This window comes from Grus americana, chromosome 2 (assembly GCF_028858705.1).
Source record: "Grus americana isolate bGruAme1 chromosome 2, bGruAme1.mat, whole genome shotgun sequence".
NCBI lineage: Eukaryota > Metazoa > Chordata > Aves > Gruiformes > Gruidae > Grus > Grus americana.
The window spans coordinates 99,525,867-99,755,616 of NC_072853.1; the positions used below are offsets into that span (position 1 = coordinate 99,525,867).

At 42.4% G+C, this 229,750-nt stretch overlaps 5 protein-coding genes across 11 annotated transcripts; 2 read left to right on the top strand and 3 right to left on the bottom strand.

Annotated features, from left to right (window-relative positions):
• Nucleotides 1–2,254: 2,254 nt before the first annotated feature.
• NHLRC1 (NHL repeat containing E3 ubiquitin protein ligase 1) lies at nucleotides 2,255–6,636 on the bottom strand. The gene is given in 4 exon segments (XM_054815043.1): nucleotides 2,255–2,875; nucleotides 4,132–5,892; nucleotides 5,894–5,980; nucleotides 6,490–6,636. Coding segments are annotated over 3 exon segments (1,434 nt in total). The 3' UTR covers nucleotides 2,255–2,875; nucleotides 4,132–4,692.
• A 297-nt stretch (nucleotides 6,637–6,933) lies between these two features.
• On the bottom strand, nucleotides 6,934–17,999 carry TPMT (thiopurine S-methyltransferase). 3 transcript variants are annotated; one of them, XM_054818063.1, is made up of 9 exons: nucleotides 17,891–17,999; nucleotides 17,182–17,343; nucleotides 16,300–16,392; nucleotides 15,067–15,199; nucleotides 14,568–14,620; nucleotides 9,772–9,846; nucleotides 8,946–9,031; nucleotides 7,865–7,909; nucleotides 6,934–7,079 (listed from the first exon to the last, which is right to left on the bottom strand). In XM_054818063.1, exons 2-9 carry the CDS (start codon nucleotides 17,322–17,324, stop codon nucleotides 6,964–6,966), a joined length of 744 nt encoding a protein of 247 aa, XP_054674038.1. In that variant the 5' UTR covers nucleotides 17,325–17,343; nucleotides 17,891–17,999; the 3' UTR covers nucleotides 6,934–6,963. The 3 variants fall into 3 exon arrangements, with proteins under 3 accessions (XP_054674038.1, XP_054674037.1, XP_054674039.1); XM_054818062.1 differs by lacking the exon at nucleotides 17,891–17,999 and adding an exon at nucleotides 17,497–17,774; XM_054818064.1 differs by lacking the exons at nucleotides 6,934–7,079; nucleotides 7,865–7,909; nucleotides 8,946–9,031; nucleotides 17,891–17,999 and adding exons at nucleotides 9,060–9,670; nucleotides 17,497–17,782.
• KDM1B (lysine demethylase 1B) lies at nucleotides 17,913–49,032 on the top strand. 2 transcript variants are annotated; one of them, XM_054818047.1, is made up of 22 exons: nucleotides 17,913–18,060; nucleotides 18,260–18,326; nucleotides 20,969–21,071; nucleotides 21,881–22,005; nucleotides 24,360–24,449; nucleotides 25,232–25,343; nucleotides 26,063–26,179; nucleotides 27,157–27,195; nucleotides 28,303–28,507; nucleotides 29,610–29,794; nucleotides 30,661–30,837; nucleotides 31,760–31,834; nucleotides 33,110–33,247; nucleotides 34,711–34,882; nucleotides 35,937–36,064; nucleotides 37,452–37,583; nucleotides 38,271–38,345; nucleotides 40,771–40,887; nucleotides 41,708–41,833; nucleotides 43,328–43,450; nucleotides 45,416–45,568; nucleotides 46,189–49,032. In XM_054818047.1, exons 3-22 carry the CDS (start codon nucleotides 20,982–20,984, stop codon nucleotides 46,270–46,272), a joined length of 2,463 nt encoding a protein of 820 aa, XP_054674022.1. In that variant the 5' UTR covers nucleotides 17,913–18,060; nucleotides 18,260–18,326; nucleotides 20,969–20,981; the 3' UTR covers nucleotides 46,273–49,032. The 2 variants fall into 2 exon arrangements, with proteins under 2 accessions (XP_054674022.1, XP_054674021.1); XM_054818046.1 differs by having other exon boundaries at nucleotides 18,004–18,060; nucleotides 33,110–33,239; nucleotides 34,826–34,882.
• Nucleotides 49,033–52,839: 3,807 nt separating this feature from the next.
• Nucleotides 52,840–74,502, bottom strand: DEK (DEK proto-oncogene). 2 transcript variants are annotated; one of them, XM_054818051.1, is made up of 11 exons: nucleotides 74,255–74,502; nucleotides 72,188–72,334; nucleotides 70,357–70,458; nucleotides 69,731–69,840; nucleotides 66,540–66,634; nucleotides 63,689–63,809; nucleotides 62,353–62,535; nucleotides 59,153–59,285; nucleotides 56,764–56,912; nucleotides 55,373–55,441; nucleotides 52,840–54,445 (listed from the first exon to the last, which is right to left on the bottom strand). In XM_054818051.1, exons 2-11 carry the CDS (start codon nucleotides 72,321–72,323, stop codon nucleotides 54,434–54,436), a joined length of 1,110 nt encoding a protein of 369 aa, XP_054674026.1. In that variant the 5' UTR covers nucleotides 72,324–72,334; nucleotides 74,255–74,502; the 3' UTR covers nucleotides 52,840–54,433. The 2 variants fall into 2 exon arrangements, with proteins under 2 accessions (XP_054674026.1, XP_054674027.1); XM_054818052.1 differs by lacking the exon at nucleotides 55,373–55,441 and having other exon boundaries at nucleotides 74,255–74,498.
• A 5,598-nt stretch (nucleotides 74,503–80,100) lies between these two features.
• RNF144B (ring finger protein 144B) lies at nucleotides 80,101–173,415 on the top strand. Of its 3 annotated transcripts, none has more exons than XM_054818060.1 (8): nucleotides 80,101–80,381; nucleotides 141,498–141,686; nucleotides 154,857–154,961; nucleotides 163,221–163,281; nucleotides 169,251–169,455; nucleotides 170,623–170,767; nucleotides 172,463–172,552; nucleotides 172,749–173,415. In XM_054818060.1, the coding sequence occupies exons 2-8, from the start codon at nucleotides 141,522–141,524 to the stop codon at nucleotides 172,887–172,889; spliced, it is 912 nt and encodes a 303-aa protein (XP_054674035.1). In that variant the 5' UTR covers nucleotides 80,101–80,381; nucleotides 141,498–141,521; the 3' UTR covers nucleotides 172,890–173,415. The 3 variants fall into 3 exon arrangements, with proteins under 3 accessions (XP_054674035.1, XP_054674032.1, XP_054674034.1); XM_054818057.1 differs by lacking the exon at nucleotides 80,101–80,381 and adding an exon at nucleotides 124,335–124,638; XM_054818059.1 differs by lacking the exon at nucleotides 80,101–80,381 and adding an exon at nucleotides 139,179–139,279.
• Nucleotides 173,416–229,750: the final 56,335 nt, after the last annotated feature.

Sequence of the window (229,750 nt, forward strand, 5' to 3'; positions counted from 1 at the left end):
ATAAACATGTTATTATTAGCACATTTAGTTGAGATAATGAAGTTGAAAATGTAATGTGGAAGGGAAGCATGGTCAACACCTGCTTCGATGGAGAAACACAGAACTGGTAAATATTCCTTCCCCCTGGACTGATGTATGACCCACAGCCATACACGGCAAAGGGAAAAATGCTGGGTGGGTCTTTGGTTTAATGTAGGCAAGGTCAGGAGAAAGCCCCCCTGTTGCCGGGGGCTATACATTCCACCGGGGAGATCCTCCATTCAGACGGAAGTGCTTTTGGACACAGCTGGCCAAACTGAGAGAGCTGGCAACTCAAACAGCAATTGCTGGGGCTGGACAGGCTGATCAAGAAATTGCATGATAGACCTGACAGGAAGGTTGCAAAAGGCAATCTCTTACCAGTCATTTCCCACCAGACTTTTCTAGAGAAGGGCAGTGAATTCTATGCAGAGGCGTCTGGTGTACTTATAGGGGAACTGAAGGTAACGAGGGGAGAAAATTCTATTGTCGGTAAATTTAAACTGTCTACACAGTGGCCAGGCCTCAGGCACTTGATGATTTCTGAATGATCTGTCACTCCTCCTGAGATGGCTGAATGAAGTGTGAGGTTTAGAACTCATTTGCAAAATCTGTATATTTTTGCTTTAGTTATATTATACTCCTGTGGAGGCAAGCTGTGACTCACAGGTGACTTGTAAACTATGAGGATGGGCCTCTGAGAAGAGTCAGGAAAAAACCCCAAACATTGAAGAGAAAGAAATGAAGGTAAATTCCTCCTGTGCAGGGTGCAATAGCACCATAACCCATGGTCCCAGGGGAGAAAGCTGCTTTTTCACCTCTGTCGACCCTTCCAGAAAGGACAGGTCTCCTGTATTCAAGGCCATTGTTTTGATGGACGCTGCTCTATAAAACTCATAGTGGTTTGGGGGCTGGGCATGACAGGAGGTCCCCTCTTCACCTGAAATCAGTCCATGTTAAAAAAATGCTATGGTGGTGTTACATCCACGTTTTGTGAAAATATAAACATCAAATGGATATGCACAGCAATGTAGCTGGAGAGAATGGACAGATGGTCAAATGGACAATGGCCAGAATTAAGTAATTTTTACCTTTTTTTCCCCCTGTATTTCCTTCTTCTTTTTATTCATCAATCTGAAAAATTGATTATATTCTTTATCTAAAATTACTTTGTTAACAAGCAAAACAAAAAAAAGAAGTATGTTACAGGACACAATTTCAATACACATTTCTGAGACTCCCCTGCTTCCTTTATTCCTAAACACTGTAAACATACCCTGGTATATTTATATGCAACGATAGCAACCTGAGGTCAGTGCTTAAAAATAAACCAAATAGGAATTGCAGCATGCGCGTGCACAACAGACATACCAACTGATAGTAGGGGCTGAAGAGATGACATTAGGGGAATATTGTCCATTATGTTTGGTTGGTTTTAATCCAAATTGTTAAAGCACGAGGTGCAGAGGGTTATGCAAAGTTTAGTTTAGGTTCTTTTTTTTTTTAATAAATGCAACAGTAATTATCACTGAAGCAACTAGACACAGTCGCCACATTACATTCTAGATGAAGTAGGCAGCATTCTTTTCCAAGGGTAAACACACACCTGGCTATCCCCATTTTGAGCATATCCAGTCAGACCCCAAAAGCATCACCTCCCTAGTTACAGGTGCCCCTTGCCCTTTGCCATCCCTCTCTCAGAACCTAAGATTTTGTTCTGTGGAAATCTGTGACTAAATTGCAACAGATTTGCGGATGGATAGGAGCATTACGCGTCCCCTGGGCCTCTGAAAAGCAGATGGCATTAAGGTATCATCCCGAAGGCAACAGATATCTACAGTTGCTATAGGGGAAATGTGCATAAATGTATAAAAGAAGAGGCAAGAGTAAGTAAAAATGTCAAAGGCTTTTTAGTTATCAGCATATTGGTTATTATTAAATTATCTCTTAAATTCTCTTGTGTGACAAAAGAAAGATTTCAGGTTTACTGCTGCATTTTCCCTTATGCACTGAAGAACTCAGAATTTTTAATTAGTGCTTTTATACAGTTCTTTATGGCTTCTCAATTTAGGCACCTGCATCAAATTAATTAAGACAGAACGTAATGGTTTCTCTGATGCAGTGTTGTACAATGCCAAGCACCAAGCTTTATAGCAAAAGGAAAACAGCTGCATCATTCACAAAAAACCTCTAGATTTCCTTACAGAAGGTAAAGCAGAGACTGCAGGAGATGGCATACAGCAAACAGAACGAAGGCACAAAGTTTATTTTGCTTACAAACCCAAACATCAGGTGATTTCTAGTCATATACCAAAGGAGATACGAGCAGAATGGGCAACAGTGCGAGCTTTTGTGGATTTTGAAACAGCATGAGTCAAATACTTAAAAATCAGCATTTCAGCTGCTGGAAAGTTGCCTACGTGGCAGTAGGCAGTAGGAAATTTGCCTATCCGTGAGCTCAGTAGCAAAAACAAGCTCTGGTGCACACGAATGTTTGAGCAGATTAAAGCTCACAGCCCATGGCTCAGAGGAAGGGTCCAGGTCCCACAAGTGCTATTGCGATAAACTATTAATTATGTACAAATACAGCACTGATGGTACTGCATGCATTTTGAAACACAGCAGTTCCCCAAAGGGAGTCTTATCTCATTGGTTTTTATATCCCTCACAGACAGAAGTTTCCTTGGCACCTTGAGAGGAATATATAATCCAGGGGTCTGCTTCTCTGAGTAACTTTCCTTCCTGACTCCTCAAGAGGGCTCCTGCCCAGGGCCATACACCTCCTACTGCAGAATAGCCAAGGCGTATTGCTGGTCCTACCAAAGGCACTTTCTGTGTGGCCAGGCAGTAGAGGAGGCTGGAAAAGACCGAATGTGCAGGTCCATATATTTTTCAATAGCAAAAAATAAACCTACAACAACTTAGCAGGATATCGCCAAATAAAAAAAGAAACCATCTACAGGGCAACCCCAATAGAGAAATTGGATTGTGACAGAGAAGATCATGATAAAAACATATGGGGAGTTTTCACTAAATTATTCAATATAGGACTAAGCAAATCACGCTTTATTGGCAGGTCACTGTTCAATTCACCTTTACAAATAGCTGTATTTATTAATTTGTTTTGTTTATATAAATGTTACCATAAGATAGATTAATACATTGTCTGAATTAGAGGGCTAAAACTGCTCCAGTTTAAAGTAAGTATTTGGTAAATCACTGGTGCAGTAATACATGCAGTTATTAAATGCCCTGAAGTCTGACCAAAAGCCAGATTAAAAATTTACCAATGGAAAGAATGCCTGTGAATTTCAAATTACGTTAGTTAATATTTATGATTTCAGTGACTAAATAAAAGAAATTACCTCAAAAGTTTTATGCAATTTTAACCTACTTGTCTCTACCTTAGGTGGCATTTACATTTATACCTGTATCTATCTCCCTTTTAGTGCTGAACTGCCCGAGTAATTATTTTAGCAGCAGGTAAGTGCCTAAAAATGCAGCAGTGACTTCTAGTGAGGGTGTTAAATCCTTCTCAAAATCATTCAGATATACCTTAATTTCCACTATGCAATAAGGCAACACAACTCATGTGCACAGTGAAACTGTTTTCAAGGAAATATAAACTAGAGTAAACCTGCTGTGCATTCACAATCACCAAAACCTCATCCGAAAGAGAGGAAAAAAATGAGGCTTACGTCCCCCTTTATTACTTCTCACCAATATTTCAATTTTCAGTTGAATATTGGAGTTTGGGACGTGGAAGTACCATATTAATGACAAGACAGAGGTGGGCAGTATTGGAAACCTCCCAAGCGTAGCTGTGTTAGCAGCACAGCAAACTCAATTTTATATATGCAGAAGTATTTGTGGTCTAAACGCAAATACTTCAAGGGGCTTTTAGGAAAAGCTGCTCATGCTGGTAACCACACACCAAATTATCTCTAGGTAAAGACACAGGCTTGTGCATTATACAGGAAGATTACAAGAAGCTCCAGTACAACTCTAATAAAGGTGGGAATAAACTAGTACAGAAAAGAGCGATCCCAGAAGTGCGTTTCCCCAGTATGGAAAAAATAGCCTTTGAGCACCAATTCACTTCACATCACTCACTAATCAGTGGTTGCTCCTCCATCGTAATGATCTTAGCTGGATCTGAACTGAAGCTTCCATTTCTCCTATCATTTCATCAAGCCAGTCTCCTTTCTCATGCAGAAATCCTGGAAACAGAAACCACTCTGTCACTTCCATGAGTGTAGCTATGCTTAAGGAAGAATAATGAAAACTAGGTGCTAGGAAATGTAAACAAACGATGCATCACTTTCTCTCCCAGGTACTGGTCTTTGATGACTCCATTCCAAATGTTGTTGTCATTACTCATCAAAAAGTAGCAAAAATGTCTGGTTGTCAAAGCATGGAATAGTTTTAAACCACCAAATTATTTGGTTAATTCACTGTTGACTATGGCCTACAACAGCCAGGTCTTCTCCCGCAGACAGACAAGCGATTCGATCTAAGTTTTGCAGGAAGCACAGCACATTGCTCAGAGAGGGCAATTTCACTTAAAGTAAAGCCCAGAAAATGCCTCCTCCCTACATGCCTGCTAACACCAGAACTTCGCTTGCTTTGTGGCCAAAAGCAGCTTGAACCTATAGCAGTAAGCATCTAAACCGTTCAAGTGGAGCTATATATTTTTATTGAATGATCACCACTGTCTAATACGACAAGAGAATTGTTTGCCGTGTAAGTCAGTCCTACAGGATAAGATAGCCCGTGGCTAATTAGAGGGTTAAAGATGGGAAACTCCTCAGGTTTCCCTAAGCATATTACGGCCTGGCTACAAATATCCGTTACTATAACACGACCCTCTTTGTCAAAGGCCACAGCCGTAGTATATATTTTGGAGGGGAAAATGAGGTTCAGACCGAAGCTATCCATCTGGCCGATGAGATCCATCTCTGCACTGAATATCTTTACTCGGGTGCTGCTGTTGTCCAGTCCTTGAGCTTTCAGGTGCTCTATCACCACAATAGCACCTGAGGTCTGGGAGACTGCAACCCCTCTCGGGCTGATGAGCTGAAACCGGATCATCTGACACATCTTTAATTTCCCCTTCCTGAAGTCGGCTGTCAAGCGGTAAAGAGCACCTGCCTCCGAGTCGGTCAGAATTATTTCACTCTCAGGGGTGGCATCCAAGCCCCAGGGCAAACAGAAACCTTCCCGGACAGCCAGGACCCCTCTTCCCTCAAAATCAAAGGCCTTCACGGAGCGGTCCCCGCCATCGGTGACCACCACGTGCCCGTCCGACGTGACCGTCACATCAAGCGGGTACTTGATATCGTTGCCCGCGTCCCCCCGCTCCCCAAACCGCTGCAGGCAGGATCCGCTCGGCCCAAATACGTGAATTTTCTTCTTGCCGTCATGTGCCACTGCCAGCCGCCCCGACCTCCGGCAGGCCGCCACCCCGGTGGGGTTGACCAGCGACCCCCAGCCCCCGAGGGACAGCCGGAGCCCGAGACCCGTCGGGGCCGGCCCGGCCGCCCCGCCGCCGCCGCTTCTCCCTAAGGCCGAGGGGACGCTACCGCCGGCGGGGCCCAGGACCTCCAGCAGCTGCAGCAGCGGCAGGCAGTCGCTGGTCTCAGCGGAGCCGCAGGCCCGCCGGCAGAAGGGACACTCCAACCTCCGGCGCTCTGAGCCACCCAGGGCCCCTACGCATCCCCGGCAGAGGACGTGCCCGCAGGGCAAATTCCGCGGCCGTCGTTGCCCGCTGGGGCCGTACCGCTCGAAGCACACCCGGCACTCCAGCAGATTCAGCTCCGCCTCGTCCTCCGCCGCTGCCGCCGCCATCCCCGCCGCTGAGGGAAGGGAGGGAGGGATGAGGCCGCCGGGCGCCCCCTGTGGGCGAGCTGGGGCGTTGGCGCCGCGGTCCGGGGGCGGAGCGGCGCTCCGCCCCCGGACCGCCCTCCCCGATAAAATAATCACCAGATCCTCGTAAGTATCAAGTTCATCACGCCAGCTTTAGGACTACAACGCTCTGAATAAGCCCCGTGGGTTTTACTCGCTTTCTAGGCTTGGTGAATTATAAGGCGCTACACCGTAATCGTACCGTTTTGGAAGTAAGCTGCCAAGGGGAGAAGGCCAGGGCAAAAAAAAAAAAAAAAAGTTTCGAGACCCCCAAATTTTTGTAATTTTTTAAAAATTCGCAGTAGTATCCATACGGGAGGAAGGTTTGTGTTCAGATGCACACGCAGCAGCTCTGCAGGCTTGCTTTGAACTCTCTCACCCTACACGCCCCGTGCCCGTTTGCTGCTCACAGCTGCGCTCTTTCGCGAGCGACCGCAGGGACATTTTCTCCCCATATTCTCTCCTTTATTGCCATCCGGTTCGCTTCCCCGCTCTCTTTCCTGCTCGATGATAGTTCCCCCTCGGTGGCTGCTGCCAAGCGTTCTCACCCGCTCACTGCCAGCTCGCCTCTCCACTTGTAATCGCGACTAACGGGGACGGAGAGAAGCAACTTGTGCCAGCTTCCCGCCTCTCTCGCCCAGGTCTGGCGCAGGAAACGGTATTTGAACAACGGCTGCCATTGCTCCCGGGGCCGCCAGCCGCCAAGGCCGACATGCGGAGCAGCGAGCAGACAGCATCGACTGGCAACGGTCAAAAAGGAACAGGAACGTTTCTTTTTCCCAGCTCTGATGATTCGAATTGATATGGAAGAAAAAGATACACGTTAAAAATGGTTGGTTGTGCAGGGAGTTTAAGAGAAGCTATGCGCGTCTCAAGACAGTGAAGGCAGTTATTGTAGGAGAGCTGACTTGGTAAGCAAAATGGACGCACTTTTCTGTATGCTGAAGCCTGCTTTAGGAGTGTCCCAAACCATGTTTCATTTTAAAAGGTGAGATAAAAATAAAGGCAAGATGGGAGGTAAGTTATTTTAATTAATTTCAATCAAGCTACAAACTTTAGTATATATAGCACCTCCAGAAAATAATCTAGTCCCCATTGTCTGTGTCTGTCTGAGAAGTCATTGACTTTTTGAAGACATTTTATTTCACAGTGGTTGCCTGAAAAGGAAGAAAGAGAAACAAATTACTGAATGATTAGACACTGAAAAATGCAAACTGTCAGGAAAAAAAAAAATCTTATCCACAGACTTCCTCACAGTCCCTAACACAGCGACACAAATGCACTGGGGAAAACTTACCCATCTCTTTTGCACTGGGATGCAACTGTCTGTGCCAATGATTCACTGGGCACAGACACTGCAGGGCTCTCAGAAAGATGTAAATTTAAAAGAAGTGCAATAGCAAAGCATATCAGGAGGAACTTTTAAAATTAAATTCCCGCCATAATTCCAAGTTTCATTATTTTGAGGGATTTGAGCTGTACATTTAGCATTTTCTTTGCACAGCATGTTACTTTTCTCCTTTGGCTACTGAAGTGCAGCAGAAACTGTAGAACTGGTATGCAAAGGCCTTGTATTAAAACCAGGGTTGCTGGTGATGAGGTGCAGAGAAAGACAAAATGGTCAAACGGGACTAAGACTGCAACTACAAGATCACCGAGTGCAATATGAATCCTGGGAGAATGAAAATATGCCAAGGGGAGGAAAGAGACACTATCTGTCTCTTGGGTTTTCTTCATATCTTTTGAAGAGCTGAGAATTCTCCTTGACAGCAAAATCCCTGTGGCTAAATGGTATTTATTTCCCCCATTATTTTTCCATGACTCCACCTCTTAGATAAGAAGCAAATGACTATCACTTGTCACAGGGAGATGTAGAAGCATATAAACATGTTCATGGGTTTTGGGAAAAAAAATCCCAAGGGTTAGTTGAAATACTACTTACCAAACAAGCTTTTAATTTCACATTCAGGAACATAAAAGGGTGGGCCTGAAAGAAAATGGGTGAAGCTAATGAGAGAGAAGACACGGGAAGGAGACAAACATTTACACTGCAGCGGGAGAGCCAGCCCCATCACTCACAGCACCCGGCCTGCAATCAGGCCCCAGTCTGTAGCACCATCTGCACGAACAGAAAACACCATGTCCAAGAACTCGTGGCACCTTGGTGGGCCACCAGACAGCTTCAGGTGTTGCTGCTGCATCATCTCCAGGCTGCTGCATCACCTCCAGGCTGCGGCCAGGGTAGCCACATTGTCAGAAGTCATGAACATGCCGTGGATACAACCACTCTCAGTGCTGTGTGTGAATCTGGCCAACAATCTCTTTATACTACAATAGCATAATTAAAGCTAAAAGCTTAACTATGGGAGAGAGAGAGTAATGAATTATTGTTGCTTATGATAACAAGATCTATTTTTTCAGGGATAATTATGCTGAAGAGCTCAAAAGCAGCAAGAAATCTCTTTCTTTTGAGAGTTAATACTTAACACACCAAAAAATCTTTTAAAATACCTCAGACTTTGGCATGTAATAAAAGTCATAAAAGGAAAAAATACTGCATGATTTTACAGAATTTCACCTCTTCCAAGCATATTCAGAGCATTGTAGTGGCTGGGAGAGAGGCACAAGATGGGCAACACGTTGGGTTGCACATATTGGGTAAACTGAGCGAAGCCCTTGTTCTTGGGAGTGCTTCACGGTCCCGACGCCAGACAGGACGTTACTCTAAGCATTCACTGTTCCAGCTCCATTGTCACAGTCACACTTCCAGTTTCATTTCTTTGTTAATATCCCACATCTGTCCTCTGCTTACCCCTAGCATGTTTGAATGTTAGAGAGCAAGCAAATTTAGTCTCAAGCTTGGTCAACATCTAAAATTTTTAATGCAGTTGTATTAGTGTGATCAGCTGACAAAGCTATGCTGCTAAAAAAACCTGGGGAAGATACCAATATATCTACCACATCTATATACGATTTATGTTGAAGCATGCAAAATCAAAACATGAACCGTGCAAAGTTCTCACCTTTGTGTTTGTTTGGATCATATGAAACTGTAACGAGGAGATAAGAAGAATTTTTCTCCATAAGGGTGATCATCAAACTGGCATAACTAAAAGAAGAAAGTTATACTTCATTATTTTGGAACTGTACAAACACACAAGCAGAGCATTCAAAATATTCAACAAAAGAGGTAATGTATTTCTGTGCAGAGACAACTTAAACTGAACTGCCCAGAAACTAAGCAAAGCTTAGTTTGAATTTCACGAGCATGAAATTCACGCTAGACATGAAACACCTCAGATGAAGGTTACTGTTTATTCTTCATAAACAAGCATATATCTTTTTTTTCATATTCATCTCAAAACTAACACACAAAACACAGTATTCATCTGCCACAGTCTAGAAAACAGTATCTTTTAAAATTATTGTGAATTCAAGATTATATATGTAATTAAAAAATCCTGGGGGTAGGGTCAAACTACATTTGGGTTGGCTATAGGTAAGAATGAAAAACTGGAATAAAGGGAAGTGAGGGGGAAAAGAACAAAGAGAAGAGAAGCAGATGGGGTGTAAAGGAAATAATAAAATTCAGATGAGACTTGCAGCTCTGCTTCTGCCGGGTTGCAACAAACCACATATTTTCCCACCAAGAGGGAGGGCGGCTTCCTGAAGGAAGCTTACAAATCTGGAGTGCAACACTCTGCGACTGCAGCTGATGCTTGCGGTAGAGAAGAACTTGTGTAGGCTACTGCTTTAAATGAAAAAGGACTCATCAACAAGGGTCAGGAGGAAAAACATGCATCACTGCAGACATTACAGAAGAGACAGTAACAAAGCAAATTTACTAACCGTTGTCTGTCGCATGGATTCACAGCTACTAGAGCTCCTCTGTCCCAAACCCCATCAAACTTGCCAACTATTGAGCTATAGGGAGATGAGGAAAAGGCTTAAAAATACTAAAAAGGCACCTTAATCTTTATTCAGATACTTCTGTGAAGTCACAAGGATTCTCCAGCTAGCTGTGCAGATTCCCCACTACCTTTTCCTTATGGTCCAGCATTTTCACGATCCAAACCAATATGATCTGGAACCCAAGAACTCCCTCCGGTACATGGCCCTGCTGCGACAGCAGAGGTATAGGAATTGCTCGGCATTTCCCCATCATTAGGGGGTGCTGAGACAAAGCGGGGAGGAAGGAAGTAGCTTAAACACATCTGGGCTGCAAGTCTGGGGTTTTGGCAATCATATCCTGCCGTGACCCTTGAGGCAGCACTAACATGCACTCAGCACATCAATAGTTCTTGGTCACTTTCTAAAACCCACGTGTGATTTCAAATGTGGGTTAAGGAAGGTGCCTCGCTGCTTTACGATCATTGAACTCAGCACACTCACTAATTTTAGACACCTCAATTCCCAGCTACATGCCCAGAACAGTCAGCTTCAGCTTGCAATTTCTTTAATGTTAGAAAAGCTAAGTTACACTGCTTTAACATTTAACACAGACATTAATTTTACTCCTGAATATGCTGGCAGGTGGCTTCAGTGACCATCCAAAACCTGCAAATGGCCAAGACTATTGGGAAGTGCCTTTACTGATGGGTGGTAAGAGCAGTCAGGGTGACACTAGAGATGAGGATGTCTGGGGGGAAGGAAGGGCCTTGTTTCTGGTAATTATTAAAACAGGAGTTTAGAGAGTAAGGTAGTAATAACGTAAATTGCATAATTTTAAAGGAAGTCTGAAATAAGTTTACTTAGTGAGAAGAATACGGTATGGAATTGTGCAATACCTTTCTGCCTACTGGGAGGTGTCAGAGTCCAATTGCATCACCTCTTTCTTCACTTCTTTACTGGTTTTGCCTGGGGTATTTACATTTCTTCATAGCAGCTGGTACGGGGCTATGGTTTGGGTTTGCGCTGAAAACAGTGTTGGTAACACAGGGATGTTTTCGTTACTGCTGAGCAGTGCTCACACAGAGCCAAGGTCTGTGCTGCTTCTCACACCACCCCACCAGCGAGTGGGCTGGGGGTGCACAAGGAGTTGGGAGGGGACACAGACAGGACAGCTGACCCCAACTGGCCAAAGGGATATTCCATACCATATGGCGTCACGCTCAGCAATAAAACTGGGGGGGGAGGTTGGCAGCGAGGGGGGTGTTGCTTAGGGACTGGCTGGGCATCGGTTGGTTGGTGTTGGGCAATTGTTTTCATTTGCATCACTTTACTTTTCTTGGGTTTTATTTTCCTCTTTGTTCTTTTTTTTTCCTTACAATTTTCTTTTAATATTTCTTTTTAATTATGAAACTGTTTTTACCTCAACTCACAAGTTTCTTTCTCACTTTTACCCTTCTGATCGTCCCCACCAGCCCACTGGGGAGGGGAGCGGGCAAACGTCTGTATGGTGCTTAGTTGCCAGCTGGGGCTAAACCATAACAATTTCTTCTCCCTGCCCTTTGCTCATTTCATTGCAACGGCGTTGCTCGGTCTCTGGCATCTAACCTAGAAGCCAATCCTGTATTTCCTATTCTACTGTGATAAGACATGATAACACTTATAAGTCCTGATTTCTTTTAAAGTTTGCCAAGACTAAGCATCTAATTTAAATAACCAGCCTCTTAAATGAAAGGAGATTTTTGAAGAGACATTTAAACACGCAATGGGCACGAGGGAGAAAAAAGCAAAGTCTAGTGGGGCAAGTGACAAATTTGATCTTCTGAGCCTTGGAGGCTGTTCTGCTCCCTGCATAGCCGAGTCTGCTGCGTGACCTTAGGCAGGCTCCTGAAGTTTTCTGCACTTGGTTTTTCTTCCTGACTTTAATCTGGTCTAACTGGAATGGCGGTGGTGGCTCCATACAGGCATTTCATGTATTTTACTCCCCACCGATTTCATCAGGGCCTATAGACATCGCAGGCTGCAGACAGCCTCATGCTGTGGCCTTTCCCCAGTTGCCCAGATCTCAGGATCTGCTGAGCATCTGAGTGCTCGCTGCCTGTCTGCACATCCAATTTCCTTCTGAGGAGAACCAAACCATGGGGAAAAGGTCAAAAAAGGTACACAGCTGTCTTTCATCCTGATGTAGAGTTAGGATGAAGCTAAGGTGTTAGGAAGTGCTCCTCTTGAGTATACGTCTTGCTGTATCACTACCCAAACTTTTAGCCCTACATTATCTCCTGCTATGTGTTTGTATGGTATGTAGCACAAGACATCATAGTCTAGGTGCTACTACAACTAATAAAAATTAACATGTAAAGCAGAAATTCACATATCTGCAGGAATCCCACTGGATTTAAGCAGTAAAGTTGTGAATTTCTATCTTTGCATATGTTTAGTAGTTTCAGTTAATGCAATTTTTAATTTTTTTTTGAAGTCTTGCAGCCATAATTGTCTTAGGAGGTACAATGGTTGTCTAACATAATTGTTTTACATAAGTCCCAGAGTTCCCATGAGGAGCAGGAACTGCTCCTGTTACTCTTTAACTAGCAAGAGTCTTTGAAATGTCTCATTCTGACAAAGGTCAGGAGCACATCTGAGTTTCCCCTAATGAATGCTAGGCTAATGGAGATCAAAAGGATTTGTTTGCAGGCCAGCCTCAGCAAGACAGAAATAAGTTTAATTTCCATAATTACTGGGTAATTAATCAAATTGTCTGTACATAGAAACTAGAGGAGTGTGTGCATTTCTCTAGTCACAGGTACCTGCTGACTGCTGTGGGGAATGCAGTTCACGCTTTCACCGTAACAGCACCCAGCACAGAACCACGCATCCAGAACGTGTATCTGCCAATTTATTTTGTGGATGACAAACTATGTACTAGACCCAGTAATATGCACTGAAAATTACCTATTTAATTACCTATTTTTGGTTTATTTTGTAGTATTATTCCACCATGTTATGACAGAAAGTTACAAGTTTCACCACGCTACTTGCTACAAAACTTAGAACTGAATTTTTCAAAAATTGCTGACAAGAAGCTTAAGCAATCCCTGGGCAACTTGTCAACTCACAGCAAGAAGGATTTATAGGGATCTACACAGCAAGTAGCTGCACTGCAGGGGCAAGGCAGGGAAGAAACCAGGCAGTATCTACAAAGACACATTAATATACAGCTCATCTGTTCCAAGGCACTCACTTTGCAGGACTAGTTATATATATATACACTGTTGAAACCAATTGGAGGCAGCTGCACCAGCAGAAGTTTTAGCAACAGTCTATTGTCTAAAAGACTTTGGACTCTAGTAATGAATATTCTTTTTTTTCCAGTTTATGCAGATAAAAAAAAAAAGAGGATCATGTAGTAAGCACCATGTTCTGCTGTCCTAAACTAGGTATCACACCTGTATATGTAGTAGCTCTGAAAAGCCCATCCAAGTAAAGATTAAGACCTCCTCCTTCTTATTGAACAGTAACGGAACAAATCCTTGTTCCTGACAATTGTTTGTGAGAAAAGCAAACAAACATACAAAACTTCACCAAAAACCTTATAATTTAGGGAACACTGTGTCTGAGTAAGAACTACAAGAGGAGGGAACTATCATGCAGGAGTCTGGGCACCTTCAGCTTCCTACAAAGTACATTACAAACCCAGAAACAACAGTGCTTTCTTGCATGCTCTCCAATCTCCCACTACCCCAGCGCCGGTCTAGGTCTGAGGACATTTTAGGACAGATTTAAATATGCCTGTTGTCAACACCACTAGGAAACTTCTGAGGGCAAATAAATATACCAGATGCATTACTGTCCAAGGCAGAGTCTTCTATGCTAGAGGCTGGAGAGAGTCCCAGGTCCTCCTGTAATCTCTGAACAACTCTAATTTTCAACGTTCCCCCACCAGCTGACACTTGAGAAGGTCAGGTGCAAAGCCACCACAAAATCCGAGAAGTGACACTTGAGGCCACAGAGCACAATGGATTGAAACATTTTTCAGGAGTCAGTAGTGTAGACTGTACTGAAGTATTTTGCATTTTCTTATGTGTCTTTTAACTAAGAAATAGGACATTTTAGCTCTAAAAATCCTTCGGAAGACATTAGTAAGTTGAGCCACATTTGTCAAGACACTGGCAGAGTCAGTGTTTGACAATGTATTATGCAGTCACATACATTGGAGTGATGTAATGTACTTTGAGCCCATTGAGAAAAGTACATTAAGTAAAGCATGGGACACATGTAATCAATGGGTACATCTTACCCATGCATCTGTTAATCAATAGTTTGGGGAAAAGATATATTGAGTACTTAGTTAAAGGAACAGCTAAGACAGACACCTCTGGGTATATTCTCTTTACTTTTACTAAGCTACTCTGAGTAAGGGATTGTGCTAGGGTTTTGCTTTGTAGAATCCATCAATAATGTTAAAGATAATTTGTTTTTACTGTAAAAGCAAATATGTTTTTCTATACTTTCACAGGACAGCTTGGAACAAGAAGCCCATTTAAAGATATTTAGTTGGCATCTTTATCTAACGGTCAACAAAGTTCATTTTTGTTGGAGATCGGCTACTAGTATTTCTTACACAATTTAGTAAGAGTTTTGTTGAGAGGACTTGTTCCAAATCTTTACGGCCGATTTAAATAAAATGATACAACAGTATTATGACAGTATTAATACATGCTTGATTATACAGAATTGTAAAACACAGTATGCATTCCTACCTGGACAAATCATAAATACTGCAGCAGTACAGAGAAATGTTCCCAGAGGTACTCTACAATAAAAAGCAAAGGAAACAATACTTATCAGCAAACTATCTTTAAATATACACTCATAAGCATATATTTACACTTCATACCTTAGGTGTAATGGGGAAAAATGGTGAGAAACATTTTTCATTTTTCTTTACTGAGGTACCTCTCCTGATCCCCTCCAGAGAGGCTCTGATCTGTCAAGGCATGCAACTGTCCAATTTTAAAATACATTTACTTTATATTCAGGTGCTTCGATGTCACAAGAAAAGAAGGCCAAAGTAATGAGCTCAAAAGAAGAACTTCTCGGTCCAAAATTACAACTCAGAGCTTCCTTTCAGATCCCTTCAGGAGAGGTGAATGATTACCAGAAAGACAGAGGCACAAAAGTGGAATGACTTGTTTGCTCAGTTATGGCTGCATTGCATGATTAACCACACCAGATCATTCCACAACGCAGGAAGTATACCTGGAACTTTTTTGCTCCTGAAATCTCTGGGACTGGCTCCTTGCAATAAGGCAGGCTATGTTCTGCAAAAAATTCCTTCAGCGCTTGCTCACTGACTTCCACACCAACAACGCTGTGTCCCATGTCCGCCAGCCTGCATGCAGCAGAGAGAGGTCCCAAGTTTATGTGAGGCCCACAGGTTGGGCCATTACCAAATGTGCATCTCCCACGCAGCATTTATACGTTAGGGAAACCCTGGGTTTAGGATGCACTGATATGTCTAATCCTGACTTTCTGCAGCATTCACATTTTATCAAACACCTTCCCTCCATGATCTGAGCTTACATTAGCACAACTCAGCATACAGTTGATGAGGACTTACAGGCATTATTTAGATTGAATGGATTATTCATTTATTTCTATGAACTCGATGAAAACAAAGGTGATTACACAGAGTAACTGTCCATTTCGATTGACAAAAATGGGTTCTGCTCTGAACTGCAGTGGCTGAGGTACGCTGTCCACCCAGCTGCCTCTGCGGCTTGGCAGTAACGTTGCTTGGCTCCGACAAAGGCAGCAGGGTGCAGTAACCTCTTCACTGCTGCAGCTCGGTGCAACAGCAACATGCGTCAGAGCCCACAGACAGCCTAGTAAGTAATTAGCAAGATAAAACCTGACAACTGGGACTAACTTGATTCCTTGAGGATGCAGTTCGATCAGCATTTTGTGGTTTGTGTCCCCTCCCTCCAAGAAAAAACACTGGGTTTTACAGCCGCTAATTATAAATATAACCTACCCAAAAAAGTAAAAGTAAAATAATAAATGTAAAAAAAGAGGAAGTTATATTTAGCTCAAATCATTTCAGTTCCCAGTGTGACGCGCCGCACGGTCCCTTGAAAATGTGCTCTGGCACAACTGAGCTCATTGCAGGCAATTTAAGCTGGCATCGTGACCAAAAGCTGCAGTGGTAGGACATAGCTTCAGTCACTCTGTCACAACTTCAGTATTCCCCAAGCTGAACTTGGGACAATCGGGAGGACTTTGAAGTTAGTCCTTATCCATCCCATTTATGCTACCATACAAACCGCCAGCAAATGAAACCAAACTTCCTCCTCCTTTCAGCCTCCAGTGACGCTGCTTTCCTACCAGCAGAGATGCGGCACATTTCCATTGGCCAATATAAGGTTGGGAATTCCCCCTCTCCTTCCCTCCCCACATCAAATAAGATTTGTGCACTTATAATTTGCGCTTTACCATTTCATCTCTACTGCTTTACCACAAAGTGGGAAAAATATCCTCAGTCCACTCCTGCCATTTAAAAGAACATCCAGATACTTCTGTAGGAGCCTGCAGAAGAACAGACATGTTTCATTTAACACTGCAAGTATTCGTGCTGGCACATTAAAAGCCAAGTGCTACATACTATGCCAGGTAATGCACAGACTCCACGATGGAACATGGTTCTTTGTTCAACCTGCTTCATACCATTAAAAATAAAATAAAACCATTCACTTTCCATTTATTTAGAAAGAAAGAAAATTTAATTTCTGTTAGAAAAGAACACATTTCCCTTTGTTCTGTTTTCTGTTTGCTTGCCTTTTCAAGTAAACAACCAAACCAACCCACCTCTAAGAGGACCACAATAGACAACTTAAACAGAATGATTATTAAACTGCTGTATCAATGAAATCACTAATACAGGTCTTAAATGTAACTTTCATTGGTTGCAAGACTATATAATCAGGTTTGCACTCTTAGGTCCCTGTCTTCCAGTGCAGAATAATTGCTCCAATGCCTTCTGCATATTGTTTTAGGCCCTGGTTTCATAACTTATGAACAGCAGCGCAGCTTCTGCATCAGAAAATTTAAGATTCTTAGTCAAGTTATCCGAGTTCTATAGTTTAAAACCGGATTTAAGAGTAGAAGTTCTAAATTCAATGCAATCCTTACTTTTCTCTGTCCTTTTTTGACAAATATAGGTCACAATTATTTATATTTATTTTACTTTCAAGCTGCATAAAATAATTTTCCTTTTGTAAATGCTCCATTTTCTGTTAAGAGTTTTTTTAATTAGTCAAGTCATTAATCTCACAGCATTTCTTTAAACAGCTTAGGCAAAAGAGTAAATTCACGTACGGATGCCCTTGTTCCTTGTGAAACCCGATGTTACCCGTTTCCCATTTTTGCAGCCATTCCTCCTCAGTCACCACTCTGTCTTTCTGTGCCCCAATATCTGTGCCTTCAAGGACCCCAGATGCATCTGCTGAGCGGTCCATCATCCCCAGGGAGTGCTAGCAGCTGTTAAAAAAAGAGAGAAAAATGACCTCTGCCCAGTGAATAGTTTGGAACTGGCTCTTACTTCCTAGAATAAAATCAAAATTTAGTACAGCTTAAGAGATTATAATTTGGCGACTATTTAAATGTAGCTGTGTTGAACGTGGTAGAGCATACTCTTGCTATCGATCCATGGCTTCGCCTTGACTTTTTTCCCCCGAAGTGAAGCCTGCCCAAACGCGCCCCGTTAAGCATTACGGAAACGCCGGTGACCTCCCGTTTCGCACACATCTGGATGGCACCCAGAGGCTGCCCGGCCCCTTTGCCCGGGGGGGGGGGAACCGGGGGAGGGGGGAACCGCGGGGAGACGCGGGCCCAAGCCTGGGGTCGGTAAGTAAGCAGGTAAATGCCGACACATCTCTCTCTCTCACGTGGAACCCGTGGGCAGACCGCGGGGGCGAGCAGCGGCTCGGGGCGAAGGGGACCCGGAAGGACCCGGCGGGACTCAGCACCTCCTCCCCTTACCACCCCCCTGGCCGCCCCCCGCCCGGGTGGCGGCGGCGGCGGGTACCTGCGCGGCGGCGAGTCCCGCGGGGGGCTGCAGGGACGGGGCGGCGCCTCCCTGCCCTCCCCCTCGCTACGCGCCGCGGAGAGCGGAAGCGGCGGCAGGAGGAGGCGGGCTGAGGGTGCACGGCACCGGGGAGGAGGAGGAGGATGGCGGCAGCGGTGGTGGCAGCGGTGGTGAGTGACCCCTTTCCCCTGGCTGCAGCGCCCACCGGGGGGGGCCGCCGATCCCCCTCCCTGGGCGGTAGGGCAGGTGCGAGCGCTGCCCCTATCCTCACCTCCCCGCTTCTCCCCTCATTCCCCCTTCTCTCTCTCCCTCCCTCCCTCCCTCCCTCCCTTCCTTTCCCCTTCTCCCCTCTTTTCTCCCCCGCTGCAGCTCTAGCAGGAGGCGGCGCGGACACGCGTGAATGTGGTCTCCGGCCCCCGAGTGACCCGGCCCCGAGGTGAGTGCCAGGCGGCTCCGCCGCGCCGGCCCCAGCGCCTTCCCCCCGCCGCCGGTCAGCACCCCCGGGGACTTCCTCCCGGGGCGCCCCCGACTGCCCCCCGGTGACATCCCCCCCGGGGACACCCCTCCCCCGGGGACTCCCCCTCACGACCCCCCCCCTCCCGGCGTCCCCGGCCGCCAGCTGTCACAGCCGCGGCCCCCGCGGCGCTGGGCGCTGCCGAGCATTGGCCCGGGGACGGCGAGCCCCCGCGGCTGCCGGCCCGGGGCGGGGGCGGCCGGCTGTCAGCCTCGGCCGGCTGGCTGGGCGCCGCCGATTTCCTCGGGGGTGAGTTTTAAAGGTGTGCGCACGTCGTGGTCCCACCTCCCCTTTCCCCTTGTTTATCAGGCTGCTCTCGTTTCCTCTGTGTGTGGTTTCTCCTCCTCCAAGACAAACTTGTTGTCAATTGTACAGGTAAACCCCACAAAGCTTTTCCATATAGGCCACGCGTTACAGATGGATGAACTGTTACAGAACGTGACAGCATGTTATGCATATCTCTCTCTCTCTCTCTCTCTCTCTCTCCCCCCTTTTAAAGGGCTTATTTTCTCAGCCAATAAGATGGTTGAGGGATGCAGAGTCATATAAAGCTTTGTAAAGTAAGCGATGTTTGCTTGTTCTTTAAAAAGCTGTGGGTTTGTGGGGGGGTGTTGTTTGTTTTGGGAGGGGAAGTGGGGACAAAGTGGCACACAGCTGAAAGCAATGGCCTTGCTTACAGTTACATGCAAAGCTGGTCTCTTTCTCCCCACCTCCCTCTTCCCCCTGTAGTAGTGCTTACAGCAAAAATACGAGATTCCGTATGACTGGCTTCTGCCCTTCAAAATGGGAGGCCTCTCTGAATCTTAAATATTTTTACCAAACTTCCTAGTGAATGCTAAATGCCACCTTTTCTTTTTCTAACCCTGTATATGCCATGAAACAGCTGCATGTCCTTTTACCGTCTTGGATAAAGGGCCTCACGGCAGCAGCAGACTGTGATCACCTGGTAGTCAACAAAATGAGTCGCCTGGTGCCTCGCTCAGTGCTAAGGTAGCCCGTAGCCTCTGACTATAAAGGCAACAGCATGTAGAAATGATTACCTAGCGTCAGAAGCTAAGGTGATGCAGAGAGATACTGTTGTGCTATTGATCCAGAAGGAAAGCTCCGAGGAAAAAAATGCCACTGTTTCCTCAGGCGTTACAGTAGTTTAGGGAATTCTCATGTAAATGAAACCTTCTTTTTTCTAGTCTCCAACCTCATCCACCCCTGTGCAGTGGTAAATTATGGTAGAGTGATTTTTCTTTTTTTTTTTTTTTAATTAGGTAATGAAGATTGACTTAATTCTTTTTCTTCTCTCTAATTAGTTATAATTTGGGGGGGATGCATAAAAAGAGTTATTTTTGTATTGGGTTGTCTAAACTAATTTTTCATTTATGTGGATATCATGTGATTTCTGTTCTCCTCCCAAATCAATTTCTTCTATCTTCAGGGGAGAATAAAGCACCAATTTACTTGATTTGCATCAGCCTCATCTGAAACTTTGTAAAAATGCCCATTCTCTCCTCCTGTTACCTTTACTTTCAGCAGAATTCCTGAACGAAGATACTGCTACCATGTCTGTCAGTGTCAGCTTGAACACCGAAAATGCAGCCTGGAACAGAGAGAATTTAGAAATCTCAAATATATTTAAAAAAAAAAATTACAAACTGATCCCTCCTACAACAAGATAACATTCATGATGCAGTGCTGTAGTATAAGGGTTTTATTTTCACTTCCTTTCTGTATGTGGTAGAGCACATTTAGATTTAATTCTTCCTCTAGGCTCTTGTTATTTGTGTTTTACTCTCTGTGAAAAGAACGTCTTTGGTAATACCATTTTAAATATGTTTTCATATTTCTGTGGCATACTTTCTCACATTTTATGCTTTCCAGCTCACATGATAAACTGTGGTCTTCTCCGTGTTCCCACTGATGTAAAGACAGCTATAGAGCTCTCTTGTGGCATAAACCTTTTCTTTTCTCCTCTAGTGTGCCTAATAACAAAGTTTGTAATATTCTCATCACCTATAATTGCAATGCAACTGCAGTTTAGGCTTCAAATTCTGAAGTACTTTCATAGGAGGGAGTGCAAGTCTTGGAACTCGTTGTTCACCTGGTATTAAACATCTCTTCAATATGCTGTTTGGAAAAGTGCTTTACAGTGCAAATCTCTTGCTACCAATAAATCAGAAGTTAGCAGGATGAACATTACTCAGAGTGGTATTTCAATGCTTGCATTATGAGCTGATGTCTATTCACTTTGCCAGCCCAAATTCCAGTCCAGGTCTTCACGTAATGCAAATCAGATTATTGGAGTCCAAGTTATGCTGATCTGGAACAGCCTCTCAAGATGTACTCAGGGATCTAATCTTAACTCCAAATTTAGTTTAAAATAGTAGTATTGTTCCGTTCCCGTCATGCCTCATTCTCATTTTCTTCCTGAATCAAGCTAAACAAATTCTTACCTAGGTAACTCTGACAAAAGCAGTATTGTGAGTGGCTGTACTGCCCAGGTGATTAGACAGCTCTGCAAAGTCAAGCAATTTAATTTCTTTTTTCTTAACTACTGCCTATGTTTTTTGCAGATTTAATAATACAATGTCAACTGGAAGGGTACGAACAAAAAAAAAGGCATGTTCTTCAGACCAGTCTCCAGACAACCTTCCTCTGAGGAGTTCTGGAAGACAGGTATTTATAATAATTTAAAAACACATGGCTTTGTACTCTGGTAATTTTTATTTTCTGTTGACATTTTAAAATAAAGCAGGCTTCATTGTGGATAAATTAATACTTGGAGTACTTACTCAGAGAGAGGGAGAATTAATTAATTCTGTGAATAAGTAGGTAAAGTGTTCCATTTGTGAACAATATTCAGAAAAGACAAATGCTCAATATAACCTGATGTGTTAAAAATACAGTCACAGATTTCTGTACAACCAGACAAAGCTGTCTGCCCATCCAGACAGAGGCCTAAAACAACACAATACGCAGGACCTCTGAGGCCCAGAAGAGACATTTGGTATACAGCTTTGTATCTGGAGTCCAAAAAAAGCGCCAAGCCTAATATTTTATTTGAGGCACAGATAAGATTGCCACTAATTAATATCAATAAGTATGTGAAGAAGAGTTTTTTTGAAGGAGAAAGAGAATGAACGCATGAGGCTTGACTCATTAGCATGTGATAGAGCTTAAAATATGATTTGAACTGGAAGCTTTTCTTCTAATTTCTTCAATGGCATCAGTTAGACTAAGGCAAAACATTTTTAGCTTTAAATGATATTTCCAGCCTTACTGTGGATTTTTTTTTTTTGTAGAAAAACTGACCTACTTTGACAGCTGTTTCATGCTGCAGTTATTTCACAACAGATACAAAAATTTTCATTAGTACCATTTTAAACCATTAGATACTAGCCACAAGCTGCAAAACTGTCTGAATGCCATTTTGTAGAAGATGCATTTGTGTCCTTTCTGGTCAGATTTCAGCTATTCTTTATTAGGTGAAGAAGAAAGCCGCTGAAGCAGCAGACGATGATGATGAAGCGTCAGAGAAGAAATATAGAAAGTGTGAAAAAGCTGGATGCACTGCAACATGTCCCGTTTGCTTTGCCAGTGCAGCTGAAAGGTTTGTTTCTTTTTATTTGCATTTTCTGTGGACTCTTATAAACTTGCAGCTGAAGTTTAGGACACTATATAGTTATATTCTGAAAAATCCCTTCACTTCTAAATGTAGAGGGAGAATTGAAAAGTACTAATATGAGTCTTAAGATGCCAGGAAAGTGTCACAAGTTATTCCTGTTGTGGACTACTTTCTACTGTGCAAGTTGCTAATTCAGATATAGAATATCTTTAGAATTCGCTTATTTATGTTATTAATGGTGTCTTCTGAAACACGCCTTGCTTCTGTGAAACTGAGAGCTTATTAGTGTAATCCGAGGAAGCTAAACTTGCTTTCAAGATGGAAAATGAAACCGTCATTTACTGCAGAAAGTCTTTATCGCTCTTTCATTGGAATGCTTTGCAGTCTGAGGTGAGATTCTGACCTTGACATTTTAGGCCTTGGGAGAGTCGTACTTATTTGAACTCTTTGTTCTTGAGTTGTTCGTGGCTTTCGGTGTACTTGCACAAGTCCTTTTGTATTCTGACCCTGGAGGTACTGAATGCGTGATACTGGCAAGGTGTATCTAATAATAAGCAACATATTAGACCTCATTATATGTTGGAGCGAGTCCAGAGGAGGGCCACGGAGATGATCGGAGGGCTGGAGCACCTCTCCTGTGAGGACAGGCTGAGAGAGTTGGGGTTGTTCAGCCTGGAGAAGAGAAGGCTCTGGGGAGATCTAATTGAGGCCTTCCAGTACCTGAAGGGGCCTACAGGAAAGATGGTGAGGGACTGTTTATGAGGGAGTGTAGTGACAGGACAAGGGGTAATGGGTTCAAGCTGAAGGAGGGTCGATTTAGATTAGATGTTAGGAAGAAATTCTTTACTGTGAGGGTGGTGAGGCACTGGAACAGGTTGCCCAGAGAGGTTGTGGATGCCCCCTCCCTGGAAGTGTTTAAGACGAGGTTGGATGGGGCTTTGGGCAACATGGTCTAGTGGAGGGTGTCCCTGCCCATGGCAGGGGGGTTGGAACTAAATGGTCTTTGAGGTCCCTTCCAACCCAAACCATTCTATGATTCTATGATTATGCAGTAGGCAGACTGTAATTACATAGCATTCCTCCTTCCCTGGTTAATTGAGACAAACTTTTTTTTTAATTTGTTTTCTTCTATTTTCTTTTTTCTTATTGTCTTTTTTTCCTCTTTTTATTTATTTTCCAATCATAGAAAATAATTTAGTGCTTCATTTAGTTATCTCTGTGGACTTCTTTTTGGTGGCAGGAGGTCAGTGTATTCTGGATGTAGTCATAGGAAAGCCAAGTGTTCAGGCAGTTGCCTAAGAGACTTGGAGAGGAAATGAACACCTGAGAGATCAGCATTGGCGATACTATGTTTTTAATGTAGGAAACAATAGATAGTGCTTAGTCATCTTTTTGACTTGTTATTTTAATATTTTGATTTCCACCCCCCACACCCCTAAGAACATACTTTCAACATTATTTATTGGGATGAGATCATTTCATGGCTAGCTATTTCAGTTAGTAGCTTAGGTAGCTGCTTTTTACCTCGTGCATTTATCTTGAACCATTCCATTGCATTTAATGAGAGTTTTCTAAGTGAAGAGCGATTGCTTTGTCTGATGAATATAATGTTTGCTAATGGATATTTCTTTCTGAGAGTAATAAAGAATAAAAGCCCAGAATGCGTAACTGCTTCCTCAGTGTTTTCTCTCGTTGGGTTAAAATTGCAGCCAACTCAGTCACGTGAAAAAAATAGGCAACATCTGTTTTGTATTCAGATTTGCCTTTATAGTTTTGTTAGTTGTTCTGGGGATAGGCTGTTGTAATGATTTATGAATCAATCGATCACAAGAAAAGTACTAATTTAAATGATCCCTCCCATCCCTGCACTAATATCAGAACAAAATGGAACAAAGTAAAGGAACCGTAAGTTCCTATGGCAAGGGACTTTGCCTTCGTATACATTTGCTTAGTGGGTCATAGCACATATTGTAAGAGCAAATGTATTTCATGTTCAGGAAACGTCTGCTTAAAGGGTACTAAAGACAGGCTCAGTTGACCATTGTTAGCGGGAGGTTGCTGGAAGCCAGACCAACTATAAAACTGTACATTATGTACATTTTGCCTCCTATGCATCTGGTGTTGCTTAGTTTGAAAACTGGAAATGTTTGAGACAATTGAAATGATCTTATTGTTATTTGTATGACTGTAGTGCCTTGTGCAAGTCAGCCTTCATGAATGTAGCATAAGGCCCTGGCTTGTCGTGAATGTTTTGTTCATGTTCTAGAATGCACTACTGTCAATAGAAAGATTTTTTTCTGAATGTATTGTAAAATTATTTCTGTGTCTCCTCATTACAGATGTGCTAAAAATGGGTATACGTCTAGATGGTATCATCTTTCCTGTGGGGAACACTTCTGCAATGAATGTTTTGACCACTATTATCGAAGGTAGATTTGCCAATTAAGGTTGTGCCTTTTCAGTGCTTATTAAAATTTGGCAGACGTTACAACTGTTGAAACATGTACATAAACACAAAGACTTGTCCTCTCTGCTTGCTTTATTCAAAGTGAGGCTTAGGTATTGGTGCTAAAACTGCAGGTTTGTATGGACTAATTGTCAACTTAAACATAGCAGCATGAACAGAACCAGTTACTTTAGGCAGGCTGGTTTGTGTGTACAGTTATTCTGAAGCTTTTGTCTTTTTAAAAACAACATCAGAGAATTTTGAATGATGAGAACCATTTTCAGTAAATCTATTTTCCTTTATAAAGCAAATTCACTTTACAACGTGAATTCAGGAGACTTTGCCTCTCTGTAACATCAAATTGGTGAGCAGATTTAACTCTGGCAGTTCACTGACTGAAGACTCTGGTCAGGCTCACAGAGTGCTTTCAGCTCCAAGCTCCTTCCCATTTGAGTGGGAGTTGAGTCCAGCTCTACTGACAGTTCGGAGTGCTTATGTGCTCAGCAGTACCTGTGACTCAGTCCAGGTCTTAGATACTGGGAAGTGTGCACATGATCAAGAGGATGCAGTGGTCAAAATGCAATTTATTGCTGTTGTAAGAACCCTGTCTTTCTCCTTTTTTAACAAGAAAAATATAGGACTCTCTACAACCTTATTTCTCTGTCCTTATGTAAAATGTTTAATTTTAGAATAACTGCTGTTGCTTGAAATGAACTAGATACTCAATTTTCTGACTGCTTGCTGTTTTCTTTTTCTCTTTCTTAGCCATAAAGATGGTTATGAGAAATACACTGCCTGGAAAAGGATTTGGACAAGTAATGGTAAAAGTGAGCCCAGTCCAAAAGCCTTCATGGCTGACCAACAGCTTCCTTACTGGGTAAGATGGAGGGTGATGTATTTAAAAAGGTATATTTCAATGTGATGTTCGGATGTGTTTCTGATATTTTATGTTCAAGCAGCAGATCAGCTGAGTTTTTGGGGGGGTTTTCTTGTCTTAGAGGACTGTGGAAAAGCTCGAGATAGTAATTCTCATCAGCTTCTCTGTTGTTGGAGACCTTCTCCACACCCCACAAAGAACAACCTTCTGCTGTTTTTCAGTGAAGTAGCAGCTAAGATGTGTGACGTTCAGGTAGAATAAGACTTGGCGGGCAAAAGGGAGCATGTCAGCTATAGGAAAGTACGAGTCTGAAGGACTTCCAAAACAGATTTTGTATTTCACTGGTAAAGAGAGCAGAAGACGACTGGAATGGAAGGAAGTTTGGTGGTGGTGTTCTAGTTTTCATTGTTGGTTTTGAAGTGGTGAACAAAGTGTTTTTGCAGTAATGCTTGCAAAATGCAATGAAGACCATAGTAACTGGGTGTTGAATTAATTTTTGAGTTCTGTGGAGAAATTCAGTCTTACAGGAGATGGGCACAAGGTTTCTGTATACCAAATGTCTTACTTATGACGTGAGGATTACATGAGAAGGAATTTAACAATTACATTTGACAACTTCCTTGCATCTTGCTTCTTTCGAATTGGTTAGTTATATTTCATTAATCTTACCTGTAATCAGACAGCAACAAGTAAAAACATGTTTGTTTTTTGACTTGTAGGTGCAGTGCACAAAGCCAGACTGTGGTAAATGGCGTCAGCTGACAAAGGAAATCCAGCTGACACCACAAATAGCGAAAACCTACAGATGTGGTATGAAACTGAACAATTCCACCAAGGTAGCGCAGAAGAGTTTTGCGTGTATTGAAACTAAGAACAAGTTGTTATTTCTTGTTTGCAGACATTAATTTCTTCTTGTTTGTTGCTTAATGTTTCTAATGTCAAAATGATGGTCGGATGGCACGGAGAGCTGCATGGTGACAGGCCCACATGCTGTTTGGACTTTTTGTTTCCTGAGTAGAAATGTGAAGAAAGAAGTATCTGGAATATCTTTGCACAGTCAATTGTAAAATTCTTCATTCTGAAGCTATGGAAAGATTATGTACATGTACAAAATAGACATCCACTAAAATGTTTATTTTGATTTTCTTTGGCCGTACTTTGTTATTGAGGAAAGCATCTGAAAAGCTCAGTGAGCTTTTATAAATTTCTAGCAAGTCTGTCATGGGGCTTTACATGAAAACTTTCAGCTTTGGTATGAAGATAACTCCTGAAATTTGAAAGAGTCCTTATAGTGCCATAGCATCTATATAGTTAAAAACATAATATGAAAATACTGACCATATGAAAATCAGAATGGTCAGCATTTAATCTTGAAACTTTGTGATAAAGATACTCTTAAAATAAATAAGAAACTTTTTTTTTATAGTCTAGACTGGAGGAGTCTCTCTGGAAAATGTGGGATATTTTATAAAATTCCTTCCCCTCCCCGCCATTTGTTTGTTTCAGTGTTCCACTCCATTTTGTGGAATAGAATGTGTATTTTAATGTCTGATCAGTAGAAACTAACTTAACAAATAAGAAACATTTTCTGGGTGTTTTTGCTTTATGGTGTGTTGTGTTTTTTAACTATGCATTTCTCTACTATTTATTTTTACTAACATAATCATCTCTGCTACAGAAGGCTAACACTAACACATTTGTGGTTTGTTTTTTAAGTTTAAAGAACTATGCAGTAGACAAATTACTTTGTTTTATATTTAATTTTTGTTGTACAGCTTAAGAATAGCTCTGATACCATTCACTTTTCTTTCAGACTGAGGGCTCAGACCAGTGTTCCATGCCTGAGGACTTGGTGAGTAGTGGCTGTTCCTCCTCATTTGTCCTAGAATGTGAAAGCAATCATAAAGCACAGCATATTTATTTCCTTTTCTTGGTCCTTTGGCCAGTTATGGTGGTATTAACGCATTTTGCTCAGGAAACTGTCAGACACTATTTGCAACAGAGCCTAGGGCCTTCTACTTTCTTGTCTTCTTCCTTTTTTCCCTTACCATACCAATTAGCTTTCAAGTGGTTCGTGGTGTCTTTGAGTTGTGGTCTGTGATTCAAGGTTTACTCCTAAGTCTCACTTTTGATCAGGCAAAACAGTATTCAGTTGCTAGCTTTCAAATAAAATTCCCCATCCTGAAATTCCCCTGTCTTTCAGGTGGTTTCTATCTTTAGTCAAGCTAGCGTCCTCTTTTTCAAGACTGTGAGAGAACATCAAAACATATTTTCTTTCTCCTCTCCCTCATAATACAAAACTAGACTTGATGTACATTGGTGTTGCAACGGGTTTGTGATCACGTAACCCTGCATTTCAGATTTAGTATGATCTGATGTTCAGTAAGCCAATGTCGGCAAGCGTACCTGAGCTACCTCTATCTCAGGAAACCTGTGCAAGCTTACTGTTGACTCTTGTAGAAGTTTTGTGTTTTTGTTTCCTTAATGCATGTTTGATTTGTAAATTAAAGCTGAATCATTAGCATTTGCTAGGGTTTTAGAAGGTCTTTGATGGGGATAGCAGAATCTAAATTAAATTGATCACTTAGTGTAAGCTTTTCTAGGTTCAGATTTCTGGATGCATAAACAACTGTAAATGTTTTATAAAGGGCCTGATAAGGCATAGATGTGTTGTTACAGCATGTCTCATCCGTTTGCGTTCCACGTGGGTGTGGAGTTTGTGAAGTTTCAGCTCCATTTCTCAGGAAGAGGTCAATGCTACAGGTTTTCTGTGTCAGGCTGAGGAAGGGGAAAGAGGGAGAGAAAATGTCTTTATGACTTACAATTCTGAGATTGGTACTTCTAGTGCTTTTTGGTCTCAGTTTTGGAGGGAGGGGGGAATTGGTTCATTTTCCAACGTTTTTCAAAGTACTGACGTGTTCTCTTCTCCCCTCTTTCCTTCACTTCTCCGCTTGGCCAGAGAGTGGCTGAAGTTTCAGACCATTGGTGGTACTCCATGCTCATACTCCCTCCTTTGCTGAAAGACAGTGTGGCAGCTCCCTTTCTAGCTGCATATTATCCAGACTGCGTGGGCATGAGTCCATCCTGTACCAGCACTAATCGGTTACCTGGTGAATCCAACCTTGTGAAGTTAGAGCACTTAAAGAGCGTGCCTAATTTGACTGGTAAGGGCCATCTGCAAGGCTCTGTTGCTTAAATAGGTGTGATAAATTTTGTCTTCTGAGTGAGTTTATAAGGCACATAATGCTCCTGATTCAGAAATACTGGTTCTGTTCTCAGCACTAATACGCATTCTCTGTGTGACTGCCTCTGTACTACTTTGATGCAATTTACTCATTTGTAAGATAGAGGTAATACATTTTGTGTGGCATTTCTTTAGGGAGTAAGAACAGCCTGTATAGGCTTTTTGTTTACCAGCTGTCATTTGTTTATAGAAATGGGAAATTAACATACAGGTACTTAAAGATTGTTTGCGTTCTTAAGGAAATGAAGATTTATCAAAACAAAACACAATTCTGCTAGTTTTGATACTGTTGATCTTTGGGGCTTCAATTTTTTAAGGCACTCAGGTTCTGTTTACGTTAATTCTTTGCTAATGACAGTTCTGAGACTGACAGCCTGGGAGTGTGGATCTGCAGAATAGGTCAGGTATGGAGAGAGGTAAATCAGGATTCCCATACTCATCCTTATTGATACACCTCAATACTGGCTTAGAGTGCTTCGAAGAAAGTTCAGTTTCTGTGTCATCGTAGCTGGCTTTGCTCTCCTTAGGTGCTGAAAATAAATTTGCTCATCTATTCAACAGATATTTATCTGCTTAACAAACAGAAAACTTCATTGCACAGAGCTACCAGTACTGCATGTGGAAGATGATTATTTTTAGTTACTACCCACTCTGGGCAGTATTGGAAGTTGAAGATGAAAAGGGTTCAGAGGACTTCATGAGGCTATACAGACTTGAGTTTAGATCCTGTTCCTTGTTGGACTTGTCCTGGCGTCCAGGGGCACATAATGTTTCTCTGACAAAATTTAAGCTCTGATAGGTCCGAGACGTACCCATCAGGCAGCAGGACAGTAATTAATACTGCACAGCCTAGAGAGTAGGAGAGGGGAGAGCAATGTAAATGAAATCATTCCGAAAGTGGCTAGAGGCTGGAAAGCTTCATTACTTGTTTATCTGTGTGAGATCAATGGATCATCTTAGAGGGAAAAGGATACAATGAAGATACGATGGAATATGACTAGGTCTTTGTGTGTCTTACTCAGTTGCAGGCATGAACAAGTATTTCCAGCCTTTTTACCAGCCCAATGAATGTGGGAAAGCACTTTGTGTGAGGCCAGATGTCATGGAACTGGATGAGCTCTATGAGTTCCCAGAATATTCACGAGACCCTACCATGTACTTGGCTTTGAGAAACCTGATTTTGGCTCTGTGGTACACAAACTGCAAGGTAAGAAAGAGATGCTAATATTTAATTTGTTTGTTTACAAACAATAGCTACTTTTTTGGGATGTGGATCAAAGAGATTGGACTCTCTTCTTAAACATCTCCTTATGCACCAGAAAAACCACTCCCACCCTTTTGAAAATCCATTCTAAGATTGGCTGGTTTTAAGGTGCTTTGGGTTGGTTTGGTTTTGGAGGGTTTTTTGAGTTTTAATGCCTGGGAGCTTCTTTTGCAGTAAAATACAAAAGTTTTAAAAGTATTAAAACTCTACTGGGTCTGTCCAGCTAGTAACTTTCAGAGGGATGCTTGAACATTTCTAAACAGTGTTTGTGGGCACATTATGATTTTTTTCTCATATGACTGTTGGACAGGGAAGTGATTGTCTTTTTACTTATGCTAACTCTATGACACTGCCTTCAGTGGAATTGCTGGAATTTTACATACTGAAGCTTTCAGATACTGATGTCTGTATTTATGTGAAGGTTTTGGATATTAATCTGTTTTTTTATTTGGAATGCCATTTTGGAATGCATTTTACTGGAATGTCATTGTGAGCACTGCCACCAGGTAGATTGATTTTGCAATCAGGGATGCATTTCAGTACCGTTCCTGTACTAATGAAACACACCATGGAGTTCGTGAGAGTATCTTGTAGACTCATTTGCTTTTATTCCATGTTAATCTAGCTTAATAAATCATTACCTTACTGCGTAAAGAAACTTCCACAAAACTTGCTTTTAAAATGCTCCCAGAAGCCTAATGCATGATTAATTTTTACCATCTGGTTTACAGTTTAAATGTGATGTAAATGCGTGAAAAAATTGAATATTAGAAAATCAATACTTTCTATTCTTTGTTTCTCCTTTACAGGAGGCTCTTACCCCTCAAAAATGTATCCATCACATCATTGTTCGGGGGCTTGTGCGTATTCGCTGTGTACAGGAAATGGAGAGGATACTTTATTTTATGACAAGGAAAGGGCTAATTAATACAGGGATTTTATCAGTCAGTCCTGACCAGTATCTTCTTCCTAAAGAATACCACAATGTAAGTTGCTGCAATAATCCCTACATTATTAGTGCTATAAAACTACATGGCATGTGTCATATTTTCTGAGTTCTGGATTTTTTCTTCATTACCTGTCATTCCAACTGTTTATGTAAAAATTACAGATAAAAGCAAACATTTTGCATGTTTTTCACATGGTTCTCCTCTGCCTTCAATGGTTATGGAAACTACAGACATGGAACTCTTCCCAGCAAGGTTTTTATTCCCACTAAAATCTATGGAATTTAGTCCTATGGATCTGTGCTCCCTATGAGCTTTTTGGATGGATGGGAACTGTGTGAAAAATATACAATACACTTAGGTTCTTCTCGTGGCTTAATCTTGTAATGTACCTCTGTTTCCATAGGTGAGGGAACTCCTATTTCATGTTGGTTTGCAATAACGATGATTAAAGGGACATATTTATGACTAGCAATTTGCTTGACAGCATACAGAACCTTATCAAATTAATGTATTCTGTAATGGAATATCTCCTAGAAATTGCAAGTCGATTTATGTTTGGAAAGTGTATTTGTATATGTTTTTAATTGATAAAATAGTTTTTACTGGTCAACCCAATCTATGATTGAATTCATTACAAGGTAAGCGTGTTTCTTGTCTGATAACTTCAGTTAGATTTTGTTACTTGACTGATAACTTCAGCTGTTTCAGTTAAAAGAAACTGAGATGTCTGCTCTTAAAGCCCTTAAAATTGCAACTCTTTTCAAAGCTACCATTGATCTTTTCTCTATATTAAATGCACTATCATCTTTAAAAGTTACCACTTTTCAGAGGACAAGAGAGCCTAGACTTCTGAAACCTACAGGTATTTTTAACTTTAGCAAGAGGAAGACTAAGTGTGCAATGATAATTTCTATTTTAGTTGTAAATATTTTTATTTAAAACTTGTATTATTTTTTAGAAATCTGTCATTATTGTTGGGGCTGGTGCAGCAGGATTAGCAGCAGCCCGACAACTGCACAACTTTGGAATTAAGGTAAGAAACTTTAGAGTACACTACTTAAAAAATTAGACTTCCTCTGCTTTGAAAGTGTTCTTCATCAAAATGAAAAAAAAATTACATTCTTGTTTCAAACATTTATGTATAGGGCATCCTAATTAATTTGTAAAATCTGGGGCTTTACTGAGTAAATCTGCTGTTTAAAAACAGCATTTATTTGTATCTAAAATTCAACAAAGCATGCAGTGAATATTTTACATAGACTTGGGTTGGGAGGACAGGGGAGACTCAGATATTCATGTCCAAATAATGGGACTGCAGATGATGACGGCTGTTTAAATGAAGTGAAATTTTCTTTCATTTGTGTGCTTTCCTGTACTAGTTGCTTATTAAAAACAAGCAAATCACATCTATTTCCCTTTTCCCTCATGTTTATCTTTGACTCTGATCTCACAGTATTTACATGTTGACATAATTTTACACATCAGAATATTCCTATGAAAATCTATGGGACTCTTTACACATAAAGTGTTTGCAGGGTTGATGTTTAAGTAAACGAATGAGCACCTGACTTTCTGGATTTATATATTTACATGTTCATATTTAAATGAAACCCTGACTCCTGTAGCCCCATTAACTTATTCTTTGGATGCTAAATAGCAGATTGCAGTGCAGCCTTTTTGTATATCAAGTCCAGTGGAAAGCTATCCTCAGTAAAATACATAAATATCAACTGGCAGGACCTTTTTTTAATTATAAAATATATTATATGTACTTTTAAATATATACACACTGTTGCTTTCTGCTGTTCTGGAGAGATGGAGTTTCTCTAAAAAGACTTTCTCTAAAAATAAAAAGATAATATAAGTAAGGGTAAACAGATTCAGTCAGACATCCATCTAGTCCAGTATCCTGTGTCTGTCAGTGACAAGTAGTGAATGCTAAAGAGATATGTATGAGTGGTGGAAATGCATAAGAATGGGATTTTCTTGGAATATCCCAGGAGTAAATTTCTCCAAAAGGTGTATGGACTTCCCCTGATGGATGCTGCACCCAGATCATTGTGTTTAATAGCTCGTAGCATGCCTTAAACTCCAATTTTGAGATTGCCTGAATAGGTCTTCAGCTTTTTCAAAAAGGTGGCTTATTTTTGTTAGGGATGTTTCTTAAAGTAACAGTTATTTAAGGTCGTTAGCGTTGCTGGATTGCTTGGGAGGTTTCTGTGCTTTGTTTTCCCCTTTGCTCTGGAATTGAACAGGTATATTGAATGTAATCAAATCTTAGAATTTACTAAGCTGCATTTTGTCATAGGTCATTGTCTTAGAAGCTAAAGACAGAATTGGTGGCCGAGTGTGGGATGATAAGACATTCAAAGGAGTCACTGTTGGAAGAGGAGCACAAATCGTCAATGGATGCGTCAACAACCCAGTGGCACTAATGTGTGAGCAAGTGGGTTCCCTGCAGTGGTCATGCATTATCATTAGTGAAAAATTGTCGTTTAAGCCAGGTTCAGGTGGCTGGGAAAGGGTGGGAGCCCTTTTTCATGACTTGATTAAAACACTGTTCTGCGTTGTAAGTATACTCCGTGTTGCTATTATATCTTTGATAACAGCTGGGGACAGAGAAGGACTGTAGAATGGTTTGGGGCACATTATGTAAAGAAAAACAAGGCAGCTTCAGAACCAGAGGAAAACACTTGTTTCCTCTTTTTTGGAGACAGTAATGTAAAAGGTCCCCGGCAGACTTCCTTAGAGCTCAGAAAGGCTTTACTGTGGGAGGCTATTGCTATGTTGTAATACGTAGTTCTATGAAAGATTTGCTTTTGTTTAGCCTATTTCTAGTTCCATTCTGCACAAGTTAAGATGAATATGTATGATAACTACTGATGCAAACACACTGCAGTTTTGTTTTTGTTTTTTTAAATTTATTTTATTTGTTGGTTTGGGGTTTTTGGGGGCAGGAAGCTGAATTTCTCCAAGTGGAACTTGAGTATGGATTTTGTTCAGAGGCATGCAAATCCAGCCCATGCTGCAATTTTAACTGTTTAGTGCTCTATAGTGTTATGAAGATTTTTTTTTAATAATTTTTTAGTTATGAGATGAGGCATAATGACTTCTGAATACACACTGGGTGCCCATTCCTTTGTGGTCATTTGATGTCAACTTTCAAAGTACAACTGTATCTTGAAGAGATCTGCAGTAGTGACCAACAGCCTAGAGAGATGTGAGGATATGTGAAAAACCCTGGAGTGCACCCTAAGTAACAAGGCCCTAGGAAGAAGTTAACGCTGGTTTTGTGCTATTCTCTCTAGACCAACTCTGCAGAACATAAAAACATCTTCATTCTGACTTATCTCTGTTGTGTGTTCAATACAAGTTGGACAAGCAGAGCAAGATACTAGGTTTAATAAAAATAATTTCTTTCTTTGCTTGTTTGTTAATTAAATTGGTGGTAACTGGCAATTCCTGTCAGTCCCAGGAACTGTTAGGGCATCAGGCACCAGAAAATTGTAGAAAAGAACTGATTTTAATGGTGATTTAGAGAATAAGGTGAGGTAGGAATGAAGGAGACTGGTTCATCGTGTTTGATTACCAGATCCAACATCTCTGTACTAGTCCTTGGCCTGATAGAAAAGTGGCCAATGAGGTTTCTGGGAATCCTCGATAAAGGAAAGGATGGAAGAGTAGGGAACAACAGTTTGCGGACAGTTAACAGATAGAAGGGTTGTTGGTATTCCAGTTTTAGCAGGATGAGAGTTTAAGTTAATCTGACCAACTATTTAAAGTCCTGGATGTTTTTTTAAGTGGCATCACTTCAATCTGAAGGATTCACCTTACTTTAAATAACTTCGAGCAGACTAGGCACTGTAGTTTTTCCATACTTAAAAAGCAATAAAATGTCTTTTTTTTAAGCTTGGCATTAAAATGCACAAACTAGGGGAGAAATGTGACTTGATCCAGGAAGGTGGAAGGATAACAGATCCCACTATTGATAAACGAATGGACTTTCATTTCAATGCCATCCTAGATGTCGTCTCTGAGTGGAGAAAAGATAAAACCCAACATCAAGATGTTCCTCTTGGTGGTAAGTGGGAGATGTCTTGCAAAGTGAAGGTGTTGGCTGCATTCCTAGAGTTTTATATTAAACTGGCTTTTATATCAGACATTTTTAGAAGTGTATGGCTGTGTATCTGACCTTAAATCCAACAGTGATAGCCTGGCTCTGTGGAGGACAAAGGAAGATTGTCTATCATATACACACAGACTAAAACGTCACTTTTAACTTTTAAGGAAGCCTAATTTGAAGACTTTTATAATACTGTATGACTTCTGATGTAGTGTCTTGTTTTCATGAGGTAGCTTTTTCAGTGTAACTAGTAGCAGTAGCGGTTCAAAAGACTTGCTTCTTGCTGAAGCAGGCCATAGCTAGCTCTTACACTTTTTGACTAATCTGTCTAAAAAGGATCCTGATCAAAGCCTTCTGCTGGTAAGAATAGTCCCGTCTCCATGGGTAATGCCTCCCACCACACTTAGAGCATGCAGGCACGTTCAACACCAAAAAATAAACTTGCTCAGAAATGTCTGCCTCCTAAATCTTTTCAGTGTGGATTCTCTAAGACAAGAACTAGCAACTCCTATGTTCTTCAGCAAACTCTGGATCAAATTTCTCAGTTCTTTTGGTTTTGTAAAAATTAAGCAGGATTTATTTGCAAGGATTCTCCATTATTTTAAAGTGTACTTTCCTTGAAATATCTTCAACTATATATTGATGACAGCTAAACAATTTCTCTCATGTCTCAATTGGCTAGCCCAGCTGTGCTATTGCACAGTGTGGTTGGTTTTTTTTTTTTGTTTGTTTGTTTTTGTTTTTTTAAATCATTATAACCTCTTTTTTTCCTGAGGCTATGTATGTTTCCTTTTTGAAGAAGATTCTACTAGGGAAACCTGTGATTAAACAACAAAGTTGTACTTTATCAGTGGAAAGATCTTGCAGGTTTTTTTCGATGAGAAGAAAAACATCTTACTGCAACTTAGCAGTAGGTTTGAAAATCTTGTGATCCAGAGAATAGCATACTGAAATGCAGTAGGACTTCTGACAACTAGTGATATATTCTTATTTTAAACATATTCTTTCACAGAAAAAATACAAGAGATCTATAAAGCCTTTATTCAGGAGTCTGGTATCCAGTTCAGTGAGCTGGAAGAAAAAGTACTACAGTTCCATCTCAGTAATTTGGAGTATGCCTGTGGCAGCAATCTCTCTCAGGTGAGTTTTGACAGCTGTGTTCTGAAGTGGTTTAGCTTCATAGAAAACAGGATTGGAAGTAACATTGAGAAGTCACCTGATCCATCCCATGGCCCCAAAGGAAGAATCAGCTAATCCCAAACTGTTCCTACATCCCTAACCTGTTCTTTAAAAGCACTGAGACACAGATGCCAGCACTGATGGGAGTTCATGACATGTTTCCAGCGAGATCCTCTTTAACACAGAAGTTGAGAGTAGATGGTGCAGTGGAGTAGGGCATTTTGCTGAGATCCTGGGTGGTAGGATTCACAGGAGAGTTACTCTTCCTCAGATGTTGTGTGTGACTTCTGCTTCTCAGTTCTGTGTTTAAAAACTGAGGTATTTCTCTACCTTGCTAGGTATCTTGAGAATAAATGCATTTAACTTCTGAAGTGTTCCAACACCCTGACGGTGGGCCCCAGTTCACCACTCCTAGGTATTCTGTTGACTATGTGATACTTGGCTTTCCTCGTGACTTCAATTTTAACCAAGCAGGTTCAGGAAATATCAAAGTATATTCTTGCAGTGTGTTACTTACTCAGTCCTGTTGCTTGGGTTAAAGATATTCAGGATCAATTGTACTACGGTGGTGGGACAGCTGATTGGTATGTGCAGATGCACAAATCTGATCTGAACTGAGAAGCACCATAAGAACATAACAAAAATGTGCAAGACAGTGCTATACTGGGGCAGTCAATGGAAAATATTTTGATATGTCAAACTTTAACACTTCATGAGCACCCAGGGGAAATAAGACAGATGTTTAAATCCATCTTACTTTCAGTTTGAATATCAAAACATGAAGTAAATGCAACTGCAGTGATAGGAATTGGCGCCTGAATAGCAGTTTGAGAATTGCTTCAGATTCTTCACTGCTAAGTGGTGATTGCTTAGTGCAAATATCATTATTCTACTATGAGTTTGCAGGGATGGGGGGAGAAGGTCAATTAAAGATATAGTGGAAGAACCCCAAAGTGACAGAGAAATTCCATTGAGATTTTTTTGTATCTTATTTTCTCCTTTGTGTTGGGAAATATTTCCATTTTTATTTGATGTCTTAAGGCTAGAAAATCTGATTTCCTTGCTAGAGACAGAAAACTGAAATAAATACACTGCAATTCACCTAATTTTTGTACTTTCCTTGTTTTCTCTACTAAGCAGAACTATAAATTACCTGCTAGTGACCAACCCATATTATGACATTTCTTAATCCAGCAATTCATATGTTGTATAGTGGCCTTAGGTAAATAAGTGGTTTGCTTTTGTCAGTGTTGCCATACAGTCTGGTAGCTTCTTCTAAACTATGGGACTTTTGCTAGTACCCATGTCACCTTGCCAGTAAAGACAGCTGGTTATGTTCTGTCCACAGGTATCTGCGCGCTCATGGGACCACAATGAATTTTTTGCCCAGTTTGCTGGAGATCACACTCTTCTAACCGTGGGATATTCTACAGTGATTGACAAATTGGCAGAAGGTTTGGACATCCGGCTGAATTTCCCAGTGAGTCTGGAAAATGTTGATGCAGTGCCTGTCTTACATTGCTTTGAAGCACCCAATCATATCTTTTGTAATCTTTTGGACCAGGCAAATCTGTGCTGATGATTATTTTGACTTGTCTTTAAGAAAAGAGAGGATAGTTTCAGCATTTTTTTGTTAAGTTTCTGACTGATAAGAAATGAAATTATTGATGTTCCTGACAGCATTGATTAACTCTATATTAAATCTGTGATACTGAAAACACAGCTGTACTTCTGCATCCTAGGATGCAGAACAAATTTTGGATTCGTAACAAATTTAATCTTAGTATTTGAATTCAGTATTCACAAGCGTATACTAAAAAAAATCCATTTCTTTAACTTGAATTTTAAAAAATACTGTTATTTGTCTTCTTTTGTGTTGGCAAGCTTGCTTTCTCTAGTAATGAACATTCCATACCATTTCTGGAAATCATCTTTAAGGACTATCAGTACCTAAATATGATGATGATGAGCTCATAGGTTAGAATCACAATGACTTTTCTTTTTCAGCTTCTATGGAAGCTAATTTTTGTATTTCAACATTTCTCTGGAAATTTATGTTCTTCAATTTTTAGTTTACAGACTAGTGTTATATTAGCTATTCTTGTCTGAATTTGCATTGCGTGTGTAAATTTTGTAGCATAATCTTCTTCATTTTGTCTTACGATAGGTACAGAGTATTGACTATTCTGGTGAAGAAGTACAGGTCACTACTGCAGATGGAACAGTTTGGACAACACAAAAGGTACACAATATGCTTCAAGATTAAGGATTCTAGGGAACACAAGAACAATATTGACCACAATACATACAATCATAGAATGGTTTGGGTTGGAAGGGACCTTGAAGATCATCTAGTTCCAACCCCCCTGCCATGGGCAGGGACACCCTCCACTAGACCACGTTGCCCAAAGCCCCATCCAACCTGGCCTTGAACACTTCCAGGGAGGGGGCATCCACAACCTCTCCGGGCAACCTGTGCCAGTGCCTCACCACCCTCACAGGAAAGAATTTCTTCCTATTTTCTAATCTAAATCGACCCTCTTTTAGTTTAAAGCCATTACCCCTTGTCCTATCACTCCATGCCCTTGTAAACAGTCCCTCTCCAGCTTTCCTGTAGGCCCCCTTTAGGTACTGGAAGGCTGCTCTAAGGTCTCCTCGGAGCCTTCTCTTCTCCAGGCTGAACAACCCCAACTCTCTCAGCCTGTCTTCACAGGAGAGGTGCTCCAGCCCTCTGATCATCTTCGTGGCCCTCCTCTGGACTGGCTTCAAAAGGTCCATGTCTTTCTTGTACTGGGGACCCCAGAGGTGGATACAGGTGGGGTCTCAGAAGAGCCAAATAGAGAGGGAGAATCACCTCCCTCGACCTGCTGGTCACGCTTCTTTTGATGCAGCCGAGGACATGGTTGGTTTTCAGGGCTGCAAGCGCACATTGCTGGGTGATGTTGAGCTTCTTGTCCACCAACACCCCCAAGTCTTTTTTTCCTCAGGGCTGCTCTCAGTCCATTGGGCAGGAGGGTTGGAACTAGATGATCTTCAAGGTCCCTTCCAAACCAAACTATTCTGTGATTCTCTGCCCAGCCTGTATTTTTGCTTTGGATTGCCCTGACCCATGTGCAGGACCTTGCACTTGAGGTTTGCACAGGCCCACCTCTCAAGCCTGTCAAGGTCCCTCTGGATGGCATCCCTTCCCTCCAGTGTGCCAATTGCACCACACAGCTTGGTGTCATCAGCAAACTTGCTGAGGGTGCACTCGATCCCACTATCCATGTCGCCGACAAAGATGTTAAACAGTGCTGGTCCCAATACCGACCCCTGAGGAACGTCACTCGTCACTGGTCTCCACTTGGACATTGAGACGTTGACCACAACTCTTTGAGTGCGACCATCCAGCCAATTCCTTATCCACCATCCGTCCATCAAATCCATGTCTCTCCAATTTAGAGACAAGGATGTCGTGCGGGACAGTGTCAAATGCTTTGCTCAAGTCCAGGTAGATGACATCAGTTGCCCTTCCCTTATCCACCAATGCTGTAACCCCACCATAGAAGGCCACCAAATTTGGCAGGCACTGTTTGCCCTTATTGAAGCCGTGTTGGCTGTCACCAATCACCTCCTTGTTTTCCATGTGCCTGAGCATAGTTTCCAGGAGGATCTGCTCCATGATCTTGCCGGGCACAGAGGTGAGACTGACCGGCCTGTAGTTCTCTGGGTCTTCCTTTTTTCCCTTTTTAAAAACGGGGGTTCTGTTTCCCCTTTTCCAGTCAGTGGGAACTTCATTGTACTGCACTGACTTCTCAAATATGATGGATAGTGCTATGTCCTTTTTGTCCTTTTTTTCTTCCTCTCAGAAGACTATTTAGTTCAATTTCTTCCCATTCAAAGATGAAACCGCATATATTCTAGTGACCTGTATTTGGATGTCCTAGACCGTATTTTTCATGGAGCATGCTTGAGTTTTGAGTACTAGTTGATTTGAAGAACTAAGTACTATAAAGGTCCTACTAAAAATGTGAAGCAAATAATAGATTTTTATCTGGTCTTTGAAGTGACAGTTACATTTTCTGGTTCCATTCCCTGCTCAGCTTTACCCCATTTAGCACGTGAATCTTCCATGTTAAAATTTTTCCCTTTGGTATGCAGGACTTGAACAACCTGTATTTCTCAGTCTCCCTTACTCTCTTTATCTCCCACCTGCTTCATGCTGCATAATTTAGCTTTTAGTAATTTTTAAAATGATACATAAACTTGATCAAGATTAGATTGACAGGAACAGTGTTACTGAGCATATTTTAAAGAGAAGGGCTCTGTGAAAGAAGAAAAAACAAACCAAACCAATGACCATCTTCTCTTTCAAAAATACGGTTTTGTTAATGAGAGCCATTGATTATAATTGACAGGAGGTATTAAAATTAGTAGCATGGTTAGCCACTCTGATACAAGCAATTCAACAGACAACTCAAAAACCAGTGAACTGCATGATCTGTTCTCAACTGTGAGGCATGCGTTTCCCATTAATGTGCAGTAAAACCAGACACTAATCTAGAGATGTCTGGTGAGTATTATGCTGCATCCTATAAGAATAATCCAAGATAGTCAAGAGGATGCTATGAGTCTTAAGTGCAGTACTCAGCTTTTGCTACTGTTGTGACTGTAATTATTTCTTCCAGGTGTTAGTGACTGTACCACTGGCCCTTCTTCAGAAAAATGCCATTCAGTTTAATCCTCCACTGTCAGAAAAAAAAATTAAGGCCATTAATAGTTTGGGAGCAGGAGTCATTGAGAAGGTAAGTAATTTCAGGTTATTTCAGTTACTTTGCATAGAAACATTGGCTGCTTTGTCCCTGTTACTTTTGCTGCATATTTCTCAGGTTTTATTATGCATTTGGTTTTACTTGTATACATGAGCCCAGAAGAGCAAAATGTTATCAGGGATCATATGTTTTATTTTTCTTGGCTTTCCCAACTTAAATGGGGTTTTAAAAAAAAAATTGTTTGCAGAATCACTTCACCGCTTAAATGTTTTGTGCCTAAATTTGAGCAAGCCTTCATGATGATCTTAGATCTTCCAAAATTCTAATAATATGCTTATTCCAGGTCCTTTTGACCTAATAAATACATAAACTATTTGAGAAGAATACTGAAAGTTGTCTATTTGACCAGGGTAAGATTTCCTACCTTTTCCCAGTGCAAAAAGACAGCCTCTCTTGAAAAGGTATCTAGTAAGATGTGTGCTTAGAACAAAACAGTAACAGAAGTAATGCCAGGAACAAGACTGTAATAATGTGAAAATTTAAAGGCAAAATTCAGAAAGCCCACACACAGGATGGGGATCCCTAAGTCCTACATTAGGTTTGTAAAAATTCTGCTAAATTTCTTGAGCATTTTCCACAGTGAATTCCATTGTAAATTTGATACTGTCAGTCCCCCTTGGAGAACAGGTCCATATATTCTCTGTTGAGACCCTCTCATAGAATTAGGTGTTTCTAATTGAGTGGAAAAGGGAAAAAGAATCAGAACAACAACATATACCATATCCAGTTATGAGTTTTGTGGTATGAAATGCTTTAATTCCATCTCTCTCTCTCTCTCTCTCTCTCTCTCTAGATTGCCTTGCAGTTTCCTTACAGATTTTGGGACAGTAAAATTCAAGGAGCTGATTTTTTTGGTCATATTCCACCCAATTCTAGTCAACGTGGGCTCTTTAGTGTTTTCTATGACATGGATCCAGAGGTATCATATGCTATCTGTATTTTCTGTTGGCCCTTCAGAAATTCAGTTTGGAATGTAGATGCAATAATTACTGAACAATGAGTTTTCTTCTCCCCCCGCCCTGCAACTGGTAAAAGAAGTGGAAGCAGTGTTATTTATCAAGAAAAGGCTGATAGACATTTTGTTGTAGTAAATGGGAATGTTTTCCTATGTTTGGATACAAAATAATATACAAGCAAATTAATGCTTTTATTCTCAAACTATCTTGAAAACAAGTCTGTAATACTGGACTATAGATGTAATAATATGGGGAAAAGCCTACTAGTCACTTCCAGTTTAGGACTTCTGTTCTCTTATTTAAAACAGCTAAAAATCCTGTTAAAAAGATCATGCTGGCTTATTAACGCTTAATGGCTTGCACTAGCCTGAATAACTGAGTGGCAGAAGTAAAGACAAACACTCGCTTTTGCATGAAACTGAGGTCTGTATAGGTCAGTCCCAAACTTACGAATTCAAAAGCAAATTCAAACTAGTGTATTGACATGATGTTTCTCCTCCCTTCCAATCCCAAGCAGACCCATTACATTCATATCTTACCTTTTAATGCTTTTATAACTGCTGCTTATCACTTGGCAGCAATGAAAAGGCCATTTTGTAACCTTATGGCTTACTCCAAAAGGAAAGCACCCTGTGAAGATTGTGCTCTGTTACTACACTATCTGTACTTATATATGACTTTCCTTAAAGCAGTTTTCAGTATTTTTGAGCTCATTCTACATGAGGTTCAGTGTGCTGGTACTGTCCAGAGACAGTAGATATAATTCTTAAATTTCCCTGATAGCTAGTCTCTGCTAGCTATGAAGTTTAGTAACAGAAGAATTGCATTATATAAATAAGAGAGGGAGAGTTCTTTAACGGAGTTGAGAATCGGTGTGCTATTGTATAGTCACCACTTCATCTTTGAAACTTCTGAGTGGTAGCAAATTTCTTGAAGTGAAAGGAAACATCAGTAGAACTGAGCTTTCACTTCTTGGGCCAGAATCTGCTGGTAAGACCTTAGCATTGGCCTAATCCAAAATGTATCTAAAGAGAAATTAAACATATTTTCTTCATTACCATCTTTTGAAATTGGAGTAGAGTTGAAGTAGAATTTTTGCATGGAACTGGAGCTTAAGAGGTCTGTCACAAAGAGTAAGACTATAATTGTCAAATCTTTTGGTGCAGCCTTTAAATAGATAGATAGGAAGTTTACAGTTAAATTGGCAAGTTAAATCAGGGGCTGACCGTAACACAGATCTGTGAGCAAGGCATCAGAAGATGTTAGTAATTTGAAGAGAAATACTGTAGAATATACACCCTTTATTCTAAGGAATCAAACTGATTTTCCTCTAGAACAAAAGTTGCTTTGCAGCTGAAAATCTCTTTGTCAATACCAATTACAAGGGACTCTTCAAGAAATATTTAATAACCAAATAGTTTCAAAATGATCGCATATGTTTAATGTCTTGGTTTTAGGGTAAGCAGAGCATTTTAATGTCAGTGGTCACTGGAGATGCTGTGACAACCATTAAGAATTTCGATGATAAACAAGTACTGCAACAGTGTATGACTGTACTTCGAGAACTGTTTAAGGAGCAGGTAAGAGAAGACCTTTATTAAGGGATTAATTAACTTGCCAACAGACCAGACACTAATCCAGAGATGTCTGGTTAGTACTATGCTGCATCCTACAAGAATAGGATTTTGATTGTATTATTTCATGATGTATAGAAAAAACTTTGAAAACTATTTTTTTCAAACTATTTTTAAACTATTTTTCATGTCAGTTTGAGGGAATATGTTTCCTTTGAGATATGCTAAAAACATGTTTGGTCTCATGAAGACTGTGAATTGAAATATCTTAGATCTGTCTGAAAGAAAATGGTAATGAATTGAAAACCAGAAATGAACCAGAAAAGTAGCTGTCACTTTTTCCAAACTTCTTTTTGCCATCATTGCTTCCAATGCATCATAAAAGCTTTAAGCTAGATAAATGCGATAGTGATTTCCCACTCCCCCACCCTCCTATGTAAAAAGCAACTGAAATTACAGCACCCCCAAACCAAACCAATACCTAACTCTTCCAACAAGAAACAACCCTTCTTGAGCTGTCTTGGGATGGAGGTACAGGTAAAATGATCAAGGGCCCTATATCCTGACTGTTAAAAAAAAAAAAAAATAGAAATTTCTACCTTTTTTTCTTCCCCCAGCTCATCATTAGGATAAAAACTAATAGGAAAATCAGAGAAATCTGGGGCAAGCAGAAGACTGTAGCTTAGCAATGTTATCTGCATTCCATTCTATAGACAGTAATGCCTCTGTTAAATTACTTAGAGCAGCTGAACGCCAAGGAACGCTTGTGTTACTGTTCATGGGTGATCTCCCCAAGTTTTACTTATGGTTCAGATGTTTCGATTAATGACCATGGAAAAACTGGCATCTGAAAGCTTGACTTTTCCTAGAAAACATACTTTTGGTAATGGCTTTACAGGTATCAGAATCATGTGCAATGTAAGTCCACATACCTACTATTTTGATTTCATGAGAACGTAGAGATAGCAAACAGGTCTTTGGTTTTGGTGCCACTCTAGTCTAGAAGAGTGATTTTCATGTCTCAGTGATTTATAGCAGTTGGGAATTTCACTCATCTGTCCACAGCGCAGCGGGATTTTCAAAGATAAGACAGTGTCCAGGGGCATACCAGAACTTCTGGGATGTCCATGAAACTTGCCATAGTTGGCTAGCCATTGTCTTTACTGCTTGAGCTTTAGTCTCTCATGTGCTACCTGAATGAAGCAGTCTATTTGTTGATACCACATGTTGGGTAAGAGGCAACCAGGAGTGCTTCTGTTTACTTGTCACAAGCCCCTCAAGAGTTAAGACACAGCTGTAGCTGACTAAGCCTTTGTACAATTGTTATCCAGGCTCTTTTTGGTAGAATTTTGTGGCATTTGCATGCTGCAATGTGACAAAGAATACACAGTATTAATGTCATGGCTTAGCTACAGACTCTATGATTTTCTGGTTTTTGTCTTCTCCTTGAACCTAGTTTTCAAGCCAGCTCATTTTCTGATCTTAGATAAGTAATGTTATTTCTGCATTGGACTAAAATTATCTGAAAGTGAAGATGACATTTTGAGATTTAACAAGCTAGAAGTAGCAAAGCATCATGCCTTGGCAAGATAAAAAGTGCTTACATTATACATGCAAACATGTTGAATGATGTTGATATTGGTATTTTATCTGTTTGCAAGAGTATATATGTATTTTGAGGAGACTTTTTATTTCTCATGTGTAGTTCTAAGTATATTACAATATCCAGATTTGTTGCATTCAAAACAGTGCAACTGTGATGTTTCAGACATCAGGCAAGTCTAGCAAACAAAATTATCTTTGTGGTTAGTAGCATAATATAGAAAATTGGAATTTAATTCTGGAATGTGATCTAATCTGTATCATAATAATTCTACGTACTCCAAAGATTACAAGAAACTGCTTACGAGAAAAAGCTATGCAATTACGAGCTTTTCTTTGTAGTGCATAAGTCTTATTTTGATTATGCAGGAGGTTCCTGACCCAGTGAAGTTTTTTGTCACTCGATGGAGCAAAGACCCTTGGCTCCAGATGGCATATAGCTTTGTAAAAACAGGGGGCAGCGGTGAAGCTTATGACATTATAGCTGAAGACATACAAGGAAAAATTTTTTTTGCTGGTGAGGTAAGTATCTTTGTTACTGTCAGTTAAGGTTATTGGGGAACTACCGCTTATGAAAGGTAGTCTTTTGCTAACCAACACCGTTAAAGTAGAGGTATAAATCTAAATATTGTGTTATACAAATATGCTCATGTTTCCTGATTTTGACACAGAACCCTCTTTATTCATATTATTATTGGGCATGGAAAGTCTGCCAGATATTTCAGGTCAGGAGTGAACTGCGTAGCCATTAAGTGCTGAACGTGACAAGACTATACAATCCACTTGTATTTTTAGTCAAATTATCTTTCTGTTACTCCATTTGTGGGTCACATAACAAATGCAGGCTGCTGATGGTATAGGGGTGTTCTATACTAGAACAGAACTTACCTGCCCCACTAAAGTGCAGATGGCAAAACAGACTACTAATTTTGCTAGTTGACTTGCTTGCAAATTTTGAAGTTGCTAAAAATCTTAAATATTTCCTCCTAAATTTTTTCTAATAACTTTTCCATGACTTTTAAAAGTGTTGGTATAACCTTGAGGAAAACAAAATTGATCTTATAAACTGAAATTCTATCTGTTCTAATAGTATTAGAAACAATTCACTCTTTTTTTTTTTTTTTTTTTCTTTTTAAATACAGGCCACAAATAGGCACTTTCCTCAGACCGTTACAGGAGCTTACTTGAGTGGGGTTCGAGAAGCAAGCAAAATAGCAGCATTTTAAGTACTGAAATTTTGTGGTTATAGATCTATTTTTAATTGTTTTCTGTGGGTAAAACTATCTTCAAGTTTCCTATTTGCTGCCTTTTTCCTAAGTGGTACTTAAATAGTATATGGTACCTGAAGATAAAATCTTCATCTTCCTTTTCCTCTTTCTCCCCCACCCCCTTGTAAGCCCTGATGATACATATTGTTGGGGTATTTTTTCCAGCTAAGGTATTACTAGCAAGAGTGACATTGGAGTCCCTGGCCACAGCTTAACTAACAGAACTTTTGTTGAGAGTCCTCTTCTGTATGGCTCAAGTCAGGCTATTATAAACCTTCATTTCAGAAGGTCAGATTAAAACAAGACTAAGTTAACGTACAGCATTAAAAATGCTGGCAGTTAGTAATGATGATGGGAATTTTCCACTAACTGTGCTTCTCAGGTTCATTGTGCTCATAGGAGTTCAAACTTGCTCCCAAAAGCCTGAATAGCCTAGATAAATTCTAGAATTATTTTAGGAAGGAACTCAACTATCATTCTTTCCACTTGCAGTCAATAACCTTTTCTATAATATTTTTCATATTCTTAGCCTCCACTAAGCAGGCTTTGGAATACCAAGTTTGTTCCTTTAAATCAGACTGCTGGAACAGTTTACAGTGCAATCATAGAAAGGTTAGTGTAGTTAATAAAAAAACTTGAAAAATTAACTTTTACATTACTTTAAAAAACTTTGAAATATTCTCTCTGCTACTTATTCAGAGAAATTCTTTTTACAATAATAGGCTAAGTTTAGATTTGCTTAGTGCTTCTGACCATGTAGAAACAGGACAGCTTAAAAATGCTATGTTTCTATGATTTTGAAAACAAACTTACAAATTCATTTGGGCTGAGTAGAGGAACTGTCTTCTGATGAGTGCACAGTGGGAAGTGAAGGACTGTAAGTTCCTAACAGCTCATTCAGCTTTTATATTTAAAAAATAAGTGAAGATGAATGAGGAAAAATATTAACACTTTTATGAAGGGCTGAAATAAGGTGGCTTGCACTTTGACTTGAAGGGTTTTTTTTTCTTTTATTATTAAAGTATTATTAAAAACAACTTGAGGGAGTAATTCAGTAAGGGCTAAGCATCTAATAACTTTTCCATGGGACAGGGAAGAAGAAAAATATTTTTCAGTAGAAGATAGGCACAATCAGGGTATCTGTTATAATACTGTTCCATTAAAATGGTATTAATAAAAAAAAAATTAAAACCAACTTTAGGATCTCTTCCCCCACAGCTTCCCTATAACTTTTACTGCATAGACTTCGTGATTTCTGGAAGGAGAGTAAGCACTTATTCTCCCCCTCCCACCCCCCTCATCCTTATACATAGGCTCTTTTTTTTTTTTTAATCTCTTCATTTAAGAATGACACAGCAAACTTTTGAGTTACGATGCTTATTTTCATAAAGCTGTATCCTTGGGGAAAAAAAAAAAACAACAATCAACCTTAAGAAAAATCCTACTGAATAAATGCAATTCTTCTTTTTAAATACCTAATATTTTGTTTTTAGAGTAGCTATGATATTGTTAAATACCTTTATTTAATCTCTAATTTACAAGGTGAAGATGTTTATATAACTAGATGTTTTTCAGATATATATTCTGTTCTGCTTCGTAAAGCTGAATTATATGGATTAATAGGAAAAGTGTAACTGTTCATAATTTTCTTCTACATAAATGCTAGTATGTACAGTTTAAAGTACTTCCAAGTATTAAATTGTAATTTAAAGGCTATAAGAAGCAAGACAAAATCCTCTGATAAAAGATAATCAGACATCAGATTTTGCTTTTGGTAATCATTTGCACTTTGTTAATGACATATATTACAGGCCAACTTACAGCATACCTAGGAAAGATTGAGAGCTGCATATGTTTGAGTTCCAAGTTTCTTTCCCAGTTTATCATACATGACAAAATTGTGAGGAGAGGAGCTTCTGAAGTTGGGGGGGGGGGAGGGGGGGGAAAAGCTTATTACTACAAGCCCAAAACATTATGTTCAATGGCTGCTTCAGCTGACCTTCGTCAAAACTTCAGTCAGCTTAATAACAACATATAAACACATCACATTTTAGGTAGGAACTATCTGGGAAGTTAAGCTCAGTATCCATTTCTACAGTCCAAAGTGTGTGTGTGAACATGCTTGATTTTAGGCATACGCTTCCATCCTGTTAATTTGTACTTGAGGTTTTAAATCTATCTACAACTGCAGGTGGATAAATGCTGTATTCTAGACAATAGAGATGGACATGAACAAATACTGTCACATTTGGCTTTAGCTGCTGCACACTTCTTATAGCATAAAAAAAAAAGGATAACAAAGGATAAATTTACCAATGGCCTGGTCTATTAATTATTTGTATATTATTTTGGTGCCAAGGCACTTAAACTGTGTTGTGCTGCACTTAAGTTTGAGGAGTAAATAAGTATGTTCCATTTTAATTTACGTTTATTTGAAATGTGTAAGAACATCAGGCTGGTTCTGAGACTTCATTGTTTAATTAATGTTCCCAAAAATTTTTTTATTACCTATGTTAAAATTTATTTCGAGCATGTATGTGTTTTTCTTTTGTGTTTAATTTATTCCCTACAAATAAAGAACTAGGGAATGTTTTCTTTAAGTAGATTTGTTTAAATGTTATGAAAAATATTTGAATGCAGAGCATGATCTGTTATACTTCAACTCTTCTGTGTGACTGTGTTATGGCAGCAGAATAAAACTGGAAAGTATCCACAGGATGCTCATGTCTTGTTTTTTTTTTTGAGGCTTTTTTTTTCCTCTTTCAATTTAACTAGTGGCTAAGCCTACATTTTGTCACATTTGATACTGATTTAAGATTTCATTTTAGTATACTCCTACAGCTAGAGAATTCCTCAGAACTGCTGCTCTACAGTCTTCTTTGAGCTCTAAGTACTAACTTTGCTGTTATTTGGACAATACCGTAATACTATCTTTTGCCTCAAAGGTTTACAAAGCAATTCATAAGCTTGTATCAGATTATTTTCCTCAGCCAGAGGAAATTTAAGCTAAAATGACAATTATTTATAAGCACTGCTTATAATTTTAAAATAGCCAGAAAAATCACCAGAGAACCACTTAATGCTTTTCACTGAATAGCTGTAGTATGAGCACTTTGTAGAAGAAATTTCCGAAAGGTTCCTACTAGTACAGATCACTATACACATGTGCAAGCCTGGCTACAGACCCAAAACATTTAAAATACAAACAATGCCAATTCCAATAACACTTATCTACATTATTCTTCTTGAATGGGGGTGGGTGGGTGGGTTAGACTAAACAAAGATTAAGTCTGACTGCAGGCAACTTAAGCTTTCAAACGGAGCAGGAATACTATTTTTTTATTTCAAACAGTAACACATGTAGGTCTGAAACAGTGAAAGTGTTACTGTGTGGAAGATTCACTGCTTTCCCCTAACACTGTCAGTCTTGATTAGCCATTCAAAGTTTGTATCCTGAGGATGTGCTGTTTTCCTGATGCTAACTCCCTGCAGGAAATTATTTTCATTACACCTGACACTGTTCTTGAAAATTAACTTCATTCTATGAATAACAATCTTTAAAATGGAAACAAAATCCTAATGCTGCTTTTAAAATAAAGTACAAATCAGTATTTTTCATCATACTCCCCTAAAGCATGAAAATCCTTCAAGAAAACAGTTGGTGTGATGGAATATTTTTTATTTTTCATTTTAGCTCAGCTGTCTAAAACTTCAATCAGAAATAAAAGTGAAGTAGCAAGTCTATGACTCAGTACAGTCCAGTGAACAAGGTCAGGTGAAGAGGCAGGGCAAGTTACATAATATCACCGTCCTCTTATCCCCAGGACCTCTGGGGATCATCTGGTTTAAGCCCTTACTTAGAACAGGGCCAACATGGGGCTGATTGCTCAGGGTCCTGCCAGGTTGAGTTCCAACAACGGGGATTCCACAACTGCTCCGGGCCCTGTTTCTGTGACCACCCTCACGTAATTGCAATTTCCCTGGAGGCAGCTTGTGCCTGTCACCTCCTGTCCGCTCACTATGTACCTCCAAGCAGAGCCTGACCCTGCCTCCCCCATTTGGTAGTTGCAGACTGCTGTACGATCCCTCTTTATCCATCTCCTCTTAAGGCTGAAGAAGCCCAGCTCTCTGCCTCCCCTCCTACATTGTGTGCTCCAGCTCCATGGCCATCTAGGTAGCCCTCCACAGGACTTGCTCCAGTATGTCCTCGCCTGTCTTGCAGCGGGGAGCCCAGAGCTGGACACAGCCCTCCCCAGGCAGGCTCACAAGTGCCAAATAGGGGGTAATAATCACTTCCCTCAACCTGCTGGCTACGCACTTGCTGGAACAGCCCAGAGTGCTGTCAGCGTTCCTTATCACAAGGGCACACTGCTGAATTAGGTTCAACTTGTTCGTTTGTCTGCGAGAACCATCTGCCCCTACCCAGGTCTTTTCTGCAAAGCTGCTTAGAAAGAAACCCAGTCTGTCCCCACCCGCATTGTTGTATGGGGTTATAACATCCCAGAGGCAGGATGCTGCATTTGCTTCTGTTGACTCTTACGAGGTTCCTGTCAGCCCATTTCTCCTGCAAGTCAAGATCTATCTGAATAATCTTTTAGACGTACAATTTTCAGCTACTTGCTTTAATAAATTTTTCCAAATTCAAAGGCAGGGCAGACATTGCTTTGCAGAAGGAAAATAACACACTTCATCAGCATTGAAGATGTTTCTCAACTTTTTTTAGCAAGTGAAACATTGATTTTACTAAATTTCTTATTACAAGTTTTCAGACAGTATTCTGATGCCTTATAGACTTTTCCACTGTTCTTCCTAAATAATAGGAACTAAAATAACAACCACCACCAAAAGTCATTTCAGGAATGCTTTCATCTAGCTCAGTTGAAGCTACTTGATTATAGTTGGCTTTCTGATTTGGAAACAGGAATAATTAGATCTACCCAAGTGGTCACAAGCCACCCTCTCTGAAACAGCAACAGAGCTAATAAACCTTATTGGAACCACCATGCTGTCAGGGGCATTATTTAGCCAGATTAAGCACTGGGCTCCAAAAGGGTTATTTTTAAGTCCATCTTACTGGTGGTTAATCTAAACCCAGACATTCATATCTTGCTTTGTCATGTGCCTTGTAACAGGATAATGCAGAAGGAACACAGATACTATAAGCAGCCCACTTAAGTCCAAGGCGGCTATACCCTAGAGCTTCTGGGAAAAAGTGGGATGGCACTTAAAGTTGCATCATCTTGGTTAGACATGCCTGAGCAGTATACCACAGCTTACCACATAACTCCAATTCAGCTCTTTTCCTGAAGACACATGACCTCTCTTCACTCAAAATTTCTACTCTTCCCTTTCCCCACCTAGCCCTCTCCATCTTTCTCCTACAGGGCCCATATGCTGTTACCTCAAATGCCAAGCTCACTCATAAGAACAGTCATGTATATAAGCAAGTCATTCAGATTGATCTGTGTGGGTTTGCAGGTCACCAACCAAAAGACTAAATACCAAAGACTTGACTTAACAGAGGAACCAATACACTGAACTGTAGGAATTATGCTGTAGGCAATCAAATCAAAATGGTAGGACTATTTTTCTATAACACAATGTCCAGGACATAATCTTAAGTGTCTGGAAGGTATATGCCTGAACACATTATTCAGTTGCCTTTTATCCAGTTAGCCAGTTTCTATTTTTTATGAGCATCTCTGTACAGGATTTAGAGCCCTGCTCAGCTGCATTTTTAATCCAACAGCATCAGGATAAGCAGGACCTTTTATTTACCCTTCTAGTATTCTCTTGCAACCTTTTCCCCAGTTGTAGAAAGAACTGGAATCTTCTGTCAGATGCAGCCAGACTGGTATGGATTAGCAGGGAAACAACTCAGACATTTCTTCTCTGTTGAGGACTACACTGAGTTGTAGTAAAGAGATTTAAACAAAGTATTTGAAGGATGCCAAGTTCACTTCCATTCCATCTGCACAATTCCAAAGTGGCAAGTAATGTGTATATACAATAAATAGAAGTACACTATCCTTTTCTAAGTTTTTGTTAGAATTTACACTATTAAAAATGTTTATACTTGGGAGTCACTCATCTTAAAAACACTTCCTGACGCACATAATTAAAACTGACTGGTGTATTTACATAAAAATCACAAGGCAGTTCAAGTATTTGTAGAAAATCCATCCGAAAACCCAACAAAACTTGACACAAGTAACTTACCACTTTTAAGAAGGACTTGGAGACTTTTGATGGTTTTAATTGCAAATTAAAAAGTGTTCTTCATGCTAAGATAGTTCAGAGAAAAAAAAACAAAACAAAACACAAAACCAAACCAACCTCACAGAAGATAGAAAATCTTATCCTGGTGCAAGGATATCTATTTCAGCAGTAGTATCTTTAAAGTAGAGAAGCCTGCTGAATCAGGCTTGAATAGTTTCTACCAGATGAGATAAAGACAACAATCTTGTTTCTGTATAGATTTTTTTTTACTATATATTTAAGCAAATGTTAGATCATCAAAATTCATTTACATTTTTGTGAAAGACATTTATTGAATACAAAAACCCCCATTACATCCAGCCTTATTATAAATGATTACACACAAAGAAAGTCAATAAGTGTGTGAAGATTAATAGTCTAATTGGCTGAACATTTTCAGAATTTAGATCACTTACGAACCCTTATTTCTCAACTGTACAATAATAAAATTCAAAAAAATACACTTTGTCTTTCCAGCAATACTACAGTCAGAGGGATTCTGTGCTCATGGTGTTAGTGGCAGCCCACGCTTCAACAACTATTAGTTTCATGATTTTAAGTGCAGGACTTCCCCATATTAGCAACAAAGTGTATGGAGAACAGAAACCTAAACCAACAAAAATTTATGCAAAGAGTTCACTTTGATCTGAAAAGCTGTGGGCCAAAGTTCAAGACTGAAGGCTTAAAAGTACCATTGTCCAGGTCGAGGCACCAAGGGTCAGGTTCAGAAGAGCTTTCCCATACAGAAGAGAGCTTAAGCATACACATCAGTGCTGCCTGATTCAGAAGCCCTGCTGTGGGCTTCCAAAGCTACCGAGCCTCCCAGCTGTACATCTTGGATACCCACTTCTGAGATGCTAGGCCATCAAGTCAAGACACTAAAGTAAAAGATTTTTTTGCAAAGTAAACTTTAGAAATTTCCCTATAGCCTTCGGAGGGATTTTATTTACTATGTCAAGCCATTAAAACAAATGTGTATGTAGTTTTTTGTACAAAGTTAAACGCTGAAAAGCTGAAGTATAAAACTACAGTTTAGTTTCTGTACAAGGTAAGATGTGACAAACTTTGTAAAATCAACTGGTTTGTAGTTTCATGAAACTTCTGCATACCACTTTTCATCACAGCCTCACTGCTGAACACTGACATTTCATGTCATAAATCCTAAGATAACAAGATTTAAAAAAATGGATTTGCACAAAAGAAATCTGAAATAACTTTATATACACAACAGAAAGCCTTTTAAAAGTACAAAAATAACATCTATATGCCAATTAGTTACCATGCTCTGACAGTTCTCTCAGTGCCTACACATGCAAGACAGTAATCTAGATTTAGAATAATTTTGTATCTGTAGAATGTATCAGAATACAAAAGACATTAATATGTGACTAATTCTTGTTATTTTCAGAATGGATATGTATTCAAAATATCCTTATAACCAATACTGCAATATTCCAGTCTCTGCATGTATATGTGCAGATAAACAGCTTTCATCTTACTTGATTTTAAAATCTCCTGCAAACTAGTAATCCACACTAAAAAGCTATGATGGTTCTAATGAATCTAGTTATACAAAGCAAGTCAAAATGTACAAAAACTATAAAAAAAGGGAACATTTATTGCCATGCACGAAACTTATGTTCAACTAAAAACTGCATCAAATGCAGTTTTGTTTTTAGGGAAGGAAAAAAAAAAGACACACAAAGCAATTTACATCAACACTCTTAACATTAGATCAGCAGAATCAGCTCTGACTAAATACCACAAGGGTAAGACACATTCCTGTTGCTGGTGCCTATCAGATCTTCAAATCCATGGGAACATAAAACCAGGAATCTTCATTTCCCACAGTCAAATCAGATCATGAAATCAACTGAAATGAGAAGTGTATTAGTTTTCTCCTTTCTCTCAATCCAATTACATACAGCCTCTCCTTTTGCATCAGACTATCAAGAAAATACACTCTACTTTTGCTATCACAAAAAACCCAGGAACATCCCTACAGCAGACAGATTGCTCTCTTATGCCTTTGTTGATAGCGACACATGTATGCACAGCACATAGACATAACTATTTCTAGATAGCCATATATCAACATCTGCAAATGAAGCCACAAGAGAAAGAAAAGTTACTTTATTAACTCCATTAAGTGAGCCTCACTTCTCTAGTTCCATTTTTACTTTTGGGGCAAACAAAAGTAATTGAACTTGAAAATTACCAACCACAGACTGGACAATAAATCTTTTGCAATGAATACATTAGATCAGGCTTAATCTTCATTCAGTGCAGCAAACTCAAAGGCAACATTACAACTGTGCTACCACAAGCACATACAGAGAAAAGCTATCTATCTCTATACTTCTCTCATTGCCAGAGCTTGCAGGCCTGCAGGGCTTATGCAACCTCATGCATTGTTACCTACGGATGTATGTGGTCGGTGCATGAATTATAGGGCACCTTGCAGCCAAGGCTGTAATTTAAAGCAAATGCATAGCTTTCAGAGAGTAAACGTCATCAAAAATGATGATAGCTTTAATTTTAGTTCTGCTTACCAAAGAAATTCGTAATAGTAGTAGTGGCATGCTAAGAAAATAGTCTGAAGGGGTTATTTTTGAAAGAGGGATACAAAAGAAAAAAAAAAGTCAGAGCCAGAGTTCAGGTTTATCAGAGCACTAAACTTCCAATACTACATAGGAAGCTATTAAAACTAGTGTAACAGGATGCTGTGCCACTTTAATAGGCTGAAGGAAAAAAAAAAAAAAAACAACGCAGAATGTTTTCTAAATGATAAAGTCTTTACCTCTATGACTGTTTCTTTAATGAAGTCTTTCCTGTCAGATAAATCATAACTAGGATAGTTTTCATATACCTAAAAAAAAGTAAAAAAAAAAACAAAACAACAAACCTCAAATTACTTTCTTTCAATGTATTGTATGAATAGAAGGCGCTTAAATGAAATTAGGGCAAAAATTGGTGTGGTTCTTTTAGTATTACAACTGCCAAAATGCCCTCTGCTAATTACGGAAAGTGACAAGCTCATTTTCCTGTCCTTATTTTGACCAAATAAGTATTTAAATACATGGGTTTCTTTATTTTTGGTCACTGACTAAACTGGTACTATAGTTCTTCACATCGACAAATTGGAATGCCTAGCTTGCCATGTCAGGAAATAAGAATTCTCCAACCTTTGTCTTGCATGCTGTGGAATTAGTCAGATAACCCTGCATTAGTGTAGGAAGCTAAACAAATATAATAAAAAAATAAATAAGCCTTGGGATTTGATAAGTAAAACTGTGATCCTTTCAAGAGACTAACAGAAGAGTCAACATGTTTGAGTGCTATTCTACAACTATTCTTTGGTTAACTGGGTAGGAGAGGACCAAACAAACAACAAACAGATGCCAACACTGACAACCAATGCAGAGTATTTTATTTCAGTATTCCAAATTTCAGGCTACTAAAATGACTATAAACATGACAAAAAGTTTGTACAGAGTATAAACATACAGTTTTCTCTTAAGAATAACTTCTAGTTTCATTTTCCCAAGACAACTTCTTGGAAGTACCAGGAAAACAAACATGCAAGTTACCTTGACATTTTCTACAGTCAGTTAACAGTATCATCTGTGTTTTGGTCACTTTTCCCCACCTTTCCCTTTCCCGGCCACACGGTCCCTTCCTGACACCTATCCTGACAAATAATAGATTCCTTGCTGAACTGATTCAACTCACTAACTCAGCTGAGAACTATTCATTTTTTGCTGATAGATGAGAGCTGAATGGACTCACAAAAAGAACATATGAGGAATGAGAGCAAGGTGAGCAGGAGAAATGTACAGAGAGCAGGACACAGCCCTCCCCTTTTGACAGTAGCAAGCTGCTGCACTGTCTCAACATCTCTAATATTTTCACTTTAATACGCAGCAGTTGTTTTGGAGGTAACACTGCTACTTTCCATGCAGCTATTTTTTCTTTGGAGACTTCCCTTTTAATATTGGGTATCAGCGTTGCGTATCTTAAGACTAAAGCTCTCCTTGTTATAGCTGTTAGCAAGTAAATAAATCAATGCAAAACTACTTTGTTTCTGAACCATTGTGCAGTGTGCAAGCCTCCATTTCTGAAATGATGACAAAAGTCAGTTCACAGACAACCCACTGCCTAAAAAGAGATTGCAAAATCATATTTGCTTACCTCCTTGCAAATTTGTTTCATTGTGACCTCCTCCAAGTTTGCATTGGCCAACAAGTTCTTGACAGTTTCCTTAAGTTCTTCATCTGTGGGTGGTTTCTTCAGCTTTTTAATTAAAGGCTCATCATCTGAACTATCCTCAGACTCACTTTCTAAATATGAAGAATAATTTGAATTGTAATAAAAGATTTTCAATTTGTCTGCTTTCTTCCTCCAAAACAGAAGCCATTAGAACTTTCCCCAAATGCGATACAGATGTTCTCCCTTAAAATAGACATCTTGCCAGACCACCAATTTAAAAATAAAGCTAATGCTATCAGTACTACATTTATTTATGAATCCGCATCATTGTTGATGAACTATCAGTTTACAAATCAATGTGTACTCTAGATTAATCTGTTCAATACTTTCTATCAAACTAAAAAAAGGTTTATTACAGCAATTCTAAATTAAGATATTATGGCTCTAAAAAAAAGTACTTATTTGGTTTAAAAAGGAGTTTAGATTCCCCCCCCTCCCATCAGCACTGCACACTGAGATTTTGTAATTTGGCAATGCTGTATTACTGAACATGCTATCAGAAACACCATGACAACAAATGAATAGAATCATAAAGTGAAGAGGCACAGGACATTCCTACAATCTTTTCCAGCAGCAAAAAAATTAGACTGCACAACTCCAACATCCACTCAGTTCCTCTACTGCCAACAAGACAAAATTCAGAGCAGATGCCAAACAATCTAGATAATGAGCTTACAGAAAGACCTACTTAACATTTTGATTTTTGTACAGCAAACATACACTCAAACCAGAAATGCAGTAAAGAAGAAATTATGAATATATTACGTAACATATATGCAAAATGCATATGTAACATATATATATTTATGTTGATGACAAAATAAAGCATACACACACATACAGTCAGCCACATTAGTACTGCCAGCAGCTAATCTGAAAATACATTGAGTTCAGCACAGGCCAGTTTATTCTGCTGAGAAATAAGCCTATGAAACAAGTTTAGCATAATTCTATGCCTAAGAGTTTAACCATTCCTTTTCTTAATACAGTGACAAGCAGAGTAATCAATCTGAACTCATGTCTGTGCTATAGCATCCATATGCCAATATTGGCATTAAATGAAGTATGTTTGCAGTATGGACATACGATGCATTAATAAGTCATACTACAATTGTGACCAAGTCACGGCTGTTATCTCATAGAGTGCCAGAGACTTTAAGATGGGAAAGGACCTCTGGGGATCATCTGGTTTAAGCCCTTACTTAGAACAGGGCCAACATGGGGCTGATTGCTCAGGGTCCTGCCAGGTTGAGTTCCAACAACGGGGATTCCACAACTGCTCCGGGCCCTGTTTCTGTGACCACCCTCACGTAATTGCAATTTCCCTGGAGGCAGCTTGTGCCTGTCACCTCCTGTCCGCTCACTATGTACCTCCAAGCAGAGCCTGACCCTGCCTCCCCCATTTGGTAGTTGCAGACTGCTGTACGATCCCTCTTTATCCATCTCCTCTTAAGGCTGAAGAAGCCCAGCTCTCTGCCTCCCCTCCTACATTGTGTGCTCCAGCTCCATGGCCATCTAGGTAGCCCTCCACAGGACTTGCTCCAGTATGTCCTCGCCTGTCTTGCAGCGGGGAGCCCAGAGCCGGACACAGCCCTCCCCAGGCAGGCTCACAAGTGCCAAATAGGGGGTAATAATCACTTCCCTCAACCTGCTGGCTACGCACTTGCTGGAACAGCCCAGAGTGCTGTCAGCGTTCCTTATCACAAGGGCACACTGCTGAATTAGGTTCAACTTGTTCGTTTGTCTGCGAGAACCATCTGCCCCTACCCAGGTCTTTTCTGCAAAGCTGCTTAGAAAGAAACCCAGTCTGTCCCCACCTGCACTGCTGCAATCTTTACACGGGTATTAAGAAACTCAAGGTATGTATACTTTTTATGCATATCATCAGATATGAAAAAAAAAAAAGGCAACAGGATGCCTATATTCACAAAAACCACATCACACTGCTGAACAAGAGACATGCACAGTGGGATCTATACTAGTGGATCAATTATAAAATTCATGGGAAGTAACTCTAGAAGCACCAACAGAATTTTGCTAACATTCTTCCAGAAGGGACAACTAGGCTGATACTTTCGATTTATATACGAAAAAAAGTATATATATGTATACAACAGAAATTGCATAAAGTTTTCCCAAACTAAGAACTTTTTTTAAAAAATGACTGTTGCAAGGAAAGAAATATCAAGTAGCAAGCCAACAATTCACAAAATTCTATTTTCTTTCACAATTAGGTGCAAATGCTTGCTTTCTAATAAACATGCCAGTTAAGCTGCAAGACAATGTATGATAAAAGATTTAAAGCATTTACCTTTTCTAGAACTGTTCTGATTTTTTTTAGTAGTGCTGCTATCTGCCTTCTTGACATTCGCACCCTTCACAGCTTTCTTGGTTTTAGAAGTCATCTTTTTAGATTTTTCTCTTTTAGATGCTTTTCTAGGGGGCTATAAAGAAGAAAAACAGAAGATTAAAATGATGGTTTCTATCCGAACAATCTGTACTTCTTTTCCACAATGGAAATTATTCCTTCTGTTAATACAAACTAAATCAGCAAATTTAATTACTATATTTTACTAGCAATATTCCCCCTATGGTATAGGGGTAGAAATGTCCACAAAGAGTATTCCTACATTCTTTTAAATTTCACATTGTCCTTCTACATGGACTCTTAAGCTCAAACAGCTAGAACTTTTTTGATGATAGTAGTAGTTTGGTTGTGCTACAACTTTCCATTCATAATTACTTAAAATTATCTTATAAAATAACTTCAATAATGTTAAAAAAGGACTTAGTATGTTGTATTCAATTACTTCTAGATGCTATAATTCTCCAAGACTACATGCAGCTAATTGTTTTTGCACTAGTTGAGGAGAACTACATTTGCTAATCCGTAATTTGGCCAATTATTGTGACTAGGAAACCCCAAAAAATTATTGCATTAGGTTAACATCAACAGAAGAACCTGGGAACATAAATACATATGGTATAAGCATATCAGTGCACTGCATTTTTGGCACAAATTAAATGAGTGCTTAACATACAAAATCTTTAGGTAATACTTCTGACAAGGCTGAAAACTTTCCTCACAGAAACAAACATGGAACACTGACCAGGAACAAATCATACTACAGAGAAAGAACATCATGAAACAAAACAAATTAACTAAGAGTAGCTACTAAATTCATAATTCTAATTTATATTTAAAATGGGAATATAGTCAACTGAGTAAACTATCACATCTAAACAATTAAGATTAGTTCACACAACTTTTAATGGCTTCACCTATTAGTACCTGGTGCAACTCATGAAACTAGTATTTAATAAACTAGATTATATTTATTTATATTGGCTTGCTCAGTTACAGTTGCACTCACTCTGCAGTGTTAAATAAAAGATAAAGACTTTCACTGTGGAAATTCAGAAAATACACTCAAGGATCGCCCCATTTCTAAATAAATGTTTGCAGTTTCTAACTTTTCAGCTTCAGAGTTTCTGCTAAAGCTCCATCACCAGCTGCAAAGTCCAAAATTAAACCCAGTACTCACATTTCTTTTTTTTAATAAAATTATGCTCCCCCAGCACACAAAAATATTTCAGGTATCTTTTGCTTCCAGGTAACTGTAAGATTTTTTTTGTTTGTATTGTTTAAAGAAAGATTTGCAATGAAGAGAGACATACAAGTCTGAGGACAATCTGCTCCAGCCACTATGCCTAAAATTCCAGTGGAGCTGGGGCAGCAAAGCAAATATGCTACCTACATCTTTCCATCTGTAGTATGTTAGAGGGTGTCATAAATCTAACTTTTTCCTTTTAAGTGCTGCAAACCTAAAGCTGTACAAACACAGACATGTTCCATTTCACCATTTTCTGTATTCAAACTAATTTGACATACTAGTGTTTTTGTAATAATTAAGCTTTTACTTCATGCAAGTCAACTTCAGTTTCCAAAGACTTCGCTCTACTCAGCTATTGCCTGGCAGACATATATAACTCCTACCTTCTGAAAGAAGGCAAAGAAGACCCAGTCAGATCAACGGGGTTTACTGTGAGGTTTTTCATCTTTGCTGGATTTTGTTTGAGAGGCGTTGTTTGTCTTTTTTGTGTGTGGGTTTTTTGCTTGTTTGTTTTTAAATAATTGAATTCTTGAAAAAATTTCTATAAGACAACTCTTGTCTCTGAAAGCTATATTCCTCTCCTCACAACAGAAAGATTGTTTTGCTGAAGAGATGAGCAAATATAAAAAATTAACTTTCAGTATTTCAGCCCTCTTAAATTTGCCATTTGTGGGGAAAGAAAAAGGCAAACTAAAAATTAAGTTTATTTCATGGAGGCATAAGGAATTTCCTTGAACCATCTTTTTAAATTAAAACCAACACCTATCAAAATGACTGTGGCAAAAAGTTAGTTACATAAATTGGCCTGTCGACAAAAGATTTTTGTTACTATTTTCTATAGCTCAGACTATTTACTTAACAGCCTGTCACACTTCCACTGCAACAGACAGAATGTAAACCAAGTAAATAACTGTCTTACATTACAGCCAAAGGTTCATAGCTTCTATAAAGTATTTCCTTGGACACCAACAGTCAACTAATTGCTGTTTGCTGCAGGGCTCTACAGCTAAAAAGGCAGTCCCATCTAAATCAAAATATAGGTTAAGATGGAGCCTGTAACTCCTTTTAATTTCTTTTTTCCAGGCTTCAGATATATGGACTAACCAGTGTACGCTTTGTACACAAATCAGCTGTACACTTGTACTGGCCCTCCACGTTTTGTGTCTATTCTGTGACTAAGTACAGGGCTGTGCAGAAAGAAAGGTATTTTGCATTTAAATACAAAGTCCATCTCATTTCTCTCCTACTATACAAGGCTAAAAGAAGCTTCAAAGAAAATAAAGAACCGAAAATAACAGTGACATGAGAACACTTTGGAGATTGATGGGATCTTTGTAAGGCCGCTTACTACGTTGCTCACTTTATCTTGGCAATCCAAGACACAGAACCCTGAAAGAGAGATTAGGACATAAAATGCAGGAGAAATGGGGAACCAAGATCCAAAACCAATGCAGCCAGATAGGTCAGGGACCTCTACTAAATTAGAAGTTAAGTACTAGGTATCCAATCAAACCCTACACAGGGGGGAAAAAAGTAGTAAATAAAATATAGATACTGTAAGATGATACAAGAAATGCAATCAATTACGTTTGAAATCCTGGCTGCCCTAAAATGACATGTAGCAAATGGTTTTTATAAAGTGCATATATACATCCAAAAATCAGAACCCTTGCCTTTTATCTTATTCTCTAACTTTAATGCACTAAGAAATTATAAAAATCTCTTATAAATTGCAGATGTGTTGCCTTCTCTTTCAAACCATTCCTTCAGTTAAACATCACTTAGCCCCTAACTCTGTTTGTTCCAAGAATTGCCAATCAATAACAACCACATTATGACAAATTGCAGACAAATGGTTTTAGCCCTATGTTGAACAATAAACAAAACCCCTCATTACCTCATCTTCACTTTCTTTTTCTTCTGAAGAGTCATCCTTTTCCTTCTTTTCATCTTCTTCACTACTGGATTCATCTGACAAGATCTCCGGGCACTTGGTTCGTTTTGCTTTTCTTGTTGTTCCAGTGCTACTGCGTTCTTTTTTGCCACCTTTACTTGGTGTTTTTTTGGACTTTGGCAGCGGCTGAGAGACAGGGAGGTGTGTTATCCAAGTAGGAATAGAAAAATGAATTTTAAAAATAAAAATTCCTTCAAATCACATGAAAGAACAGTAAACAAATATAGAGGTTTCAGACTTGAAACAAAAAATAGGAATATTTTATGTACTACACTTAAGCCATAACTTTTTGCGGTAAGCAGAGATGGACCTGAGTAAAACAACATTTCAGTTCTAAGCTAAGCACCCCTTCCACTCCCCTAACCAAATAAATCTTCAGAGGTTGGGGGTTAGGAAAGGGTAGTAAGGAAGAACAATCTAGAAGGAACCTTTTACCTACCTATTCCCCTCCTGAACCCATAAAAGCAAGCTTTTTCTTCTGGTTACATTGGCTGACAACTTTTCAGAAGACTTAGAGGCAGGAATTCTGTCAAGTCTTGTGCAAAAATGCCTTTTGTTGTCACTCAGTATCAGTGTCCCTAAGGCAGCATGCAGGCTCCTTGTTCACAACACTTACCAGTGTTTGCTGAGAATAAATGTAATTTCCTGAGCACCAGTCTAACTATTTAAGTATTGCTTTTAGATTAAAAAAATGAAAGTCCAAATTAATAACAGAGTTTAGTAGTCTTGGCAGCTGAACCTAGCGCACTAGCATATACTAGTTCAAGCAAGTTTTCCTAGCCTTGCAACAAATTCTGTTTTGTGATGACCAAATGTGATCACATACACTCGTCAACTTGTAGCACATCCAAGTAACATCTGACAGCTTATTTTCCTGTCCTTTCATGTTTTATTTCCTTGCTCTGACACCTCTTTTTTTTTCCTGCTTGCATATTATGTCTATTCCCTTCCATTCAACCACAAAGCAGAAGCTATCTATGGTATTTGGGTGTGGATATCTCTAGCTTCATGTGTTGACCACATACACTTTTTTGCGCTAACAGTGCGTAATGGGTGCACGTGTAAGCATATAGTTTCTATCCAAGTCCTCCCCCCTCATTATGGACGCCTGCAGGAGTAGAGCTACTCTCAAGAAGCCATTGTTACTTCTGTAAGTTAGAATAGTAATTGTATCACCACTGGTAACAAGCAAATAATAAGGAATAGACACAGTTGCATTTCTCATCAGAACAGAGCTATAAAAGGAAGATAACAGGAAGCATATCAATCTGCATCTCACCTTGCCTGAAGATTTTGGGTGCATTAAGAAGTTTAAGATTCTGGTTACCAGCTCACTATTAACTCCTGATCTTTCCAAGTCGAGAACTTCACAGATACTTTTCAACATTGCATTTCTGAATCTGGAGAGGGGGGAAAAAAAGAAAAAAAAAGATTCAGTATCACATCCTAAACAATCAGTCAACATTTTTATGTTAGAATCTGCTATCTGGTTTGTGTCTGCAACCTGACAATAGACATGAATATATACACTCAACTACGTTTTGAGTCCTACCTATGGTTAAACAAAGAACCGCCACCATCATTACATAAAGCAAAATAAACCAAAATTCCCAAATCCACATGCGTGTGAAGTAGGATATGTAAAAGGTCTAAAATCTTCATAAAAAAAAAATCTTCCCCAGAATCTCTCCTAATCTACCACACTGGAAAGAATCAATCTTGGAAAATGAACGCAGTAGGTACAAGAGTTGAACTCTTAGGGGGCAGTTGGTCTCCCTCTATTTTCTCTGGTTCCTTACCCCTTTACAGAAGTACATCTGATGAAGGTAGAAAGTTAAATGAAACTCTGACATCCACCCCCTTTACTCCAAAAGGATCTTGAACCAATTGTCCCACTTCATCATTTGTCCCACCAGTATTGAAAAAGTGGAAAGAAAGAAAATCCTGTGAGGGTATGACATCAGAATGCAAGCTTAATGAGATTTAAGAAAAACAAAATAAAGAAACCCTACTTATTCTACCTGTTACCTCCCTTCAAATGCTTATGCTTTCTTCTTCACTCATTTTGTATAATTCTGCCTGAAAAGTGGATTCCATTGTCTGACCATTTTTCACAAGTTTAATAGCTATTTTTGGTAATCAGTCAAAGGAAACTTATTTTTCATTGTTGATTTAAAAAGTCAGTGCAACTGTTTCATGGTGGCCTACAACTTCTCTGAAGTAGCATTTAATTCAGACTGTCCCTTTAAACTCACAGACTTTTAAGGAGGCAGAACAACTTTGTCCTCCCACGTTTTAGGGCATGGGAACATGAAATCTTGACTGGTTTGGTGCATCTACCTGCCTCAAAGTACAGTTCATCCACCATCCTTCCAATGATGAAGTCAAATATTTCAATCATTTTTCTACACAAGGTTATAAAAAAAAAATATTGTGCAATCTTAACATGTGGAGAGCCTTCCTTTTTAGCTTTTGCGGATACACTGAATACTTGGAAGGTATTCCTGCAGAATCAAAAGTCAGTCTCTTACATTTTAAAAGACAATAATACTATAGAGTTAAAACCACTTAACCTGTTAACAGATTTCAAAACTGCACAGCATCAAAGTTTGTTTCAAATTTTCAAGACCTTGTATACTGAATTTAGGATTTTATGGTTCTACTGCTGCCTTAACTAAAATTCCTTATGACGCGTTACACATGGTATTTGCCCTTGTATTTATACGAAGAATAAATATCGCCTCCCAAATCCTTTCATATTTTTAATGCTTTGAAGGCACATCTGCAGAAAACAACAAACATATTGTACTAAGTATTAAAATGCAGTTCAAGTGTGGAATAGACACGTGCACACAAGTTTTGAGTCAGTAACTTCCACAGCAAGTCGTTTTGACTTACAAAATCCAAGAACTCTAATCCACACAGCAACCTCAACCCTCATTCTTTTTAGTTTAGAAACTGAACAGTAAGATTCTGCAAAATAAATTTTGCCCTTTGTTCATCTTGTTCGATGCTGTTAAAACATGATGACATCCAAGTGTACAGTACGGACAGAAATCAACCCAGTAGTCAGAATAAATTAATAATCTAATCAGCAGTGTTTCATACATAGCTATGAAGAGCAGCAGAACTTACCACAGTAACACAAGCACACAGGGCTCAGCACCTTGATATAAGGGTGACAATGCAACCAGTTTTCAGGATATTTGCTGAAGACTGAAGGGTAACAAAACTTAACTAGCAGTTTTTTCATAGGGAAAACATGAAGAAAAATTTGCAAAAATACTTTCTTTTGTAACCTTCTGCAGATAAGGGGAAACATTATCCAATTAAATCAGTGGGAAACAGTCAAAACTCTCATCCTGAGACAGTTTGTCTTGTAGATTCACATGTATTTGACAAATTCTATTCCTAGAAAACTGCCTATCTGAGGAAGGAAGATTTGCAAATTCCAAATTCTGGAAGCCTTCCCACTATCAAAAAACTGACACAAAAAAAGTAATTTAGAATCAATTGTGTAGAAGTTATTAGTTCTTCCATTTGTTACAGCTAGCTGCGCAAATATGCAGGGGCATCTTTAAACCCTTTCAGTGCAGTCAAAACCAAGCTGCAGCAGCTTCTCCTGTTAATAGAGAAGCAACTTATGTAGGGAGGCAGTAAAAAAGAAAAAAAAAGATTTGTTAGACTAGTTGCTACAGTGATTCTAGGAATAAGACTGTGTTTAATATACAATAAGCAGAAATGACTTTAATTCTGAAGGAGGAAGGGTTTGAGGCATAGAAGGATGCAGTCCGCACCAGGAATAGAGCACAATGTTTTCACAACACTATGCTTGCCCTGGGGAAATAAAGTTTTCCTCTCACTTGGCAGAAGAATCTGCCAGTTAGCATGCAATAGTTAAAGTCAGGACTGTATGGATTATGAATAAAATGTTTGCAATTTAACTCTTTAATACATTTCAAGTTGTCTTAAGAGATCAGTTTGTGTGATCAAAGCGAGCTCAGAAAGACATCATAGAGCTCTTGGAAACAGCCACTCAGCTTAAACTTTAATTGGAAGTAAAATTTTGAAAATAAAAAGGAATATATAGCATGAGTCAAGCAATGTTAAGTAGCAATAGAGATCATTACTTTTTTAACATTTCTTCCTTCTTTTTGTATTGGTCACTTCCTTTTTCAAATGGGAACCCGCTGAACTGACCCACATTCTTCTTTAGGGAAGCAACCTAGAGCAGAACACACTGATTACTTTCCATTGCCAGTAGTTTAAAAGATTTCATCCAGTAACATTTGTTAACTTTTCGTACAAGAAAAATATATTCTAGCAGTTAGCTTTCTGTTGACAAAAAGTTATACCCTTTAAGTAATAACCTACAGTTTAGGACGTACTACATGGTTATTTACAGATTTGCACAACTATGATCACATGAAGCCTGTTGCATGCTTTGTACTATGTAATTTGTTATATAGTAGAAATAAAATGCGCTATTCTACAATCTGCTAAAGCAGATTTGCTTTATTTGCTTTTTCTAAAGTCTTACATAGGACCATGATTGTACTTTTCAACTTTTTCTTTTGCATGACCAATTTTTGCATTTACATACCACCCAATTCACAACTTTTACCATTACACCTACAGGCTGAAAAGGGTTGAACATTCATTGTGACAGCCCTTATAATGGGAAAATTGCTCCCATCAGATCACAAATATATTAAGTTCTTTGTTTTCACTCCATCTCCTTTTACCAAAAAATAAGTTAAAAAGCATCCCAAAATCTTTTATTCTTCTGAGATCTTTATAACACTATCAAGAATAACTGAACTCACTTTCAATAATTCTACAAATTTTGTTCCTGGTGTTTCTCCATTAGTTTATAATTTTACCAAAGCTAAGCTCCTTTTCCAAAGGTAATTATCTTTGTCCAGCACCTAAAGAAAATTTGCAGATGGTATTGGTACATTTTATTAAAAATGTTAACTGTGATCCAAAGCACATACAGAATGTGCATACAAGACAAATCTGATCTTCACTATATTAAACAGCATTCTGAGCTCCCAACAATTCTGATTAAATATAGTTTTGAATGAAACCATACTGATGTATTTCCAAACTGAAAGTATTTTGAAGCAAATAAATATATTCTCATATCTTTGGACACAGACCACTGGGACACTGCAGCAATCCAGCTGGGCTCTCCAACAAGTCTATGTCCAAAACACTAAGTGTTGGAAAGCAGAGCAGAGGGGGGTGGAATTGCAACCAAATAAGTGGTGTAGGAGGGAAGGGTGAGAGCTATATTTCAATAGCAGTTGTGTCTAATTAGTATGACTTAGAAATGTTAAATATCAATTTATAGTTTTATCATTTGCACATAATTATGAAACTCTGAATAGTTGCGCATCCAGTTATTATTTATTAATAATTGATTTAATAATAATAACAGTATCATTCTGTTGTTAGTTTCTTAGTAGTGTGCTGCATAATCAATAAACAATACACTCTCTTAAATCAGTTATGTCTTAGATCTGCAATCTAAAGTGGGAAAGATGGACTCCGAGGTAATGGTATCCCAGTATGTCCACCCAAAGATAGTAGAAAAGTGTTACTGGTTTCATGAAGGGTAAGGGAATGAAGTTTGATGACTTCCATGGTAAAGCTAGTTAACTGAGTTACATAGTTCTGTCATTGTACTTTTCCTATTAAACAATTAAATTCAACTGAAGGACAATCCAAAAGTTTGCAAAACTCTGTAAAACTCTGTATGCACTGAAACTGAAATTTTCTAGTCTAGCATAATTCACAGAAGTAGGTTTCAATGAACACATACTGTTGCTGTTCTGAATGCTTGAGGCAACAGATCTTTCGCTGCGATTTAAACAAGCACTACATTTGCAGCAGTAGTCTGAGATATTACAGCTAGCATGCATTTGTACTAGTACTATTCAGTTCCTGGTTTCTGTGCTAGCTGTTCAAGTTTCCAAAATACAAAGATATTAAAACCAAATTCCTATAAATATTGTAAGTGTATTGAAATAGTAAAATTTATTCTGCCTTAAATTCTCTATAGGCATTTTGTCTCTATTAGCAAGAAAAATGGGTCATATTTACTCTGAAGTTTAAGGCATAATCGCTGATACATAAAGGGCTCCATGAAAGATTTGCTATTGTATTTTCTTTACATTTCATCTGTAAATTCAAAAGTGAGCATATCAGTTTTTAACTAATATTTTAATTGTCTTAGATAAATGTGACAAAAATCACTATTAAGATTGTCCTGGTTTTGGCAGGGATAGAGTTAATTTTCTTCTAGCAGTGGGTATAGTGCTGTGCTTTGGATTTAGTATGAGAATAATATTGATAACACACTGATATTTTAGTTGTTGCCAAGCAGTCAAGGACTTTTTAGCTTCCCATAGTGGCCTGCCAAGGAGAAGGTGGGGGGGCACCCAAGAATCTGGGAGTGGACGCAGCCAAGACAGCTGACCCAAACTGGCCAAAGGGATATTCCATATCATGACATCATGCTCAGTTTATAACTTGGGGAGTTGGCCAGGAGGTGGCACGGCTCAGGAACTAGCTGAGTATCAGCTTAGGTGGTGAGCAATTGTGCTGTGCATCACTTGTATATTCTTTTATCATCATAATCATTATTCTCTTCCTTTTCTGTCCTATTAAACTGTTTTTATCTCAACCCACCAGTGTTAGCTTCTTCTTTCTGATTCTCTCCCCCATTCCAATTGGGGGGAGAAGCAAGAAAATGGCTGTGTGAATGTTTTAGCTGCCTGCTGGGTTAAACCACAACAAGATTTTACATATAATGTAGTTTTACTTTCTACTGCTTTGTGCAAACTAAAGGAAAAAATGACTAGGCAAGTAGCAATGTATTAAAACTAACAGGTTTCAAACATAAAAGTAGTACTAAGAAAAAGCTATGTTGAACAAAATAACAACATGGAGTGTTTTGATTGTGATCTGCATGTCTGCAGCTGTTAGCATGCGAATCATAAATTATTTCCAACTCATCCTCATAAGGTAAGCCACACTTCTCCTCATTAAAAAAAAATAATTAAAACCCCCCTATATTCAAGTAGACTTACAATTCAGTACACCTTTCAATAGGATTTTTATAGGGAAAGTAGTTTACAGGAGTTAGAAAAATGATGGGCTTGCTCAACTGGTCCTGCAATATTCATTTTTAAAATAGTTTGTAATAAATGACACTTAAGTAGATCCATACGTGCAAATGTAAAAAACTATACTACAAACATTTTCACTATGCATGAGAACCAACAGATATACAACATTGGTTTTAAGTTCTTACAGTGCCTGGCCTGTTGTAGAGCAGTTTGTGCAGGTTCCTAAGTTCATCTGTCTTCTTTTTACTCAGAAAGAATTGTATCCTCTCAATTTCACAGAGTTTTTGTCCTTTTCCTGAAACAGTTAAAATCAATTATGCAATTCACCACATTAGTATTTACCTATGTGTTTATAACTTCAACTATCTACTGGTTTGGGTTTTTTTTAAAGCAAAGAAGTTGTTTCAAAATAGCATCAGACATTATAATAGTTACAACATTAAGCAGGCCTTTTCCTATCAATTAGGCATCCTGACAGTCTCTTTATCTTCCTTACTTGATACTACTTAGGATCAAGGTACGAGGACTTGGCATTTCTTTTTATTCTAGCTGTTCCTACCTCTGTTAGTGGTGGCTAGGTACTAAGATCCTATTCCAGGTAAGTTTAAACATTATATAACTTTTATGGTTTAAATTGGTGCTACAGAATAAAACAGAGTTGTCATATAATTATAACAGCCTTACTATTTTAAAATGAATTATGACTCTTAAGTTGGGTTTCATCTACAACAAATTAATAATCTGATTTTTTTTAAGATGTTTCATTATCATTCCCAACACTGATAATTCTTATGCAAGAGAACAAGCTTACCTGGTGTAATTGTAAAAGGTTCCTTTTGCAACGAGGACACTTGCATGGTCAGTCGGTCTACCTTCTTTTTCTCCCTTTTTCCTTCAACAATGAGACTCTTTTCTGGAAAAGACAGCTTCCTTAAACTCAACGGTTTCCATTACATGAGCAGATTCAACTGTAGCGACAGGCAATACAACACTGAATCTTTGAAAAGGCAAACCAAAAATAGATAATGATATAGCCAGGTACTATGAGACTTTCAAATCTTTGGCTAATAGGTCAATGGGATTCTATGGAGCTGTATATTAGTCTCTGTATATTGGAGCCTCTAGTTCTTAACTGCAATCTTTCATCCACCTTAAAGGCAAGTCTGGGCATTTCCTAAAGGCAACTTCACCCCCGATGAAGACTGCAGCACTATGCATTCTCAGAAACTCATCCTTCTCTCCCTTCACGGCCTTTCTGAGGTATAGAACTGGCATTGTTTGCATAGTGTCCTTCTGGGATGCCCCAGTCTCTACACGCACAGCTTCACTTTAGCGCTCTCGAGGAGAATGCTACCACCAGATGGGCAAAAGGAGAGTGCAGTGTGGCTGCAAACACCTTCTCTTCCTGCTACTGGACTGGAGGACCCACACAGATGAGTAGGAGAGGCAAAAGCACAAGCACAGCGGGACTGTACTACACCTCACAGGGTAATGCAGCATAGCACCCCGCGGGCCACAATATAAGTGTCACAAATACTACAAGAACACTATCCCCAGTAATTCTAGTACTGCTTAGTAATCAATACATTTAGATTGTTTTATGTACACACTGCACATCAATACTTTAATGATACCATGTCAGGAAAAAACCCAAAAGCTTCACCTAAACATTTCATACTAAAATACTTGACCTCAAATCAAACTATCCTTAGTGCTAAACAGATGGGCTATCCTGACGTTAACATCTGAAAGCAGCTTCAAAATCTGTATGAACATAATCAAAACTGGATATGTTGTTCTGTCTAACTCTAATTACTCTAGTTTCCCAAAGAGCATAATCTCTTTTCTTTCTACCATCTTTCCTAAAGACAAACTTCAGCTCTTTTAAGAATCCAAGACCATCAGCGACTTGGTTTTCACTGTGCCATACTGCAGCTCTATTTCCATGGATGCTTTCATTTGCCATTTGCAAAACAGGCACCTAGAGATGTCGCAATGGGATTGAAATTAACATTTTTGCATAGTAGTTCCTTTATCACATGTTGTATTCCTTGACTACTCCCTTCAATTACATGCCACAACACAAAACCTGCCTTGCTTGCTTGTCCTATATCACCACAATTTTTATTGACAAAATTAGTCAAATTGAATATCCTCCCTTCAAATATAATTAATTTTCGGTACCCAGTAAATTAATTCACAGTAGTTAAGCAAAGACATCTGTATTGTTTCCAAAGCTACTGCACAGATTTTTCAAGTTTCTCTCTTTTGAAAACACAGATCACTTCAGAGTGTTACTTGCAAAAGAGGATTCTTTTTTGGATACGCATTTTTATACAAATAATTTGATAAAGGATGCTACCTCATAATCATCTAGTAGTTTATACGACAACAAAAAAACCCTCCTAGTGTAGGAATCCAGGATGCTGACAATTCCTTCAATCTGTTCTGAGGAACATCAGTATCACTGTTTCTAGTGTCGCCTGTTATAATCTACTGGGAAGTGATTTATGACCCATGAGATAGATGGACCACGGAATCTCCTAAACAATAATTGTACAATTAGCCGAGATCACAGGAGACAGCATTCAGTAAGCTTGGCATTTTTTAAAGGAAAACTTATTTGGTGGAAAAACACGTACCCTTTTCTTCCTCCTCCTCCTCTTCCTCTTCTTCATCTTCATCACTTTCCTCAGCTTTGTTTTCAGTTTCAGGTTGTTTCTCATCTGCTTTTTCAGAGGACATTGTATCTTCTTTTGATGAAACAACAGAAGACATGGTGTATGGTTCTGTAAAAATCAGTCAGTATCATCAATATAGCATTATACATGAAAAATACAGGAATCTTGCTTTAAAAAAACCTTCCTGTACGGTAGAAGTAATGTCATAGTGCTCATGTTGTGATTGTTCACGTTCTTCAAGACAGTATTCTGCATACACACAATACATAAAATTTTTCAGAAGGAGTTGCCATCCATTCTGCAACTAGCCTGGTTAAGAACAGTTTAAAAGGTTATCAATTCTCTCCACACACAAGTTTTCAAGCTTGCTTTGTGAAGCATTTGGAAACACCCACTCAAAGCAGCTGATGCTGTTATCTATTAAGAACTGTAATGTTTTAAGATATCACAATTTTAGTGCACCATATTATAAATGGATCTGATTGTGGTTAACTATGCATACCAGCTTCCTAATAAGTTAAACAAGCTACATATTTAGATGGGAAATGAGAACAGAAAAATAAGAAAAAAAAGTTATGAGCAATTTGGAAAAAGTTAACACTGCTTTCAGAATTCAAATAGCTGAGACAACTTAGGGCTTGAAAATGCTTTTTGTTTTTAATCTGCAGATCTACAACAAAAAAGAATAAACGCTTCATACTTAGCATATTTAAGAGGAATCTTTTCTTAGCATTTGAAGTCACTTTAACGTTAACCTTAAAATTAAAATATCTCACTTTGACGAGTACCGTTTCCCTACTGACAAAGAATATACATCTAGCAAAGGAAAGTAACCATATCTGTTCATTTTAGAAAAATTCTAGCTTTCAAAATCTTTCATTGTCTACAGATCTGGAACAAAGTACAGCATCAGTTGTACAAGCCCTTGTGGAAAAAATATCACAGGATTAACCGTTTTCTTTTTCTGATATTAAAGCCAGTATTATCTGCAAGAGGTCAGACTCAATAAACAACAATGAAATCAACTGCTTACATGCAATCTTAGCAGGTGCCAGAGAACAGAAACACTCCAAATGACAAACACGTTATATTACCAAGTCAGGGGAAAAATAAAGTTTAATACTGTTTGCTAAATCACGGGGGGGGGGGGGGGGGGGGGGGGGGGGGAATCTCTTTCAGAGTATTACTACCAGTATTTCATTTGACACAGAAAAGTAATTGGACTTTTTCACGGTATTACTGTCTGAATTTTACTTGTCCGCACAAGTGAAAAAACAAGTGAAATACTACATGTTGTCTTTCCTTCCCCTTTCAACAGGAGCAGAAGGGGAACAGGAAAATAAGAAACTTTTTTAGCTTTTCAGCAACCAGGTCCGCGAGGACGACCTGCTTAGGGAAAAACGGTACTAGGATCCATCTTTAGGAAGACTTAAGTCCAGAGTACTTTCGGCCAGGAGAAGGTATCTCGCAAGCCGCCCCGGGAAGGATACCCATGCACAACAGCACATCCCACCCTCGTCCAGGACTTTTCAGACACGGACTCGCCACCTGTCCTCTTCCCGACTCGCGAGTCGGAGGCCGGGAAAAGTGATGACGACGGGCAGCGCCCGGAGGAGCCGGCGGCCAAGAAGGCCGGCGGGGGTAGCGGCGAGTGCCATCATACCCCCCCACCGCACCCCCAAATCGGCAGGCAGCGAGCTCGTTCCGCCCCCCTCCCGCCGCCCAGCCGTAAGGCAAGACAGAGCGCCCAGCAAACACCTCAGGCGGAAAACACAGTCCGTCGCCTCGCGGAGACCTGGGAGGGAGGCGGTCCCCACGTCGCCAGTGGGTCGGTGACAAGCGCCCCCGGCACACAGCGAACCCCCGACGGGGCAGGAGCCCAGTGGCACAGCGGCTCCGTTTCATTTCCCCTCGTCACCCCCCTCCCCGCCTCACTGGGCCACCCCGGCCCGTCCGCAGCGAGGTGGGAGGAGGAGAGGCGGGAGCGCGCTCTCGGGCGCCGTTATAGCCATGGCGGCAGAGACTCACCTCAGCTCGAGTCCCAGCTTCTGGCTCCTTCCTCGGGCGCGGCTGCGGCAGCAACAGCAGCTGGAGGCGACAGTTACCGGAGGAGGGAGAAAGCGGGAGGGAGGGGGCGGGGCCGGGCGCCCCGCCACACAGCGACACACACCCCCCCCCCGAGGCAAGCGCTCCGTGTCCCGCGGTCGGTCGGTCGGTCACTCTCTCTCTCTCTCTCCCGGAATCAACAAGGATTTCAAAATGGCGGGTTCTCGGACAGAGAGAAGGAAGCGGGAAGGCGGCGGCCAATCAGCGCCCGCGGCCCGGCCGGCGCGGGGAGGTGGCCGCAGGGGAGGGGAGAGTGCGCGCGCAGGGAGGGTTGTTGTGGCGGGGTGTGTGCATGTGCGTGACGTGCGCCCGCCGGTCGGTGCCGCCCGCGGCGACGTCTGGCAGCGCGCGCGGCAGGGGGGAGGCAGGGCGCGCGGCAGGGGGGAGGCAGGGCGCGCCTCCGCCATAGGCCGTTGTCCCTGCTGAGGAGGGAAGTGGAGCGGAGCAAGGGAGGCGTGTGAGGGACTGATTCACCTTGCCGCCACCGGCGCTTTGTCGGGTCGTGGCTCTCCGCGGGTACTGGTTCAAAGCCCCTTTTCCCTCCCGTGCAGCCTTGCGGTCCTACCTCCTTCGTTCCCGTGGGGGCGGGAGGGGCTTTGCGGTCCCGTTTTACTCTAACGGCCGCGTCTCCCTCCGGCTGCGGGTGCCTGAGAAGCGTGGGGCGGCGACAGCGGAGCTGACAGGCTGAGGCGTTGCGGCCAACGGCAGAAAGCGGCCGTTGAAGCAGCAGCCGGGGCTGGGATGTCACAGGCGGCCCCCGAAAGAGCAAAGGCCCGCTCCTTCTTCCTGCGCTGTGGCCTGTCAGAACTTAAGACATAACCTTCAAACCGGAGAGGAGGCCTGGCTGGGCTTAACGTGCCTGCAGCAGGGGTCAGGAGTACTCAGAAAATACGTTGGAGAAAGTAGCCCGAAATAGCCAGTGCCGGTGACTATCTCGAAGCCACGTTGTACTGACAGCAGCTTTGTGGCTAGCGTGAGTAGCTGTAGGAAGGTGGCTCTTAACTTTGGGAGGGACTGGGTAAAGGGGTAAGAGGACAGATGAAATGAGAGAAATGTCACACTGATGTGAATTGTTAATCTTAGGTGCGTGTAAAGCATAGTCATGTAGAATTGGTAATAAAACTAGGAAATAAGTGTAATATAAATATTACAAAATAATAGAATCTGGGATAGGAAAATACTTAGGAAAAACTACAATTCATATACTGTGTACAAAAGGAAAGTCTGGGGAGTGTATATTAATCACCCCCCAATTTAGGCAACGGAGATGCAGATTCCTTCTTAAAAAGTTTTTAAAGCTGGTGCGACCACAGATGGTGGTGTTCTTAAAAGGGAGAATGTGAATTATTACCAACAATACATAATTAGACAAGCCTGAAGTTAACACACAATAAGGAGATGAAAATATCTCATCATTAAGCCATGGGCTACACAAATGGCACAAGACAGATGTTTGAAGACAACAGACTACTTCCTGTAAGATGAATAGGTTTGGATTAGTTCGGAATTGTGACAGAAGACACCCAAAGGCTGTGCTTCAGGTTGTGATGATAAATTGGACTGTTGCTTTGCAAAGAGGGACATGTTTACCCAATGGAGAAGATTTACCTAATTAAACTACCTATGTTAATGTCTTACACATATCACGTTAGAACTGCATCTTGAGGAGAAATAGAAGATAATGGCTTAAGTGATCCTTTTAGTGAAGACATACCACTTTAGTAGCAGGCAGACCCTTAAACATAGAATGAATCCAGTATTTTAGGAACTGATATACTCAGTGCAGGTAAATTGCATTTTGTCACAGGTTTCTTCTGGCAGAACTTCAACAGCTATGATAACTAACTTTTCTTGATTCTATTTTTTGAAACCTTCTCTGCTTTTTTGATTTATAAGTTTACAGAGTAGTTTCAGTATTCTGTTAACAGTTTAATATTTGGTTGTTCCATCTCCCAAACAAGATTGAGACAATATAGATTAAAAAGACTTTTAGAAAAAAATCTGTAAAGCTAGAATTTGGGAGAAGGAGGGGGCAAATTTGGGAGAAGAAAATTTCAGATATGTGTTAAAAGGAAATTGCTAAATTCAAGGAAAGAGACCAAAACTGGTTTATCTTCTCATTTTTACTATGGGTAAGAATGTTCATTCTCAATACAATGCTTTGGGATGCTTCATTGTATCAACACTTCTATATTGCTGCCTTTTCTCCTCCCAACCTGATGAAGTTAATGTTACAGTTTCAGCTGACAGTTGAAAGACCTGGATGAGATAATTATATTGGTATAAAATGTTAGCATTGTCTAAGGTGTTTACACAGTGTAGTGAAAGGTACTAAATGCAATTTAATTAGGTAAATCTTCTCCATTGGGTAAACATGTGCCTCTTTGCAAACCTTGGTTCTGGAAAAAGGCTAAATTGGAAAGGAATGAGTGATTCTAAGAGGTTCTTATAGTTAATGCAAGAGCTCTGTACTACAGCCTGCTCTTCTTATTCCATCACGGAGAGGCTGTTCTTCCACTGCCATAGTCCCAGGGTTAAGGACAATCTCTTAGTTTTGACAGCTAGCTCCATCTGGAAACACCACTTCCATAAAACATGGTTATCCTGGAGGTACCTTTGGTTCACTTTTAGATATCAAAGGGTATGTTAGACATAGTAACTTAATAGAATTAAATGGTGAAAAATGGTTTGAAGATGCTGTAAAAAGAAGATGCTGGCATGTTTGAAGATACATTAGAAGTACTGTATACTGGAGTGCACCAGGCAGTGCAATTTTAAACATGGTTACCAGCCTCTTAATTAATATAAACAGTTCTCTCCAGTCAGTTCAGAGCAGCTTGTATTAGCAAGCAATGTTGATTTGCTTTCAGTATAGACCATACAATGGGTTTTGAGAAGCTTTTGGGAATAGAAGTGTAGGCTTCACAGAGTATACAGAGTCCCCCAGGATTGCATTTATTTTGTTTCCAAAGTGACTCGTTACTGCACTGCCCTGCCATCAACTCAGAAAAAAGGAGATCTGCTGTGGCCAAAATTACAGAAAACGTCATCTGTAGATTGCAGAGAAAGTGCCCAGCATCAGAGTAAGTATCCAGTAACTCTCATTAGGAATTTTATCCATAGAGTAAAATAGCACAGGAACAAATTATAGGATGCTACCTTTTAGTAATGTAGGAACTGTTGCTTTTTGGTTTTGTATGAGTCATATGAATGTATGTACACACTTCAGTTTCTCTGTAACAGCCACGTGACTACATATTTCCTAGAAATGTCAAAGTGGCTTGTCTATGAAATGCCGAGAAAAGTCCTGTGTAAATGCCAAGTACATCTTTATTAACATTAAAAGTATGATATGGCTTTTGAATTGAAGGGTTATATAATTGCTACTGAAAGCAGGAATCTAAATATGCACTGATAATTGAGCTAATTAACACAATTTACAAGACAGGAGAAAGTTGAAAACTATTTAGGCAGTATGTAGTTAAGTTATGGTGCGATTAATAACATATGCTGAGTACTCCATGTGTTCACTGCATATTTGTGCAAGATAGTCAACCAGTGTAAAATGATAAGAGTCCCTGATTTGCAAAGTGTTTCCTAAGGGGGTCCTGCTCGCTTCTGACCCCTTTTCATTCCCTAAGTGTTTCAGGATTAGCAGACTATTATTGCATCATCCACACTTGTCATCTGTTTCTTACCCTTAAGAAGCTTAAAGAAGTTGTCCTTGCAAATAGAAATTCTTGCAAACATGAAACGAGTAATTTATATGAACTGATCCAAGCAGTTTCTCTGTATTTTAGAAATCTCTATATTGGCCATGTTTCAGGGTAAGTATGTGCAAAGATTCAACAAAATTGTAAAGTAATAAGAAACATCAGAGATAGACAATGAATCAAAATAGTACCTAAAGTCACATTTTCCATCTGTGTGTGAATGACAACACTGTACTCTGTCAGACTGAGCTCTGTGTTGGGATTTCTAACCTTCCAGTTACCATGAAGTTAAATCTTACTCTGCAGGGTTTGAAAATTACTGGGTTTTGTGTGTTCAATAGCATCTACAAGTCTATGTTCAGTCAAAGCATGCAGGGCTGTTACATGTTCCGTGAAGTATATAGATCTAAAGGAACAGTCTGGGAACATTGAACAGCTGTCATGTAGCTCTTACAGGCAATAGCCTGTAAACTCTCCTGCACTCCTCTGCTGACACTGAGGATAGGGGTGGTAAAAGGGCTCTCACTTCAAGGTCCTGCATGCTGCTTGCTGTTCAAGAACCACAGAATGGTTTGGGTTGGAAGGGACCTCAAACACTATCTAGTTCCACCCCCTTGCCATGGGCAGGGACACCCTCCTGACCAGGTTGCCCAAAGCCCCATCCAACCTGGCCTTGAACACTTCCAGGGAGGGGCCATCCACAACCTCTTCGGGCAACCTGTGCCAGTGCCTCACCACCCTCACAGGAAAGAATTTTTTCCTTATATCTAATCTAAATCTACCCTCTGTTAGTTTAAAGCCATTACCCCTTGTCCTGTCGCTCCATGCCCTTGTAAACAGTCCCTCTCCAGCTTTCCTGTAGGCCCCCTTTAGGTACTGGAAGGCTGCTCTAAGGTGTCCCCGGAGCCTTCTCTCCTCCAGGCTGAACAGCCCCAACTCTCTCAGCCTGTCTTCATAGGAGAGGTGCTCCAGCCCTCTGATCATCTTCGTGGCCCTCCTCTGGACTGGTTTCAAAAGGTCCATGTCTTTCTTGTACCGGGGACCCCAGAGCTGGAAGCAGTACTCCAAGTGGGGGTCTCACAAGAGCAGAGTAGAGGGACAGAATCACCTCCCTCGACCTGCTGGCCACACTGTTTTTGATGCAGCCCAGGATAGGGTTGGCTTTCTGGGCTCCTAGCACACACTGCCAGGTCATGTTGAGCTTCTCATCCACCAACACCACCACGTCCTTCTCCTCAGGGCTGCTCTCAATCCATTCTCTGCCCAGCCTGTAGTTGTGCTTTGTCCTGTTGGCAGGACAGTTTCGCTTGTGAAGCACCACAGGGACAGAAGCTGACCAGCGGTGAATGCTCACTCAGTTATTGGCCTCGTGCTACTTTTGAGAGAGTTTTGCAATGAATAGTGTGCGTATGTGCCAGTTAACTATGTAAATGTTATGTAACTCACACTTTAGAAAAAGAAACACTGTCAATTCATTTACACTTTAAGATTTGAGTCTATACATTTCTACTTGACAGGTCTATAGGTTTTGGTACAGTTGGTAATTGACAATTACATGGTTTTAAACTCATTGTAGATGGAAAACATTTCCAGGGGTATTACTACTTTGCACTAGGATAAGTTTGCACTTCACTCATCATCAAGTTGGGCTACAAAGTGAAACTGGTGGTTTTCCACGGGCATTACCTGTAGTTAGTGGCAACCCGTGTTTAAAAAATCCAACACCACCACCCAAACAACCAAAACCGAGACAAATAAAAACTTTGTCGCTTTCTAATAATCTAAGGTGATCTTGGTAGTAATTTGTCGGCATGACATGACATAATTTGACATTTTCCAGAAGACAAGAGGCTTTTCTTTTCAGACTGAGATTCCTCCCCCCTAACCGTCCAGTAGCTGTGAGACTCACCCGGCACCGAGCCCTTCCACCGCTTCACTGGGGAAACGTAAAATGAATTTGCCCTTTGTAAGAGGCGGCGGCAGCGCCGCCTGCAGTTGCACGCCCGGGCGCACCGCCGGCAGCGGCCTCGGCGGCGGGGGCACCCCCCGCCCCCGGCTCTGCCCGGGGCTGCTGCTGCTTCCTTCGCTCTCCGCCCGCGGCGGCGGAGCGCGCGTGCAGGGGACACCGACCCCAGCGCCCCACTCGCCGGCAGCCTCCTGGGCCAGGAGGCAGATGTGCGAGGGGGAGAACAGCGAGGGAAGGAGGAGGCGAGCGCGGACCGGGGGTTCACAGCAGCTCCCCCGGCCGCTTGCCCGCGAGTTACCGCCCCCGCTGCCCCACCCGCGCCGCATCCAGGAGAAAACCCCCGCCAGGCTTAACACTGCGAGCGGTGAAGGTAGGGAACAGTGTGCGGGCGCCGAAATTCGGTAGCAGGGGTTGCGGAGGTTGCCCTGCGTTCCCCTACTCTCCCCGGCCCGAGCAGCTGCTGAGCCCGGCCGGCCGGCCGCCCCCCAGCAGCGGGAGGCGCTGCGCTCTCAGCGCTGTTGCCTCGCGTTTCATCCGGGCAGCCCGAGGTTGTCCCTCGGCGCACGACGGGCACCTACGGGAGAGGGCTAAGTCTGCTTTCCCCCTTGCCTAAAGCCAGGCGGGTGAGCTTCTCCACCCCCGCCTTTCAGGTGAACAGGTGGTGATTGCTGGCTCGGGACACGTGTGTTAATTGCGTTATCTTCTGCAAAAGAGTGAACTTTTCTCAGCTTTGGGATTTCCATGCGATTCCTCTTTACTGTGGGAAGCTTGAGAATGCAGGTTTGCTTGATGGTTTGCTCTAGGGCTAACATAGTGTGGCAGTATTATTCAGCGGGGGTTTTGTTTTACATACTTAGAAGTAATATTCGGAAGTATAATTAAGCTTTTAGTTTTTTAAGATAACATTCATTTAAGCATGTAGTCTCTGTAATTTTAATAGGATTCTTAAGGTATTTTCCCCATACCTTGTCTCTAGGTATGCTTTGCCATGTGAGGTACAAGCCCACCCTACAAAAGCTTCTAAGCCTTGAAGAGCTTACTACTGTGGGCAGCCTTCTCACTTTTCAGATTTGAGCTCTTAGTATTTATTGTGGAATACATAAACTGGATATAGAAACAAATATTAAAGTTTCCATGTATTCACAGTCTATAGTTGAAACAATTACATTTATTATACAGAAAAAGAAATCCTAGCTAAAGTTGTTTAAAGTTTTATACATCTGCGTGTTACATTCAAGCTACTTTAAATTCCAGGGTCTGCCATGTGAATTCTGTATGAATCATGTCTTATTTTTAAATGAATGGAATTTCACATTGAAAATATTCATGGCATATTAAAGCAATATCCATGGCCTGGCTTAGATTAACAAAATCCAGAAAGTTCAGCATGGAAGCAAAGCATTTATCCTCATTTCACCTCTGTATCCTGGGTTTCTAGACGTTTTTTCTCACAAATTATGTAGTTATTCATTGTTTGACCCTCCAGGGCTTTAGGTTTAGTGAAGTGAATAAATGCCAGGTGGCCAAGTTCTGCTCCCAGTTACTTCAGACTTTATACCATGGTAACTCTATTTGTTTCAGAGCTGTTATTCTTGATTTACCTGACTGTAACTGGATACTGAATTCATTCAATAGCTTCTGTCATATTTTGTGACTTTTGTCAGCTCAAGCCAGGCTTTTAATACAGAATTTGTATGTAAACTGAAAAATGCACAATTTAACTGATTCTCCTCTCTAATAGGACTTGCAGAAACACGTAATTTTAGTAGAAGCATGAAACCACAGTGCTGTTTTGTGTGGCTAAAAGCTATAAGCATTCAGTTCTGATGACCTTTTTAGTGGAGATTCTGGTATGACAGAACTAAAAACTTTAGGGAAACTATGTGTACACACATAAATAGCCTTGCAAAGTCAAGATGAGAAGGACTTTTAAAGTTAAAAAACAGTCTTAAAGAATTCCAGTAATGACATTCTGAAATAGAGACAACTTAAATATAGGAAGCTCGTATTTTCCTCTCTGGGGGTTGGACCTCATAGGCTTCACGGATCTGGCTTCCCCTTAGCGTGAGGTGGGCTCCCCTATGGTCTAGGACCCCAAGGAAAGTTACAGGAGGCCTGTAAAGAGCTGCAGGGGTTTAGCATGGGACAGAAGATTAACTGTTTTGTAAGTCAGGTTCTTGGTTTGATTCTGTTCTACGTTAATGCATCTTTAGGGGGCATTTAAGTAAAGTTTATCTGCAGTGTAAGAACCTAGAAAGACATATTTTAAATTATTAAAATCTGTAAAGGGAAAATGCCCTATCTTTTTTATTATACAGAAATTTGATCTAAGTATAAGCGATTAGAAAAGGATTGGCAAAAACTTACTTAAATATAGTCATACCTCTTCTAAGTTGAAACAAATTTGGTACTGCTTATTTGAAGTATCACGTTTGATAGCAGTATCCTTGTTGTGGAGAAAACATAGTTTAAGGCCTAATTTTGAAAGCGAGACTGAAAGAACTGTTTGCCATATGAAGGGGGAAAGTCGAGGTAAATATTCTGAAGTCTGCTGTGCTGCAGGCTAATCTAGATGTTATACAAAGGTAAAAACTCTGTAATTGTGAATTCTGTCACTGCATTTCTTCACCTTGTTTCTTTTTAATTTATCATTTTTCCAAGTAAACTTCAATTGATTCCTCTCATTTAAAGTTTGGAGCATTATAGATTTGCACTGACATGCATGCATTACATAACTCCAAGAGGTATCCATATGCAATAACTTTTAAGAACAAGCATAAAAGGGAGAGTATGTTTAGGCTGAGAGGATTGAATCACTCACCACTTCTTCCAATGGATGTAGCTGGCTGAAGAAGCCCATCATTTTGAAAATGTGCCATTGTATAGTGCATTCAAATGATGTGGAAATGTTTGAAAGCTGTGAAACTAATCACTCCTGACTAGCAGCTGTAGGCATGGTGATAAAAATTTCATCCTTACAAGAGGTTAAAATAAAGACTGCACCTTGGTAATTCCCAGATAAAGCAATCTGGTTTGCAGTAATTAAAATAGGTAAGAGAAAAGTCAACCTGAGGTTTAACACAAGGAAGATTTTTCTCACAACAAGCAGGAGTGAAATTCAAGGGCATTCGTTACTTTGATAAGGTATAAAGGAATGAAGATGCTGGCATAGAAGTGATTAGAGATATTGCCATGCAAAAGGGGAGGTGGCTCAATATTTACTGGGAAGACTGCAGTCCGTTCTGCAGAATTTGAGTTCTCCCTAATTTTACTCCTAGGACTTCAGCCATTCTTTGTGGAGGAAGAGACTGATTTAAACTCACTGATCTTGAACAGCTGCTCAACCTTTTTTTAGTTTTCTGTACAGAAGAGAAGTTTGTAGTTGTAAATTTTATTGCTCCTTTCGAGAGGAAGACTTTTCCCTATTTCAGTCTTTTTCTCATGACCATAACAGAAATAGATTCTGAAATCTTCCTAGTACAAAGTAGTGTATTTTCATGAGTTGATGGATTTTTTAGAAAACATTTGCTCAAGATTTAAGTGTGTTTTACCAAATATTGCTTAAATTTTTATCTTTGAACAAGTGGAAAGACGTTTTGAGTGTGGAACTAGAAGACAAGTTTCCAGTCCTGTGTCTATGAATTTAATAGTCATCTCCTGTGTCATCAAAGAGAAATTAGTGAAGGTTTCTGTACCTGGGTTTTGTAGGTATAATATGAAGAAAATAATTACAGGGATATTCTGAAGCTTGCTCAAAAAATGAAATGCTATGTGATGCCTAGTGAATGGAAGCTATATAAGTTCTTCGAATGTTTAGTGGAATTGTATGTAGTTTTTTAAGTGATTCCTATAAAGTTGGGCTAAGCTGGGCTGGTCAAAATACCCAAACAAGAGTATCTACTTATAAGGAAATCAGTACTGTAGTTATCCTATTTATTTTGTAGATAGTATCAAGACACTATTTTACTTGATGCAATTCTAAAAATTAGAATGCTCTGTAAAATACTTTGGTTACAGCAATCCCATTACAAGTCAAAAGTATTGCAAGGATGTCACAGAAGGCAGAATTTGAGTACTCAATTGCCTGAGGGTGAGCGATACCACTTCTGAAATGTGGACAGTACAAATAGACTTTCCAGGAATAGCATCACATCACTACCCACGTGCATCTGTGGGTAGTTGGTTGAGCTTTTCCAGAAAATTCACAGGCTAGCTAGTTAATATTCATCCCTCGATTATATATAAAACAGTGTAAATACTTAGTGACAGAAGAGCTCATAATCTAGTTGGAAACTTTTCTTTTTGTCTTACCTTTTCCTCTATCCCATACTCTTCTGTCCCATAGATATATACACACAAACACACACACATATATATGCACATGCCAATTAGTCTAAGTGAAACAATCTCCAAGATAACACATTTGGGCTAGCTGCTCCAGTAAAGTCAGTTGTTGTTTCTTCTTTTTTCTTTTTTTTTTTTCTTTCCCCATTGTATGACTTAGTAGAATGAGGAATAACATCGTATGAATATCATTTAAGAGCAGAACTGGAAATATGAGTCTGCTGATTCCCATCCATACTGCCTAGACAGTGGGGGAAAAAAAAAAAAAGAAAATTTACATCTTCCCTAAAAGTCAGTAGAAAAGAGCAGAGTAAACTAATCAAATTGTACAGTCCCACAGTACCTTTAATTGATAACAGGGATAGCAAAAAATAGCCAAACAACTGCAACTGTAGATGTCCTATTGTCAGGGCAAAGAGGTGTTAGTGGGAATAAAGTATCACAGGTCTGATGTCTCCCGTATCATTACTCCACACATACAGGTATATTGGAAGCAGATTTTAAGGAAGACCTTGAAATGCAAAATTAACTTTAAAGCTGTTATTTTTTCTAATGTGTTGGTTAAGATGATGATTTTTTTTTAGGCCTATGTTGAACAACTGTCTCAAATCTTATTAATGATCTGGTATACACAGAGAGGTGTATTACTCCCAATAATTTTAAAGGATTTAAGAATTGCTAAAATAGATCTTGGGTTTGTTCATATTCTACAAAAGTTTCTGGAGTGTTTCAGATGTTACTCTTTCCAGCTTTTATAAAAATAATGTCACAAGACACTTCAAACTCTTTTTCTGGTTACAGAACCTTTGTTGTTGCAGGTATTTGTTGTACTTCTTCAGCTTACAAGAAGGTGATACAGCATATGAAATGTCAAAACAAATATCCTAGTTTCTTCAAGTAATTATTTTATAAAAAACTGAAACTCTTTAATTTTGGCAGAAATGTTAACTCTCAAACTTGGCAAAAGTCCTGTGATTTCTGAAATTATCTACTGCTTTTTGGAACAAAACCTGCATAGTTGAGTGGACAAAAGTGTCTTTGTGGACTAGAACACGTTCTTGCGCTTTTTAAGCATTTGTTCCTGATACTGAAGATTAATATATGAAAATCAGACAGAAGTAGAGAGCACACAATAATAACGCCTGTGCCTTGAATTCAGTTGATTTTTTAAAAATAAATTGTTATGTTCTTGTTATAATAGCAGTCTGTAGTGGCCTGCTAAATTGAAAGTTAGTGAGAATTTTCATCATTGTTTTGTGTCTGAATGTTGTATTTGCATACTCCTAACTTAATGAAATATTCTCCTCTCCTGCTGAAATTTTTGTTTGGTTTTAGTCCAGTGGTTGACTTTCCTGGAAAGCTTATGGGAAAATCCTTTGCTTGGTTTTGATTTAAAAAAAAAAAAAAATTCTATACTTTTCCCATTTGAAATGTAGCTGGGGAAAGAGGCTGCTGTTATAGAAACATGACTATAGAATTTGACGGTTTTAGCCTGGCCATTTCTCATTGAGTGTTTAATTACTTTGGAAATAAAAGATTGAACAAATATTTTAGAAATCTGGTGTCTGTTTCTAGTTTATTCTTAGTTGCTTTACTCTATTTGTTTTTTGAAATCCTTGTACGCTGGTTGCTACCACGTGGGGAGGCTCGAACTGCTGTGCTTTTAAACTGCTGTAAATTAACATGAATTAACACATATTTACACTTGCTGCTACCTTTGGTGGGATAAGGCTTCCTTGGATGCTTAGTTAGGCCTTAAGGGAAACAGTTGTACCCGCTATGTAAAGCAGCTTTTATTATTGATGAGAATTAGACTTTTTAGTGGCAGATTGCAGCATTGATTACAAGATCCTTGATCACACATGAGCTCTGTAACCTGAACACTCTGGTAAGTTGGAAGAAGTAGTTGCCTCTCGCTTCTCAGAAATAGGTCCTGACATCCCAGTGCTATAAATACCTATGAGAGTGGTTACCTGATTTGCCTACCCAAATAAAGATGGAATATTCACATACCTAAAGGTTTCTACGGTTGTGTGCAGGATTGTAGACTTTAATAATGTAATGTAGCTGATGCCTCTCTGAGAGGTTTTAAAGCTTTATAGAAAACTGTAATACATAATATTATTAGATCTACTTCTTCTCTAGAACTTCCTATTTTGGTCTTGAAAAGTAAACGTGTACTAAACTTTAAAAAATTGCTTAATTTTTGATTAAAATCGGGTATAAGATCTGTCATGTCCTAAAGCCTGCTAAAGTCCTTCCAGTGTTTTAAAGGAGTCCTGAATGAAGCTACTTTGAGAAAAGTCTTTTTGCCCACAGTAAATTGTGACCTGATGTATCCAACTATTGAAGCTAGCTGAGGGGGGTATGCAGGTTGAGGGATTCAATTGCAGAGAGTTTCTGTGTGTTGCTTCTGACATGTAAATGTCAGTTCCATTTGTAAGTTTAAGCCTCTGTCTAATCCGCTCTGAGCTTTGCTGGGAGGGAATACAGATACTGAAAAGTAAAGCAGGATCTAGCATTAACTGTAGAAGTTAAGACTTATTAAAACCAAATGCCATGGCTCTCATAGGAGTAGGAATTTAGTTTTGTCATGGCTATTTCTCCTTTAAAATGTGTAGGTATGTAATTTTTTTTTCCTCTGGTGTGCTTAAGAGGTGACTTACCAAGGAAGAATTTGGCCTGCAGTGTGCATCAGAATGATCCCTAATACAGGGCTGGTATAACATATGTTTTTTTCCTCAGAAATCTGAGTGTTGTTAGATTAGATCTGTTTTGTGTGTCTAATTGTCTATGCAATTAGTGTTTAGAAAATGCATTCACCTTGAGTTCTCACCAAAAGTTTTGCTTGTCTTTTCAGAGTAGTTTCTACTTTTCAACTCTATTTAAAAAAAAAAAAAAGTGACCTTACTTGGCATAGAAGGCCACATATCTTGGCTTTCCATCTGGTTAAGTAATTCAGTTGAAAAATGAGCTAAGCAACAGAGCCATTTTTGTCATTTTTGTGAGAGCCTTACAAAAATACTTCCTTGAAATGCTTTCACTTCACACTTCACAGCTACCTTCCTGCCCAGCGCTAAACACAGCCCTCTGTCTTTACTGTATTTTGTGCCTCAGAAAAAATGAATGGCAGTCTTTGGGCTTGCCTACATAGGAACATTCAGGAAAAATATTCCAAATTAACTGCATGTATGTTTTGGAATATTAATTTGAGCTAACTTCAAAAGTGTATTAATTAAATCAGAGCAAAATCTGTTATGGATACTTTTATTTGGAAGTGACTTTTGTTTGTTTAGTTGACTTCTAAAATAAACAGTGTTTTACAGTCACTTTTAAACTCTGTTTCTGGTTTAACTAATACATTTTAAAAGCCTATTCAAATTAATCTTCCTGAATGTTCTGGCTAATAAACCCCACTAAGTTTTGGTAGGGTGATTGATGAGGTTACAATGTCTAGTTCTCTGTTGTACTCCTCTCCTGAGGCTGCTGGATGAAGAGTGGCAGAACATCATAGAATAGTTTGGGTTGGAAGGGCCCTTTAAAGGTCATCTAGTCCAACTCCCCTACCACGAGCAGGGACATCTTCGACTAGATCAGGTTGCTCAGAGCCCTGTCCAACCTGGCCTTGCATGCTTCCAGGGATGGGGCATCTACCACCTCTCTGGGCAACCTGTTCAGGCCTCACCACCCTCATTGTGAAAAAATTGTTCCTTGTACCTATTCTGAATCTACCCTCCTTTAATTTAAAACCATTACCCCTTGTTCTATCGCTACAGGTATGCTTGCTGTGCAGCCAGGGTGGTTCACAAAGGGTATGCAGCGCAAACTTACGTTCAGAGAATGCATATACAGTGGACTGTGAACTGGGGAGCCATGAGGCACAGACAGATTGCTTACTGTGCTGCAGCAATGGCCATCTTTGGCAGGAGATAAGGCAGGCAGCAAAAAGGGCTAACATCTTCAGTGTTCCCTAACATCTTCAGTTGCTGGATTTGGCAGGACTTGCGTCGGTAGCATGAGCATCTCTGTGTAAATGAGTTTTCTGTCTACAAACTGTGAAGTGGGAGTGTGCTTTCTCCTGGAAATCTGCAAAAAGTGAAGGTGTTAAGTTAAACTTTAGTGGGGGTTTTTTGGTGGGGTTTGTTGTTGGGGTTTTTTTCCCTATTTTCCTGATACTGAAGTTATATCTTCCAAGAGAAGTTGCTGTGGAATAAGGCAGGATGTACACAACACCCGTTGCTCCACACTGGCTCCTGTTTTGAGTATTATTGAATATTCTTGTTGAATGTGAAGTGGTTCATTATCCTGGAGTGTCCAGCTCTTTGCACATGGAAGGAGTTATTGAGCATTTGAATTTGTGCTGTAAATTCATGTGCTCAATTAATACAGAGTAGCTTCTTTGTGTAGATAAGCCATAAAAGTCCTTTTTAATTCATGCAAGGCCATGTATCCTTGAATATCTTTCCACACTCTTCCGGCAGTACTAAAGTCTGCTTCTCATGTTGTGGACATCCCTGATGCCAAAGATACTGATGCAGTGAGGCCATCCTGCAGAAACTGTGTGCAAGAGGAAATTCCGAATGCAGTTAGTGGTGGGATAAGGCACTCTTCCTTCTCTGGAATTATGATTAAATTCTGTACAGATTAATTTGGATGAACATATGGAATCTTTCTCATTTATGTGGTTCTGGCTAGGAACACTGACTGCTTTTCAAACTTAGTGTGTAGTAATGCATATTAGACTCCTTTATAACCTTTAAGTAGTTACACATCACTTTCTTCTCCTGAATTTAGTCCCATTAATCTGGAATTTTCCTGGTAGTAACCTGCAAAAAGCCCCAAAATATGCCCCGTTAAACATTCCTGATGCTTCCCAAACTAAATACTCCTTTTTGACTAACGAAACAGATCACATTCTTTGGCATGGGCTCTGCTCCTGACCTCAGAAAAACAGTCTTGAAAATGAATTCAACAGTTCAGAGCAGTTAGAAACAGCTTTTCTGGAAAGTGCTACTAGGTTTCTACTTTCTTCTGAGGATACCTGGTTTTGTGCCTGGGGTTCTTCTGTCAAGGCTAGTGTAAGTATTGTTCATAGACTTGTAATCATTTATATTCTGTCTTTTGTTCATGTAAATGAAATGTTTCATCCTTACAGGATATTAGGACTTTTAAAACTTTTTTTTTAAATGCAGTTTTTTTCATTAACAGGATGATTAGCTGAATAATAGACATGGTCCAGTTAGTTAGAAAAGGGATTGGGTTTTTGTCATTGTAGGATTAAGGCTCTGATCAGCTCCCACACCTTGCAGATCATCTGCCTACACCAGTGCTAGTCTGGCACAAATGGGAAGTCAGGACCATCTGTTTTTTAGGGCAACATAAAATTAGGTCAGTTTTAGCTTAGAACTATGCCCTGAGTGTGTGGCTGGACGTGATGGTGTCTGGTACAACTGCAGCTCCTGCAGCAAGAAGTGGTTTTCTATTGCATTTCTGTACCTATTCATACATTTCCTCTGTTCCCAAGGCAGAGAAGTCTGGTAAACTGGTCTGATGGAAAATGTTCTTTCTTTTTTGGCAGGCTGGCAGAAGACTAAGTTTTCTGTTAGATGAGCTTGCTAGACTGTCTTACTTTGTGGCTGCACAGTTATTAGATCTGGAGGAGAGGAAGCTAAGGAAGGGATGGGTGAGGGGAAGGAGGCAGACAGGAGCTTGTCTTTCAGGGGAAGCTCACAGTTGCACCACATTGGAAGGTGCTGGAGACATTGTATTGCATCACATCTAAATATTTAAAATAATAAATTACAGTATGAGTAAAGTTTCAGTTCATGGTGCTTTTCTTTCTTTTTTTCCTCACAGTTGTAAGTGCTTGCTTTTGAATCAACAAGTTTTCTTTGATGTGAACGGAAAATGTAATAAGAATCAAAATTACTTTGTCATTAACAAAATAAAATACTGTGTTTGAATCTTTTAGTTCTTTTGAATACTTCAGGGTTTTTGCTCTGTTATGAAATGTTTCTTTTTGTGTGTCTATGAAGTCAATCTTAATCATAGGATTTTGCAGTATCCACAGAGATTAGCTGACTGGGCTTAAAACCAAATGTAGTATGAATAATAGTTCCACATTTTATTTATTGAATAAAACATTAGATTTTGACATAATAAAAGTGGACTTATTAGAATTGTAATTTATTTTATTTTTCTATTAAAAATATGTCTCCTAAAAATTGGAACTCATACTTAGTTGTTTTGACATATTAATACATTTATTTTATGTCGTAGATGACTCAGATTCCCACCAGCCTGCTGAGCGTGTTAATTTGCAAAAGCTGTAAAAGGCAGGCATTAAAAAAAGTCATAGGCTGTGCAGTGTGCCCTTCAGCACTGATTACATGCTCATTACCTCCTAGTCTCCTCGTTTGGTTTGTATCCTGGTTTCTTGTCCTCAGAAGACACATGCATGTGCCACTTTGTCCTGAGTTGCTGCCTAGGAATTAAGGGAGCTCTGATGGTCCTCTTGTCTTCTGTCCGCTCAGGAGATCCCACTAGTGTATGACTGTGCACAGGAATGAATTAAAGCATAGGTTGCAGGGAGAAGCCGGGCTGGTACAATGTATAGAGTGACTGAGAGCATGCATGTGGGGATAGCCTTGGGATGGCAGGAGGGAATTTATGGCCCCTGAGGGCCCCCCTCATCCACAATATTGGTGTCTATGGACTTACTGAGCTCCTGCCTCTCTGTGTCCATCTCTTGAGTGAGTGCCACTGAGCAGTGATTTATCATTTGCCAATTCATTATTCATTCTCTCCCCTTGGCCCTCTGACAGAAGAGGTTGGGATATAAAGCTGCTAGTTCAAGCTCAACTCAACCTGATAACACTAACAACGAGGGAAACTGGAAAATGTTCTGAAATAACAGTGAATTCTTTGTTCACTAATATTATTTTGGGTTTAGGACTACTTGAGTGCACCCTGAGCAAGTTTGTGGATGACACCAAGCTGAGTGGTGTGGTTGGTACTCTAGAAAGAAGGCATACCATCCAGAGGGACCTTGACAGGCTGGAGAGGTGGGCATGTGTGGACCTCATGAAGTTCCACAAGGCCAAGTGCAAGGTCCTGCACATAGGTTGGGGCAATACCAAACATGGATACAGGCTGGGTTATGAGTGGATGAAGAGCAGCCCTGAGGAGAAGGGCTTGGAGCTATTGGTGGATGAAAATGTGTCCTAGGAGCCCAGAAAGCCAACCCTATCCTGGGCTGCATCAAAAACAGTGTGGCCAGCAGGTCGAGGGAGGTGATTCTGTCCCTCTACTCCGCTCTCGTGAGACCCCCACTTGGAGTACTGCTTCCAGCTCTGGGGTCCCCGGTACAAGAAAGACATGGACCTTTTGAAACCAGTCCAGAGGAGGGCCACGAAGATGATCAGAGGGCTGGAGCACCTCTCCTATGAAGACAGGCTGAGAGAGTTGGGGCTGTTCAGCCTGGAGGAGAGAAGGCTCCGGGGACACCTTAGAGCAGCCTTCCAGTACCTAAAGGGGGCCTACAGGAAAGCTGGAGAGGGACTGTTTACAAGGGCATGGAGCGATAGGACAAGAGGTAATGGCTTTAAACTAAAAGAGGGTAGATTTAGATTAGATATAAGGAAAAAATTCTTTCCTGTGAGGGTGGTGAGGCACTGGCACAGGTTGCCCAGAGAGGTTGTGGATGGCCCCTCCCTGGAAGTGTTCAAGGCCAGGCTGGATGGGGCTTTGGGCAACCTGGTCTAGTGGAGGGTGTCCCTGCCCATGGCAGGGGGGTTGGAACTAAATGATCTTTAAGGTCCCTTCCAACCCAAACCATTCTATAATTCTATATACTAGTATCAGCATAGAAAGAGCCAATGTCCTTTTCTTTTTTTATCTCTTTTTTGCACGGTATTTCTGTAGTACTGAAGGTGAAACAAGTACTAGTTTTTCTCAGTATATGGTTGCTATCAGAAGCTGAGGGATCTCAGCCAGGGTACCATCAAAAGGGAACTGCTAGAAAGACAACTCCATGCCATGTTAGCCAGTGATATTCAAGTATACTGTGGACCTGGACAACTTTCCACATCAGTTGCTTTTTCTACCTACTTTTTTAATTAAACTTTGAGCAAATAGTTAAGTGTATATAATTTTACTACTTAACATTTTAACTATATTAACTATATAAATGTATATCATTTAACTAACACAAGGAAGGCTAAGGCCCACTTGCAATTAAAACTGGCAAGGGATGTCAAGGACAAAAAGAAGGCCTTTTTCAAATCTATCAGCAGCAAAAGGAAGACTAGGGAAAATGTGGGCACACTGCTGAATGAGGTGGGTGCCTTGGTGATGAAGGATACAGAGAAAGCGGAATTACTGAATGCCGCCTTTGCTTCAGTCTTTACTCCTGTGGCCAGCCCTCAGGAAACCCAGACCCTGGAGGTAGGAGAGGAAGTGTTGCAAAAGGAAGACCTTCCCTTGTTCAAGGAGGATCAGGTTAGAGAGCATCTAGGCAATCTTGACATCCACAGATCCATGGGCCCTGATGGGATGCACCCATGAGTGCTCAGAGAGCTAGCAGATGTTATTGCTAGGCTGCTCTCAATCATCTTTGAAAGGTCATGGAGATCAGGAGAGGTGTCTGAGGACTGGAGGAAAGCCAATGTCACTCCAGTCTTCAAAAAGGGCAAGAATGAGGACCCAGGAAACTACAGACCAGTCAGCCTCACCTCCATCCCTGGAAAGGTGATGGAACAACTTATTCTGGGGGTCATCAATAAGCACGTGGAGAAGGTGGTTATCGGGAGTGGTCAACATGGATGCAGCAAAGGGAAATCATGCATGACCAATCTAATAGCCTTCTATGATGGCATGACCAGCTGGGTGGATGAAGGGAGAGCAGTGGATGTTGTATACCTTTGACTTCAGCAAGGCTTTTGACATTGTCTCTCATAACATCCTCGTTAGCAAGCTTAGGAAGTGTGGGTTGGATGAGTGGACAAGTGCGGTGGGTTGAGAACTGGCTGAATGGCAGAGGGTTGTGTTAAGTGGCAGAAAGTCCAGTTGGAGGCCTGTATCTAGTTGTGTGCCCTAAGGGTCTAGTCTTGATCTGGTCTTATTTGACATACTAATCAATGACCTGGATGAGGGGACAGAGTGTACCCTCAGCGAATTTGCTGACAATAGTAAGCAGGGAGGAGTGGCCGACACACCGGAAGGCTGCGCTGCCATTCAGTGACACCATGACACACTAGAGAATAGGGCAAAGGGGAACCATATGAAATTCCATAAGGGCAAGTGTAGGGTCCTGCCCTGAGGGAAGAACAACCCCAGGTACCAGTACAGGTTAGGGGTTGACCTGCTGGGAAGCAGCACTGCCGAGAAGGACCTGGGAGTCCTGGTGGACAACAAGGTCTCCATGAGCCAGCAGTGTGCCCTCGTGGCCAAGAAGACCAATGTTATCCTCGGGTGCATTAAGAAGAGCGTGGCCAGCAGGTCGAGCGAGGGAGCTTATCCTCACCCTCTGCTCTGCCCTGGTGAGGCCACATCTGGAATATGGTGTCCAGTTCTGGGCAGCCCAATACAAGAAAGACAGGGAACTACTGGAGAGAGCCCAGCGGAGGGCTACAAAGATGATTAGGGGACTGGAGCATCTCTCGCAGGAGGAAAGGCTGAGAGAGCTGGGTCTGTTTAGCCTGGGGAAGAGAAGACTGAGAGGGGATCTTTTCAATGCTTATAAATATCTACAGGGTGGATGTCTAGAGGAGGGGGCTAGGCTCTTTTCAGTGGAGCCGAGTGACAGGGCAAGGGGCAACGGGCACAAACTGGAAGACAGGAAGTTCCATCTGAACAGGAGGAAAAACGTCTTCTCTTTGAGGGTGACCGAGCACGGGAGCGGGTTGCCCAGAGAGGTTGTGGAGTCTCCTTCTCTGGAGATACTCAAAAACCCGCCTGGACGCAACCCGGTGCAACATGCTCTAGGTGATCCTGCTCTAGCAGGGGGGGGTGGCCTAGATGATCCTGAGAGGTCCCTTCCAACCCCTACCGATCCGCGTGAATCTGTGTGAAGTGATGGCGGCCCGCGCAGCCTTTGTCTTGCTGCTGCTTCTGATCGTCATCTTCTAGAGGCCCTGCATGACCCCCCTAGTCAACTGCTTAGTCTTGGTCTGCCTTCACCCCAGGCGGAATTTATCTTTCTTGAACCCGAGGAATGAGAAATGCCCATAGTGGTCCAGGCGACTTCTCACCAGAGCTTTGCACCATGCTTGCCTTTCCTACACAAATACCTTGCCTGACACACAAGGCGGCCTTTGCCTGTGTGACCTTGGTGGCTCATGGTCACCCTGACATCTGCTCATGCTGCCTCCAGGAACATTTGCCTACTCCCATGTTTCCAAACCGGAGAAGAAAGTCGTGGTGCTCCACCTGACGTTGTGTTCCCTGTCTGTGCAGTGCAGTTCTTCATGCGTGGCTTCTTGAGGTCGGAGCTTGCTCTCTCTGCTGTCCGAGCTTCAGCTGATTGGATTCAGTTCGATTTGATTCTCTCCTTCTCCCTCTCTCCTTCTTTCCCTACCAGTCCGTGCTGAGGAGGAAATCTCGCATGACATTTCTTCCCAGCCCTGCCCTAGCAGAAGGGATGCAATGGGTAATCATGTCCCATCCTAGCCATTGGCTCTGTCACTTTCTGGGAAGGAGGCAGGTACCTTCTGATGGGGGGTGAGAGCTGGGCATCGTCTCGAGATCATGTGACCACCTGAATAAAGCTGCAAAAAGCATGCCTAAACTGCGGTTGCTGAGAGTCTTCCATGGTCACCCAGTGTAGCTGGGTTTCCACCGGATGGCAAACCCCCACTAGAGCCTCTGATGCTAGTGAGGCTCAAAGATCAAGCCCTCGGTCAGAGGCAGGAAGTGCTCCACAACTAAATGGTTGCAAATCTTTGTGAGGTGACTGAGACCTCTTCATTTCCCCATGGATTTGTTGGGTTTGTTTCTCCTTGGACCCCTTTTGAGAAACGCCAGAGCTGTTTCCCTCGGAAAAACATGCTGCACCAAAAGAGCCAGAGAACAAGAGTACTCCATCAGAGCCAAGGTCCATCTGGCCCAATGCTCTGTCTCCAAAGCGGCCAACCATCAACGTCTAAAGGAGAGCAGATCAGCAGTGCAGCTCTGCTTCTGCCAGACACCTGGGGGTGCTCATAGGCCTCAATGGCTGGGACCGGCCCCCCCTGGGACCCCCACCCAGACCGTCTCCTGCCAAGGGCCCAGGGGACGGGGTGTCTCAGCTCAGCCTGGGGCCTTCAGGCCCTGCCTCAGCCATGTGGTAGGTGTGCCCGTCTCTGACCCTCTCTCCTGCTCCTGGACGGGCCTGGGATGTGCAGTGCAAGAGTTGCTCTCCTGGGTGGACCCCTCAGACCTAGGGTAGAGCTTGTCAGGCTCAACTCAATGCATAACCTAGCATAACTAGTCTAGTCTAGCCTAGCCTCCTCTAGTCAATTGCCGGCGCTCACCAGGAGTCAAAAACCACCGAGACTCTTATTTGCCGGAAATGCCAGGGGGGGTTCTGCTCCAAAACCATTTTCAAGGACACAAATCAGAAAGGTTACAAGTGGAAAGAGGATTTTATTTTCTCTTATTTTAGGTGATTGTACGGGATTTGCCTGAATCCCGTCCAGAGCCGAGGCTCACAGGCATTAACACAACGTGCCATGTGTAGCCGGCAGCAGGCCGATGCCTTCTTCAGTTTAGCTTGAAAAAACAGCCCTTGCAGCCTGGCAAAGGCAAGTCGCAGAGCTGCAGAAAGTAGCAGCAGGAATACAGGCCGAGCGGGCCCTGTTCCTCAACAGTGAGAACTTGAAGCACGAGGATCACGACCAACCACGCACAAAAGTGGCAGAAGAAGAATAAGAATAGGAAGATGACAACGGCGACAACAATGATGATGATGACGAAGACGAGGTGTGTGGGACCATGGGCTATCTTCCAAAGTATGATGTCTATCGATGAGAAGCATCCTTTTTGCCCTGTCAAACTTGCTGCGCTGTGCTTCTTGGCCAGCGATGCAGGAAAAGCGAGCTCGTGCCTGCCCCGCGCTTGTTTTGCATGCAGGGAGAGCTGAGAAGTGGCAGCTCCTGGTGGTGCAGCAAGCCCGGAGCCCTTCCAAGCACCGGCTGTTCTGCACAAGCAAGAAACACTGGGGAAACGGAGCCAAGGGAAGAGCAGAGCTCGCTCCCGCTGCAAACTTGCCCAGGGAAAGAGAGCCCCAGGGAGCCAGGGCACAAGTAGCGCCTTGGAGGCGCAAGAGCAGCCGGCAAGAACCTCCCTGAAATGGCCCCGAGGAGCCCTGACAAGGGGCTGTGCTCGATGCGACAGAGGACAAGATGCAACCCGTGGGGGCCACCCTGGCTGGGGGCCCGCCCTGGGAGTCTAGAAAGCTTCCTCCCCCCGGATGCGGGGCACGACTGCCCCCTTCGTGGAGCATGAGCAGCAGGCACCTGGCCAAAAGGGCCCAAAGGAGCCCTGGCAAAGCAAAGGGCCGTGCTCAGTGCTGCGGAGGAAGACAAAAAACCCCCCGGCGACGCTTGCTAGCCCACCGTGGGGGGAAAAAAAGCCTCCTCCCCCCAGCTGCAGGGCACGAGGGGCCATCTTCGCGGTGCATGAGCAGCAGCAGGCAGTGACCTAGCCAAAAGGGACCAGAGGAGCCCTGCCCTGACAAGTGGTCATGCTCAGTGCTGCAGAGGAAGGCAAAAAACCCCTGGGGACCAGTGCCAATCTGCCCCGGGGGAAAATTCCTTCCTGACCCCAGCCAGCGCTGGCGATCGGCTATTCCCTGAGCATGTGAGCAAGACCGGACTCCTCCTCCTCCTCCCACCGACTGGTCACGCCTCCCAGGAGCTAGATGCCCAAGCCCTACACTCCCTCAAGCTGGAGCCATCTCAGGGGCTTCCCAGAGTGGCCGAATGCCCCCGGCCTGATCGACCGACCCATCAGGGGCAAGAATCCTTCCCGTGTCCCGTGCCCCATGCCTGGCAGGACACCACTGCCTGCTTCAAAGCACTGGCACCCCTGGCAACATCTCTGCACCCACCCCATTGCTTACGGCTGCTGCCACTGGCTCCCCGCAGGGGATGAGGATGGCGAGCTCTGCAGCGCTCCTCCAGAAGGCATTCCCTTGCTCCGGCCACTGCTCTCCAGCTGAAAAGGCCCGATAGCCTCAGGCACCTCCGGGTGTTGCTGGTTCTTCTCATGTCCGGCAGCCTGGTCCAGCCTCCGGTCGGTCTTCTTCCCTCCACCCCCTCCCTCCAAGGACTTCCGCTGGCTCCTTAAGGACTTCCTCTCGCGTGTCTGCAGGCTGCCCCCCGGGCCGGCTCTGTCCCGACAACGGGAGGATGCCCCCTTTTATCCTCTCCGGGGCATTGTGACTGCTGCCTTGCCGGGTGGCGGCACTGTGACATAGAGGTGGCGGGCCCACCCCACCCTGTGCGCCCCCCCGCCCAGCATCCTTTGGAGGAAGGAAGGAAGGCCGGCCTTTGGGGTGCTGGCCCCGAGAATGTGCCTGTGCCCAGGAGGCTCTCCCTGCCCTTGCTGGCCGTGCGCTGGGCACAGCTGCTGGGCGTCCCTCTCAAGTCAGCTCTACCTTCGGGCTCTCTCTGGAAAGAAGGGCATGGCTGCCATAGGCATTTGTCTGGTTTTGGGGGTGCCAGAGGGGAAAGAGAGGCTTTGCTTCCTTCTCCGTCACCTCTGCAGAGACGTAGGGAGCGTGCATGGTTTCCTCACCATTCCCTAGCAAGGCACCAAGGCCCATTTGCTGCTGCTGCTCCTCCTCTGCTGATGGTGAGGTCTTCCTCTTGGCATGAAGGGCTGAATTGGTTGGTGTTCTTGACCGTCTTTTTCCTTGCACTTCAAGAGCTCTCGTCCTCCTCTGGCCTTCACCCTTGATATCTTTCTTGAACCATATGCATGAATTTCATAACCATACGAAATTCCATAAGGGCAAGTGTAGGGTCCTGCCCCGAGGGAAGAACAACCCCAGGTACCAGTACAGGTTAGGGGTTGACCTGCTGGGAAGCAGCACTGCCGAGAAGGACCTGGGAGTCCTGGTGGACAACAAGGTCTCCATGAGCCAGCAGTGTGCCCTTGTGGCCAAGACCAATGTTATCCTCGGGTGCATTAAGAAGAGCGTGGCCAGCAGGTCGAGCGAGGGAGCTTATCCTCACCCTCTACTCTGCCCTGGTGAGGCCACATCTGGAATATGGTGTCCAGTTCTGGGCAGCCCAATACAAGAAAGACAGGGAACTACTGGAGAGAGCCCAGCGGAGGGCTACAAAGATGATTAGGGGACTGGAGCACCTCTTGTAGGAGGAAAGGCTGAGAGAGCTGGGTCTGTTTAGCCTGGGGAAGAGAAGACTGAGAGGGGATCTTATCAATGCTTATAACTATCTAAAGGGTGGATGTCTAGAGGAAGGGGCTAGGCTCTTTTCAGTGGTGCCGAGTGACAGGGCAAGGGGCAACGGGCACAAACTGGAAGACAGGAAGTTCCATCTGAACAGGAGGAAAAACGTCTTCTCTTTGAGGGTGACCGAGCACGGGAGCAGGTTGCCGAGGGAGCTTGTGGAGTCTCCTTCTCTGGAGATATTCAAAACCCGCCTGGACGCAACCCTGTGCAACACGCTCTAGGTGATCCTGCTCTAGCAGGGGGGTTGGGCTAGGTGATCCCTAGAAGTCCCTTCTAACCCCTACCAATCTTTGAATCTGAGAGTCATGAATGTTATTAAGATCCCAAATCCTATTGCTCTCCCATTTATATTTATTTCAAAAGAGGAAACCTGTTATTGTTAATGTATGGAGCTTTGACGTCTAGTACATTGTTTTCTTTTTTTTATTATGTCAGTGTTGGTAAATGTGTGCTTTGAAGGCATGAACGTAAAGGTTTGCGTCTATTTTTGTAGGAAGTACAAGTATCGATGCAAGACTCTGATTAATAACTGAATAAAACCAGGCTTCATAATGTTATTTAAAGGTTAGAGATTTCTGTACGAAATATTGCTTATCATGTCATATATTGCCATGAGGGACCACACTGTAAATGCAAGGGATTAAACCTACACTTGTCTGAAGTCTGCGAACAGCTGCAGGCAGCCCCAGATCAGCTCTGCTGGACCAGTAGAGCAGCCAATGCTTAGAGGTGGGCAGTCCGTCTGCTTCTGGAGGTCCTAGATTTTGGCTGCGATTTTTTCTGGTGGTTTACTATTATTATCTGCTCTGAAGTGCTGAATTTTAATTTTACTTACACCACTCTAATTCCATATCATCCTGCCAGTTTCCTGTATGAGGTCTGTGAAGAACCAGAGACCGCCGTCTTTAAAGCCTCCATAATCAGAAGTGACCATTGTGTACCAGGGCTATAAACTGGTTTTACCAGGCAGGATGATGACAGTAGCATATACTGCTATTGTGCAGCAGGTCCCTGCTTTGGTCTGGGTTGCGCAGAATTTGAAGTAGCTTCAACTGCAACTGGGAGTTCAGTTCACACCTGCTCTTGTAAAAAGACTCATCTTTACGTGAAACAGTCATAAAATTTTTAATGTCTGACTTTTATTTCACCTGAAATGGGTTAAAAGAATCTTAGGCAAGTATTTAAAGCTCCTCTTGTTTTGGCATGTAAGGTTTAGGGACATTTGAAGAAAGTAGTGTAAAATCATATGAGATCCATAAACCTTTTTGATTGCAGAACTAAAATGCATTGATTTCTGAAATCTCTCTTGAGAAGTGGAAAGGAAAAATAGGTTATTAATCAAAGATTGGTGTATGAAATAGAAAGTATGAAGTTACATCTTGCAAATGATTTCTGTTCAATGTCCTTTTAAAAGACAAAGGCAGAAGTACTTGTAACTTTTGTAACTTCAAACTACTACTGTACTACTACTATGCTCTTTAAAGCATTTGCACAAGGTACATATGCATGATACAGTTTTCAGTTTTCAGATAAGAAAGTACCCTTGCTTACTTGACGTGTCCTCTGCAGAGTAACCTTTCAACAGGGATCTCTAGTGCATGTGTTTTTCCTTACCTTGACTTTTTTTAAGGAGGAGAGGAAAGAATATGGAATAAATTTGGTATACAATATTGTGTCTTTGTCAGGGGATATATTAGTTGATAATTTTGGGCTATGTCAGTGTGAAAATGAAACCTTGTGTTTGTGACAATTGCCTTGATGGCAGCTGTCGAACATGATTTTTGAGTCATAGGAAGTTGAAAATGTTCCTGTCAAATAATAGCATGCTCAGTTCATTCCTGACCTTGGAAATTATTGCTTGTTTTAACAAAATATTCTTCTGTCATCTATAGTCTCTGTGAAGCAGAACTAGTAGGGTTCTTTAAAATTAATCTATATTATCTTTAATATAATAAAACAATCCAATCCCCTGTTTCAGAGCATCATAATTAATTTGTTCTAGTGTCAGTCTGCTTTCTTTCACACTGCTTTTTCATTTTCTAATAGAGGTTATGCGAAGAGGGAAATCATAACAGGATACTGAGAATGTAACTCTAATTTACATGGAAAAATATAATAATAGTAAAGTAGTAGTGAATTTCCTTTGGGAAAATGAGGTTTTCTTCTTTGGTACTGTTGTTCTTCGTAAAATTGTATGTGCTTTGACCTTGTGGTTAATGACCTCAGTAGAGTCATTTTGTAGATTTAAAATCACAACAGGATTTTATATATTTTCCTTTTGCTTATTATCCCTTCATAATTTTATTGATACTGATGGGAAACATACATTTCATTTACATTTAGATAACCAACTTGTGCTAATGCTAGGAAGTTATAAATAGTTCTAAAGCTTTTGTACAAACGCTGTATAACTGAGGTCAGTGAACTGACATTTTCATTCCATATTTAAAATAATTCACGCTTTTTGTCCTTACAGTAACTGCAACACAAACATATCCTTTCAAATCCCTGAAGTAAGAATCCTGCAAATAAACATGTGGGAGTTAAGACGGTGTCTCATATTCTATATTCTTCTTAATGGAGGAGTGAGCAAGTAGTTACTAAATGGCTTTTCATATATCTAACCTGCTTAATAGAGCTCAGACAAAGGCTGATATTATGCTTCTTAATCCCATTATTTTAGCAGTGTTTCTGATTGTACATAATATATCATTAGACTACAGCAAATCTAAAGGGACTCTGGAATGGCAGTCTTGCACATCTTGAGGATGAGTATCAGTCTTGTCAGAGGGGGTGTCTTTCCTATCAAACTTTATTCTCAAAACTTTTGCACAAGCTTTCTAAAAATCAAGGACTTGTATAAATAGTATTACATTTCTATAAGTATTTAATATATTTGCTTTTATTTCACTGCAGGGTCACATTTCTTGTTCTTTTTCAATTGCAACCATGCAGTGGGTATAGAAAGCTACTATGAATTATGAAAGAAACAGAAATAAAATGTCAAAATAATTTGGTATTTATTGCATTATCTGCCTAAAGGAAAAAGCTTTGGTGTAGATGAAGAATTGCCTCTTGCTAAGAACAAGTATACTACAGAAAAAAATGGTTGAGAATCTTGGTTTGATTCACCTTAAAGAGCAGCATCAAAGCTAATTAAACTGATGTGGAAGTACCAGTGTAACCACTCAGTCCATACAAGTTATGCTTTTATAGCTTAAAGAACATAAAATTTTTGTCTTCGCTGTTGAATTATCCTCTAGGCACATAAATTCCATACACCTGGCATAGGTGTTAAAGGTATCATGTCCTGGACAATTTTGAATGCATAGCAGGGTCTGGGAGAATTGTAAGAGCTGAAGTAAACTTATGATCTCCTGAGAAACTGTCATGTCTCCAATAATGGCAGTGTTACATCCAACCCTTTGCCATGGCCAAAGACTCAGTCTGTGTTTCTGTAAACACAAGATGGATAGGTAGATAGATAGATAGACAGACAGACAGACAGATAGATCTTCAGATAAACTGTATCTTTGGCATGGAGATGCAACAACTATAGATGATGCCAATTCTTATTACCCGACTTCACTGCTCTGATGAGGTGTATATCTGAGAACATTCTTTCTTTGTGGCCTGAATATATGTCACCCTACATGGCATGTGTCTATCAGTAGACTCCCTCTGAACAAAATGTAAGAATATTTTGTGCTATTCTACAGACTGCACACATTTCTGTCTTGCAGCTTTTTTCAGCGGAGGAATGGGTTAAAATCTTTTCTCGGATGGTGGATAGGGAACTCGAAGGCATAGTCTCTCTATACGCTTTTCCTACAGCCTGCGGTAGTGCTGGGGCATGTCGTGGTGTGGTTCATAGCTTATCTCCACAAGCAGTTTTGTTGACACAGATGAGGGAGTGGGGCATGTGAACGAGTAAGAAATCTTAAGCTAATATTGCCCTTTTTCCACAACACGGTCTGAAGGTTTTTGCAATTCATTGCTTAAACTGGAATGGGGTGGTCCTTGAGGAACTGAACGGAACAGAACCTCTATAGAAAAATACCTCTTTGGAGATAATTGCTGCATGAGCCATTAGTCGTTGACTTTCAGTAGTGGTGACTGAATGAGAGAGCTACTTCATTTTGAAGACTGAAGGCTCTTTTTTATATATAAATGAATATATATCAATGAATATTATTAATAGTTGGCTGAGATGTTTAAACCCATGAGTCATTTAAAATTATACAGAAAGTAAAACAGAAATATTCTCCGATAAACAATTTTAACTATTATTTTCTTCATGCAGATGTATCACAGAGTGCCTAAAATTTGCTTTCCTTCTGCTAGCTAGTGGTGTTTGGTAGAGCCAATAGGTAAAGATTTGCAAGGAACTTCCTTAGAAATTGGAAATAATTTATTATGCCTGCGATAGGTGAACACTAGAGGGCTCTTTAGCCTAATGGAAAATAATACAATGTCATGTTTATAATTGAGGATGAGTCTGAGGCATTTTGTCATCTTGAATTAAATAATCAAAACCACTTTTTTCATTAGAATAGTGTAAGGCTTTCCTTTTCAAGAAAAAATAAATCAGTGTCTTTGAAAGAAGAGAGGTATAGCCTGTTGTTATGTAGCAAGTATTTGAGTTTTTGAGAAGTGAGGCCTTTATATGTAGTCATCTAACTGGTTTAAACTTTTATACCTTTTTCTGATTAGCAGTAAAGATGTTTTTCATGTTCCCTTTTCAAGTGGCTTATTTTAAGACAACTACATGGATTTTTTTTTTTCTGCTTTTCTGTCTACCTTTAAATTTCTTTCCTTACATGCTAATTAATTTATAGTAGCCCTTGTATTATGAAGCCCAAATCTGCATTGCATTGTACCATACATGATCACTGTACATAGAGGTGAATGTAAAATGTAGCTGTGCTTGTTTGGAAGTGTTTTTCAATTGTTTCATATTTGTTTTTCAAAAAAGGGTCAAACATATAGTGTTTTGTGGATGTCAAGAATTATTCTTAGCTGATGTGAATTTCTAGTGCAGCCTGGAAAGGCCTTGTCATCTTACATTGACTGAAATTCAGACCCAGTATGTTTATTTCAGTGTTAACTGATACCATTTGGAGGGAAGCTGCAAACCTGCTCTGTGTGGATGGGAAAAAACGTAAAATAGGACCTACTCTGTAAGCTGTTGGGGAACAGTGATCTCATTGTCGCAGTTTACACTGTCTTTGTAATCAGATATATTGTTTCATACATCCTCTCGATTTTTCCTTGTAAAGTGGTTCTTGTGCATAATTTTTTCTACTGTTTTTCAATGACAATGTGGTGTTGTAGAAGATAATTGATATTAGAGAAAAGGAGAGACATTACAAATTGAATTAGTTATTATGGTACCCAATTTACATCACTGTAGGCAGCATAATTTTATATTGTCAGAGGGAAGCCTGGAATTATGCACCAAAATTAATTCAACTCTGCTTTGAAATTCAAAGCTTTTACATACACACAAATGTACACACTCGTTTCGAGAAGAGTTTGTGGAGAACAATGCATAGGTTGCTTGTTTAGAAAAATGAAGGGCATTTTTTTTCCTTATGGCAAGTCAATCATTGAAGAAGCAAATGAGACTTGAAAGATAGGTTGAGAGATAGTTGGTTTGTGGGACCAATGTCCTAGAAACCAGTGGAGAATTTTCTGTGTTAAATAATATTGGCTGCAGCAGAGTAATTTTACATGAGAGACTTTCTTTGGCTGTCAAACGCTCCCTATTTTCTTGGATTTTCCTGGCCCTGCTGTACTGTTTCCAGTCACAGGTATATGCAACTTATTTTTAGCCTGTGGTGTGGTTGTTCTGTACAAAACATTCAGCCTTCAAATAGAATTTTTGGAAATAAAGAAATGTAATGGTCTAGTGGGCACAAGGGTAGGAAATCTATTTGAACTGTTTCAAGATTGGAGAGAGATATTCCCTTTGGCTTTTCTTTCAGATTCCTGAGACTTGGTGACTCAAAATATCCATTATCCAAAAGCAGGCTATGAATTTACAAGGAAGAATTAAACCAGTCAGGGAAAATTCTGGCTGATGGTGAGTGAAGTGTTAACTGACCAGAACAGCCTGCAGAGAGAGCAGGGAAAGAACATTGTTGGTCCATTTTATAATTCTCTCTCCTCGAAGTCACATCAAGTTCACATTATTGTTCTTACATGCCAGAAGCTCCCGAGGGAAGGGGGAGAAAAGGAATGTATGGAGAAAGGGTGGTGGGAGGGGAATTAGGGTGCTTTTCCTGCCAGGGAGAGAGAAGGGAAAGAGGATTCAGTGTTGAAAAGCAATAGTCAGAGGGGTCTGCTCTACCAAGGTCAGACTGGAAGGAGGAAGGTGGGAGATTAGGGGAGAAGGAGGAGAAGAAAACCTGCTATGGGACCAAATTGTCTGTGGTGGCTCCTAAACCACCTCCCCCACTCAGAACCGTGTAACTCCTTGCTGGTACCCAGTCCCTAGGAATATTTGGAAATCCCTCCAGACCTCTTTCAGGTCCTCACCCTTACTCCCCTGCAGTCCAATAACTTCACCACCTACCATTACCCCCTTTCTAGCACCTCCACCCTATCTATACCCCTGCTCTGCTGCTGTTCCCTAATTGCATATTACTGGCCCAGGGATGAGGACAAAATTACTTAATTTCTTCTCATCCTCAGGACAGTAACATTTAGTTTTGCCTGTCTCTTGCTGAGGAGCCTTGAAATGATTCCATGGAGGATAGCATGGCTCTCTTTCCCTAAACACTGCTCATGTCATACCTGACAATTACCAGAATCAAAGTAATTTCAGTTTTCTTTGAGGATGAATGCATGGTCTGTGTGGAGTGTGCACATGTGGCTCAGTTTGGTGCATGCAAAATGAATTGGAATTATGGATATTGGACTTCATTAAAATCTCTTCTGGACACTACATGGCCAAAGACACTGTTCAGCCTAAGACACAACCAGCTGCTATATTTCTGCTTTTCGTCACTGATGAAGCACGATGCATGTGATAACTTAGATTAGAAAATGACAGGCTTGGATCTGTCTCAGCTGCTGCTTCTAGCTATCATGCAACCAAAATAGCATAGGCTGCAGCACAGTTCAAAAAGCTTGCAAAACACACTTGGCTAGTGAAAATGCCAGCCAGGTATCAAATACTTTGGCAAGCAGAAGGTTCCTTTGATATAATCAGCAGTTTATCCCGTGAATACAGTCTAGGATTTAAGGGGAGCCTGTGTTGGCACTAAGCTGAGCAGACTGAATACTCAGTGAAAAGAACATCATATATTTAAAAATTATTTCAGTCTTCTGGTTAGTTTTATTTGACTAGGCTTTGTCTGAATACAAAATAAAATACAAAATACTGTGATTTTGGAAAGCCTGAGCTCATTTGTTAACTCTACTCAGTTCTTGCTAGCGTGAATTAATATATATACTTCCTACTTGAAATAATGTGGTTTAATATTTTTAGCTTTCGCAATTCTAGGTCTCAGAGCAAGATTCAAATAGTTGCTGAGAACTGCAACATTTCAGGAGGAAGCTAAATTGGGCCAAATAGTCAGGAAAGATTAATGTATTTCACATTATTAGAGGATAAAGGCTTATGTTTAGAAGAGTCAAGTAATTCTAAAACGCTAACGTCTGAGGATAAATTATAAACTACTACCATTAGTTATCATTAAGATTGATACAAGACTCTTCGAAGGAGAGTATTTTTGTTCTGCATTGCATAAATTCTGAAACAAAAACTGGCCGTAAATGAACATTTGACAACATTTCTGTTAAAAACATTTTGAAAAAATAATTAAATGTATAATTTTGACATTTTGTAATTAAAAAAAATATGCCAAGCTTAATCATCAACAGCAAATGAAAAATTAAAACACATTCAGAGCTCTGCCTTTCTGATGAAAGAAATTCAATTGAGGATCTCAGCAAATGTGGGGAATCCTCTTTCATGGGTAGTATTATTTGCCTTAATGCCTCTCTTCATTTAGAAAAAGTTATATTAGTATTGTCCTTCAAAGGCATGTTTTTTTCTAAAGGAAAAGATTCCTTTATGTGTTCCTGGATTGTAGAGAGGCGATGAAGGAAAAGGAAGGGAAGAGAGCGCTGTGCAGGCAGCATGTCTGTGTTAGGCCCCGACTTCTGCTAACAGAAACTGGTAGTAACGTTTGAAAACCAATTCCCATTGGTTTGTATACTGGTAGGGGTGGAAGTGCTGAAGAGGTTTGTGGTTCTGTGGGTTTGATTAGGTTTATGAAATCCACAGATACCTACCGACCCACATAAACAGCAGTAATTGCTGCTAATCCCTTTTCACAGCAATGCATCTTATTGATAATCTAAGAAAGTGGAAGTTGGACAATATAATCACAGCTAAATACTTTTCTATGATAGATATATAGATATGTTTATCTCCATTATCTAAAGTTAATGGCTTACAGTTTTCAGCGTAGTTCAGCTGGAAGTGGGAAATTTTATGTGGGTGGTGGTAAAAAATATCCTTTAGTCCAATGCAAAGCATACAGGCACACTCTCTAAACCCAGCATATCCACGACTGTGTCCTCATTTTTCTGCTCCTGTCTTGTATTTAATTTTCAAGGGACAGCCTGTCCAAAGATTCCCAAAGACAGACTGTATCCTGTAGGCTTGCCCCCAACTATCCATGTTGGTTTTGCCAAGAGTCCATACTTTTTCAGATTGTGTGTTTCCTCCACAGAGCAAATTTTGCTTTAGGCTTCATGACACAGTTTAAAAATACAAATACAGAAAGTATTTGACTGCTATTGAGATCTCTCTCATAACACAGTAGCCAAAAACATGTTGAATCTCTCAGTGATATCACCCTGATCTCTCACAGCTAGAGGAAACCGAAAAACTTGCCACAAGCCCATCTTTTTTTTAGGAATTGCATAGTGCCTCCTGTTCTGTCATGCCGAGGCCTTTCCGTAGGTGGGAGATAGGGCTGAGGACCTCAGTCTGAGGCAGCAGCACTAATATTTTTAAATGTCATCTTAAAGACTTCAATAAAATGCATAAAACTCAGCAACACACTTACTGGCTATTTTCTCTGAGTTAACTGTATAAATAAGCTTCCAAAAGCAGGAGTTGCACAATGAAATATAATTATACCAGGACATTTTTGAAAGATGAATTTTCTGATAACTCTGTGACACTGATGTGTTTCCTGAAAAGGAACACCATGCAGCATCCCAGTAGCCTTTGGAAGACTAGGTTTTTAGCTTCTGAAGAAAACAGTGTGTGTGCAACCACCCTATCTATTCCTTTGTCCATCCATCTTCCCTCTAATGATGTTGGGCTTCGCTGCCCAACTTAAAGTGGTTTCTGCCAGATTTGGGGAGCTCAGGTCTAATTCATTCTGTTCAACTGCCACTGGTTGCCCATCAGTGCAGATGTAGCACTAGGCTGGCAGGAGCTGGGAGGGAGAGGGAGGATGAGGGTGGTGACTCTAGAAAGGGGAAGATGTGGAGAGGAGGTGGTGGAGGAATGCTGTGGGAGGACACTTGGAAGGAGATAGCTCTGTGTGTGATGGAGAAGTTGAGGTACTGTATGTGTAATGACTGCCATGAGGGATCTTGGGAGGATACAGTGGAACAGTAGCTGTGTTGCACTGGAGGACTCAAGGACTGTGTTACACCATGGGTGCTAAATGTAGGATGTAATTCCATGGGAAACCAGGCTTCGTTAGTCCTGCTGCTCCCAGGGTGACTTAAAGAATGGTAGGCATGCTTCTACATATGGTTGTATTCTTAAGATACTAACAAAACTTCCATGACTGAGTGCTTTGTTTTGTTCCAAAGATACATTTTCACTTCCACAGAAAATGGAATTATTGAGGGCCTGCTGTGGGTAGAAAGCCTGTAATTTATCGGGGAGCTGCACTGGTAGGCATATCTAATCTGCCTAATCCGTTGGCATTAGCATTGAATAGACAAAATGTTGAAAGCATACCTAAGCCCACTGGTGATATAAAACTGCCTACAGCTAAATAGATTTTTTTTTGTTTCTTGAGATTTATAGCTCACATATGTTTGCTATACAACAAACTAAATTCAACTGAATAATATTACTGTAACTTGGTTAAAGCTTTCTATTGACAGTATAAATCATGAGGGCAAAGCTAGATTTCTTTTTATATGCCTCTGGAATATTGATATAAAAATATAGCTTTCTGTGTTCATATTTCGTCACAACAGTTTAAAAGAAAGTACAGGCAGTAGTTTTACTGGAAGGGAACTTTAAAATCAAGACTGGTACATAGTTGCATCAAAAGGGAATTTCAAAAGCAAGCCTGGCATGCACTTGTGAAGAGCCGCAGTTTTGGAGGGGATGGAGAGAATCATCTTTGGTCCTTATATGCAACTGCTCTGCTGATTCCTGCAAAATGAATTCAAAAGGATGCTTTCATTCACAAATGTAGTTGTTTAACAACATCATACTGCACATTGTAATATAGAAGAAGAGAGGAAGCAAAATAAGAGGAAGGCAGAAGGGTAGGGTGAATCAGGCTTAGTGAGCAAGCTACAGTCACTCTGGCAAAAAAAAAGTAGACTATAGTGTGGTGCAGTGTTTGGTGCTCTGGATCTCCAAGGCATTTATCCCGCAAGTGAGCAGTTGAGAACACCAGTAACTTCCTCCTCAGCAGTGTCTATCTGATTTCAGTTAACAAAGATCCTCATGAACCTGTTTGGTGGAGTCTGAAGAGATAATGTGTTAAACCCTGTGATAGCTGGTCCTAATTACACATCTTTTCAGACATTATGCCCCTTTTACACAACAATGTGTTTTTCTTCAGTCTCCTGATGCCAGACGCTATCCAGTTATCACAACAGCTCTTAATTTGCACTCTCTCTTTAGTGTTTTCTGTTTCTTTACTGTGGTAACTTTGACTAGGTAGTCCCCTATTTTATTGACTATTCCCCTTTTAAGTTAGGGTAAATATTAAATATAAACAATGTTTTAAAATATTCAATATTTATTTTGTTCTTGAATAGCCACTTAATAACTGGTCAGAGCTGTTTTTCAGGTGCCCTTAGCATGTTAATTTAGCACTTTGCTCAGCAACTTTATGAAGGAGATGGGGTACAGGAGCAGAGGGCTCTTAATCACATTTTTCCCCCCTTGGAAAGCCTGCTGGAACTTCCCAGACAGTGCTAGCATGCATTAGTGATTTTGCCTTTACAGTTGAAGTTGAAAAGCCATTAGCAACCATCAGATTTGTGTCGCACATGATATTAAGATGAATAATGCAATTGTATGATCGCAGTACATAGAACATGTACTTCACTGAAGGTTTCCTAACACTGCAAATGTTGATACTGTGCAGTGTGAGCCTTTAGACTTTCAGGCTAGATCCTGCTGTCAGCTGTTGCTAGTTTTACTGTAGTTTTATTCAACATGGGGCAGTTTTCCTGTGAGGAAGTCTATAAATGTAGCACAGCCCAGAAAAGGCTAAAGAGCTGCAGAGAGCACAAACATTCTGATTCAGTGTTACTGCAGTGGGTGTTGGTATGGTGGGAAGGGACTGAAAAAAAAATTAAAAAAAAAAAAAAAAAAAGAAGGGCTTGTACAGTCGGGCTAGTTGGGAAAGAGATAAATTGTTGTCACTTGGAAAGAGGAGTCGGAAATGGAAGAGGAGCTCTGGAGTATGTGAGACTTCTCGAAGGCAAAAAGCTTTCCCAGAGTCAAAAAGCATGGCAAGGCAACACTCAAGAGGAGATCTGATCTTCTGGGGAGCGGAGTACCCTTCTGTGCATGTTAGGTTTCAGTTCTTCTGCCAGGTAGTATTGAGAATCTGCCACCTGACTGAAGGCAGGCTTGATAAAGGCAGCATTCATGATGATTGAATGGCTCAACTGGACTTTGAAAAGGAGAAATGTGTCTAGCCAAATATTGGGGCAGTGTTAGCAGGGTTTGGGACTTTGTGTCTGAGGAAACGTAGAGCTTTGTGTGGCTCTGCAAGGGAGGTGAGTCAGGGGATTGGGAACCCATCTGCCTGGCCACTGCCAACCCCAACGACAGACAGAAGCTTTCTAGAGCCAGGTCTCTGCATCCTTCTGTGTCTCTGTTTCAGGAAGGTGATCCACATAGAGCTGTTCTTCCAGAATGGTCTGTGGAGCACTGCTTGATTTTGTGGTATTTAAAGACTCTGCTTTGTTTCTAGCTCTTAACCAAGAGCTAATCCCTCCTAGAACAGTTTCTTCATATCATTTTTCAGGACAATCTGTTACTGAAGCTCTAATTACAGATGCCAGGGAAAGTTCCCCTCCATTGTGTCAGTAAAATGACTTCTTTTATTAAGGTGGCTCACATTGTGGACAAAGGCTACATGGCAAAATACAATCCCCACCAGAAACACCTCCGCAGTGAGGTGTTGGCAATATCTGTGTCATGATTAAGCAATTGGAGCACCCTACTGATTACTAAAACAGGTTCTTCACAGACCTGTGTGAAACAGGGAGGATTTTTGGGACGAGAGGGCAAGTGGGGAAGGGGTTGGTGTCTGAACTGAGAAAAGGTGAAAAGCAGGGAAAAAAATCTCCCAACAATTATGTTTCAGTTAATGCCATGCAGGAGCTTTCAGCTTTGTGATGAAATCAGGTGACTGAAAAATGAGATCAACTGGTGCTGAAGTGTTTCATGTGGCTCTCAGGCCCAGAAGAGCATTCTGCCCAATTCATAAAATGTACTTGAAAAGTCATTTTAGGTGTGGGGGTTTTTTTTAAAGTGACAAAGTGAGCAATTCTGGAAACAGTGAAAGGAAACGTGTGGTTTTGGTTGTTAGTGTTTTTCAGGCATTAGATGTTACCATCAGCCATCCTGTGGTGGTGGCTGTGGCTGTTCAGTTCCTACGCTGGCCTGCAGCGCATGCCGAGTGCTCTCTCCCATAGCCCATAGCTCTCCAGCCGGGAGGATTGCTGCTGTTCCTCTCTACTTTTTAGGTCCTCCACAACTCATTGCTGCTGCCTTGCCTTCTGCCAACGATGTCAGCCTTGCTCATGTTGTTATGATCTTTTATGTGGCCCCTTCTATAAAAAAAGCACCTTACCTTATTATTCATAAGAGAAACATCTTCTCTTCCTTCAGCTTCCTCACTTCCTCTATGACTTCTACCTGTGGCTAGCCAACAGTGATGACTAGTTAATATTGGTCAAGAATTGCAGTTATTTATTTTCTTGATGAGGAGGAAAGGAGGCTGAAGAAGAAATGTCAGATATTCTGAATCATTTCATTGTGTACAAAGGTAGCTTGTATCGTCTTCTGGTCACACTTTTCCTGCTTCACTTTTCTTGTCTTGTTTCACAACTCGGCCTGTTTGGCTGATGCCTTGCAGGGGGACCACAGTTTGGAGTATGGTACAGAAAATCCATAGGATAAAATGTAATGATACCAGGCTACTTAATTAATTTAGCCTATTATCTCACAAAGTGCAGCCTCTTATCATTACTTGCATTTTAATAGTGAAAATGTTAGCTGTTAAGAATTGTCAAAAAGGTGTTACCTAAAGGAGTTACGTTCTGATAATCCTATGAACACATTAATGACAAGCATAAAAATATGATAGTCATGCATATTACATTTCCAGTAAAATAGGAACTCAGGTGTATATACTAACAGAAAAACTGTTGGTTCAACACATTTCACAAAGAAAGCCTTTAAGGCAAAACCAAGATCAAACACGGTGGAGTATGTTATATATTTCTATAGATACAAAAAATCATAAACTACTGCCATATTCACAGGGGGATATTTGGGCTCTTTCTGACTGAGTGAAGTAACTATTCTGAAGAAAAGGTGTGAAAAGATTTAGACTTTTAGAGTAAAGTTAGCCAGGTTTCAGACTGGTAGTGCACGGATGACTAGTCAAGAGGTTTTAGGAGCCACCTGTCAAAGTCTTTGTGTGGCCAAGATCACAAGACGTAGACAGCATACATTGAAGAGTCAAAGGGAAGATGGTGAGAAGTTGGAAGGAAGAACTCGGGGAGAGAATCAGAAATGAGAGGTATGAGTGGCCCCCTGTGACCCCATGGCTCCTCTGCAGTATTTAGTATTCATTTTGTATTAGCATCTAATATTCAAGTGTGTGTGGCATTATCTATTCTACCTTAGCTAAGGCAAGATTGATCAAAATATGCCACACATAAACACTTTGTATTGTTTGAACGATCATTTGTATTATCTTCGAAACAAATATAATCCAGTTCATCAAATAACTGATGTTCACCAAAAAAACTTTTTTTGTTGTGACTGACTTTTCATTGTATTAATTCACTTCAGATTTCCCTGTTGAACATTTGTGTTTCTCTGCTTTGCGCTTGCATCCATCTAGCCTGGAAACGCAGGGCACTTTACAGTCTGTAACAAAGTATACAAGACACCTGGGGCACAAGTACGGAAGGGGTTTTTTGTGGTGTTTCAGATGATAAAATAAGTGTATGTTGAGATTAGGTGACTTTTCCAAGGTTAGAGGATGTTTGTGGCAAAGCCTAGAATAAAAATCTGAATCTTGTATCTGTGCTGCAGAAATTTTTTGCTAGGGAGGTGGAAAGCCTATTGCAAAAGTCCTCAAGTTGGCTTTCCTTGGTCAAAACTAGATTGTCAAATGAAAGCTTTTCCTCTTTGCTTCTTATTGTATATAATGAAACAGAAAAGTAGCTGCAAAACGTTATACATAATCATAAGTCTGAAGAGTACCCTGTAGAATGCACTGACTTTTGGTACTTTTCTGTGAAATCATCAGTCTAATCCTTAAAGGTTTGAGCTAAGTCTTCTGCTTAACCTTATTTCTTAGGACAATAGAGCTCACGTGGATTACACTATTTGTGTGCTGCTACACTTGACAACTTTTTGAGTCATTGATGTAAAAAGACAGGCAGTGTTCCACTGTTGCACTTTTTCTGGTAGCATCCAGTCAGAAAGCCAGCATTGTAGACGAGGCTTACTAATCAGCATGCAAGTTATGACTTGCATTGCCCCTGATCCAGGGGCACATTGTAAGCAATATCACGGAGCTGGGCGTTATGTTTTAGTAGTGTTAAGGAACACAAATCCTTAGAAACCAGGCTTCCTTAGCTTTGCTGCTCACCCATTTCTTCACAGGCCAGCTTGGAGCATAAAATCTACCTAATTAATAAATCTTCATTCCTGAGGAAAATCATAGTTTACAATACCTTCTGAATAAGGAAAGTAATTTTCTCATTGACTGTTTTTCAGCAACATGCCTGGAAACACTTGTAAAACAATCAAACCCTTCACTATTTTAAATTCATCAGCATTTTGTAATCTTCCCATAGAATTTTCAATTGAAAAAATAAAATTGTTTGGCAATTGATGGTACAGAGACAGCAGAGATCTTGGTCATCAGTTTGGGGACACTCTAACATGAGGGAGTCTTAAACCTTGATATAATGCCAGTAACACACTTTGGGTGATCTGGACAGAGGGATGGATGGGCCTCTTAGCCCAGCTAGTATCCAAACTCAAAATGTTATGGTATGTGGAGTGTTGCACATTCAGGTTGTCACTAAATGACAAAAGATTTACTGTGCACTTATCGCCAGTTGAAGGAAGCTAAAGTAACTTCTGTGTTTCCTGGACAGACATTCAAAGAACTAAAACTGATTCTTGGAATTTTTCCTTCACCATCACTATCTCCATTCATGCCATATTCTGCTGTGTTTAGTGGAAACTAACTGCAGCAGAACATCCATCTAATTTCCTGTAAAACATTAATTTTGTTTATTCTTCCTACACATTTTTCAGTTCCCTCCTCTCCCTCCTAATCCCATTGACAACAGAAGAAATGACACAAAAGATGAACTGTTGGCTTTATGTAAAATATTGCATCAAAATAGTGAGTCACTGGAAAAAGAATTGCCACAGTCAACACACACACACAAATATCCACTCAGGTTACAAAACCAAAAATGTTATCAATAAGGACAAAGGAAGTTATTTTAATTTTTAACTATTCTTGATTCATGCTTCCTGTCATTTTGCTTGGGGGGAGAGAAACGACTATTCCTAAAAAAACAGTTAAACAGAACTGCCAGAAACTCTTCAAATCCTTAAACCAATATGATCAGGAATAAAACCATAGTGGAAATAAGTTATCTTCTCCTGCTGCCCAAATTCTGTTTTCATGTACTAAGTTCGGGTGTTATATATCATGTCATGATCGGATTCTTTTTTTAACCCAAAGACAAGAATCTCTTATTGTCAACCCTGTTTCTATGGCATATTCTGATGATCATCATATTTCAAAAGGATCTCAGGTGGAACTTCTTGGTTCTTACCAAGTTCTGCTGGATAATTTCTCTGAGATTTGCTCAGTAGGAAGCAGTGTATTTGTTCCAGTTCCATCAGCCCAGAGAGGTGCTTCCTGCCACTTTCAGAGCCGAAGCCTGCGACAGCTTGCTCCCTGGGACACCCAGAGACCAGTGAGGCATTTGTGATCACTAGCAGGGATGCTGGAGATGGTACATGATGGTCCATGTCTGGACTCTGCCACTGATTTTGCTCTCTCTGGGGCTACTGGGAAATGCTGTTTCTTTTTCTTTTTCTTTTTTTTTTTTTGGTGTATGTTTTTCTTCCAATGTTAGAAATATTCTGTAAGTGTGTGTATGGTTTTTCCTCCCTTTCACTTGCTTTTTTTTTTTCAGTATAGCAAATGTACTCTGTGCATGAACAGAAAGCAAGGAGAGAGACAGGAGAGTGTTATGCTCAGTCTCTTCATGCTGTTCATTTCATATTCAAGAGAATCAAATGGTTTCCTTGCCTTTGGCCCCTGTTCTCCTTAAACTTCATGTTCTGTCGTATCTCTTTGGCAGACTTCAAGATCCTGGAAGTTTTCTACTTTTTGCGTCCTGCAGATGGGAACTGACCTAATTAACTTCGTCGTATGGGAAGTGAGAAAGGTGTCAGGACTTTTTCATGCAAGTAGGCCAGTTGTTTCTACTCTTCTCTAAAGCTTCTTTTTCTTCTTCCACAATGCAGTATCTCCACTCCCTGTGACTTGGGAAATTGCCTTTTCCTCAGATTTTCAAATTGCAGTCATGTAGACAGTTATCCTAAGGATAATGTAAGTAGAAATTTAGTTATTTACTACTAGGCAGAGTTCACTGAGCACGTTTTCTTCACCTTGAATTCATATACCCTGGTCATAGAAAGATAGAACTCATAGAATCCATACAGCTTCAAAGTTCACACTTCAAAGCTTTGTTTGTATCGTACAATGTAAAGTGATTCTCTGTGGGAACAAATTTATTGATAAATTATGCTCCCGACCAGTTTGTTTTGTCATATCCCAGGAAATATGTATGTATGTATAAAATAAAAAGTTGGAGGATATACCTAAATCTATTTAAATTTCTTCCTGAGAAGTATAGGGGAGTTAAGCAGAGCCAGTGGATTTTCACAGATGAAGTCATGCTTAAAAAAAGATGAGTTCACTTGTCATTTCTTCAATGACCACAGATGGTAGTGAAGCAGAAAACACTATTTGCTTGGATTTCAGCAGTGTTTGGAAAAGCAAAGGTTTTCATATGCCTCTTGTCCTTCTGCCCCTGCTCAGTCTTGTAAAACTCAGGTTTCTTTTCCTAGAGATTTTCTCTGCCCAAATGGATGTATGTTGTTTTATAAGAGACTTTTAAAAATTTACTATGTAAAAATCACCTATATTAAATAAATTTACCTGGCACTTGAATGTAATAGACACAAAAATAAACAACATGAAGTTAAAAACTCCCAAATTACTTCAGTGCAATTGAATGAATCCTTATGTCACTTGCAGCAAGCAAGCAATCTGCTTGTTTTTGAGTTCCCCCTATGCTAATTTTGGGATTGTTGAATTTGACAACTGCTTGCTAGGTGGTGCGTGTTAAAGATGTCCTTTCAAGGAGATTATTGTAATTGCTGTCTTCTCTGTTCTGAGCAGAAGAGGGAAAAAAAATTTTATCACTATCCTAACAAGGGACCTGAATGTGGAGCAATCCTGGATTTTGGTACTACGGCTGTGATATGATGACTGCCAGCAAACAATTGCGTGCATTTTAAGAAGTTGCTGATTCTCATCTGGGAAGTGGTACTGTGTCCTTGTTGGATGCTGCCATTGCAAAGGTGGCCAGACCAAAACAGCAGGGAGAAGATAGGCTCACTTAAACAGCCCTACTGTGGTGCACTAAGAGGCTGAAATCCTTAAAAACTCTATTAGTTGAGATTATCTAACCACGTGATTAAATTCCATGGGGAGAAAAGCGGATCTGGACAAACCTTTTGACACCTGGTCTCACCATAAATGGGTGAGAAGTAAACTAGGGTAGAGAAAGGAGACTGTAAAGATAAGGAGAACGTCACAGGAAACCCTCCCTGGAAGTTGAGTAAGGGGAGGGATGCTGGGAGAGAGGGAGAAGTTCTTGGTTTTCCTAGATGGGTGTGTTTCAGTTCCAGCATTTCCCTGTATAACCAGGCCATTGGAGTAATCCCTCTCAACTTGGAAACCATTTCTCACCCTAAATTATCAAAAGGCAAGTCTGTGTCATATCTATTACTAGAGAAAAGATATGATCAAAGGTATGCTGTAGCTCCACACCTTGGTCCTGCCTGTTGGATGGCTGTAGAAGCCCTGTCATTGGCTTTAGTAGCCATAGAAGTAGGTGCCTCAGCTCTATCTCATCTCTGACCTGCCCATCCTCGACTCCAGAAAGTATGTGCTGAAATGTACTATTAAGCCCCTCCATTCTGGCTGTCTTTTAAGCCTGTAGATGGAGCCTCACCAGGCTAAGGCAAAGCCATCACCTAGGAGACTGGCTTGGGTTGGAAGGAATAAAGCTGTCTCTTCATGTTTCCAAAAAAGGGCAGTTAACAGCTTGAGGCAGGACAGAAGAAGGAGCAGAAAGAGAGAAGTGAAAACAGTGTGCACATTTTTTTCTCATGATAAGGACAGGTTGGTGACCTCCTCTGCTACAGAGGAAGCTTCCTGTGTTGGCTGCCAGGATGGTTTTGCCCTCTCAGTTTTTAAACTGATGATGATTCTGACGTCTGGAATCACTGCAATTCTAGGTACATTACCAAGACACTTGGTTAAAAGTCAACAGATTGTGTCACTTTGGGCATACAGTCAAAAGGAAGAACAAACATCTGCGCATAATTGAACGTCTGTGCCATGCTCCGAAGCTAGCTGCGAGCATAGTTAATAGAAAATAAATTAATTTAACCAAGCCTTAAGTTTTTTCCCATGCAGTCTTTATAGACGTTTGTTAAAATGTCTGCTTACTTTAAGAGAGCGCAGAAGAGGACAACTTCAGTGTTTCCTCTTTTGTATGTATGTAATACGGTCCCCTCAATGCTACTTTATAAATTACTCTTCGCAGCTAAAAATTCTCACCTGTTACCTGATACTCAGAAGAACTGAGCAGCTCCATATCTGTATGTGTTACACATGAATGTGAGAGCAAGGCAAGCTGTTTGGTTTTATTTTATTTTTTCCAGCAGTTCATGAGGTAGCACTGATTTGGGGGAAGCTACGTGTGCTGTCCAGCTGGGTAACTGGACCTGCTTGCACAGGGCGGCCTCTGAGCCTGAGAGGTGTCCTGCATCCTCTGCTGCCATGTCTCTAGTAGTAATGCCATCACGTCACTGATGTGCCAGCTCTTCTTGCCATCTGGAGGGTTCTTCTCATGTCACAGGAGAAGGTCAAGGGGGAAGGGTGACAGTAACCTGCCTCTTCCCTGCCGCTGAGTGCAGAGACGGGGCTGAGGACGGGCCCTAGGCTTGAGGGTGTTGCGCTGGCTGCCCCTGGGCTGGATGTCTGCCGTTCAGTGGCAGTTCATCAGCATTTTATTTCTTTGCACACCTAGTGAACAGGCAGGAGTTAGCAGAAATTAAAAATTTATGTAGAGCTGTTGCAGAGCTGTTCAGTTGCTGGCGGAAAAAATCCCGCTCCAGGTGGCGTTACCAATAGAGCTCTGCCACCAGCAGGGTTTCCTATGTGGGCAAACAGACCTTCTCTTAATGCTTCCAGCTTGCACTGGAACTCCAGTAATGTACTGTCAGAGCCATCAGTCTTGATCTTTAAGCTGAGATTTCTAAGCACCCCAAACCCAGCTACCCCACTGGGGTGGCAGGCTGTCTTCTCACTGTTTTCTGGTGAGGCTGTATGTTTTTTTCTTCTGGCTGTATGTTTTTTAATTCAAGCACTGTTCAGTATGGATCGAATACCAAAAGCTGGTTTTCAGTATGTCAGGAAGTACTTCAAAGTATAAACACGGGAAAAAATATCGGTAGAGAATAAATATAGAGCTTTATGGAAGCCATATGATCATGTTTTGTTTGGAGATAGATAGTCTGCTGTGCCAACAAATTTTAATGAATATTGCATTTTGCCTTGTTCATAGAGCAGAATGAGTGTAAGTCACTTACTTACTACTTTTCTTCGTGTCTGAGACAAATCCATGCGTTTTGAGATCATAATGATTATAAATGTTCGGTAGACAGTGTGCTATCCCACTCACTTTTTTTACTGCAAAATAAAAAGACTCATACCTAGTATTCTTTCAAAATAATTTAACTGGATTTATTTCACTCCAATACAAAACACTTCATAATAAAGTTTTAGTATGTTTTAGCTAAAGGGAATAATGAAAATTTCAAACCTGGTTTGTCAGCGAGTGACTTGCATACCAAATCAGAATTGTAGAACAATAGGGTTATTTAAACAGGAAAAGATGTGATCCTGATTTTCTTGTAGCTCATAGAATCATAAAATCGTAGAATGGTTTGGGTTGGAAGGGACCTTAAATATCATCTAGTTCCAACCCCCCTGCTGCGGGCAGGGACACCCTCCACTAGACCACGTTGCCCAAAGCCCCATCCAACCTGGCCTTGAACACTTCCAGGGAGGGGGCATCCACAACCTCTCTGGGCAACCTGTGCCAGTGCCTCACCACCCTCACAGGGAAGAATTTCTTTCTAACATCTCATCTAAATCGACCCTCCTTCAGCTTAAACCCATTGCCCCTTGTCCTGTCACCACACTCCCTGATAAACAGTCCCTCACCATCTTTCCTGTAGGCCCCTTCAGGTACTGGTAAGCCACAATTAGATCTCCCCAGAGCCTTCTCTTCTCCAGGCTGAACAACCCCAACTCCCTCAGCCTGTCCTCACAGGAGAGGTGCTCCAGCCCTCCGATCAGCTTCGTGGCCCTCCTCTGGACTCGCTCCAACAGCTCCATGTCTCTCCTGTACTGGGGCCCCCAGAGCTGGACGCAGTACTCCAGGTGGGGTCTCACAAGAGCAGAGTAGAGGGGCAGGATCACCTCCCTCGACCTGCTGGTCACACCTCTTTTGATGCAGCCCAGGACACGGTTGGTTTTCAGGGCTGCAGGCGCACACTGCCGGCTCATGTTGAGCTTCTCATTGATCAATACCCCCAAGTCCTTCTCCTCGGGGCTGCTTTCAATCCATTCCTCGCCCAGCCTGTAGTTGTGGTTGGGATTGCGCCGACCCACGTGCAGGACCTTGCACTTGGCCTTGTGGAACTTCATGCGGTTCGCACAGGCCCACCTCTCCAGCCTGTCAAGGTCCTTCTGGATGGCATCCCTTCCCTCCAGCGTGTTGACCACACCACGCAGCTTGGTGTCGTTGGCAAACTTGCTGAGGTTGCACTCGATCCCACTGCCCATGTCACGGACAAAGATGTTAAACAGTGCTGGTCCCAGTAGTGACCCCTGAGGAACACCACTGAGCTATTCTGAGTAAAGTTTGTTTGCATGTAGAATATTACATAGCGCTCTATTTTTTTGCACTAACATCTGATTTCTAGTGTTGTGTGACTATATAAATACATATATTGAAAAGGGATTTTTTTAAAAAAAATTAGGTTTGTGAAGGTACCAAAGATTATTTTTGATGGTGTAATCCTCCTCTAAAATAGTTCCCATTGAAGAAAACTATTCTTAGCCCATGATATCAGGGGCATCACATACTTGCAAGTTAGCATAGATATACTCACTGTGCAAAGACCCTTCCTTTTTCGTTGTCAGCATTGGTTATATTACACATTAGCATCTATTTTTTTTTTTGTGAAACTATATATTGCATGTACAAATACCTTCTTTTTTTTGCATAGGAAAATGGATAATTTGTATGTACAGTAAGTAAAGTGGATAAAGACTCATCTTAGGCTCTGATTTTAGAAAGCTTATTAGAAAACCTGTTTTTGTGTTACACCTATGGATAGCAATTATTTTTCAGGATATTTGGTTTTTATTAGTTGAAAACTGTGAATCAGGGTAGTGAAAATTTCTTTTCTTTCCTCCCACGCTAATCCTAGTTCTTTATATAGAATTATAATGAAACTGTTTGTTAGTTATACATTAACTCAGTGTTTTCACTTTCTGTTAATGGTATTCTGTTTGTGGGATGTGAGAGATCTTTCCAGTGGTCATGCTATTACTGTTTCACCCACCTAGGTCATAAATTAATTAGTAATTTTAGTTAATGCCAGAGTGGCTTAGTAATTTTGTAGGTATTTCAAGTAGCTGCAAGGATGACACAGCAACGTTAGTAATTAACTATGCCAACCTTTATTCTTATTCTGGCTAGTAACTCGACTAAAAATTCACGGTGATGTTGCATTTTGGCATGTATCATCTCAGAGGCTCTGCCATTCCCTCAGCCCTGGAGTTATAAAAGTGTCAGTTAAAAGTGTCCAAAAAATTAATTGGAGCCTCTCAGTGTTGTGCTTTATATCACTGTTATCGAAGAAGAAAGCAAATGAGGAGGGCTTAGCTTGTGCCTTGACTGGCATTGCATGACATTCTGAACTTGTATTTTTTATTTATTTGTTGGCTCAAAAAGGAAATCAATCAATCTGGGCTAAGAGATTCAGGGATTTGAGCCGGGTAGCAATTTTAGCATGACTCATAACACTTCACAAAATTAGCTTGCCAAGAAGATGTGCTTCTGTGAAACTATGAAGTACCTGGGCTCGAGGTACAGCTGGAAGAGAAATCATTTTGACAGAAGAGCTCATAACAGTCCAGCTCACGCCTTTTGGTGATGGCAATGGAAAGAATCATCAGTACTGATCATGTCAAGTCCTTGTAGCCTGAGCTCTTGCACAGTGCCACGTCACCTTCAACTCCTCTTTGCTGCGGAGATCCTGGATAAGCACAGAAATAGGGGCAAATACAGAAGTGAAGACGGAAGCAGGGGAACAGCCAGCTGTCCACAGAGTATCAGTAAGTGATTGTCCTGCATGTAAATCCGGGGACCACAGTTTAGGATTTGATACTCTGTAAGTGGAGTGCTCGGAACGAGCACATCTTAACGTTTTACAGATAATTAAGTGTCTTGAGAAACGTTCATGATGTTTCTCACCAATTTTGTGATGTTTAAGAGAAATGAATTTTGCTGTTAGCAGGTTTGCACGTTTGTGTAGCCACATTGTAACTTCCATGCATAGAGATACATAATAGGAAACTGGATAAAAATATCATGTGATGTTTGCAGCTGAAGTTTCCAGAATTTATCTGCATTTTAATGGACTAATCTAGTTTTCTTAATTCAAAAGAACAACCCCCCTAGACACAAGCCGGCCTCATCATTTATCTGAAGGAAAGATGATTAGCCTGTATTTGCACTTGTTTCTCTTGACTGGTGGAGGCTACTGCAGTGAAGCTTGTTTTTGTTTTATTGTGCCAGCAAGGAGTAAGTACCATACCAGATGCTACTTTTGCTGCTTTGCTACTGGTAGCTGTCCTGCTCTACTTCTGGACCTTCTGTCCTGCCATTTTTCCTACACCTGCATGAATGTCTTGATTTCCTTCATCCTCCCTCTCCCACCACTCTCTTCCTTGAGGTAATTGTCCTCTTGCTGTTCAAGTGCTGTGATGCTGAGCACAGGAGCTGAGAGCAAAAATATTTTTCTTGCTGCACTTCATCTGTCGCCTAACAAGTACCTGTGTGATGGAGGCAGAGCAGCAAGGGTAGCAGCTGCAGGAAGAAAATACAGGAGCTGGAACAGAGGGAGGGAGAAGAGAGGGGAGGTAGTGAAAAGACAGTGATAGAGGCTTAAGCTATTTCATACTAGAACAGAAGACGGAGGATAAAAATCTAACTGCTGAAGGAGACTCCTTTTCTAATCGTGAAGTTTCACACAGAATTCCACATTTTCACGACTGCTCTGCAGCCTAAAAAATAGCACTGAGCCCCAGGTGTTTCTTGAGTACTGTCTCGGATTGGTCACTGCTGAGGATAAAAGTCTGCTGCTGCTGGGAAATGCCCTACTAGCTCGAGTGGCAATATCTGTGACATGGCTCTAAATTGCCTAATCCTGCTGTAATCCTATTGATGAATACTGCAGGGATCAACGTGATTCCACATGTTGGAATGGCTAGATTTTTTTTTGTGACTATTCTCTCCCTCCCCAGGATTAAAATTATATGTAACACCCAATGATGTCAAATAGATTGATAAAGTTTATACTTATTCTGAGGGGAAGAGTATGTGATGATTCAAGCAAAGCTGTAATGCATAGGTGCAAGGAGGCTGAATTAAAGTTGCACAAGCTTTCTGCCTTTTCCTTAAATTAATCTGATGCAGTATAATTGTCTGAAAATAACTAAAAGCTCAGCTGTGGGTTTCTGCACACCCCAGAAGTAATGCCTGTACATCAGTCCTCACAGTAAAGTCCTGAAGGCAAACCGCCAGCAATAATTGCATGAAGTACGACGTAAACTTATTTCATCACAAAAAGAAAATTACAGATTAGTATCTGTACTTGTTCCTCCCTCTGTTTTTCTGCACCCCCTGCATCCTGCTGCATCTGTACTTCTTATCCTACAGCAGGAAAAGTTCTTGAGGCTAGGTGTCAAGTGGCACAATAATACCTTCTCCTGCTGCATGGCTAGTGTCAATCACACCTGTAGGTTTGGAGTACCGAACTGCAGAATTTCCAACCCTTCTTGCACACAAGCCTGGCTTCAAGAGTCAAAATTCAGTATTGGCAGAATAAGCCAAGCACCATCATCATTAAGTACTCAGGTTTGAAATTACACTGATACTTTACTTGTGAGTTTAGCTTTTTGCTTCCTTCCCGTCCAACATGAAGAAATCACTTTGCTTTTAGATGACATTTTTCACATATGGAGCTTGGCAGAAGCCAGCAATGTTTCAGACATCATCTGCTGGTAGGGCAGCTGCTATACAAACTGCTATCCTAAAACAGGTTAAATGGCAATTGGGAGTTTTTTAATGAGTGTTGCATCTAATGCCTTGTCTCTTTCAGTTTTATCTTGTCAGGGCTCAGATGGGAGTTATAATTCAAAGCAGCACAGATATCCAAATAAGAACGTAGGGTATGCATTGGCTGGAAGCTGACAGGGTTTAAGTAATCACCTGCAGTTGAATTGAGACTCGGATGGGAAGTAGGAAGTGCTGTACTCAAGCTTCCTGTATAAATAAATGCAGCTTTCCCACAGCTACTGCATACAAGCTGTGACGTGCTTTTAAGATATAATGGCAGCATGCTCTTAATAGCAGGGAGGAGATGATTTATCAGAGTGGCAAAGGGGCTGGGACACAAGTCCTGCTGCAGTCCAAAAAAGTGTACAGCTGTCAGATACCCGGAGAAGAGGAAGGGCGTGCGAGAGCAATCTGCCTCCGCTCCTGGTTGCGAGCTTCAGGGGTTTGTGACATCGTGGTTCTTGGGAACGCTGAAGTCTGAGTGCAGCTACTGAAAAGTCACACAGCTGGCAGTGAATGCTACTCTCCTTTCAAGGTATGTCAGAACACAGCTTTCTGTCCAATTTTTTCCTTAAAAGCAAAGGATACCCTGAAAACAACAGAAAGCCAGCATTTGCTTCTAATAGAAGAAAGTAGAAAAGGCTTAGTTAAAAAAAAAATGTAAGAACTAGAATGATTACAGAGCTAAAATAAATGTTATTTGTTGTTTGGCTGAAATCAAAGTGTGTGGTGCTTAGAGCTGAGGCAAAAGGAAATCTTGGAGTCCCAAGTATTAAAGGCACAGAAAATTAAATAGGCATCAAGTACTTCCCAAAAGGGTGAAATTACTTTTGTCAGTGTAACTTTTAAGGAAATATTTGTGTGAAGTGTTTGAAAATGTTGCAGTATTAGGACATACCTGTGTGGAAAGCAGTTGCTAAATGGCATACTGTCAGTCATATATCTGTTTTAGTTTAAATACAAGAACTCCGTTCATGCTGAAAACACATCTGGTTAAGCTGGAGGGAGAGCCCAAGTTTAAAATGCAGAGATTTCCTCCTGGTTTAAAGGCATTTCTTCTGCCACTGTCTCATACAGCTGGTATTGGGAAGAAAAAATATGCTGATTTGTATTATAAGTGTTAATGTACACTTATCATCTGTTCAGGGTTTGGGGTTATGTGGTTTATGTAAGCATATACAAAATATACAATACATTTGTTCTCTAGTTTGCATTTTTTATTTATTTTTACACTAAAACCAGAAAATTGCATTTACTAGTATGTTTGAACTGCTTTCTCAGCATAAGGCTTTATTAATACAAAGCTGCTTTGGTAATGAGGATGTTTCAGTCTGGCTTATTATAAAGCTCTGTCTTTTCTGTAATACAAAGGCACTCTGCTTCCTAACTGTAGACGGCAATATCAAATATCTTTCTTCAGAGAGCACTGTAAGTAGTAAAATATTTAGGATGACTACAGTTAAGGAAGCATTGCAGGGTGACTTCCCATCCTCTTGGTAAATAGACACTGAATGCTTTTAAGAAGTAAATTTTAGCTGAGATACAGGCTGTGACTGAAATACCCCTGTGCAGCTTTCCAACTGACTGTGAGCAGGCACAGCAACATGATATGTTTGGCTACCCTCAGCCTGAAGGGCAAGTGGTCTCATTTAAGGGCAAGCACTGTGTTTGGGATACCAATATTTCTGGAAACAGAAGTTTCAAAATCCCGTCCTTAAATATTTTCCAAAAGAAATATATTGACCCAATTCTTGTCCTGTTCAGGACTTGTCTATGCCTGAATATGAGTGGGTGTATGGGTTGTTGTCATAGCATGAAAGTGGCTGAAACCCTTCCCTCAGTGAACATAAGCTAAGTTGCAGAAAATACAGCACATCGATAGGGGATGGCTGCAGGTATGCTCCCGAAAGTAATGCTTTAGGTTATGTATTGAGCAGTGTGTTTGCAGTGTGTCTAAAGCTGTGGTAAAGTGAGAGGTATTTCTTCAAAATAAAGTGGACCTATTCCTGAACCAAGCCTGTATGATGAGAATCAGACTTCTTTTCTCCCATGCATCCTACTGTCCAATCAGATATTTAACACAAAGTGCTGTCTGCTCATACAAGGACACAGAAACCTCCCTACACTTCATGTAGGAATAGATTTGGCAACCTGGTATAGTTTTCTGTTCCCCATGCTGAACTCTATCCTGCATGCTCCTCGCTGATAGTCATGGTCTTCTTTCCCACAGATGGTAACATTTTGGTGATTATGTTTGTGTGGTGGTATACTTTGGAGCAAAAGTTAATAATATAAATAGAAAACATTATGGAGTTGTTTCTCCCTAGCTAGGTTCTTGGATTACACTATATTCTCTAAATGCTTCATAAGCTTTGTAGACATAAATAAACAGTGCAGAAGTGGTTATCTGGCCTTTCTCTTCTGGTGGAGGAGAAAAGTATGTCCCTGTCCTTATTATCATCTTCAATTTAAAATGCGACTGTGAGGAGCAGCAAGTCACTTTACAGGAAAACAAGCAGTGCTAATACTTAACCTGTTTCCCAGTTCATCAGTATGCCTCTGATAATATCTCTGGTATGAGTCTGAGCCCTGTGCCTGCAATCCACCCTGTCCAGACCTTTCAGTGACAGTGGTGACACCCAGTGGAGTGTATTGCTTTGATGTATAGCTCAAAAAACTGCTACAGACTTGCTGTGCCTCTTCTTGAGCGGGGAGTTTTCTTGAATGTGTCTGAAACTACACAGTGCCTATAGATTGTATGTGTCAGATCCATAAATATCTCCTGGGCTAGTAGCACTGTGACATCTGAGACCATAATTACAGCTCTGGGCCCATGGATGTCACAAGCACACGTGAACAAAATACTGTGGCGGGCTGCCAGTGTTGCTGTGAACTGTATCCATCGGACCTCCTTGCACATACCAAAGCAGGCATTGCCTTCAGCTTCATGAGGCTGAAAATGGTTCTGGATCTATCCTCTTCCTCTGCGTGCTCGCTGGGAGGTGGGTACAGTTCCCTCCTCTCCCTCTGGCTTCCCCATGCCAAAGCCCAGCCCTGTGTGATGCACTTCACAAATTCTCTTCATTACCCAACAGCCAGGAATAACCTTACATTCATTCCATCTCAGAATTAATCTTCTTTTTGTTTGTGAAGGGGAACAGTGAACAAAACGAAAAAGAACAGAGCCAAAGGGAAAGATAGCAACGACACTAAGCTCAGCCTCTAGCATTGTGTATTTCTGCTGAAGCACAGCTGAGCTCCAGTGCTAGACTATGAGCCTTCTCACTTGATAGAGAGAAGTACAGGTCTGAGGGCCATCGTACACTGCAAATTTACCCAGTGTTGGACAAATATTTACAGAGATGCTTGTGCCAAATAACTTTGTGCTGATCAGTAAGAAAATAGTGTTCAGTAATCTTTCTCTGTGTCTCTCGTAAATGGTTTCAGCTCAGTGGGAACTGAGTGGGCATTACATTCATAAAGTAGATCATTGCTAGCAGATACTAAAACACTCATAAAAAAAAGATAGTATCTCAAATTACAAAGGACTGCATCCTTCACTTCCTGCTGAAGTGGGACTTTTCCAACTCCTAGTCTTCCAGGGAGGAGCAGAGGTGCTGAGTGGAAAGTTCTAGGCTTGAGAGCATGACTAGATTAACTGCATTGCAAACACACTTTCAAATAAAAAATGTAGCTACATAAAACACATTTTGTTGATGCAATTTCCTAAATCTCTTTGTATGTGTTGATACTTACACATAATGACATGTGTTCCCCGTTTCTGGTTCCTCTTATTCTAATAAAGAAAACATTGTGGGTTGCCCAAGACCTGGGTGGTTTTTTACTGTATTTCTAGGGGAATCTGCTCAGCCTCCAAGGGAAAATCTGTAATCCGTAATTAGAAATGCCATCAGCTTACCTGATTCTTTGAATGTCCTTGTTGCCTACAAGTACAGTTTTGACTTCAGTGGAGTTTGAGCTACTCAACTATGGGACCTACAAGCATCCTTCTGCCTCGTGTTTCCCAGTGGGTCAGTATCTCTGGAGTCCTGCAGCCAGCCAGCACCAGGCACAACGACTTGGGCCATGCGAATCTGGCTCATGCTACAGAACGGTTAGCCTCCCTGAAGTAAGGCAGTCTCAGACATGCTGTAGTCAAGGGACTGTTTGTATAAATTATGTTTATATAAAACCTAATGAGAAATTCTGTACTTGTTTGACAGACTTAAAAGACTGTAAATAAGGGCAATTGGGTGAGTCAGAGTGGGACTATTGTGTGTCTCCAGAATTGGGACTTGATAAGGTGTACTTTTTGGTGTTGGTCTGGAGCTGTTACCAGTGAAGATGGTGAAGTCAAGACATGGCGTTCATGAAGAATATAGCCAGCATATTACTGTGGAAAAGTCCAGCTTGTGGACACATCGCCTACATGGGGTTTCTTCCTGTGCGCTAGAGCTTGTAGACACAACCGTCATGGGCAGTTGTTCTACCTGCTTTTTGTCTGAAGGAAAGATGAGAGATACTGATTAGGAGACAAGCAGAATAAAAAATTACTTTTTACTAGAATGAAAAAAATACCATTTTACTGTCATGCTCATGTTTCTCCCTTTTAATTGAAAATGTCAGTATTTATGTCTGTTGCAAGCTTTTCTGCCTTTTACTTTGCTGTAGTAATGAGGAGAGGAAGGAAAGTATAAGACGTGAGTCATTACTCAAAAGGTGGACGCTGTCTGGGTGTCTGACAGAAGCTTTGATATTCATATTTGGTTATACAAACTATTGTATCTTCAGGCTGCCAGGGAGTAAATGTGCAGAACTGAAAACCTTTATGCGCTCTATACGTTTGCAAAAAGGAAAGCCCATTGCAACAGAAGAGCTGTATCTCTGTGTTCAGGGACTGAAACGGGTCCTTCAAGGCTACTTCTACTTAGACTTTTATGTACTATATGCTGCTGTGGCGTAGGGGTGAGTTCCTTGCTCATGTATATATAGCTGCAAATCATTCAAAATTGCATGCTCTACACCCCTATGCACATAGAAGGAAAAACACGTTTCATGACAGCTAGTATATAGGCTAATCATTTGCATGCAAGGAAAATTCCAGGATTAAGTAGAAGCTGTGACGTGCAGGCTGACACTGGTTATGTCTGAGCAGTAGATGGGAAAGTTCATGTGTTCTGCCTGTGCTTAGTTTTGGAAGCATTCTGATGGGCAGAGGTGGGGAGATGATGAAGGAAAACAAGCTGGTCTTCCCCTCTTCAAAAAAAGAAGGTTACAAAGATGTAGTTGCGGGGGAGAACTAGCTGATCCTGTGGGCTATTTACCATTGCGCTCACTTGAAGCTTTGTCACAGCAGTGGACCCCCAGCTAACCACTGGTCCTGGAACCCTTCCCAATGGGGTTTTCCCATCACAGGGCTAAGATAACATCCATGGGCCAGCAATAACTTGCTTGATGAGGTTTTGCACAATGAGGAGGATGCAATCTTGCACCCTCCTGACCTCTTCACAGTTACACTGATGTGTTCAGTGATGGGGAATCTCCATCACAGTCTCCCTGGTGGATTTGTGGGAAAGGCAATCATGCCCTTTGCCTGGAGTGGAGTAAAAGCCGCATATATGTCTGTATAATTTATCCAATACTACTTTAAGGACGTGTTTTTTGGATTGGCCAATGTTTTTATTGCAAATACTGAAGCAGTGTACATGGCTTGACCAGTTTCAACCCCCTTGTTGACCTAGCTTCCCACGTTTTGGGAGGATGTGCCAACAAATGAAGGAAATATGCAGTTGTTGGGAGAGGAGCAGAGAAGGAGTCGAGAATTCTTGCTGTAGCTCCATTTCCTAATTCCTTAACAATGAGAATGAAATGCCTATTTGAGGAGCATTAAGTGTCATGGTCATAATTAAAAGCCTAGCTAGCAGAAAGATATCTTTAGAAATGTTTCCGTAAGATTGTCACCCTATAGTATAGTAAGACTATGAGTTCCTTCAATGCTGTGTTCTAGATACTATTTTTTTTGAGTGTTTGAGAGGTGGAGCAGCTTCTTTCAGCTGCTCCTAGTTGCTTATCTTTGCACATATAAGCAGGTCCATTGGAGCATTGGAAAGGGTCCCATTGGCAGGGATCATGGCTAAGATCATGTAGAGACTAGCCAGTTGTTAACAGATACTAAGGCTCTTGAGGCTGAAATCTTGTATGTTTACAGGCTGATGTTCTCCTTTGAAATTATTTCTGTAACAAAGGTTGAAATTTGAAATTGGAGGGAGGGAATGGTGAATACAAACCTCTACTGCATTTGATGTACACTTCTGCTTTATTATATGTCTTGTAGTACCATCTGGATTTCTATGTAGTTGCATAGAGCCCCTGAGAAACTGTGTTCCCTGTGCTTGGCACCGTACAGGCAAAAACCTTGTGAGCGCTTAGAACCTGAGACATGGAGACAGAAGGTGGATGAAGAAACTCAGGTGGAAGAGGGCAGAGCAGCAATGAGACAATATTGCATCACGTGATAGTCATCAGCTGACTCAAGTTTAATAAAAATCATATTTGTCTTATCTAGTTAATAAGATACAGAGCAAAATAGATCACGCTCTGTTAAAAATGTTATTTATAAAAGTGGGAATATGTAGGTGATTTAAAAATATGTGGCTGTTAGGCAAGAGCATAAGACTAATTGTAGTTGAAGCTGTTATTGTTATTCCAGCATAGTTTGCAACTTCAGTAGCATGTACGTGAAGCCTATCAGCAGTTAGAGATGCCCTAAATTCACATCCTGATTGATGGGGCGGGCACCATAGGGCTCCTCCATGCTGGGGCAGCAGGCAATGTGGAAGGAAGTGGCTGGAGCACAACTTCTCCTGGGAGCTGTCTCCCAGCATGCTGGGCTCATTGCTCTTCCCATGCATGGGCTGTAAAAGAGGGAGAGCAAACGTAGATACTGAGAGGACAAGCAGAGAGGAGCTCGTTACTGGGATTTACTTCTCTTTTTCACCTCTGCAGATCTGGCCATAGCTGGGACTCGTTCAGTGCTCTGTCCTTTCCTCATCTCTGGTTGCAGCTGACGTTGGTGGGGCTCAATCAGGAACTGGCAGAGGAGTGATTTAGGGATACACTCTGATTACTTTAATAACCAGTCGTGAGAAGCAGTCATAGTTACCTCAGTAAGTGCAAGTGTTTAGTTTCAAAACAACCTGCTCATGTCCCGGTCCAAACCTCTGCTATTACTTCTTAATGACTGCATTGTTTCTTGTCAAACTCCAGTATAGTTAGTAGCTATTCCTGTTGTTTCCTTACTGGAAAATGCTTATATTAGTGATAGTGACTTCCCCAAGGTCTAATCTTCAGATTTGACTCCCAGTCTTTGATTCACTGAATGTCATTGTAGCTAAGACTTGAAAGTTGCCACTGGGTACTGTGTCCGCCCAGCTTTCTAAGTCATTGAGACATATTTGCATGAAGGGCAGTTTTCAATGTCTTATCTGTTTTATCTTGGTTACCTTGAACAGCGTGTTTCTTCTGTAATAATGGGCAGCATATTTGACTGTAAGATTAGATAGGGGCAAATTAAAACATTATTAGTTTTATTCACTGAGCAGTCACACAAAAATTGTTATAAAAGGAAAATGACCTTAGTCTTTGATTCCTGTTGATGTAAATCTGAAGTTGTGTGAAAGTGCTTTTCGATGCTTGTAGTGAACAAAGACTATAGGACCATAATCTTGCAAGTTTGCTGTTTTCTTGGCCTCACAAAATGAAATGACAGATGTTAAAGGTATCATCTTATTGCAAGCACTGAAAAAAAATTTCTCAGATCATCCCTTCTAAAAATAAATACCTGATTATGTGTTAATTTTTTTCAATAGCTAGTATTCAATAATTTTTTTTAGTATATGGTGTTTTTGCAGAATTCAGTGGAAGATCAGTTTCATAATTTCAGTTAGCTGAGTTGTTCTTTGGCTTCTAGCAAACTCTGCATGCTTTCCTTGGCCCTAAGAAGTTTCTTGCTGTCACTTTCGAGGCCTGGCTTTGTGTCACGTCTCCACTTGCCTTGACCTGCTTGCCTTGCGGTCAGGACGCTGCTTGCCCCAAACACAGCATTGGCTGCTCTGAAAAAGGAGCCATCTCCAGCCAGGGGAGCCTGACAGCCCAGCTCATTTCTTCTTAGAAGAGTACATACTACGAACAAACAGATAAAGTTGGTCCCCAGTCAAATAACATTCCATTGCTTTCACTTTAACAATGCCTGTTTACAAATATCTTCTAAAAATCCTTGATGTTAGAACAGGCCAATGTCACAAATATCTTCTGAGCACGCCCTATCTAAACTGTAAACATTCCAGCTCCAGGAGCTAACATATCCCAAGGTTTTGTTATCTGATTAACAAAAATAAACATTTTTTTCTGTGTCAAAGGGAAATTGTTACATATGACTTCCTATTCCTGTTTCAGCTGAGACAGCTAGCCAAGTTATCAACCCATTTGACCTCCCAAAAGCTCAATTCCTTTTTACTTAGCAAATGCTACAGTTACCAAAAGCCTGCATGTGGTCAGAAAGGAAAACCTATCATTTGCTTTTGTCATTAATGTCATGAAGAGTGTGTTTTTATTTAATAGTGCTATATTACCTCTTGTCAACAGGAAGTTAAAAGTAAAGCGCACCGAACTAGTTTGGGTGGAAATTCCTTGTAGCTTAGCATTAGTAGATGTTGCATAGTGTCATTAAGAATAAGGGGTGTTATTTAGATAAGCTTTAGAGTCTAATCTTATACTTGGCAAGCAATACTTGGAATTCCACTTGCTATAATTTTATTGTTTCAATGTGTTTTTGGAAATGTTTGATGCCAAAATACACAAGTTCTGTTGTCTGGTTGCACTTTGCCTGTTTCACTGCATTTTGTGCTGATCAACTTTCTCTAGCTCTGTGCCTGCCAGGTTGAACATAAAACTTTAAGGGAATCCTGCTGCTGACCACCTGTGGGACCAGACATATCACAGTAGCCTGCTGCCTGTGGCCAGCACCATCGCACTGCTCAGGCATAGTAAGTTTGATACACCTGGGTCATCCCAAACTTGATGCCCACAGGCCTGTCCAGGACTCACGTCCAGTAGGTCTGGTGCTGGGAGCTTTCCAGCCTGCCAGTGTTGACAGAGTTGTATCCTGAACTTTGATATGTCCTAGTTCGGGCACAGTTCCAGCAGAACTGGGTGAAGTTCATGGCTTCTGCGGTACGATGGTCTCACTTCATTCCACACAGAAGGGCTTACTCCCATCCTCATGGATTCGATGAACATTGCCGTTGTGTGGCTCCTGTCAGTATTGAAAAGAGACGAAGACCATGTTTTGATTTTGCATTTCAGTTTAGTAACAGGCTGCATTGTTTCTTTTTCAGTCTTTATGTTTTTATCTTTAAGAGATCTGAAAGTGCTTTTCCTAGCTGCCTGTCAGCTAGTAGCAGCATTTATTTTACCTATTAGATTCCCTTTTCTTGGATTCCCCAGCTTTTTAGGAATGGAAGGGCAAAAAGCCCTCCTTTATTCCCCTTGCTTATTCTAAAGAGTATTGCAAGGAAACAGACGAAGGATTCCCACAATTGCAAAGAGTCACATCTGTTTTGGGGGGAAGAAAAAAAAAAAGTGGTTTGTTATATTCAGTTAATATCCATGGTCTTCTTGCGAAAAGCTCCCCAAGGACATGTTGATGTGTGGTTGTTAGAAGTTACTGTGAAGAACTGGTGTTCTAAAATCTCAAAGTTATTCATACCTCACAGTATGACAGTACAGTAGAGATGTTACCCAACAAGTGTACTCTCAAAGACTTGTGGAGACTGATATACATGTGCCCTAATGATGTTTAGATTTATTAGAATGATTTGAAATTATTGGGTGCATGTGAGATTCAGGAAGCTGTTCAATGTGTGTTTTAGGCATCCTAAAGCGCTGGTATAAAAATGTCTGGCAGGAAGCTGGATGATATTCACTAGTTAGTGCAGTCTATTCCTTACAATTTTCTTTTTTTTGTGCAAGAGGCTTCCCACTCACTACATTCCTTTCAAATTATTTGATATATTTATTTTTTGGTTGCTAGCATGGTATGAAAATATTCCATACAGCCAGTGCAGCAGCTCAAGGGCTCTTTTTTTTCCCAGGCATTCCAATGAAAACAAGTGAGAGAAATTGCCTTCGGTGTGTTCTCACGTACCAGACAGCACATTTACTTAGGCTGCTTGTTCTTTAAACAAGTTTTCTTAAACTAAAAATTTTACAGTGCAGAAAGCTGTCATGTAATATTATACATCTGACTTTTTTTAAGCCCTGCTCAAAGAGAACAGATATTGAAATGCTTTTCTTCTCTCTAATACTTCAGCTTGGTAGCATATTATGGTAATCCAGAAATGGGTTTTCCTTGTACATGCATGTAATCAAGTCATTGGCTTGTTTGCTGTATTAAAGCACAGATGTGATACAGTAATTCTGAATATATTTGAAGTGTACTGAAAATTAGGCCTTCTATTTGTGGATCTGGTTGCTTTTTTTGATGCCACAATTTCAGAAAATCTAAGTACTTGTTTAACTTGTTAATAATCTCATTGCAGTAAAGCAAAATATTCAGCCTTTGATACACAGGAGCACTTAAACATATGATTAAATGTCCTCCTTGAAGATGAAGGTTTTCCTGAATTGGAGCTTTAATCATATGTTTTACAGCCTTACTGAATCACTGCTTGATAAGTAATGCTGTATGGACTAGATAAGTAGCTCTGTGTAGGCAGTGCATATCAAAAGGAGGAAAAATTAATGCATTGTGGTTTAGTGGTCAGTCTATTAGACCACAGACGTACTAGTACGCTTGATTCAAACTAATTCTTTGTGCAGAGCTGTTGAGTTTAAAAAAGCTGCCTTAGAAGTGAATGTTGAATAATGCTGTCCCGAGAGAGTTGGGACAGCTAAGGACTTGTAACCAAAACTGGTAATGATGGGATTTTGTTGAAGTTGATAGAAATGTGAATTTCTGACAGCTGTCTTCACATGTCCTAATTTCATAACTCAATTTATATCTTCTGTGATCTGACCCCGTTATCTCAATACCACTCTTATATTTTTTAAATCTTTCTATAATTATTCTTTTTCTCTGAGAGCCTGATTTTTTTGCATTGGTTTTGAACACTTGTATTATTCAGGTAGTTTTCTTCTTCTATTTTATTTTTTAAGGGAGGAGCCTTAGTTACAGGAAACAACAGAAGCTTGAGCTGAACGATGTCAAAACAGGTTTTTATCTGGCATTGAAGTGATTTCGCAATGGGTGGAGTGCTTAAAAAATCTCTAGGACATGAGAAACGATTACAGTGTTTGCAAATGTTTCTTCAAGGAAGTTCAGTGAATACCTGGTACACTAAATAGGAGCTTAGCACAGGTGCTGTGACTACTTTCATTTTGATATTACAATGGGTTTTGTAAAATGGGGAAGTGCTATGTTACGTGTTAGACCTGCATGTGACCTTAAACCTAACCCCAGCCTCTTTATGATTTCACCACGTGTATGCAAACCTGGGGGCTGGTTTGTGGCAAGCCTGGGGAGTACTGGGGTAGCGGGGGCTGTCGGGGCTCACCCTGCCCCACAGGATGGGCTCAGGCACACGCCAGCCCATGAAGAAAAACACATAAAAGACCCTTTTTATTCCATTAATGTCTCCTGGAGCAACATGTCTCATGTTTATACATTTCTTGACTTCCTTTAAACTCCGAATTCAGCTAAAAGCATACAGGTCTACTAACTTCAGCAGAACTGTTTGTAAACACAAGGCTTGAAGTAGCTTCTCCAATAAGCTGTTGTTGCTATTGGATGCAGCACGTGAAAGATGAAAGGATGACTTGTGGTGCTGAACATAATCCATTCATTCTCCTCCAGCTTCAGTGCAGAAGGCTTTCATGATTTTATGTAATGTTTCTAAGTGGTGAAAGTCACATTCAGACGCATGTTTTTAGCGATGATTGCAGGCACACAGACAATGTCCCTCTAGTGTTGCAGCTCAGGAGACTGCCTGGTTTGTTTGCTCTATCGCATACACAGTAATTTCTGTTCTTTGAGCCGGGTAATCTTGGTTTGAGGCAGCTGGGCAGACTCAAGTGAGCCTTTGTATGATTGTAACAAGGATGTTACCTTAAAATGCATGCTCACAGTGAAAGGTTCAGCCATAGGTTGCATCAATTTTTAACATCTCTATGGAGCGGTGGTGGCTTGATCTTGGCTGGCTGCCAGACACCCACCCAGCTGCTTTCTCACTCCCACTTCAGGGAGTTAATAGTTTCCACTTCAGGACACTAATACCAAGATTTGCAACCGGGTACCTGTCTAGAAGCAGGCACAGCAGATAATTTGCTGTTAGGAAGTTGTTTTCAAAGCCAGACACTGAACACTGTGGTGTCAGGAGGCCCTGAAGGCAGACAAGTTCTGTACTCCTTCTTCCAGTGCTTTTGTTGTGTTTTTCATATTTCGCTCAAAATCTCCGCCGCTTTCGTGTTAGTGTTTCCGCCTGTACTTATCCTTCCCACCCCCCTGAGCCCTTTCTGCTTTGAGCCCGCTCTAATGTTTTCTTGCTTATGGATAGTGTTGAGACATTTCAGTGCTATGTGAAAGCACAAAGCTTCGTCACCTCCCAGAGACAAAGCAGAAGTGTCCGCAGGCAGATGAACGAAGCGGAAACGTTGACAGGTCTGAGCGCTCAGCAAGCTGTGGTCCTGGTGACTGTGCAGTCTACGCCCTCCTAGGGCTGACCCCATATAGCTCGCTCACATTCATGCAGACTTTCTGGTCCTGCCTTATCCCATGGCATCAACACCGTTAGTGTCAGAGCCAGGGAAGGATGTGTCTTCCCAACAGTTCTTCTTCCTTATAAGCTGGGCAGCATACAATTTGAGGAAATACGTCCTGTTTCCTGGAAATTCTGTGCAATGTAAAAGGAGTATGATCTGTGCATGTGTGTGTGCTTGTACGTGGCCGATAGAAGTACATAAAATACTTGGATCTTTACGATTCGTGAGTGTTTATGCACATTGGGGCCAGTTTGACCCTTCCTTGCCGCCGATTTACGCTGGTGCAGAATTTAGTGTAGTATGTTCCTTCAGGTTAGAGTGTCCTTGAGATGTATTTATCCTTATTCCACAAATTTCATGGAGCCTGTGTTGCTGTTCAGTGGAGGGTTTTGTGAGGAGTTAGGTGCTGTATCCCAGTTTCAGTGATACATTTCTTGCTTTATTTGGGATTCTATCCTAAATGGATCATTTGTGTTTGTGAGCATGAAAGGGAATATCTTGGTGCTTAGAAATGTATTTTATTTATATGAGGGTCCATTTTTTTCAGAGACTTTCAATTTATCTTTATTTCACATCACTTTTATTAATATAAACAAATATGGAATAGTCTTTTCCTCTTTGTCTGCAACTTATTCTTCAGTCACTCCCTCTTCCCCTGCATGACTCATACATCCAAGGTGTTTTGTTTTCACCCTAAGATGTTGGCAACTCACTTGTAATTACAGTAGGAATTTTAATCTACTGTAAAGAGAACTAATGGCTGTATAATTAACTAATGACAGTCTGTGGGACTAAGCCTAGCAAAGTGAAAGCCATAAAAATTTGGAGCAACTGAGGTGGAACTTCATGGCTTCTCTGCAGCATATGGAAAAGTCAGTTCTGGAAAAGTCAGGGTATTAAAGTGAGGGAGACGGTTTGAGAGCTTGGGAGAGGACAATGAGTCTTGAAGTGTTAGGAAAGACTAGGAGAAGGAGTAGAGGGTGAGAACAGGAGGAAGACATGTGTCTTTCTCTCCCCATCATTTTTACCATCTGATCTGATTATGGAAATGAACCTCCTCTGCAGGCCTGATTTCTCTTCAGAGCCCAGTTGCTGTTGGATGGGCTCTCCATAACCTTCTCTATAACCATTAACTCTTCCCTCTGCATGCTTCCCTTGGCAGCAACAGCAGAACTCACAATTCTGGTGAGCAGCAGCAGAGACCAGCTGGTTGGGTTGCTCAGAGAAAAGGAGCAGGCCAAGTAGGCCAGACATCCACTGTCTCTTTGACAGGCAGGTTTTCAGGTACTAACAGGATGGCTTTGCCTGTGCCAGCCTGACCTGGACGACCACTTGTTGAGAAGCTGGACCTTTAGGGAGCATGGCGGGGAGGGCTGCTGTTGGTAGCCACAGTGCCTCCTCCATGGGCTGTGCAGGCAGGCCATGCAGCTGTCTCCGATCCTGTTCACTTCATTTGCTGAACCCTGCCGGGGTTAATGAGGCTGTGGTGAGGGGAGCCAACCTGGGCTGTGTGGGGGCTGGACCCTCTGGTCTGCCGGGTTTGCTTGGTGTTGTCTGCTGGAGATTTTCACAGGGCGCTCTGCTTGTTTTAGGGAGAACCTCAGCCCCGCTGTGGCATCCCGGTGCGAGGGAAGGAGGAGCACAGGGTGGGGACAGGGAGCAAAACTGAATTTAACCTACAAACAGTCTTCAGGGACAAGGGTACCTGGGATATCATCATGAGTCCCCACAGCCGTCTCACTGGGACATCTGGTCGCTACTAGGGCAGAGCGGTGTACCAGGAGCCCACTCTTCACTGTGGCAAACTCTCTTGCTATCACACTAAGAGCCAGATTTAGTCCATCTAAAATTAGCCCCTAGCTCTAAACCTCAGTCATACACCTGAATCTTTCTACTGCTGCCTTAATAAAAGCTTGCAGGGTCATAAACCTTTTGGTTATAAAAAGAACATATCCACTCCCACATCCTGAAATAGTCCTACCTATTCTTTTTCACATCCCTTCTCTTAACATTGCTACCTTTTACCATGTAAATGAAGAAATGTCAGATCCGTGCAGCGTGGGGGTGAGTAGCTTACCTGTACAGATGCAGCTGCTGTTGAAAAGCACACCTGAGTAAATGTGTTAGAGTTCTCCTAAATACTGAGATAACGTATAGCACGTAGTTTTAAATAACAGGTAGTTCTTGATCTGCTGTAGCGTTTCCAGTGACTCACTGTTCCCCCCCCCCCCCCGCCATTGCAGTAATTACAGAAGAGTATTGTGGTTCAGAAGGAGGCTTCCTTCCCGGGCTTCTGGCCGTGCCGGAGCTCCAGCTCTGCAGCCGTATGGAGCAAATTGTGGGGAGCATCACGGTAGCAGGTGGGGACTGCGCCAAGAATAACGTGGGCACGGCATATGTTTTGAACTAGTGATAGCAAGCTATTAAAGAGAGAGTTTGCTTTGGATTTGTGGCCAGGAATTTGGTTGCCAGAATCTTGGCAATGACTCTTGTGTCTCTAAAACTGGGTGCTCACAGGAAAGACATCCCAAGGGACGCATCTGATGGCTTCTCTGTCAGGCTAGGCTAGGCAACTGCAAAGTGTAAAAATTAAAAAAGGATAAGTGTGCTTCCATCCGAATTTGTTGTGGTTTCGTGGCTTTTGAAGAGAAAGTGTCTTCCTGCATTCCTGTGGGAACGCAGGGCATGAGGCTAATGGGGCAGGCCTGGGGATGGGGCTTGGTTGTGAGGTGGGAGCTGTGGGGTGAGGTTTCATGTGCGCTGACCCCCTCAAGCTCCAGGAGCACCATTATTTCTCCCTTGGTGAGGAATTCAGCAGGTACTGCAAGCCAGCACATTGCGTACACGCTGTCTGGCTGCAGCTGGCCTGGCCACTCCAGGAGCTGCAGAACAGCAGCAGCGACGTGCTGCCAAATGTGACCTGACAGCCCTGCCATGAGGACGCTCAGGACTGTGGGGGAAGCAAGCAGAAGTGGACCAAAGGGCTCAAGTCTCCTGTTTGCTTCATGAGATGTCAGATCTGACAGGCACATGTATAGGTCTTGATTGTTTTCATGTTCATGCAGCCTCCGTTCGTGAGGCAGCTTTTTAGATTTAGTAGAGCTGCACTCTTACTTGGCGCTGGTGCAAGCAGCTGTGCGCAGCTGGCCACCAGGTCTCTGTAAGAAATGTGTGTGAAGGTCTTGCCATCAGCTAAGTGTATTCAGAAGCAGATCTGCAGAAGCTGAGCCAAGTTTCTTGGAGGCGGGAATGGGTTTTCCAGTGCCTTAAATGCTGCACTGAACCCCACTGTCTATGTTGAGGTGAATAAAATCGGCAAATTTGCTTTCCATTGTTTTAGCTTAAGCATAAGGACGTTGTCTTTAATTTCTCTTTCAGTGTTACTGTGTAAGAATGAGGGTCCTGAAATTTTTTAGGGTTTTGGTGCAGTGTTTTCAAATGCTTAGGTCAAAAAACATTACATGTGAGCAAGATATTTCCATTTATTGCTTCCAAAGGATAGAAATTTCTTTGTGACATAATGTGTGATGAAGCATGGCTATTCTGAGCATGTCCCTGTCAAAGTGCTACTGCACTTAGTTCATGGTTCACCAACCTCAGTTAGATGCCTAAGAGCCCGATGAAATAGATAGAAGAACTGGATGCCAGTGAGTGGGATGGACAAAAGCTACAGACGTGAGCAGGCAGCTCTCTGGCATAGTCAAGGGAATGCGGAAAAGAGGGCTGCACATGGAATACTCTTACTTGCTTGGATTTAAGCTCTAGGCCCATATGAAGTAGGACATGCAATCTGAAACCCTTTCCTGGGTTTAGATGCCTTTGCCCCCCCTCTTGTGATGAACTGCTAGCTCGCTATCTTAGTGACAACTCACAAAGATGATGGAGTTCATGGTACCCACCACTTAACATTACAGGTTAGGTGTTTGAAGTGCTTGCCTAGGAAGTGGGAATCTGTGCTTGCTGTCACCTTGCGCTGCCCAGGAGAGCTCCTGAGCCACCAGCTGGAATGGAAAGTGGGAGTGGAGACACCCATTGAAATGGTGTGGGTACAAAGAAGACTGAAGGATTCATAGGGCTGGGAGGGGTATGACTCTGAAACTCATTCAAGAGGGCACAGTGATATATGTATGTACATATGAACACAATTTACTCTTTTAATTAAGAACTCATTGTCCCAAGTCAGATCCCTGCTCCTAGGACTTTGGTGAGGGCTCTGACCACTATACAGTTGCATGTAACATTGGTAATGGCTGATCTGTGTGAGTTTGGGGGTGTGTGTGTGTTATTTTTTATTTTTTTTAATGTGATGATAAGTGCCCTTGACTGAGGTGCTTTGTGCCAGCAAGGAGAATGTCCTCTGAGAACCCAGCCCAGTTCAGGCCTTCTGGGGAAGGTGGGCTCTCAGGCACCTTCTTTGTAAATTTTCAGTGGCCTGAAGTGTGAGACTGGCACCAAGATGCCAAAGTAGTACATTTGGGTGTGCAGGTGCTTTTATGGATGTGAGCTGTAAATTCTCAGGTCAATCAGAAGTGCCTACATGGCTTTTGGGATGTTTCAGCTGTTGATTTCTCTTTTCAGGCTGAGTGGACCATTAATGAGTGAATGAGTTCTGCTGGGAAGGCTTGTCCTTACACCATGACAGCTGACGAGTCAGAAGCTGGAGAGCTAGCTCTGGAGCCCCTGCTCACTTGCAAGCTATGTCTCTGTGAATATTCCCTGGATAAGATGACCACTCTTCAGGAATGCAGCTGCATCTTTTGTACATCGGTAAGACCTAGCAGCACCTTTACGTTACAGGAGCAGGGTAATGGGAGATAGGCACAACTGTGAGGTGGGGTTGCTTGTCCCATATGAGAAGCATGTGTTATCCATGCTGATAGAAGATGCTTTCCTAAAGAGCATTTGGTGTTAGTCTGTCTTGCCTTATTTAAAAGACTTCTCTGTCATTCTGCTTGTGATAATTTGTAACTCTAACAGACGAATACTAATAAATCCTAGTAGAAAATGGGAAAAAAGGTGCATTTTAAGACTCAGAGAACATACACAGTCTATATGCAGTCTCAGTATTTATTTTTTCTGAAGTAAAATCTTGAAACATCATAGGATAACTGTGAGATTTTGTTTCCCCTTTATCATATTCTGAGTACTCACAGACCCCTTGAGTCTTGTATGTAATTTTTAAGGGCAATCAAAAAATCTAAACAAAAATGAACCTTGGCCTATTGAACTTTTGCATCTGCAGTCTGTGCTGCAAAGATGTCCAGGTCATGCATTGCCTCTAGCTGTCAGTGAGGACTTTCTGTCCTGCAAATTCAGATCAAATAAAGCTGGCGGAAGTGATAAAGGCAGGGGTTGACTGAGCTGATAAAAGCCCTACAGATATTAGTACTCTTCTGGTCTCTTTGTCAGCATGGAAAAATGGACCCAGTTTCTCTGGTGACAGTGACTTTGATGTACCTGACTAATGGATTTTGGAAACAGGTCAGAAGTCACTGGAGGGATGTTGGGGTTTTTAAACTCCAGAATAAATGTACTTGCTTTTATTTTTTAACAACAAATTGTGGATAAGCATCAAGCAAGTACCTTTAAATTTTGCCCTTGATTGTTTGAACTCATGGAAGAAATCTGATATTTGTAAAGCTAGCTTGAGTGACAGTATCTTCACTTTGAATTCAGGATAGCTTAAATGGGGTAAGAATCTAGCTGTGCGATTCAAGAAACTACGATAAGATCAATTATTATGGATTTTCAACCTCAACTTCATGAAGTTTGTTTTCCATACCAACTTCCACAAAACATTTCTGTATTTTAGTTTGTAACAAAAGTTTTAAGACAACATACCTAACAGGTAGGTATGAAGATATTGCTTGAAATAAAAAAATTGGAGAAGTTGATACCTTTACTCTTCTCCAAGAATTTAGTGTCTCGGATTTAGTATTATTAATGGCACATTAACCGCAGTGTTAGCTGGGCAGAGTAACCCTTTCGCCCCTGGGGAAGGGAGGATTGCTGAGGACTGTTCCAGGCAGAGCTGGGCTCTCCACTCCTCCAGGGCACTGGCTGAAGGTCAGTGATGGCTGGGGATGTTGCTGTCCCCACCTGTCCCCTGTTAGTGCCACTCCATACATGCACCTCTTACCTGGCCGGCAGCAGGAAAAGCATCTGCTCTGAGCTTCGCTCTCCAGTGCCATGAGAACGAAGTGAAAAGTACAGTCAGTTGTTTGGCATCTGTGCAAACTTCGCTGACTTTGTCTGAACCAAGAGCCAGCCATAAGTGAGTGCCGAATGCAGCTGGGAGAAGCCTTTAGACATGCTCCATTTATTTCAGTGGGCGTAATGTGTCTTGATTGTGGATATGCTCCATGTCTACCCTTCGTCTGGCCATTGTTGCCTGTGTCTGAACATCCTCTTGATGGACGTGTCTGGGCTGATGCAACAGACACACATAGATCTTGCATCCTAGAACAAATGGTACTCTGGAAGCTTTTAACCTGCCTATATGGCTTTCTGTCTTGAATCCAGAGCAGTTTCTGGGAGGCCGTATAAGTTGCACCTTTGGGCAGCCTCCAAAGAGCAGTGTCAGAAGCATCTTGTCACAGTGTGGTGCCTCGGTGCTGGGGCTTACGTGGAGGATTGCTTGGGGCACAGCCTGCAGTAGCTGCACTGGTATGCAATGCCCTAAATTTCCTCCCACCCATGCCAGGGCTTCTAGACACTTCACACTGCCCTTAAGACAGATATCGGGGTAAGAATGTCAATTGTGAGCTGTAGGATTGAGCCCATATCAGTTTTTCAGCTAGCAATGCTTTCAGCTTGTATAGCTTGTTGTTATTTTCTATCACTAAGGTTAATTATATAGATCCAAGAGTAGTATTAAATTTGAAATAGAAAAGGGCTTGACGTGGACATAATAGGATCTGCTCTATTAAGGTAAAGCCATTAGTTTTGTTAATTTTTTGTTTTATGACACGTGTGGTCTTTTTTCCTAACTGTAATGATGACTCTGCATCTATGATTTTTTTTCATTACAGCACCTTTGGCTGTGTAAATGATTGGAAATTGTTACTATTTAGGCATCTGCAGGGGTAAGCTTATATCTCCTTTTCACTTGTAGGCTGTAAAACCAAGCAATTTAAATGTTAGAATTGTGTACAGCTATTTTTTCAGCTTAGAAATTCTTGTAATAAACATCATACCTTCTGAAAGCTGTATTCCAGCCAAAGTAAGTAAACTGTGTTTAAGAAGGTGTATGTTTGCATTTTGGTGGAATGTTGTAAGACAGGAGTTTTTCAAATACCTATAAACATTTTTACTCTTTCTGCTCAGAGAAGAAAAAGCAGATGGCTTGCAGAACACACTTGCCATCTTATTTGGTAGCCCAGTCAGGTCTGAAGAGGCATCAGCCTTGTATTTCTAAACATTCATTGCACTTGGCGTAAGATTCCACTGAAAAGTGAGATAAAGTATGCATTTACACATCCTAAGGATTTGGAAATGGCTATAGCGTACCTGATGGCTTGGTTTCATCGTGTTTGGACTATATTAGTTCTGAATGAAAGACTGATCTCTGAAGAGGGTTGGGCAGAGATGTGAGGTATATTTTATTTGCAAAAGTTTTAGAGGACTGCACTTTATATTATTCAGGTCATTTCCTATACCTATAAAATCTTTGTAGAATGCCATGCTGTGGTGCACACTTTTACATATATATTTTCAGCAATACAGGTATTGCTTAAGCTGCACGGTTTTATGCTACTTGCCCCATTCCCTAAAGGGAAGAGGATCTTATCTGTTACCGATACTGCTTATCTTGGTCTTTGTCTTGCCAGTCATCCTTCTTGTATATTTGGTGGGATGTCCTTCCTATCTGCAGTCCCTTGTGCTTACCTTGTTGCCTTGCAACTTTTTCTTCCTTGGATGCACCCACGTGCCAACTACACAGGTTTTTGTTCCTGTGGTGGTCACATCACTCGCATATGTACGTAAAATAATTATACACTGTGTGTGGCTCCAGCATCACAGTGTTACAAAATGCAGTATTTTAGTGCACTTATATCTGGGTCCAAAGCAAACTAATATTAATTACATCCCGATTGATCCACTTACAAAATTGTATTTTGAATATTACATTTATTTCTAGTCAATTTTCCTCCATGTTTGTATCTTTTGCTCTTCTTCCTCCCCCAGATAGCTCCAGCAGTGCCTCACTCAGCAAGACTTGGGAGTGGGGTAGTGTCAGAAATGGACAGGCTGACCTCCCTGCTTTGCCTTTGGAGGGGGCACTGGGTGTTGCCCAGGGTCTGGCACTCATTAGACTGGCTGGAAAGTATACATCTTGGAGAGTCCTGCCTTTTCAAAACCTGGCTGAAACTGGGAGAGATGATGAGTGGTGTGATCGCATGCACCTCACTTCCTCTTGCTAGAAATGCCCTGGTAGCCAGCACAGCATAAATTACCCTTCAGAAGCAGTAGTGAGGAGTGCAGGACTAGCAGTAATACTGGAAATACTAAGGGCCTTATGGAACACTTGCTACGAGTCTGTAGCCTGTAAGCAGTCATGGCGGTGAGGTTTTACCAGGTGTGGTAAGATTGCCCTGGTGGTAGTGATGACAGAAGGGAACCAGTGCAGTGCTCTTATGGAAAATGTGGGTTTGAGTGTCAGTAAAAAAACCTGGTGTCAGCTTCTTCCTGCACACCAATTTGGTTTGGTTTTGTCTTTCATCTTTTCCCCCCTCCTCCTAAGCATTTCAGAGTCCTCACGAGAGCCAGGTGAGCAATAAATGGCATCACTGCTATTTACATCAAGCAGCAGTTTATATCCATCTTGTGTGTTATTTACTGGAAAAGGGCTTGAGATGCCTGAGACAACATGTAAAAAAACTCAGAAAACAGAAGAAACTTTCATGTATTTGCTTCTGTGTTGTCAGCACATGTTCTGCAGAACTAGCATGATTCACTCTTCTTTTTTTCCAAGCAAATTCTTTGTTGGGTCTTGTACTTCTGACAAGTGTGTGAGGTAGCTGAGTTACAAAACATGCCAAACAAATAATTATGATGATCCACCTGTTTGTTATTTTGGTGCACATGATGCAGTCTAAATGAGATTAAACTTCATGCAACCTTTAAAGGAGAAGTCAGTGCGCAATGTTGAATAGAAGCACAGGTAGGTTCTGTGCTGTCTTGGCTATTCTACAAGTAGAAAGTGGTCTGAAGGCATTTGGGAGAATAAGATTTTCTGCTATAGCTATGTGTGACAGCAAGGCCAGGGCTAGACATGGGTGAAAAAGGCTCTTTTGCTGCTACTGACAGCCTGGTGCCCCAGGCATCTGCCTATCTGGCAAGTCAGGGCCTTGGGAGGCTGCAGCCTCTGAGAGAGGGGCTTGCATGCTGCTGCCAGCTACTTTTGCTAGAGGGGAAGGGGAAACCCTTCAAGAAATAGGAGTTTCTCTGTTGTGCTTCACCAACAGGACACTCTAAGGCTCCTCTGCTTTCCTTAATTTTTTTTAAGAGCAGCTGTACATTGCCCTGCCTCCTTCAAGTGGCTAAATGTTGACATTATGTCCTTAGTGCTGTGAAGCCTCAGAACGCTTGTGCAGGGGAGCGCTGGAGAACTGGAGGCAAACTGATGTGAAGGATCGGCATCGTCAGCAAAAACCATGGGCAGAAAAGCCTGAGAGCAGAGGAGACAGAGTAGATCAAAGACCAAGGAGGAGGCAGATGACAAAGAACGTGGGATGCCTGCTAAATGGAGCAAATGTACACAAATACTCCAGTGAAAGACTACTGGAGTTAGTAAAACTTATGAGTAAGGGAAAATTCAGATTCGCCTTCATCTAGCTGTCACTGGGTTTTAGTATCTGTTCTGTTTCTTTGTGCTAATTTTCAAGAAGGAGTTTGGTCCCCTCTTCCTCCTCCACTTTCCTCCACCCTAGGAGACACCTGCATGTGTTCACAGCTACACCAGAACACTACCTTCTCTTCCTAAATAGACCTTGTGCTGCAATGCCCCACTTAATTTATATAAAGCTCACCTCAGGTTGTTTTCTGCTTCCACCCACAGGTAGCAAGCTGTCAAGTTTTGACATTTTTGATTCTTTTTTCCCAGCTTGACATTTGAAACATTTCAGAATAGCTTTGTTTTAAAGTTATAAAAAAGAAAATTCCCACACCTGCTAATGTTGGCACTGAACACATAGCACTTTTATCGTAATTTAGATGGTTTAAGAACTTCTTGCATGCATTTCTGTGCAGAGTCACACCAAAGGCAGAGTTAGTAGGGGTACCAAAAGAGCACAAATGTACCCATTGCCTTTTGATGGATGCTACTATTCAGGAAGAGGGACTACATATCTCTGAAGTCAGTAGAGGTAGCAGCATCTGGATGGCGGCCAAGGGAAGACACAGGAAGTTCATCTCAATATGAGGAAAAACTTCTTTACTCTGAGGGTGACAGAGCACTGGAACAGGTTGTCAAGAGAGCTTGTGCAGTCTCCTTCTCTGGAGATATTCAAAACCTGCCTGGACGCAACCCTGTGCAACCTGCTCTGGGTGATGCTGCTTTAGCAGAGGGGTTGGACTAGATGATCTCTAGAGGTCCCTTCCAACCCTCACCATTCTGTGATTCTGTGAAGAGAGAACTGTTTAATGACAGCACCACATTGGTGAAGTTGATGTTATCTCCATTTTACAAATGAAGAAAGAGATTTTAAGTTGTCAATGCATCAGAGTGCCACAGTAACTGACCCAGCCTGTGACGTAAGCCTCATGATCATGTCTGTTTTGCAGCTGTTGGTAAGGCCAGGTTTGGCCTGACACAGATCTGTTATGGTATTCACAGCTGGTTTGGTTTTGGGAAAGGTGAGTTTCTCTGGTCCTGTGTTCTGATCCTTTTCTGTTTGGTGGTAGCACTTCAGGGCAACGATTACCAGGAACCTATCCTGACTTTTATGAAAGGCTGCCAGGATGTGGTGGGCCATGTGTAAATTCATTTTAGACTGAGTATCTGAGCAGAATCTAGCACCACTGCTGATAGATCTTTTGAGGCAAAGCTGATGACAATATATTTCTCAGATATACTTGAAATATCCCCTAAAAATAGGTTGTGGAGCAGCAGGAGGCCATTATATGCTGGTCCATTGTCATGTTTGCTTGGTGTTTTCACTTGGTCATGACAAAATAAAATGCTTGTCAGTGATGTTATTCTTCCCTTTCTACTGAGCCATGAGATGACTGTATGTAATTTGAGGCTAAAGGGACTTTTTTTTCACTTTCTTTCAAGCATCTTTCTCAATAAGGCTGTTATGTGGCTGATCTTCAATCCATTTGAAAGCAACTTCATTTATCACTGCATCTGGTCCTTAGCAGTAAAATACAGATTGGGCAATACTAATGCATGTTTCATGGGACTTTTGTTTTTCACTTTAGGCCATGCCTATCATAAGTTTATCTCTAACAAACTATTAAATGGCTATTTCTGTGGTGTGCTTTTAAAAAACTTTCTTTAATTGGAAATGCCTCACATTTTTTCCCAAGTGAAGTGCAGATGCCCTCAAGCTAATTGCCAGTAAACTTGATTCATCTAGTTTTAAGACCTGTTGAGAAATACTTGAGAGATTCCAGGAGTTCAGTTACCACACATTGAAAGTGACTGGCTCATTTTAGAGATTGAACATGTAGAAGTACAGATGTCATGACAATGATGAACTTCTTACTAAATGTTATGTAGATCTGTCATAAACACTATGAGTACTGTTTTGGGGAGTTATATTTATTTCAGTACACAATTGATTAAATGCTGAGTGGATCAAGTGGTTAAAGTTAGAGTTCTGACATGAACTGTCTCACCAAAGTCAATAATACTACATATTCCATTTAAAACTACATGACTACTACATTTTCTTGTGTATGCACTGAAGAACAGGTAACATTTATAAATTATGAGAAAGAAATGAAAGTTATGTCTTATTGAATAAAAGTACATAAACACTGTCCAGAACTGAAACAAAACCTAAATGCCTATCTGTTGATCTGTTCTGAATCATAAAGCACTCTGGAATGTCAACTGAAAAGTTATGTTTTCTTTCCATATATAGTCTTTTTTTTTCTACCCCCCCCCCCAATTTTCAGTTTGTAAAAAGGCTAAGGCTAAAAAAAATGCAAACCCAAGCCAATACAGTTTTGAGGACAAATCCGGAAGAAAGGTTTAACATTTTAAATCAGTCTTGTGGATTTTAAGATGGAAACCTGAGGTTTTGTTAATTTCTCTGAAATTGAAACTGTCTTCAAGTTACACGGAAGGACCTCGTTTTGGCAAGATGCCTTCAATAATTTGTTGCATTTTCATATTTAATGTACATCATGCCCTAGTACTGGTTAAGAAACACTGTAGATCTGTTTTTTTCCTTTTCTGCAATTTAATTAAAGACAAATACCCTTACTTGTCCTGTATGATCTGCTGCACAGTGGCTAGCAGCAACATCTGTAGCATTTGACAGGAAAACAAGCCAGTGCTTTCTGTTTCCTTCTTCTTCCTAGCCATCCCTCCATGTTTCTTAATAAAACAACCTGTTTAATTTTGTCACAGATGAGGCTGCATTTAGGGAGCTGAAAAACTGCATGCAGATGGGAGACAAGCAAGGTAATGGAACATGTCAAGGTACTTGAAAAAACAAAATGTAGGAATGGTTGAGATCCATCTTTTGTCTCTGGTACAGAGATTATCTGAAAATGGCTTTGAATAGAAACATAAGATTTCACAGTGAGAGGAATATAGTGTCTTTGTCACATCATTACCTAGCAACATAATACTGAAATTACACTTTGAACTCATTCTTGTGTTAAAATGCGGAACTGTTATGGTCCCTTTGCAGATTAAATACATTGCCAAACAGACTTTTTTTGTTGTTGTTGTTCAATACATAAAAAGTCCCCTCCATACAATATACTGTGGGAGGAAAAAAAAAGTTGTAGTTAGAGCATTTGATGCAGGTACTTTACAGACCTTAACTGACTAGATACTCATGAGTAGCATGAAATAGGTAAGTGGATATTGACCTTATTTTATTAAATAGAGGAAGGTGATGGCCTGAAAGACAAAAACAGCGTAAGAGGAAAAAAATTCTTCATAGAATGGTCTGAGTTGGAAGGGACCTTAAAGATCATCTAGTTCCAACCCCTTGCTATGGGCAGGGACACCTTCCACTAGACCAGGTTTCCCAAAGCCCCATCCAACCTGGCCTTGAACACTTCCAGGGAGGGGGCATCCACAGCTTCTCTGGGCAACCTGTTCTCCAGTGCCTCACCACCCTCACAGCAAATAATTTCTTCCTAATATCTAAATCTACCCTCCTTCAGCTTAAGGCCATAAGCCCTTGTCCTATGACTACATGCCCTTGTTAATTCTTGCCCTGAAATGCTTAAACAGCAAATTATTTTAAAAAGGTGTCATTATACGTTATGAATCTCTGGCAGAGAAAAAAATACTTGTAGTACTTTTTCCACAGAAGTTGACAGTAGTCCAGCAGGAGCAAAACATGCTTGGCGAAGTTAGATCGCACCAAAACCTTCTGTTAGGTGTACTGATTTTTACTGGTGGAATCACATTATCACATTTGAATTGATCCCTCTTGCTTAATTGCATCAGGAATTTGTTATGTATCCCAGAACACAGATATGTACATGGTATAGTTGCTCAGTGGGGAAAATCTGAGTAAACTGAATGTAACTGATTAGGGTGCACTTGCAGGTATGGAAGTTAAAATTCCTTGAGTTGGTGTCTACCATTTATTTGAGGGGTGGATGTAATGGAGCCAGACCTCCAACTTCATCTGTAGTCAGCAGGATTCAAACCTGTTCAGCAAGACCTCAGCAGATTTTTAGCCTGTTGCCTCAACCATTCTGCCTTGACTATGTGACACATGCGTGGAAATCTTGCTGTGCTGGTAGGAAAGTCACTGCTGATGACTTGCTCTGGCCATGGAGAGTAAGACTGTGGTATGACTGTCATTGTAAGCCACAGGTCCTGTGGTGCGGCCTCTCCAACCACTGACTGCTCTCCATGCTTGTAAGTCACCACACTGCGGAGAATTGGTGGGGGAGCATAGCCCAAGGGTGTTGAGACCTGGTGATTTCTTGGATGTCAAGGTTAAGATCCGTTCAAGGAACTCTAATACCACAGAAGGCTGAGTATCTTGATCTTACCTTCACTTTGTAGAGCAATTAAGTAGCATATGTAGTGCGTGCAGTTTTCCTAACTGAGATACTGCTGATTTTTGTAGACAATATGCACTAAAGTCTTATCATTTTAAGTCTGTATAATGTATTCTCTGTAGTGTGGGAGGACGTACTGCTGAGAAGGTCATTCATGATTCATTATATAGACATTGAATCCTCTTTTCATCACATTTGCAGCTTGTACATCTTTTCAGATAGTTTTATTTGCCACTTTTCAAGTAAGTAGCTAAATTAGTAGCTGAGCTGTAAATAATAGTAAAAACCCTCTAAAAACAGTCTTACTGTTGAAGTGAAGGCATATTTTAAAATTTTAGTGATTTTCCACTGTTTCTTCTTTGCTGCTAACTTGTGAAAGGGAACAAGAAGTTCACATCTTCATTCTTGTACAGACTTAGGTAAAAAGCTTAATCCTTCAGTGGTAAACATTAAAGCCTTCCTTTGAGTCTCCCAGCACCTCTAAGTCCTTCCATCAGCCTTTTGAATTGCACCCACAGCACCTTCTCCAAGGGCAGCAAATCAAGGCAAAAGATTTAATACTTATTAAAACTATGTAACAGGGAGGTTTTCTATGAAACATTTTAAGATCCACAGCACTGCACAGACCTATTATAAAATCTCTCCGAATCACCCTCTGAACATATCATAGAAGACTCTGGCTGCTCACCTATCATCACCTTACAACCAAGCAGTAAGCTAGAAGAGAAGGAGAATGTAGATGCATTAGCAATCCTCCGAAACCTCTGTTCTCCTGGCTTGGTACCTCTAATGATTTAGATACTGCATATTGAAACTGATTGCAAAATCCATACTGTGAATCGAAGCTCCTTAAGAGCTTCATGCCCATCCTTGCACGGAAGGGTAATTGTCAGTGCTCTGAGCTTCTGTCCTGGAAGTCTAAATTAAGAACAAGCCTCTGGGCTGCTGCTAGGCCTGCAGTAACTTCTCAGGCTTTGTCCTCCCTCTGTAACAGGCTGACCTGAGCTGCCCCCAGAATACAAATCCACTGTACCATGCTGTCAAAACAAATTACCAAATATCAGGCAGCACCACAGAGGAGACAGAAGCCAGGATCTTAGCAAAAGTAAAAGGTTGCTCTCCCATGCTTGCTGAGGAATTAAGGCAAACTAAATGCTTTGGTGGGAGGAAAGCATTCCCCCCTTCCCCAAATGCTGCCCTGAGACTTGATCCAGAAAGTAATCAGGTCTCCCATTGAGGGAGCGAGATCTAAGGAGGCTCTGCTGGAGCATCACCCACATATCGCAGATGTGCACCCAATATCTTGCAGTGCATGTAGGCTTTGGGGAAGGGACTCAGAGGGCAGAATTTTCTGTTTGCATCGTTCATGGTGGAGGCTGGGTACCGACACAAACCAGGAATGAAATTTGTGCAAGGAACGAGCACTTGATACCCCATTTCTCCTGTGATATGGTCTGAAGCAGGTGGGCAACGCCAGGTGCTTAATGAACGTGGGGCTGCAGGAGCAGGTCACCCACAGTCTCTGTCCACATCCACAATGGCACTGGGTGCCACCCAGGGCTCTGGGGACACTTTTTTTTGCTTTCCCTGTGTTACCTGCTGCCACTGCCCAGACTGTGGTGGCAGCAGATGTTGGCAGGGCCCTGGCAGCTCCGATGTCTCTAGGGTACCTGCTCCCAGGCACCCCTGTGGTTATGTTCGTGCTTCTGCTTACTGCTCTGTGGAGGAGCTGCACGTGCTAGTGGGATGATTTGATCCGGTGGTTACACTGTCTTTTTATAAGCACTGTGCCTAGATGCCTTTGGAGAGGTAGGCGAGGAGATGGGACAGGGCACTGAGACTGCTTGAATAATAAAAGAATAGCTCCTGGTTAAATCTGGGCTGATATTCCCTAGGGAGCTAATACTGCCTTCAGTTACTGACATGATTTCTTTTTTTGCTCTTCACCTGCAAGTATCTTCCTCACTTCCCACATACTACTTGCACCAGCAATTCTTTACAGCCTGCTCTCCTGCTTTCTTCTAGAGGTGCATGCTGGATCTGAATCCATTAGTGCTTAATGAGCTAGATATTTAAAGCTTACCATTTAGGTTATACCCCTACATTCTTCTAAATGAATATACTTCAAATATTTACAAATCAAAAGTAAGCTCATTTAAAATGCCACTAAGTTAAGCTGATTCTATTTTCTTGAACTAATATCTCCGTATAGTTCATCAGAATTAACCCAAACACATGGACGTGGATGTTTCAGTAGAGAGACAGAATAATAAGGAAACCTCATTTCCATTTGTAAAAGTCCTAATTATCCTGACATTTAAGAAGGCCGCAGCTTTCCAATAAAAATACAAATGAGGAAATTTCTTTAATCAGAGCACAATATGCAAGGCCTTCTCAGAACTGTCCAAACTAATGCAGACTTGAATATTAAATGCCTATAAATACTGGGAAAATGGTTTGTGAAGAGTCCTGGGGCTTTACCAGAGCTGATGCTCTGAAAGGCTGTGATTTCCTCATAACCCACCTAGTAGATTTTGAACTCACTGCCTGTTCTGGAAGTTGGCAGAGAGGCAGAGGTCTCAAAGACCTTATGCTTTGACAGATTTCTTGAAAACTGATGGGACAATAAGGGAAGAAGCCAGCAGTACTGAGGAGGAGGAGGAGAGGTTTATCACGTGGGCATAGAAACCAAATCTGTAGGGAACAAAGCTGCATTAGTCCTGCTGCTTGTAAAATATGTTGGTTTTCATTTACAATGAACTATGCAAGCTGATACCAAAGTTTGCCAGAGATCTATGTTTTGTTATTTTGTTAACAGTGATTTGCAATTTACTGTATGCTTTGTCATTATTTTGAGGAGACTTGGTTGGTTTGATTGATTTAGGGGTGAACTCCCTTACTTACCTGTGCAGTTTGGAGATTTGAGCACTGTTCTTTGGTCCATTACACCAGTTTTATACCATGATTTTATTAAAGACTTTATAATCTGTGTTACAAAGACAAGCTGAATGTATTTGAAACTGGTGTGCCAAATAAAATGTGGGGAGAACAGAGGGCTTTTTTTCTTGGAGGGGGAAGGCCTGCCATTTTTGTGTAATGAAACAATTTGGAAATATTCATAAGGACTCCATACTGGAAACGGACTTCAAACTCCTGCTAAAGGCAGATGATTAATCATGGTAAACCATGGAAATTACCTGATGTCTGTGGGGGGGTTGGGGAAGGAGGGAAAGAACTGATAACTGCACATCTTCTAGGGCCAGGTTATACACCCCCTTCCCTTTTTACGCATATGAGAACAGTAGTCTCTTTCTTGTAAAGGAGGTCTCCTACAATGGAGACTGCTGGCTAAGAGTCTGAATTAAGGACATAGGAGGAAAGACAAAAGAGTGAAGCCTGTTTAATTAGGATGAAAGATACTCCCCCCCCCATCCTCCAATCCCAGTTTAGTAGAGCGTAGGGGTTGTTAGCACTGAAAGGTCTGACTTGCTGACTTGGGTAAACGCAATGCTCGGCAGATGAAGTCATGCATAATTAATTGTTCTTTGTTGCATTCTTTCCAATGTAATGACTTGTAGCATTCATGCTTATAATAATTGATGTTTTCTGTGTGCAGGAGCTTCAGGACAGCCAATTAAGGCAGTGGAGGTGGTAGCTGTGGAGCATCCCCAGCATCTGTGTGTTAACAACATGTGGGCTATAACTTTTTTTTTTCTTACTTGTTTCTAGTGCCTAAAACAGTACATGCAGCTGGCAATTCAAGAAGGTTGTGGTTCTCCTATCACGTGTCCAGACATGGTATGCTTGAACCATGGGACCCTACAAGAAGCAGAGGTATCAACATTTTTTTCCTTCTCTTTTTTTTAACATAACCCCCCAAACTTCTTTATCTACATAATAAATATGATACACTTTTTCCTCCCTTTGATTATCTTTAATGAGCTTTTGGCAAGAAGCCTGACTGACAAGAAGAACCAGAAACAAACAGATGTTTTTCAAGAGTTTTGCTCCTTTTTCCCTCCCTCTGTGCCTTGAGGAAAGGCTTACTTGGCATCCGGACAACCTCTGAATTACCCATGCAGGTGACTTAACCAGAATACCCTGCATCCCAGCATTGCTGAGCCTCCATTAGTACTGTCAGTTAAATCAGATTTGATTTGACTGTAAACACTGAAATTTTTGCGCCTCTCTTAACTCAAGAGCAAGAACTCAAACTGATGGTACACAAGGCCAGAATTTCTTCGTGCATGCTTATGTTGGGCTGCAACAACCAATTTGCAGCCCACCATAAACATGCAAGACTCTGTATAGTTATATAGAAAGAAAGGTATCTGCACAGCACTGGTGGAAGTAGATCTTAAGACATATGGAGAAGTCTCTTCATTACCATGGCACTGATGGAAGAGGTTGAGAGCTCAGAAGCTGAATGAGGTTTAGGCAGAGCTGTTTGTACGTCTGGCATGTGCACAATCTCCCAGAGTATCTGGAAGGAGGTGAATGTTGGAGGTGGAGAAACTGGAGGGAAAATGTGCTCCTCAGACCTCTTTGCACCACTTGGGACAACAGGGTTCAAGGGGGCTGTAGATGGCCCCTACCAGGCTGCCTGATGGCCTCCCAGCAATGCTTGAGCAGCCTCCTGCCTGCCTTAAGGCTGGTGTAAAGTTTCTGCATTGGGCTTAGTGACAAACACATGACACGGGGAGGGGATGTTGGCAGCGTGGCTGGAACCCTCGTACGTGCCAGCTGTTCCGTGCATCTAGAAGGCCATGGAAAACTGTGGGCAAATCTGATGTTGCCCTGCGGCTATTCTTGCTTGCTTGCTTGCTTGCTTGCTTTGTGAGCCAGGTAGGCTCCTGCTGGGCCTGAGAACACAAGCAGGAAAAAAGACCAAGCCAGGAAAAAAAGGTGGCTAAGGGATTTTGGCTGGTTTTGTGCATTCTTTCTGCGTTTGTTTGCAGTGACAAAATGAAGGAAAATCAGATCTCCATCTCTGAGCCAAAGAAAAGCAGCTTATTAGCTTCTGGGTTCCCTTGAGCCCTATGTATACAGATGACATAACTGTGGTAGAAGTATATAATCCTATTCAAATGCAGTCAGTGGCAACGCAGTTTCCAATACCAAAAATGCCTTTTTCTCCAGAAAAAATCAGGATCTCCTCTCCAGCATGCATGTGAAATGCTGTGCTTAGCTGAATCAAGGCCTGGGAGTCACAGCTATGTTTGTTAATGGCGTGCAGGCATATGGTGGAGCTTTTCTTTGGCTGAATCCAGCTATTGTGGAAAGCAACCAGCTGTTTTCCTTTTTCCTTTCTTCTGCATAGATACAAAGAGCAATGTCCCTCCCACCCATCGCACCAGATTGGAGGCAACTAGCCTTTATTGAAAATGCGTTTTTTAAAGAAAATTAAGAAATGGTAGGAAGATTTCTGCTCTGTTAAGCTAGGGTTATGATGCTATAGGAATTACAGAGATATATTTCCCTTTAATAAAGCAGGAGGATGCTCCAGGGCATGTATTAATGGACCATTAACTTAATCCTTGGGTTCTTTTTGGGCTGAAGGCAGAATGACTAAACAGCCCAAACGTACATTAGTGTCCCGTGGATGAATGAATGTTCTGACTCTCCCTTTTGGCGATGCGCTTGAAACACAGACTCGCTTGAAAAGCAAACAGGCCCCCAACCTGGTTAAAATGAACTGCTTATGTTATTTTCCAAATACCTATTTCTTTAAGGAAGAAAACCCCAAAAAAGCTCAGGAACAATAGAAAGAATAGATTGTCTCTGTTAATAATCTGAGATTAGTATGTAAACCACAGAATATGGATGAGCACTCTGTATTCTTTTCTCTTCTCTATAAAGACTGTTCCATGTGAAAATATGTCCTTTAAAAGATATTATTTAAAAACTAGAACCTTATTCAGATGGTCAAGAACATGCTTAAATATGGCCATTTGTTTGGCACGGAAGGACTATTTAGAATTACAGTTTATTCATTACACACTCTGAAACTCCTGATGTAAAAGTACGAGCCTTCTCACCTCTGGAGAGTCTGAATGTTTGGCCTCTGGCTTCTGGCAGGAAAAGGTTCGTCACCAGGACAGTGCCATGAGGAATGACGTGTTGCCTGTACTGGGGGGACAGTGGAGGGAAATTGGACTTTTTTTCTCCCCTGTGTTAGCATCAGGGTTTTGAAAAAGTGCATTTTTCATGTCATGCCCATTGTAGATTCTACTGTGACTGACGTTTACCAGGTACTGTTACAGTTTGGAGGATAATTAGCAGTTCAAATTGTCTTTGTTATGGACATGGTGTTAAATTGGTTGCTATACTTTGGGCTACATTGTGTCTAACTATGTTAGCCAACGCAGTTGTTTACTTTGCTTTTTAAATGCCTTTTGCCCTAGCCTGCACAAAGGAGATAGGGTGAATTTAGGCATAATTTGAAGTGAAGGAAAGCTTTTCCATTGACTTCAATAAAGAAACTGAACAATTAATAACAAAGCTTATAAGCAACTGATAACACATTATAGCTATGAAAGTTCCTCTACCTCCCTCCCTCAAGGTCCTTATTCAAGGTGTGTAACATTTCTTCAGTCCTTTCCAGTGGCCTATTTGTCTTCACTGTGAATTAAGCCTGTTTTATCTTCTTGGTAAAATTCTTCAGAGTTTAGCTTGTTCGGTACTAAATTAAGAGAGCCTTTTCACAGCTCTTGCCTTGCTTCTGAGACATGTGCTTCTTGTGTTGATTTCGGGGGGTGGAGAGGGGCAAAAACTGGTTAACATTTTAAACAGGGAATAGAATTTCTTCTTGTATGTCTCATGAAGAAATGAGCAAGTGTGAGTAGTAGGAATGTGTCTCTCAAACAGTTGAATATTTCATCAGTGTTTGGGGAGTAAACTGCTTATTCATTGAGTATAGGAGATGTTGGGAATTAAGGCTTTACTTTTGGTAGAACATTGTGTCTCACTGGACCTCGGAAGAAAATGTTCCAAGTTTTTATTCTTAAAAAAAATTTGAACTAGAAAATCATGCTTTTCAGTACTTTGAAAATGTGTTTTCTGATGCCCCTGTATTTGGTTGGTTTTTATTTTTACTTTAACAAAATCTAGTTGGAAACGGTACGTTCCCCAGCAGTTCTTTTGTTTTGACAAATAGTGCATTCAAACAGAAGAAGTTGTTCCACTGGAGTGCTTGAAATCAAGTGCAATCCTAGCTCATATCTTGACCTGTTACATCAAGATAGCAACTGCTTGCAGTATAGCTGTTTTTAAGTAGAAATAAATGGGTGTTTGTGGTAGGAAGGCAATGGTTTTGGCTAAAGATTCTGTTTCCAATAGCTGGATACACAAAAAAAAAAGAGGAACGTTTAAAAGTAATCTTGTTAAACAAGATGTTTGTCCTTTCAAGCTCTAATAGTACAATAAACAAAGATGATTTGGATTCCTTCCTGGAAGCAGAAGGTAGAAGGAACATCTTATGTTAATGGCGTTCTCTTTAACCACGCAGACTTCTTCCGTCTAGAATATTCCTGTCTCTCTTGAGAATTTGCTCCATTGATTTAATTGGACCAGTTAATATCCCTAATCTAAATAAGGGGTAATTTATCATGGTTTGAAATGGTTTTACTTGGTGCAAATCCAATCACCAGTGTAAGCTATGAATCAGGGTCTCAACTGCATACAGGGATTTCTAATGCAGTACGCACTCAGAAAACATCTAGGGGATTGTGCTTTGCTATTTCTGATTCTTGTATTGTTTTGAAGCTTGTAACATTGATGCCAGTGATCCATGTATACATAATCTGATTAAAACCATGCAGCAGGCAGTAAAAGAGATACTGATTTGGGCTCTCCTTTTGCTTCTTGAGTTCAAAAAGGAGAACTACCCCTTTGCATGCAGTGCAGATTCTGCTTATTAGTCCCTCTGTCTGTGTAAATCCATGACCTGCACCGGTGCTAACCTGACAGAGGGTTGTCAGCACCTTATAAAGCGATGCTGAAATGGGACAGTGACCCAGAATTCTTAATTGCATTATATTCCATACATAGCTGAACAAAAATCCCACTGGGAGTCAGTTTAAAATACCAGTTTTATTTTTAATTTGAAAATTGGTTTATGTTTTGCTAGGGGCAATTGAAATGGTAAAATGAGGAAGGTGAGAAAATGTTGTAGGCCAACATGTCTTTTTCAGGGTCAAAGTTAAAATTTTTGTTCTTCTTATCTACTCGTTTTTAAATAAATCCAAGGAAGCAAATGAGAGAGTCTTAATTTTGTTTTTATTTGTCACTAAATAAGAGAAGAGCTCCTTAATGGAGAAAAGGAATACATTAATGTTTCATGATGACACTAGTGAGCATGGTAGCTGATGAAGAAAGGAGTGGGTGTACTTTCTAACAATAAAGAGATCGAACTCCCATACCCCTTTCAAAAGCAAACCACAGCCCAAGTTAAAACTATTTTGCACTCCTTACAAAACCAGACAGTGCCTCTGCGAGTGGAACTTTCTCAGAGGTGGGCAATGCAACCCTTTGCAAGTGGCCGTTGCTGCTGCCAGTGCAGGATCTGCCCTTGCTGCGTATCTGCTCAGGCGAGAAAAGGAGAAGCACTTGTCCTGGTGACCTTTCCTCCCTCAGCATTATCGAGGTTTGATTCATACGGGTGTGAAAGGAAGTAAAATCTATTCAGTTTTCTTGATTGCCTCCTTGCATCTCCCTTGAAAGCCTGAGAATAGGTGGAGTAGTGATTTTCACTTTCCGCTGTGGTAGCCAGTGTTTAAAAACAGGGGAGTTGTTCCTCCTTGGCTCCTGGTTACTGCACTGCCCGGGTTACAAGGAACAATCTGCCCGTGTAAACTGAACCCAATTATTTCATACCCTTTCATTTTCCTTCCTTTGCTCTTTTGTCTGGTGCAGTAATAGCGCCCGTGGTTATTGTGCCACATTGGGAAATCTTTTTGGACACTTGGCAAGGGTCCAGCTGCAGCCTTTTGTGGCAGTGAGCCTTCAAAATTTTGCTTTTTTCCATGGATATTTTTACTTCAGGTGAAACCTGCTCTTCTTAGTGAAAGCTCTTAGGTGTTCTTGTGCTCTGGACAAGAGTACTGCAACTGCAGACGTCGCTTAGAGTGTATAGAAAACCAGAAAACTTATTTCAACTCCCAACAGTCTAAATCTCAAATCAACATCTTTTCATTGAGCTGAAGAGAGTCTTTGCCTCTCATTTTCTTCATAGGTTTTTATTGTAACCTTAATCCAGTATTTAAAAAAAAAAAAAAGGTATCCAAAAACTTGTCCTGCAGCATTTCTTGCTGCATTGAACATAGGCTAGAATAAGAAAAGTCTGCTTTCTGATATGCTTGTGGACTTTCTCTTTTGGCCCTTTGCCATCTGCCATGTTGCTGGTTTGCTTCCTCCCCAGATCTCCATCCTCTCTCCAGCCCAGGGGGTGTGAGGTTGTGCAGGAGAGAAGGTGTTTGGCATGGACAACGTGGTGGGGCTGGAGAAGTTGTGTGAAGATGAACGTCTAGACTCCGATGCCAAGTAGGAGGAGATAAACACCTAATGCCCTTACCGTGCTAATGGCTGTCCTTCTCAATTAAGCGTAAATGAGATTAAAAGTTCACTGAGGAAAGGATGTGCTGGTTTTTTGGGGACCTGATACTCAAATTTTGGGTTTTTTTCAATTGAGTTTGCACATACAGCTTTGATGTGGCACTGAATTGAGGCAGCTGCAGATGGTGCGTTCCTTTCGTCATGCCTAAAGATAATAAATCTGTGAGGGGCTTTGGCTCGGCACCTCTCAGGTCTACCTCCATGCGAGTGCTGTCAGGAGCTAGTCTTTCAAAGCCTGGGGGAGTCAGTGACAGAGGTGATGGGCTGCATCTCTCGGTGTCAGGAGCTGGGTGCAGGGAGGGGGGAGCTGAGCTGTGAAGAGGTTAGGTAGGAAGAAGAGTGGGGCTGAGTGAAACCGGTGGGGAAGGCTGGCATGGTAAGATCAAGTTTTCAATAGAAGAAAGGGAAGCTTTCAGCACTGACTCTGTTTCCTATTGAAATCTGCAATAAAACTCCTAACGCTACTCCCACTGTAATCAAAAAGGCCAATTTTTAATACATGGGAAATTCTGTGCTCAGTAGAACTGCTCTTGAAAAACTGTTTGTTAAAAGCAAGAGCAAGCACAAAAAGACCCCAGACAAACAATTCACTCAAGTGGCTCTTACAGCATTGAGACTCGCTGTTTTAATTTAGTTCTAATGAAGGAAAATTTAAAGTAGCTGCCAGTGCTCACCCAGCTAGAGGAAAGCAGATGACTTTTTTTGTTTTCCAAACAAATTTAAGATTCCAAACAATGTAAGATTTGAAGCTGCCCTGGGGAGGAGTGGGCAATACTGAAATGATGCATCTTGTGGGTTTTACATAACTTTGTTGGTTGGCTTCATTATTTGCTGGAGCTGCTGAATGTCACTCTTTTTTCCTTGTTTGATTAAGTTATTATTTGTTTTCTAAGAGTGTTTCAGCTGACTTCTGATGAACAGGTGAAGAGCTTCCCAGGAAGATCTCTGTGCCTTACAGTCATAACATAATATTCATTAGCTTCATACTTTCAATACTTTCATACTAAAAATTGTTTACACCCTGAATTCAGAAACTGAATGAGGACAGTACTTTGACCCCAGGACTGACTTACTAGGCTAAGAATATGTTTTGTAAAGATTTGTTGGTGTTTCCCATTTTGATATTAAATCCTTTGATTTCTTCAACTATAAGTCCTTTAAGCATCTTTGAACACTTAAATCTTGACATCAGTTGAACTATTTTTTTGTATGACATTGGTTTAGGTCAAATAAATGATCCAAACATCTGCTTCAAAATGCAATTTAAATTCCAATTGATTTGAGATCTTAATAAAGCAATTTCATATTTTATAATATACAAATGGATATATTCTTTCCCTTTTTCCATCTATGAAAGCAAATGTGTTCACAGCATGATATTGAATATATATTGATTTTTTTTTTCTTTGTATTTCTTCTCACACGAGTGCCACATCTCACAACCCAGGATAGCAAGGGCCAGTGTCCACTGAGGGGAAGATTTTGCCTTTTACTGTAATCTGAAAGACCGTGGTGGGGTACTGAATGTGAGGAGTGAGAGCATTTCACTTTGAAGCTGTTAGTTCTATACTGTCTCACAGTGCTTCAAATGATCAGGTCTTGTATTTGTCTAGGTTTATTTTCAGTAAAAGAGAAAGACATTTTTAGTGCTGGTACAATATTACGAATGGATCAAATAAAGAGAATGAACTCAGATTTTGAGTCCAACAAACAAGTGTCCGTGAAGTTTCTTTTGAACCCCTCCTTACTCTGTATGCAGGTTTGCTTATTAGTTTTAAATAGGGTACTTGGTTTTCTTACATAGACTGGTAATTGGAGATTAGAGCATTTAGCCTTTTAGGCTGCTAGTTTAATTATGGTAATATGTAAAATGCATCACCAAAGCCTGTTTTTCTATGCCAACTGAATTGTTAACTTCAGTCCGGTTCCCAGTGCGGCTGGTGCGTGTCTAAGGCAAATTCCAACAGCAGTGGCATTGACTGTCTTAGCCCAAACCCCATGAAGTGAATAAAAAATGGGAACCAGACTAGCTTTTATGTTCCTGAGAGCTAGCTGACCCCTGCCATTAAGACTGGGAGACATGAATGAGGAACCGTTCATTTGGGCTGTATTCTTGTGCATGAACAACAGGCTGCAGTCTCCAAGGCTGGCAAGCTGTCACCCTTCGTTACATTAAAACAACATGAAATAAAACTGAGAAGCCTGAAGTAAATACAAAATCCACAAAGAAGGCTTTCCTAAGAAAGATGTGGGCTGAACTACTGGGCTGTGTGGCTGAAATAGGAGAGGTCAAGAACTACTTTACATTTTGAAGAAGGAAGTCAAGGTATGGAGGAACGTGGTGGTGAAAAGCAAGCTGGAAAAGATGGTGGATTTGAGAGCCAGCTCAGGAGAGCAGGCATGTAGAACAGGGTGTTTATTAATTTTTTTCAAGTCTCTGTGTTTCTAATGCTTTTTCTGTATGTGTGTTTCTCATTTCAGATTGCCTGTTTGGTGCCTGTTGACCAGTTTCAGTTATACAAGAGGCTGAAGTTTGAAAGAGGTGCGAACATTTTGGTTTCTATTACCTTAATTTTTAAAGTGTCAGTGGAGGCAGCAGTATTACATACTGCAAAGACAAAGCCTGTTGGGTCAGTTAAGGAAGAGATGAAGATGTCTTTGTTTTGAAATAGTTTTAAGAGCAATTACTAGGTCTGACTGTGCTCCACAGACAAATTTGAAATTATTTCAGTGGAGCAGAATCAACAGAGTGGCATCTTACTGAAATACCACACTGTTACACAAGCTTGTAGGCAACATTAAGATTGTGTGCCTGAGGTTCCGTCGTCCTTCCTGCAGCGTGCTCGTCCTGGGTCCTTGAGCTGGTGGTTGTACTGGTAGAATTAGACAAGGTGCTGGAGGCTGGTGCAGGGTGCACATAGTCCTTTCATGGGGATCTTCAAAACTTCTGGGGGAGACAGACCCTGAAGTCTGATGAGAATTTTTGCAAACATCCCTGCAAGAGAGCTTTTCGTATGTAGAAGCCTCATATGTGTTCATCTGGTATATTTTCTTTTTTCCTGAGGGATAATTGGACCCCTCATTACAGAGTAAGGCCTATTAGTAAAGAAGTTTGAAACTGAAGATCTTACTGGGGCCAAGCTTTCCTGTGCCAGAGGTCAGCCTTCTGCTACAGGAGATGGTTCCTTGCCAAGGCTGAAGAAGAAACTTGCTAGTCAGAGAGACGGGGTCCCACGCTGGTTTTAAAGACTGACCCCAACTTGAAAGTCTCAGCTGGAAGTTGTAGTGTGAACTCACTCCGTAGCAGCTTTCAGGGTAGTGTATGTGGGACTGATCTGCCCTGACTCTGCCTGTTTTCAAACTTTCCTTGAAAGACTGTATTTGTGTTCTTGCTTTGCATGCATGCTTAGATGCAGATGGATCAGGAATGTGTGTGAAAATGCAGAGGTTCATAAAAGTTAGGCACAGTAATGCACTTGAAAAGATGGTCAGATAGAAGAATATATGGGTTTTTACAAACCTCATCTGGCTTGAGTCACAGCAAATGACTGTGTACAAACACTGCAAAAGGGGTATAACCAGGTATGCCCCAGAGTTCATGGGCAGATGCGGATTGTAGCTATGATTTGCAGGCACTCAGGCCAAAAAGAAAAAAAAATCCCAAACCCTGCTTTCATTTTTTATTTCTCTCTCCTATTTGACCTTCTTCTCATTTACCCTTAATTCCTTAGGAAGTCCCCTCCAGTTCATAAGCCAGGCAGTGGCTTGTCTACATTCCTAGACAGTAGAAATCAGAGCTTGTTAAATCACCATATTAAAGGGTTAAGAAAGAGAGACATTCTTGCAATACATTAATCTGTTTTATGTAAAACCTTTTTTTAACTAAAGACTGTGAAACTAATGATTTCCTGGTATCTCCTCCATAACTAGCCAAAGCTGAACTCATGATCTTTTGTCCAACTCCCTGTTACATCTCTTTTTTTATTGCCTCCCACGCACAGAAGCCTGAAACTTGTCTATTTTTTAAATCCTCCTTCCCTTCTCTTTCCTGCCTAAGTCTGACAAATCCTCCTCCACCTCCACTACCTCTCTTCATGATGTTTCTAAGATCTGTAATGATGATAAGTAAAACTGGCATCCAAATGGCAGGCTTAAACCCTAAGCCTTTTTGCCTTGCCTATCAGCCCCAGCAATAAATCCAGCTTACCGATGCCTGGGAACAACGTTTCCTGCTAACTCAAGCTCTGACCTGGACACCAGCACTAATCCCAACCCCCGCCAAGACCTTTTGCCTATCCTGGGTTTAGCAGTATCCCCAAGGCTGACCTTTTTGGACTCACCAGCTGGACTGGGCTTACTAGCTTCTGCTGGCCTGAAGCTCTGTTCTCAGAGCTGACCCAGGCCCAGCAATGCCTGCCTGCTGCCACCAATGCCAACACTAGCCTGATGGTCTTTTTCTGAAACTAGCAATCAGCCTTCCTGATGGCACCATCTGGGGCCGAATTCTGACCCCGAATCTCCCCAGGGTCTCTGGGCAGCTGAGATCTGATGTGTGCCATGTGTCTGTGTCAGCCATAGTGCAACCTAGTCCTTTTCAAACCTAGCACTACGCAAAGCCCCGGCTGCTACCGCCTAACTCTGCCCTCTCCCACGGGCTCTCGCCAACCACAACCACTCCGTGCCCCACCGTCCACTCTCACGCCAGCCCTAAGCCAAACTCAGCTGCGGCTCCTTGACCTAGCAGCAAAAGCAGTTCATCCATCTTTGTGTTGAACCATGGGCCTTTCCCTAAAAACACGTGAGCTCCAGTCAGGATGCAGCCGGGCGGGCAGAGCTGATGTCAGCCAGAAGCTGAGCCAAGCACACCTTCTGAGGACCATGAATTCATTTGATTTACTTAATGACAGAGAACACTGCCAAGAACAGAAATACAGCATAGTAGTAGCATTGCTCCAATCAGCCTTTCAGGGTTCATTTAAAAATGAAGAAAACCTTTATATGTGAAATATTTGGAGCTCCCTTTTCTTCTTAGTTTTCAGGTTTTTCTTCAGACCAGGTGCTGGAGAAGAGCTAGCTTGGGCTCGCTAGGGTTTTTTTGTTGCTGGGGAGAAGGAGTCAGCATGGTAATGGGGAATAGATAGAGGGCAATGAGTTTTCCAGACCTTGCTGTCTGAAGTGTACCATCTTCTTTTCTGTGCCTGCAAATACAATAGGCCAGATTCTGATTCTTAATGTAGGCAGGTGCTAGAGTGTCCTTCATGACTTTTACTCTGATCAACAAAGCCCCTATATTCGAACCCTTCAGCTTCCTATATTTAGACCCTTGCTCTCTCAGCTTTATTCTGTTGAGATATAGGCTCTGCTTCAGTGTCCCCTTTGCTTTACTACAGATGCTAGAAATAAATAACCAGCTTCTTGGGTAAGTCTTTTTTCTCTTGCTCTGTAGTCTTTGCTCACCACTCTTCAAGCGATTGGTAAAGCCAATGCTTCTCACCCTTCCAGCCATTTTCCATTGCGAGATTAATTTTGAGGAAAATTTTGAAGACCTGAAGAAGGACTTATACATCCAAAAGCTATTTTCCCCATCCCCCATCTGTGCTAGCTGTTTTAAGAAAATGCATTTCCTCTCCATATCCTTGTTTTTAAAAAACTTGAACAGATAATATTGAGTGAAAAAATTGTGAGAAATAATTGGCATACGATTGTATATCTATATATATACTTGCTTAGTTTAATAAGGAATGAACTGAAAATAGTCTATCCTCTTGTGTTTTTTGTGTTTTTAGAATGCAAACCTTTTCAGGCTTAAACCCAAGCTTTCTTACATATCTGTAACTTCTTTGCCTCCAGTCAGCACCTAGCCACAGAGCTTCCGTGCAGCATATTTTAATAGAAGAAACAGGAATTGCTGTATGTCTGTTTAGGATGGGGTTGATGTGGTCATCTGAAGTAATGAAACAGAGGAATAGGATGTGGTTAGGACATATGCATTATATTTCTATTTTTGTGACAATTGCCCAATAGGCCTAGAGGTAAATGATGAGAACCTCCATTTTATGCCTGACCGAAAAGTAATCCATTGTAAAAGGAGATATTCCTAATATTCTGTGAAAGGCATGAGAGCGTCTTTTTAGTGAGTACCTCTCCCGAGCCAGAATTTCTCCTTTCTTCATGATGCTGCATTTTCCCCATCTGTCTCCCACATCTCACCTGCTTGCCTGTGTGTTTGGAGTGCATGTGGCTGCACTGGCTGTGGGGGAGCAGGGGAAAGACTCAGGACAGAAATGGCCCTAACCAAAAGGCGGAGCAGCTTGTCAGAGTAATATAATAGCCTCTTTCCTTTTTTTTTGGCTGCTCCTTTTTAGTTTTTTCTGGTTTCGCTTGTACTCCATGGTAAACCAAACAGTATGAGACAGCATGGATTGCAAAACACCATCTGTAGGTTCTTTGTAAAATGGAGGAAGTGGGAGAGGAAGGAGTTTCATCTCATGCATTACATCTTGCTGCAACAAATTTGTAAAAATCAGTAAGATTTACAACCCAACTCCCTCCCAATGATGTCGAAACCAGACATGATGTCTTTTATCCAAAAACAGGACAGGAGAATTTAGGTTTCCAGTTGAGTATGTTAAGCAGCTATGTGCAGGAATTGCACTTCATCTTGTTTTAACTGCTGTTTAGCAACAGAAAGCATATAGAACCTACTGTGTGAAGACTCAAATGCAGTAGCCAGTACGAGGCCATGGTCTTACCCAGTTCAGAGTTTCTTTTAAGAGACACCAAGGGAAGCTACAGAAATTTCTCAGTCAGGACACTATTTTTAAAAAGTATGTAAAAATGTAAAATAGCTTGTACTGCCCATACATGTCTCTCTCTTCTTCCCAGAAATGAAGCTGCAAACTATTTTGTTCTGGCTTTCATTCAAAATGTTTGTTTTGGGGGGCAAAGGAAGCCCGTGTAAGAGAATAAGAAGAAAGAAGGGAACTAGATTAATGAAGTGGCTGGAGGTAGATGGTACAGGTGTTTTGCTGGCACATTATAGATGACAGCCTATTCCATGGATGTAGAAATTCTCCACATCTGTGAGAGCACTCTGACACATACTTAAAAGTTACCTGTAGTCAGAGCATTGTGTACCTGTGTGTCCTGCAGCCGCAGAGAGGATGATCATCCTTATTTGGTTCCTTCCTGTAAGTGTCCTGGACAAACAGAAGGGAGGGATGGCTTTGAACTCAAGTTTTCAAGTTTTCAAGGTGAACAGAGAGGTTTGGCATACTGGAAAAGAACCGAGTTTCTAGTGCACGTTAGGTTACGAGGGTTACAGAGCGTCCTTCTCCTCAGGTGTTTGTGCATGTGTACCTAAATGCTTGAGAGCCTGGGGGAGAGTTTTACTACTTTGAACACATTTCTAGTTGTACAGTTTCTAGTTTCTGGGTATCTGGACACTGAACTGATATCACCGTTTTTCATGCTGACTGCAGCATCTGCTAGATATCCATCCACCAGCCCCCTTCACTGTGGGCTACCAGCGACCTCCTGCAGAGGAGCAGTGCAAGCAGGGGGTTGTGCATAGGAGGAAGTGCCTTCAACTGTTTCAGCAAAATTTGCCAGAGAACATATGTCTGGGGCCCTTGTGCAGCCCTTTGTTTCAAGTGGGACAATATTTTATCTGCTGGAGGTACAGAAGAACATTGTAATGGCTTTTGACATCTCACAGTCAGGGATTTCCACCTGTTCCTGAGACATCCCCTCCATCTATTTATTTTCAGTGGTGGTACCAGAGAGCTCCCAGGGAAGGAGGAGAGGCAGGTAGCTCCTGCTCTGCAGGGTGGGAGAGTTTAGCTGCACCTCATGGACTCGAGCCAATATAAAGCGCGCACACAATGAGCACCCCTAACTGAACGTGTTTCAGCTGTTGCATAAAGCCCAAATTCCTTGAATAAAGGAGCAAGAGGAAGAATCAACATTTATGATTCACTGCCATGCGGTGATGTCTGTAATCAATGTCTCCACCCCGAATCTTGCCTTGACTGTTGTTGTAATCTGATACCTGACAAATAATGATCATATAATAAAGTGAATATTAATCAGAGTTTGTAGATAGAGGGGAGGAAATAAGGCATGGAAAGTGACTTGACGTTAATTTAATGACAGTCCTTCTGCTATTTGCACGAAAGATACCGCATGGCTTGCACACGTGAAGACATGGAATGGCCTAATGTTACAAGACATGCGCTTCTCCAGCAAGCAGCACTTACGTTCATCTTTTGTACCTCCCTATAAAAGGCAAAGAATATGTCCCATGTCATGTATTGCCATTCTTGTGATGCTTCCAGTGCAGCTGCCTTTGCAGAGTGCGACTGCGGACCTACCTAAAGAGGAGGAGTAGACCCAGATGCCCATGGGCATGGGTGCAGAGGGCTTCAGCTTTTCCACCCACATGCAGAATTGGGTCTGCAATGAGAAGGGGACTGTATAAACAGTTTTATTTTTCTCTCTGTTACGTTTCAGAAGTCCACTTGGACCCCCAGAGAACATGGTGCCCTGCAGCTGACTGCCAAATGGTATGCCGTATTGCACCGAGTGAGTCAGGAGCGCCGGTGCCAGTGGAGTGCCCGGCTTGCCGCCTGACGTTCTGCTCCTCTTGCAAGGAAGCATGGCACCCACAGCGCCTATGCCAGGAAAACCAAACTACTCCAGTACCAACTGAGCAGGGGTAAGAGGGGAACCCACAGGGGCAATGTGGTTTTTCAGTTCCTTTTGGCACAGGGTGCTAGCTCTGTGCCTCATATTAGTTTCATGAAACGGCTTCCTTCTAACATCTCAGGTGCATCTCTGAGACTTTCCATCTCTCCTTGTGTTTCCTAAATATAATTCCAGTCTAAATATTAGTTTAGATGATTTATTTTTTAATACTTATTATTAATATTATTTGGGGACTTACCAAACTTGTGATGCCACTGACACGTCTGAAAGGTGAAGCCCTCCAGGGCTTTGAAACTGCCTAAAGGCTTTATTCGCCTGCTAGAATTATGACTTGTGCCCATACAAAAAAATCCAATACACTGATATTCTGGGATCCAAACTTTGCTTATACAATGATTAAGAAATCACCCCTGCTTGCTATTTATAGGATCTCTGCATAGCTGAATCTTAACTCTTACACAGAGTGGGTGTAAAATGTCCTATTTGGTGTGAGAAATCTGATTTATGCTTATTTTCAATAGGTGTAAACAACCTACTGCTAAGGTTACATAAGGTATTAATCTACAGAAAGAAAACACTTTTGTGTTTAAATTAGATGTCTGTGGGTATCCATCTTTGTTTTCAGAATCAGATTAAGTTCAGTCACATGTGTTCAAAGTTTTCTATAATTTTTTGCAAAAAATGAAAGACTTACTTAAAATCTAAGCATTCTGCTTCCTAGAGACTTCATCGAATAGGAGTTGCCAAAGAGCTCTCACTATCATTTTTCTACTCCAGGTTTGATCTTTGGCTTTGGTGGAGTTTAAAGCTATTTTGCTCAGGCAGGGACAGTGTTAGAAATTGCATAATCCAGTCCTATTAAATTAATGGTGCAAGCTGTCTTACAAAGTGCTAGTTTTTAATGCTATAGGTGATACATCAATGGGTATAGTGAGTGTTGGTTTTATGTAGCATAAAAGACCAAGGCAACTGAGTTTCATTTTTACATGCTCTTACACCTAGTAGTGAGTATACTTCAGTGTATTGTACTGAATGTAACAAGCTTCACACATTAAGTGCATGAAAACAACAACATTAGATGCTCTCTAAAATAAGCACAGTACACATTAGGCAGTAGAGCTGAATATCAACAGTAATTGCATTCACATTTCACTTAAATATTTCCCTTCTCTTCTAGATCACTTATTGGAACGGAGACAGAGGCACCAATTAAGCAGTGCCCAGTTTGTCGGATCTATATTGAGCGAAATGAGGGCTGTGCTCAGATGATGTGCAAGAACTGCAAGCACACATTTTGCTGGTACTGTCTACAGAACTTGGATGTAAGTGCTGCAGAAAAAAACCACCTAGATAAAGGGTCATGGTGTTGGGATTAGTTGCAGGCCCTGTACAAGTTCTCCACCAACTTGTTGATACCCTAGTGAATGGCTCAATTCAGCTTCTAACTTCATTTCTTTCTTCTCATTCATCCAGTGCTTTTATTTGTATCAACATCCTTTTTTCCATAAAAGGTTATAGCCATGTCCCTGGGTCCAATCTTAGTTCTTTGAGGGAAATGGGACAGACTGGTTGCTTTCTGGAGGTCCATTCCAGCGCTACCTTTCTGCGATTCCCTCTTCCAGTGCAGTAGTTAAAAACAGTTTGGTTGACAGCCAGGGAAATAAGTGTCTTCCATCTGTTCCAACTGCAAGGGTCACAGACTGTCCAAAAAATGGTATGGTACTGGGCGAAGGGGGTTGTTTCACGAGTGGCTGCATTAAGAGCTTGTATGAACTAGGTCTGCTTTACCAGTCCATCTGTAGTGCCGTGTTTGCTGAAGAGAATGATTGGTTAGTAGACTTGAGGATAAAAATGTTGGATTATGAACATGGATTATGAAGGGCAGGTTGCTAGTTATTTCTCAGGTGATACGAACTTGTCCCAACTTGTATGGACTTCAAGTTCCCTGGCAGGATTAAGAGTACAGGAAGTTATGGGCTCGTGTATATGGCAGCTTCCCTGTTTGGCACAGTCATCAGTAACAACTGTGGGAGTGTGAAAAGGACTTTATCAACACTTGAAATAAAATGTTAGATGCTGCATGGCTTTTCTTTTCTTCTTTTTATACTCCACAGCCAGCAAACAATGAAACTTCCTCATTCTTCATCCTTCCTTTTCTCAGCATGCTAAACAGGTTTCCCGTAGGGTTATGTCCCATCTCTCTGTGTGTGCGTGTGCTTTTTCAACATGAGTCTTAGGGCTTGCCTCAGAGAACGTACAGTACACAGCAATTGCTTAACACTGTGCTGAACTGGAAGACTGTCAGATTCTCACAGACTCTGCAGCCATGCCTTTACCAAGTTTTCGTCAGTTCAAAGGAGAAGGAAAAAAACCAACTGTAGTTTGTGTGATTCACATGTAGTTTTCCTAAATGTGCAGAGCCAAAAAGTAGGGCTGAAAAATGAAAGAGGAAACAGCATCACGTTACAGCGCAGCTGGCTAGGGGAGGGTAATGCAGGGCATTAGTCACCTTCTGAAGAAAAAAATGGATAATTTAATAAGTATTAATGGGAAAAGAGAAAGGAAACAGGGATTTCCAATTTTTTAAATTTTCCTGTTAAGCCTAGGAAGAAAATTACTGTGAAGTATAAAGACAGCAGGAGAACAGAAGGTAGAAGTACCTCAGGAAGATGATCCCTCAGATTTCTAGTTTTCAGAAATAACTGTTGTTTACAAGCCCCTTTATCATCACCAAATTACAGACTAGGTACTTGTGCAATAGGTGCAATGCACATGCTTACGCTTTTTAAAAGCAGAGGAGGAAAGACACTATACAATAGCTCAGGTCCCAAACACACCACAGTTTCTGAAACTGCAAGAAGTTTCTCTAGGCAATTATTTGGAAGGCAGGTGACCTTGTCTGCTGGCAGCTGGTAATTTTAAAGCTGTGTGAGGAAGGTTGTATTTCCAGTCTGGTCTTGAACCTCTTCCCGCAGTACTGTAACCTACTCTTACAGCTTCTCCTTTTTTTTTTCCAGAACGATATCTTCTTACGACATTACGACAGAGGCCCTTGCAGAAACAAGCTGGGACACTCACGGGCTTCAGTGATGTGGAACAGAACACAGGTGCGTTCCTAGTCAGCTGAGCAGAGCTCTCACGCACGCATGAAGCAAAGAGATTTTACCCTTCAGTGAAGGACCAAGATGATTATTTTCATGTTTTCATCTATTTTTTGTGACCTCTGCTGTGCTTATGCATACACATGTGTATTTTGTTTTCCACGTTAGCTAAATACCTATTTTTCACAACCATGTCTTTCAGGTTGTGGGGATCCTCGTTGGACTAGGTATCATAGCATTGGTGACCTCTCCCTTGCTGCTCATGGCATCTCCATGCATCATCTGCTGCATTTGCAAATCTTGCCGAAGCAAAAAGAAAAAACACAGCCCGCCAACAACCTAAAACTCTGTGTCTGTTTGAGCCTCCATCTGTACAGCATATGTATGTGAGAAAGCACAATGGTTGTATTTTGGTGCCATACCTACCAAATAATACTCCCGTTTTTTGGCCAATTCTTGGGATAAGTGCCTATTCTTTACAGGCTACTCTATCGCTAATGAGTCCCAGTGTGGGAAAAGTCTAGATTACTGTGCAGTACATATGGTGTAGCTTTTTGCTTTTTAAAAGGAAAATGGGATGCCATTCAGTAGTTCATACCCTTAAATATGAGCCACCTTTTGAGACTTCTAGAACTTTACCATCTTCCGTCAGCTGCACATGACTTGATCCTGCAGTATTACTCTGCCTTTGCAGACCCAGTCATTACTGTCATGCTTTCTGTTGGCTATTGGTGACAGATTTCTCTGAAAGTTTTGGGTATTTTGTAAAAGACGGAGAGGGAAAAGCCTGATTAAGTTCTGTCTGCTAGCTTGTCTCCCATTAAAGGTAACAAACTGTTAAGAAAATGTATTTGACAGTTTCCTGTCAATTGGCTGCCATGGCATTTCTTAAAGCATTGAAATCAATTTGATTTATATTATTGATCTCAATTACAGAAGTAAAAAACAACAAAACTATTTCTAAGATAGGGCTCTCTTTTGAGAGACTGGACTACCTTGAGAAAGCTGATATTTTTTCAGATAAAACGTGGCATATCTACCTTGAAATGTTAGGACTGTGCATATTTCCCTGCCATTCAGCATGCCTTTTGTCAGTAACATGGATGTAGCAAACTCACCATGAAGCTAATATTTTAAGAAAGGCTATGATACAGCTCCTATTTTGTGTGCAGTATTGGAATCTTGGTTGTGCATGTATAGAGTGGCCATATGGGCATGGATATACCAAGTACCTAGGCACAATTTATTTTCTAGGCAGTCAGTATATTTTTTCAACAGTTTACATGGGGTGGCAGCAAGAACCTTGTTAAAAAGTTACTCAGACCAGGCTAAGCCAAACCCTCCTTTAAAACCTTGTGGACCTGCTGAAGTAAATACTTGAGAAATGCTGTGTAAATGTAAGCTCCGTCCATTGGTGGGTATTTCTTCTGTCCCGCTCGAGGTTAACAAACTCTTGTTACCAATAGTTTTTGGTTACTTACAACCTGAAAGGCTGTCATTGAATGAACTCTTCATTTTAATTTGGTGCCTCACTGCCAAACTGATTCAGACTCTGGTATCAGTTACACCTGTGTAAGTTCACTGAAACCTCACTGAAGAGCTGGAGTTACTCCAGGCTCACTCAGGAGTAGCTGAGATCAGACTCTGCTCCCTGGAGTTTATTTCCTTAATGGCTGGTGCACCTCACAACCCTGACCGGTGGCGGCTTTTGTTCTGGACTCCCATCCGTGCATTTTATATCTGTGGGAACTGATATGACTTTGCACTATATAATCAGTTGTAATTCCAAACCCCTTTCGATAAGGGTTGCAAGATTTAAATGAGATGCTCAGCCTGAGCATCGTGTCGGGCTCACGCTCCACCGGTCTGCCCTCCTCTGTGCACACAGTGCGAGGCACCCCGAGAGTGCTGCGAAGAGCGTCTTTGCTGTTGCGTTTGGCCGAGCCTCAGGAACTTTGCCTTCTTGGCAGCCGTAAATGTGACCTTTTTTTTTTGTTTAGCTTCGCTCTCTGATTACTGTAACAGAAGCGGTAGATGTTCTTATTTTAAGAAAGTGTAGTCTGTTGAACAGACTAGCAGGGACAAAGGCCTTAAATGATATTGTCTGGTTTACTTTTTAATTGATTTCTTTTATAAATACTGTCTGACTTTGCTACCAGTCAAGACTGGAGGGCAGGCAGTGCTCACCAGTGTGAAAGGCTATGTTTATTCTCCATCCACAGCTTCGAAGGGAAGCAGAAAGGTAGTCAGTACCTTCTAAATAAAGAGTGCAATGCAGGCAACTGCCATATATAATAAATAGAGAATGTTTTCTGTATGTGTTTTCTTTAAGAGCAGTAATGGTAGTGCTTGGGGGTACTTGTGACAGATTAAAGTGTCCAGCCCTTGGCTTTGTACTATTTTTCTACCTATGTTTTTATGGCACTACTGTCATTTCGATTTTATTTATGAACTTGAAGTTGAGAGTCTTTAACAAACCTTCAAGGACAAAGATATAGTCTCTTCAACTATAACCAGCATTGCAATGTACCAATATCCCTTGTGTGTTAAAATTCATGGAGTTTTTCATGTTTTATGGTCTTAGTTATGTCCAACGCACCCTCTGCTAGTCTGGTTTCTTTCCGTGTCCTCTCCCTCTTTCCCTTGGCCTGTTTTTGCTAAAATGCCTAATGGAATGAAGGCGTCTCATGTTTTTTCATTAATACTGCTGTGTTAATGAAACTGCCAAGTTCTTCCCTCTGTTAAAGAAATGCAGCTGAGGGCAGTTGTCTTGCCCGGAATCCACTAATAGACACAAGATCACCATTTGAATTGTAATATAAATTTGACCTTTCTTTGTTCTTTAAATATTGTCTAAAGTTAAGGCAGATCTCTCCCCAGAGTGGGAATTTGTTTAAATGGTTTGAAGGATAATATTTTATAAAAGCATTGCACATGCATAGCTGTAAAGTCTGGGAAAACAACACTATTCGGTTTATTTTTAACGCCTCAGTTTAAGTGAAGGGTAACTCCTTTCAGAGACTCATTCCTACAGAGCAGGAGGAAGGTGTGTCTTTTCCATGTGCGTATTTTATTGCCGCTGATGGTTTAGGTGCCTGGTGGGGCTACTGAAAGCGGCAGAAATTCAGTACGCAGGTGTTAGCACAACCTGACAGCCAGAGTGCCAGTCCAGGCCTCTAGGGAGCCTGTATGCACGTCGGTAGCAGCGGCTCACGCTTTAGCTGGAGGTCTTTACACAAAAGCTGGATAAGGAGAGCATGAGCTACAGGCACACCTTCCTTTGGCTTTGTAGATGCAACAGATTGACCAAGCAAGAAGCTCTAGACATACGTTAGAGCTTAAAATAGAAGTCTTACAAAGATTATTTTCTTTAAAAGGCTGTGTCCAGTGCACCATGTGTCCTGGCTTTTCGTTGGATGGGCATACTTGAGCGTGTGTGTTAAGTAGACCCTGACCTGGCCCGCACATGAGGATGTGCTAACGCTGCTGAGTAGAGCTGTACCTGTGCTGAAGTGCTGGGTGCAGTAGGGCCCTATTGCCTTGTTTTCCAGAAAGCAGCTGTTTTGCACCAACTGGTCATGCTTACAGAGTTTCTAGAGAACCATTTTAGCGGGAACCTTTTTACAGTGTTGGTTTTGGTTGGGGTTTTGTGTTGGGTTTTTTTTAACTTTATAAGAAAAATTGAAGTCACTTTATAAGAGATTTATTACAAGCATAACAAATAATACTAACAGAAATTAGGGAGAAATAAACAAAACCAGGACTCTGACTACTTGTGACTCTTCTAAATCAATGTAGCTGTAAATCCTCCCTCTTGAACTCCATCTGTGTGATGTGGTGCATGTTAGTACCAGGCTTCACTGCTCTTACCAGCTCTCTTCTGTCCCCTGCGGCAGATGGCTGGCGTGTGGCAGGGTACAGGAGCTGGGGTCTATGGCACACCACCCACCCTGGCTCCATCACCAATTTGCCCTGGGACCTTTAACACTAAGGGAGACCTTGGGGGTTTTATGCCATTAATGTTACGTTGGTAACGTCCACAGACGTCCCTCCTGGAGAACAAAAGCGGCAACTACTCTATTCCCTCTGAACCAGGGGCATTCGGCTCTTCTGAAGATTGGATTCTAGATGTTTAAAGGTCAGATCCTAAAATTAGATACCAGTGCTAGAAATCTAGATTTTTACTGCAACTGGTCACAAATCTCCACAGCCACATATCTCATTGTAATTTCCCAGCAGTCACTGGAGCTGTGTCAAATACAGCTGAGGATCCCACTCAGCATCTCATGTCCTTGTGTTAAAATGAGGATGATGGTACCTGCTCCCAAAGCCACCTGTTAATAAAAAGAAAATCTTTGTCATGCTATAGCATAAATATTTCCCTGTGGTATTTACTCTAGAACTATGGGAGATGGTCAATGCTGCCATTCAGTAATTGATGATTTATTAATGATGCATGGGGTTTCTTATGCCAAAGAAGGGCATGAGAGGTAACAGTAATTAATGTTTCCACAGTGCTTTAATGATGCTAAATGCTGTGTACTGTTGTCTGTCCAGTAACAGCATAAAGTCCAAAGAGAAGTTTAAAATGTATGGTTTTTTTACTTGAATGAACTAAGAGAAACTGGATAATACCTTCATATTTGCTTGAAGATACACAAGTGGACAGAAATCAACTGTATTTCCATGATGGGACAATGAAATCAACATTTGGCTGCTCTGTTCTCTGGTACCACAGCGGGTGGTTGTGCTGTAGTGCCTGCCGCTTTAAAAATTTGAAATCTGTTTTGCACTGTAATCTCCTTCTCCCAATCACTCTCATCTTTCTCAAACTAATTCCTTTTATGATTGTATTTTTCACCCTCTATCTCAGGCCAAAGATTCTAAGAGCAAAAGTAGTAGATCGCTTTGTATGAGGATAAAAATCTTCCAACAATTTTCTCCTAGGTTTTAGTAAGAAATTTGATGCTGAGATAAATGACCAAAGGTAGAAATTCCAGACTTGGCTTGTTTAGAAAAACTGATTCAGACTTAAGAAGTTGTCTTGGAAGACCTAAATAAGGACTGCTTTGTTAGAGCTCATAGGTAAAGGAGCCCTACAACTTCTGATCTTCGCAGGAGAGATGCTTCTATTGTTGAGCAGGTTTTTTTGGAAATGTGCTGGGAAAAAAAATAATGTACATCCTATATACATATTTTTATTATAAAAATCAAAAAAGCTTCTCTTGTATGGCTTCATATTTTAGGGATTCAGCCCTCCTGGAGGCTTTCTAGGGTATACTTATACAGTAAGATATTTTATAAATACACTATAAACAGTTGAACGGTGTGTGCTAGTTATAAAACAGTTGTAAGAAACCTCTCACACATAAGTGTGTAGGATCAGACCCTAATTTATGTTGCTGGTGATAAAGATGTGAAAATTTACCTCTCCTGGAACAGGGAGAGTTGATTCTTCTGCAGTCTGCTGGAAGGTGAACTTACTGCTAAGATTCTGGAAAACTTTAGTCTTATTTTTATTTGTCCTCTAGTTAGTAAAGTAATGAAGTGAGAACTGAATGGTTTTGCTGAACAGGAAGCCCAAAGGTCTGTTGTGTGTCATGAGACTCAAGTTACTCAGAACCAATGTGGTTTTATAATTTATAATTATAATTTATACAATTCATATATAATTTATAATTAATAATTATAAAATATTAATTTTGAAGTATCATTGCCTTTTATCATATGATAGATTTATTTTAGTTGCATTCATACTGGAAGTCTTTCCTCTTCTGCTTCCTGTGGAGAAGGTCATGGTGTTCCTAGCAAGGTAAATTCCTATGATTTGGGGCAGTCCATAGTAAATGTTTACTGCTATTTTTTAGTTATATCAGAGGTTTTGTGATGATCCCTCAAGTTAGTTCTTTGAATCAAGCAAATTTCTGTTTTTATGAAAGGCAGTTTCCTAGCAATTTTACTGACCATCACAATTTGGGCCATACAAGATGATACTGGTTGACAAGGCCCACCAGCTTTTTAGAGGACACAACCTCCTTCTTTCCCCTTCTGCCCAAAAAGCTTTCTCTTTCCTTGGCTGAAAATTAAGGACTTCAGTCATTTGCTTGTGCCTTCTGGATGTCCAAACAGAAGCAGCAGCTTCTGGTGCCGGGAGATCCCGGATGGGTTGAATGTGTGATGCTGCAGCATGTGTGCAGTGAGCTGCTTAAATTTCAGGGAGGTGCCTGAGCTTTACAGCTTGCTGGGGCCCATGGGGTCGACGTGGTGCACAAGGGATTCATCTGGGCGGCTTCATGGGTGCTGCCAGCTGTGCGGCACGCATAGTGCTGGGCTGGCGCTCCACCACTGCCGTGATGCCGGGCCATCTCACCATGCACGAGTGTGTCTCATCAGGGACCCTATCTCGAGCTGGCCCTTCCCATAGCTACCCACCCACCCCCAAAACTCCCCAAATTCCACAGCAAATCTCTGTTCCTTTCATTTTCCAGTCTCCGCTGCTGGTCTGTTTCAGTTTCAAAGAAACCTCAGTTCAGATGAATTATTTGGAGCTCTGCTGGCCTAAGCATTCGCTTTGCCTAATGAGCAAGTCTTGTGAATGAAGAAAAGCAGCACTGTTACGTACCACGCTGACGTTAGCATCACGGGCGCCAAGGGTCACCTTGTGAGAACTCTTTAACTGCCCCAGCATTGCTTATTTCTGAAAAAAGCATGTATTTTAAATTCAAAGTGTCCAAGTCTGACACCGAGGTGCATTTCAGAGCACTGGTGCGAACTGGCAGCGGTCGTGGACCCCCTGTTGTGCCCCGCCTGAGGCAGGTGCTTGGCTCCGCGCGTTGCAGACAGAGGGTTTAGCCAGGCTATTCGCAGCGCTCCCAGCTCTTCTCTGTTTTAGCTCTCCTGGCTGGACCGATGCTGCTTTTGGATGCGTTTGTTTGAAATAAAGCCTTGGCTTGAGAGGAGCAGGAGAGAGGGCACTGCATTGCTGTGCGGGGCGAGCGGCACAGCTTTGGGCAGGAGGAATCGTGCTCCTCTCCATGGGGCCAGCCCTTCTTCGGGGGGGCTTGTCTCCTGCGCTGCGGAGCACAGGGGTGAATTCCTCCTCAGCATCTAGGTGTTGTTTCCCTGGTACCTGTTTAGGCTTACATTTTGTTTATCCGGGTGTTTTGTTTTGTTTTTTTCCTCCAGGTAATACACTTTCTTCACCACTTGTCTCCTGGTGAAGGGCAAAAGGGTTTGATCTTTGTAAGATTTGTTAAAATATTTTTGTGTTTATAAGAGGAAGGCTGACATGTATAAAGAAATAAGTGCTTTTGTAAATTTTTTGTTGTATGATTCAGCATTTAAACATTTTACAGATGCAATTTTTTGCACTCTCTCTGCATATATTCATAAAAATATATTTATTTTCTGTCTTTAAGGTTTACTTTGGGTTTTTTTTCTTCTGATGTTATAAAATGCAGTATGTGCAACATTAAATAATTAGTGTAAAGACATTGTCTCATTTTGTTGTAATTCTTAACTGCCTTTAAAAAGATGAACAGAGAAAATTTATGGGAAGAATTCGAACACATCTGGGGCGCTTCATAGGAATTTCAAGGATAGAAGAGGTGGGGTCAGAATCTTGACTCTTATTTGCTTTCTCAAAAATAAATGCCATTAAAATCCTTTTAAAGAGAGTGGGGCAGGCTCTGGGTGCTGCTGCCATGGTGTGCAGATGCCACAGCAGTGGTGGTGTTTGCAGGTGGGGTGCAGGGTTGCTCTAAATCTGCTCCCTTGCAAAGTCTGGTGGAGACCACGGCCTGGGGCATACCAGGATCAGCCCGGAGGAGCCGGAGCTACCCCAGGCCTTGGGTGGGAGATGCGTGGGAGGCTGCACGAAGAAAAGTCTGCTGCTGCAGAGCCCCCTTTCTCTTCCCTTCTCCCTCAAGCCTGCCTGTCCTTGCAGCAGAATTGAACCTCCTGCTCTGCATTTCTAAGGGACGTGATGAAACACAACACCCTGCCATGTAATTTTGGATATACATGCTCCTTAGTTTTCTCACACACCCACATCCTGCAGTGCTTATGAGAGACAATCACAGCCGTATTTTTGAGTATCACATATTAAGGTGATGTTTACTATTAAATAGTTCCAGCTTAGCTGCGATTACTCAGCATCTAAAGGTAGGATTTTCCACCTGGGTGACATATCCTTGAAAACCCAGCATGCCATCTGTGGGGCTTTTCTCCTCCACAGATTATCTGAAAGGTCTTGAGAGTTTTGCCTCTGAGGACACGTTTTTGGTATGAGGGTTGAGGTGAATGTCACCACTGTCACCTACAGCTCAAAATTATGGTCATGCCTGTACTTCTTTTTCCCCCCACCAGTTTGCTCAGAGTAAATTCAGTGCTGATGTTATTCCACTTAAAAACACAGTCATGTTATTTATTTACTTTTTTTTTTTTTTTGCGGCCAAGACTCTGGTCTTGTTCTGTGAACGTGCAACAAAGCAGCAGCGACGCATCAGTCCACACGGTAACATAGGTGACGTATTGCAGCAGACTGAAGGTTTCCAGCATGGCACTTTTCCTTCAGAGGATCTTGCTGATTACCGAGGAACCAGCTTTGTGGTGGGAATGTGTCAATTCTCTCAAACTCATGATGGACACCAGCTGCTGGCAGCCAACCTGCCTGGTGCCCTGCCAGCCTGCCAGCTGCCGGTGGTGGGCAAACCGCCCGGCTCCCCACCTGGTAGATGAGTGAACTGCCAGCTCCTCACCCGGTGACTTTGAAGAAAAACCCCAACAAATCTTTTCCAAGAAAAAATTGACATTCCTGAATTTCTCTTCAATTTTTAAAATTCTGCATCAGATGACTCTGAGCAATTTTCAGCAGAGCAGAAAGTCCAGAGGCCACACAAGTCCGGTATGATCACATCTTCTTCCGTGCACACTTGTTCTTCAGCAGAAACAGGAACCACATTTACCACATTCAGATCACTCTCTTAATGTTTGTGGAGAACTGGCACTCGCCACTACTCCTGCCAACCCAAACATCTTCTTACCAGGTTTGGGGAAAAAAAAAAAATGTTAATGGCTTCAAATTTCATTTGATCCCAGCTTCGATGTGCAATTTTTCCCCCAGTTTCTGTACTTGTCATGAAGACTAGTTTTCTTCAACAGCCTTTTGTTTCAGGGTTATTTGTAACCCAATCCCTGGATTTTAAACTCCTCCCTCATGCATTTTGAGATTACAGAAGATGTCATTTACCTTCTTAACCTGTGTGTGTATCATCACAGCCGTCCATCTGCCCACCCACGCTCACACCTCCTTCTGCACGGGGGCAAGTGTTGCCTTAAACACTACCCTCAGCCTGATCCATCCTCCCAGTTTGACAAACACTACCCACGTCACCCTTGTAAAACACCTCCTCTGGTCTCCCAGCAAGCGGGTTGACATTTTTGCTCCAGAGTGACCCCGTGGGTGATGCTGATCAGCCTGTCATCATTCTGTCACGCTTCTCCATGGGGCCCGCAACTCCTCCTGAGGGTGTTTCCTCCTCTGATGGCTTCTCAGAAGGGTTGCCCTTGTGAGTACATTTTCCAATGGCCTTTGAGGCTAGTGCCTGCATTATAGCTCCTTCCTCTTTCAAGCTCTACAACTCTTCCAATCTGAAAACTTTTTAGTTTTTGGAAACCAGAAATCTCTGAAAATTATAAACAAAAGCCTTGTCTTTCTACAGAGCTTTCCAGGGATATCCCAGAATTAAAAAAAAAAAACCAACAAAAAAACAACCGACCAAACAAAAAACCAAAACCACTCTCAAAATCATACTTTTCAGAGCAAGCACTTTCCATTTGGTACCATGGGCTACTTCTTGCATGGGACCTCTCAGGCTGAGCATCTCGGCTTGAGCCTCGCTTGTTAACACCTATGCGGTGAATGACATCTCCAGCCACTGACACGCTGAGCCTTGCAGGTGTCCGACAGGCAAACTCAAGACTGCAAATCTGTACTGTGATATTCAGCATAAAAAATAAATCCTTGTCATTCTTTTCCCTAACCTGAGCTTTAGCAGGGCTAGCAAGCGATGCACCTAGCAATAGGTGCACTTTAAAATTCAGCAGGGATGCTGATGGCAGAGCTTGTGAGCAACAGCCCAGTGTCCACACCTGCCTGGAGATGTGCCTGTGTTTTATCCAAAAAGGGAAAATTGCAGGATCTCTGACTTCTCAAACTGAGGCTGCAGAAAGTTTCTGCAGAGGGGTTAGAGTGAAGCCTCCAAGCAAGAGACCCCCTGGTCTTTTTCCTTAGTAGTACCACGTAGCAAAGAAATGAAAAATCCTTCCTGATGCTGACCTCTTATTAGCATAATCCGTTACCAGGTAATTTCACAGTCTTGCCTTCTTGAGATCCATGCCAGTGTCAAAATGTCAGACTGAGAAAGCCTGGAGGACTGGTCAATTAGTGAGTAATTGAGCTTTCCTGGGTCTTGGCTAATGAATTGAATTTAAGCCCAGGTGAGAGCCCATGCCTATGGCAGCCTGTGTTGCTGTTTGTTGTGAGAGGCAAGAGGCCCCCTGCTACCTCCAGCAGCTGCCCCTTATCCTGGATGCTACAGCTAGTGGGGAAGCTGCCTTGGGAGCTGTTGGGTATCTCCATGTGAGCATCCCATTGCTTGGTTGGGTCTCAGATAGGGATTTGTGGGTCAGGCCCCAGGAAGAGGACTCTAGGGAGTGTCCTGTGAAGGTGCCCAGAAGCAGGACTCTAGATACTAGAGGAGGTAGCTCAGGACCTTGAGGCTAGCTCAGCTGAATGTTTCTTGAGAAAGTTTTGAGGGTTTTTTAAGCGTATCTGTTCCCATTTGGATGTGTTTTTTTTTTCCCCCTCCTGGTCCCCCTGGGAGCCCCAGGCAGACTGTACAGTGAGATATGCAATGGGAAAGATCAAGGGCAGACTTGCATTGGTATCAGCTTCCTTGGGGGGCTGAGCCTTGACTGAGCTCTCTTGCTCTGCTCTCAGCACTGTTAGGAGAGGGGAATTCATCTGTTTTCTGGTGTATTGTGTTCAGTTTTGCTGACCTAAAACTTTGCATGTTTAGCTCTTGCCTGGAAGGGGTATTGTTCCTGATGGTCACTATCAGCTGGAGAAGCCTTGCAGTGTGTCTGCTACCAAAGTGTGCTGAAGTACATGTGTTGTAGTGCCAGTGGCACTGCAGTGGGATAGTGCCATTTTTAAAACATAATCAGAATGGAAACTTCTAGCTTTGCTCAGGCTACAATAACTAAAATGTAACAGGCCCTGGGGCATCCAGCCTGTGTCACCCACAAGTTTTGGCACAACCAGGGAGGCAGCAGTCTGTGGCTCCTTGGGGGCGATGGTTTAAAAGTGGTAACAGGGATGCTCTGGGCTGCAGCCAGACCTGAGTCCCTCTCCGCCAGGTGAGGAAGTGCACCCGGGGCTGATACAGCTGTGGTGGCCCAGACACCACTTCTGGGAGTGGTGGGTTGGCTGAGTTTTACACTGATCTCTCCTGCCTCTGGGCTGCGTTGTCTTCACATCACCCCACGTCTCCCCGGTACGTGGTCTGGGGCGCTCGGCTGCAGGAGGGCTCTGGTCGGCAGGGTGGAGGCCTGGGGTGGCCGTAGGAAAGCTTGCTGCTTCTCTCTCCTGGCGACTGACAGTGCTTCCTACAATAATATGTGGGTTTTCTCTAATCTGGGGCCTCAGTCTGTATTGCATGTAGCTTTTGGAGGAAAAGATGCTCGCTAGTTAGATAAAGGTGTCCTGATAAAAGTTCACCTGGTAAATATGACCATCTTACTAGTTCTACTTATAAAGATGAGTGATATCCCATAAATATTTTTTTTTTGACTGAAGCAGGTCAGTAACTTCACTAATTTCAGGTGTCTCATGCCGATTTTGATGCTTGTGGGTTTTCTTTCTGCCTCTTCTCTCCAGATGAATGGCAGAGCTGTTCCTGCTGACAGAAGTGTCCATTCTGCATCTGGGCTGTTTGGGCGTGGGTGTGCAGCAGCGGTGCTGAGCTGACCTGGCAGGGACAGCTGAGGTGGCAGGGACTCCCATCCAAGAAGCTTCAAAGTACAGGGTGTCTAACCAGCATCCAAGCTTTAGTGACCCTGACACTTAGTCTTATCCAGGGCTTTTCTCTGACCATTTCTCTGACCATTTCACTTTGTTTTTTCTGTCCTTCCGTGTTGGCTTTAAAAACCTAATCTCTGCTTTGGGGAGTTGGTTTTCTGTTGTGCACCCCTGGCAGGAGCGGCTGGGGTGCTCTTGTCCACAGCCAGGAACAACCCGTTGGCGGATCAGGAACATATATGCCAGCCACAAAAATGAAGTTTGATGTTACAGTTCAGCACGTTAGTCCTGTGGAGATAGAGAAGCGAGCTCCTCTGCCCACCTCCCAAGCTGTCCCTGAGCTGTGCGTGTGTGACTGTGTCCTCCAGCGTGGTGGGGAGGCTGGTCAAGGGCAGGGGAGTGCTGAGCTCCAAAATGATGGAGTCTGGCAAAGTGCCAGCTGGGGGAAGAGATTTGTGTTTGCAGCGCTTCAGGATTATTTGGATTTGGCCCCCGGCCCAGCCAGTACAGCCATTCCAGAGGACTGCTCTGCCTGAGCACTGTGCGGGGTGGTGAATGTCCCCCCTTCGCAGGGCTGTGCTGCTGCAGCGGAGCTCGGCTGGGACCCACTCATCACTTGTACGGAGCTTGGACAGGGGCCTCCCACAGTGAGATAAAAGGCGAATTTTGTTTTGAATTTGATCCCTTCAATTCTCCCTTCCATGTAAGAGCAATTTCAGTCAGTGAAGACCTGATCCCATCTAGATGAGACAGTAAAACTAGCAGTGTGCTTAAAGTGAGACCAGTTTAGAGAGAAACTCTGAGGACCTGGCTCCCTACCCACTAGCCTGGAGGCTGAGCAGGTGACCCAGCCCCTGACACTCGTGTTGGATGCACATGCCGACGCTCCTGCACTGATGCTTTTGTTGGGTGCTGTGCCCAGCCTCCAAGGTGCCATGGCATCTGCAAGGAGCAATTACTGGACAGCCAGCTCCGTGCTGCTGGCACCTGCCTTCCTTTGATGTGGTGCTGTTGGCACCAGCTGCACAGCTCCTGGGCCACATCTTGTTCCCCTGAGCACATTGGGCTGGGGATGGCTGGGAGAGGTGACCCTGCCAAAGGCAGAAGAGTAGGGAAGTGTCTGAGGCTGCAGACGTGCTTGGGAAGATGCTTGAACACAAGGTGGCATGAGCATGGTTGTGGCAGCTTTTCCCAATGTCCTGGGCTCCAGCTGGGGACCTGAACAGGGCACGTGGAAGATACTTCACAAGGACCATGTCCATGTGGGGGCTGGAAGAGGAGGGAGGTCTCGGGGCTGAGGGGGAGGCCTGGCTGCTGCTGCCCCGGCATCCCTCCTGCCTTCCAGGGCTCTGTCCAGAACTTCTTCCCAGCAGCTCCTGGTGGGGCAGGGCCCTTTCTCTGAACCCCTCCAAAGCCCCCTGGAAACCCTAGAGATGAATGCTGCAGATAAAACACAAACATGACTGCAGAGAGGGGAAGAAAGAAAAATGCATTCAAAGTACAGAGAGGCAAATGGATGTGTAAGGAAAAAAAATTCATGGGAGCAATGTGTAAAACTACATTATTTTTTTATGTTAATTTTGATAAGATGACTTGGTTCAGCTGCCAGAACTGAAGCATATGGGATCAATAAAAATAATTCAAAGAAGAGAGCATGTATGTAAACAACAGGGGGTAACTCAGCAAGAATCGAGCATGTGTTTTAGTTAATTAAAAGCAAAATCTTAATTCTAAGCTTCTGGTGGCTCATAATCCCTCTGAGCATTATGGTCACTCTTGCCAGCTGTGGCTTGGGTTTGGACAGCCTCAGGCTTGGGTCTGTGGTTGTGCTCAGTGTTATGTGTTCGTGTGTGTCCCACTGCAGCCAGCCTGGTCTGTGCCAAGTCTGTGCCTGTGTGTAAACTTTTGTGGGACCGCAGCTCTGCAGGAGAAGAGCCCGGTATGGCGGTGGCTCGGAGGCTGCTGGGGTTGTGCGCCTGCCTCCCTCCAGCGGGCTCATTTATTGCTGATGCCACCTGAGGGGGCGGAGGGTGGTTTCTTCCCCCCGCCTTCCCAAGCATGTTGTGTGTCCTGGTCCTGCACCCATGCATTTTGGATGTTACTGCTGCATGGCCAGACCCAGCCTTCTAGTTAAAGTCAAGGAAAGGCTAACTGTGGCTTTGCTACATGAGCAATAAATACTTTTACTCCTGAGTAACTCCAGCAGACCCTGGAGGCTGTGCAGGGTGGGGTGGGGGTACACGGGTGCTTCTCCAGCACGGGCTGTGATGGTGCCCTGTAGGGAAGCGTGTGCCCCATCACACCTACCCTGGGAGGGAGCTATGTCCGCAGCTCACCTTTCCCCAGTAGACTGATTTGTACAGGAGCAGCAAAATACCCTGTAATTCCCCCTTCCACTCCTCTGGGAAGGCAAGTCCCTCTCAGACCTGGGGTTTTGTGTCAGTTTGTGTCTGTAACTATCATTAACCTGAGGTCATGTGGGAAAGATTAGCACCAGTGGCGACTAGGATTACTTATGGCCTCGGCAATGGAGGTGGTGTTATAAACCCCATTACTCACAAGCTATCATTATACAATCGTATAGAGTATAATTTTATATAATTGTCATTATCTGGCTATTTATTTATATGCACATGGTCATCTCAGAACACCTGAGGTGACCAGTTTCTTCTCAGAAATGATTATGTTCCAGCATATGTAAGACTGAAATATATGGCAGCCATCCAAGGCCTGGAAAAGACTGGGGCTGATCAGGCTCTGGGGCTATGAAGGTCATTGCTTTGCTGGGGGAAGATGAAGTTATTTTGCTCTTTGCAAATCATGTCATCGTCCTCTGCCCAGACTCATTCTTTGAAATGACAGAACGGATTTGGCTGAAGTTGTGCCCTCTGCCTCTTGTTACTGCGTTTTGCACGTCCGAAGGTTCCTGTTAAGCCGGCACTGAAGTGGGGTTGCTGCTGGGCTGCAGCGTTCCCATGGCCTGGCAGGATAGAGGGAGGAGAGACTTCTTCATATCCTGTGGACCAAATCAAGCAGCATATATATTATACCTTCCTCCAAGATTTGTTTTAAAAAATGGATGCTAATGTACTAAAAGGAAAGATACCATTTATTTTTAAACAGGGCTTAACCAAAACCATTTGCTCTGTTTCATGCTGTATTATTTGTGTTTCATCTACAGCATGTTCTTTGGGAAAGCAATGGGGAAAAGCTGTACAAGTCCAAGCAGGGAAAGAGAGACGAAAAAGAAAAATCAAATACTGCACCGGATATAGGATTCTGCCGTTTACTGTTGCCGTACCCACTGTAAATCCATGGGCACTGTTTGATGTATCTCTGGTATTAGCTGGTAATACTGAGGGCCAAATGCAGATGGCCCTGAGGTGAAATGCAACCCACCACCCTGCTTGCATCCCTGAGGAGCACGGTGTGTCTGATGTGCGAGAGAGGCGCAGCAGCAGCGCAGGATTGGCGACTGCTCACCAGTGACTTCGTGCAGAGGAGAAAGCGAGTGTGGGAAGGGAGAAGGGGAGCAAAAGGGAAACAGTGATGAGTGTCAAGTGATGACTGTTGAGAGTTGTCTTGTACTTCCAAAGCATCTCCTTGTCCGTCATACCCACCATTGCAGTGTTATCGCAGGTTGTGCTACATCATCTCCGTTCCCGGGAAGAGAGCTGCCAGAAACGCTGTAGAGTGAGAGGTATCGATTGCTGGCTGCGCTCCTTGCTCTGAAACTCCTGCCTACGTCATGGCACGGAAGCAACTTGTAAAGGAGGGATTACGCAGGTGGGCAGAGAAAATAGGGGCCAGGAAATAAAAAGCAAGTTATAATAATTGCCTGGCTCTAAGGCAAAAAAACAATGTGGGATTGTGGCAAGCCGATTTTACAAAGTGTTTAGCTTCTTTTTTTCCTTGAATGTTGCCCAGTCTCTGCTGGGAAGCAGTCGGTGTGGGCACACTGACAGGCTTTTTCTGCTCCTGGAGGAATCAGAGATGATTCCGGACTTTGGAGGTGGGTATTGAGTGCCTGAGAGGTAGGTCTCTCAAAGTGGTAGCTCAGGGACTGGCAGACAGTAGACACCACAGCATGTATCACCCATGGAGAACTGCACATGCTGCTGAGCTGGGTGTTGGTGCAGGCTCCACAGGGCACAAGGTAGGTACAGCTACCCCCAGAGGGGTGGTGTGTCAGAACCCTTCTTCCCCGCTGTCATGGGATGTCTCCAGAGGTCATGCCGGGTGGGCCTTTCCCTTTTGCCTTGGGGATCCAGTATAGGGGTGGGACAGAGCCCTGTGTTGACATCTTGGACATCAATGTCTGATCTTTTTACCCTTCTCCAGCCTCTTCAGGGGAATTTTTTAGAGCCTGTATTGAGGCTTCAGGTAGGCGCAGCTTCCTTGCGCTGACCTTGCAGAGGGGACCCCTGGCCACTGAACACTTTCTGCCACATAAGGCTTGAGCATCCTTGTTGTGAATCCTTGAAGGATCATTGCAAGCTATATTCAGGTTCTTGTCCCTCCCTGTTCTCCTCCCCCCCAAAACCCTCTCATGTGTGACCTCAAGGAAGGGTGAAGCTGAGACACCAGACAGAGCCGCGTTCCTGCTCCAGAAAGTAGGACACCCTTTCTTGGAGCTGCAGTCCCACCACGGTCATGCACTTGGCCACATCTGGAGGCTGTCCACAGTGAAGCACAAGGATCTTGCATGGGTTGCAGAGGGATTTGAAGCATGCCGCTGCATGGGCTTGCTGCCTGCTAATGAGGCACCCCATGGCCTCTGGCTTACCAAGTCTCCCCATACCTGGAAGGAGAGGGGCAGGAGAGGATGGGGCCATGAGAGCTGCTGGATAGCGTCCAGGTCTGCATTCCCTGGCATTTAGCAAGAGCGGGTGTAGAGATGGGATAAACTAGTGAGGTTCAACCCTACGTGGATTCAGTCACAGGAATTTCCCCTTTGCAGCGATGGGAAGGTTAAATGCCAATTTGCAGCACAGCTGAGCGCAACCTCTGCTCTCCTCCCTGGCTGCACTGCAGTGGGCGATTCTCTGGAGATAGAAGCAAATTCAGCTGGTGGAAATAGGTTATGTTCTCCACATGCCATAACATCTGAAACATCCAAACACGGTTTAAGTTGCTGGCATGATGCAACTTCCCATTAACTGAGATCACAAGGTTTTTAACATGGATTGCTGTGCACTGCAGCTGTGATGTGTGAGGCTCTGCGGGAGCAGCACGGAGTTCATTCCTTTTCACTGAAGTTAAAGGATGTCTCTGAAATATTTCAGATTTTCTCTGTATGGGGACTTTCACTATTAGTTGCAGGAACAGAGATTTTACAAGTTTGGAAACAACCTGGCTTTCCCTTGTGTACTTAGGGCCTCTCTGGGGATTTTTCTTTGTTGCTTTCCTCTTTCTGCAGACGTGACCCAAAACAATGGCAAGGAGTAAGGTTTAAGGGGGATTGCTGACGATCTTGCCCCTCTGCCAGGCAGCTGCTTTGCTGGCAGAGCAGAGAACTAACCCAGAGGTTTTGGCCAAGCACCATTTTAGAGCCAAATCTGCGTGTGTGCTCTATAACCGGAGGAGCAGCCACCACGGTGAGGGCTGGGGACTGACCTTCCCAGCAGCTGCTAAATGGAGCTGATGAAGGTAGCCAGTACTTTGCCTGTTAGAAAACTAATACCTATTTATCTCTGGGTGAGCACCAGAAAATGGAGTTACCCTTTTCCTGCTAGAAGCTTAATTTTCTTCTTGGTGTGGGCTCTGAAGAGCTTGGAAATGCCAGTGACTTGCCTGTGAGGTGCCCCTTGCAGCCTGTGAGGGCTCCCTGCGGCTGCTGTTGGATCGGACAGGAAAGCTTGGTGTGGCTGAAGGTGGGTTACTGCCAGCAAACACGGTGCAAATATCAGTGGGGCTGTGCTGCAGCAGGTTGGATTAAATACTAGGAAGAGATCAGATGGGTGAAATCACTGCTCTTAGGGGAAATGAGGTGCTCTCTGAACAGGATGGTCTGAAAATACCAGAGTGAGGGGTTCAGCAGCAGACCAGCTGGGGCTGGGTGAGCCATCAAAAGCCCTGGAGTGTGCTTTAAAGGAGTAGCTTTACCAGAGAGGGGGAAAGCAACCTTAATGAGGAGGGAGAAGCACACGTAGACAGTATGAAAGAACTCCCTATTTTCACTTTGCTATATTTGTTCTGTCCACACACACCACCCCCTCCCCCCCAAGTCCTTAGAACCCGAGGGCAATGAAGAAAGGGACCTGGGCAGTGTTAGCAAAGAAGGGAGAGGGGAGCCGGGTTAGCTGGCCAAGGCTGCGCAGCTTTAAGGTACAAAGTATGGGTCTGGCAAAATGACCTCTGAATATTTCAGCCTGTTGGCAGCACCGACAGCTCTCTCACACGCACCACTGGCCATGGAATTGGGGCTTTAGGTCAGAGATGCTGAACCTCCCCAGTAACACCCCAGCCCTGCCCAGGTGTGTCCTGGCTGCAGGAGGCTGCTGGTGCAGATGCTGGTTCCTGCACCAGGCGCCTGTGGCAGAGCAGGGTGCGCAGCGGAGGGGAGATGTTATGGATATGAGACTGGGGGGGAGAACTGATTCATGTATTTCTGTTTACTTTCTGTGGCTGAGTGCAGGGGGGTTCAAGGTTGGTGCTAGCAGGTTCAGGGCCCCTCAGGAGGAGACCGGCAGCTTGCAGAAGTGAATACAGAAGATACATATTAAATTGTATGGTATGAACATAAGCACCATGTTGCTGTAGACCAAGGATTCACCTCAGTCCTGTCATCTTTACCTAAAGGACAAGCTTAAAAATGGAGCATGACAGGTGATGCTGTAGCCCAGTGCAATCTCCTTGGCTTCTCTCGGGCAGTGCTTGAAGAACCTTTCAGTGTAGCCAGTGGTTGTCATTGCTCCAAGAGGCTTGTGAAGGGTGCATGGTTTGAGAGGCTGCACAGCTGGGTTCCTGTATGTGGGAAATAAAACTGGGAAAAGCAAACCTGTCAGCAGGTTTGTTGCTCCTAGTTCTTGTGCCACAGGAGACTTTGAGCCCATTGTCATAAATTTTAAACAGTCTACTCCTTGTCGCTATTTCCACCCCTGGATAGGAGGCACCCAACCTGTTGGCGAAGGCGGGATGCATGGGAAGGCTTGCTGTGCTGTGGTGACCCTCCTGCCCCTTGAGAAGAACTGTTATGGGATATCACGTGGGAGAATGCTGCATAATGCATGGCTGGGCGGGTGACAAAAGGTGTCCGTGGCCTGTAAGCAAATACTGAAAACAGAGTGAAACAAAACCAACAGGTTATCCCAGTTATACTCTCTCCTCTGGCCTTCCACCCCGTCAGGCGGGTGAGGAGGGCATCTCTGTAGGTATGTCAGGGTGGAGGGATGAGCTGGGGGAGGAGGAGGCAATTCTATCATGCAAATCAGTACAGGTATATAAAGGGAAAGAGGTGGCTCTAATAGAAAATAAAGAGAGGCTGATGAAAGAAAGAGAGGCCTTTGAGCTCAAGTGAGTGCATGGGGGAACACCCCCAAAAGGCTGCCCAAAATTATGACTGGGAGAAAACAGCCCCATCAGAGGGGAAGAGATGGAGAAAGTGGGTCATGGCTGGAGCCAAGGGGAGGCTGAAGGTCCTTGGAAAGAGTCTGGGTTGGGGAATCAAAGCCAAGGAGAGACAGCTGGTAACTGAGGAAGGTTTGCAGAAAGCACAATGCAGAGCGCTCCGCTGTCTTACACCGAGTGTGTATGACCCCTGCTGTTTCTACATACAGCTTGAGAAAGCACGTGCTACAGAAATGAGGGGCTGGCTGTGGAAAGATGCTCCAAGGAGGTATTTCCTGCTGGAGATCCTGATTTGGGACAGGCTGGAGATGCAGGTGGCTGAAGGCTCTTCCGTCAGATCTGTCTCCGCCACCTGATGTATATCATTCACTGTTGGGAAAGCAAGAAGTGATGTAGGGCAGGGGGGATAAAAAAGTGTGGAAATAGTAATTTGGAAATGGAAACAGCCCTCCAACTAGTTGGAGAGGCAACACCTGCCTGTGTTGTGAAACTTGTGCGGTTTTGGGCTCAATCTATTTCATCTTAGTGTGCATGAAGGATGCTATCGGGTTTGTAAGGCTGCTGGGCTATGGCGGGCAGCCAGCTGTCCCCCAAGGGACAGGTCTCCCGAGTAAAAAGGATTAGTGCCCCCGGGCAAAGTTGGCTCCCAGCCCCCGGGGCCGACCCTGCCCATAGGCGGGCGGGGGGGCGGGGGGCAGCTGAGGACCCACCCGGCTGCCAAGTGTAGTTTCTTGCTGCCATCTAGTGACCTTCAGGAGTAACTACAAATTTCAAAAAAAAAAAAAAAAAAAAAGCCTGGTTGTAGTGTCGGGCTGCAAACGGAGCCGCTGAACTTGAAAAGTTAAACGGCGGGGAAATAATCCTGAAATATTGTGGTCTTTCTGTATCTCCTGCAAAACAACCGTGGGAAGCTCTGGCACTCTAAGACAGATTTCGGTAGGTAATTAGTCATGAAGCATATTTGTCATTGAATAAGGTTATTTCCCAAAGTAGAGACAAAATTAGAGCTGCCTTTTTCCCTCCATAGCATTGCTGCTCCAGGTCGCAGCAGGTTTGCTTCGCCTGTTTTTGCTGGTTGCTTCTTAACGGTGCCCTTGTAACGTCCCCACAGACACGGCGGGAAGACCCCGATAAAAACTTTGCTGAGGAAACTGATCTCAATAAAAAGGGAAAAAGACCTTTGTCTTTGAACTTTCAAGTGCTTCAGGCTCACCTAATAATGATGGACCGTTACCAATAAGATTATTTTTTATTTCTGTGAAGAGGTGTAGGGAAGACCTAAGGCAGCAGACAAATAGGGCACTGATTGATTGTTTGAGTTGGTTGATTGGGATCAGATATTTCTTGGCCCTCCCAGCTCTAGGAAATTAATAGAATTGCAGTTCATCTTAACTTAAAACTGAACTCTTCTTAAGCTTTTGGGTGAAAAAATATGATGATTTTTTTTACAGAAACCAAAGAGAGAGGCTCCTATGATTGATTAGGCCAAGATTTCGCCTTAAAACTTGGGAGTCCATTTACTAGTTCTGAAATAACATGATGAAGAAAATATTTTTTTTTTAACCTTGGAAACATTTTTGGGAAGTTTACTGCACCTTCTTTGTGTGTGTTGCTGCTGTGGCCTGTTCATCCCAGTACAAATATGTTATGGGTATGCAAGCCTTTCTCCTGTGTCTCTAAATACTCTTGGTGAGAACTAAGACCTTTGCATCCTGGTATCACCTAGCAGGCTTCTCCTCTCCCCCTCCAAACAGCAGCTTGCAAAAGCAGTGATGGAAATGGAGTATTACAAAATGACTTTTCTTTATTTCCCCTTTCTCTGGGCCTTCTTCCCTGCCTGAAGCTTCCCAGGGAGCCCTGCTATGAGGGCTTTAGCTGCTGAGAGCAGGGTGCCTAGAAATACTGCAGGTATCCCATTACTGTTGCTTCGGTCTTTCTTGTTCCCTGGCACCTCGGGGAGCTGTAGTGCCAATGGTGATAAATCATTTCTGCTGCTTGCGTCCTTGGGGGCAGCCGCAGTAATTACTTGGAGTGACCCTTGCTTTCGGCCATCATGAAAACCTTGCCATAATCCCAGAAGAGCTGAAATCCTTGATAGAATGTAAACTGCTGGCACCAAGGGCAGCGCATGTAGCCAAACAGGAATATAATGCTCAAACTGCTGCCCTCCAACCTGTGTATTTTTAAAACAAGGTTAATGATCTCTTGTTAAAAAGAGAACAAATGTGCAATGGTCTTAAAAAGGTGGTGACTGTTTATCCATCTGTAATCTTTTAAAGATTGTTACCAGGGAATCGGCAATGACGGTCCCCTTCATTGGAATCTGGAGGTTTGTTTGGACACACGGAGGTGATGTGTGTGTGACCTTGGGGACCTGACAGCACATTCGGGTGGGGATGGGACTGGTGAGTCGGGGCTGCTCATGGGTCAGACAGCCTCATGAGGAGATGGTGGTGTAATACTTCCCCTCTCTGAAGGTGAATCCGTCTTTGCTATGATGGGTTTCCTGCACTCTTTGAACACTGGGGAGGTACAAAATCGGTCAGTTGCAAAGTCAAAAAGCTCCTGGAGGTGTGCAGATGATTCTCAGATGGTGAAATGTACACAAAAAGCAGATTTCTCTCTAAAGAACAGTGCACTTCCACAGGGTGAATGGCTTTCCCACCCTACTGCACAGTGAGAGACGTGGCGCTTCCACCCCGCTGCACGCACGCAGGCTGACCTTTTCCTTCCCTAGCACATACCAAGGCACTATGTAACTAATAAATCCCGTCTGGGTTTGTGCCCTGATTTATTGTTTTTTCCCCAGTAGGAAGACATTTGTCCCCAGTAGGAGGTGTAGGAGATATTCCCGCAAGCTTTTGGGCTTGTGGCTGTGTGTGGGGCAGCTCAGAGGGTGCAGCATGGCGGGGAAGCAGAGCTGCTGCTGGGACCGGCTGGCTCCTGACAGCTGGCACGTTCCTCCTTTGCCGCTGCTGTCAGGAGTGTGGCTTCATGACACATCCGAGCACACCATATCTGGGCTTTACTTCTGGAGATGTGTATGACTTTGTGCTGTAGGCCAGTGGAGTGTGTCCTCTGCATTGATGGAGTTTTCACTGGCCACACTTGAAGACCAAAAGTCACCACGCGGGGAGGATTTTACACTTTAATTTGTCCCAGTGAGAGAGTCTGGAGAAATTTGGCCCACAGATACCAAACCCTGGGCATGCACCACCCAGTTGGTTTAATAATGGCAAGTTATGAGTGGAAAAGAGTATTTCTCATGGAGCATTATCTAAAAAACACACTGTTGCACTCCCATGCTGCGTGTCCAGATTAGAAATTGGATGCAATTTGTAACAGTGAGTGTGTTTAGCTCTTGGAACAGTTTGCCTGGGGAACATGGTGAAGTCTCCATCATTTGGAGTCAACAAATGAAGATGAGATGCCTTTACCAAAATCCTGGTGTAATAAAGCCATGAGTAACTGGGCATAGCAAGAGCAGTAGCACATACCCCAAACTTAAGCAATGGTCACAAGTCTCAGAGTTGGTGATATCAAACCCCAACGTTTGCAGTATCTTCCTTGCAACTAGCAAAGGATTCAGGTGCTTTACATTTCCAGAGCTGTTCTGTGTTACTTTTTACCTTTTGCTAGAATAAGGGCTGGGGAGCAGACCCCAGCAGAGGTCATGCTCAACAAGTTCTTGCCCTCTATTCCCCCCCCACCCCCCAATATGTCCAAGGACATCAAAATGACCAACTGGCTTCAATGATCCCCAAAAAAACAAATCAGAAGCTGACTCCAGTGAAGTCACATTTGAGGCAGAGTAAAAAAAAGAGAATTATTATTTTATGTACAAATTCCCATTCACAGCCTTTCCTTGTGCTAGTAACCAGGTGCATGGCAAATGTTCAGATCCACTTCACAGCCAGCTGCATCGGGACCAAAATCAGGACTTCAAAACCCCATGTGAAACTAACCAAAAACATCTAAGAAAATGCTTTGCTTTACTTGCACGGCAGGCAGAGAACTGTGCATGTCCTTTGGAGTTTGGCTGTACACATGTAAGTGCACAGGTAAACCGTAATCCTCTGACATTGCTTGGATTAAATAGCCTGGCTTTGTCTTGAAAGGATGCCAGAAGATATAAGTTGGACAAGAAACCTAAGCAAGATTGCTGAAGGAAACATGTTTGTATATCAAAACTAAAGCCCCCAGGCCGAGCGTTGGATGCTAAGAAAGGAAAAATTGCAGGCTTAAAGTTTCTGCCAGTCGTCTCTTATCAGTCATTCGGGCTGGAACTCCTCAAGCAGAAAGCTTGATTTAAAAGTACGTAATTTTTTGTTGTGTTCAGCCACCGGGGTTTAACTGAGGGCAATCTTCTCCAGAGGAGGAGATATGTGATGACCTCTAGTGGTGGATATGTGCAGAAAAGAGAGGCAATCGTGTTTAAATTTGAGATCAATTTATTCCCTGCCAGAGCATTCCTGGGGTGAGAAGAGCAGCCGGAGGCATTGGCAGCCACCTCCGTGCAGACTCGCCTTTCTGTTTGACTTGGTGGCAAGGGACCGGCTTTCCTCTCTTCGCTGGATCGTGGTGCCTTGCAGGTATTTGTAAAAATCAGTGCTTCTAACTGGACAGTAATATTTCGTCAAGGCTTTGTGAACCCTTCCCTGAGGCTTTATGGGTCTGAAGGCAAGCTCACTTTCATAGAAATGAGAATAATTCTTCCCTCAAAATCCTCCTTTTTTTTTTCCAGTGTCCTTGAGGTGGAAAGCAATGGTGGTTTACCATCAGGTTTGTCTCTGATCAGTAGTTCTTGCAGCAGGTAAAGAGGGACAGATTCCTGAGCAGTCTGAACCATCTGGCAGTGTTAGCTGGAGTTCCTGCTTTCTGTCCCAAGGGACACTTCTGGGCACTGTCGGGCAACTGCCAGGCTGGCTAGTTGAGAAAGGAGCTGGCCCTGCCCAGGGGAATTGTTTGACAAGCCCAGATTTTAACAACGGGTGGATTCAAAGTGTTTCTGAATTTAGCATTTGTGCAGGTAACAACCCATAAAAATCAGAAACCACGTGTTTCTTGAACCTCCCCCAAGCTGTGGATGCTTGCAGAAGTGGCCGGGACGCTGGTGTAAGTGGCCGGTGTGCCAAGGGTCGTGGTCCTGGCTCTTCTGCAGCCGTGGTGGCAGAGGGGCTCTGCAGTGGTGGCTTGGCGTCATGCAGCACCTGGGTACGTGGATGTGCCGGGTCTGGGTCTAGCGCGGCAATTCTTCTTTTGGCCTTGGTGCCATTCTGCTGTGCCTCGTGGGACCAAGCATGGAAAAGGCAGAGCTAACCCTAAGTGTCGTGGATTTGATCTGCAACAGGGATTTAGCTCAAATTCACCAGAGACTTGGAGTATCAGTTTATTTAGGGTTATCTGTGTCCTACTCAAAATGGCTTTGTTAGAGTTTGATTTGATGCCCGTGAGATTTACCTGAGCAGGCAGCTCAGGGCTGATTGATAAAATGTCTGTATTGCAAGACTCCCTGTTTTTCAGAGTTAATAACAGCCCTTTAAAAACATTCTTATTGAAGTCTTATTTTACCTATTTATATTATAGCTAAATATTGTATGTTTTCTTAATTCACTATGAATATTTATATATTTAATAAGCTTGCTTATTTTGTAACTAAGATGCTTGATAAATGCTGCCTTCAGCTGTACCTTGACACACATGGGAATTTTTTTGGTGTAAAAGTATTTTGAGTCCAGTTATACTTTTGCCTGATGCACAGTTGAATGAGAATCCCAAGAAGTCCCAGCTGCTCTGTGCCTGTCACACGGGACATCGTTGCAATGTTGGTCTCTGGCTGGAATGAAACCTCCTTTGTGAAAACAGACTTCCCTCACTCTCTCTTTTGGGGATCCCTCCGGATGTTTTCTCACCAGCACTTTTTGGTGTGTGCTAGGGCTGACGTGAGTGAAAGTCATGACTTTTGCACAGTTGCCTGCAGCAGCAGTCAGTGGAGGTGCAGAGCTGTAGCTGCGGCTTTACCTTTACATACATTCTGCTTCCTCAGGAGACCGAGAGACTTCCCCCCAACCCCCCATCAGCATTTCTCTGCACAGACCTGATGAGGCACAGCCCTTCTTGGAGCATTGCCGACTGAGGCTGTATTCCAAAAACACTGCTTGAAAGGGACTGTAAGTTAGCACAGGTGTCCCCCGTCTCTGGCTGTGCTGCTACCTGCCACCGTGTGCTCTGACCAGCAATGGTAGGTTACCTGCTCTGGTTCTCTAACTGCAACTCAGGCTCATCACAAGCTTTATTTCAACTTGATTTTGCTACTGCTGCTGGCATTACGAGTTGCTGCTTGCTTGCAGCGGTGTTAAGGGATGCTTGGTACACTGAAGGTGACAAATATAGGTCACTACATTCTTGGCAAAGCCACCCATATTTTGCATGGGTCTGTGGAACAGCAATTCTGCTGCAGTGGTCATTGACAATGAATAAATGTGAGCAACTTTTCAAAGGAGCGGTGTAGCTGTGTCGTATGGGGGAGAGAATACAAGTCTTCCACCTTAAGTGACTGCCCCTGGCTGTTGGTTGCAATATAGGAGATGAGATCTGGAAAGGACCTCACAGGGTCACCTGCTCTCTGGCTTCTCTGAAACCTTTGCTGCCGGAGGCTTGTTCAAGTGCCTGTAGCTCCCACCGCTTTGCCTCGGCTGTCTGCTGCTGTGGCGGCTGCCCTCGTTAGAAAGCTGGACATCATCTCTGCCAACGTCTCACTCGTTCTTCTGACCTAGCAATCTTGGCTGCCGTGATGGTCAATGGACATCTAGTCTCTGTGTTCAGTGGAGCTGAATTTGTCTGTAGTCATCTATTTAGGACAAAATGAATCTCACCCTAACTTCACTGATGTTGACTTCCTTAGCTGAAGATGCCTACAGTGTAGACACCTGTGTTTAATCAGACTAATCCCATTCCTGTTGTTTAACCTGACTTCTTTTTTTCCTGCTCACTATCATGGTGTTGCAGGACATCTGCTCCTTGTCTTCAGTATACAAAACAGATTTTCTTAGACAAAAATATTTTCATTTTTATGTTCTTTTAATTGCTTCTTTCAGTTGTCTCCCCTCTGCATAAACTGGCATTGTTTAGCCTGATTTTGCTCATAAACAATCCTTTCTAGACCTCTGATTGCTCCTGTGGCTCTCTGCTAAATACTTTCCTATTAGTCCTTATCTTCCTCAGTGCATGATGCCCAAAACTGGAGACAGTACTCCAGCTGAGGCCTTACTCATGCTGAGCAGAAGGAACAGATCGCTATGTACAGAAGTGACAAATTTTCTTCCCATTTCCTCTGCTGCTTTCTAAAACTGGTCTTTTCAGTGTTTCCAGAAAACAATCAATGCTCTGTCATACGTTCCTTCCTCAAAAACCACCCTGAAGCTTCAGTATATCTGTTTTTTTGTGCACATTAAATCACTGTCCATCCCTCCGTTCTGCCTGTCCCTGGGGTGTGCAGAGTCACAGTTCAGCAATGATGTTGTTGAGTGTCATGATGGTATATGCTGGAGGAATGGGCTGGAGTAGCCTGGCACTTCCACTGCTGCTCCCCTCCCAGCCAGATTGTGCCTTGGCTTTTGGGCACTTCATCCCATACAAAACCTGCTTCGTGTAAAGCCTGAAACCGCCTGGGTCCAGGTCCCCTCAGAAAGTACTTGTCCATCTGTACTGCTGTGATCGTATGTGGAGATTCTCGAACTAGCAGGAGAGGGCAGCTACTAACGAGGCAATTTCTGGAGATGGAGGAGTTCTTCAGAGCTGTTTCGTTTTTGTTGTTGTTGTTGTATTTTGCTTCTGTGTAACCTCAGCAAATGATTCTTCAGGAGTAATTTCTTTTCTTGGCTTTTCAAAGTTAGATTTTTTTTTTATTGTGGGCTAGAACAAATTTCAAAGGACAGTCATAGGTTTATTGATTAGTTGATATGACTTATTGATCTGTAGAATATCCATTTCCTGATATTTTTAACTAAATACTGATAGAGTTAAGGTTTTTTTAAAGGAGTCCAGGGTTTGGTTTTATCACAACCTGACATGTGTTTCTTCCATTGGATGGAGGGTAACAGAGGCATCTCGAGGAGACATCTTGGTGTCTAAACACCAGAGCATCACTTCCATGCATGGCTATTCATCTTCCCTGTTAATCCAAGCTCAGGGTTTATAGTACTGAGAATCTAAACAGTGTCTGTTTAAGATTTGACTCTGCAAGGGAGGAATGGATGGAGATAAACCAGAGGTAGAAGGCAATTTGAGTGAAAGCAACCATGAAACAACAGAATCACTGTTCTGAGGAAAGAAAGGAGTGAAAGCTGCAGAAAAAGGGTAATGAACTTCAAAAAGCAGACGTCAACAAGCCTGTGAAACAGGTAAATGTGTGTCTTCTGGGAAGATAATCCTGAAGATAAATGAACTGTCAGTTACTGAAACTGCCGTTAACAAAAGCAGAATGGTAAGCTATCCTGATGTGAAAGAGGGGAAACTGAGCAGGACACCGGCATCCAGCTGCACCAGGAGCCAAGACCTAGAAATCAAAGGGACTTATGTGATAGGTAGAAACAGGGACTCGTGACTGCAACAAAGCAGCACAAATATGCTGAGATGCAATCAGGAAAAAATCGCATGCAAAACCAATTAGGAAAACAGTTAAAATGCCACCTTTCTATAAATAGAGGAAAATATACATCTTTAATGAAAAGTACAAATAGCAGATGAGGCATAAGGGCTAGAAAAGTCAACATTTTATTTGCTTCAGTTGCATGAAGAAAGTATCTGGTCAAAATCAATTAAAACTTAAAGAAGCTGAGTGTATTCAGATCAGCAGAATAAGGTGAAGAAGAAATTAATTTCAGAGTTCACAGAGGTCTGAAGATAAACCAGGATGATTCCTATCTCCTAAAAGGTGGGGAAAGGAGAGCCTTGAAGTGTTTAACCAGGTTGCCTAACACTGGGGCCTGGAAAGATACCCAAAAATATTATTTAATACTCCTTCTTGTAAGTACTAAGAGGCTTTAAAATGCTATTAAAAAACCCAACCGACATGGATTTGTCATGAGCAAATCATGCTGAACCACTCCAGTCTCCTTCTCTGATGGGACAGTGGTCCTGACGGGTAAGGGGAAAGCAGTGAATCTGGCATATCTTGGTTTGAGTAAGACTCTGAGGACTGTCTTATAAGCAGGTAGCAAAGCATGGTACAGGAGAAATGACCGGCTGTTTGATCTGTAAGTATCTCTGTTCAGAGAGGAGTCACCTCTGCCACACTGCCGGAGTCTTAGTGGACTCCCTTAATCCACATATGTAGTTATACCACTAATTCACTGGTGTACTGTCGTGGTTTAGGCCCAGCCGGTAGCTGGGTGCCACGCGGCCGCTCACTCACCCCTCCCCCAGCGGGATGGGGAGGAGAAGTATAACAAAAGGCTTGGGTCAGATAAGGACAGGGAGAGATCACTCACTAATTACCGTGACGAGCAAAACAGACTGAATGTAGAGAGGAGATTCATCTAATTTATTACTAGGCAAAACAGAGTAGAGCAATGAGAAAATACAATCAAGTCTTAAAACACCTCCCCCCACCCCTCCCATCTTCTCGGGCTCAACTTCACTCCCGGCTTCAACCTCCGCCCCCCTCAGCGGCACAAGGGGGCAGGGAATGGGGGTTGCGGTCAGTTCAGCACACATTGTCTCTGCCGCTTCTTTGTCCTCAGGGGGAGGACTCCTCTCAACATTCCCCTGCTCCAACATGGAGTCTCTCCCATGGGCTACAGTCCTTCACGAACCGCTCCAGCGTAGTCTCTCCCACAGGGTGCAGACCTTCAGGAGCAAACTGCTCCAGCGTGGGGTCCCTCCCACAGGGTCACAAGTCCTGCCAGCAAACCTGCCCTGGCGTGGGCTCCCCTCTTCACGGGTCTACCGGTCTGGCCCGGACTTGCTCCAACGTGGGCTTCCCACGGGCCACAGCCTCCTTCAGGTGCCTCCACCTGCTCCAGCGTGGGGTCCTCCATGGGCTGCAGGTGGAATCTCTACACCCCCTCATCCTTCCTCCATGGGCTGCAGGGGACAGCCTGCTTCACCATGGTTTTCACCACGGGCTGCAGGGGGATCTTTGCTCTGGTGTCTGGAGCGCCTCCTCCCCCTCCTTCCTCACTGACCTCGGTGTCTGCAGAGTTTCTTACATCTTCTCACTCCTCTCTCCGGTTGCAAAAGCTTCTTTAACTCTTTTGTTTTCCTTCTTAAATATGTTATCACAGAGGCGCTGATTGGCTTGGCCTTGGCCAGGGGCGGATCCATCTTGGAGCTGGCTGGCATTGGCTCTATCAGGCACAGGGGAAGCTTCTAGCAGCTTCTCACAGAAGCCACCCCTGTAGCCCCTCCTGCTACCAAAACCTTGCCACACAAAACCCAACACACGTACGAACAAATTGTATGCCTAAAAATAATGTTATGGCCTCAGGTAGCAGGGGGCTTTCTCTGCTCTGGCCTCAGGCTGTTGGTAGCATGGCTACTGTTGTTAAAAAAAGGGCACTTGTTACTCTGGCAGGACGTGGGAGGGAAGTATTCCGCTCAACTCTGCAGTGCTAAGTCCTCAGTGGAGGAGAGTGCATGTGTGGAAACCACATTTTAAGAGGGAGGGAAAAGATGGCAATAAAAGGGGGCTCAGAAGGCAAGGTAAGGCTCATAAAACGCTATCCAAGACGTGAAAGTCCTTTAAGTCCAGAGCAATGAAGAGGCAGAAACACAGCACTGATGGATTGTGTGCGCGCGAAAAGTTTCACAAATGCAACGAAGGTCAGTTGGGGTCCGTCCGCCCCGTGACGGAGCGGGAAGGAACCCACTGCGCTAGTGGCAGAGAAGACCTAGAAGAGAGAGTCTGAGGCCCCGGCGTTTCCGTGGTCCCCGCTCACCGTAAAGCCTTCACAACTCCCCTCCCAGGGGGAGGCTCTGCAGTCCCAGATGGATGTGCCAGGCGGGCACCACCGCATCAGCGGCGTGCAGAGTGACGTGGCGTTGCTGCACGGCGAAGTCTGAACAGCACACGGGGCGCATCAGATGTAAAAAAAAAATCTCAAACTCTTATGTACAAAATGACTCCTGCCGCATTTGTGGTCAGCTTTATGGCTCTTATCGCTGGGCTCTTTCAAGGAGTGAGAGCACATTTCCTCCATCTCGTGCAGGAAGGAGCTCATTATTCCTTATTAATTAGGTCTTCAGTCACTAATCTGTTATGTACCTTTCCAGCAACTGTTTACAGATAAGTGTTGTAGGATCTAACTGATGGAGGATAATTAGCTCCTCCCTAATTAGACTGAAGTGTGCTTCTTTTCACTCTGTGGATGATCGCTTATGAATGAAAGGCCACAAATGGAAAGCTCAAGATGTGCAATGTGTCAGGAACTAATTTGCTTAAACTATTTTTGAAAGCTTATTCAATTAATACCCAAATAGTAGGCTTATGCATGAGTGTGTGCAACTGACTTCAGTTGTAGGCAGGCACGTGGTTGCCTCAGACTTGAGAGTTAATGTCATGCTCTGTTACCGTAGGCTGCGCAGGCACCATGAGCAGCAGGTCCACAAGCATCAGCAAGGATGATACAGCCTTTGGAAATAAAACAAAACCTCCTGGAAGTTTTGCCTGCAGCTTCATCATCTTACACAATTGTCTCAAGACTGAAAAAAGAAAGAGTTTACGGCAGCCTGCAGCCTAGTGGTTGATAAACTTTGGGGTGCCTTTTTTAAAATTTTTTTTGTTTTTATGCCTAGCCTCTGCAACTTGCAGGGCTATCTTATTGCCAGGGAACAGATACTCAGCATCCTTTGGAAACCAGATGCTTATATCCAATTGGGCACCAAAATTACTAGCTATTTTCCAAAAAGCTTCTCTACAAAGACTCTAGATTATTCTTTCTGTAACACAGTTATGGTTTATTGTCATAATTGGTCTCAGTTACAACAGTTTTACATCTTTTCAAAATGTGACCAAAATGTGACTGCCTATGGTCTCCTGGCTGCAAAAATAAAGCTGGAGAGTAGCTGAGCCCCTTTCTGTGACTGTGAAACTTAAGCGTCGAGGTTTGGAGTATGTGCTGATGTATCTGAAAACTTGTAAGAGAAGATGTGGAGTTTACATGATTAAAAAATGATGTGGATTCATAACACAGCCTGAATGCAGCTATAGCCTTGTAGGCAGATATGTTTTTGTATGGATGAAAACGAGGTTAGGTGTTTCACCAGAAGCCTATTGCTCAAGAGCCCACTGAAGTTAACAGAAAGCCTCTCACTGACTTTCCATGTACTTTGGATGAGATGACACAGCTAGAAATTACCAAGGGAGAGTAAGTAGGCCTCCTTTCCTGGTCCTAAGGAAAATCTTGAAATTGTGTCCCTTAAGATTTGAAACCCAGAAAACAAGAACGCAAATCCCACAAACTCCCCCCTTCACCCAAGAGGTTTAAATCGGTTTAATAATTTGGGAAGTTATGTTCTGCTGCAGTGCTGCTGACCTAACATACTGAGTGAGACAGAACCTGGGGAGGCAGAGGGGACACGGACGAGGTTAGGATTACTGGCAAATTTCTAATGTTCCCCCAGATTGGAGAATTGCTTCAGTGGTGGTAGCTATGCTCCCTAGAAGCCTAATACTGTTAATCAGCGAAGAAAGATTTCACTGTTTCATTACTTGCTGCAGCTGAAACTCAAGGAAATTACTTGGGTCTCATTATCAGATAAAGTTAAGATGCCAGTATGAAAGAAAACTCTTTTTCACACTCAGGTCAAGAGTAATTTATTTTTCCTAGCTAAGATTTTAAAAATAGAGAGCCAGCACAGGAGAATACAATAGAACCACACAAAATCTGGGTACCACAGATCTGCTTTGATACAATAACAGTTTCTAGCCTTTCTTTTATCTTTATAACCGTTCCTAGGTATGGTGGGGAGAGATTAGAGTGGCAAGCCAAGCAGCGCATCCATCCACTGCTAGGCACTCACCCTACTCCGTTATTTCACGGAGCCTGCAGCCATAAAAGGGGCTGTTACCGTCACCGGGACCCGATGCTGCCAGCATGCCCGGGGGATGAAGCAATGGTCGGGGGACAGAGTGTAACTGTGCAAATCCATTTAGGAAAGCAAGAGCAGGCTCTGTGTCTTGGTCTGGTCCCCACTTTTCCCTTGTGGGGAGTGACCCTACACGCCTTCCCTGGTGCAGCGTACCTCTCCTTGGCATCGGCACCACGCCTGGGGCTGGAGCCCAGACACTGTCCATCCTCTGTGCTCCCCGCTGCGGCTGCATGGAAAGGGATGGCTGGGAGAGCCTGCTCGCTGCCTCTGGGATCCAGCTGGTACCTTGGGCATCCCCCTACCCAGCTGCTTGGGTGGAGGCAGGGGACAGAGGCGTGCACCCTGCAAAGGTGCTGTCGGGCTGCAAATAGCTTTTGAATGAGATGTGTGTGTGTGTGTGTTTTAGTGCAGCAGAAACTGGATCTCTGAGACTGTAAATCCTAAGAAAACTCCTTGCTGCATTTTCTCCTGGGAAATCTCGCTGTAATGAAAGCTGAGCTGAAGGGCTCACTTACATTCTAGGCAACGGCTGGTTTCCACTGGGGTTTTGATGCCAAAGTTCGGATATTTTTCCTTTCCTTGAAAAACACAGCACCGACTAGCTTACACTAGTTACAAGATGCGAGCTTACAGAAACAGGATACGCCAGCAGGGACGACAGCATGAATGTCCCCTCTCCCTTGTGCCATTAGAGAGAGATGCAGCTGCCAGCTCAGGTGCCTGAGCCCAGAGCAGGACCGAAACAAAGGAGAAGCCCAGCCGGGTTCTTGTTTTCCTTCTGAATAACTTAGTAAGTACTTGGCAAAACCTCTGGGATTCTAAGTGGTGAAATGTAAAACCTTCCTGCCCCCTTGAGTCCCTCACCACATCTGAGCAAGGATATGTGACTTTCTGAAGTGAGCTGAAACATGCTAATTGGGAAGTGCCACGAACTGCACTCTGCTGCTCTTTGCCAATGTCCATTTTTTAACTTCCGTAGCCGGGTGTGTGGAGGGACTCGCTTTACAGCCCAGAGGAAGGCTGGAGTGTCAGGGTCGATTAAAGATGGAGGAGCACAAAGTCTTCCTTAGATGAAGTCTTGAGGGTTGGTGTTGCCCCAAGCACAAAGTCGCCCAGTCTTTAAGCTAAAGAAAACTCTTTGGATACACATCGTAGTCATTACAGAACTTTTTGCCTTCTCTTCTCGGTGGCAATTACCCAAATTGGTCTGCTTTTTCTACATCAGCTAAACGTGATATAATGACCAAGGCCAAGAGTTGAGGTCTTTAATGTTATTCCACTTAGGAGGAAAGGCTGATAGAGAACTCTGTTGTCTCTGAAGTTGAATCAGGTTGTATGTCCCACATAAAACGTTGTGTTATCCTGATCTTGGTAGCAATCGAACAATTACGAGGCTGTATCTTTACTGAAAATCCCACTCTCTCGTAGCTTGCTCCCTAGCTCAAACTTCCCATTCTCCACGCCCCTCCCATGGGCTGGGTACCGTAGCACACCTGCGAAGGGCCTTTCTCCTTCTGCAGCTGGATCATCTCGTCTCCAACTCCCTCTGTCATCCTGGGTCTTAGAAACAGAGCTCAGCCCTGTCCCTTTTAAATGAGAACCCTTTGATTAATAAGGCATCTTATTTGCCTTGTTGAGGAGGATAGGTGCGCTCAGCTTTCCTCTTCCAATGATCTGTAAGGAGTTAGATCTAGCACTTTCCACAAAACTTAAATGATAATATCAGATATGGTACTGATATGTATCAGGTGACTCTTAATTTTTTTTGGTAGCCAGGGTGAACTGCTCTAGCTACAGAAATCATGCATGCATATTTGGATACATGACTTAAATTTTCAGCCTTCTTTTCCTAGTGGGAAGGAGGTTTGAAATGTCAGCACACAGCTATGATTCTGTTCCAGAGAACATAACTCTTGCAGTTGTGTACCTTCTGGCTTTTCAGGTGCAAAATCACCAGCCTCTCCTAAGTTGAGTGCTCCCTTCTTTCTAATAGGGAGTAGAACAAGCCTAAACCAAAACACTTTACCTGCAGCAAATTTGGATATCTGAGACTTTCTTTCCTCCAGCACTGTTGTAGGGAAGGGGCTCGTGTGCTTTACTGTGCTCCATGAGTTCCCCACCCTCCTGAGCCTGGGGCAGCTCACACCACACAGGGAAGCAAGCTGGGCAGAAAGAGAAACAAAAATAAGCCAGTGCTGTGAACACCTATGTGTGCTCCAGGAGGCCTGCGCCTTCAAATCATTGCTTCCCCTTAAATGCAGCCTGCCATGTTAAGTGAATAGTGACCCACACACACCAAGGAAACGAACCAAAAATCCAGTTTTTGAGCAGGTAGGCTGCTCCTTTCTCTAGTACTGGCATATAACTGATGACTCTCTGTGGCTTGACTTTATTTATTTATTTTCTGCACATGAGGTGCAAATGAAAGGCAAACAATATGGGTCAGGTGTGATGGTCTTGGATAATTAACAGCTGGAAAAAATTACCTGCTACCAGGAAAAAAGATGATGGATGGAAGCAAGGAGCAGCTGTGTGGCATCTTCAGCTGGCTGCTGCGACAGCAGGGGAATGAGAAATGCCCAGAGAAATTGCTTGGAGGGGCTCTGGGGCTGAGGCAAAACGTGAGTGCTAGTAACAGGTCATGCTACAGCAGCCTGCTGGGGAAACTCTTCCAGGGATGTTTCTTATTGTGAGACCCTCATGCTTCCTTCTGGAAAATCTAATATTAGCCTTGGCTGCCAGCAAAACAGATATTTTCCTAATGGGCTGTGGGAAGCCGCTGCTCCACTCTTTTTACCCTGGGGCTGTGAGCAGAGGTGCCCCGCTGCCTTTCAGCATGGTACTGAGCAGGAGCAGAGCGTGGTGAGGAGAAAGGGGCAGCAGGCTGTGGCCAGCCCAAGTGCTCTCGTGGGAGCAGAGGCCCTCGTGCAGCTCTGGGACACTGCACCCAGGGGCAGGGATGAGTCGGGTCAGAGAGCCCTCACTCTCTGAGATAGCAGAGCCAAACTCACAAGTGGGCTTTTATAGCTGGGACAGTCCCCATAGCTGACAACTTCTCCCCGTGGCTATTTCCTACAGCTGGCTTTGGGAGAGGGAGCGGGGGGATTGCCGTCACCAAAATGCATGAGAATCTCCTCCATAGCCAGGAGGCCAGCAAAGAGCCCAGGAAACTGTTCCCCTTAAATAGTTAAACGGCTGCCTCTCAACAAGCACAATGTCACATTGAATTTGAAACAGGGAACTTTTTATATTTTCCCCCTGATTGTGCTGGCACCTGGCAGATGCCTATTTACCACAGGCATCAATACACATAGTAATCAAAGGAAATCAGAGGCACAGATTAGCAACAGCTGCAAGTCATTAGTGGCAGCCATGGGAAAGCACAGCTCTGCACCCAACTTCGAAATAACCAATACGAGCATTTCAGAGCACGAGGGTTACCGCAGGGCACTCTGCGAACACCAGAGAAAGCAAACAATTGCCTCGCTTGTCTCTCGAGATGGCTTCTTCCCTCTCCCAAAGGCAGCGCCGTGTTATCGATGAATCAATCATGCTTTATTGGCCCATTGAACGTTAACTCTTTGGGAGGCTGAATTTTGCCGACCGGGAGTTGCCAGAGTGGGAGAATGGGGTCTCTACTTGTACAAATTTTCTAGTGATTCTTTATTTCCTCTGGGCTGTTTGATAGCCTGGTTGCTGACATCTTCATCAGTGTCTCGACATGAGTGAGGGCTTGAAATCCCTGAGAGTTAATGCTCATTTTACAGTAAGTTTTACTGGAGCTAGTGTAGAGCAAAAGCTGACCAAAAGACTTATTTGTGTATCTGATTTCTTTAATCAATTCATTTTGAACCAGAATAGAGTCCAAATTTTATTTAAAAACTTGGTGTTGATTGAAATTTCCATTGCAGATTTAGGCAGCTTGGATTTCTATTTTGATCGGTCTCCGGAAAAGCCGATTTTACTTCAAAGCATCTCTGACTCTTGCAGGAGCAGGAAGCTGCTGCCCTATTAATAGAGAGCAGAATCCAGCATCGCCGAGGTGCAGCCGCTGCCCGGCAGTCCTTACGTGCCGGGCTGTGCCCACCGGCTCAGCAGGGCTGCCACCATCGCAGGGGCAGCACGCAGGCTGCGCGCGTGGTCTTCGCGCTCCACAACAAGTGCTTCCCAGCGCTGCCTGCCTGCTTGGCCCCTGCCAGATGGGAAGCCCGTCCCTGCCTTGCGCTTGCCCAGCTTTTGGCCACCGCCACGAGGAGGTGGGCTTGTGTGAGGGATCTGACAGCCGGAAGATGGACAAGTGCTGATCTTCAGTATTTCAAAGTACCCCTTGAGCTTCTCCTGCCTTTTCTTAAGGAGGGGAATAAGAGGAAAAGGGATGGGAACAAGGAGAGTAGTCACAGAGGCTGGAGGAATGGCAAGCTGGAGGGGAGAGGAAAAGACCTTTCCAAAAAGGCTGCTCTCCCATGGTCAGCCTGACCCTTGTAGCCCCTGGATCTCCCTCCAGCCCCGAAACCTGCAGTTACTCTCAGCTCCTCACCTGCATCTCCCGCCACAAGCACAGACCTTATTTCTTATCTGCGCTCATTAGTGAGGTTTGGTCAGACCCAGCTTCCTCCAAACTCCTTCCTCCTATGTTCTCTCTGCTGTTATTGCAAAAGTTGAATTTGATTTCCCCAGACATAATAGGTAACATTTATGTAGAGGCAAAAGGGAAATTCAGCCTTCTCTCCCAAGGCCTCTTAAGCTGGCTCTGTAAAAAATATGGAATGTGCAAACAGAGCATTAAAGGTAACAAATGAAAGTATGGTTTTAAAGTAAAAGAAAAGTGAATATTCTCAAAAGATAAAGCACATTGCAAGTGCTTGCATCTCCTAGTGCGAAGATGAAAGCAAGGAGAAAAGAGGGTGGAGGAATGTTAGTTCTGCTACTCCCTCAGTCCTGCAGCTGTTTCCATTTGTAAACTACTGATTTTGGGATCACAGAAGTCTGTAGTGAGCAAGACAGGTATTTGTGAGGGGAATTCTTCATTACTGCTAGCTGTACAAAGTAGAGTGGCTTTCTGTGTGGTGATTAGGGGAAGCAGAATGGTTTTAGGAAAAGTTCTAGGTAAGTGCTTGTTTTTAAAGTTTTTATTTGCTCTTAGGTTTGTGAAATGGAGTAATAGAGTGCCTTCTTCACTCTTACTTTTGATAAAAATTGTGAGTAAAGGAGGCTGCGATTTCCTGAAGAACTATTTCTATTTTTTTACAGTAGGAAACTTGGTTTTCTGTGTGTCTTTGCTTTTTATCTTCAACTTGAGTGTTTAAGTGCTTTACTTGCCAAGATACAAGTCATGCTGATTTTTGTTTTGGTGTTTTCAAGCAAGCCTTTCCTCCTATGGTTCAACTCAATGTAGTTTCACTGGCTGGCATTCAAAATATGCTGTGCTGTGCTCACTTGTGCTGCTCAGGTGATCTAGGCTCTTCTCTATCTGCATCCGCTTCCAGCTAGATGTGCTAATCCAGACATATGCTGGCTAATAATCTGAGGAAAGTAGATGACAATTTGTACCTACACTGTGAGAGGGACTTTGTTGTCAGAAATGGCAAACAGTCACACAAATGTTATGCCTTCAGGGAAATTAACTTCCTATCTTGTTGTCCCCCTCCCCCTTTTTTTTTTTCTTTTTTTCTTCTACTTATAACTGTCAAGCTCATGTTGAAAAGACCATAGTCCATCTCTGAACTACTAGTAGAATCAGTGCTGGTGTGCAAAGAAGGTCCAAGGAAAGGCCAGCAAAATGGTGAGGGTGCAAGAAAATCTGCTTATGAGGTGAGATCTAAAGAGATTAGTTCATTCAGTGTATCAGGAACAGGCTGAGGGGTAACTTGATCACTACATGTAAGTACCTGTATCTGGAAGATGTAGACACCTTTTCCAGAACAATTTTTCTGTGGAAGAACTGACGGCAGGTCCCTGCTGGTTATGTGAGCTTAATCTTGGCAAGAGAGACGGTGTTCCAGGTATTTGAATAGTGCAGAGGAGCAGCTCAGCAGAGGAGAGCTTCACTTGCAGCTTTAAAAAAAAAAAAAAAAAAAAAAAAAAAAAAAAGGCGTGTGGCTTTTTTTTAAGGATAAGGTTGCGTGTGGACACAATGACCGTTTCTTGGTACAAGGATCCTTTCATTCATCCCTGTCGCTGTGGATCTTCAGGAAAGAAGGGTTTCTTTTGATAGGGTGGCAGTGCTATGATTCCTGTTGGGGCACAGGCTACAGAACAGATCTCAAGCTTCACTCCTGCTTGCCAGGAAGGGTTGTTCCCTGCTTGGGGAACGGGTAGGCCTTGTTCTCCTGTTTGTTTAGCACTTCTTTTGATTTTTTTTTTCTGTGAAATGTCCTGGTCAGCAGAGCCATCCTTAGGGGCAGAGCTTTGGATGGGGGATCCACACCCTGGAGATGGGGTTGATTATATACTACGCAGAGTCAAAATTATGTGTGGGGTCAAGTGGTGAAGACCTTAAGGCTTTGTTTGCCTTCATTTGCAGTATAGGACATGAATTGCCTTTTCTAGTTATCCAAATGTTGAATTGCCTTTTCCAGTTGGGTCCCAGCTATTGATTTTACCAGCCACCACAGGGCTGTGGGGTTTGGTAATGCCACCAACCCTTCCAGCTCTTCATTTGGGATGCATCAGCAGCAGTGTAGGCTCTTGGATCAACCTTTCAAAACCAGTGCTTTGTGGGTGATGGTCAACACCCTGGCGTAGGTAGGATAAAGTGATCTATCAGCCACTATTCCAATCAGCACTTAAGCCAGTGTCACATATGAAATACGATACCTGGACATTTAGGGTTTTAACATAGGATTCATATTCTGTGTAAAATGCAGAGTTGGGTACTAACTTTCATAACAAGGTGCTACAAGTACCAGTGGTAGTTTGCCCGTACTTGGAAAAACAGGCAGCTCCTGTAGTTATGTACATATCACCCTGCGAAGAGATGGGGCTGTGAAAACGGAAAGATGCTGCTTAGTCTTTCTTCTGTAATTAATGATTTTTATGCTAGAACAAAGTTACTCAATGTTTTCAGCTTTTTAATTTTGAGCCTGCACAAATGAGTAGATTTAAAGAGTAATGCATAAAGGTTTGATAAGTCTTAGAAGGAAACAGAGATCTGGATTTGTGCTGAGCGATTTTGGTTGGTTCGTCCTTGGAAATTAAAAGCTGAATTTCATCATTGCAATTCTGATTCTTCATCTCAGTGGCAAGGTAAAAGGGTACATGATGTTTTGGTCATGTTATCGTGCTTTCAAAGCTACCTAAGCACTTGATCGTTGCCTTGTTAGCTGGGAAATGAAACCCATCATAAAGCATTTAGACTGGTTTACTGGTATGAGGTCCGTCGCACACAGGTCGCTAATTTGTGTCTCAAAAAGTGCTTCTTGGGGAGCAGTGGTCCTCACCCAGCCTAGCCTAGCAGAGGCAGTCAGAGCTGCACTTGGTCGGTCCCCTCGCTCCAAAGGACTGCAGAGGACACTTGGGTTTTTGAGTTTAGCTGCTGTGAATAATGTCCAAGTTGGATGGCTGAAACTTCTCTAAGAGGATGCTATGAATGCCTGTCTTTATGTAGCACTGGCATCTCTGTTCAGGAGGGCCTTGAATGGAGCATCTATACTGACTTAACTGCTTTTCACATCTGTCGGAGGGTGTATGTGTGTACCCTTTCAGGTCAAGAAAAATGATTTTGTAGAAACCTTGCCGTTAAAATGACTAGCCGCTCAGGATTAAAACCCAGAACGATTCCATTTTCCACTCCTGACAAGGATCTCTAAGTCTCCACAAGCACAAATACTCAGGAAAGACTATCTCATTCCTTCCAGGGAGCTGTAGTCTCTTTGACAAATCACAGTTTTTTTCCCTTTAAATAAAGCCCTGGGGTGCTTTGCAAGATGCTCTCGGTTCTGATTCACCGTGTGAGTGTGTTTGCGTGTGCAGGGGGAATGAGGCTGTGTTGCACGTAGCCCTAGAGGCCTCATTAAATTGTGATGTGTGGTGTCACATTTCAAACCCGCAGATCTTGCTGTCCCTAGTTTAAAACTTGATGCAAATGATGAGTAACGATGGTCCAGAAGCTGTCTTGACAAATAACATGTGCAAAACAATGGCTGAAATGATCTGAAACACCCACTCGTTTTATGTCCTTGGGTTTTTCAGTTGCTCAACTCCCAAGACCATTGTACTTGAATTGTCCGAGGTGTGACGCACCCTTTACCCCCCTCCAAAATATAAAACATCAGAACCTAGTAAGCACTTTGGAAAATACTCTTGATGATTAACATGCGACTGACTAGATACATTTGGTCATGTCTTTACAGTCTCATTTGTGTTTCCTCAGGAAATACATCAGCGCTGTTCTGATGAAGGTCAGCATCTGTTTGTACTCATTTAACTAAAAGAAATGTATCGAGAAGGTCAGCAGCTCTCTCAGACCTGAGAGAATAATTAGCAATGAATTATTCTACTATGCAATTGTATTTTTTCCCTGTTTGTTAATTATCTGCAGCCAACTTATAAAATGTGTCAGCACCAGAAGAATTATTCACAAATAACTACTCGACAAATAGTTTGAAAGGGTGCTGGCAGGTGGTACGGCGGTGGCATGTTCCCTGCCTGGAGGAAGGCCAGCGGGGTCACGCCGTGGCAGAGGATGGGCAGGACACGTGGTATTGGGCTAACCTTGGTGCAGAGCAGAGGCTCTTCTCGGCCATGCACACTTACTGTTCCTTTCCACTCCATGGTACGTTCTTGATACCACCCAAAATCCCAAGTTTGGCAGCAGCAGACTAGTCTGAGGTTTTAGGCAATGCAAGTTGCTGTTTGCTTGTTCACAAGAAATAATTTTAAAAGTGAGGTGTGTTAATAGCAAGACAGAATGACCAGCAAAATGAAGCTTCCTGTCCCTGTGGCAGGAAGAAATTGTCCTTATTTCACAGGGCTCATAGTGCTATGAAATGGCTCAGCCTCGATGTGAAAGGCTGAACCTGTGAAAGTCCATGGCTACAATAATTTGAATTTTGAAACTTTGAGTGAAAACTATACCTGAAGTTATCTGTCTACTGACTTGGTCAGGTTACTCTCCTTTTTTTTTTTTTTTTTTTCCTTCTTTTTGGATGCTGGTGACTCTTACAAGACTGCAAGTGTTCAAATGGTGACTCAGTACAGTTGTGACTTTTTATTTATTTGGTCAAATATGTTCTGTGTATAGTTCTCCTTTAGCCTGTTTGGTGCTGAGCCAAAGAATATGCATGCAGAAGATGAAAGAACGATGTGCTGGTGTTTTAGTGAATGGCTGACTCAGTTGAGATGTAGGATTTGCACCACAAGGTGTTAAATTATCACCTCCCCTTTGAGCATGTAGGCAATACGTGTGAAAGGCAACTATTGGAAGTATCCGTCCACATCAAGTTTGGGTTCAAGTCTGTCGTCATATGAAATGTTAGTATAAAACAGGAATGTTAATACTTGCTGATCTGTATACTTGGTGTACTACTCTTTAAAACCAGCTTGCTTCTCATTGTTTCAGTGACTTATCTCCTCTGAGATATTGCTACATCAAAACCAAAAGGGTTTTTTTTAAGAAGAAACAAATCGCTCCTTTGTGTCAGAATTATTAATATTATTGTGAAATATTATGTTTTCTGCTTACTGGGACTTACAGGCAACGTCTCTGTGGAGTCTGCCTCATTGTTTTTAAGGTCCTGATTTTGTGTGTGTAACTTCTTGTTGTGTGTGAACTTTTGCTGTTCTTGTGTGTGTGTCCTTTTTCCAGGAGTTTCTAAAAGTGTTGACACAAAGGGCACTTTCTATAGAGGTAAAAGATAACTCTGGCCCTGTCTAGATTAGACTTTAAACTTCAGGGGCATAACTCAAGGAGGACAAGGATGTAAAATTAATGAAATGAGCTCAAGTACTGGCAATCAAGTTAATTCCTCAGGATATGTTTGATCAAGTATTACGCTGGCTAGTAAATAACCCTCCACCTGCACCAATTTCTTTTAAATTTTGTTTGCATAGTTTATGCTTAAGTGGATTTAAGATATCTTCAGAATAATCTTGATGTGAAGAGGCTGCCAGAGGACAAGAACAGTCTTTCCTCATTGGTTTACTCTTTCCACAGCTCAGAGAATCACAGCTAATTGATACTGTTTCCATTTTAATTACACATAATTTTTCTGTTTTGCTACCCAGGGAGCCAGGAGAAGAAAACAATACTCTGTCTACATGCAAATCTTCCAATTAACAATTTAAAACCTTTATGTTCCCAAATTTGTTCTTTTTATTTCAAAATGAAAATGTACGTGCTTGGGCAGGTCCTTACAAGTTTTCATTGAGTGGAGATACTGCCACTGAAGATCAGACCTGTAATTTAGTGCAAGAAGCTTCTCCCTCCCTTTCCCCGTGCACTGGGGTTCAGAGTTGATGCTCAGGGCTGATGTCAGCGTTGCCATGGTTTTGGGAAGAGGTGCCCCACAAACAGAAGATGTTGTGGCCCATGTGCCTCTTGTGCTTTAACTGAGTCCTCTTCTGCGCTGTCCTGCTCCACCTTCAACCCTGTGCGGGAAGGGCTGTATTTACCCTTTGGCAGAGGCTGTGGTGCAGGTATGCGGGATGTTGCGTTGCTTGCACTGGTTGCATGAAAGACGCTGAGGCAAAGGGTGAATATGGACATAGAAGGGCAGCATGGGGAAAGTCAGTGGCTTCAGGAATGTGGGAATTGATACTCCAATGTGGAAGACAATGGGAGTTTTCCTGTGGACTTGGATGGAGCTCTCAGGTGGAGAAGACTTTTTTTTTTTGGGGGGGGTGGGGTGTGGGGTGTGGGTGTGTGTTGCTGGAGCCAGGTGTGTGCACAGGAGAGATGTGTGCCCCCCCCCCCTTCCCTGGTTGGCAGTGGAGTCAGCAGAGACCTATGCTGCAAAAAGGCAGCTTTTGGAGGGAAAGTGGGACATGCTGTAGGGAGCAGGAAAGAGGGAAGGCTAAGAAGTATTTTTAGTAGAGAACTGCACATATTTCCATGCATGATGGCAGAGCCTGCCTCCTCCAGTTTGGAAAAGTAAATATTGGCTGTGGGAATGGTGCTCCTGATGCACTGAATTTCCTTTCCTAATGTTGGTGGGCTCAACCCTGCGGACCTCAGGCTCATGTTTGGTTAATCTGCAGGCTTCAGAGGGCAGGAAAGCAATGCTGCTTTGATGTCTTGCCATGCCTTTTCTCATCAGCCAGGTACCAAGTATGCTCCATGAGCAAAACGAGGCAGTTTGTGCTCCAAGCAAGCCTTACTGACTTAAACTGTAGCTTTACGAAGAAGAGGTGAAAGCTGTGATCCTATAACGTGACAAAAATACTGAGGTTTTTAAAGAAACCATTATACAACATCAGCTGTGCTTTTCCTTTCGCACGAGAAACTTTCGGCACAAGTGGAGCAGTCAAGTTGGGTTGTTTGGAAGAAGGACGGGGTCTCTTGGCACCGTAGTGCACAGAGGTGGAAAGCCACCACTCAGAGTAAGCCCCAGGCGGTGTGGGTCTGCTGGGCACAGTGGGGCCGTGCTGCACGGGACCTCCTCACCTCCCATGGCCAGGATGCCCTTTTGCCCCCGGGTCTGTGATATCTCTCATTTCTCTCCTTTCTTTCCCTTTCTGTTTTAAATTCTTGCAAATCCATCTGTTTGTACCAAGGCTGGTGACTAATGCAGCAACTCTTATTAGGTCAAAATAGCTGAAATCATGCGGCAATTACACATGCACGCTCACATGTGCGCAGAAGTGTTGGTTGTCCCCCCCTGCATCCCCCTTTCCCCATCTCTGGAACAAAACATTCCCTCACTGCTCGGAGGGCCAGAGCAGCTGCCCAGCTGGCAGGAGCAGAGATGTTAATGCTGTCAGTGAAAGGATGAGTCACTTTGCAAAAGTTATTTAGGACGGTCACCCTTCTTGTCCCCTTTCCCCTCCAGCCACCGATCCTTTAGGGTTCATCAGATGCTAGAGGTCTGCATCAGCTGCTGCCTGCAGAGAGCACAATGAAGGCTTTTCAGGGCAAGAAGGCTCCTGATGGGAGTCACAAAAACGACTGGTCCCGTGCTTGACTGATCTGTTGGTCTCCTGAAAAAAGCTTCTTCCTGTCTTGGAAGCATGTGATACTAGCTCCAAGGCTGCCTTTTTTTTTTTTTTTTTTTTTTTTTTAAGTTAATTAGATGGGAATTATCAGTGTGTGAGGGGAAATAAGTAAAAAGGCATAAGGATAACAGAAAATGATGACACACTTAACTTACTTTTGATTCTTATTTTTTGGAAATAGGTCACCAAAAAGCTGTCTTCTTACTAGGAGAATCATGTTCCTCTAAGATCTCTGGAGGATGCAGAGCTCCTTAAAGACCCCTCTCTAGCTGAGACCTCTTCCATGCCCTGAACCCTCTCCTCCTGAAGGTGACTAATGTTTACTGCCTCTCCAAACTCCTGTGGGACCAGAGTGCCCCAGGAGCCAAATCTGCATGAGCACCACTTGCCCCCTCAGCGGGAGCTTGGCAATGTCCTCCGGAGTCAGCACTAGGTTTGTCACAGGGAAAACTTGGCTTGTTCATGCTCTCAACTGGGAAAAGCTCTGACCTTTGGGAAGGTAGTGTTTGAGAGAAAGCTAGAGGTCAACAGCTGCAGAGGCTGGTATTTGTGTAGGCTTGGTAGTTTTGCTTATTAGATATCTTCTGATATAGATAGAATAAAGGTCTGTCTACCCTGACCATTTGTTATGCTTTTAAATTATCTCTCTGAACCTAGAATTGCTGAATGGTTGCCATGTCTGTGCCACTGCATGCTCACGTGCACGCTGTCAGAGGGACCGAGCTCCGTGGTTCCCCATCTGCAGAGCATGGTCCATCAGGCTTGGAGCCGTGCTGAGCAGGCATGGTCTTCCCTGTATGGCCTGAACCACCTTAAGTGAGGACGTCCTCCCCAGAGCTCAGGTTATTAACGCTAAAACTAAACTGTGGCTGGGGTCACACCAATGAGGTGGGATTGGATGTTGTTCTAACCTCTTCTGTGGTTTGCAGTGTGTAAAGTGGGCATGTGCATGACATGCATGGATCATCTTGTGCATCCTTCTCCTCAAGTCTGCAGCACCTATGAGAGGCTGCTGAAAACTTTCCATCACTTCTTAATGTCCATAGTGTCCGCTTCTCCTGATGTGTGTCAGCATGATTGCTAGAAGTTGCTTTGGCTGCTAGGAGGGCTCAGTTTCCTTGGTTAAATGTGTCATAGGCCTAGAAGTTATAGGATTATTTTAAAATTTACAGGATTATTTTAAAAATAAAAAAATTCCTTATGAGAAGATTCAGGCATCCTTGACGACAATAGTTCTGGCTGGGCAGAGGAGGAAAACTCGGAATCAAATCTTTTGTTGCTTTCAACGCTTAAAATGTTTTGACGCTTTTCATCATTCCTTTAGAAATGTTTCTTATCACTTTTTAAGTGATCTGCTTGTGACAGACAGGAATGCAGTCCCTTCCAGACTGTGCCACAAGCAGAGAAGCATTGGCTCACAGTACTGCTGTGGCAGAGACTTCCACTGATACCCCGTTGCCTGTTCCTTTCCAAGCCTTGCTATGCTTACCCTATGCCCTTGCTGAACAGCTAAATATAGCTGGTTAATTCCACAATTAGCTTTTTACTTTTTTAATCTTTTTCTAGATGATCTGATGTTGATATAGCAAAAAAAAAAAAAATCCCGATTTTTAAAAGCCAAAAAAGTGTGTGTATGTACATGTTTTCCTCCTTTTCTTCCCTGCTCCCCCCGCCCCTGCCCTCCATTTCCCTAGTGTGCAAAGGCAACTGTTTAATTTTGGTAGATAACTTGAAATTCTGGTGTTTGAAAATGGCAAGTAACCTAGTTAAGCAAACATGGGTACGTCAGTGGGGAAGGATAATCTCTTGATGGCGTTTTAATTAATATCTCTATAAGATATTATGTTCCCTCCCTTGTTACCCCCCTAGAAAGGTACCCATAAGTTGACCATGAAATAGCAAGTGACTAAGTGTACTGACAGAAGAATTACAAACCCAGAACACTCATCAGCGGCAAACCAGTCTTGTGTCATTTTGTGGGTGTCTAATTGGCCCGGTGTAAAATACCAAATTAAGCCTGAATATTCAGATTAGAAGACTAAAATAGCCTCTCCCAGAAGTTTATTCTGTTCTCTGATATTTTTGTCCTATTTTCAACCTTTATAGAGGTGACACATCCCCGCTCAGCGTTACTGGCTGCGTATTGTCAGTCTGGAGTACTGGCGCTCCATCTGTGAGCTCCAGCGAGCAGCAGGTACTGTAAATCATAGAGATTCATGACAAGGCTGTGAAGTTTTCTGAAGGACAAATCACAGTATCTGCGTAGAAAATTACTGTATCTAGTAACCAGGAGTGGCTCTTGGTTTCCCAAACGCCGCTGCGATAACATTGTTGGGCGATACTTTAACTGTTGCGAAGTAAATATGTAGAAACCACACGTACAGTCATGTATGTTTTGCAGCTCCTATCTTCCCCATGCATTCACTTTCATGATCATGTGTACACTTGTTGCCTGCAGAAGAGCTGAGCTGAAATGGAGCATGAGGCTGTTTCTGCACTCGTCTGACGTTTATTTTTCTTAGATTTGGGAAAGGAGAAGGTTGAGTCACCGAAAAAGCACTGCTACAAGCTACCAACAGCTCAGATGAGAGGGACCAAACGGTAGTGGGTCCAGCACCTAAATATCTATGGCCTGCAAAGCTTTCAGCCTGTGATGCCACAGGCAAGTTTCCTTTGTGGTGATGTCCTTGCAGACTCAGTTTGTCTAGTTTAGAGGTGGATGCAATTTGGATTCAGACATGCACCTTTTGCAGGAGCATTTGGTTTTGTTCCTGCTAATGTCACAGGTCTTGGGACTCCTTTGAGATGCCAGTGGCTGAGTGCTCCCAGCTGGTGTAGGCTACCAGCAGAAGCTTTTGGGAGTCCAAAATCTAGAATGAGGCTGAGGGTGACCAGATGAAAAGGGTTAAACAAAGGGACAAGTCCATCATGATGAGCGGCCATCAGCCCAAAGAAAGTAGTTGTCACTGTAGGATGTGGTGGAACAGGGTTTATGGCAGATCATTGCTTGTGAACCAAATCCGGCAAAGTCCAGCTCAGTCAATATGAGTGCTACAGTGCTGATGGTCAGAGCTGACCCTATGTATTGCATGTGGGGCTGCCAGTGCTGGCCTAGGTGGGAAGGATGGGGGTGACTGGGGATGGAGTGAGCCTTGGGGCCTCCCTGTAGAGCCTCTGCTTGTGCAACCGTGCTCCATCCCCTTGAATTTGGATAGTGTGCAGAGACATCCTTGGACTAATGTGGATGTAGTCAACACCCATCTGCAGGGAACTGTGCCTGGAGAAACTGCCCTGCCATGTCCCTCAGTGCATCCTTGGGATATCTGTATGTGCCTAACTTCATCCTCCATGCTTACAGCTCTTAACATGAATTCTTAAAGGAGACAAATGAAGCTATTCCTAGAAATCCCACTGCAGTTACATGTCTTTTCCCTTAACTGGCGGACTCATCCTTGCTTCTTTTTGGTGCCAATGTTAGCATGTCTTTTGGCTGTTAAGAGGAGTTTTAGACTTGTTAAAAGAATCTTCTCCCTCTTCCCTGTGTGCCACTTATTGTGCACTGGGAAAGGGTCGCAAACCCATGGCTATTGAGTATTTCACTTCAGAAGCTTTTCAGTTGACAGGTTTCTGTCTGGGGGCAGCTCTGCAGCGCAGGGGACAACAAATGCATTGTGAAGGGTTTTTGTGCAGTTCCTGAAGCCTGTGTTACATGGGGCACTCGAAGTAATGAAGCATAATTTTGGTTTTGGGATACCAGTTCACAGCTTAGTATGAAAACTGTGCACAAAGCCGTGAGAGAAGGGCACATATGCGTCTCCCCATGCATTTAATCTCCTTGCTTGGGCTGTGTTGCCACTCTATGCAAGACTTTCACACAAAATATGTTTGTGTCCTTGGTGTGCCTGCTGTGGTGCTCTTGAAAACAGGAGAGATGTGACTCCTTTAGGGCTGGCCTCACTCCAGATTTCCTGGAGCCCCAGATGTGCCCCACAGAGCACCCGCACCACCACTGAGCACTGCTGTTAATGCTTCTGGCACCAAAATACAGCTGGTGACTCCTGCCTCTTGCTTTCCCCTCCACCATGAAAGGGGAGGAAAAAAAAAAAAAAGCACATGCATTGGAGGAGAAACTCCAGCTCGAGCTGGTACCAACACACTCACCATTTCGTTGCCTCAGAGGGGTTGTTTTTGGTGGTGCCTTCAGCACCATGCCTGACAGCAGCCATTCTCTTCAGCTTGCTGCTCCTAAAACGTACTTTGGGAAAACTGTGTTTCTGAGCCCAGTTCAGAGGACTGTTTCCACTTAGGACAGCATTTAATTGCATGTTGGAGTCAAACTGAGATTGAGTGGGACTTGAGTGATGCTTAAAGAGAGGGAATATACAGCTGAGACCTGGATCTCTTTTGCAGGCTATAACTGCTCTATTGCACCTAGCAGGACCCACAGCTGAGGCAGGCCTGTTCCCTTTGTAACATTACCAGGTGGATACAAGGAGTGAAAATGGGGCTGATCACCCCTGTCAGGGCAGGAGTTTGGATTTTGTTGGTCCTATGTGTCCTGTACACCAAGGGCATCAGTGTGGTGCAGGCAGGAGTGACCATCCCCATCCAGCTGCACAGGTCGGTCCCTGGACCTCATCTTAGCTGAGGTGCTGGCTTTGGACCCCCAGACATGATGCTGGGTGGTCTCCAGAGAGGGGCCAGAGCTGTGGCCTTTGCGGGGGTGGATGCAGAATGGGATGGGAGCCTGGCAAAGGGACTGTGTTTGGGCTGTTGCAGAAAGGCGCAATACAAAGTAACCCCTCTTTCTCATCCCTGTACACAGTGATTTTGTAGAGGGTTTATGCTGTTGACTTCCTTTCCTAGTGCAGTGGGGACTTCAGGTCCCTGGGGACCACATGTGTGTGACGGGGACCACGTGTGTGTGACAGGGACCAAAGGAAGGGTGTGGGAAATGTGGTCTCTCCTGCAAGTCCCTGCTGGGAAGCAGTCCCAAAAAGGTCTGCTTGGCTCTTTTGTCAGACCAGAGCATAAGAAATGAATGTGGCTTTGCTTTCCTCCAGTTTGAGTAGCTCCAGGTGGATAAGAGTTTACCCTATGGCAGGGGTGAGGCTCTGGCTTTGCTCATTGTATAGGTGGCCTTTAGTCATATAGCTCATCTCCAGGGACAGGGAGTTTTGAAACTATGTTTTTTGGTTTTGGCATCTGGTATCAGAAAGGTAGTGTGGTCAAAACTAGTAATTTTCTCTACAGAGGGGCAAGTCCATGAAAGCTTTCCAGCAAGCTTGTTTGCTTCTGCAGATTTTTATTCTCAGTTTCAACAAGTTGAACAAAAGTGAGTAAGGACCAGAGACCTCACACAACTCTGGTTGGAGAAAGCATGCAATTCCACCACTGAAGCACTGTTTCCTAAAATAACAGCCTCGGGAACCTCTGCAATCTGTTTCCCTGTCTCTTACCCTTTTACAAGAACTGAGAAGTCTTTCAGCATTGTGAAGCAAGGCTGTGAAATAGCAGCCAGAACAAGAGTGCCTCAGTCTCTCACCCTCTATCTGGGGACCCATTTGGCTATTATTAGCAGGGGATACCAAATACATTTTGTAAATATTTGAAAAGCCCTGCCAGGCGGTGTTGTGAAGACACATGCTCTTTTATAACCCCTGCAATCATTAAACCCAGGCAAAACGTAACGAAAGAACCAGAGCAGTTCACATGTATCATCCCATTTTGTTCTTGTCTGTGTAAGGAAATGTGCTCATACGCCTCTTAGGTCAAAGCTGAAAATTCTTCCCCTAATTTTTGGCAGAGGGGTTTTCTTTGCAAGTGGAGATCAGGCAACCGGTCTCCCGAGCCCCCGGGGTCGGGACGTGGTGGTCTCCTGGCACACGCCCCTCCTGCATTGGGGTCCAGGAGCTGGTCTGAGAAATCAGCCCGCTCCTCTAGTGTAATGTGAGGTAACCAGCTTTTTGGGATTTCCTCATAGCCTCTTCGTCTCCTCTTCCAGCACAGGAGGAGTGACCCGCAATCTCGGTTTCCATCGCTAGAGGGAGGGAAACTACACGGAATTACCACCCCCCTGCGCTCCCCTCCGATCTCCCCCTCCGTCTGTCCGTCCACCCGCTCCAGGCAGGGCAGCAAATGGTCTTCTAGCGTGTTTTTATGAGGGACAGGTAAAAATGTGGTAGGTGGGCTGTTTTCCTTTAATGGTAGCAAACCAGGGTCTGTGTGCATCCTCGTAGGTTGCTGCGAGCAGGGTCTGGGGGCATTGCTCTGGGAAGCTCTGCGTAGCCCCCGGTACCCGCTGAAGGAGGGGGACCACAAGAGCCAGGCAGGCTGCAGACATCTCCAGGGCCACCAGCAAATTCTGCACATGCTCTTTGGGGTAATTTTTGTGGGAAGTGAAATTGCAGTGGCAAGGGAGTCACATCCTACCCCTGTGGTAACTAAATCGGTGGGTGAAGGGCTGAGAGAACTTAACAGATGCCATGGGTGCTGAATGTCATACGGTGGTGTGCTTTTGCACCCTTCTGAACTGAGGGGGAATATGTGCGTTATTTCCCCAAACATATTCTCCTTCAAAATGCCTGTCGGGTCTTGTATATCTTTTAGCTTCATAATCTGTGATGTGGCCAGTTCAGTGTGGCTAAACAAATCAAGCCATTCAAAAAAATGCAGTTTAAGGAAAGGCTGTTCTCACTCTCTAACACATATATCTAAAAAGCTAATTTAATGAAACAAAATAATAACAAAAACAAATGGTGATAAAACTTATGGGTATTCTTGAAGCAGTGCAGCATAAATGTTTTTTGCTATTTGAAAGCATACTAATTTTGAAATATATTTTTCAGAGAACGATGATGACAATTTCAACCTAGGAACACAGTTGTAAAGTCATCCTGCTACTATGGGAAATACTAGAGAACAACTTTCCTGCTTTCGGAACCTGTTCCATAAAATCTGGTAGCTCTTTACCAATCCCTCCTAAACTTGGGATTATGAAGCTAGTTAAGGTCAGCTTTCCTCACCAGAATGGCACGGACTAGCTATGGTGGTTTTGGCTTCGTCTGCTGAGGGGACTGTCCATCTCCCCTACATGACGTGGAAGGGTGAAAGCAGGCATGTCAGAATGAGCTACTGGCTCTAAGAAAACCAAGGGCGCATCCCTGTTCTAGATTTTCTTATGATGGCCACAGTCATAACACAGTGCTGTATAGCACTGCAGGCAAGGGTGCTGTCACCTCTTGGGAGACTGTTGCTCCTGAGGGATGACAGTAGACTGATATTTCTGCTTAATAATGTTTAAAATGAAAGAAAAAAGGTAAGACAAATAATTCATTGCAATATGGAAATAATTCATAATAATAAAAAAAGGAAGTAAAACTGACCAAGAATGTACGTGACCATGGCTTATCTGTTGCCCAATCCTGAACAGAGGAAAAACGGAGACAGTAACAAATGAAAAGAGAAAAGGCACATGTGTGGGTTTGTGTTTGGTCTTTTTATTTTTTAAGTACAGGCTATTACTTTTTTTTTTTTTTCCTTCCTTAATGAAAGGAAATATGAATGGTGCAGGACTCCAATTCTGGAAAAAATTGAAAGATGAAACCATAATGAGAGCTTCTTAATGTGTGACTTGGAGGTGGTCACACTTGTAACTGTCTGGGTTGTTATCAGGAGGGGAAAAAAATAGGGTAGAGCAATAGTGAGCATATGATCCCCTTTATCTTTTGATACTAAAAGAAATACGCACATCCACTATGTGCAAAACGTGGCTTCTGGCAGTGAAAACAGCATGGAAGGGCTGAAGCAGCAGCAGGTCCCTGTGGGACGGGACACCAGGGTGTTGGGTTGTGCTTCGGGCTCAGCCTTCCTCTGGGAAAGCCTCAGCCGGCTGCAGCGTTGGCCGGGGCCGGCAGCGGTGGAAAGGAGGCAATTTTCTTCGTCGAAAGCTTGCCCGAGCGTTGCCGGCGGTCGGGAAGAGAGGACGGGTTCCAGGAGGGGACGAGTGCCCGAGAGGAGGGTGTGCCAAAAAGATCTGGCTGGCAGCGGAGCAGCTGGCCTCTGCTGCTAATTCAGATTGGCTGGCCCAGGAGGATCCTAATTACAGCACAACTGCTGTCTCCATAATCGCTGCGGCAGGAGCAGCGCGGGCCATAAGGCACTGAAAGGGACCTGGATGCAGCAGCAGAAGATTATTAGAGTTACTGCACTCTGTCCTGGCCACTGAGTTGCACAAAACCTACCAGATGTCAGGGAGGAAGAAATGGGTCATCCTCAGCGTAGGCTTGTGCAAATAATGTCATTGACTGCTTATATGAACAACGTGATTGCATAGCGAGGCTGGGTTATACCCTACTGAGGGTGTTCACGGGGAAAGCGTTGGAAACGCGGTGAGTCTGCTCAGGCATTGGGGTCTGCTTTGCAAAGCAGCAGCTACTCGTTTGGCTGATGTCTGATGTGAATAACAAAAGCTGTTCAGACAACTCCCGGTAAAGCACTGTAGCTGTGTCGGATGTTCCCTGCGTCCCAGTAATGATGGCCGCTCACCCATCCGCACCGGCCGCTGACAGATGAAATCATCCTTGACAAAACTTGGGCCCAGCAATTATCAAGAAAAGCTGTGATGAGCAATAAGAAAACTATGTTTTTAGGATGTGAATGTTATTTTTTTTGTGGATTCCTGGTATGTTCCCAAGGTCAGCTTCTTCAGATATATTTTGAAATCAAAATAGTAAGCTCAGGCAACAAGCATTCAGGGGGGATGTATTGGAACAGATGTGATCTTTGTAGTATGGGCAGTTTGTTGGCAATCTGAAGTTACTGCTGATGCCCGTGGTGTTTAGAATCTAGGGTAGGAGGTGCTCCCACAATTTCCTTTGTGAGACAGAAGCATGAAACATTTTACAATGCTCTTTTTGCAAGTGCTTCCTCAGAAAAGGACTGCGAAATGTTAAACCGCACCTTTGACTTGCAGCCCAAGCGTTTCCCAAGTGAAAAGCCTGGCGCTTTGTCCCCAGATGTGAATAAGGGAAGCGGGGTGCAGGTAAAGCGTTATTCCCTGCATCCTCCCGCTTGCTTCCCAGCGGGGGAAGAGCCCCCGGCCGCTTCTGCGCAGGCTGCACCTGAAGCACGTGTTTCTCTCTTGCACCAGACTTTAATCACATGCAATTGCCTTACGGATAGCCGAGGCAATAATGGTGATCTTAAACATTGCTGGATGACTCACATTCGCTTTATCTAGGTCTGTTCACACTGTTGCGGCTTTTCTTGCTGGTGACGACGTGGCAGAGAAGGACAGAGTGAGAGAGTGAGATAGCGTGGAAGTGGGAGGCCGTGCCAAGGTGACGAGCTATTTTGCATTGGCGTCTGATGGCGCTAATCAGTAACGATGTACTTTAGAAGGTGTCTTTGATAACGCTCTTTAATAATTTAACCCCCCTCATATTTTTGGATATATAATTTGCGTAGGGATTACAACCTGAATCTGCTTAGGTGCCTCTGGTTTCTGACACAGCAGCAGCCTTTGAATCAGCGAGTGTCTGCTCTTGCTGGTTAATCTCTGAGGCAGCCAATTTGGGGACAGAAGGAGTTTTTACTTTATCTGCTCCAAACACACTTGTACTTTATTCCTTTGTATTGGGAAAACAGAGAAAAAAAAAAAAGGCAAAAGGAAAACGGGGAAAAAAAAAAAGCTGTGTGTGTGAGCACGTGTGTGTGTGTTTATATAGTATGGGAGACAGAGACAAAACTGAACAAGTGTGGGAGGGTGAGAACCTTTATTGTGCAACAAACTGATGGCACCAAATATGCTGCATTTGTTGTGAGTTAAAAGGTTTATACAAAGATTTTCTTAGTAGTGTCTAAGATCTTAATAGGGTAATTAATCTTTCTAAGTGTTAGTGCCAGATTATGGGATCAGCTATTACCCCTGGCTACAGAGTACTCCTTTGTGTGTTGCTATGAACAGGACTAAGTGATGAGACTACTCCATTTGCCAAACAAAGATATGGTTGCTGCTAGCTTGTTTATGTTTGAAATGCGTTTTCTGGTGCAGTAAGAGAAGGCAGCACCATTTCCTTGGGAACACTGGTGCCCTTTAAAACGAGCCTTATTAAGAGAAGAAGGGGATGAAGGTCTGTAGAATTTGCAGAGCTTTATAGAAAAGTGCATATATACTTTAAGGGACATAATGGTGAGTTTCTTAGTTTGACTATTTTTTTTTTCCAAGCAGGAAAATAAATAGATAGCTAATGTAATTGTAAGAAGCAGCTGTAGGAATAGATAAAAAGAGGTCTCTACTTAAAAACTTTTGTATGGAATGCAGAAGCCAAACACTTTAGTTGAGGAATTTAAATCCAAGTTGTCCTACCCTATCCTGCTGCAGTACATAGAGGACATGGGAGAATTTTTGTGAGAAATAGCCTTTGCTCAAGCCTGTTTATTCAAAAGGGTGAGTCAAAGCTATCGGTTGTTTTATTTAATAGCTAAAGGATTTTTTTTTTCCCAGTGACATTGGGGTGGGGTGAGGGGGAGGATATAGAGAGGGAAAAGTAGTATATTACCCAATGGTTGTCACTGTTGAAACAACTGGGGTGTCCTGGAGAAATGGCTGCTTGGCCGAATTTTGACATCTCCTGTACTGCTGAATGAGCAACCTCTGATCAAGGTCAGTATAAACTACTCTGTCCACATCATTTAGTCTTCAGTCTAGTGAACGCTGTCATGTTCTTAAGTGATGATAAAGGAAAACTCCAGCTCCAAGCTTTTATATATACTATAGCCAGCTTAAACCTAGGATTGCTTTTAAGCCATGCCAGAAGCAGTCACCTGCGAGTGACCGTTCACGCGTGGGTGAGTGTGCTTCATGTATAATAGTGCTGGTGAGGTTGTCACATGTCGAAATGAAATGCTCTGGAATGGCTCAAGTTGCTGCCACATCAGGTGAGACTTTCTTCTAGGCATTGGGTGGGAGGACACTCACACAGGGTACGTGGGAGGAAACCTTTGCTATGTGGCTGGACAGTTGGTTAATTTGCAGAAGAGTGAGGAAAAGAGCGGTCAGGGAGGCTGGAGGAGGAGGTCTTGCTACCTTTTGCATTGCTGGTACCCACTGATGCTGATGGCGTGCCACAAGCTGTCTGACAGTGTTCTTTCCTTTACAAGGGCAGGTACCTGTAACAGGGTTGGCTGGTGGATCTGGCACTGCCCACCCATCTCTGTAGCAACCATGGGGCCCTACGCTTTCTTGCCTTGCCTGCTGTATAATGATTTACAGCTGAGCAACAATGAAAAGGAAAACCTGCAGGACCTGGTTCACCCTCTTTTCACTCTCAGTGGGAAGCTTACATTTTACAAGGCTTGGGGAATCCAGGGAGAATCATGAAATTGTGCTAAACCGCCAGAATGAAGTTGTAATGCTCTGGTTTGGCATAAGGTTGAAGAAACCTCCCCATGGGCACATTGGGTAGATGTAGGATTGAAGGATTGGTCAACCAGGCCCTGTAGATGTTTACTCTAGATGGTGACACATGCTTGCCGGGCTTCTCCCTAGGTTGAGAGGATGAAGTGTCAGCACTGCTGGCCTGGTAGGGCTTGTACAATGCCAAGCAGCTCCTTGCAGGCTCTGCTTGGCTTCCTTTGTGGCAGCTCCTACTGGCTGGCCATGTGCTGGGGCCCGGGGAGGTGTGTGGCACCAGGGATGTCCACCCTGCCCAGCTGCTTGGGGGGAAGGTACTGCTTAGCCGATGGAGGGGAGGTCATTGATTCCTCCCACTGGGCTGTGTCAGTGGGGCTGCCCACAAGGGTGGAAAATGAGGGTGATGCTCATCCCACGTAACTAGGGGTGGTGGTGGTTGAAAGCCCACCAGGACTTTCAAACTTGCTGCACTGTCATTGCTCTAAGTGACTGGAGTATGCCTCTTAGCAATCGAATATTTGCCTGAAAACAACAGTGAGATCCTGGCTCTGTCCAGTTGTCCCAGCACCTGTGGAGCCTCTTTTCCCACCCCTAGTACAGGGACTTCTCTGTGATGCTGCAGAGGTGTGCTTGTTTGTAAGTAGATGACTTCATTGGTCAAGTTACACTTATAGCTTTCTGCATTAGCTTAGACTGTTGTCAGTATTTGGGATTTGTAATTTGCTTTACAAGTCTCAGTTTGATTCTAGAAACGATATGCAACACGAGATGCTAAAAACTCTGAAAGAAAGTCTTTGAAGATAATTACAGCTACCTTACCACAAAGAAGCTCTGAGGGTTATGAGGAAAAAAAAAATCCCTATTAATGCAGAGTTAAGATGACCCAGTTGTAGCA

What these genes read in the sequence shown, in the direction of transcription:
- TPMT (XM_054818063.1), bottom strand. Translation starts at nt 17,324, where the DNA reads ATGATGGACCGCTCAGCAGATGCATCTGGGGTCCTTGAAGGCACAGAT. An exon ending in CACAAGGAACAAGGGCATCC is followed by an intron (nt 16,393 to 17,181) that starts GTACGTGAATTT and finishes GTTCTTCTGCAG; the next exon opens with GCTCCTACAGAAGTATCTGG. An exon ending in AATCCATGCGACAGACAACG is followed by an intron (nt 9,032 to 9,771) that starts GTTAGTAAATTT and finishes TTCTTCTTTTAG; the next exon opens with TTATGCCAGTTTGATGATCA.
- KDM1B (XM_054818047.1), top strand. Translation starts at nt 20,982, where the DNA reads ATGTCAACTGGAAGGGTACGAACAAAAAAAAAGGCATGTTCTTCAGAC. An exon ending in AACTGAACAATTCCACCAAG is followed by an intron (nt 26,180 to 27,156) that starts GTAGCGCAGAAG and finishes CTTTTCTTTCAG; the next exon opens with ACTGAGGGCTCAGACCAGTG. An exon ending in ACATCCGGCTGAATTTCCCA is followed by an intron (nt 37,584 to 38,270) that starts GTGAGTCTGGAA and finishes GTCTTACGATAG; the next exon opens with GTACAGAGTATTGACTATTC.
- DEK (XM_054818051.1), bottom strand. Translation starts at nt 72,323, where the DNA reads ATGTCTTCTGTTGTTTCATCAAAAGAAGATACAATGTCCTCTGAAAAA. An exon ending in GGAGGAGGAGGAAGAAAAGG is followed by an intron (nt 70,459 to 72,187) that starts GTACGTGTTTTT and finishes TGTCTTTTCCAG; the next exon opens with AAAAGAGTCTCATTGTTGAA. An exon ending in AAAAAGAAAGTGAAGATGAG is followed by an intron (nt 59,286 to 62,352) that starts GTAATGAGGGGT and finishes TCTTCTTTATAG; the next exon opens with CCCCCTAGAAAAGCATCTAA.
- RNF144B (XM_054818060.1), top strand. Translation starts at nt 141,522, where the DNA reads ATGAGTTCTGCTGGGAAGGCTTGTCCTTACACCATGACAGCTGACGAG. An exon ending in GCTGCATCTTTTGTACATCG is followed by an intron (nt 141,687 to 154,856) that starts GTAAGACCTAGC and finishes ACTTGTTTCTAG; the next exon opens with TGCCTAAAACAGTACATGCA. An exon ending in GGACCCTACAAGAAGCAGAG is followed by an intron (nt 154,962 to 163,220) that starts GTATCAACATTT and finishes TTCTCATTTCAG; the next exon opens with ATTGCCTGTTTGGTGCCTGT.